Source organism: Trachurus japonicus, chromosome 3, assembly GCF_045865225.1.
Source record: "Trachurus japonicus isolate A0001 chromosome 3, Traja_1.0".
Classification (NCBI taxonomy): domain Eukaryota; kingdom Metazoa; phylum Chordata; class Actinopteri; order Carangiformes; family Carangidae; genus Trachurus; species Trachurus japonicus.
The window spans coordinates 32,216,030-32,440,816 of NC_140909.1; the positions used below are offsets into that span (position 1 = coordinate 32,216,030).

A 224,787-nucleotide genomic window follows, 5' to 3' on the forward strand; every position below is an offset into this window, starting at 1 on the left:
TCTCTGACAGCTGTGGGAAATTTCAAACCATAGATGTCCCAGAAGATCACCTTTATCCCATCATGCATCTCATCCCCAAGGATAACAGTGTTGTCCAGCATAGTAGTGACTAATAGTAAAGCACTAATGGCCATTTAATGCTTCATACAAAGCTGTTCCCCTTCCAACAGTGTCTGTGATTTTGACTGAATCTGTGACGTAAACAACAGCTGAAGTTTGTTTTTTAGGGGCTTTTTTTTCAGATGACCAAAATAATTTGTACTAGAGAGATAAAGTTGCAAACACCCGGCGGGCGAAAGAGAGGCGGCTGGCTGAAAAGGACCAGCAAAATCAACACAAACTGAAAGTTCCATGTGCTTTAAGAGAATATCTCCATCAATTTGACAACACTTGCACTGAATAAACTCACACACAAGTAAGTGATGGACCTGGCTAAAAATGAGGACTAAGCTAAGAGTACATATTTGCAGTAATATCTGAATCATGGGATATTGTCTTTATAATAATCAAAATAAACATATTTTCAAATACCAGCTGTCTTCATAACTTCTGCAGTCATGTTTCTGGATCCCAGCCAGGTATCCTCAGTATCCCAGTCTAGTCTTAAAGGTCTTTAGTCTGTACACCAACCAAAGATTTGCAGAAAACTCAAACTTAGCAACTCATAATTTCAATGTAGATCTTATTTACTTTTCTTATCATGAACTTTTGTGATGACGTGACATTCATAGTCAGAGGATGAATCTTACTGACCTTTGTGTTCCCCTGACTTGTACTCTAACACCACCATCAGGTCAAAATTAGATTTTATCCACTACTTTGTTTTACAACCAAATATTTGCAGAACTATAGACATTCAAGCAAACTAAGCTGTAAAGTAGTTTGTTTGGACTCAGTCAAGTGAAGGCAAAAGTTTCCTGATTGCCTTTAAAACCAATCAGAGCCAAATGAGTCTGATCAATGTTTGGAAACACTGATGAAGCTGTTGATGAATTGAAACGGTTGAGGAGCAGGAATCCAAAGACAATTTGTTTCCCTCTTTTGAATCCATTTAAAAGAGAAAAGCTGTGTACTTAGCCTCTATTCCCCTGACTGTTGCCGTATTTGAAAAAAAAAAAAATCAATAGAGGAAATTGTAAAGCTGTGAAATTAGACGAAAGAAGAAAAAAACAGGGAAAAGGTCAAGGAGGAGGAAAAGATGGAGAAAAGGAACTCTGCCGAAATCGAACCATTCCCCGGAGTTTAGCTGTCCAACTGTGTGTGAGCGTGTGATGTTAACATTGGCTCACTCGCTGCTTGTGCTTCAGGCTCAACAGTTTGTTTATGCAGAATTAACAGCTGACACTTCAACCTCCACGCTGTACTTGCCTGTTTGCGCACACAAAGTTATTCACTATATCTGTGGGGACATGCCATTGACATCATGTATTTTCTGGTCCACTCTCCATAAAACTGTCAAATCCCACAAGAATAGTGTGATCTTTGTTTGTGGACCATACAAACATGTTAAATCCCCACACACAGACAGAGAAAAAGAGAGAAAAAAGAACTGAGAAAATGAAAATGTAAGAGCATCACGTGCTGCCTTCTCTGAAACTCTACTCCTCTGTCTCATGTTGGTGTAGCTGACATAGTTTGCTGTTCTTGAACTGGTCTACATATTACAAACAAGACATACTATGAGACATAAAAATAAAACATAATATTCACATTTTTCATGACAGATATATCTTATCTATTTGAATACAAAAAGGACATCAGAGGAAGGTTATGGTTATAATTATCATTAGAGTAAAATATTATTATACAAATGTGACATTTCCCATGAATTTCACTGAGTTTGTGAAAATACAGGTTTTCTTTTGTCATATGACTTGTGAATTTTCTGATCCTCACAGATCCTCATGATGCATATTAAACAGCACAGCAGTGATGATCTGCGCTTCTCACCCACTTACTCCCTCTTGTGTTCTGTTGCTATTCCTGTTGAGGAGGTCTGAGTCAAAAAGTCCTTCAGGATTCAACCAGGAAAACACTGCCTCTGCGTGCAGCAAAGAACCAGCTGTGATGAAAAACAACTAACAACAGCCTCTAAACATGGCAAAGACCCAAGGTAACGTACACTCAATACTCACATAATGCTTTTATATTCAAGCAGCTTCAGGCCCATTACGCTGCTACAGAGGATGTTCATCCACTCAGCACCCACATGCAGCACTTTGGCCTCCGCTAAGTTCATGAACCAGTTCAGAAAATATCTTTGCACCACCAACAAAACTCTCAGCACGTCAACATCCATTAAACACTGGACACAAAATGTGTCATGATGGTTTGCATCCTATTAGTTTGATCAGTAATAGTGGTTAATTTTTGAATGATCCTCAGGCTTAGACCTACTAAACAAATATTTTTGTCTCTGATGACAAAATTCACCATATAGCTAGCTGTTCAATTTTTTATTTTACTTGTGTTGGTTGAATTGAATTGGTACAGTACTATAACATGACATGTCATCTCATGGGGAGCACCGTCCACCAAGCTAGTTGTATTTAAGGTGGATCAGGTTTATGGTTTCTTGTTTGGACAGCAAAACTTCTCTTCTTTCTACAACCTTTAACAAACAGAATTAAATTTGCCATTTTATTATGGTAATTACGCATATTGTAGCATTCGGGTGGAATAAACCTTTACCTTACATCAAGACTCTGGGTTAAGGTTTTTGCTGTTTTTTTTGTTGTTGTTTGTTTGTTTGTTTTTTTGCATAAAACAACCATCAGTCTTCTCCTATACTTTTCTTTCAAATGTAAAACTTATTAATGATGCAGTATAAATTTACTGCTGTAAGTTCTTTTTCATTGTTACAAATGCCTAAGGAAGCATGATCAATGCAATAGTGATCTGTGTGTAACCCTTTCAGCTAACGAGACATAAACATGCAGAGGTTATATTAGGTATATTATTATTATAATAACATAACATTTATATACAGTATTGTTATTTTATATTTTATACAGTTATTTGCGGTCATCCCATCGCTAGGTGGCACTGTCCTAGAAATGCGATTACAGTAACGAGAACTGACTGGTGACAACATCTCGCGGGACTTCGTGAAACTATATAAACATCGTCGACGCGCTTCTCTGTCTTTTCTTTCCCCCTTAGCGGTGAAGGTGCAACAGTAATCGGTCGTCCCGATCCCGGGTTCATCCGACACCCTCACCAACCAAGCTGAACTGAGCTCAACCACCACAGCAGCAACATGCCTCCCAAATTCGACCCCAACGAGATTAAGATTGGTATGTTTTCTCTGTCGACTGGGTAATAAAAGCTGAAGCTTGTTCACAGCCAAGATGGAGCCGGTCGGTGTGTCGCGGCCTCTGACCGGCGATGAGAAAACGGTAAAGACGGGACACGAAACGCGGTCCACAAAACCAAAATCTGTTGTTTTAAGGTCTGCAGGTTGAAATTGATGTTTTTGGGTGATCATATTGAAACATGTGACTGATGTATTAATTGTTTTGAAGGGCTGGCGTTGAATCTGAGGGAGTGCACGTGGGCTAAACCAGCTAGCCGCTAATGGCTAATCCATGCTAATATCAGCTTGGATCATGATTTACGTGTTAAATTTGGAAATGAGTTGCGACTAAGAATCAGCGTTTCCCACAACTGTTTTATTAATTTTACTGATTGATCGGGCTATTTTAATTTTATTCTTGTATAATATGTTTAAGAGACCTGTCCATTAATTTAGTGCAAAAAACCATTAATGGTCGTTATCAATTAACCATTGCAGGTAATGTCTTAATAAAGTCAGTGAAAGAAGGCTGTTGAAATAATCTTCAGATCTGGTTGATGGCTTTAACTGTCAAATGACCTGGTTCATCTTCATCACTGGCATGCAGAATATATTCACATCTGTAGTAGGCAGGACATCTCACTTCAACAGTTTTTTTCGTTTTACGTTTTAAAGGTTAATGATGGAAAACATGTCAGCCAACAGTTATTATAATATATGAAGATCACAATGAACGATATGATGGTGATATAAAGAAATTACTATACCATACTTCTACTGTCCTACTGTCATGATACAATATTACTTTAGGGTGAAATTTATTTATGTAAAAACTTCATACCAAGTGGAACATCCCTAATTTTGTGTAGTTCATCAACATTGGTTTTGTCCAAAATCTGCAGCAAATGTAGGGCAGTGGCAGGGCTTAATTCAGATTTGGCATCGGCCCATAAATATTGGTTCATAAAATGTGTTAGTTTGGGGATAAAAGAGGAAGATGCATCAGGGACAGAAGTGATTGTGTAAACTTGATGTCGACTGTTACAGTTAAAACTCGAACCCCCTGCATAGTTTTAGCCACTATGCTGTGCTATGCTGTGAAGGCCATTGAGTACACACCACAAAGCAGGGGTTTTAGTTTGAAGGTATAGTCATACACATAAATCCTTTTGTACATGATGATGACCACTTATGTTAAGGATAAAAAATACCAAATTTAAATCAGTTAAACAAGACAATAGCTCGTCTTTGGTTACTAGATGTGTATTTCTAGAGATTACTTGGATGCATTTTTCTAGGGAAAGGGTCTTTAATAGACCTTTATAGGACAGGGTGGACTGCATCTATATGGCAGAATATTGAGCCAATTAATCAGTGACTTGAATGAATGTGAAGTTGCAACGTTTGTTGTTGTTTGTCTTGCAGTGTACATGAGGTGCACAGGAGGAGAAGTCGGCGCCACCTCAGCTCTGGCCCCCAAGATCGGACCTCTGGGTCTGGTGAGTGATGAAATCTACTTCTTGTATTGATGTAAAATGGATGCAGCCTCCCGCCACTATGCCTGTCTGTTCGAGTGACTGAGTATAATCCAGTGGAGGCTCAGATTGACCCTGCTTTAGGAAACAGGGCTGCCCAAACCAATGGGCAACTCTGTGCCGAAAAGACAGGAACACAACCTGAGTCACTGCGCATTAAAATGATTTGCAGTGTTAAAAACGCAAACTGAACTTGTTTCTATCAGCTCTTAGGTTCTGTTTTCTGTACCTGCTGCTCAACGCTGACCGTTCGCTCTGGTGTTTTCTCTCCAGTCTCCCAAGAAAGTTGGTGACGACATTGCCAAGGCCACCGGTGACTGGAAGGGTCTGAGGATCACCGTGAAGCTGACCATCCAGAACAGACAGGCAGTCGTACGTACCACCACGCTGACTGCTTCCAGCCTGCTTTGACTAGAAGCACAGAGATGTGCAGGATGACAAGATACGGGTTTGATTCACATTTCAGTAACATGCTGTTTGTTCGTTCCTGTTCAGGTTGAGGTGGTTCCCTCCGCATCTGCCCTGATCATCAAAGCTCTGAAGGAGCCTCCCCGTGACAGGAAGAAGGTCAAGAACAGTAAGTGACTGGAAACTAGCAACTTTTTTTCTTTATAACAGATGAAGTTGAGCAAGATGGATGGACTACATGTCTTTCTACTTTATTTTCCAGTCAAGCACAGCGGAAGTGTGACCTTCGATGAGATCGTGGGTGTCGCTCGTGTCATGAGGCCTCGCTCCATCGCCAGGGAGCTCTCTGGTAAGAACGCAGCAGCAGTCAGACGTCTCTAAATTTGTCATCAGCTAACATCACATTACACTAAGGGTTCCCAAGCGTGCAGTTTCCTCTCAGTCCATTTGCACTCACTCAGCCTCCCGCCACTATGCCTGTCTGTCAAGTGACTGAGTATAATCCAGTGGAGGCTCAGATTGACCCTGCTTTAGGAAACAGGGCTGCCCAAACCAATGGGTAACTTTGTGCCGAAAAGACAGGAACATTATCAACCAGATCATATTTAGCAGATGTAGGATCTGTACATTCAGTTAAATTAACGTCATTAAAAGAAAAGATGAGCCCTAAACACGCATCTGGACAGGATGGTGAGTAGCAGCAGACAGCTCTTGACAAACTTGTTTCTTTTCCCTCCAGGAACCATCAAGGAGATCCTGGGCACCGCTCAGTCTGTGGGATGCACCATTGATGGCCGTCATCCCCATGATGTCATCGATGACATCAACAGCGGCAAAGTCGAGTGCCCATCTGATTAAATGGAAAAATAAACTTTTCACAGAATGAGCATCTTGTGTTTGTGTTCTCTTTCTTGCCTAACTGAACTAAAGCCATACAATAGATGAGTGGTTGATAACACTGGGTTTAGCCAGTATATCTGATAGGGGAGATGTGGGGGTAATCTGGGAGCTAATAAATTAAATTAGGGCATGTAATGGATGGAGACATGAGGTTTGTGAAAATTCTTACATTAAGTTCAAATTTTTTAGTAATTAAACATTTTGGGTGATTTCACAGTTAACTGGTAAGAGACAAAAGGAACAAGTACATGAGGATATCCTGCAATGATGGAGATTAAATTTCAGTATAAATAAGATACTGTAAAAACAAGGTCATTCTCATACACTTAAAATCTGTCTTGTAGTTCTCCCCATGCATTTAATTTGCCACATAAGGTTGCCCGTTTCTTCTAAACATCTGTATTTCACATGTGTGGAAACAGGATTACAGTAGCTCATGCAACATTATCCATAGTAGTTAATTCGGGTTTGAAAGGTGGAGCCCTGATTGGCCACAGCAACTAGTGCAGTCAGAAATTAGTCAGTACAGGTTTGGGTTTTATACAAAATATTTATTGAAAATCTCAACCAGTCATTTACAATTCTACAAAAGTATAAATGGTTCAGAAACTCAGCAGTTAAGGAACAAAAAGGAGCTACTCACACTGGCGCAGCTATTTGTACTAAGTATGAAGTGATGCAGTCTGACAAACCGTTCAGTACAGGGATCACCATCTTTTATAAACAAACTTTATATCTCATCTTGACAAACGCAACAAGGGAGTTCCTCAAGCGAATCTCCTTCAGTGTATTTTGCCAGACGGCATAATGGTGAAAAATGTTTGTACCAAAACCTTACAATTAATGTTTTTATTAACTTATGCAATGACATTTTAAGCAACAATTTATTCTTTGTGCAGTTACATCTGTTTAGTTTTGAGAACTTTGGTTTTTCTTGTTGAAGTAATAAAGGGAGATTTGTAGTAAAACTGTATTTACAATTCTCAATGTGAAAGTTTCAGGCATGGAACCAGACACCTCAAATGAAATTACAGCCTAATGTTCCCCCGCCCTCTAGTGGTGAACTCCATGAAAAGCGTATTTGCCAAAGTGTGCGGACCAAAAAGACAATGTGAACTGCTGGTTGTTTCTTATTGTCAAGACATCCTGTTACAGAAGAAACTCAACAGCATTAGTATCAAACATGTGTCAGGTTTATAAAAAAAATGATTAAAATACAAATTGGAGTGAGACAAGAGCGTGTGATGCTTGACGTGTGTCGTTGTGCTTTGTTGTGTGTCTGGTTGGAAGACAGAAGCTGCACGGCCTCGGGGAACAGGATGTAACCTCACCTCCTGTGAGCTCGTCAGCACCGCTGCACTGGAACCTGGTTGTGACTGATTCACGGCAGCTCCGACGAGCTCTCGTGTCCAGGAGCTGGCGAAGCGCGTTTACATTGTTCGGGTCACCAGGGCTTCGTGGTGAAACGTGCTCAGTTCTCCACCTCTTCCTCCTCGCCTTCGTTCTCAGCTTCAGGCTCCTCCTCCATGCGCTCCTCCTCCTCCTCTTCCTCATCCCTGGTCTTGTCGTTCTCAGAGTCGTTCTTCTTCTCTTTATCTTTGCGCTTCTGCTCCGACACTTCCTTCTTACCTTTCTGGCCTTTCTTATACACTGTTGACAAATACAAACACCCACCGTCAACTTTAAATCTGCAGAAATGATGGATCTTAATAAACATAAATCACCACTAGCTCATTGTGTTTTACATTTGTAAAATCAGATGCTTGTTAATTGGTCATATAAACTGATGGCACATCATGCTGCTATTGGTCAGGTCATGTCGGTTTAAATTCCCTTAAAACCTGTAACGACTCGACTCTCAGGTACCGACCTTCCAGAGCTTCTCTGAGAGGCTCCAGGAAACGTTCAAACTCCATTTCCTCCATCGCAGCCAAAACATCCCCTGCGTTCAGAGTTTTTCTCTTGGCTTTCATGGCAAAGTTGTTTGCACTGTGACAAAAGAAACAGTCAAAGTCATGCTTTTTTTTTATACAATAAGACTTTAAATTTGAGTTCACTCAGTTGTTTCATGTTTTTGCTGTTTGAAATGTGCCAAATCCTAATACCACTTGAACTAACCAGGGGGCTATTGCACAAGCTAGGCTTGACAAAGCCTCATCTGTGAATCATGGCTCAGTCTGTGACACATTTACTTTTTGATGCATGTTACTTGCAATTTTGATAAAGGTGTGTGCCATATTAGTAGCAACATAAACATTTCTGATGGTGCAGTAAATCGTGCCTTTAAATGTTACGTGCACTCCTCACTGTCACACCTCCTCATCCAGTATGCGTCATTGTGAAGAAGACTCACGTAAATGGGACTTAATATTTTGTGTTTATCACTGATTTTATTCACAAAATAGGTTTTATATAAATTATGACATTACAATCAAGTAAAAAGAAAAAAAAGGCTTCTTCACTGAATGACAGTGGATCTGTTGTAATGTAACTGTAAGCACATTTATCTCTGATCAGACTGACAGATGTCTGAATCAATACAACACCAGGATAAGTTAAGCCTGGCTGTTAGCCTGGTTGGAGCAGGCTAGCTCCACAGGATAAATTTCCATGGTAACATATGAACATATGTCCCTCCGCTTTAATGCAACCCAGTCCTGGCCTAATTCAGCCAGGATAACCAGAAGATCTTTGCTTAATCCGCTATTCTGGTTTTGTGCAACAGCCCCCTGGATTTTGTGAAACAATACACATGTTTGATGATCTAAATATTGTTGTTTTTTATTATTCCCCTTACCAGGAGGTTGCATACAGCACAAACACACTGGCAGCTTGGGATATAGCTCTCCTTGCTTCTTTGGACACATTCACCCCATCTGGGAGCTGTTGAAAACAAACGGTGCAGAGCAGTTATCTTAAAGCAAAAAAGACAGGGATGTCTGAGAGAAGTGTTTATCCTCTCCGGGACAATAACATAACATTAACTATGTACATTAACACTATGTGTAACAATATGTTGCCACACACACGTAGCCCTAATAAAGGTGATAATGTTCCAGATGCTGTGTCAACTTGTGTGTGTTGCTGTTGAATAGTGTTAGGTTAACAAAAACAGTTAAAGACTGAAACACGTAAAGCTTCAGTGATACAGAGGATTTTATAATTATTGTATGCAGCAATGTTCACTTGATCACAATGGAGCACTCCTCTGAGTAGCTTTTGATGAACATAGTGCAGTGTACTGTGTTTACCACTTCATTGTTATGAACCGAGTAGAGAGGTGCATGTAGAGAAAACACTAATAGGATGAAGGCTGCTTCAGCAAATGTAACGTTACCAGCAGCCTATTGAACAGAATCGATAACTTATGCTTTTCAAACACTTTGTTTTGTTATAACTTCATTATTCTTTTCATCTTATTTCTGTCCGCTGATTTACATTATGTTGGATAAAGTGGATAAACACGCAGAATATCCGTCGCACCGTGTCTCAGTGTTGTATGTTTGAGTGTAAAGCTGGAGCCTGGCCGGAGGCTCTGCTCCCCGGACTCACCGCCTCCTTGATGATGCGGGTGATCACCGCGTTGGGCAGGTTCAGGTCTTCTGGCCTCTCCGCCATTTCACCCGCCGTCTACCGAGTCCTCAGCCCCTGTTCACCGCGTGCTCCCCGGTAACCGAGCCGGCCGTTAGCCGTTACCTCTCCTGGTTAGCGCTGAGCTAACTGGTTAGCAGCTCTTGACAGTGCGGTGTTAGCCCGGAGCTACGGCGGCTAGTTGGCTGGTTTAGTTTGACAGTGGGATTAACTCGATAACGGCGGTAGATTCCCGTTGTATCCCCGCATTTAAATACAACGTTAAATTTGGTCCGTTTGAATTCAAACTGTGCCCGAAGTCGCTCGCGTGCCCATCAGAACTAATTTGTTTTGGGACGTTTCCCGCGAACCTTCCAACCACGAGCCCTCTACGTCACCCCTCAACTTTGACCCCTGACGTAGAGTTACGCAGCGCCTGTTACGTAGTAACGTACAAATGAGAAGAAGAAAGCAGCATGATAATAGATTGTAACCGATTGTAACGTTATATAAAAATGACAGCAACCGAATAATGACAGACAGATCCGATCCCTCTGATGAAATTACATTCATATAAAAAGCACTGTAGGATAAACAACATGGACACTTAATACCTCAATATTATAGCTAATTAAAAACATTGTTTTAAATGCATTTTCATTTTCACCCCAAAAAATAAGTAGCTATAGCCTACATGTAAACATGACTACAATCTTTACATTGCTGGACTGAGGAGCAGCAAGAGAACAGGTGTCCTGACAACACAGCACTGAGCAGTCTTGGTGTTGTGTTTATGTTTCTAATTTTTATTATTGACAAGAAATACTCTACACCAGCCCTCTTTCTGTTCTAGGTGGAAAAATTGCACTAGTTCACTTTTCAAATTATACTATTTGTTGTCCTAAAATGTGCCATTATTTTTTAGTGATTTGTCAAATTATCCCAATGAAATTCACAAAAACACAATGATTTATTTGTTTATCACTTACACAAATTGTCAACAATGCGGACTCACATAATACACATAAATGAATGATGCTGAAAAACTCAATGTCAACAGAACAAAACAATAACATTTTAAACCTCTGTCTCAAACATCTTCTTCCTGCCGTCCATCCCGGCCTTGTCCTCAATTTTCTTCCTCCAGTCGCCTGTTTGCTTCTCCTGAGAGAGAGGTGAGCCAAAACAAGCAGACGATGAGTCAGATCAGTAATGATAAAAGGCTGAGATATTCTCTCTTTCTCTGGAGCACCCACCTCCTCTTTCACCTCCTTCTTGACCTGCTTCAGGTTGGCCCTCAGGTCCATGGACACTTTATGTTTGGAGCCCAGCAGAGCGGCCAGCATGGCGTCGGCCGACATCCGCACCTTCTTCAGGGCAGGCTTCTTAAACTTCCCCTTCAGATCCTGAACCATCAGCTTCAGGTCGTTGATCTGACAGAGATGATGGTTTTACCAGCATCATGTGAGTGTGTGTGTGCATATGTGAAAGTCTACAGTCTGTGCAAAATCAGTGCAAAATGGACAGCATAGCTGTTTTAGTAAAAACCCATGGGCAGGATTGCAACAGCAAGGTTCAACCAGAAATTTAAACCAATCTCTTTAAACTGAGTTTGTTGTTTACTTTAAAGGTACAATATGTAAGAAATCTAAAGCAACTGCCCATAAAATCCTCCTAATATGACACAGAGACTCAGGAATAATGTTCATATAACATGATGAACTCACCAACAACAATAGTACAGCCAGAGTATTCGCATTAAAAATCTTTTTTTTGCAGACTGCAAATCATGTTTATGTTTTGAATTTACGTGTGGGCATGTTGCGCCACCTAGCCCTCTCTCCCAGTCACAGCGGCGTCAGTGGCATTTCAGCCTCCGGTCTGCTCCACTGAGCTGCTGCTACAGCTGGGAGAAAAAACGAGATTGCTGTGTTTTGAATTTGACTGCAGTAACCGTTTTTGGCCACATTCTAACATATGGCACCTTTAAACTGAGATTAAATTTAATCCTGTTGAACCAAAACTTTGAACTCCAATTTAAATTATTTAGAGTTAACTTTGAACCTTCAGTTGAGGGGGTTTAACTTTACAATGGCTTTAACTTTTGAGGTGGATTATTGACCATTGAGCTCCTCTGTCGTTCCATACTATTAAGATAGCTAGCTATCTAAATGTGATGTTTTGTTAAGGAAAAGTATAATTAATTCCCCACCACTCTGTTATACTTACTATGCCCTGACAGCAGCAGATTTTTAATTTATTTATTTATGTATTTATTTATGGAATTTGAAGTTTGATATGCACATGTGTTCCAATTGATGAAACACAGTTTAAATACATAAATAAACTTGGCTTTACTAGACCAAATTCAATATGAAATAGTGCCCCAGAGTTTGGCTTAATTTGAAACTTGGATTAACTCATTTCCAACATAGTTTTACTGAACTGACGACCAGAGGTGGAATCATTGATCTAAAATCGTACCTCTTTGTTGGACTTTGTCACTTTGATCTCCATATCGTAGCGCTCGTCATCCACTAAATCAATCTGCTTGTGGAGTTTCCGGCACAGCTCCTAATGTCATGACACACAGGGGGACATAAAAGAGGTGAGACTTTGTATGAGTGACAAACAAAACAAAAAACAGGGAATCAGTCACTTCCTGTTCTCTCCTGTACAAAGCCAGAGTTCCCAGACAGGTGTTCACCAACACTTGTGACCTCTGTTCACAATGTGGTTTTCAAGCAGAAAATTCTCCACATTCAAAATTTGTATTGTTTTTCCATTTCTAAAATAACACATGTAGAGGACCTTGCAGTGATAGTTATCTCACGCTACTTAAGGCTTCCACAGACAAGAAAATACTTTAATTAAAGCCCCTACAAAGAACTTTAACTGGATATGCAAAAGTCCCTAATTTCTTCTGATGTCTCTGTGTCACCTACAAAAGCAAATGAGGCTATCAGTTGGAGGATAAGTTATTGCTAAATGAATAGTTTAACTAGGAGGCAGTGATTGGGTCGGTCCACCAGACAAAACAATGTACGGCACTCAGAATCAGGCTCAAGTCTAACAACGTCCCATTCTCCCGGGGATGTAAAAATATGTATTTAGGATGATAATTAACCCAGGGGCGCAGTCGGAACGAAGAGGATTTTTTTTTGCACTGAACATCACACAAATGGTGCGCAACTTGTTGCAGCACGACACTCTTCTACATTTGCCCAACACTGCTTCTTGCGCCTTGTTTTATCGTCATGGCTAATCAAAATAACAGATTATTTTAAGGGTCTTTTCATTACAACAATAAATACACGCTAGAGCTCATGGGAATTGCAGTCTTCATTCTGGCGAAACACTACCGGTTTTGTCCACAGGGGTCGCCAAAATCAACACAAAATGAAAGTTCTTTGTAGGGGCTTTAAACTGACTTTTTTGACTTGTTTTGTTTGTTTGTATCTTTGACCAGTTGGGGGCAGCAAAATAAGCTGTTCAGACAGCACTTAGGTAAATTACAGTGTTATCAGCTCTGCAGTCCCAACATTTCTATAAATGCTTCTGGACTCCGCCCAGTGTCCAGGTGGTGGACGATTACCTGGAGGTCCTGCATGCAGCCTGGGGCAGAGAGGCCGGGGCAGTTCTCCTCCATGTACTTCATCTTCTCCTTCTCAGCCTCCTGCGCCTCCTCCTCCAGCATTTCCTGACCGATCTGCAGCAGCAAGCTCTGAGAGGAAGAGGAGCCCACACCTTCACACCACCACTAACACAAGCAAGGCTGACGCTGAAGGATGATAATGATGATGTGTGTGTGTGTGTGTGTGTGTGTGTGTGTGTGTGTTTTATTTAGTATTTTATTGAATGTCCTGAATCATCTTTTCTTTTTAATTATTAAGTAAAGCAATAATTTGTTTGTTTTTACAGTCACTGCATGGTTACCGTGGTGGTTACATTAAAAATACTTTTTTTTTCTCGTGTCTCACCAGCAGAGACACTACAAACACAAAAAATCACCACAAAAAGACTCCAAATAGTGACAAACAGATATAAGTTACCAGAAAGACACAAAACAGTGAAGAACAGACTCAAAATCACCAGTAAACAGTCATTGTCAGTGGGTTTTAAGGAAGTTGAAGTTTGAAGGAACATTAAAACTCTTCACATCAGTTCTTATCGACCAACACATACCCTGTAACTGGTTTGTCTGAGAAAAGCTCAGATCGGCCCTAATATTATTATTATTGTTGATGTTATTACAAATCTCTGACTCAGCTAATTCAATTTGGTTTGAGTGCACTGGAAAAATGTGTTTGCTGCTGTTATCAGTGATATGTTGAAATATTGATGATAAATAATTTCACAGTGTAATGGTAAATTTGAATATTCCTTTGTTTTAATCACTTCAGATGTCCCCACCCTGATTTCCCCCCAATATATCAGATCTCCTTTTGTTTGTTACCCATTTGTGTATGTAAATGTCTAGACCTTGTAATTGTAATTTCAACCTCTTTGTAAAATACCCAACCTCCCACTTTCTCACCAAGATACCAGACTTTTAATTGTAGGGCCTAATTGTAAATTCAATTCCTTTGTATTTCAAGTACTTGAGACACCCAACCCCTCACTTTCTCATCAATATTCAAGCCCTTTTGTATTTTAAATTGTGTTGAGACCTCTTAACTTCTCACCTAAACACAATACCCTGCGGGATGCCCCAGGTGCCGACCCCTGCAGCAGACAGGGGTGTGGAACACACCTAAGGGGTGTTCCTAAGGTATAAATGTTTTGGGGTCTTTCTTTACCATCACCGCTCGGGTGAGGATTGACCTTTCTTTGCAAGGAAATAAAAGCTTGTCGGCCGGCAGAAGTCTCTATTTCATTATTCACCAAGAGCAAACAGCTAAAAAACGTCCACAACAACAGCAACTTACTCTACCTTGAGGTGATTCCTCCGGCTCGTTGACATCTTCTTCCTTCACATACAAAAAAAACCAACAACAAACAAGGAGGGAAACGTTTGAGATAATTTGTGTGATTTGTTTTACAAAGTTTCCTCAAGAGACAAGGACTTACTCTGCCATCCTGACTGCAGCTGAGTCCTGCCTGTGGCCCAGAGACAAGAACAGGGATGAATGGAAATACCAGCACTTCTGTTCCCTTTATAGATGTTGGTTCAGTGTGTGTGTGTGTGTGTGTGTGTGTGTGTGTGTGTGTGTGTGTGTGTGTGTGTGTGATGGACCAGCAGCAGTTGTTCGGTTGCAGCAGCTGAGCCTTAAACAAATGCCTCAGGAATTTTCTCCTGTAAGAATCAGTAGACAATGTGTCTGTCTGAATTATAATCAATACAATGTTCTCAACTTTTATTATTGTCAAAAAAAACAAAACATGAAAGGACCTAAAACAAAAGAAAAAAATGAAATAATCCAACCAATAAGTAGCCATAGCGTAACACATCAGTACCAGTTTCTGAAAATCGGTATAATTCATTAACCAATGTTTAACAGATGAATTTCAAGCCCTGTATAGGAACAACATTAGAGGTACCAGCTAGAGGAAAACCCTCCCTGCAACAGACTTTTATCTTCTGGAAAACCCCTGTGGGACATGTACAGTATGTGTAGTCCATACAAAATTACAAATATATATTTTCATATTGCAAACATATGTCTTTGTATATGACTGTATCCTTAAGCCTGTCAGTATGTATTATGTACAGTTGGAGAATATACTGTGTAGATGTGGAAACCTTTTATATAGGGATGATGAATACATCAACTTATCAGTGGATGATGTTTATCATTGGAGTCAGAGGTTTATAAATGATGATGCAAACCATCCAACACTTGAGCTTCTACTGAGCGAATTCAAGCTGAGCTTCCTCGACTGTCCTTATTTTCCTCCGACTCAGCGCAGCTGTAGCTGTAACAGCTGACAGCTCCTTTCATCTGCCTGCTTCAGTCCTGCTGTTTCACCTACTGTACTGAAAACTCAACAGTGATGGAAAAAAAATCATTCAAATTCATAGCTGAGTAAAAATAAAGATACTTCATCAAGCAAAGGTGCAAGTTTTCAAATATAGCTTTGATAAAACTCTTGACGCTGTCATTGATTTTCATTATGCTTCAAATTGTGCTTCATGTAGGCTAAGGTAAAAAAAAAAAACACACACACAAAATAAATCAGAGTTTCAAAAGCAGCTGCCACAGCGAAGAGCTAATACAGTAGGCTACATGCAACCATTGGACAAACAGATAATGAGCAATAAAAGACAATTCTTTGATAATATGAAACCATGTAAAAGTCATTACGATAGTTCTGTCAGCTCACCAGTAAAATCTAAATATTGTTTGGGGTTCAAAGCATAAAGATGTGTCATTATAATTGTGTAATTATAAAGATTTCCATCAATAACTGATGATCAAAATATAAATTTAACATGATAAATGTGCAAATTACGGTAGAAAATACCCAAAAGTATATTAGAAAAATCTTTGGTGATGGAATTTGCAATTTGGGGATGTGGCCTGTGTTAAAGCAGAAAAGGCCTCCCAGCAGCTGTCAGCTCTAAACTGGGAGGATTTATTGCTCTGAGTGGTTCCCATTCAGCTGCTCAAACAGCCTGGGAGGGAAGAGGAGAGACACGCACACGTCAGCACACAAACATGCTCCTCGTTGGTTTTACAATTTGACCTCAAAGCCTTTGGTTTCTCAGCTTTTACAAGATGTGTGCATCATAAAAATAATGATGATACTAATAATCGAGGGAAATTTATTTTAGACAGAGGTGGGTAGAGTAGCCAAAAATTGTACTCAAGTAAGAGTATAGTTACTTTAGAATAATTTAACTCAAGTAAAAGTAAAAAGTAGCCATTCAAATATTTACTTGAGTAAGAGTAGAAAGTACTTGGTGAAAAAGCTACTCAAGTACTGAGTAACTGCTGAGTAACCTCTGATTTGTTCCTTTAATGATCAGCGCGTAAATGTAGGCCTAATCAAATACACAAAAATATAATAGCAATGAAAAAATTCAGATATTGCCAAAGAACAACATTTAACAACTAGGAAAATAGCCTAAATTACATTTTTTACAAAGTAGCCTAACATAAATTAAGACAAATTCAGCCACAATAACTTACATAGGCCTATCTATGATATGAACTGTCTGAGACTAATGCCAGAAACCCAGGTGTTTAAACCATAGACTGTAAAAAGGGGTTTAAACCCAGAGTGGTCCTATGATTGGTTTCTAGTGAAACCAAAGTCACATGACCACACCCCCGCGACTCGAGTCACATGACCACACCCCCGAAACTGGAGGGGTGGTCATGTGACTAGGAGTCACATGTCTCCAGGTGTGTATGGGGTTTAAACTTCCTGGGGAGGAAGAAGAATAAGATGACTTGTATGACTGAGAACCTTCACGGACATTATCCACGACATACCAGGGCAGCAGGCAGCAGATTCACAACATGACAGAGTTGTTCGGTCACTGTCAGACACTTGGACACCTGCAGGTGGAAGAAGAGAAAAACTCCTATGTCCCATGTGTATCTGTTTTGCATTGCTGTTGTGTGTTCTTGCTGTCTCACTGTCTATGCAATATATTGTTAGCTATGTATTGATGGTGTTCAAACGGTGAGCAATCAACTTTTTCCATAATATGATGTGTTTTGGGTTTTTTTTCTGGCATGATAGCAATAGGCTTCTGTAGAATTTTTTATGGGATCTGAAACGCCATTTACTTATGAAGATCTATGATGATCACACTGACTTATGCCTAATCTATTATGAAGGCATTATGTCCAAACTTGTGAGGCATCATAGTTGAGGTGCATATTTTTTGGTGTTTGCGACTAGTCTGAGTCTGACATAACTGAGCCTGCAGATTGTATCCTAAAGTGGTGCACATCGTTCAAATACCCAAGAAAAGTAGCTTTGCAGTGGTGTGTAAGCACACAGACAGTGGCCTGAGTAAAACAGGAATGATACAAACTTGCTGTAGTGGCAACAGGTTTTAATTAAAGCATACAAAATTAAACCAATAACTGCAGCTCTTCAAACATCTTATTGTACATTTATTAAGACGATTAAAGAGTAAACTAAGCATCATCAGGCTTTATTAAAGACCAGCATACTTATTGGTGTTCAGAAGTCAAATGTGTGAAAAGAGATAAATTGTGACCTTTTTGGCTTTCCACATGTTTGTGTTCCCACTGATGGATTCAAATATAAAACATTAAATGAAAAAGTGTCAAATCTAATACAACATCAAATGCTGAACATTTCATTTGTTGCGTAAACTAAGTCTAGGCTACCTCAGAGCCTATAGGCTACCTCCATGGATGTATACCTCCCGCATTCCTTCCCTACCTATAGTTTGAGCCAATCACAGCGCAGTTTACTGGTGCAAGGCACACCGACTAGCTAATAGAAAATGCTGTAAAAAGAAACGATAGCCTGTTTTCTGGCTTGTTCCACAAAAATTTCCCGGGCTCAGAGCATAGGACAGAGGACTGACATGACTTCAACAACGAGCAGTCGTGCGGCAGTACGGCGAAAAATTACGCAGAAACAAAATACACCGCAAGGGAAGCGACGTTTAGGTTTTGAAAGCGTCGACAAAGATGAATCTGTGCTGGAGGACAGCGATGTTTCCCTCGGTGAGTCCGAGTCCGAGGCTGAGGAAGGAGCGGACAGGGCTCTCCACATGTAAGTTTTCCTGTTGTCATTGTAGTTTGACTCATGAACTAATAGCCTAAGTGAAACCTTTTCAATACTTTAAGCCCTGAGTTTTGTTGTTTGTTCTTTCGTTCAGGGATGGAGAAGGGCTGTGTGCAACGTTGTGTGCTTTTCCTTTTTAGTGTTTTAATCCATTAGGCTACAATGGGATTTATGTTATTCTGCTATAGCCTAGCTGAACGTAAAGATAGGCTATGGTGGCCCTGAGGTGCAAATCACAACAGCAAATCAGAAAACACAACGGCAAAAGAGAAAAGAAAACACAACGGCAAAAGAGAAAACAACAAAAAAGAAAAAAAAGTTTAGTAATTTGTCATTGTGTTTTTCCTTTTGCTGTTGTGTTGTGTTTTCTCTTTTGCGGTTGTGTTTTCTCTTTTTGTGTTGTGTTTTCTCTTTTGCTGTTGTGTTTTCTCTTTTGCCGTTGTGTTTTCTCTTTTTGGTGTTGTGTTTTCTCTTTTGTTGTTGTGATTTCTGATTTGCTGTTGTGATTTGGACCTTAGGGCCACCCTATAAATAACCTGCCTAGTTTCAAATTAAATGTGTACCCTTGGTGCATGTGTGCTCCTGGCTGAGCCTTTTACTGATTACTCACTGTTTTTTGTTCCAAGCAGCACCCCAGACCTGAATCTCAATCTTCAGACAAACTAGTTTTGTAAATTACTTATTTTTTTATGTAATAGGTCATCAGGGGAAGACTCTGACTGGGTCCCAGGTTCAGAAACCAAAAAGGGAAGAGTGGAGGAGCAGAGCACCAGCTCAGATGAGGAGGAGCCTCAGCTCCAAACTCATGTGAAAGGCACCCCACGTAGAGCCAGAGGAAAGGGGAGATCCAGCACCAGCAGCCATCAAGCCAATGGTAGTTCCTCTGTAGTCACAGAAGAGCCCTGGCATGGTACAGATGTCCAAGATGTCCAACCACCAAAGCCCACCTTCAGACCCCTACGTCCACCTGGTCCCCAGCTCATCCAATCAGAATCATACACAGCACTGCACCTTTTTCAGCTTTTTTTTACAAACTCCATGCTACAGAACATTGTTAAAAACACAAATGAGTTTGGAGAAACGCATATCTCAACACAATCTACACCGTGGACTGACATCACATTACAGGACATGTATCGTTTTATGTCCGTGGTTCTGTATATGGGAATTGTGAAGTGCTCTGCATTTAGAGATTATTGGAAAACGGGGAAACTGTACAGCCTTCCCTTCCCAAAGCAAGTGATGACTGGAAAAAAGTTCCTCATGTTATGCCGGGCCCTGCATCTTAGCAGCAGTGCAGAGGATGCTGCTAACGATGAGAAGAAGGGAACGGCAGCCTACGATCGTCTCTGCAAGATCAAACCTATTTACACTGAGTTGAGGGACGCATGCAAAACTCACTATCAACCTAGACAAACCATTTCAATTGATGAGCGAATGGTTGCGTCAAAGGCCCGCTGTGCCCTAAAACAATATATGAAAAACAAGCCTGTACGCTGGGGTTACAAGCTTTTCGTTCTTGCTGATTCCACAAATGGGTATACTTGGGACTTCTTCATTTATGAAGGAAAGTCAGGAGAAAAAAGCGGGAAAGGACTCGGTTATGACTCAGTGATGCAGCTGGTCAATACCAACCTCCTGGGCACTGGATATAAATTGTTCGTAGACAACTTTTACACCAGTCCCGGGCTTTTCCGTGACCTCCTCGGTAAAAACATCTGGGCTTGTGGGACCATCAGACCACACCAGATTGACTTTCCCAAATCTAAAGTGAACAGTCTGGATTCAAAATCACCAAGAGGGAGCATTCGGTGGATAAGGGACAACTCTGTCCTTTTTGTCCAATGGAAAGACACAAGGGATGTGCTGATGTGTTCCACAATGCACACAGCCCACGCAGATGAGACTGCCCAGCGTTGGGTCAAATCTGCTGACGGGCTGTGGGATCTGAACACCATCCCTATTCCTCCAGCAGTGAAGGAGTACAACCAGTATGTGCAATATATTCAAGTATAATTATTTCATGCCCTGGAAATGTAGTAATTTGTGTGCTGTACATACTTTGATATGTTTTTTCTAATTTTTTTCCCCCTGTCCTTTCAGGTTCATGGGGGGGGTAGACCTATCAGATGCCCTAATAGGGTACTACAAGGTCCTGCATAAAACCCATAAGTGGTATAAGACCTTCTTTTACCACTTCATGGACATTGCCATCGTGAATGCCTTCATCCTGCACAAGGAGCTCTCAAGAACGAAAGGGGGGTCTCCCTTGACCCAGAAGGCATTCAGGGAGACCTTAGCTTTGGAGCTGGCACAGGCTACAGCAGCAGCAGCAGAAACTGGACCTTCTGCCCCAAAGGCCTCGCATCACAGACTGGTGCACATTTCAGGGCACAGCACCGTCGGCCGTCTGAAATGCAGGCAGTGCCATGCAAAGACCCCTGTGAAGTGTTCTACATGCGACGTGCCTCTGTGCTTCATCCCAGCTCGTGACTGCTACAATGAGTGGCATGTGGAAAGAAAACTGTAGCTGGACCTTGTAAATATTTGTAAATAGTTTGATTTGTTGTTTGTTGTGTGGTTCACAAAAAATTGCATTTTTCACCATACCACTCTTTGTACTTTTTTTTTTTACTGTATGCACAATGTTTTTTATAGGAAAATACGTTTATGCTTCAGTTACATTTTTAATGTTCGTGACATGAGTACGAGGCTGCATCGGGTCCGACCAGACTTCAACACCTGCGGATCTGACCAGATCGGGTCTACTGTAGCGGGACTGAAGCAGCTTAGAAACTGCTCAAACAGGTGATCATGCGCCTTCATAGGTTTGGTACATTCACAAGAACTAGGAAACAGAGACACACCAGGGCATTTAATATAATTTGCTGAGTTTTCCTAATTTTTGTAAATTCTCCTCTGTATGCTTAATATATAAAGTACTACATGGCCTGGCGCCATCTCCACTTAAAGAGTTTATTGCATTTAAACAAACGAGGACCACCAGATCAATTACTAATAGGGACTGTGTGGTTCCATACAGGAAAACCTCTTTCAGTCAAAATGCCCTGTCTACGAAAGGAACTGCAATCTGGAACACACTACCCTTACCCATAAAGGAATGCCCTACCTTGACTACTTTTAAGAGCCACCTGAAGGTATGGCTTAGAGCCAACCAAACATGTAATCACCTTTAATGTTCTAACTGCATGCTTCTAATGTACAGATCTGTCTGTCTCTAATTTACTGACCTGTTTTAACATATATTAGTACTAGTAATGTGTTGTAATATTGTCTATTTTCTACTTAAAATGTATTTTAACCTTTTGTATTGTAACACCAACCTGCCTAGAGGACTCCAGATGGAAATTAGCCCACGGGCTACAATCTGGCACATTTGCACGTACTACGGTAACCTACATGTTTTATTAATGTGCATTGTCCTGACTTTTAAATAAATAAATTACAAATTACAAATTACAAATTTAAGATTCAGCTTTTATTTGAGAATTTAGCCTATATGATGGTCTGGAGTCAACTTAAATAACACTCAGAGTCTTCGGGGGTGGGTGGGTGTAGGCCTACTAACATATTCACTAAAATATGCGTTTTCCTTGTCCATTCTTGAAAAAACAGGATGCTGAAGTCCATGTAAACACGGTCATTGTGTCAATAAAGTTTTTCCTTAAAAAGCATTCTTCCTGGTTGGGATAGAGAGGAGTGTGCAAGCTGTTACGTAAGCGTGTTCAAGTCGGTCGTCATATTATTCGGACCGAATTGGACGGACTTTTCTCAGAACCATATGAGAATGGAATAACATTATTCCATTCTCAAATCCACCAGAGATAAAAACTCATCATTTAAGTGTGTTAAATTATTATTTAACTTAAACAAAGAAAAGTGTAAAAGTTCCAGAAAGGATTGCTTTAATCCGACTACAACTGAAGTGCCAGGACCACTAGGGAAGTTATAGCCTATTTGTGCCATCAGAGCCATGGGAGGAAGGTGATGATAATTCTAGGGGCCCAACAGCGACTAGTAGGGCCCACAAAAAACCCCAGTAGCCTAGCTAATCTTTGTATGACTGAATTATTCTGCATAAGACCCTGACTAATACTCATAGCAATGCTGCATTAGCATCAAAACAAAGTAGGCAAAATAAGAAATGAAGAAAAAAAGTGGAGAAGTCAGGGGGCGGGCCCACTTTAGTATTCTTTCAGGGGGCCCAGAATTCCTAGCAACGGCCCTGTGTGCCATGGTATATTTTGTGCATGTTTGTGGATGCAGCTGTTTTTTAAACCGTACAAATACAAACTGCTTTTCATTTGACAGGAAGTTCAAGATGAAATCTGGTCAAGAAGCTCTTATTGTGAATTGATTGACCGGAAGTGAAGCTGTCTCGTTACAGTCAGTTTGACAGTGGTGTGAAGATGGCGGCGTACGGTCGCCCTCAGCTGCTGCTGCTGCTGCTCCCGTTAACGATTGTGTCTCTCTGCGGTTCCGGCTCCGTCCTCGGCCTGAAGGCTGCCAGCGGCCCGGCCGAGCCTCCCAACCCGCCCGTGCTCAGAGCCGCTGATCCCCCGGTCAAAGATGCACCTGCACCCGCCGCCGCAGCCGCAGCCGCTGGGGCCTCGCAGCCTCGAAGGGCGACCGGCTGGAAGCTGTCGGAGGAGGAGGCCTGCCGGGAGGACCTGGCCCGCCTCTGCCCCAAACACACCTGGACCAACAACCTGGCCGTGCTGGAGTGCATGCAGGACCGCAGAGAGGTAAGCGGCCGCCGGCCCGAGCTTGCAGCTTCGCACCGGTCCCGGGAGGTGATGGGCATCCGCTGGGTGTGTCGTCCCGGTGGGTTAGATCCACACCGGCTGACAGCATGGTGCTGATGCAGATGTGGACAGCAGAGGCAGGGGTGGACATCCACACCTGCATCCGGGTCCAGTGCACACTCGCACACACACAGTGTAACGCAGGGTAACAGATAGGCTATTTGTATTTTCCTCCTGTCTGCACACTTGTCCTTAAAGCCCACTTCAGAAACAATAACACAAATTATAGCCTAATAAATTATGATAATGAGTTAACTTTGCCACACACAGGCCTTCACATAGGCTACAGACAGTGTATAGGTAAAAAAGAGTGACAGATAGCCTAAAGAGTCATAGGCCTACATTTAATTTTTGTCATATTTTGAACATCTTTCTTGGTGGATTTCCTTAAGCTGTGGAGCTCATGGATCCATAATGTGTCAATCTGATCAAAAAACAGTTATTTCACAGTCACTTTAGTCTTAATAAAGAGAACAGACCAATGTTTATTCACATGGTATAAAATGAGTTTCATGCTGTAAAGTAAAGTTGTTTTTAGTGCGGTGGTCACTGATGTAGAAAATGACAAACCTGAAGAAACATTTAAACATCTCAGCTGTAGGTGTTGTCGTCTGCCGCCAGGTCCATATCTCATTATTTATTCAGTTAACTGTTGAACTGGATCTTCTGGAAATTGTGTTTCTCAGTATGAACAGGCTTTTTCTGCTTTTCTGCTTTGGTGGACTGATCAATTAGAGATCAGAGCTGGAACTGACAGAGAATTAATCAACAGTTTTGATAATCAATTAATCATCTCAGTCATTTATCAACAAAAAGGGAGTCCAACACTCTCCACTTGCAGTTTTTCTTCTGTTTTGTTTGTGTCACTGGGACACAAACTGTAGGTTGAAGACAATGTGTGATTGGCATCTGCTCTTTTTGTGATATTAATATACTGAATAATTCATGTTCTTGGTTCACTTTGGGCCCCTTAGAAACAAATAAGCATCAAACATCATAGCTGACCTGAGTCTTTATGACACAGTGAACCATCTTCTGATAGCTACTTCCAGCAGGATAACACAAAGCTCAGATTATCTCAAACTGGTTTCTTGAACACAACGATGAGTTCACTGGACTCAAACGTCCTCCACAGTCCCCAGATCTCAGTCCAGCAGAGCTGTGACCTTTGGGATGTGGTGGAACAGGAGATTCTTATCATGGATGTGGAGCTGATAAATCTTTAGCAGCTGTGTGATGCTGTCATGTCAATATGGATCAAAACCTCTGAGGAACGTTTGGTGCTTGTTGAGTCTATAACACCAAGAATTAAAGCACTCCTGAAGGGAAAAGGTGGACCTAATAAAGTGGCTGTGAGTTTATATTATATGTTGGTTAGACGTTGACATTGCGCAGCAGCTGACATAGTAATGTTCAACCTGAGTTGTGTGTGTGTCTGTGTGCAGTCATTCATCTGTCAGGTGAGCACAGGTCGAAGTTAAACCACACTTGGTTTCACGTTGTGGACAGAAACACTACCGTAATTCATTTAGTTCAGAGATCAGTTGTTGTGATTTTTTTTCTCTGAAGACAAATCCAAACATTTCCACCCTCATCACATCATCTTTTCCAGATTGGCTGCCTACGTGCAGATTAATTGTGGATGATTATTTTGGTGAATCATGTTGTTCAGTGGTGTATTTTACTGCTGTTCATCTGGATAAGGAGCTTCAGCTCGTGCTGGAGCGGTTAAAACCAATCAGTTGATTAGATTGATAGACAATTAACTAGTCAACTTGTTTACTTAATGTGTTGAGCCAGAGAAAGAGAGCAGCAGATCATCGCTGGGTTAATCACACTGACCCCGAGAGGCATAAACACAGCTCATCTATAGTCGTCCCTCTTTATTTACAATTAGAGTTTCCATAGTATTGTTTCACTCTCTCTTTTAGTGAAGTTGAGGTGCAGCTGCAGCTCTGTAAACACTGAGAGCTGTAGTGATCACTGAATATCTTATTAATTGATTTTTTTTTTTGCCAAAATTGCACTAATTTAATTCATCTGTGTTTCTTTGATTCCTTCTCACTTTACAGATCAAATGGTAAAGTGATCAACAGATTAACCCACAGTGAAAACGATTAGAAAATTTGTTGCAGCCATAATTAAGTAAAACAAAGTAAAGATTCTTCATGAAAATGTAGCCTATGCTTAATTAAAAATACAGAAGTTCTATCAGCAGAAAAGCTTTCTAGTATCAAAGGGAAATAATTCATTTCACCCTGTGACTGATGTTTTATTGGATCTGACTTTATTAGATTTCTAATGCTGATGCATCAGTGAGCAATTAGCAGGAGGTGGAGCTTGATTGACTGCTCAATCTGAGGGGTTGTGGGATGGTTAATAGAAGTTAATGATCAATCATTTCAGGAAATATTCAAGGAAACTTCAGTTCAACCCTCAATTCAACGTTGATACGTTGTTTCCTGTCATTCTCTCCAATATGAATTTTTGGACTGAGTTTGGAAAAACATGAGATGAGCTGATTATGAGTCTGCTGACCCAGTTTATTCTGTCCACACACACACAGACAAACACACACACACACACACACACACACACACACACACACACACACACACACACACACACACACACACACACACACACACTTCTTTAATTACTCATCAGTCTTCACCTTAAAGAATACAAAAACAACCTCACACCCACGACTTACTGTTTCCTCTTCACTGACACATACGTGCTCGTGCTCGAGTGAAGTAAACAAACTGTTCACTGTTGTTTCCCTTATAAAATGTCAGAACATCATGTAAAAATATCCATCACAGTCCAAACAGAGGTTTAGAGATATCTTTCATCCCACCAACAACAGAAAAAATCCTTATTATTTACAAAGTTATTGAAAAGCAACAAGCAGAAAATCTTAATGTGTCACATAAAAACTTATTTCTTAGCATCTATTAATGAGATGAGTAGATTAATAGATGAATTAGCTGATCATTGCAGCTGCACACACACATGTATGGAGGCCGATAGTAGTATTTGTATAGTGTTCGGACTGCAGTGACAGGCAGACGGCAGACCTACGCCAAGGGCAAACATTTACCTCCACCATGATCCAGATAAGTAGATACAGTTTATAAATGAATGAAATCAAGTTTTATTTGCACAGCAGCTGCAGGTACAAAGATCTGGTTTCATCAGTCACAGACTCTGCAGTGTGTGTTTTGAATTGACAGTGAACGCATCTTGGAAAAGTCCTGGAAAATGATCTCTAGAAAAGAGTGGGATCCCTGCGTCATCCTCCATTATCCACCATGCTGACGTCAATCCATGCACATTCACACACGCACGGACACACACACACACACTCACACACACACACACACACACACACACACACTCACACACACACTCACACACTCCTCCAGCCCTGCTCGATGCCCTCTTTATTGAGATAATTACATCGCCTCAACTCAATAACAGCTGTGGCCTCCTGAAGAGGTAAATGGCTCTTATAAATCTGCCTCTTCTTCAGAGAAGGACACTCCCCCCAACACACACACACACACACACATGCTCTCTCACACACACAAATCCCAGCAGCAAAGCAGTGTGTGGTTACAGCGCAGCGTTTCAGTTTATTTGTGGTGGTCTAAGCCCCGAAATCCGACACTTGAGAGACGACTGAGAGGAAAAAAGAGTAACAGCACCACACTTAGAAACTAAGTGCTGGACAGGAAGTCACTTTACCACAACACAAACAGCCCTGTGGCCACAAGCCGACACTCAGGTGGGATCAGTGTGTCACCTCACTCACTGGCTCTGGATTGACAGTTGTATGTGAGGAAGCAGTTTGCAGTTGCAGGGCTTTTTTCTGTCAGTGCAGCTGAGGTGCTTTTATTTTGATAGTCTGGCTCTGTGAGCGACACACTGACATGCTTGGCAGGTTTTTTTTAGGGTGTTTGTTTGCTTACTTGCTGCTAATGGAAACTTGAGGCTTAAAGTCATTCAGGATCAGTTTTAGTTATCAGGCTTTACTGAACCTAATATTGACTTGCACTCTAATTGTACAGGCTAAACACTATTTATTGATATAACAGTTAAAAGACTAGTTACAAATTTAGCCACCATGTTCATTCAAGAAGAAAGTTCTTCAAATTACCAGACAGCTGACGTGCCCTCCCGGAGATGTGATGTGTGATGCTTATTTTGCATACTGCATGTAAACAGCTGTAAAATCTTTGATTTCTATGAGGCCAGATTAGTTAACACATGAGTTGATTCGATTGATCCATCAACTCAGTCTTGCTTTGCTGTATTTTCACTGGTGAGGTTCAGCTGTTCAAGCAGAACGACTATCAAGTCATGGGAAATGACCCCGCTGCTACTGCCTCTGAGGGTGATGGATGTTTCTATTAAAACCTTAATAATGCAAGAAATTTGGTTTAAATCTGGTTGAATCTGTAGACTCTGCGGACTTTCTCCTACATTTTCTTGTGAGTTTTTATGTGGCGCAGTTAGAAAGGCTTCTTAAATGTAGAGTAGAGTGAAAGACACTTTACTTTCAGTCATTTATAATAATAATAGTAATAATGATCTTTATTCATACAGCACTTTTCTTAACAAGGTTACAAAGTGCATCACAAAAAGATCGAACAACGGAACAGCAATAAATCAGCAAAAGCGGTCATAACAGTAAAATGAACATTAATATTCAAACAGAAATAAAAGGTTTTGTGATGTGAAGGCATTATTTAAAAGCAGCAACAAATTCAGCGGACCATATCTTCTTGGCAGGTAAATTGTTTCAGAGTTTCAGGCCTTGGACTGTAAATGCCTGATGTAGCTTATTAACTAAACATGCTCTGAGAAAAAGCAGAAGACGCCTGCCTGCTGATCTGAGAGGACGACCAGCCTCATGAAGGATTAAAAGGTCCTTGATGTAGTTTGGGGTTTTGATCATTTAAGACTTTGTTGTATTGTATTCATTATTTCAGTCACGTGTTTTCATGAGCCTTCGAATAATGTAATCCCATTTCAAGTCTCAAAACAATTTATTCACATGAGTAAAAGTTTTATTTTCTCATGAATTTAATCAAACTGAGCTTTGTTTTTTCAGCATTTGGGTCAAATCCCCTCTGCACAGTTCAGGTCAAAAGGGTTTTGTTATAGAAAGCTGAGATTGTTCTGAAAGTTGTACCATAAAGCACTTGGTATGATCTTGAGAAAACACCCTGAGACTACATCGGGTTTAACAAAGCCAGGATACATTTTAGTTATCTGAGTTAACTAAACCTAACCTTAATGATAGCTAGTGCTACAAAGCTGGTCATCAACGTACTGATTTACATGAATACCTACTGCTCATTTTTATTTTTCAATTTTTTGTCCCTGTTGGGGTCCTGTAGGAATGATGACTCTGTGTCCCCAGGGATCTGATTGGTCAGTAGTTTCGCTGCTTAATCTATCTGATCCTCCGAAGTTAACCTGATCTGAAGCAGATTAGGAGTTCAGCATCAGTTACCATGGTGATTTAAGGAGTGAACCACAAACGTAGGACTGACCCAAGTTAAACCTGAAGTTACCTTGATGACTAGAGATCTTGCTTCATAGTTCAATCCTCAGGTTGATGAGAGACTGAAAATGTGTAGAAGCTGCAGCTAAAAGAGGCAGAAAAGCTCCTCAGAGCTGGAGGTTAATGATCTCTCTCTGACGGTTCGTGGCTGTACACACAGCGATATGAATGGCTTTTGTTTGCAGGAGAAAAAAGAAAGCTGGTACGGTCTGGAGCTGCAGACCACCAGCAGCAGAAGTACAATAAAGCCTTTGTGGCTGTGATCTACAGACTTTAGCTTCACACTGCAGACTTGTAGGAGTGTTGAGTGTATCGCATCAACCCCCGAGGCTTCCTGTGATATAAACACACTTCTGTCACATTAGCTCCGCCCCTTTACCCAGACACCATTAGCGCCCGTCACCACTTCAGCGGGATCAGTCGAGTCGATTAATGCTCTTGTTTCAAAAAGCCTTTGATGTGAATGAAGCAGTTCTTCTTTAATTAATAACTCATTGTCTTTCTAATGGGGAGTTTTTAATCTAAGAGGCCACTGAGGGTCTGTTTCCTCGTTACAGTTGTTCCTCTGTCTTGGAAACATTTAGTGGAAATGACAGTTTAAAGTCAGAAGCAGGAGCTTTGTCTCTGTTCCCGTGGGCAGAGCTGAGTTAACACGAGGAGCTTTCATGTCTCTTTACTGCAAAGAGATGTGAGGCTGAAGCAGCTTCTCTTGCTGAGTGTGCTCTGATGGCGGAGGGTGATGTGGGGGAGTTGGAGGAGAGAAACTGCTGCTCTGCATCAAACCGATGCCATTTGTAACGTCTGCAACGCACCCCGGTGTGATGCTTCTGTCTTTTCCAAACCAACCCAGAAGAAACAGGAATAAGAACGAGGAAAAGTCAGCATAAATGCCAGAAATTATGACACTCTCCAAGGATGTGATTGGCCGATGTCTCTAATGCAGTTGTGTCATAATGTTGATGTGTTTAAGAGGTGCTTTAGTTGACATGGTGGAGGAGACAGGTGCCACTGCCATTGTGCTTTTTTGTCTTTTTGTTGTTTTGCATCGGTTTGTAATTTTGGGCATTTTATGTCATTTCATTCATACTCTAACTGACTGAGTGACTGAGTTCTCCCATTGGTCAGTCGACTGCATGTTCCAGTTTTACTCATTGTCTGTTGCTCTTTCAGAAATGAATTAGTGATAACAGCCTGTATTAGAGCAGTGAACAGAGCTGAGAGGTTTGACGTAGTCGGTCAGTGCGTGCGTGCGTGTGCATGTGCTAATAAATCTCTTTCTCTGTTTCTGCAGGAGACTGACATCGCTCCTGACTGCAACCATGTAAGTGTTCCCTCTAACACACACACACACACACACACACACACACACACACACAGACGTCGCACACTCACTAAACTTTACAGGATAAACAGAGAGGAGAGGAAACAGGAAATGAGAGGTCAATGTTGGTGCTTTGCTGCCGTACAGAATATGTTTAATATGTAAATGTTTAATGTTTTACTAGGTTTGTTGGTTTCAGGGTTAAAGGTCAGACCAGGTTTTTGGATTTGATTGATAACATGAAACCAGGCTCATGTAACGGAGGTGCACTCACTCACTCATAAAGGATGTGCAAACCGGCTGCCACTCACACTTTCATCTTCAAACTCTAATAACTTTGTTGTTTCTCTTTTCACGAGGAAGACAAAATCAATTAATTCGTCCAACACTTGGATTTTTTGATTTTTTTCAGAAATAATTCCCATCAGCACCAGCTGCTGTGACTAAAGTAACAATCAAAGTAACAAATTATTATTATTATTATTATTATTAAGGTAAAATGTAAAACTAAAATTCTGAACAAGATAAACATCACACCTTTTAAACATTAGCTCCGGTGTTAACAGACTCATAACATCTGATCTAGAGTCAGGTTCAGAGGTGAATCATTAACAGGAGGGATGAGCTCAAACTGTCACACATGATGACTCCATTAACTTTTGTTGCTCAGAGATGTGATTTAGTGTTACAGTAACTCAGAGTACACCACTGAGCTATGGCTCTTTTATGGAGATTAACTACAGTTTAATTCAGGTGAAAACTGACTGAGCAGCCATGTTTGCTCTGCAGAGTGAGTCCAGTGTTGATGTACCGCCTCAGTGGCTCCCACTGTTTTAATATTTGCTAATCCTCTTAAAAGCACGCTTGAGATCCTAAGCAACTGGGTTTGGCCAATAAGAAGCAGCATGCAGCCGTTTTACTTAATATGACCTGTGGCAGGTGGAGGATGATACACATGACATCATGTTGGTACCATCTGGTTTCACCACATCATTGTTTTCTCACTCTGGGACATGAGGTGACCCCCACACCTCCCACAGCCTCCTCCTCCTCCTCCTCCTTGGCTCCTGGTCCGTCCATCACATCCGTCCTCCTCCAGTTTATCCACTCCTTGTTGGCAGAGCCTCCGAGCGTGCAATGTAAACACCATAAACATCAAATCCTCTAACTGTACAATAATGAGACACAACAGCAGCTCCTGGGGATCTTTATTTATTTAATGAATTGTAATTATAATTTCATTACATTAATCCAGAATTTGTAAATTACACGGTAAAACTTTAGCACTGGCCCAAAATGAAGCCTTTTAAACTAATTTTCTCCTGTTAATGTAAAAAAATATATATATAAAAAATAAAAGAATAAAATCATTATCGTTACATTATACACAGTTGCCTATAAAATTGGAATAATTTTGTTTTCAGGCACCTCTTTTTATTCCTATTATAAAAGTTAATTGTGGTTTAACTTTCACGGTGATATGTGTGGAAGAGATTGATCAGTAGAGTTTCAAGAAGATATAGATCACATCGTCACAATCATTTCATAAGAAGAGGTAAAAAAAATATTATTCAGTCTGATACTCAGTCTTTAAAGGGACATTGTGTAACTTCTCCTGTTATCTATTCACAAAAATCGATTATTTCGTTGTTTTTCATTAATCAGTAATCCCCCCCATCAAACTGAAGTGTTCCTTTCAGCTCTGAATTAGCCGTTCATATCATTCATATCTACATGGAGCGGGTAAGCTCGGTGCTGGCTGCCATGTGGTGTCGCCATGTTTTTACGTTCAGTGGCAGCGTGACGGTAGGAAACCACAGAAACTCAGCGGAGACACCGGAGCTGTCGGCTCAGGTCGAGGTGTCGTCTGTGAAAAGTCACCGCGGTAACGCAGTGAGGAGGAATGGAGCGTTACGCTGATGCTGCATTCACCTGCAGTCGGGCAGATGGCCTTCAGTAACAAACCAGATGTCATTTTAGTCACAGAAGTCGAGAGACAGCCGGTAAAACGTGGGTCAGGTAAACAATACGACATCGCCATGACAACATGTATTGTTTGGACCACTTGTTTACATAGAGGCTTGTTCATGCCGTTACGTGCAGCGGCTGTCGTCCGTCTGCCGTCTGCCCAATTTCACGTGAATGCAGCATGAAAAATACGATTGAGTTGCTTGCGATTTACAACCGCAATGCTAGATGGGAGTAATTCTTACACAATATAGAGTGCCGAAGTGGAAGCAGCCCCATGGGTCCTCAATTCGAAAAAAGTCTCCAAACAAATGAATGGGACTCCAAGATTTATTTCGTGATCCGTTTGAATTGTGCCACGAGAAAAAAATATGTCCTCTACCTGTTTAAAACATCACGTTTCATGCCGAGAAATCAGCAGTTTGTTGTAAACCTATTGTAAAATAAAATTCCGAAGAGTCCGTAACCAGAAAGACTACAGGTCGCGTAGGTGACGTCACACACCAAATGCCGCCCTTTCCCGTGTCAGTTGGTGACGTATTTTTTGTGGGACACCAGATTTGTAGTCCGCAGAGCGTCGTCACACAAAATACATTCTTCTGTTGCCGTTTTACGATAAACTGCTGATTTCTCGGCATGAAACGTGATGTTTTAAACAGGTAGAGGACATATTTTTTTGTCATGGCACAATTCAAACGGATCACGAAATAAATCTTGGAGTCCCGTTCATTTGTATGGAGACTTTTTTCGAATTGAGGAGGACCCATGGGGCTGCTTCCACTTTGGCACTCTATACCTTTAATGTTGTTCATGGCAAAATTGTGTGTGGAGAATGAAATCAATACAGCATAGTGTTGTGATATCGTGATATTTCTTTTAACATATGTGAAATCTTTGGAACCTGATGAGGATTTCCCTTCACCTCATTTACAGGAGTAAGAAACCTTTTAATAAGTATACTCAGCTCACAGGTGTCGCTGACGTCCTTCACAAACAACAACCTCCTGTAACATCAGTCCGAAGTCTGGAGCTTCTCTCCTGGTGCAGGGAGAAGTTGCCGAGGTGTCGTCAGGATGATGAAGCGCCAGTGTTCAGAGTTCACAGCAGTTTACGGCAGACAGCTTTATGAAGCACCGCAAGGTTAATGGACCACTTGGACTGTCTTTATTACAGCGCTGCAAAGCACTGACAGCAATTAGCTACCCACCTCCCACACACAGCTATTTTCTGGGCGGTGTGACTGTCAGTAGCTGTTATCTGTAGCTGCTGCAGCTGGAGCCTCACTGGCAGGAAAACAATAAACAATAAATAAACAATAAAAAATGTCTTTGTTGATAAAGTGACAGAAAGAAAGAAGAAGAAGAAGATCAGAGGACAAAAGAGTCTTTACATAACTGAAGAAGTCAGTGGGAGTTGTAAACGTCCTCTGAGCTGATGGTCTCCACAGCAGATCACTTTGTTTCCCACATTTCCGAAACACTAGATCACAAAGTGTCTGTTTCTGCTGGTTTTAATGTGTGTGTGTTTTTGTTTTAATCTTTATCCACATATTATATTCTTTAATCATATTTAGATTTTAGTCCTTTGTCTGTGTTTCTACTCTCACACAGCTGTTTTTATTGTGTTACCTGCTTCTAACAATATTTTAACAAGATAACTCTGGTTCCCTAGTGCGCAAGGAGCTACAGAGATTAGATAAGACTTACAAGTCAACCTATTGATGTGTTTTAACAGGTCTATTACTGTTAGGACATAAAATAACACTTCTCTATCCTCCGAAACAGGATGTAAAATCAGTTGAGATAATAGAGTCAAATACAATGTAGAGGCATCAGATAAAAGCAGTCAGGAAGACATTTAAAAGAACAAGAAGCCTCAGCTGAGGCTCGGTCTCATCTGGTCTTTGAACTGGCAGCAGGGACACAACAGGATCTCAGGAAACAGGAGGGTTCGTAAAAATGTTTTTAATGCAGCCGAGGGGCTGAGCTTTAAAGATGGAGGAAGCCTCATTCTGAGGACTCAACTTCCTGGATTTGGTTAAAAGCCTGTAGCTGCAGCCCTGAGGAGTCTCAGAGGTAAAAGAGCTCAGCGGTCTTCCAGGTCAGATGAGATAAAAGCCTGAGCCGCAGGTTCAGCATCTCTGACACTGAAACAAAAAAAAAAGTCTGTTAAAACAATCAAATGTTCTAAAGCAGTTTCTGTGACTTTCTAAGATTAGTGTCATTTTTCAAGCCGAAACATCACTTGCCCTTCAGAGTGTCCACAGTTTAGTTGGAGAAATGAAACCATCACTTCACAGTTTGGTTAACCTACAAGTTTTCGTCCCAGGAGGCAGGAGGTTCGACTGACCATGATGGAGCGGAGCTAAAAATAGATCTCTGCTCACTGCACCGTGTCTGTTTTGTGTCATTTATTTGATTGTATTTGTCATCAGTATATGAAGAGGATGTCTCTACTGTGGACGTGTGTAAAGATGTAATGTCTTTGTGTCTCTCAGCTCCTGTGGAACTACAAACTCAACCTGACCACAGATCCTAAGTTTGAGTCGGTGGCCATGGAGGTCTGTAAGAGCACCATCGCTGAGGTCAGTGTCCCGCTGTGACTCTGTGTGAGCTCGTCGTCCAATCAGACGCCTCCATGATCAATCAGAGTCTAAACGTTGATTGTTGCTAAAAACTTTTCCTCTGAGCAGTTGTTTTCTTCAATCTTGTTTTCAGTTTTACCTTTAACTGCTGATCTGTTTGATCCCTGCAGATAAAGGAGTGTAACGAAGAGGAGCGAGGGAGGGGCTACCTGGTGTCCTGCCTGGTGGATCACCGTGGCAACATCAGTGAGTACCAGTGCAACCAGTACATCACCAAGATGACCAGTATCGTCTTCAGCGACTACCGGCTGATCTGTGGCTTCATGGACAAATGTAAAGAGGACATCAACAGTCTGCACTGTGGCAGCATCAACGTGGGACCCAAGGTGAGAGGCAGTGAGGCAACGTCTCTGGTTTTACTCATCGAGTTTCCTAAATGCTATATTTATTTTTTTCATTAGTTTGGGAGACATTTTTTTTTGGGTATTACAGCTGTTAGATGTAGTTTCTGTGAATTCATCAAACTCATCAATCAAACTTTATTTATAGAGCACTTTTCCTACATAGACATGTAACACAAAGTGCTTTACACACAGAAAAAAAGAAAAAGAGAAAGGAGAAAAGAAAGAAAAAAAAAAGAATTTTTCAAAGAACTGAAGAATTGAAAGATATCATACAGCAGAGTTTCCTAACGTTTCCATACCAAGCCCCCCAATGACCTGTCACCCTTTTGTAACCCCCACCTCCCCAAAAATAATGGAAAATACATTTTTAAATGAAAAGATACAATAAAAAAACAACTTCAATACATGTTCTAAGATGATAAGCGCAATGATAATTACTTTTGCAGGTATTTTCTGTATCTATTTCAATAGAAAATGAAATACATTTTGTAGTAATGCACATATAATTATTGATGTTATGTTATATCATATTATATTTTATGCTATCCACCTTTTTCTGAACGTCAAAAACGTAAGCCTGCTTTGCCGGTTTTGCTCTTCCGGTGGAATTTTATGTTTATGTTTCCATGGTTTCGGTAGTCGCGGGAAATGCATGGATTTTTTTTTTTTTTTTTTCAATGAAAATCTGTAAAGTGCATGGATCATCACACCAGCTTTTAACAGTGGATATCACACAAATTGACATCCGTGTTAAAAGCCAGCGTTAATAGATCCATGCGTTTACCGCAACTATGACAACGACTGAAAACCATGGAAACGGAAACGTACAATTCCACCAAACCAGCTTCCGCTTTTGACCATAGATGACATTCGGAAACTTGTGGATATGATTATGTATCAGATGTTATTCTGTAGTATTGGCTCCAATTCAAACTTTAATTTCTTTTGGAATCACAGCAGGAGTTATTGACAAGATAAAGTCAAATGCAGCGTGTTAAAACCATGAAATGAACCTGATGTGATTGAGGGACATGGTCTCATTCCCATCCACACCTCTTCAACACTGACTTCTTCTCTCTTCCTGGTCAGGACGTGCACTCTCAGGGGGAAGTGATCGCCTGTCTGGAGAAGGAGTTGGTCAGGGAGACAGAGCAGCAGGATCACGGTCGTACCATCAAGGAGGAGTGTCAGAAGTCCATCCTGCGGGTGGCCGAGCTGTCTTCGGACGATTTCCACCTGGACAGACACCTGTACTTCTCCTGCCGCGATGACCGAGAGAGATTCTGCCAGAACGTAAGCAAACACTTACAAAAAGTAACTCAAGTAAAGAGTTTTTGGGAATTTGACTCAGCCAGCAGACCTCTTTGTGTAGGCTAACCATATTTGTTAATATTATCAGCAGTAGACTAATTATGAATTCGCCCACCATGTTAATTGGGGAGGAAAGTTGCCCAAAATACAAAATACATGTATTGGGACTGACCAACAAGATCTGCATTGTGTAATAGGTATAGGTGAAGCTTCAAAAACTACTGATTAGAGGAGGAAAAGCAGTCAAAGGACACACAAAACAATTAACCTACAATTTTCAAGCACCAAACTCGTCTAAAGTATCAAAAACTTGACATACAAACTAACTGAAATTTGCTGCAACAGCTACAACAATGCGAGTTAGTACAATTTGCCAGTCTAAATAAACTCCAATTTAACAGAGCCAACTGAGTAAAAATCGCAGTGTTTAATAATGTAAAAAAACGTAAATCAGACATTTTATTGAAGCGTGTGGAATTAAAGGCTGAACATGTAAAACCACAGCTTATGGTGCTTTAACTGTTATGTCATGTGTTTCTCTCTACAGACTCAGGCAGGAGAAGGAAAAGTCTACAAGTGTCTGTTCAATCACAAGTTTGAAGAGGCCATGTCTGAGAAGGTACAACACCTGAACGCATCACCACACTGTCGCAAACTTATTCAGTCGCTACGGCTGCTGAAAGGAGGCATTGTTAAATCTGAACCGATTTTAAAAACACAGAATTTAACACCGATTTTAAAAAAAGCACAGAAACAAGATCGGTACCAGCCGTACATATCCCTCTGAACACACACACTAGACAATTCAGCCAGACTGAGAGACCACACACCTGCTGTTTGTAGTAACAACATTTTCACAGACACCAGATCTCACAGAAACTTACATGAATCAAAGGGGACTTGAGCAGAAAAACAAATATTGCTGGTGAAGCTTCCCCGTCTGCTCGCTCTCATTGACTACTCTAAGTATTTCTGTCGGAGGAACCCTGATCAGGGATTTGTGATTTCTGATCATAAAACAATTGCATTGACACAACACACAAATGATAGTTTGTGACAAGGGGGCAAATGGAACTGAAATTAATCTAGTGTGTGATCCGCCTAATGACACTTGTTTTCGAGGTAAATTCATGCAAAACCGCCGATTTGCGTTCCCGTCGGGGACAGCATTCTCTGTATTTACCGTTATTATCTCATAGCGTGATGAATGTGCAGGTCACAACTTGTCCACGAGAGCGTTTTTGGAGTTGTTGGATTGTGTATTTGATGAGTTTGATGAGGGAAATCAAGAAATCCCATTAGCCTCCTTAGCGTATGTCTGAGCAGCTCACGGCTCTGCTCCGCCGTTCTAAAAATACCTTGCACTGACAATTAAAGGTAAATGGTAAATGGACTTGCACTTATATAGCGCTTTTCTAGTCACTTGGACCACTCAAAGCGCTTTACAATGTAATGGTCGCATTCACCCTTTCACACACATTCATACAGCACTGTTCGCAGACAGGCTTTGGAAACTAATCATTCATACATCCCATGATACATCGGAGGGCAAGTGTGGGTTCAGTGTCTTGCCCAAGGACACTTGAGCCGGGAATTGAACCACCGGCCTTCCGGTTAATGGACGACCCACTCTACCTTCTGAGCCACAGCCGCCGGTAACAAACCTACTCTAAAACTATAGGGATTATGGTAATGGGCCAATTTGCCAAAATGTAGAACTATCCCTTTAAGGCCAGCATTGCAATGGCCCAAATATCAATTGTTTTTGATTGATTCAGGTCAGAGAGGTTATGGCTCCATCAGCAGCAGTAAAATAATCGTACTGACACAACACACTGGAGCTTTGTTTTGACAGTTTTTGATGTTCCTCCAATCAGGTCGTGCAATCAGGCCAAAATCTTGTAGTGTGTGTGTGTCTCCGGCCTAACACCCCGTCCCGTCTCTCCGCAGTGCCGTGATGCTCTCACCACCCGTCAGAAACTGATCTCTCAGGACTACAAGGTCAGCTACTCTCTGGCTAAAGCCTGTAAACTGGACCTGAGGAAGCAGCGCTGCAGCCTGGACACCAACCTGCCCAGAGCGCGCGAGGCCCGGCTGTCCTACCTGCTGCTCTGCCTAGAGGCCGCCGTCCACCGCGGTGAGCCGGCCCGGCCCGGACCGAGCGGACCTGCATTTTTTTTACCGGTATGGGTTATCAGTCACAACACGGTCTTGTTCCTGTGCAGGTCGTCCGGTCAGCGGGGAGTGTCAGGGCGAGATGCTGGACTACCGGCGGATGCTGATGGAGGATTTCTCTCTGAGCCCGGAGATCGTGCTTCACTGCCGGACGGAGATCGAGGCTCACTGCTCCGGCCTGCACCGCAAAGGTCGCACGCTGCACTGCCTGATGAGGATTGGACGTGGCGACCGCAGCACCGCCGTGGACAGCGTCTGCCAGAGCGCTGTAAGAGCTCAGCACTCACTGTGTGGTTAAAACAGATCATAAACTGTAGATTAGTGGGTGTTTGATTGATTTTATCCATGGATAAATAGAATGTCAGTAAAGTGGAGCCGCTGACATTTGATTTCTTTCTGAACCTTTTTGTTCAGCTTCAGACTCTGATCCAGTCTGCAGACCCAGGAGCTGACTACCGCATCGACCGGGCACTCAACGAGGCCTGCGAGTCCGTGATCCAGACCGCCTGCAAACACATCCGCACCGGAGACCCTATGTGAGCTGGTTACTAAACACACTCTACTAAGACTAATATTAGCAGGTCACGTAATTTTCCGAAAGAAATACACACGATGTAGTTGCACACATGTAGTTCCTTCTCCGTATATTCTGGTTCAAATAGGTAAGGTTGTGGATCTTCGTCAGTCCAGAAGAAATCATCCTCGTCCTCTCTTACAAAGTTGGCCATAATCCGTAGTAGCAATCGTTCTTCTACTCGTAAACAGAGGCTTTGTTTTGTTGACCTACTTAAAAGCATGTCGGCGGTGGTTTGCGCATGCGCCCTGCGGGTTAGTTTCGTTTGTATTTCTTTCGGAAAATTACCTGACCTGCTAATATTAGTCTAAAAATAGATAACGTGACATAATGCAAGTCACAACAAGCACACCGGACCGTTGCTGAAGAGTTTCTCTGATGACTTTAGGTGGAGGCAGGCTAACACTACCCATGCACTTCCAGCGTTTGAGCTAAGCTAATTAGCGGTGCGCCAGCTCTGCCCGTATCTCCCTGGTTACTGCACGCACAGTCGAAAGGATGGTGTCTATCTGCTTGTCATGGACTTGGGAGTGAGGCAAGACACAAAAAAAACAATGTTGGCATATCCCTTTAAATGTACAGTATGTACAGTAATTGCAGCAGCCAGGGGTCTCTTAAGAAAAATAATAGCAAAGGAAAGATTTTGACAACATCTAGAAAGAGCGTAGGATCATGGGATTTGTTGTCTTCATATCATCGTCGATGTAAATCCATCTCGCTCGATGGAAAAATGTTCAGTCAAGTTATACAAACAGGACATGAATAATGAATAACGAAAATAATGGATTTTTCCAGATTTGATAATTATTGCAAAAAATTGGGATGAACCTACAGCTGTTCATTTTAGACATTTTAAAGAGGAACTAAGCAGGATTTCTCCCGTGGCTATGCTACATTTGTTAACTACGTGACTTGTGACTTGTTACGAGTGACAGCGGAGGCTCTCTGCCTTCCAGCTGCCGTCTCACGGCTGAAAACCAACCTTGCAACATCAGTGTAGTAACTCGGTCGCCGCCCCGGTGTCCCAGCTCTCGTCTCTGCACCCCGCGACACAAACGTGCTCCGTAACCCGTAATCTTTTGTTCATGACGGTTAAGACACAAACACACGCTGTAACATCGTATATGTTATGTAACGTTATCGCTCCATTTATTGATTTTTCGCCGGCTTCGTTGTAAACAAATGCACATGAGCGAGAGGAGCGTAACCGAAACAGCGGAAAAGCGAGCAGACTTGCATAGTTCCCCTTTAATGGGAAAAGTTGCACATAATAGCTTTTACCCTAAAAAAAAATGTATTTAATTATTTTTTAATTACAAGTACACACACACACACGCACACATTTACACAGAGCGCATTCACTACCTGTGAAACAAGCAAAGGCAAAGAAAGTCATTCACAAAGGTGGTGATTGTCCCTTCTCTCCTGCCGTAGACAGCAGTGACATTAGTCATACTTTGTGGTTGAGGGGAGACGGACTGAAGCTCACTGACTCATGATGGACAAACACCCGCCCGTCCATTATCTTTCTGGCTGCAGTGAGGCTGGACAGCATGGACACCTGCAGGCAGCTTACAGTCTGACAACCTCACTCTGGGTTTTCTGGATCCAGGCGAGGACGGATTATGACACAATGGGCTTTTGACGTCCAGACTGAGAGTGGTTACCGAGTCGTGGGCTCATGTCTCTTTGCTTTCAGCCGTTCTACATCCAGAATAACATGTCATAAAGGTTTTAAATGACAGATTGTGTGTGTGTGTGTGGTTATGTGCAGGATCCTGTCATGCCTGATGGAGCACCTGTACACAGAGAAGATGGTGGAGGATTGTGAACACAGGCTGCTGGAGCTGCAGTACTTCATATCCAGAGACTGGAAGTGAGTCAGCTGTTCACTCTCTACTCTGCCTCCCATCGTTTAGCTTCTTTGAACATTTAGTTCAGTTAGTTAGAACATGTCTAAACATCCATAGGTACAAAAATCAACATTTTATCACGAGTTGTGCACATGAGTCTATTATTGTTTATATATTTTAATTTTGCTCTAACTTAATTTAAAATCTTTTGCTATTCTATCTTAATTGATCTTATTCTGTATTTTTATTCAGTTTTTCCTAATCTGATTTTTGCTTTTCTTGGCTTTTTGAAATGAAATGAATTACGTCTGACTCACAATAATGAACTGACAAGAAGAAGAGAGTGAGACAGTGAATATAGGCTAGTATAATGAGTCATAAGATAGATCTTCAGATGAGGAGAAGAAAGATTTTTTTTTTTAAAAGAAAAAGGATTTACCTTCTGATGTCGCTTTCACAGACGTCAGACTCCAAACTGTGACTTTTTTCCCTCATAAATCTAAATTTAAATCCTGAATCACAACATCAATCCCTGTACCATCACTTTAATCTTCATATAACAGGACAGGAGTCCCAGCTTCGGCTGTGGTTAAGTAGAAACTGTATTAAAAGTACAGTATGTAAGAAATCTAAAGCAACTGGCCGTAAAATCCTCCTAATATGTCACAGAGACTCAGGAATAATGTTCATATAACATGATGAACTCACCAACAACAATAGTACAGCCAGAGTATTCGCATTAAAAATCATTTTTTGCAGACTGCAAATCATGTTTATGTTTTGAATTTACGTGTTTACATGTTGCGCCACCTAGCCCTCTCTCCTAGTCACGGCAGCGTCAGTGGCGTTTCAGCCTCCGGTCTGCTTCCACTGAGCTGCTGCTACAGCTGGGAGAAAAAACCAGATCGCTGTGTTTTGAATTTGACTGCAGTAACCGTTTTTGGCCACATTCTTACATATTGTACCTTTAAATAAACATACATACATACATAAACTGTAAACTGTCTTGTATAAACTGTAAACTGTCTTGTCTGTAACAACATCTATTGCACGTCTGTCCGTCCTGGGTGAGGGATCCCTCCTCTGTTGCTCACCCTGAGGTTTCTCCGATTTTTCCATGGAGTTTTTCCTCAGTGGTTGCGAGGGTCTAAGGACAGAGGATGTTGTTATGATACCATGTAAAGCCCTTTGAGACAAACTGTTTTTAAAAACGGGCTATACAAATAAAATTGCCTTGCCTTGCCTTAAAGTAATAAAGTAAAATAAAGCAACACCCCCTTCCCTCTGTCTCACAGACTGGACCCCATCCTGTATAAGAAGTGTCAGGGCGACGCCGCCCGGCTCTGCCACACCCACGGCTGGAACGAGACCAGCGAGCTGATGCCGCCGGGCGCCGTCTTCTCCTGCCTGTACCGCCACGCCTACCGCACCGAGGAGCAGGGCCGCCGGGTAGGGCGACGCCACAAACTCACACACACTCTCAGACACACACAGATTCCTGATGCCGGAGTGTTTGGCGTAGCTTTCTCTCTCTGATGGTGCGATCTGGTGTCTTTGAATTAACAGGTGAACCCACCTGAGCAGGTGAGTGGAGCTGAGTCGGCCAGCACTGATCCTGGTGAAGGGTTACATTAATTATGAAGTCTGTGATGACTTCATTTGTGTCTGTCAGGCGCTGATGAGCCAATGCCGGTTTAAAAACACAACAACTGAATGATCACTGAAATTAAAATCCTCATTGTAGTTTAGTTGGTCGTAGAATCGGTGTATTTATGATTCTGTCTGCACCGTTACTGTGTGTGGATTTGGTGTCAGACATTTCTGCCCTTCTCTTCAAATTATTTTTATTATTTTGAAATTGTAATTGTCGGCAAAAATCGCTGTGTCACTCTGGTTGCTGGGTAACTGTGATTCTCTCCATTTTCTTCATTTCTACAAATGAAAAAATCAACAGATTAATCAAGGAAATAATGAGAAGCTTTACATGAATACAGTATCAGCTGGTACAAGAGTGAAAACAATTAACTGCCCCTAAAGGAACTACAGTATTAAGATGACGTTTACACATGAAGGCATCGTTATATCTCATGTGTGTGTGTGTGTGTGTGTGTGTGTGTGTGTGTGTGTGCGCGTGTGCAGTTATCTCGGGACTGTAAGGTGGAGGTTCAGAGGATTCTCCACCAGAGGGCGCTGGATGTGAAGTTGGACCCTGAGCTTCAGAAACGCTGCATGACTGACCTGGGGAAGTGGTGCAGCGAGAAGACGGACACTGGACAGGTGAGACCAACCAGAGCCGAGACCACCGCTGACCCCTGCTGAGTCGATTTGAGATCAGTTCATTTGATCAAATCAATCACTCAGTGACACATTTTGATAACACTTTACTTGAATAGATATTCATAAGATTGACATAAAACTTTTGATGCAAAGTTGACATTACTGTATTTGAGATGTCCTTGTTTATATATTATGAGAACTTGACATAGTTTTTTAAAGTTTGGCAATTAGGTCTGCTATGACAGTTTAAATTGTCTTTATGTCAAATTGTCAGAACAAAAACATCTCAAACAATGTCAACTTTGCATTAAAAGTGACATAACTTACCGAATGACACTTAACGACAGCTGTCATAAGTATTCATTGATGTTTATGACAGCTGTTATGTCATGGTTATGACAGTGTTATGTCAATCTTATGAATACCTATTCAAGTAAAGTGTTACCCACATGTTAAATGAACATGAAGTGAGGTTTTTGCAACTTGAATCAATTTACTTAAACAAACATGTCTGTGTGTCCAGGAGCTGGAGTGTCTGCAGGATCATTTGGAGGACCTGGTCTCTGCCTGCAGGGAGGTCGTAGGCAACCTGACAGAGCTGGAGTCAGAGGTCAGAGGTCAAAATAAATGAGTTACTCTGATATGATGTTTATATAGAAGAATCTGACAGTATGAAACCAGGTGTGCAGTGTTTCTCTTCTTATCTGACTTCCTGTCTCTGTTCCTCTCTGACGTTGTTTGGCTGCAGGACATCCAGATCGATGCTCTGCTCATCAGAGCCTGTGAGCCTGTCATTCAGGCCCACTGCCATGTAAGCACACACACACACACACACACACACACACACACACACACACACACACACACACACACTGGTGGTGGTGTAATACAGGGGTTCCCAACCACCGGGCTGGGGACCGGTACTGGGCCGTGGATCATTTGGTACCGGGCCGCAGAGAGAGGATGAAAAAATATAAAATTGTTTGTTTTGTCTAATTTACACTTAAGTCATTTTATTTTGGAAATTTTGCCACTTCCGTCTGTGAATCTTCCCAGATCTGCGCAATTGACAGGCAGGTCCACAAGCGTAAAAGAGTTTAAAAAAACACACGTCACCGGAAATGACTCAATAATGAGACGACAGAAGACCCGACAACTGCCAACAAAAAAGAAAACTGTTTAAAAAAAACAAACCAAGAGTCCTGTTTAAATTACAGGGTTTTTTGCATCAGGTGATTCACATGCTCCAAGCCCACAGTGCGTAATAAATGTGGGGACCGGTTCTCCACCACTTCAAATCTCCCTGCGTTCTTGGTTAAAGCAAAATATCCTGAGATCGCCACAAAACCACTGAAAACCTGCTTCCATTACAAACATGTTATCTTTGTGAAGTGGAGTTTTCTACAGCAAAGAGAGATTACAGAGTAGACTGGACCATCACCCCAAGATGACTGATATAATATATATCATTATTATATTATGGTGAATTGTAACAAAGAATGTAATAATTGAATTAGAAACGTAGCGGAAAACCATGTGACCGCCTACAATCGTTTTTATATTGTGTAATGTAAACAGGAGATAAAAATGTTGGGAACCCCTGGTGTAAGAGATGGAGGTGTCATCATTTTATTTCCTTGAATGATGTGTAAATGATAAATGTGTAGTATTTTTACTCTGTGTATGTGTGTGTCTGTGTGTTACAGGATGTAGCTGATAACCAGATTGATACAGGAGATCTGATGGAGTGTCTGGTTCAGAACAAACACCAGAAGGAGATGAACGACAAGTGTACAGTCGGCGTTACACACTTCCAGCTGGTTAGTCATCATGACTGTGTCTGTGTATCTCACTCTGTGTCTGCCTAGTGTAAATCTTTCATTTAAACATTTCCTTTTTCATTTCTCTCTCTCTCTCTCTTTTTCTGCATCCACTTACAGATTCAAATGAAAGATTTCAGGTTCTCGTACAAGTTCAAGATGTCCTGCAAGGAGGACGTTCTGCGCCTGTGTCCCAACATCAAGAAGAAGTGAGTTGTTCTTCTATCTGCATTCGTAGCCTTTTCCCTTCTACTTCAGCACTCGAGTGTTTACTGTGGTTGGAGTGTTCCTGATGTGAGTGGACTTGATCCACAGGGTGGACGTGGTCATCTGCCTCAGCACCACGGTGAGGAACGACACGCTGCAGGACGCCAGGGAACAACGCGTCTCTCTGAAGTGTCGGAAACAGCTGCGGGTGGAGGAGCTGGAGATGGTACACACACACACACACACAGGGACACGACCTACCCCCTGCTTTATATATTCACTCACATTTGTAATAGTTCTCAGAATCTGAAAATGTATTTTTGCATCCAGCCCTATGAGGCTGGGAGATACTGATAAAAACATGTGATAAAACTTTACTTACTTTATTTGTTTATGTGGTCGGGCCAATGCATATTAATGGACAGTGAGTGCTAGAGTACCCACAGTAAATACACCGGATTTAGCACATGTGCTAAATTACATCCGTAGGCCCCAAAACAATACAACAATTAACATAAAAATTCCAAGAAGACAGAGGACCATTAGATAACAGGAAAAGTACATTTACATGGTTACAGGGTTAGACATGATTCTATATATAATCTATATAGCTGCAATTAACATGATTCATTGAAATATAAAAATATATGTCTATACAGTTGCGATTGACATGATTCATTTTAAAGGGACAACAAGGAGTTTCTATTTGGTTATAAAAAAGTCTCACGTTAATGTAATGTGGATGAATCTATGCTACCCACACTTGATAATGGCTCCATTTTCGATAAATATATCGTTTTGTCTCTATCATTATTTTGTTATTTTAATTAATGGCGGAAACGCTGGTCGAGCCGATCAGCGTTTCCTTACTTTCGGTTTCGCGGATGCTCATGAGAATAACGCCGCCATATTGCCGTTTATGGTCAGGACTACGACGGTAACTGAACCTCTTTGAACCTCTGACTTTAATTCTTGATGAATGAAAACATGAGTCTGTCTTGCGCCGGTCGAAGAATTCTACGGTGCGTGCGGAGGCTCATAAATGTAGTGTGAAAACGCTTTGCTTTTCCAAAACTCCTCGTTGTCCCTTTAAATAAAAATAAAATGTGCTGTATGTAACATGTGACACCATGAAACCTTCTCCTGTTCTCAGTCCGAGGACATTCGTTTGGAGCCGGAGCTGTATGATCCCTGTAAATCTGACATCAGTCGACTTTGTCCCAACGTCAACTTTGGTAACGCTCAGGTAAGAGACGATAGAAAGAGTAGAAACATTAGAAACGGCAGCTCAGGCTCAGCATTGTCAGAAAACATAAGCGCCTTCTTACTTCCCTCCCCCCTCTCCTCTCTTTCTTCTTCCTCTCTCTCTCTCCTCCCTGCGTCTCCTCAGATGATCGAGTGTCTGAAGGAGCAGAAGAAGCAGCTGAGTCCGCGCTGTCACCAGCGGATCTTCAGACTGCAGGAGGTGGAGATGAGCGACCCCGAGCTCGACTACCAGCTGATGAGAGTCTGCAAGCAGATGATCAAGGTGAGGAGGAGGAGGAGGAGGAGGAGGAGGAGGAGGAGGAGAGCTGTAGTTCTGATATAAATAGCCTACTATACTATTCTAAATTTGTGCCCACTTTTCACTGAACTACAAACTCTCTCCTGCAGCGGTTCTGCACTGAGGCCGACGCCAGAAACGTTCTCCAGTGTCTGAAGCAGAACAAAAACAGTGAGCTGATGGATCCCAAGTGTAAACAGATGATCACCAAGAGGCAGATCACCCAGAACACAGGTAAAAAACACACACACTAACACAGGGTAACCGCGGGGTCTTGAAAAGTATTAAAAGGTGATTAATCAATTTTGGGAAAATTAAGACCCTTAAAAAGTATTAAAAACGTCTTTTCACGACTTTATAAAGTCTTAAATTTTGAAGGTTTTCTGAATTAGCTGTCCAAGAGTTCGAGTCCTAAAAAACATTGTAAAAGTGTGTGAATTTATTCATTTTATTAAAAAACAAAGATGAACCGGTACATAAAAAAGAAAAGTAGATTGTTATTTTTGTTTTTTGAGAGTGGAGCAATGTTTTTTGTTTCTGTTTTTGTTTTTATAAACTTTGCCTTTGATTTATTATCCCAGCCTATTTTGAATTCTGTTGTATCATAGTGGTCTATAGTCTTTATCACAAACTAAAACTGTTATGTTAAAAGTGTCACTGATGTAAATGGTGGTGGCGGTGAGGTATTGAAAAATATTGAGAAGGAGAAAGTCTTAAAAAGGTATTAGAATTAACTTCAAGATTCCTGTATAAACCCTGTAACAAGACACAACCGAACCTGAAATTCACATTTACCTCACTGACACTCCTCCTCCTCCTCCTCCTCCTCCTCCTCCTCCTCCTCCTCCTCCTCCTCCTCCAGACTACAGGCTGAACCCGGTGCTGAGGAAGGCCTGTCGAGCCGACATCCCGAAGTTCTGCCAGTCGATCTTGAACAAGGCCAGCGAGGACAGTGAGCTGGAGGGTCAGGTCATCGCCTGCCTCAAACTCAAATACGCCGACCAGGTGAGACCCCGACCAGCATTTAACACTGGTCAGTGGGCAAGCTGACCTGAGGTCTGTCTCTACCAGAAAGACGTGAAGGTAAACCTGTTGATGAAATAGTAAATATTGTCGTCTTAAACGGCGTGTTCTGTGGGTTCGGTTCAGAGGTTGTCTCCGGACTGTGAAGACCAGATCAGGGTGATTCTGCAGGAGTCGGCGCTGGACTACAGACTGGACCCACAGCTGCAGATGCACTGCTCAGACGAGGTGAACACTTTGAACTGAAAGCATCAAACCAGCTCTTTATTTCCCTGCGTTGTATTTTGTAGCGCTCCTTCTGCAAACGACGAACAGGCTTCTTATATATAAATGGTGAAACTTGAGCAAAACTGTTTCCCGTCCTCCTCCTGCAGATCTCCAGGTTGTGTGTGGAGGAGGCAGCAGCTCAGGAGCAGACGGGTCAGGTGGAGGAGTGTCTGAAAGTCAACCTGCTGAAAATCAAACAGGAGGCCTGTAAAAAGGTACAGATTACTTTCAGTTACTACTGTTCTGCCTCCTGCACTGATTTAGGATTATTTTTGGCTGATGGTGGAATATGATCTCTGACTTGATGCTTATTAAAGGGACAACAAGGAGTTTGCTTTTGGTTATAAAAAAGTCTCATATTAATGTGGATGAATCTACGTTACCCACACTTGTTAATGGCTCCATTTTCGATAAATATATCGTTTTGTCTTTATCGTTATTTTGTTATTATTATTTAGTGGTCGACTTGACCAGCATTTCCTACTTAGGTTTCGTGGACGCTGCCCAGCGAGTCATGAGAATAACGCCGCCAAATCGGCGTTTATGGTCGGAACTACGACGGTATCTGATCGTCTTCAAAACCTCCGACTTTCATTCTTGATTTGAAAACATTCTTGGCAAATGTTTTTGCTTTCACCCATCTTGCGCCGGTCCAAGAGTTTCACCGTGCGCGCGGAGGCTCATGGGAAATGTAGTGTGAAAACACTTTGCTTTCTGAAACTCCTCGTTGTCCCTTTAATAATCACTAGAAGTGTTTGTGTGGAGATGATTTGACCTCGAGTAGCAAGAAATCATTTAGAAAATCTTTCTTTTCTCAAAAAAGACTTATGTCTGAACACAAAATACTCCAAGGTAGATTTATGACTTCAGGTCATGTTGGTAAACCAATATTACATGCTACCACATGCGTTACTTAGCAACATTCATGATCAACAAGGCTCCAATTTGCTCATCAATGTTAAGATTGTAGACATGGATACGACACATTTATTCTCAAAGGTGCAACAGTGAACTGTGTCAATTTTCAGTTTCACTCTGCTGCTGCTTGACTCCCTCAAACGGATTAAAGAGACTGATCTGTTTTATTAGTGGTCAAATGAAAATAAGTAAGATTAACAATAATTTTAAAAAAAAGTCCCCAAATCTACTCTGGACAAACTCAACAACCGCTTTAGACTCTAACCATAGTTCTTCCTTCCTCCTGTGTCTGTTTCTCCTCTGTGCAGGAAGTCCTGAACATGCTGAAGGAGAGTAAGGCCGACATCTTCGTGGACCCCGTCCTTCACACAGCCTGCGCCCTGGACCTCAAACACCACTGTGCTGCCATCACGCCTGGCCGAGGAAGACGTAGGTGCTTTCACAAGTTTTGATTTCATCTTGTATTTGCACAGAACTTTTCCAGAATCATCATTGTTAGGACTCCCTCAGTTGTTAGTTCCCTCAGTTTTTTATCATTTATTATTGCTTGTATTGGAACATGTGCATTTGATGTGAGACATTCAATGTCCTTCCATCTTGCACTGTAGGCAGGATTGCATAAATACCACAAGGTTTTTAACTGTGCAGCCTGATAGTAGCTTTTAAGACATGGTAGGGCTAGTCCCCCTTTATCTCTAGGCAGTTGAAGAGTTTTAAATCTTATTCGGGGTCTTGTCCCCCGTCAAATGTATCTTGAGATGAATTTGTTCCATTCTATAAAATCTTTTTCTGTTACTTCTACTGGTAGGGTTTGGAATACATATAGTAACCTTGGAAGTACATTCATTTTAACTGTTTTCAGCCTTTTATGACAATGCACACACACACACGTTTTAACCGAGGCACCAGTCATCTCAATTCAAGTTTTCTGCGTTCCGCCGATACATCAACTTCCTGCGTTTCGTTTCAAAATAAAAGCTGACCAATATGTTTATCATGCTAGGCCCTGTGGCTTCTTCTATTTTTTTCTCACGGAAATTTTTACCGAGGTCCGGACCTCGGTGACCTCATAGCTGGCTGCGGCCATGCCAACGTGTCGCCATCAATCACATCATTGCGGTCTGAACATCCTTGTTTGTCTCTCCCTCTTCCTCAGAGATGTCGTGTCTGATGGAGGCCTTACAGGACAAGAGAGTTCGTCTGCAGCCTGAATGTAAGAAGAGGCTTCAAGACCGAATCGACATGTGGAGCTACGCTGCAAAGGTAAACTGTCTCCTTACTACAGTTCCTACACAGCCTTAAAGAGACATTTCAACATTTTGGCAAATTCGCCAATTGCCATAATCCCTCCAGTTTTAGGAGTAGGTTCATTACCTTTAGTTTGTCGGTGCAAACTATTTTGAGACCGGCCGGGCAGAGATGTGAGCTGCTCAGCTAACACTACGGAGGCTCATGGTATTTCCAGGCTTTCCCTCATCAAATACACAATCCAATAACTCCAAAACACTCTGGTGGACAAGTTGTGACCTGCACATTCACCACGTTATGAGATATGCACTGATGATTAAAGGTAACGAACCTACTGCTATGACTATCGGTGCGTTCACACCAAACGCGATAAACGCGATGAACGCCACAACTTTCCATTAAAAGTCAATGTAAATGACGCGATGGCGCGTCGCGCGATGCGTTTCGGGCAATACGAGCGACGCGATGAAGCGATGACGCGTCCATCGCATCATCGCGCCCATCGCTTGAAGTAGAAAAATTTGAACTTTTCAAGCGACATCGCGTGACGCTGTGCCGCGACATCCAATCAGTGTTGATATTCAACCACGTCACCGTGGAGAAGATTACTGTGGCTGTAGTCTCACTCACCAGACCCTCCTTCAGAGAAGAACTGTGGCTGTGTAAAAAAAAAAAAAAATACAACCCCGGGGCTGTGTGTGTTTTCCTCAGATCAATAATATACACCCATGGCCGTTTCCTGGAGCTTTACAACACAACGTCGTACTTTTACCGCAATCGTAATAAAAAAGATAATGCCTGCAGAGGGTCAGAGGACCTACAGCTTTCTCCTTGCGAATATTTCATATGTATTTATATTTATTAATATTTCTCAGCCATGGTTGACGAGAAGAAAGAAAATAGCAGGAGGTGGTTGCATCATAGCGCGATGAAGCGATGGTGAAAAATGTGACAAATGTGTCAAGCGACGCGATGCTCGCATTACGGGCGATGGCATCGCCTCCATCGCGTTTGGTGTGAACGCACCGTATAGGGATTATGGTGATAGGCGAATTTGCCAAAAAGTTGAACTATCCCTTTAAAAATTGGATATAGTTGGTGGAGACCAAAAGCAGAGCTAAAAGAGAGGGAACAAGCTCCACAGCTTCATGTAAAATAAAATAAAAAACCCAGTGTGTGCACTTTCTGCTTCATGTGAGCTGAGACTCCACGTACTAGACGACGCTCTGCTTAGCACTCAACAGTACATGATGCTGACCTCTACCCCCCCCCCGACCTGTAGGTGGCGCCAGCAGAGGGCTTCTCAGACCTGGCGGTGCAGGTGATGACGTCACCATCCAAGAACTACATCCTGTTCATGATTGCACTGAGCGTGTGCGTCCTCTTCCTGGTGGGGCTGCTGTGTGGTCGGATCACCAAGCGAGTGACCAGAGAACTGAAGGACCGATAGAGGACGACTGATCTGACGCCTCAGAAAAGACTGACTCCTCGCTCCTTCTCCCCTCCCTCTCCCTCCCTCCTCTTCCTGCCCCCTCTCTCAGATGCCCAGTCTGTGACCAGCCAACCTGCACAGTGCCAACACCAGTGCTCACATCTGGACCTCCGCCTCGGTTTAAGACTGTTTGGCTGCTGCTGAATAATTGCATCGAATGCAAAACGTTTCCCGACTCTCTCCCAAAAATCTTGAATCTCCATTTGGGCATCTCCACACGTCTCCAGAGCACTGACCGTCTGAATCGGAGTGATGTTTGTCCTCGGTGATAATATTTCCCTCCCGGCAAATCTGCTCGTCCCAAGGTTCTGGTCTGGGGGGTCGGACATGACGTCGTCCAGCATCTTTTAAGTTTCTAAATAAGCGCTGTTCATGATGTGACTGAGGGCTGCTTCTGATGTTAGGATTGCTTTACACACATTAGGTCCTAATGCTTTCTGTGGTATTTAATGGAGACTGGAGCATGTAGAGCTACAGGAAGTGGTTTGTTTTCCGAGGGACTGGGGCTTGCTGAATCGCACACGGAGCAACATGAAGTCTTGTGGGAAACTTTGGGGGTTGAACTCTGAGACGTTCTCGTTGCTTTTGAAACATCCTCTCATGAATCATGACGTCCCATCATCCTCTTCACTCCTGTACAGGATCACGTCCAGCGCTTCACTCGCTACTGAAAACCCCCACTGACTGAAAATGAAGTCAATCTGGTCTCCGCTATCAGGAATGTTGTGTGCACATTTTTTTTTTTTAAACCTTAATTTAAATGCTAATTAAATCATTGCACTTTTTAAAAAAATCTTTTATGCCTTATTTATTGATGATTAATGAACAATTATGAATTGTGATAAAACTAGTTTTGTGCATGGTTAAACATTTCCCTGTCGTCCAGCTGAGCTTACCTGTTGAATGTGACTCGATGAATCACTGGCTTCAAAGAGGTCACAAGGGTAATACCACCTTAAAGGGATACGCCAACATTTTTTTTGTGTGTGTCTTGCCTCACTACCAAGTCCACAACAAGCAGATGGACACCATCCTTTCGACTGTGCGTGCAGTAACAATACGGGCAGAGCTGGCGCACCGCTAATTAGCTTAGCTCAAACGCTGGAAGTGCATGGGTAATGTTGGCGTATCCCTTTAAGTTTTGGATTGTAATGCTGTCACCATGATCTGTGTCATCCCTCATTTGCTATGGACCCAGTTCTAAATGTTTAATCCGACGCTAATGAAAAGACACCCAAACGACCGTGAAGAGACGCAGCAAAACTTCAGAGACCCAAGATGACAAGGGGACACAAACCCACCACATTGAAACAAAAAGGCTACAGACTAGAGACTCTGTGTAACTATAATGAGACGGTAAACAGCTGCAAAGAAAGCCAATATGACTACAAAAGGACACAAAATAACCACAGTGGTCGTTTTGGGTGTCTTGTAGGTCCAGTGTGTCTCTCGCTCCTCTAGAGGAGGTGGGAGTCATTTAAAACTTCTGCATCCAGAGGCTCAATGTGTCCATGGCTGTGGGATGATTGGAGTTACAGACAGCAGCTATTTGTTGACATTATTTCATATATTTTTGATATCACAGTATGTAGATTGTTTAGATATTTATTAAGCCTCCAGGTATTACACTGAATAAACAACAATAATAATGCTTAATAATAATAATAAAAATATACAGGTAATAATTGCCCAGAATCCAACATTGAAGCGTTTCTAAAACAGCTCCTTGATGCAACTCTGAAACCACACAGTCATTTTTACATTTCCGTTTGTGTACGTATGCAACAAATCAGATAGAACATGTGAATATTGAGCTTCAGAGGTAGCAGCGACACCTGGGCCAGGCCATCTCTAGTCTTCAGTTGTGGCTTAATTACACAATAAACTGATAAGATGTATTTGACACAGAAGAAAACCCAGAACTGGGTCACTCTGATCAGGTAAAATAATCTTAGTGTCTCTCAAATTCAGTTTTGGGTTGTGAGTGAAAAGATTTGTGTAGTTTTGATTTTGCACATAACTGGACAGAAAACCCCTCCCCTTTTCCATTTTTCACACATTCAAGCCATAAACATATCATTATTTTGCAGGCAAATGACGTTAATTGTAAAGAAAGAGATGCAAACGTTATTTTACATGTTTTTCTAACTGATGACTATTTCTGCAGTGCGTTCAAGAGCTTGTTACCTTCGTTTGGCGTCAGCTCACTGGACGAGCCTCATTCAAGCTGTACTATGTTTCTTTTAACAGATGTTTTCTAGCTTTTTGTCATACATTAGAATTTTCGTGATGAAAGACAGAGTGAGATGAAGTGCGCTGCATATACTCACTCATTTACAGAATTTAATGAAGCTCAAGTTGCAAATAACATGGAGACACACTGTCAAAAGGATTTTGTCTGTGTAAAGAAGTTTCCTACCTGAAGGCCGTGCCGATCAGCTGTCAGATATAGAAACCAACCGCTCGCTGCTTGGAGCTTTTCTAAATGATCGCCATGTTTCTGTGTGTGCGTGTGTGTCTGCTGATGCTGAATCAGAGCGACTTAACAGGAAATAAAGACAGCTCTCATTACCAGTTTTGTACGAAGTCTCTATACGTGTACAAACTTTATCAGTGTGCAGTTTTTATTTGGATTATGCCATGTAATATGAAGATGTAACAGAATTATCATTGTGAGATTTGATTTTGCTGTACAGATAAAAATTTGTCAATTTAATAAAAATGTCTGCAGATTTTCAGATTTACGCCTCAACCTGAGTCCATGTTAATGCATTTATTTCCCCTTTGTATTAATATAGAGCACATTTTCATCAAATGGAAGTTAGGAGTTCAGTACAATGTGAGTAATGCATCAGTTTGATTGCCACAGTCGGAGTATTCATTAACAATTTTTAATTTTTTTTAACCTGACTCACCATTTCCTACGAACTGACTAAATAGTTACCTACAATTTGTTGTTGGTGTGATAAACCTGTTCACAAATACATTGAAGATGTTTAAAAACTCCCCTCAAAGGAATAAAATCACTGAGAGACATAATATGCACAAGAACAGATCATGTAGCAGAAAGCAAAAAAAAGGCTTAAAGGTCCAGTTTGTAATATTTGTCAAGGTTTATTAGCAAAATCTGAATATATATTATATAATATACAGTATATTCTGCCAATTTATTTGTATAAGTGTATAATCGCTATAAAATAAAATCTGTTTGGTTTTCATAGCCTTATAATTCTTATTTTTTATAACAAGGGTCTTGCTTAGAGAGTGTCGCCATCTTGTGCCACCATGTTTGTATGGAATGGAAAATCCGGCCAACCAGAGAGCACGTTTCAAGAGTTTCACATTCATAAATAAACAATAGAATGATTTAATAGATAAATAATAGAATCAGTATGCTAGATGTCACTGTTCTCCCCTCATTTTACACACTGGACCTTTAAATCTGTGGCTGTAACATGGGAATCAAACCCTCGATTACAGTTTTTCTCAGTCGCTTTGGTGCTTTTCTCACATCACTCTTAACATTTGCACAACAGTTAGTGCATTTCTCAGAACAATTATCACAAACTGCAAAACCTAGTGGATGACCTGCAAAAGCGCGTCACTTGCTCAAAATGGATTGTCCATCCCTCAAAAGCAAGTACTCATGTCAATGAAACTGTCAATGTCGTCAAAATGAGAAGTCCTGACACCATCGTTTATGAACAAGATAGTCAAATGGCTTTGTCATGTTTTCATTAGGACACTTTATTCTCTAAGTGTTTTCCAATGCAAAAAGTGATGATACTACCTGAAAATGCTCAAGACAGCACTATACACTACTTGTAGCCATGTGAAAACTACAGTAAAGTTACACATTACTGTATTTAGTGGAGATACTGAATATGTATGTTTCACATTTCTACTGCATATGCTCTTTGCAATTCTGATTTGTTCACAGCATTGTTCAAAGGAAAAATACACTACAGTCATCTACAACAAACATATAGTAACTGAACCTATAGAGTACTGTAAATCATTCCTGCACATCCAGACGTTCCAGTCACATTTTCATCTACATCACTCTGTCAATTGTAGCGATTGAAACAGATTCAATATTCCCAAAGATACAGTAATGTCATCTTTACATTGTATCTCTTTCAACCTTATGCCATTGTTTGTAATGGGCTCAGTCTCTTCCACCTCTGTGAGGTTGTCTTGTAATCCTATGTGATGCAGAGTAAAATTACAGTAATGTACAGTACATGTAGGCTACTGCATCAACCATTATTACTGTAGTGTACAATACTGTAAAAGTGCTTCCTACTTGTAAAATGCTGTAGTACAGTACCGTACTGTAAAGATGGGAAATCTTTACTGTGGTTGCTGTAATACATTACAACACAGTAAATCTGTTCTCTAGTGAAGCTGTAAGTCTAACTGTAAATGTAAAAAAGTTCTTGTCCCACTGTATCTTACAGTAATGCCTGACACAATGACAGCAGTGCAGATTGTTTAGTGCTGAATTACTGTCCAATACCATACATACCTATTGTTCCTTACTGTAAATGTTTGAATAATTGAATTCACAGTGCTTCTCCCAAAATTTAAAACTAGTTTGACAGATTTTGAAAACTAGTTCAAGAATTTTGTATGTAATGACTCAAGCAATGAAATGAGGACTATTAGTTTTATAGGGAAAGACCATTCAGCGTTCAAAAGTATAGTTCATTTTGACTGACATGACATAAACAAACGATAATGTTGTAAAACAGCAGAGAATTGTATGAGAGCAACTGATACATGTCCAAAAGCATTTGCAATTTGTTCAGAGGAAGGAGAAACTGCTACTATGATGTGGACAAATGACTACATGTTGTGGAGGTTGAACTAATAGTTATGAGAACTTTCATTCTGATCTGAGAATAGCACCAAAGCGACTGAGAAAAACTGTAAGGTCAAGAGTCACTCACTGTAAAGACAGAGCTGATCAGACAGACACATGATCATCTCCTGTGTTAGTCTGATTGTGTGTGTGTGTGTGTGTGTGTGGCAACATGTTAACGAGCTCCATCCTGCATTTGTCCTGCAACTGAAACGCACAGAGCAGAGGCCGAGCTGAGTGAGATTTGAAAACAAAGTCTGCAAAATGCCCCTCTGTAGAAAGGTCTTTATTATTGCCTCCCACTGTATGAGCTGTACAAGATTTTGGAAAGAAAAAGCAAAGATCAAAAGGAGCAGCAGCATTAATTTCTCTATCACCTCTTCTTATTTGGACATCTACTTGGGTTAGCTGTAGCAACACTCGGACCAGCAGAGCAGAGGACGCTCCCTCACACACAAACCACAAACTTTAACATGTAAACCCAAAACCAGACAGGTCCCACAGGTTAGATGAGCCAAATCTAACAGTCAATTCACTCTGCCTGCTTCAGAGCGTCTAGTTCAAATGAACAATGCGTGCTAAATTAAAAGAAAATAAATTACAAAGTCATTGATTTGACTGTAAAAATGCTATTCTTAAAAAAAAAATCACGTCATCCATATTGAAAATCAGTTGACTCAATATTAACATACAGCTATCACATTGAGAAATAATCAACAAAGGAAAGAGTGAATTCAGTGTAACACCTAAAAAGTCTACGAGATAACCAAAGCAAAGTGTAAATGACTTGGAGAAGCTGTGATCAGCTGCTGTCTGCACAAAGTCCAGACTACCAGGAGGTCTGCCGGTTCAGCATCAGCAGGTTGTGATTCCTCAGTTAGACAGCAGGGCGGCGCTGCATGTGTCTGGCCTCGTCGACTAAGGCACTGACGGGCCGAATCCAGATGTCTGGACGTCACCACATCTGCACATTTACAGCTGTGTACACAAGAAGTCTGAGGGCCACAGTTCAACCAGTCCACCAGGAGCCTCAGAGACTTTCTGAAGACGTTAACTGACTGCATTACCTACAATTCATTGCAATATGGACAAGATTTTTTTTAAGTATATGATACAGAATATTTGTCCTTGATTGATGGAAGCCTGTAGTATGTATGACTACGGTGGCCCTGAGAGCTCAATTCAATGCAACCAAAGAAACACACGCCACAAGTGCGCCACAAATTCAGAAAACAATTTCCTGCACGCAGTACGAAACTTACAACACCTGCAAATACACAAACATGCTTTAAATTCCCCTGTTTGTTAAATTCACCTTATTTTCAAACACTACTAACAGGGAGCTGCCAAACTCAAGAAGCATTGAACAAAAGCACCGCAGACAGGTGTATCACTGAAACACTTCTGTTGTGCAAATTGATGAAGTTGGTTTCTGAACATTTGTGTCTTTGTTTTCTGAGGTTGCAGTGCACTGAGCCATCAGTGTGTGTGCACTGTTGCAGTTTTGATCCTCTCCGGTTACAGGTGACACAGACCTAAGGCTGTCCCATCCTCGCAGACTTCACATGATGACAGTGAACACATCGCACAATGTTTAACTCAAGTCCGTGCGTCCTGCAGGTAGACATTCGGATTCAGCCACAGTCTTTTCATCATGTCGATCCATGCAGCGACCGCTACAGCCGAGCGAGCGGAGAGGATGATGATGCCTCCAGCGGCAGAAACCTCCAACTAGATCCAAGTAAAATAATAAAAAAAAGAAAGACCGAGATCTACAGAAAAAAGTCCAAACCTCTCTGATCTGTTTTCAACATAAGAAATTAAGTTCACTTCTCTTCATGGTGAGTATACTAAGGCTTAAAGAACAGTTTAACATTTAGGGAAATACACTTACTGACTTGCATCAACACTGCTCTCATATCTCATGAGAGATTACAGCCGGACGCTTGCTAGCTCGGCTTAACATGAAGACTGGAAACAGCCTGGCTTTGTCCAAAGGTAACAACATCCATCCACCAGCACCTGCAGATTTCCAAAACTGTCACAAAAAACTGAGATATTGAAGCAATAATTTGTCTTTTGTACAGATGAATTTAACCACATTTGATGTGTAACTGAGATGGGTGTTAGCTTTAGAAAGCCAGGCTGTTTTTAGCCCTATAGCTAACAGAGTGCTGTTGAAAATGAAGAGTTAATGACAGTTAATGCACATATTTGCCAGAATGTCAAACTATTCCTTTAAAAAGAAGCATGTTGGGATTTATTTGATTTGACATTTGAATGCCGGTGAGGTTGCTCCTTGCTTATCCCATCTTGTTGTCTTCGATTAACCGTGGACTTGCTGACTATAGTAACTCAAAAGACGGCAGTGAGCGGGAAAACAAAACCCACGACCCGTAAGAACTGTCACAGAACTTAGATCCGTGATTCTCTACAGTTTTACTGTCTGTTCATGTTTGTGGTCACAGGCTGCAGGAGATTTGTCTTTGCCTGTGAAGCTTCTTTCAATCAATTGTGGCTGAGTGAAAAGCCTTTCACAAAAACAGCATGAAAAAACAAAACAAACTCTGTGACGAGTTTTTCAGTCAGTAATCAGAAAAAAAAAAAAACTGACTGTGAGTGAGTCTACATGTCAGAACTAATAGCTTTGGATTGGTCCTGGCATCTTGAGGGTAGTTGTACCATTGGCTGGATGAGCACAAGGGGCGGGACATCAGGATGTGACGACCTGGACGTAGTTGGCGGGGTAGAGGCCGACCTGGCCGCTGCTCAGCTGTCCTTTACACCAGCCCTGCTCGTCCTCCTCACCCAGCTTCAGCAGCTCCTCGCCTGGAGGGAAACACAAGGAACATGTCATGGCGTTACACAAAGGAGATTATCAAAGCAGCTTGTGATACTGTACCTGCACTAGATTCAGAACCTGGTTTTCTTTGGTTTATATTGAATTTATTTGTTTCACTTGCTTCTGTTTTTCATGTGTCAAGCAATAAATACAGAAAACCAACAGCAAGGCAGTGTCGAGGTCTGTGAGATTGCAACCAGCATTTATCTTCATTACAACAGTAGCAGTAACTTTCAACAATAATCAATGTCACTATACAGTACTAGCGAAAAATACACATCATTGAAATGTTAATTTAATGATTTAATCATTTTTGATTTAACTTTAATCAAAAATGTAATATAATGAAACTTTCTGGGAGTCTGGGGAACTCTGTCATGTAGCATGGGGGTGAGCAGCCATGGGACCTGGTTCAGGCTAAGCAGAGCTGAGCTGGGCTTAGCTTGTCCAAACAAATGTGTCCCCCCTCTGTGGTCCCATCAGGTCCCATTAGCTCGGTGCCCTTCTGACCCCCCATGGAGCCAGACCACCTGCAGAGGACGGACTAAAGCTCCGACACGATGAGCCGGGCTAACTGAGGTGAGGAAGGCTGGAGGGTGATAGTAGCCTACACATCCTCATGGTCTCTGCTCTGTTCATATCTATGAGTTTGTACAGTTTGGTGCAGATTTAGATAGTAAATCTGACAGAAATGTGGGTGTAATTCTAAACTCTGTAAACCATTTATTGTTAAAAATCTGTTTCTTTATTGTACCATTATTGACCAGCCACCTCTCACCAGAACAGGACCTTATTGTCCAACGTTCTCTCTCCCACAATAATTCAATAAACACAGTGAAAAACAACTTATGAACTCATACATGAGAAACTTTCAGGCATGAGAGTAAACTGCAAACACACAGAAACCGTTCACAACAGAGAGAGAGAGAAACACACAACAAATACATCCACAAATCATCAAACCTGTCTTATCTCACTCTCACTTTTATTTAATTTCATCAGTTGATTTCCCCTACCTGAGTGACTGATGAGTTTGGCAACAGATTATTCTCTAATAATCCCTCAAATTGTAATGAGCCACACAGCAGCATCTCAACACTTCCATGATGTGAAATCATCAGAAGAATAAAACCAGTCAGAAAAGATTTCATCTCCAACAAGAAGTGAGACAGTGAAATATTTAATAAAGATGAGGTTTCCAGGAAAGCTGGAAAAGCTAATATTAAATCATAATAAAAGCATGACCCAACTGTTTGTCCTGATTAAACAATCATTGGAGTTGGAAATGCTTTTATTTCCACAGAATTAATCAGCAACAGAAGATGATGTCAAGCTGCTCGAGCTTCACATCTGTCACAGCTGCACAGGTCAAGCAGTGAGGTGTAAAGACAGAGCCTCTCATGTTATATCCAAGTGTATGTGTGCATCTGTTGCAATGATGATTCAGTTCAGGTCACAGAAATTAAATCCTCGGTTTTTAAAAGGTATAAAACAGTCTTATCAGTTCATTTTACAGAAGCTGCTGCGTTTCTGTGACTCAGAATCATTAATGCAAAAAAGTGAATGACATGCAATCTGAGTGTGGCTGTTGTTTCCCGCTGCTGTAAACCACCAAAACTCATGGCTGAAACTTTTTGATCGACATGAGTGTTTGTATAAATGTGTTAGGACGAGGCATCACAGGTGACCCAGAAGAAAATAAGGCTCTGAGATATGAATATGGTGTGATAATATGAGCTCATACAATTTAATCAAAATGTGCAAACTGCACTGCAGTTAAGACTAAGCCACTGCGGCGCCCCACAGATGTTTTTTATGGTTTTTAAATCATCTCATTATGACCACATAAAGTGTTTCTTCATGGTCATGTGTTACATTTTCTCTATGAAACTTTTCAAGGTTTTAGATACAAAAAATACTGGAAAATATTGACCTTATTATTTTGCCATTTGAAATGACATTTATCTCTGTTCAAACAGATGATTCAAGTTACCTTTGAAAGGGGATGTTATGATGCTATTAATCTGACTTCATTATTTTTGAGTCTCCGTTATGGAAACAAACATCAAACATCATTTAAGACGGCTTTTTTTGTCTCATTGCAGCTGAAAACTTAACAAGGATTTTTTTAAACTTTTCATTAAAAAACAATTTATGATCACAAGAGCAAATCGTGTCAACCCACCAACCCCCGCCCTGTGATGCCTCCCATCTCTTGAGCATTAGTAAGGGTTAATACCTGCTTTAAAGCTGAGCTCATCGGACTCCTGGCCCATGTAATCATAGAGCGCTCGGACTCGCACCCCCTCTACCTGCTCCTCCTCGTCCTCCCCCTCCCCCACGCCGTTCACCGCCAGCACCTTCTTAGGACTTTCCTCATCCGACCAGTCTGATGAATAATCTTTCACCCTGAGAGAGGAGAGAGGAGAGAGGAGGGATTAATAGCCATCAGCAAGACCCGGGGAGTAGGGGAATCACTGATTAACTCACAAATTACACTTGAGAAAGAAACGGCAGCAGGAGTAGATGTGTGTGTATGTATGCGGTACAGAAACAACAGCAACACAACACAGGGTTATTTAGCAAAGTCTAGAGGTGTACCACAAGGCTCAGTCCTGGCACCTGCTTTGTTTTCCATCATGAATAATAGTAGAATGAACACATTCAGGAAACATTTCAGATGACACAGTTATACGTATATGTGAGTCACGACTTGTTATTGAATCCACGCTGCATCTCACACACGCTTCAGTTATCACTCTAATAATTAAAATCAATCCAAGGCACCAGTGTTGTTTTCGTTAACGATGACGATGACAAAATATTTTCGTTGACGCCCCTTTTTTTCATGACGATAACGAGATAAACATGGCTCTCTGATGACGAAAACATGACGAGACGTGTGTGAGTTTTCGTTGACGAGACGAGAACGGACGTAAAAATTTAAAGTATTTGCCATTGGGTGGAAACATTACTTGTAAAACCATTCCTTTATTGAATTAATTTGTTTTTTTTACTAAAACTGACTAGTTTTAGTCGACGAAAACTCAACAAGGTTTTAGTCTAGTTTTAGACTAAAACTATCACATATAGAAATGACTAAAATTGACTAAAACTAAGAAGTATTTTCATCAAAAAGACCAAGACTAAGACTAAATCTAAGATGCCTGCCAAAAACAACACTACAAGGCACACAAAAACTAAACGTGTGGTGTGGCCATCTCTACGAACTGTCAGACATTTGTATCCTGGAAACTAAATTAGGATCCCCATCAGTATGATCATTTTAAAAGCACAAAACCAATCAAATTGGAGCCCAGTTCCTTCACGGTCTTACTGTAGATGATCCTTCGCTTTCTTAGTTTGTAGCTTTTTCTCACCTTCACCACGATGTGTTAGTGCTTCCCCTCAAACAGAAATGTCCCTCAGTTCAGAAGAGACCCCTGCTCTCATTCTTCATTAAAAAAACCAAAATGTGGACGTTTTCAAAGTGTTTTCAAGGTTTACAGCGACTGTTCAGAACTGAGGGAGTGAGTTACAACGCCGCTTTTGAAGAAACATCGTGTTAGGGGAGTGTGAACACAGTGTCTGAATCTAATCACAAACACACACAGCTTTCTAGTTACTAATTAGAGTGTGTTATGTGCAGGATGTGAACTCCTAAGGGTGACAACATGGTAACAAACTAGACTACATACTGCCTCTATCTGACACACACACACACACACACACACACACAGAAAGAAGCGTTGTCTTTGATGTGGACTCAACAGCCAACAACATATGAATGATGAGAAGACACACTGTGGAATCCGGTCAGACAATAAAACATCAGTAAGAGAGCTTTTTTGTAGATGCTGATGCAGACATCATGTCCTCTTACCTGCCGGTGTCCATGGTGATGGGACTTGGCGGGACGTCGTCTCCGCCTGAGGAGACGATGTTGGTGAGAGTGACCACGTTCTCCTCGGAGTGTCCGGCGCGCTCCTTCCTGCTGATGGAGCGACTCGCCTCCGGAGACCACTCCTGCACACAACCAACCAAACCACAACGTTTGTTCTTCTGTGTTTACATCGTGAAAACATGTCAGAAATCTCTTTGTTTATAAATCACTAGACGTAGAGGTACAATCCTTACTTTTCTGCTTTTCTTCTTACTTACTGTTTCTGGTGCTGTTAAATTAGCTGTCCGCTGTTTGACATTCAGTTGTAAGAATTTCCAATCTAATGGAAAATAATTTTTAATATTTAAATCAAATGTACAGCTTTCATTGAAAATTTCTAGTAAGTAAAATTCATCAACATCTAAAGTTAAAGCAGAAGTAAGCGATCCGGTCGTTTTGGCTAACTTCCTGTCAGCAGACGGAGTTAGCAGTCCCCGCCCTCGTCCCTACGTCACCACATTCACACACATCCCTTGGCTGCACACAGAGAGGACCACCCCTTTATGCCGTTCTCTCTCCTCATTGGATAAAGGTTGTAGGATGCAAGGAAAGTTTTCTCCTCGGCTTACAGCAGAGCAGAGTGACTGACAGACCCGTGTTTCAGACCAAACACTCTATGTAAGTGATTGCTGTCGGAAGATAGAACTATTTAAGACTTATATTAACACAAATATTCCGCTTACTTCTGCTTTAAGGCAATAGAGAAAATGTTTTTTTTTGTTTAGTGAACCCAGACAGACACACAGACACACACACACACAGAGTAATAACAGCCTGTTGACAGAAGTAGGTGGCTGAGGATACAGTTACTGGTATTTACACTCTCAGTGGAGAACAGAGCAAACTCCAAACTGTCACTGTGTGTGTGTGTGTGTGTGTGTGTGTGTGTGTGTGTGTGTGTGTGTGTGTGTGTGTGTGTGTGTGTGTGTGTGTGTGTGCGTGTACTAGATGTCCTCGCAGATTTAGAACCAACACCACCCACTCAGTGTGCAGTGTGCGCACCTCTCGGAAAGGAACAGGTTTCCTTTCTCCATATTTTTTTCAAAAGCTTCAACTTCTGAGGTTTTGTTAAGTTATGAATGAAGAAAGTCCTCACACGTATAGAGAGACAAACCTGTGTGTGTGTGTGTGTGTGTGTGTGTGTGTGTGTTGGCACAATGGCTCTCTGTTTGCGTGTCAGCAGTGCTGTGGGAACGCTGGGAGATTCCTCAGAGGACAGAGGAGATTTCTTTCTTTCTGCCAACATTTCTCTCTCTCCGTTTCTCTCTCCCTCCCTCTCATTTTTCAATTTTGGAAAACCAGGAGAAGCTGAATCCTCTTCAGTCTTTACAGCAAAGACTCAGCGTCACTACATAGAAACACATGGATTCTTCTTTCATGAAAACGCCCCACATATTTTCATACTAGTAGTTTTTAAAAAAAAGTTTTCCTTCATAAATATACAAGTTTATGCTGCAAGACACCTAAATCTGTTCAGAACATCTTCCAAGTTTCTACTTTTTGTGTACTGTTCACAACAAAATTGTATCCCCTCCTAATTAATTCGATTTGCTTGTTAACCAGCAGATATCTCTCAGACCAACACATCTGCTATCAAGATGGTGTCAGTTTACAGTGTTTAGGTGTTAAAGCGATTCCTGGGAAATCAATGTTTTCTCATTAATTTCTACAGAAACATGCTCCCACATCTAATGAGATAATCTCTCCTCATGTGGTGTAGCGACTGGGTCCTTGTCAGGAAAACACTTTACAGTTCCCAGTAAAAATCATGAAACTTTCATGAGGAAGGATTCCTGGAAATCAGCTGGACAATATAACCGACACAAGTGGTCTTACACAGGTTGAGGAGGACCTGGTTTCTCCGGCTGAACTGTATCGTCTGATACTGAGAGGTGTCCTAGTGTCCTCCTCCTCCCTCCAGTTAATAACAGGTACACAAACAGCTGAATATGTCATTTCTTTTCAGCTTTGCGCTACAAACAAGCAGAGGCGGTAACTTCCTCACAACAAAATCTTTGTCTGGTTAAACCCTCGTCGTGTATTGGATCATTTTCTGCAGCTGATTCAGTGAAAATGAGAAGCACTGTCAGTTCTCACTGAAAAAGCCTCAGCAGCAGCGTGCTGCCACTCGACAGGCTGTGTTCAAACATGGTTGAAGTCATATTGACTTAAGCACTGTTCAGTGTGAAGGCGAGGTGTCAGACGTCGACAGATGGAGCTGAGAAACATCTGAGATCTTCAAACAGACTAGTGGTCCACTTACTGCACATGCCTCAGTCTAATGTGTCAACTCCTTTGTATCATTGGAAACTTGATGATCCACAAACTCACGCACACACACATAATTGTATCTACCCTGACCTGATAACGGAGGCTGCAGATCTCCTCACAGACAGAACACAGAACAATACAGCGTCCACAGTAAAATAAGAAAAATATAGATTTTGATGTTACGTGCTCCAGCGTTTTCTCAGACGCAGCAGTGTATAGTGACACTTTAGTAGCTCCATAATATTGAGCTTAATCTCGTTATGCTGTGGATCTCTTTACCCAGCAGGCACTGGGACAGCCTTCTGCTGAAGCCAGTCGAAGTTTGTTATGAGTTTAGCTTAGCAGGTTAGCCGGTCCAGCTCCATATGGCAGTGTGTCATCAGTCTATTACCATCTCACATTGGTGGCTGATGCGTCCTTTTTTAAACCAGCACAAACTGTACATGAGAATTAAGCTTAAAAGTCATAATTAATAATATAGATAATAGAGTATGAGAAAATATCTATATACTAATTCATTATATGGCAATAGTATGCTCTGAGGACATCTGCATTACCAGGACATAACTTCCTTTAATGTAATGATTAAGTCCGTTTTCATTTAGAAACATTAATTGCTGCAAAAAACAAACTGTTTCTTGTTTAAATCAAAATCCACACAGGTCATTTTGTGGTTAAACAGATACAATAGTAGACAATATTATCTTAGAGAGAGAAAATTAGACAGAGTAAGGCAGGCGTGTTCACATCAGAGTAACACTTGTTACGTCATCATCAGACTGGATTCACTAAACTTCCATGGACATGACTGAACTTATCCTGAGGCAGACGGGTTGATGCTCATCTTATTCTTTTCCTACTTTTACCCTCAGGTTGGACACACAAGCACAATGTGGAAACACATTTCAAAGTGTTTAGTCTTCATGTCTCAGATTGGTTTCCAACCATCACAGCTGAAACCCCTGTGTAGCAGAGATGTTAGCCAAATCTCTGAAACAACCAGCACACCTGTGTGTTGACCACAGAGAGCCTGGAGCTGCACTAATAACTGAATTAGCAATTAATAGTTATTAATAATAATTGGATATACTATACAGTATTTATTTGTACAATTATATAAACATGGGACAAATATATAAGTAATTGAGAATTGTCTTCTGCACATCTGATAAATGATCTAACATGCTATTGCTATCAAATGTTCAAATGCAGATTCATTCAACTGTTATAATGTCACTCGTGACCAGATGGTGGCAGTAATGAACAATGTCTTTGTTTGGCTAAACATCAGAGAGGGAAAACAGTCTAAATAGATTTATGTGTCCATTGTTTCTCTATCAGAGGGTGAACAGCACAATTTTTAGAGGAACAGCTCAACATCATGTGTGTACGGTAAAAACTTAAGAAGCTGCTAAGATATAGTTTGGCACAAAACCCACATAAATCTTGTTTTTTGAGTGGATTTAGAGAGAATATTTCATTTTTGAAAAAAAGATGATAATAATAAACATAGCAATTTCAATAGGGCCTTTGCCAACACTTGTCGTCGCTTGGGCCCTAAAAGGGACATAAATAAAACTCTATAGAGGAAAAAAACAATGGCACACAACAGCTTTCAACTCTGTGAGGACAACCATATCTGCTCCTCTGTCTCCCAGACCCTGTTGTCTGTTTTTTCATATCTGTAAATATTTGTTTGTCCTTGCTGGCCCGTCTGCTGGAGAAATCTGTATCCACTAACAACTAGATAAAGCTGTGTGTGTGTGTGTGTGTGTGTGTGTGTGTGTGTCGGACAGACACAAACTGAATATTCAACAGGCTCCCAGTGAAAGCCTTGTTGTGTGACTGTGCACTCTGAGTGGGGTCAGGAATGTAGGAATCCAAACACACACGCTCGCGCGTGCACACAAGTTGTTTACTGTATGTGCTTCCTTCCTTCATTCATTTTTTCAATGAAAACAAGAGCTCTGTGCAGCAGCTGTTCAAAAAAGTGTGTGTGCGTGCGTGCGTGCGCTCCGTCCACACCTCAAACTGTGGCCAGTTCATGCTCATGCCCGGCCCATGGGTGTTCCTCCACCATCTGAGATCATCGGTGTCATTGGTTGCTCGGATGGTCTGACCCAGGTCCTGGTACAAGTCTTTGAACCTGTTGGACACAGAGACTGTCAATCATCACACCGAAACCCGCCTCCTACCCCTCCGACCCCTATAAATTCTGTTATTAGAGCTTTAGTATGGTATCGACAGCTGTCTTGGATGGTTCATAAAATCAAGTCTGCACTGTATCTGTTCTTTTCTCTGCCTCAGCTAGTGGAAACATGTGCTGATGTCAGATACAGTTCCCCCTCAGTTCAATAAGAAAAGAACATCATCACTCTGGCAAATTCATACCGCTGACTTCTCTACCTAAAACCTGTGAATTCCAGCCTTGTATTCACAAACTCACTGCGTGTGTATCAAGGATGTGTCAGGATGTGTTCCCCCTGGTGTGATGGTGCATTTGGGAATAAAAAGCTGAAATATACTTCACTCTTTTCCTATTAATGGGGAAAAAACATCTGACAGCATGTACTTATCTATTTGATTCTAGATGTATTCATCCATGAAATACAAACTAATCACATTAAAAAGTTTTTTTACCCACAGCATTCACCATGGTTGAACAGTGGTGTGAGCACAGGCCTGTGGTGGGGAACAGACTTGGACACCAGACCGGCAACTGATTCAAACTGTGGATTTGGGCCAAACGCCAATATAACAGACCAAACGTCAAAAAATTGTTAGCGAATCGATAATGTTTTTTTTTTGTTTATATGTAATCATTGTGTTAACTGTGCAAAAAAATTATAATAATTGTGGTGTTTGTCACATCCTGCCTCGGACACACACTGCCTCATTTCCTGTGTGTTTTATTTAGTGCAGCAGGTTCCTGGTCACCCTGTATGTATTCTGTGGGCTGGGCCTTTAAAGTGTTCAATCTCCATTTAAAAAGGTGGAAATCCAGATAACACTATTTTTACTATTGTTTGTAGTTGGTATTATCAGCTCTTGGCTGGTTTGTTTACACTCAGAGATGATATGATAGATAACCTGGGAGCCGTCCATCGATTGCCAGAAGCTTTAGGAGCATTAGCACAACGACACAATGATTCCTTAAAAACTCTGGATTTTATTAACATTTAAGGTCTTTGCACACTGAGTTCGCTTTTTGTATCCGTCATCCGACAAAAAACATTACACACGGGCTCCTTGCACACTGTGTCCATTGAGTTTTATTCGCATGCGTTCTTATTTTGTGTTCCAAATTTCGGAGAGGGAGACAAAAATCGTCACACAGTGATGCACTTTGTGGTTCTCTCTCTTGTCGAGAAATGAAAGAGAAAAATTAAAATATGTCCATCTTGAGAGGACACCAATCGGCTTGCTTGTAAATGAGCAGCAGAACTATCATGATCACTTCAACAGTTTATTTTAGGATGTCAGTGGTCCAGTTTGATAGATATTGATTATTAGCTCACACATTAAACAGAAGACAGACAATTTCCATGATCCTGAACAGTGGCTGGCGCACTCACACACACACACACACACACACACAGACACACACTCCTTCCTCTCTCTCTCTCCCTCTCCAGCCTTGAAACGCTGATGTGATTGGTCAAAATGCTTTTCACGGATGCGAAAAACGCATTTAAACGAACCTGTTCCGAAAACTTTAATGACGGACGAAAGTTTCGGACTCGGTGTGTAAACATGATCGACACAACATGAGGTCGAATTTATTTTTTGACGTGCGGCAATTTCGGACGAAAAAAACGGACTCAGTGTGCAAAGGCCTTATAGTTGTCACAGTTCTGTGATTGTCTTCTGTTTTCTTCACCTTCCTCACTTCCTTTCCTTTCCTGTCCTTACAAATGATTGGCTCCGGTTTTCACCTGGCCACTACGAGATTATTCAAGGGCTTTACCCGACTCATCCTCTCTGTTTTGATCTGCTGTTTCTGACACCAGCAGTCTTTCTTTCCATATTTGAAATTCCATATTTGAAATAATTATTTTAGCAGCCTGAGTTAGTAAAATCATGCTGCTTTTCTTTCAAAGTTAGAAACTATTTAGCATCAGATTCCCTCCTTGTCCTTTCCCATGCAGTGTTTGTGTTTCACTATGAGGCTCCAATGGGAAAAAGAGAGAAATTAGTAATAAAAATGACACAAGTCTGATAGAAGCTCAGTCCCACTGTGATACTCTCCAGCTTCATTTTTTGACTTAACAATCGGTGGATATTGCTCCTTACAGTATCACTTAATCATGTTTAAAAGCGAGCCAAGAACAACTTCAGTGATAAATACTGTGCGAGTGAACATTGTAGATGAGAACTGTATGACGAGACGTGCAATAATGTGAAGCTTCACTTTAAGGAGACTGAAGCCTCCAACGTGGAGGCAGCACTGCTCATTAACGCCCTCGTGCCTGGTGATTCACTGCAGGTAATAAGAGACTCCATGAACTACAGTGTGTAGAGTTTGTTCGGGTTGAGCTCAGCATGAGAGTCCGGTCTGTGGGTTTGAACCGAGGTCCCTGTGGGAGGGCAGATGGTCTGTCATTATCTCACTACCTGGTCTGGACCCAGAACCTGCACATGGCTTTGATTTCTAAAGCGGAAAAGGGTTTAAACTAAAGAAGAGGGAAACAAAAAATACAAAAATGGTAGAAATCCCATCAGGTGAATTTGTTCAATATTTGGACAAAGATCTTCTTGGACTTAACCAACCCACGTTACCATGGAAACAGTGACTTATTTAAACAAAATGAAAGGTCAGTGGTTAATAAAAAACTCTTTGCTGTTGTCCATTAACTCCTGTGTACATACACACACGTTTGTACACTGTTAGACTGCTGCATGCCTTCAGTCTGACTCATAGATCATCAATCATCTAATGAGCCTCAGTCTCCTCAGAATGTGTGTGTGTGTGTGTGTGTGTGTGTGTGTGTGTGTGTGTGTGTGTGTGTGTGTGTGTGTGTGTGTGTGTGTGTGTGTGTGTGTGTGTGTGTGTGTGTGTGTGTGTGTGTGTGTAAGCGTGCCCACGTCTCTTACCCCTGTCTGACTGACAGGTCGAGGTGTGTGTGGATGTCCAGCAGGACGTCTTTGAAGAAGCGTAGCCTCTTGCGCTCAGCCTCCTGGGTGAGGTCGAACACCTGCTCCATGTCCTCCATGTAGCGAGGGTTGCAGCGGTTCAGCTCCTCCAGGGCCTTCGTGTAGCGCTCCTTCGCCTGTCACACACACACACACACACACACACAATGAGCTACTGCACCACCCTTAATCACCCTTGATTCAGATTAATGTCCGAAGATTTGGACTCTGCCCTAAACGCTGACATGGATGCTCATGTTCATTTCTCTTCATGTGTCAAAAATGCTCGAGGGTGGGCGTCAGACAAGACAGCTTCCAAAACGGCAAATATTTTCAGCCGCTTTGGTCGCTCATCACGTGACTGATCAGTTCGATCGCGCTGGTCATTGGGGAGCCGAAATACAAAAAAAAGGGAAAAAAAGGCAGCCGACGGACATCTCTGACAGGCTGCCGCCGGTTGCCGCTTAACCGCGTCATAGCTAATTACCCTAAAGTTAACCAGGGCTCAACTTCTCGTCTGGTGACGCTTTGGACGCTTTGGACGCTTTGGAAGCTTTGGACGCTTTGGAAGCGCGGCGACGCCTGTTGACGCTTTGGACGCTCAGTGTCGCCGGGCTCTCATTGAAAATGAATTGACTTCCTGCGTTTTTGACGCTTTGGAAGCTTTTGGTGTGAACGCACAGTTAGTCGGCAGCATCCTTCAAGTCCGAGTCCAAATCCATAGACTGCTTCACACTAGGTGATACTAACCAATTTTAAAAACTTGGGAGAGCACAGACATAAGAAGTTCTGACCCATGTTTAACATTATAATCCTCTGAGCACAAACACCAGACAAATCGGTCATACCGTGACACCAAAAACGCTTTCACCGTGAAGATTCCCCAGACATGAGATCTGACAGGAAAGGTTAGGATTATTGAGGACAATCAGCGTTGTCAGCTGACTGGGCCCAAAAATCATGTAGTGTCAATCAATCAATCAATCAATCAATCAATCAATCAATCAATCAATCAATCAATCAATCAATCGAACACTTTATTTGTCCCCAAGGGGCAAGGCAAAGGCATAAAGAGCAGCATTAGGACAAACAAGACACTACATGACAGTGTGTCATGTAGTGTGTGGCCCAGGCAGCCAATAGACAATAAACACAAGTGGACCTCATTGCATAAGGCACGAGTCATCATGGAGGTGAGAGCGAGAACAGGACCTGTGACCTTCACAGCTCATTGATGCTTCAGCTCATTTTAAAAAATCAGCAGCCTGTGACATTTCTGCAGCATCATGAACTGGACTTCACATTATTTATATAAACTGTGTTAGTCAGACATTGACAAGTTTGATTGAGTATGACTTCAGTTTGACTGACATGTTTACACGGATTTCAAAAGTCTGGTTTTAGTCGGTCTTGTAAAAGTACTCAGTGTGGCTATTTCACCTTGTTAAGTTGCCCTAAAATATTTATAACTAATACAACAAAAACAAAAATGCTGAAAAATCAAATTGGTTACACATAATTACAGCAGCTAACAGTCCCAGTGACAAATAATAATGAGTTTTTCTTCCAACCTGTCCATGCTTTTTCAGATCTTACTTCATGTGCTTGTGTGACCAAGAGTTTACGGCCACGGAAAACAAACAGACAACAGCCCAACGCCCATCAGAGCCAAATATGATCATTTTTGTGTGAAATCAACCAACAGAAGGAAGATATTCTACCCAGTGTTAAAGGAAACTGAAAAAACAACACATGCGTTTAGGATAGTTGACAGACTGTATGTTGATGGACAATTACATTTCAGGGACATGAAATCTTCAAAATCACTTAGAATATAGTAAATGGACTGAACCAACAAAAAAGTGGGAAGTTAAGTCTGCAGTCCTGCACAGCTCTGTGTGCTGACTGATCCTGAATCAGTCCCAGGATTTCCCTGTTTTTGGCTGATCACATGACTCCTCAGGACCTGAAGCCTTTTCTCTGCAGTTGGGTTTGTGCAGAGCAAAGAACAGAGGGGACAAGCCTGGTCATGTTTCACACTCAAAAACACACAGGTATGTTTTTCTGGACTCCATGACACACCCAGACTGTTACATGAGGAGCTCCGCATGGGACTGTGTGTGTGTGTGTGTGTGTGTGTGTGTGTATATAAGCTTTGTACTTTTTCAGACTCCTGATTGCAGCGCTCCACCCGGGTCGTGTATTTGCGGACTTCCTCCTGAGACTTGGATGGGTCGGCCTTGGCGTGAGTTTCCCTGGTGGCTGCTGTCCACTCCTCCTTCCTGGCCTGATGGTAGCTTTTCTTACTGGACTCCACCTTGACACAAACACACCAACATTTAGTCTGATTTGTAATCAATAAAGGTCCTATTTCATGGGAATCTTCTTAAACAGTCATCATGTTGCCTCATTGATGTGTGGGCGATTCACTCACAACCACGCATTATTTCAAATATGACTCCAAATTATTGTTTTTTTTAAATAAATCAATTTGTTGTTGTTCAATAAAAGGTCAAAGGCTGATTACAGTTTCCCAGACCAAGAGGATGTCACCACATGTCTTTTATTGTCTGATCAACAATCAAAACCCAAAAATATTCCATTTGTAATTGTATAAAATAGAGAAAAGCAGAGAATCCTGGGAACAAGTAAATGTTTTAGCTTTTTTTCAACTTCCTGTTTTAAACATTTGGTCCTGGTGATCTAAAAATAGACGTTTCCCACTGCAGATGTCTTCAGACAAGTGGTAACATTCACAGCGGGTGAGTCCCAGTAAGTCATCCCACCCATTATAACACAACAGAGCCTGGAAAGAACGCACCAAAAAGTTTGTCTGCAGCCATTATTCATGTTTTTACTTCCACCTGGTATGTCCTGCTCCGTCACACCGTATCTGGCAAATTCGGGGGATGTTACAGACACTGATTTCTTTTTAAACACATAGATTTGTCTTTTCCATGAACCCTCCTTACTGTGGTCACCATGCTACGGACCGCCATCACAAACCGCCGCATTGGCTCTCACCTCCTTCAGTTTGCGGACCCAGGGTTTCTGGGCTTTGCGGAAGCCGTCGTCTGCGTCTTTGGTCTCCCTGAAGCCGCCCATCATCTGCTTGTGGAAGGCGTCCTTCTGCCAGCCGCGCACCTTCTCGCTGTCCTCGCCTGCCAGATGCTCCCGCAGCTCCAGATGCAGCTCGCTGAGTCGATCAGCTGCCTGCATGAAGGCGTGCCACGCCTTCTCCAGTGTCCCGTACTGAGGCCCTGAGGGAGACGGGTGGACAGGAAGTTGGATTCTTACTACTGAACATGAAAAGTTTCTCTGTAGCAGTGATTCGCTACCATGGGTGCATGTATAAAAAGTTACCTGAAACACCTGAGCATTTTATTTTAGAGGGTGTGAAGACAAGTTAGCATACAGAGGTTGAAACAGATTAGCTTTGTTTAAATGATGGATAAACTGTTTAAATACTTAGTTCAAACTAATGAATAAAGGATAAAATAGATGGTTAAAAGTAATATACTGTATATACAACTCTACATGTTATCTATACAGTGAAGACCTTTTACTCTGGCTGCTGAATTTTATCTGTCCATCTCTTTTTTATACATTTAAGTTTAAATGGTCGGTCTTTTAATTTGTATGTTTTGTTCTAAATACTCTACTTTTATTTCTGGTTATTTGATTTCTACTTTTATCTCTGGTTTTTACGTCAATACATATTTTATTACTTTATCACTCTTGTGTTGTCTCAAAGCAAATCTATATCTATATCTATATATAAGTTATATTATTTGTATGAAAAGCAGAGAGAGACAGAGACTGATTGAATTGTTATCTTTAAGTATTACAAAATCTTTTTTTTTTGATGATGAAGCATGGACAAACAGTTTGTTTGTTTGTGGTATTTGAGCTCATCAGATATAAAAAGTATAAATGGTTATTTACAATGATGTAATCCACTGACCCTTCTCCACGACCCCCCTCCACCTCTTGGCCCAGTCACTCAGCTGCAGGGCGTAGCTCTTCTCTATCTTGGCCCTCTCCTGGAAGCAGCTGACCAGCTCGTTACACAGCCGATGGCCGTCGTCTATCCGCTTCACCGTCCTCTTGTAGTTCCCTGGCTGCACACACACACACACACACAGTATCAGTCATCTCTGCATCATCACTGATCCACTAAATGTTGACAACATGGAACAAAACGACTGAGTGACAGAAGACAGACAGGACTGAGAGCGGGGAGCTGGAGGTGTGTATTTTTTCCAGATGGAGGGATGTGAAGCCGACAGCCTGTCAGCAGGGACTCATTATGAGTCTGTGTGTCTGGCTCAACAGTGCACACCAACACGGTGCTGTATCTGACAGCAGAGTGAGCTGCTCTACGTCTGGTTCTTCTATTGCCGTTATGTGTCCGGATTTAAGGTTATCAACGTAACTCTGTTTTTTTGTGTTATGATAGCAAGGTACCAAGGTAAATCACCATGGTAACTCAAAACCTGTCAACAGTCAAATTACTGACCAATCTGATCCCACAGATCACATTAAGAGTTTGTTCATCATCATAACAGATTTTTTTTTTACTGTAATCAAGTGATCAGATTGTTTATGTTTCACCCTGTTGTAACTGAAATCACAAATGTCAGCGATTTTTCACACATCAAAGACAACTTTAGTTATGGTTCTGACGATGTTGCTTAGAATTAACAGCTCCGCCTCTTTCCTGTGAAGCTGCCAATAGCTGGAGAGGAAACCCCAGGGTTACCTGAGCCAGGTGATGACCAGCTTTGCAGCTAAAAGCTATCAGGATAGACAATGTTAGGTTCAGTAAATCCAGAACACTAAAGTTATCTTGGCTTTGTTAAACTTCGTCGCACAGGGCCCAGGTGAGACAACCCCAGTATGTGATGTCTTAAAATCTTTAGCTTATTTAGAAACTGACTTTGGGTGTCTAGACTGACCTCTAACCCAAATAAGGTGAGAAGTGTGTATGGGCATGTGTGTGTGTGTGTGTGTGTGTGTGTATTGGTAGACTGTACCTCCCAGAAGCTGTCAGAGCTCCCCAGGTCGCTGAGGTCTCCATTGGAAGACATTTTGGGGTCGGCCTTACAGCACGGAATGATGGCGGCTACAGAAAAGACTGAAGAGAGAGAGAGAGAGAGAGAAGCATATCACAATACAGCAGGTTTCTGGTCACATTACTGGCATTTGTATTGATCCAGAACAACCCTTAACTTTGAGTGTTTTTTTTGTTTTCCAACTAATTTCCTAGGGATTTGCTGATACCATCTATTCTGTACATTAAAATCAGTCAACGAAGCATCTACACAGTTTGGTCTTAATAATAAAAGGAAAAAAGGCAGTGGTAGTTGCCACAGTTAGCAAGTTCCTGCCCATTATAATTTGTGAAACATAGATGACATCGATATCCATCTGAGTTTCCATGAAAGAAGTTTGTCAGTGTGATTCTTCATGACTTTGAGCTGACACACATCACAGATCAATGCTGATGCTGCTGAAGAAGACCATATTGTAAGTCTCCTTTTAAATGATAGTGATACATTTCCTCTATTTATCCAGGTAAATCAATTGAGAACTAGTTCTCATTTACAATGATGACCTAGGCCAAAGGCAACCAACATATCAAATACAAATACAAAACGGGCTCTAGGGGTGAGCAGGTTCATGAGGTTACTGGAGCGTAGATTGTGGTCATTGTTATGGAAATTGAGTAGAGAGCGGAGATAGACAGGGGTTTTGCCAGTTACAGTTTTGTAGATAAACTGGTACCAATGAATCAATCTGTGATAATGGAGCGATGGCCAGTTGACAAGGGGGTAGAGGTTGCAATGGTGAAAGGGGCATCGGTGACAAAGCGGACAGTGGATGGTGTCTAGTTTTTGGAGAAGGTGTTGGGAAGCAGTTCTGTAGATGACATTGCCATAATCCAGGATTAGAAAGATTGTCATTTTAACTAGTAATTATTTGAAGAGTGGGTGAAAGATGATTTATTGAGGTACATGAAGCCAATCCTGGATTTAATTTTGGAGAGCAGGATGTTTATGTGCATGTCAAAGGAGAGGGAGCTGTCGAGCCAGATACCCAAATATTTGTAGGTGATAGTGAATTGTAACTCTGTTCCGTCTAAACAGGAGATTTTTTTCAGAGTGCAATCAGACTGAGGTAGATTATGATTGAAGACTATACATTTTGTTTTACTGGTGTTTAGGTGAAAGTTAAGGTTTGTAATGGTGTGCTGAAAGCTGTTGAAACTGTGTTACATACAATAAATCTACATATAGTTAATACGAAATTTTAACATAATAAAATATCAACACAACCACAGTATGTAGAGGGATTAGGAGTTTCCCTAGAAGACGATATAGGAATATCTGTGTCTCCCTCCTCTACAGTTTCAGCCTCAGGCAAAATCTGCAGCTCCACGTCAGCCGACACTGAGTTTTCACCAACCCTCGGCTGCCCACAGAGCTGTTCGCCACGTCACTGCCCAGCTCTCCCTCTGCACACCACTGGCCTGTGTGTGTGTGAGAACAAACACTGATACCCTGTCAGACACATCCGCTCCATTACTGAGGTAGGAATCTGTGTCAGCGAGTCCTGAACATACACAATGGATCTCATTCATTGGAGAAAAAGATGCACAAACATTTGTACAGAATCATCTCTGAGAATAACTCACAGATACAAATCTTTTTCTAACTGTCTAATGTCTCTCCCTCTTAAAGCTGAGGCAGAAAGAGGCAGAGGATAGGACCAAAAGACAACACCATTTGTGATTATAAACCACCTTAATGCTACATACAGTATAAAAGGTAGATTAGATAAGTTACAGGCTGATTTTATACTGTGAAAGTATGAAAGCCTCAGTCCACAGAGAAACGCACACAGCTTGTATTCAGAAACTGAGCCTTAAAACCCGCCGTCAGGACTTCTGAGACTTTGTGATGTCACAACAAAGCAGTCACTAAGCCCCGCCCCCCCTGGACTCACCATCCAACACCTACAGGATTTGGTTTCTCTGAGCATTTTAAATGAAATCTGCTTTACTTTTATTGAATCGCTCGAAAAACAGTCAGCCAATCAGAAGAGAGGCTCAGAGCCTTCTCTCTACACAGATACAGGAAGACGCTGCAGACATGAAACCAAAAATCAAAACATACAGGACGTAAAAATAGTATGAATTTCTCCCTTTTGGGACCTGATTTTTTTTCTCCAGAACATGTCCTGAAATTGAGTTCAGCTCCAACTTTGGTTGTCATGAGAACCAGATACAACTTAGCAGGACACGGACTGGCATTATACGCGCGTGAGTTTGAGCAGACGCGTGGTCTTGTTGTGGCTACAGTTGAACTTGCGGTCCGTTTGTTACTGTATGTGAACGCAGCCGGACCTCAACCTGCTCTTACTGCACTGGTGTACGCAAAAGTTTGAGCTCATAAAAGCAATTACTACATTACTTTACGTTTATGTTGAGCCATATTTACTGTTATAACACTGTTCTTAACTTTATGTTGCTGCCTCCTCTTTTAATTCTGTGCAGTTTGAGAAGTTGTTGAAGCACAGTGGAGCTTAAATACTTGAAATTTTGATGTGAACCTGTTTTTTTTTTCCTTTTAACTATTTATTTATTATGCATTTTTTTACACAAACAAAATCAACTGCACATTGAACCTGTGTTTTAATAAAGCAGTGTCTTTAGAAGTGCATGGGTTCTGTTTTTTTGCGTATCGAGAACCGTGAAAATTCACCGGCATCGGTATCGACTACTGAAACGCTGGTATCGTGACAAGCCTGGCTCCAACCTGATCAGCTCTGCCGTGAACCTGCCAATGAACTCTGAAAACAGTTCACCGTGACCTGACTTGCGTACATCCACTTCCTCAGTGCCTCCTCCCTCTGGGCAAAAATCCCCCGCTTCAAGGCCGGACAACTTCCTGGGGCAGACACAACAACCTGGGAGGAAAACATGCCACAGCTCCGGTGCAGCTCAGCCTCCATCTGCTGTACAGTCAACCAGAACCCTGCTTGTGGGCTCAAACAAGTGCACACTATTAATTAGTTAAGTATAAACTAAATTCATTATTCCTATGATGCCAAAGCAGGTGCCAAATTAAAGTTAAAAGTGATCACTGGCAAATGGCAATATGGAAGAAGGAGTTGATAACTTGTCTTGGACTGGAGAGATTGACATACATTGTTAAAGGTAAACAGGAGGAGTTTGCTTGTATTTGGGAATCATTTATGTCATTCCTGACCAATGAAACAGATAACACTGTCTGAATAATAGGTTATGAAATGATCCTGCCTTTTATTTAATTTTAATTTTATTGTATTTTATTTATTTATTTTTGTCTCATTTCATTCTTATTTATTTATGTATTTATTTATTTTACTCCATTAGTCTGATGTCACTATCCATTTGCTTTTTTATTTTATTTTTTTGTCTGTTCAAGGGGATATGGATGAAAATGTTTGTACATTCAATGTTGAATTTGAAATGCATTTGAAATTTCAATAAAAAATATTGTTAAAAAAAAGAAGTTAAAAGTGGGAAAGGTGCAGTTTAAAGCTTTGTACATGGTCACTGGGATCGGCTGCTGCTACTGTGAATGAAGAATCTCTGTACAAAATGAACAAATGCACAATCACTGTAAGACTGAATTTGAATTTGAGGAGCTGGGTGAAAACAACAAGAACTCCAGGTGCCTGTTCTCTAAAAGTGAAATCTTTAGAAACTGGACTATGATGTGTGATTAAACCGAGTTTCATCCCTCCGAGCTGCAGTTTGATTTGCCTGCTGCTCAGGTTCCGTTGGACACGACTGTGAGAAGTTCCTGGTTGTTCCTCCTCCTCCTCCTCCTCCTCCTCCTCCTCCTCCCTGTGTTTCCCAACGTCCTCTCTCACTGTAAATAACCAGTTGTCTCCCAAAATAACAGCCGCTGATCTCTGCACTGGGAGCAGCCTGCTGTTAGACTAAATGCAGTGCACAACAGTACAGTAGCCTTGGTGAGCTCTGCAGGGAGCAACGTGGGAGTGAGTCTGAACTCTGCAACACAACGTGCAGCTACTTGTGCTACTTACTTGCTAACAATGTGTGTGTGTGGGTGTGTTTGCAGGTGTCTGAGGAGACGAATAACGCTCATGATTAGCTGAACACCGACAGTTTACAACACAACATCACGCCTCTCAGACATGGCAGCCGTCTAATCCTCCTCAGACTGTCGGCCCAGCTCTAATTTCCTCCCCGCACTGTACAGACTATGAAGTGCAGGTGGAAGCAACAGGAGGATGACCGACCGACCGCACGCGCGTGTGTGTGAGTGTGTGTGTGTCTCAAGGAAGTGCTAAGTATGCTGACAGCAGAAGCATCTGACACCGACGTGCTGGAACATGAGAGAGAATGAGAAAACTGACTTCACTGTGGATTGCTAATTACTGCTCTTATATCCTTCAGGACAGCAGCTGCATGTGCATGTGTGTGTGGATGTGTCTGTCAGTGTGTGTGAGTATCTGGGCGCGGCTCATTGAAAGTATGCCCGTTTGGCTACTCACACTTGTATTATTTCTACAGAATACCTGCAGGAGGTGTGCAGAGTCAGACTCTGAAAATACCGGTCAACAGAGAGAGGGTTTTACTTAGTAACATGTTACACAACTGGGTTGGTCGACCACATTCAGACACAAACAACACTGTGCTAGTCGCTGAGGCCCGATCCTCTTAATCGTCACTTCTGAATAACTGTCAATTCTCAGCCTGATCCTACCTAGCATTTTAATTCTTATCTTAAACATAAAGAACGCAGGACTTATACAAGCAGCTCTCAATGAGCTCACAATGATAACATCAACACAATCTGGAGACACAATACCCATCCCAAAGGGCTGTGACAACATGATCATCTGGGGTGCTATAAGCAAGATTCATTATTATGCATCCAGGTTTCAATTGAGGGACTGACGCCTCTGTCTAAAAATTACTCTGTTAATTAATTGCCCCCTCGACAGTTTTCTCCTACCCAATCATTCACAAATGTGCAAAAATCGGAGAAAGTACATAATTAAATCTGTATAAACTGAGCATAAATGGCATGTAAATACTTGTGTAAATACTATGTATACATTATTTATTATTGTCAGAATTAATTTGTTATACTATAACACCATAATAACATATTTCTAATTCTGAGTTATTTGCACATTCAGACACAGAGCAGTTGGACCTGTGTTTTTTTTCACAGCTCCTTGGTCATTATACATCATAATACTACTGTCTGTGCAATCTGAAGAGATTAATCGGTAAAAAAAAACAAACAAACTCAAAAGTGCCTCCAGGAAGGCAATTAATTTTGCAAAAAGTGTTTTTAATTTAATTTCTCACGCAATCTCAAAGGAATTACCATTACACCCAGACAGTCTGCAGTTCACCTGCAAAGTTTGAGGTTCTCATCAGTTCTTGTTATAAAAGCTCAAATCAGATTATTAAATCCGCCAGAACTTCTTGATACTTAGTCCATATCATTACATGTAGAGATAATCAAATGTGTACGTTCAAATGGGTACTGACCATTATATAATCACAGTTGAGTGTTTTTAGTGAGGGATGACAGACCACCGGCCTGAGGAGGGTCACCATGAGCAGATGGTCTGTGTGTGTGTTTACATTGCCCTGCTGACTGATTGCATGAGGGGATTGAACCCAAGTTCATAGACACTATCTGAGACGTCAGTCTGTTCTGGAGGTCAGGGATCTGCTGGAGCCGTGGAGACATGGATGGATTATGAGACGACAGTCACTGTGAGAAGCTCCTGCAGTCCATCACACTGATACACAGAGTATAAAAACACCTGTGTGTGTGTGTAGTGGTACAGTGGAAACCGCTTATAGTGGTCACGGATATAGTAATCAACCGCTTATATAGATCAAAAGGCTTGGGACGGAATCATTTCTATACAAATGCTGTTTAAATAATTCGTTTATAGTGATCTAGAAATCCGCTTATAGTGCTCATTTTTGGTCATTTTATGGATGAAAACATGCGCAAAACAATTTAAAAACTACGTGTAGCCTATTTATTATTTATTTTCGGCGGTGTCCCTTTAACGTGCACTGCTGCAGCAGCCTGCACATGTCGCTGCGCTGTGTTGTTGTGCTGTGCGTCAGCTGGCTGAGACACATGACTGTGGGTGCAGCGCGGCTGTTTGTGTTGTCTGTTAAAACATGGATGAAGGAAACCTATCAACTTTATATCGACCGCGGACGTCAGGAATAGATTTTGGGCTTTTGGCTCGTTCCTCATCTCCGCATAGCGCTCGTTGTCCGTTATTGGCGGAGGGAGAGCGAGCGAGCGAGAGAGAGAGAGAGAGAGAGAGAGAGAGGAGCGCGCACTGCATGACAGCAGCGCGCGGTAAAGTGAAACTCTGACAGTGACATGCTGCCTGTTCATTCACGAAAACCATCCTGAAACACTCTCAGTCAAACAAGGTGGGGAATGAGAAACTGCGGCGCTACTGTAGCCTAGAGTAGTTCGCTAATTTTAAAAACACACCGGCAGCGCCCGCGGATCTGTACTGAGACGTGTCACGTGAGTTACTGTAAATGATGCTGTGTGGAAAACCAGCTGTGGTCTGTGTTTGAGGTGCAGACCGGTGAGTTTGGAGCTGACGAAATGATCGCGCTGCTGACAGCCGTTTCATTACATTTTTCTCATTGAAAAACTATACAAATGGCATTTAGATGATGTTCTGCATAAAAAATAAGTGAAATAATAAAAATTCGGTTTTAGTAATCAACCGCTTATAGTGATCAAATTGACTCTGGACAAACGTGATCACTATAAGCGGATTCCACTGTATAACATGTTTTTGTAGTTGTTGGCTGATTATTTTGGTGGTGGGTTTGTGTTGTTGTGAGTCACTGTGAAGTGTCTGACAGGTACCAGAGTCGTAAAGAAGGCATCCTCAGAGACAAGAAGAACAAGGAGCAGATGCATTGATAGCTCAGCTGTAGTAGAGCTTTTCTATTCTCAACCAACAGTACATGTTTTTCTATCACCGTTAGAGGTCGAACAATTGTGCATTTTGAATGGCTGATGGGTTAACGATAGTTGGGAGCAGGAAAAAGCCCATAGCAAATTAAATGGCCAATAGCCTACGAAATAAAAAAAACATACTAGTACAAGAACAAGTTGAAGAGCTGGTGAAACACAACTTGTCACACACAGGACAAACGTGATGCTTGAACACAATCCATCCTGTACTCCTGTTTACATCTTTGACAACAGCTGTTGCGTGACAAACGTCTCCTATACCAAGTTTTTTAAAACTTTTAAATATAATTCAGTGTCAGTGTCAAAACCAATCCCATTTGGCCATTATCCTAAAAAAACCATTTGGCCACTATCGGAGTCGAACGTCTGCATTTACAATGGTTTATAAAATGACCCATCAGGCAACCTCTGATCACTGCTCTGTGTATCGTGTCAAAACTACCTCTGGTCTCATTTCCATTCACTATTAGAGGAGGGTGAAAGTGATGGAGGGAGTGAGGCCAGGGCAGACTGAAAGACGAGGAGGGAGAGGCTGAAGTTTGTGACGGGTAAGAGGCGGGGTGCAGCAGATCACAAACTGTATGGGGATGAGCCGAGTGTCGCTCATCTCCTCTGTGTTTGAGGCAGAGACAGACGTTTATAAGCTTAAGAGACACAACAGGAAGAAGAGGACAAGGACGTTTGATAACACAGCATTAAAACAACTTAAAGAGCATGTGAGGCTGGTCTTTCAAGCTCAAATCACAGAAGCAGATGTGAGGACTTCAGTAATAAATAACTCATAAAATGACACTAATAACAGAACTCTACACCTTCATGAGTGCGGAGGTGTGGTTGTGTCACTTCTACAGCTTCATGTTTAAATCACAGTTTGTTTAAGTATAGGGATGTGACCTTCCAGCAAGAGCAGAAGAGGCCGGCACAAAACTTATCATAATCTTACTAAACTTAAAGCAGAAGTAAGCGGAATGTTTGTGTTAATATAAGTCTTAAATAGTTATATCTTCCGACAGCAATCACTTACATTGAGTGTTTGGTCTGAAAAACAGGTCTGTCAGTCACTCTGCTCTGCTGTAAGCCAAGGAGAAAACTTTCCTTGTATCCTACAACCTTTATCCAATGTGGAGAGAGAACGGCATAAAGGGGTGGTCCTCTCTGTGTGTGCAGCCAAGGGATGCGCGTGAATGTGGTGACGTAGGGACGAGGGCGGGGACTGCTAACCCCATCGGCTGACAGGAAGTTAGCCAAAACCACCGGATCGCTTAAGCCTGCCACACACATAAAGATAATCGGGCTGATTTTGCCCCGATTTTCCCCCTTCCGACCACGGACAGACACCGCCCGATTATCTTAAGGTCTTCTCTTGTAGTGTGTGGTGTGTTAAGAGTCAAAATTCCCCCGACAATCGGCTCAGAAAACGTTCGGCGCCGGTAATCGTAAGTATTAAACATGTTCAATATTTACGATTATCGGGGCCGACTTCGGTGGCCGTTTCAATCAAAAGTCATCTTGTGTGTGGAAAGCCGGTGCTGTGCGGAGAAGCGCCTGCTTGCCGAGCTCTGCATGCTGCTCGCGGCAACAAGCCACTTCTCCGCACAGGACCAGCAACCTCACAGAGAGCCACGGTGCAGCCCTGGCATTACATGAGGTTCACACAGACATTCACGCACACGGGAGATTTCCTGATAGCTGATAGCAAAGACGGTAGCGATCATAGCCAGCAACAGCTGGAGCAACCATGTTTAAACGATCATGTGACCGCCGCTCACAGCCCGTCATGTGACAGCGCACGGCTCCCTATTGGACAGCTGCTTGACTGCTCGGTGTCCGGAGCCACAGACACACAGACGGGATCGTTGTAAAGGCTGAAGTGTCCCGCTTTCATTAAAAAAAAAAAATTACGTCGCTCTCATTGTCCAGTCCGGAAATAGACCCGAAAGAGTAGCTACAACGACACCCCTGGTATCGCTGCTGATGCCGGATTGTTTTCTGACCAGAGGGTCAAGATTCTGAAAAATCTTAATGTGTGTGGTGTGCTGTGTTTGGAATATCGCAGCACACCACACACAATACGATCAAAACTGTTCAATCACAGATTTTTTATCTTCATGTGGGGTCTCTCACAGATAATAAATCGGTTGAGATTTATAAAATCTTTATGTGTGTGGCAGGCTTTACCTCTGCTTTAAATGATCTGGCTCTGCTTGGATAAAACTCTGTTTATCAGACAAAACAAGACATTCAATCACTGCACCTTTAAAAAGCATGAAGGACTTTTTTCTCTGTTTTCTGACCTATGAAGTAAAATACGACTGATATGAAAAAAAAATCATATTGTGATTATATGGGAGCAGATATTATGATTGCAGTAGTGTTAGTGTTTCAGTGTGATTTTGTTGGGTCTTGTACGAAACAAACATGTCCCTTTACGTCTCAAGAATCTCATCTGTTGGCCAGCGCGTCGCAATACTTTTGGTGTTGATGATGCACTACAATGCTGTGACACATTTCACCTTCATCAAATATGATTGCAGCTCCTGAGATTTGGATATTGCTCGGTCATATGATTGTGAATATGATTAAATTGCTGCTTTTTTTTTTTATTTAGCCTTTATTTAACCAGGTAAAAAAGACCCGTTGAGATCGAGATCTCATTTTCAGGTTAATAGTACCCCTAAAGAAAATAATCAACAGATTGATATAATAATCATTGCATGTTGCAGCAGGCAACAGCCAACCAAACTGTCTTTACTTGTAACTTTGAAGAGACAAGAGAACTGACAGTTCACACAGTTCACCAGTACAAAGGTAAACAGCTGCAGGAGATCTGAGAGTCAAGAGAAGAAAACTCAGACTGTATTTACAACCTGAGGCCTCTTTATTTATTCTAACAGTATTGGAAGTACGTGAAGTGCTTCAGTCCAACTGAGGCTGTGACTAGTTACAGTTCAGGTTTTGGTGTTTAAGTTATCTGTGTAACTCGATTTTGGTCGCACCATCTAAAAGAAATGCAGCCGCTGTAAAAGTTAAACCCCCTAAACTTGTATTTTAAAGTTAATTAAACATCACAGTTTAAACATTTGGTGCAACAGAATTAAATCCAATCTTGGTTTAAAGTAAAAAACTAAACTGAGTTCAAAGAGAGGTTTAAATTCAATCTATTTTAATTTCAAACTGTTTGATGCAACAGAATCTCCCCTTAAACCATAATTTAATAGGGTTTAAAGTTCAACTTTGTTGGTGTGATGCCGACAAAGAGCATCACAGAGATATCCATCTGTGATACGAGGCTGTTAAAGAGGCACAGGGAGAGACAGAAGGAGAGTCTGGTTGTTGGTTTACACAGAAGTGGGTCAGGCCAGTGAAGAGGAGGAGGAGGAGGAGGAGGAGGGGAGAGCAGCTGAGGGAGGGATGAGGAGGGAGTGGTGGATAGAGAGGCAGGTCCAGACCTCGTAAGCTCGGCTGGAAAACTCACGCTCATTAATCTGATTAATGTACACCAACAGTTTCCCTGCAGCCTGTGTGCTTCTACATACGAGGCGTGTGGAGACCTACACAAGCTTTAGTGTGTATTAAGCTCCCCGACCACGTCTGCATTCCAGCAGAGGTTCACTCTGAGAGGGGATGGAGGTCTACGCCGGGGCCTGGAGGCTCCATGCATCTATTAACCCTCTGAGATACTGTACAGCTGCAGACACTCTGCCAACATCTGGCTGCATACAAGAGCCTCCGCACCAACTGTGTGTCCTTCAAATGAAGACAATGATGATACAGTGGTGGGTGTTGGCAACAATAAACCACATTAAGGAGTACACTGAGAGCCATCATCTCCACCCTCATCCTCAGCAAGTGATATACAATCTATTCAAGTTGAGGAAAAATAAAAACTATATATAGGATTAACCATGACATGTACATCCATAGATCAATTTGAATCTTTTTGTTCTTTGTGTGAATACGTTTGTGTGGTTGCCAAGGTGTGTTTAGTATATTTTATACATCAGGGCCTGAGTTGAACCTTTGTCAGTTCACAGCATCAGCACACAGTATGTGTTGGCTGATAAGAACTTATTACTACTCATTGACACTTTTCCCTTTTTCTATTTCTATTTATTTTCAATTATTTTATTTTCTACATTGAGGCCATCCTGCACAAAAAGTTATTTGTTGTTAAACAGTGAAATGTTGTGCTTCTAACAAACAATTTTTTGATCCATATTTGATGGATCATTCAAAAAATGTATGTTCAAATTTTTATGCCATAAAATCTGTATTGACCCCAAGAATCCCATATCGGTCCAGCCAATATAACATTATACAATGTGTTATCTCCCAGTTGGCTCACGGACATGTGCCTATGCTGTTATTGAACATTTGACTGTAGAATATTATTTGTTAAACTGAAATTTAAAGACTGAATCCCCTCTTGGTTAAGTTCGTCTACAAGCCTCATTTTATGTCACAACAACCTGCTGCAGCAGAGTGCAGCCTCACTAAAACAGCAACTAGACCTAATGCTTCCTCCTCCTCCTCCTCCTCCTCCTCACACACACACATGCTGAGGGAAAATACTACAACAGTGCAAAGAGGACAAAGTCCCCATCAACACACCCAGCCATCAGCCAAGTGACCAGACTGAAATTACATCGGGCTCATTCTCAGGCAATATTTTACATTTCTTTTTAGTTTTTCTAACGTCTTAAAGTTATTCTAATGTGATTTGATGTTTTTTGGCAAGTCTATGTAAACCAAATACTTCATCTGTTGGACATTTTTCTTCACTTCACTGTTGTTTTACAGGCTTAACGACTCATTTATTTATCTAAAAAAAATGTAAAAATACAGTTATTTGATACTGAAAGAATCACAATTTCAAAAGGTATCAGCTCTTCAGACAATAAAAATATCTTTTGTCACACATCTACCACCGACAACTGGTTTGATTAGCTCGACAAAACCTAGTACAAACAGCTACCAGAGCAATGGCTAACTAAGCAGTGATGGCCGACAGCTCACCAAAACCATTTTCAACAACATGCTGCCGGATTTCATTGACGTTCACAGCTTAAGCTAACAACAGGTTCAGTTTGCTCCATCACCTCAAACTTCCCAATGCACAAAGACATCTTTATGGACAAATTTAACAAAAATAATACATAGACATTACTTTATGTTGTGAGGTGTCAGGAGTCACACGATCAGCTTCCATAATGTTATCTGACCGACTTATCTAAGGTTTTTAGGCTCAATCTACAGCAGGCTCATCAACACAGAGTTGATCAATAAACCATCTTTCATTCCACTTTTTTAACAAAAATGCCAAATTTTCTTCAGTGTCAGATTCTAAAATGTGAGGATTTGTAGCACTAGATTTTAATTTTGTGCTACAGACAAAATACAGACCACACAAGCAAATGACCAACATCACTGTTTGTAGCCAGCTAACAGACTAGTTAGGAAAATAATTGGCATTTACCTCTGTGTGGACATCAGTGTGAAATGAAATGACAGGAAGCGACATTGACTTAGATGTTAAATTGCACAGTTGTGTTATTACAGACAGAAGCAGGTTCACAGAGCACATGGAGCAGCAGGACTCACCTGATCACAGGCAGAAACAGAGACGGACTGACGTCCAAACGGGAGACAGCCTTTGTCTCCGCGGACCTGAGAGACGCGGGGGGGACAGATGGAGAGAGGAAGGTCCCTCAGGGGCAGATGCAACAGCAAAAGGGGGGGAAAACACAGAGAGGTTTGTTAGACAGCGGAGCAGCCACCAGCGGTGAGCGGTTAGAGCAGCAGCGTTCACACAGCGCTCCCCCCACCAGCGACCTGTTATAAGGCTCCACGCCGCTCAAGGTGGCACATTCTGGGAGCGGCGGTGAAATGTCACACATGGGCCCGGTGGTGGAGGCTAATGAGCCCGACCAGGAGGTCAGAGCAGTGAACTCACACCTCTAAAATTACCTGCCATGGGCAATAAGCAGGGATGGGAGTGTCCGTGATTCCACATTCACTGATTCACTACAAGTCAAATCAGCAGGACTGATCATGTTCAGAGATGGTGGCGTGTTTGGAAACGGGCTTTCCCACCCTGTGGAGGCTCAGTATGTTTCAGACAGGTTGTCTATTAGCGCTGGGACGATATGCTTTTCTCCCGATTCGATTCTTCTACGATTTTTTGGATGGCGATTCGATTTAAATTGCGATTCTACGATATTGCAGATTCTCTCGATTTTTAGTCTGCATTTTTAACATTTATCTGCACACAAATACTATAGGAGCCTATAAATTAACATACTCCATTATAAAGTGAACTTAAACCCTTTTCAAAACCTGTACTCTCTGTATGTAAAAAAGGCTAACAAATGCACATTGCACAATATTTAAAAACATTTTCATAAAAAAAAAAATCGATTTAAAAATCGTCAAAAAAGATATCACGATATTTATGTGAATCGATTTTTTCTCCCACCCTTATTGTCTATCACAGTAAACTTCATCCTTAGGGCTGATTTGAGTACGCACGGTTCAATAAGGACCGATGTGAAGACTTTTTATGCCAGGCGGACAGTTAAACTGCAAACTGTCAATTACCGGTACATCCATTTTTGTATGATTTGTTTTTATTTTGGCATTTACAACATCCAGAGGGAAGTACCAATGCATTGTCTACTGTGATGACTCGGCTATTTCCAACACCTAAAAGTCTTGTGTCTATGTGTGAATGGACAGAAAAACAATCAGCTGTGGTTTTCAAGTCTGTATCATCTGATATCTCAGTGACACAGTCATGATGATGGCAGCATAAGAACAATACTAAACATCATGACGCATAATTGTTTTCCCATCATTAGAAACTTTAAATAAGCCCCGCCCTCTTCCTTGAGATCATAGACAACACAGGTGGTTGGTAATAAACATCACATAAAGCAAAGCCACATAGAAGCTGCTTCATGACACAGAGGTCAGGTGTTAGAGGGCAGCAGGAGGGCAGAGGAAGCAAGGTACAAAAAACAGGCCACAGCAAAACATCCACTCCATTCAATGTTTGATCAACCTGCTAAAAAAAAAAGGTCCACTTGTTTGTTTAGTCTAAAATGTAAATATCTGAAACACATTTTTAGTATCCTGATTTTAAAAGTGACACATAACTGACCTCTTCATTTAGTTTTTTTTTATGAGTGTTTAACTTAGTTGAAAAGGTTTAGAGAGATGACACAATGGTCTTGGAGTCTGGATTACCAACCAGAAAGTAAAGTACTCAAGTACTCGTTGTTGACGTCATTATTCAAGTAGCACTTCGCAGTGGTTTCTGACCTCGGCCTGTTGCCACATTGCTAACATGTTTGCTTTGGCCACATGAGTTGAGTGAGTAAGTACTCATTCATAAGGTACTGAGAGTATTCAAATATTTAAATTACTGGAAATGCCCGTCCCTAGCTCCTCCACAGCTGTTATACTCCCACTTTTATGCCAAAAACATACACAAAAGGCAAAAAAAACACATACATTTGCACCACTCACGTCTCTTTAACTAACTGAATTCTTGTTTGTGTGATATAAAGACCAGACTCTGGCTGTGATCTAGTGGATGAAGACAAGTGATCCTTTATGGTTTTGGTTACGGTGTGTGTGGCAACAGGTGACGTGGAACATCATTGCCGAGATTTTTAATATTCAAGACAATATGTTGTTATGTTGCCCGTGTCCCTTCGTTGTGCATCAAACGCAATTAACTCAACATGTCACACTCCCATTGGTGAGGTGATCTCCGACAGCCCCCGCCTCGCTCTGTGTCTGACTGACTGACTGACTGACAGGAGAGCGTGTGATGATCATCCGGTTGAGACCAGGCTCAGGGAGCAAACAAAACGAAAGCGGATAGCAGAAAGGCGGAGTCGAGTGAGTCGAAGAAAGGGACAACTCAGCCTTGTTCCCACACACACACACACACACACACACAGCTGTTCCTTCAGCTCATTTCTAAACCAGAACCACATCAGTGAGGCCACGCTGGGCCCAGCCCGCCTCCACGCCCGCTCCCCCAGCGCTGCGCAGAAGCCTACAGCCTCTGCAGGCCTGGACCAGCTCGGCTCGACCTGTCGCACACTGCAGACAATTATGAAGATTAACTAGAACCTGCTTCTCCTGCTGCTCACACCTGACTTCACAGAAATGCAGCTTTTAACCTGGGTTCCTGATGCAGACCTCTAAAAACACTGATGAAACGATTAGATGATCAACTCATTGATTAATTGATTGATGTATGACTGATTAAACAGCAATGATTTCGATAAAATATAAATGTATTCAGATCTTTCTCAAGCAAAACATACCAAACATAATGGTTACAGCTTCTCTAAGATGTAAGGATCTGCTCCTTAATATATTTGAACTATTAAGACAAAAAAGGACATTTGAGGACGTTATCTTTGGCTCTGATATTTTATAAATTAAACTGTTATTCACTGATATGTATTATTAGCATGGTAATCAATCTCTTTTTGTAAATCCCATGTCATTTCTCTTTATGCAAGCAAAGAGATTCAGTATCCTAGATTCTAGTGCATTTTTTTCACCTTAACTCTGTATTCCCTCACCTGTTATCTCACGTACACATGTAAGTTAGTTGTGTAAATGGCATTTAGAGTAGTGCTCTACATCTTTTGAGTTACGCCTACTTACGTAGGTCAATGCAAATATAAAGTGCCACAAACTGCTTCAGCAATATCGCCTTACTAATTGTGAGTAATATTATAGTTTTGGTGAAAATACTGTTGTGGAAGACGCAGTCAGCTGGGTTTATTTGACAATGTGATAAAACTTAAAAACAGAGACTGGTAGCTGCCACCTGCTCTGTACAAACAGGTACTCAGAGGAATAATCCTACCGACGATTTGACCTTCACTCTTCAAATTTTAACTTCTGGTGTAATTCTCTATTTAGGAAAGCACGAGCAGACATGTGGACCAACCGGAGCAGAGCTGACGGGCTCGGAGGGAGTTCACGTTCTGCACTGACATATTTCATGTTTCCACGAAATTCCTCTCGCCTGGCAGGATCTGGAGCTGTAGGCGGGGGGAGGAGGGGGCACCTCCCAGCAGATCCTGCTATAACACTGCCCACACTCCCCCACATGGATTTCTCTCAGCCAACAGATGACTAACTGTTCAGACTTCAACTCAACTAATGAAACATTTAGTGGTTTTAGAAATTACTTTGTGTTGGTTGTGTTAGTTCAACACTCACTGAGAGCATAAAAAAATGTACTAGGTGGTTATTGCAATAACGAACAGATCTTTCTCTAATATTATACAGCTTCAAAGCCAACAAATGGGCTCTAAATTAACCATCATCAAATGTATGTAAAGGTAAAAAGATGACATTGGCGGGATTTTTAAGATCATTCTACAGCAGTTTTCCTTTTTAGTGACTTTAAACTTGTGTTACACAGTATCTAACAACACTTGGTGATAGGACATTTGTAGTGTCTCATATGCTGATAATTGTGACCAAGCTCTGCAGCTCAATGAAACTTTTCAGCCTTGAAATCCTGACGTTCAAGCCACATGATAAGTCTCTTGGATCTCTGCTCAGGCTTTCATTACTTTTTCTATTTTCAGACAGTTAACTTGTCTATTGATTTGCACCAAAGCAATTAACAAGCTAAGATCACCTTATGCTCCTCTCATAGCACCTGGTTGACTGATTAATTCAATCCACCGGTGAACTACTAAAATAGGTAGTTTTCTCACTTTCCCTCAGAAGAACTGGCACCATCAAATATTTAAACTCAAGACAGAATCAGATCTTCCAGGTGGAGAAATAGATGAGACAGAGCAGCAGCAGAGCCAGTAGTAAATAAGACTGTTTTCGTCGTGATGATGATTTCATCCCCTGGTCAGCCAGGGGATGAAGACAGCCAGGTCCTTTTATCTCGTAGAGCACCAACTAAAATATAAATTAACCGCAGTGCACAATATCCATAATCTACATGGCCACTGTCACAAATAGGCTACCAAAATTTAAGAAAATGATATAATCCCAACATGTGCCATGCAATGAAGGATACAAGTTTTTCTGCCCCCTACTGGTCACTAATCACTGGATGCAGCTTTAAAATGTTAGCCAAAACTGTTGGACCTGTAATTTTTAACTATTGCAGCATTAGCCTAATGGTTATAATTAGGCCTATTCATAATATTTAAGAAGTTATTGCGATGAAGACCACATCTGCCAGATTAATATCCAAGTAGCTACTGACACATATTCCAAAATGTGTTTGAGGAAAGTCTGGACAGTAGGCTATAAACACAACTCTGAAGGTAGTTTCCAGTTCGACAGTTCAAGGCAAAGCTTAGTTGTTCAAGATTTAACACTGAGGTGAAACAATGTCTTTGATTTAGAAACCTTAAGTTTAAAGATGAAAACATCTTTTTTTACAGCAGCCTACAGAACAGTAGCTTTTTTTTTTTTTTTTTTTACAGTATTTTTTCCATAGCCTACGCTAATTTCTGCAACAGGCCAACAATCACTAGCCTACACATAGGCTAAACTTGTCATAGCTGTAGCAGTTTAAATCTATTCCTGGTTTAACAGTAAATTCATGTTATTTGTTACATCCTATAGCCTACAAAGAGTTTGACAAATCTAAGAACTGTAGCCTATTAAGCAGTCTTTAACTGGCACCTTAAACCCCCTCCCACAACTGTAGCCTAACAGGAGAAGATGTTGACACAAGGGTTTTCCCTTAATTTTCCATTTAACTTTGTTATTTTTTCCCTATTGCTCGTAATGAAACATGGTTCATGATGAGCCACTGACAACACACACGCACAGGTGTCAACATGTGCTGGTCGCAGACAGGTGAGGTCGCTTACCTGTTTCTCTCCGAGGTGGAGGAACAAACCGAGCCCACAATACAGAGCTGCAGCTGCAGACAGTTCACGCACACAGGTGTGGGTCTTCGTTTCACAAACACACGCACACGGTGGGTTTTTAAGTCCTCGCTTTAAACCTTCACAAACTGCGACATGCTGCGTGTTTACTCCGCCGTCATCCGCTGCTCCCCCTCGGCCATTTATAGGCTACCAGGACAAGCCTGCTGCTCCGTCGGTGGACTCACCGGTAGTTCACCGACGGTTTCGTCGTCTCCCGCTCCACACAGTTAAAAAGTTACACTTTCACTTGGGTGAAACGGAGAAATGAAACAATAAAACGCGTCCTCCTCCTCCGACGGGACAGAAAAGTAGTTTTCAGCCGGCAGATACACGGTGTCTTCCCCCTCCTCCGATGCCTACTGCCGTCCGTCGCTGTGTAATCAGATGCTGCTCACCACAATATCCATTCATCCTATTACACAGTTTAACCCTTCACTGTCTGTGGCGCGGCTTTATGATGCCTTTACGGACCATAGGAAAAGCTAGCACTGCAAACTGGAAAAAAACACACGTATACACACAACAGGAGCATTCATATATAAAGCCTAAATTAATTAGTCTGGGGTGTCAGATAACCTAGGTTTAAAGAGAATATTATTTCATGATTAAAAATGTGATTTCGTCACATAGCCGCCTCCCTCAGTCCCACAGCAGCTGCATTTCCTCACAAATTTCATATTTTTGAGAAGAGATCCTGAATTATACATCAGCCACATGTGTGTTTACCGACATTAAAACGGTCTCATCATTTAAATGTGAGATTAAGTCTGGAAGAATGGATGTGGCAGTGACACACCCAATTATAGTTTGACTATTTTCTGTTACACCACTCTTTCACTCCATCAAACTTTTCAGATACAATGAGGGGTTAAGTTGTTTTTAGGCTGTGTTTAAACTTTTTTCACATCCCAGTTTCTGTTGATCTCGTTTCATCTTGGGTTGATTTCACACTGGCTGACTCAGTGTCCACAAGCTTGCAGCGGCATCCCTCAGGTGTTCGAGTCCCTCCCCTCTCAAAATATTCAGTTTTCTGTACAAACAGCGCCATCCTCAGGAGGACAGCAACATAACACCAAAAAACCACACTAGGTAAACAGGAACTTCAAAAAAGGTTAAGTCTTGTTTGTTTTTAATTTACACTCTTCAGTCTCATAATTATTGAAGTGGTTCATTACTAGTTTAACACAACAAAGCTGTGCCAGAAACAGGCACCAGATTTCAATCTGACTGCAGCAAAACAAAGTATTAAGTTGTACAAAACTTGTTGGCTGCCTTTGAGCAATGACACACATTTATAATGCGACTTCCTAATACTTACAGTGTGGAAGTATAACAATCACATTCAGGAGCAAGTCACATGAAAGAAAGGGCAATCAGATATTCAACTGACCCAATCTGCAACATTACATTCTTCAGTAGTCTGTTATTCTGCAAGAACACATAAAAACAAAGTTTATTTGTCTGAAACGTTTTAAGCTCTTGGAAATGACCAATAATCCTAACATATACATAATGTGCAAATATATAAATAAGAATTAAATTGGCTGGAATTGGAATAAAATGTTTGCTGTTATGCGGTTTTACCTTATATGCTTGTGGTCGCCAAGGAACTTCAGGGAGAAATCACAAGTTCCATAGGGGAACATGTTTTGACAGTAAATAAAGTAAATGTCAGATTTACTCAAGCTCTTTGTTTGCAGTGTGGAAAAATGCACACAAAAAAACATTGAAAAGTCAATAAATAGACCTTGATCAAATGTAAAAGTATGGAATAACTGCAGCTTTGACATTTTAGGTCACAAGAGGTTTGATGCATCATTTGTGAGCTTTTTCTGATTATTTTTAGTTTTATCTTAAAATTTTACTTTGCAGCTAAATGTGGCTGGAAGTATCCTTCATGTTAAACTCTGATATTTGTCTAAGGGACATTTAAGCAGGACTAAGGCAGTTGTGATGGCAGTCAGCGGCTTGTTCGGCGGGTGAAGCTGGACCTGTCTGGACCGGACGCCTCATCGTTCCTCTTCCAGCAGTGATCTGAAGTTCTTCAGCTCTCGGACGCTCGTGGAAATCCTGCAGGACATGCGCAACACACAAAGAATACAGTTACAGACATGTACTTCCAGTCAGGGGCGTAGCACCCAATTCTGGGCCCTGTACACTCGTAATGTCAGTGGGCCACTATCCATGGCAGTGCACGAAGCGCAGAGTTGTTTTTGAGGTAAATTTATAAAAAGCCGCCAAAGCGCGTTTCCTTTGGAGGCAGTTTTTCGGCAAGCAATCTCTTTTCGGCACTATACTGGCTTTGCATTTACCTCAAAAACAACTCGTAACATTCCGTTATTATCTCATATCATATCTCTGCCGATCTAAAAATAGCTTGCACCGACAATTAAAGGTAACAAATATACTCCTAAAACTATAGGGATTATGGCAATGGGCCAGTTTGCCAAAATGTTGAAATATCCCTGTAACAGTTGCTTCCCCTAATTCTGCCTTCTTTTTTTTCTTTCCGCTCTTTCTTTTTCTGATACCCAGATTTATGTTTTTTGGGTGGCATGATGAAAGCTAGCCTCATTCAATCTGGGCTCATTGACGTTACACTTGTCGCTGGCCGCTGTCTATGGGTGGACTAAGCCATTTTACGCCTCCAAGAGGGGGCCCCCCGAATGTCCAATATGTTGGGAGGACTTTGACACAGAGTTATCAATATATTTGAAATAAATTATGACACCAATTCATTCGAAATAAAAACAGCACACAAAAAAATTAATTATTTCAGGATTTTCATGGGCCCTCTCCCTACTCTGGCCCTGGGTAGTCAGGCCCCCTTTTCCCCCCACTACCACGCCCATGCTTCCACTGCCACTCAGAGGACAAAACCAGCTCTTTTCAGATGGTACAAATCAATCTCTCACCTCCCAAAGGCGTTGAACAGAGAGACGATCTCCTGCCGGCTGAGCTGGAAACTGGGTCGTCGGTCACTTGAAGTGGGCAGAGCTTCAATCTGTCGCTCAGAAAACAAAATCTTAAGCGCAGTGCCTAATCCCTGAGTCTGATGACAAGAGAGGGAGAGAGAGAGAGATCAAAACAAAGATCAAATCACAAAGGACACACATTTTACAATACACATACATGACATAATAACAATTAAATCATAATTTAAAATCAGATTACAATGAGTAAGATTACTAAACCTTACTAGACATGACCCTAACCATCAGATAAATAAATAAAAAAAGTCAAAGTCAATCAAGTCGAATAAAAATAGAAGCGTTCTTCTCACTTCTCCTTGGCAGCTATTTAGATTTTTAAGTTGAATTTGTTTTGATTGGTTAAAAATAACATCACCAGACTTACCTGAAGTTTCCCCCACAGTCGACATTTGAAGCAGCCGACACAGTCCATGATCCTGGAGATGTTGAGAAAGGCCAGTCTGACATCCTCCTGATGGAAACACAGAACAGGAAAACACACCCATGTCACTAAGATGCACAAAGACATCGGTTAATAAAACAGTTTAAAAAAAAACAGAAAACAGGACGAGAGCAGGGTGTATTGTGTCACTTCAACTATTTCACAATGAATATTGACTTCTCCATGTTGCAGTTTAACCTCAGATTCAGTTATTAACAAACAGATACAGTTTGCACAGATTTGCGAACTCACTTTAAACACTTTCTGTTTCTCAAATGCATTACAGTACAAAAAGCAAAACAACACTGAGAACATGACACATCTTATCTTTATAGATTATGAGATTATCTGTGAAATTGATTTTAAAAAAAGAAGATCAAATGAGAAGAAGCTTATTATGTTAAATGAGTTTCACCAGACACAACATGTCCTGATATCTGCTGCCTGAGATGTCTTTGTTCCGAGGAAATGATGAAAACACGGTTTTACAAACCTTCAGCTTGGCTGCTTCCTTTTCATCCCCAGCGAACAGAGATGTCTCATCAAAGTGCAGAGGGAAAGATCTGGGAGAGTGGAGATGGAGATGAAGGTCATGAATATAGCAGCTGGACAGAAAACACTGCTAATGAGAAATAAAAAAAAAAAAAGGTTTATGTTTCATGCTTATTCAGAAAGAAATCAACGCAAGATAAAGAGAAATAGAAAAATAAAAATGTATGGATACAGTATGCATCTGTGTTGAGAATAAGGCCTCAGACTGACCGGGCCAGCTGCAGGATCTCCACCAGCAGCTCTTTGTGCTTCCCGTCTTCCTCCGGTCTGCCAGTGTAGAGCCGGAACGATGGCTGCTGGAAGAAGGGAAGGGCTTTGGCCAGCGCTCGCAGCTCTATCAGGTACAGGAAGTAGAGGTTGCGGAGCCTCTTGGGCCCCTCGCCAGCCGTCAGCTCTGAGTCGAAACGCTGCCTGAACTCAGACACATTGTGACCCCACTTCTTCTGAAACCAGCTGTCTGAAGGTAAGACAGGATTACCACACAGAGAGATGAAGGTGTTATTACAGGAACCAGAGGTCATAATAGAGTCACAACTGATTGTATAAAATACAATATTTTTTCTTTTTTTTGGAACAAGATATAAGGTGATTAATATTAGTCTTATGTCTTTGTGTTTAAAGACCCACTCCCATGAAAATCGTGTTTTTCGTGCTTTTCACATGTTCCTGTGGCATTTTTCTTGTGTTAGAGCACATATCAGCAGAAAAGGAAGTGCAAAATTGCATTTCTGAGTTTTTCTGCCTTCAAATGGCAGACGCAAACTGGCAGTTTCAGGGAGACTGGAGCTGACGTGTCACAGCTCCAGGGGAGGGCACTAGTGCTACAAGCTCCCGCCCCGCTCTGCATCTGGCTCAGAGGTGAAAGCCTTGACAGCTCGGTGTAGCTGTCATGGTACAACAGGTATAGCTCACCTGGTAGAGCAGCTTGCACCGTGAGCAAGGATTATGTTCCAGTTTGGGATCAAATCCCAGTGTGGAGTTTTACACTAAACGCGCTGAATCTGTAATTGTACAATGTCCAGCTGTCAGCGAGCGGGGGGTGGGGTGCGAGGAGGTGGCTGGGCGGGTGCAGAGCAGTGCAGTCTCCGCCCACCCTCCAGAGGCACATTGCTAATGAGCTGGTTTTAAAATGACCGAAAAGGGTCGCGGAAGTGGGACTTTAAGGACACGTCAAATCAGACACAAAATAATAGTTAGGTGCTAAAAAGACAGATCATTTCCTCAAGATCTGAAGAAAAACTTAAATTTGTTAACAACATAATTCATTATGTGTCTGTGATTTCTGTCACACAGTGGGTGGCTGTACGCTGATCAGCATCTCTCTGTCATCATCCGGTATCCATGGAGACACGGAGGGCCTGAAGCTGGTCAGCTGTGTTGTTAAGCCTGCCAAACCTCTTCTTGGCTGGCACGCAATAATGTGATGATTGTCTATAACAACGCATGGAGCTGTTTCAGTCTGTGTAAGGCCTTGGTTGAAGAGATATGTGATATATGATAAAATGTGTGTGTGAGCCAGACAATGGCACTCTTAATTTTTGTTTTATTTTTCATTATTTGCACAACCACAGTGATAATTATTGAAAGAAAAAAAGTATATAATCAGAGAGGAATGAGTTCTGTGGTTATAATTTGGGTGGTTCTGGTTTTTCTATTGATATTTATTAGTGTTTGTGATATTAATGACTGGGTCACAGATGTGGTGCTAGGGATGTTAGTTGTTACGGTATATTCTCCTGTTCACCTCTGTTGGAGGTGGAGAACAGCTGATTGGATCGCACAAATTTTTTTGACCATCACTTTCGTTCTCATCACTGCCGTTATTTTCCTCATAATGTTGTACGTGATATATTTTCTGTATTTTGAACTGCCAGTGAATGTTTTTGGTGTCATGTCAGATAAATCAAACGAGAGCAGCAAATTCAAACTCTTAAATCAGGTAAAATAAAATAAGAGGGCCAGACAATAAATGCCTGAATGAGTGGGTGCAGCCAGGTTTGTGCAGGTGTTTGTGTCTCACCTTCCAGGAGGTATCTGGCGCTCAGGTGTATGTTGATGCTGGCGTGGAGGCCTGAGACGAGACGGTAGAAAGCTCTCTTCTCCACACACTGACCTGAGAGAGAAGGTGATGCACGCAGAGTTGAGGATGAATAAAATAAAAACAAAACAGGCAATACTTCACTACAACATTAAATTTCAACCTTCAAGTTAAAATATCAGCTCACCTTGCAGCCAGCTGTAGAAGGTCCTAGCTGTAAATAGAGCAAGGATATAGTCAGACTCAGAGGGATGAAACTGACATAATGAGTCACGGTGCAGGTGGGTAAAGTCAGGTCAACAGCTCTCACCTTCGGCTCCTGAGCTGCTGTGAAAGGAGCCGGGAATCAGCGGCCGCTTCACAGTGTAAGGCCTGTGGAACAAAGAGTCATGAACCATCGTCTGCAGTTTCAAGGTTTTACAAATGTGAAAATATTATTAGTAGGCTATAGCACCTCATGTAAGACACTACTAATCACTGTTCCCTCTAAAGTGTTTTACTGTGCAATTGCACACTACTCCCCACCTCTTTGCCCAGAAGACAAAAAAAGTTGCACACTCAAATATCCCCGACTAGTTTACTGTTTATTTCTCCCTAATGTGCGCTTCGAATTGTGAAATTTATGACCTTAACCGTGGTCTGTAGTGCAACTACGATTTAAGTTTTTGCTTGAAAATTATTATTACTGTTCATTTCAAGAATGCTTCTGTGCCAAGAGTTGATGACACAAACTTGATGTTAGTTATTTTTTTCATATTGTTCATATGGCAATAAATGCAAAATCTATTTTGCCAAAACAATATTGTATTTTGTTATCATTAACTGTAACTGACCTAGATATGGAGTAGCCTAGGTAATGTTGTCAAAATAATCTGTTATTAATCATAATAGTAATAGCCAATTGTATTGATATTTGGAGTTGGAGAGGTGAGGCCATAGCACCAGCATGTGGAAGTACTGTGTTATATTAAATTAGAGGGAACATTGCTACTAATTGCACTAATTGTTTTTTATATTGTGGCTTGTCTGGGTGCTTACTTGAAGCAGTTTTCCTCATAGATGCTGTTCCAGATCCTCCAGACCTCAGGGCCCCTGTAGCCGGTGAAGCGCTCCGGGTTCAGCAGCAGGTCCACGTACTGGGAGTCGGGTGACTCCTCGTCTGGGAAGCAGAAAAACTTCAATCAGCTGTAAGTGGCTCCAATTCTCGTCGCCTAATATGTTTTTTTTTCTCCTAATGAATCAATTTCTTTCAGAGACGACTGGACATTCAGTACCGTCGACCACGCAGAATCGCTCGGCCTCGTCGTCGTGCTTGGTCCAGTCGAGCAGAGCCTCTCTGGTCTCGTCGCTGGAGAGTGAGAACAGAGAAAAAACAGTGGGTTGGTTCAATTTCTCCTCTGTGGGATTCTGTGCAACCAGAACTCATGGGTTTAATATTTGGTTTTCTTAGTTAAAGGAGAAATATTTAATACAAACAAATGTAATCCAGATAATAAACTCCACCAATCTGTTAATGTTTGCATCATGGACTGGCACCATCTCACCTCAGAGAGACGTCCACAGCTCCGAGATGCTGCGTCTTCTCACACTCCACCAGCTGCTCGTTTGCTTCTGCTGAATACTGAACACACACACACAGAAATACAGTCAATTTGTTATAACCCCTGAATGTATTCCACACCAGGTACTAGTTAACAGCATATAAAGAAATATGAACATACACAAAGAAGAATTTTGTATACTGTATATTATATATTTTGTGCAACTCACCTTGTTGTGGGACGATGACCTGATCCCCTCTGGCACCTCGTTCTATGAGCAGACACAGTCTAAAGTCAGTCTGTTTGTTTCCAGCAGGTCGATCACAGACAAACGATACAAAGAACGTGCACAGAGGAGTCACAGCTCACAGACGTCTTGACCACTGACAAGATTTCCTCAGGAAAATCCGTTTATCAGGAATTGTTTATCTTTTCCAGTGTCAATATTAAGATTTGGAAAGAGCAACAAGAGGACTGTTCTACACCACATGGCCCATCGAAGGTCTATTTTTGCTGTGAATGCCTTTTTCATTTGTCTGTAATAAGAAGATCCTGACACCAATGAATTGAGTTGGATACTTATAGTGTCATTATTCAACTGTATGAATTCATTGGACAAAATGTGGCTGATCAAACAAAAGGCAGGTGTGACTCAGGTGTGTGGTTTCTCTTTGTACAGTAACACAACCTCTAACTGAATCAGATGAAGTGATACTATCGCTCGCTCAACATATGACATAAGTATGACGCCATATGATACTCACAGCAGAGCAGGGCTGCACAGCACAGAGCTTCTGACCACAGTGACTGTTGTCCGTCCAGAACGGACACGGCTTATTCAGATTCACCTGCAGAGTCACCGACCCATGTCCTCAGCAACACAGCAGTTCATATGTGTGTATGTATATTTCTGTTTGTGTGTGTTGTCTATCGGCTCACTTTACCTCGTAGAACCTGAAATAGTCAGACTCAAGTAAATTTTGGAGTTTAGGGAAAAGCCGCTCATTGTTGAAGCTGTCGATGGTCTCTACGTCACAAGTGCAGTCGTCCAGGTCGCCTGTGACCTGAATGATGTGGACACAAAAAACATCTGGTTATACTGTTGTGCACCGTTAAAGAGGACATGTACAGTCCTCACTGCAACTGGCCCCGGTTCGAATCCCCCAGCAGCCCCTTGCTGCATATCATTCCCCCTCTCTGTCTTCACATTTCCTGTCTCTCTCTGACTACTACACACACAAAAGCTCAGAAAAATACTCTCTGAATGCAGTAGTAAATCTTGTGCACACCTGGTGAACAGGTGCATAGTAAAATAAATGCAAAATAAAGTAACGATCCCTCCCTCCCCAATACATGGATTACATATTCAGATATGCATGTAAAACTATTGTTCCCTCTGCTTTTGCATCTGTTCTCATTAGTACAGTACTGTACCATTTGCTTTTTAAAGTTTAAGGATAAGATAAGCAGTAGCCTACCTTTATTAAGTACAAAATAAAAACAGAATCTCAAATGTATTCATTTTTATGTTGTTTATCACATTATTGTGTGTCTTTACTTTTGTGCTGTTGTCTAACTTGAAAGTCCTCTAATAAAGGTAAACAGAAATCTAAAATGTATGAGACAAAATTAAATAGCCTATAAGAAACATGACTCCTAAAGAGCTAATAATGTTGGTGTGTATTTGGTGAATCACCACCAACAGTTTGTTGGCTGACACACACTGTAGCTGCAGTGTGATCACAGCTGTTGTTCCTTGAACGCTGCTTCAAACTGTAAAACAGTGTAGCAGTGTAGCTATTTCTCTTTATGGGTTGAGATAATTATTGATGAATGATCATGAGGAGTGAATGCGACTCATAATCTACGTGAGAACCTATCATCACTTTGCGCCAACTGGCTTCCTCTTAGCTACACCTTTACAACGCGATAATCACTTATTTTGACAACTTGTAACCCACTCCAACATAAACTAACAGGCAGGTCATTGAACATGTCATGTGTGGGATAAAAAAACACGGATGTCCTCGTGGCTCACCTCACAGAAACACCTGCTGTCTCCAGATCCGCACACCTGGAGGAGGAAGAGCAGGAAGACCACCAGCTTCATCGCGAGCTGACCTCAGATCAGTCGGACACCTCTCCGACAGAAAACGCTTGATCACAGACCAGAACCACCACCACCACCACCACCACCAGGACTGTGGGCTCGTGTGTCCGAGGAGAGCTTCACTTGTGCGGCGACGGGAGACGCTGAGCAGCGGTGTCAGTGTGGGGCGGTGATGATCGGATGTGAAGTTTTGCTTCCTCGTATTTCCTCATTTCCACTCCACGACGTGCGATAGGCTACGTGACGGATTGATGAGAAGCGTGAGATCAGACTCTGACACACATCGGCCTCCTCACCGTGATTCAAGTGTGTGAATATCTGTCACCCACACATCTGTAATCCAGGCTTTTAAACTGGAAGGGCTTTTTCTTCCTGTTCGCGCACAAAATAATCCGACTGAAACCTCCTGCGTGGACAAAGTAGCCTATGAGAGAATTCCTTATGTTTATTACTGCACTATAATAGATTTAAACAGAATAGGCTAAATCATTAGAAAGAATAACCACGAATATGTTAAAATATTTTTTAATTTTATATCATATTTTTAAAGCAGTGATATGATCAAATATAATCCACCCTGATATAAAAATATTTGTTGTAGCAGTATAAAGTACAAAGTTATTGAATCAAATATTGAGAAAGAAACTCTATAATAGTAGGCTACAGATCAAATGAAACCGATACTGAAGCCTACATTTCGTGTCTGTTTATGATATTTAAATCTTTAGGTGTATAATGGATATTGTGTAATATCAGAAGGTAACCACACGGTGGAGCTAGAGGACTCTGGTTTATAGCTATTTCTTCTGGTCAGGTAAAGGGACAAACCGATCAAATCAACTCAAATATACGTTTTCTTATGGAGTGTAGCTATTTCATCAATTAAGTGTGACTTCTATGTTGTAATAAGAACCGGCCATGTACTGTGTCAATGCCATCCAGTCCATAATAGAAAGATGACAGAAATGTGTTAATCGAATCTAACCAAGTCTTTATTGAAAAAAAAAAAAATGAATGTAGCCTACTCAACTTCATTTCTTTTTCTTTTTTTGTTTGTGACCAATAATTCAGCTTCTGTTTCCCCATCCTATTCTATGGCCTAAGAATACATTCTTTTTGGAAAATCAGTAAAATGACACTACACAACTACCAACCAGTAGCTACAATAGTGGAGTGAGAATTCAGATCATTGTAAAAAATACAGTCTCACCACGATAAGGCCTTTATTTAAGTTGTTTGTTTTTGATATATGTGCTCAGGACTCCAGGAAAAGTAGAGCTGATACTCAGACTGTAGATAAGATAATCACATTTGTCCTGTATTATACTTTATTTTAAAGAAGTGCAGAAGTTGTTGAGTGGAAGAATGAACTTATCACAGTGGGAGAAAATAACTCAGTACATTTGTACTTTCTGCACAGTTTGACATAACTTTTTTCCTTAAGGTTAAAACAGCTCAATCATCTGCTGCTTGATTCTTTTACTGTAATGCAACAACAAAGAAACAACAAATACATTGTAATGTATTAATATGGGTTAAAATAAGACTTTGTTGATCCTGAGGGGGAAAGCTATAGTATAGTCAAGAGAATTAGCTTCATATTGACTATCTGCAACAGAGGTTTAGAGAAGAAACGTCCCATTCTGTGCTGCAGAGATGTGCCATTAGACTAATTAGACAGTGGTTTTAGTGTCTTGGTGTTTGAGTGGTTCCTGGTCCTCTGTGACTGGCTCTAATGTAGCCAGGCAAGAGAGCGGTGTGTGAGGCTGGAGAGGCTGCTGGCTGCTGAGACCTTTCAAACTTTCTCACTTTTGTCTAATACCCTTGAACCATCACCGTGCCCTTGCTCTGGAAATTGATGCTAAATCTTTACCCAGTACTGTCAGATAGATTTGTTGCTCGTCATATTAAGGTCATTATATTGCTCACCGAGAGTAGAATGCCAAGCTTCTGGGTTGCTCCGTAGATAACAGCAGGTCTGTTATTGCTGCTCCGTCACCTTGCCTTTTAAAGTCTGCACTGGGTGTCTCAGGGTAGTTTCTCTCCAAGCAGCTCTCGTCTGTGGTTCCTCCTCAATGCTTCACTGGTCTGGTCTTCTGGGTGGTGGATCGCCAGACTCTCTACACTCCAATCCATCCACCTGGTTGCAGCTGTTATGAGTCCAACTGAGTTTTATTTTCATGTTTTTACTTTCATGTCCTACTTAATATTAAATAAAACTAACATACACTGACCCTGAGAGCACGCTGGAACTTAAGAAAAAAACATGCAAAGAGACAAACATGCTCCAAATAAACTTGATCAATTTGACAACACATGGGCTGCAATAACTCATAACAGAAATGTTTCCATGAACACAAACATTTCTCAGTCGGGACTCAGTTGAAGTCCAATGCTAAGTTAACAGTAGCAATAATTATGGAATTACGTAAATCGTGTAATAAATAAATAAATAAATAAATAAATAAATAAACTCACCTTATTTTTAAAGACTGATAGCCAGCTTCACAACTTCTTAAAGAACAATTCCGGGCAAATTCCACCTGGGGCTAGTTTCTATTTTAGGAAAGGAAAGGGAAGATTTTCTTTTTAATTGCTCCTGTTTTGCAGTAGCCTATTCTGTCTGTCCCCGCATCATCACGGCAGCGTATAATGGGAGCCGAGCGATCTTACACTGTTTAGGCTGTTAACATCCCAAAGCCGCACATTTTTTTCACAGTGTCAGCGGTTTGTTTACTTCAAGAAAGCCGAATGTCGACTGCCAACATGTTTGTAAACAGAGCTGTAATAGAAAGTCTTGTGAAGTCTCGCGCGAGAATCAAGTTTATGTGCTCAGTATGTTTACAGGCAGAATAAACAATATCCAGATTTATTCTTACTGCTACGAAGACGTTGTGGCTCTGAGTTGATATTCCTTTGTTGATAAAAGAAACAAGAGGCTTCAGACACCGGTTAGCCGTCAACTTGACTCTTACGGAGACTTTGGATGTTCTCGCGAGACTTTCTATTATAGCTCTGTTTACAAATATGTCCGCTTGCTTGAACCCCTCAGTGTATGTTTGAATAGCCATCTAATGCTGTCTGTGGAAAAATGTGTGGCTTTGAAGGTAAACAGCCTAAACAGGGACGGACAGAACTACTGCATAACAGGAGCAATTAAAAAGAAAATGTTCAGATTCCTTCTTTTAGGCCTAAACTACTGTAATATTAGTACAGCCCCGAATTTGCCCAGAATTGTCCTTTAAGTCAAGAAGCACTGACTGGACATCCTTTCTTCTTTCTTTCTCTTTTAAAAAAACTAACAAGAAACATGAAAATTACATTAATGGTCTATAAAAATGTTATTATTCTAAGTATTTGTTAGGCTATGTGTTATATTTTTCATGTTTGTCCTTTCTAAGTTTCACTGATTTCATGGTGCTGGTATATAGGTGACAGTTAGTGTGTTGTTCACTGGTTTTAATTGTTGACACTTTGTCAGGCTGACTGGAAATTCGCTCACGTTTTTCACAATTGCAGTTAAAAGAAAAGATGCTTCTAAAATTTTATCTAAAATCTATTGTAGCCTAATCAAAATAGCAGGAGCTGTGATTTGTTACTTCTCCCTCTTTTTTTTCTCTCTACCTCTGCCTCTCCCCATCTCCCCCTCCCCCTATGCCCCCTCCCCTCCTCTGTCCCTCTATTTTGGTGCTTCCTCGCGCTGCCAAGCCCCTGACGTAATGCTCCGCTGTTAATGATTAGCATGTGGAAACGAGCAGCGCGAGCCTCTTTCCGTCAAGACGGCCAAAACACAGGCGGAAGTTGACTGGTCCCGCCTTCAAAATAATACCGCTGGCGTTTGTCAAAGGGTTATAGCCATAATATACATGGTTATAGCCTGTACAACAAAAAACGTCAAAACAACATTTTTATGGTTGGCCCATTTGTACTTTATTTAAGCATTTTTGATATATTTTATTCTCCACTAGAGTTAACAGGAAAATATTTTGTGCTTTTATGCAACTTTATTCAAGAACTTACTTTGCATTATCAAATAGCCTAATGACACAAAATAAACACAACACGTAAAAAAAAAAACATGTATATCAAGAAAAGGTGGGATTTAGGCTTATTGGTCCAATAGATGGAATTTGCAAACTTTCCAAAAATAGAATCATTGAAATGAAGTCTACATAGAAATGGTGCACATATTAAGCATCAATGATCCTTTTTTTTTTTTTTTTACCTTTTGAATAATCTCACAACTGAAGTTTAATCTTGTGGATTTATGCTGGTGACATGGCACTAAACTACCTGTATTGCGTAGTAATAGTATCTCCATCTTGACCAGGTAGCCTATAACACAGAGCACATTGATCTCAGCATCATAGTCAGTCTGCAGCATGGTCTGCAGTTAGACAGAAGTCATTGCCAGCCCTCCTAGTAGGCCTAGCCTACCTACTGAGTGTAGTGTACAAGGTAGAACTAGACATGGGATTATTACTTTATTTTCTGATCTAGTTTTTTTGTACTTTTAATAAAATTCTGTGAAATTAATCCTATAGGAATACAAATAAATCATCCTCTCTTTACATTAGCACCTAAAACGTTTGCATATACATTTATTTACTTAGGCTATATATGGACAAAATATACCTTATTGTAAATCGACACTGTTCGTTCTTTAAAGAGTTGCTTAAAAAGCTGTACACAATTTATTTGGGCTCTTCTCATAATTTCCAACAGTTTGTACATTGTTGCAGTTTATTTTGAAAGCGGCGGGCGGAAGTCGTTTCCAGGGCTCCGTGTGGTTTGACCGCGTCTTTTAGACCTGAGCACCGTCTGCTGGGGAGGGAGACAGAGGAAAAGTTAGTCAAGATGGCAAATCCCTCAGACCGGGAGTGAAGGGGCACCGCTCCCCAAAAAAAAGCTGAGCCTGTTGCCCGTCCTGAGACAAACCCAACGATGCAGACTGCGCCCGGAGGTAAGAGCCGCCCGGCCCGGCTCGGCCCGGCCCGGCACGGCACTTTTAACCGTCTCTTCGACAATTCAGACATTCAAAGTGAAGTTTCTGGAGCTTTCTGGAGCGTTGTTTTGTTCTCTCTACTTGAATATTTATCCAAGAAAAAATTACTAAGGCAACGTTGCTGCCTCTCGGAAGCAGCGTTGATAACAAAATCACACAGTTTTAGCGCTAAGGCAACGTTTTATTTTTCATTTGAGCCGTTATTGGAAGTTTGTAACCGTTAATCTCGGTCAGTTGTAACTTTGCTAACTACGGTAAAGTCGCAGTTGTTATATGAGAAGAGCTACATATAGCCTACACTTAACTTAATGCTAAAAAATATTTTTTTCTTTCTTTCCTTTTTTACAAACTGCTCTCTCTCTGTCTCCCACCTCTCTCTCTCTCACACACACACGCACGCACACACACATTCACACACACGCACGCGCGCGCACACACACACACACACACACACACACACACACACACACACACACACACACACACACACACACACACACACACACACACACACACACACACACACACATATACACTGGCCAGCGGTCCTTCCCTGTGTGCTGATGAAGCACAGTGACAGTTTTAGACAGCGGCTCACGCTCAGCTCTCAGACCTGCAGTCTGCTCCTATAGCTCACTCTTACTCGGCGTTTCTTCGTCTTTATAAACTCAGCCACTCCAGCCTTAACTCGGGTTTTAAAATACAGCTTTATGAGTGTAACCTGTCATTAAAATAACGGAGGGAAGTCGCTGCTAGCGTCTCTACAGCAGCAGCAGCAGCAGCGGCAGCAGCAGCACACAGCCGGTGCCAGCGAGCCGCCGTCGGTGACCCGGCTGCTTCCTCTCTTTGGAAAATTCCGGGATGCAGCGCCAGTAGTACCGACAGCTGTATTTTTAGGAATGGGTGGATACCAAAAACGAAAATTATTTATTTTTGTCTCGGCGGTGAATGCCACAAGCCTATGCGCATAGGCGACGGCGAGGAGGCAACCTATAAATGCATGTATGAGTTATTGGAGGCTGGTTTCTTCAAAGCGGCTCTATGCAGCAGCAGCACAAAGTCTGCAGGGCTGAAGCAACAGGGACACTGTGCCGTCGCATTTCTTGTGAGGCTGCCTTTCTTTTTTTCTTGTGCACTGTAAAAGTCGTTGCATATGTATGAAACAATGGGAGCTGTGCATTAAGAGCCACATAGAGTATTGTCTTTTCAAATATGTGATTTCTCCCCTCCTCCCTAACATCTAACATCCTCCTGCAGGCGTAAGAGGGATTCCCTGAAGAAAAATGCCAGTGAGGCTGAAGCTGATGTGACACAGCGTGTGCTGGAAGAAAGCTGACTCATCAAATATCAATCCCTCTGGGAGCGACTAAGCAGCCGAGAGCAGCTCATATCTCCTAATGCCTAGCTAGAAGAGCAACTCACAACCCCCCCACCCCCTCCACCAACGGAGATTATCAGACGGTGCAGAAACCTCCCCCACCACCACCCCCTCCAGCAGGAATATATCCAACACTGGCGGTAGGCGAAACAATTTCTGCCCTCTGAAGGCCTTTTGGAGACGGTGTCCTGTTGTCCCAGCTAATAATGACAAAGCTGAGAAAGGCAGCCCAGCACTTTAGCTGAACTTCACTGACTGACTGACTGACTGATCCCACAGAAACATCAGCAACTAGTTGATAAGATCTTCAGTTTTTTCACTGTGAAGTTCGGGGGAGTTTCCTGCTGCACCTCTCAGCCCAGCCTGGTACCACCACCACCACCACAGTCAGCCCGACTTTACCCCACCTTGCAGACCATGATGTTTCGTGATCAGGTGGGCGTGCTAGCCAGCTGGTTCAAGGGGTGGAACGAGTGCGAGCAGACGGTGGCTCTGCTGTCCCTGCTGAAGAGAGTGAGCCGGACCCAGGCCCGCTTCCTGCAGCTGTGTCTGGAGCACTCCCTCGCTGAGTGCACCGAACTGCAGGTCCTGGAGGGAGAGGCCAACAACCCAGGTAAGACAAAGTCACCTGACATCATCCATTAAGACATGATGGAAAGGTATTTCAGGTTTTTCAGTCATTACTCTCAGATTTTATTGTTCTTTCTATGAGGACAGTCATTTATAAAGTAAATGATGATGACTAGAGACCCATCATGGTATAGTATGGTATCCCTAAGATTACACTTAACACCTTTCCCACTGCTGGGGAATGGGACTTTTTTCCATTTTGTCCACTGTTTAAAACTTTTTATTCTAGTTTCTTTATATATTTTGAGTTTTCAGGGCCAAGTTTTCTGACCTTGGAGCAAACAAACAGGAAAACACCTAAGTACAGGCTCCATGCAAGAATTACATTAGAGAAGACATTCCCTGTCCAAGACATCCCCATAGCAAACAGCTGAGTCACTGATGGTATGAAACTGTAAGTCAGTAAATGATTGTGGAAGAAGTTTGGGGTTGTGAGTACTGTGAGCTCAGCTGGCACCGTGGCTGGCTGGAGCGTCAGTCAGTCACTCAGTGTGCCAGCCTATAGAGCTGTAGCGCTCCCTGGGTTGGTATCGCGCCAAGGCACCCAAGGGGGGCTCTGGCTGGGGTTTGTTGCATCAGACTGCAGCGTGGCCATGGAAACAAAAACCCTGGCAACTGAATGGGCTCATGAAAAATAGAATGAAGTGTTTTGCTGCTGCTGCTGCTGCTGCGATGGAGAGTGGCGCGTCTGTGTGTACCTAAGGCAACATCTGCATGCAGGAACACATCTGTTGGGCTACCAGTGGCAGCAGACATTACTGGGGTGACATAGTAGCCCTGCCCTACAGAGACACTCTCACATAGTAAGTTTCCACCAGGGTTTACAATGGGCAGTAACTGCAGTTAATAGAGGCTGGTCTTTGTTAGTGTTTAATATGAAGCTGGAGACATCAAAGCTCACTACATGAAGTGTCCTTCGTGGACTCCTCCCAAAGTTAGGCTGGTCCATACTGTCAGATCAAAACAGATTGACGACATGGAGAGGTCTCCCTCTTTTTTGTACTTTTCATGTTACGGTCTATCATGTGAGAGTGAGTGAGTCAAAGAGACACTGTTTTGTCATGACATTTGAGTCACAACCACATTTGACCCATATTAATCTCCTTTTTCTCCCAACAAGATTGTTATTTATGGTCTAGGTGGGAATGAGACATGAAGTAAATTGACTGTGAGTGGATGTTTGATATATTAATTAACATAATAACTTAAAGCTGGCATTGCTATTTAGACAAATGGTAAGACCTGAGATCCACATAATTTTATATTTAATGAGTCTTTGCCTTGATTATAACAATACTTTTGCTTTAATTGAAAAATCATTGAGGAAAATTACAGCTTTCCTCTTTGTGCTGTTTTGACAGTATCTTTCCACGAGCACTGTGCTGAGTACAACACAGCGGCACCACAACATCGGTGTAATGCTGCAATTGCAGTTCTGAATGACAGATGCTTCAGGAGAGGGTATTCTTTATAAATGCACCTATCAGAGTTTCATTGAGGGCCGGAGGCAGCCTCGTAGTTCCCTGTGCAACCCTGATTGTGGCTTTCTCAAAGTGACATCTATTGCAGACAGTTCAATGAGATAGCACCACATTAGCAAACATTAAGGCTTAAAAAATACTAGTGTTTCATTGTTGTTGCTGTGCACTCGGCACATTCTCTGAGATAACTCACAGTCAAATGATTGAATGATGAATGGAATTGAGTTTTTACTGGCAATAATGCTCTTTCCTATGAACTGTGTTTTCTGAGTTCAAACATGCAGTTCTTTTTCTCTGTTTTCCAGGTGAGAAACCAAAAAAAAATTCACAGTCATGTCTTTGTGCCAATGAACAGACTGATGACAGCTTGAACTCAGTGTGTCATCAGGTAGGGAATTTACACAGTGGGGTAGTCTTACGTCGATAATCACAGGTTATACTTGCAATTGCATGACTTTTAGAATGAAAAAGAATAGGTCACAACTACATACTCTGATGTAATAAATAAAACACATTGTAGTGGTGAAAGTGTATCTTGGCCCTGTACCTCAATCTGAGATTTTTATGAGCTGCCTGCTCCCCTATGAACCTCCAGGCTGAAATTTAGGTCATGCCTTCAGTTTTCTCCCACCTGTGCCAGCTTATGGTCTCTTCCCATCCGCTGACTCAGCTAAATAAAGTGAAATCAGTGGGCCTGTTAAAGCACTGTAGAGGTTGGGGCAACGTGCAACTGAAAAGAGAGATATTGAGAAAGTTGTCTGGTAATGTGATCCCTCTGGCATGTTGTAGTGGCTTGTTTGAGTGCTAATGTGCTAGGTTAAATTGATGTATTGTTGTAATGTTTGGTGTTTCACTAGGCCAATGCTGGTCTTGTATCAATTATGTTATATTGGCCAGTTTGTAATTATGTCTTATAGCAATGTATGGAGCATGTTACCCTGTTATATGCGGGAAGCTGACATCCACACTAGGGGTGTAAGACAATATCGATAAACTGAAATATCACAATATTTCGTTTTGCAATACTGCATCAATATTCCAAAGCATTGTATCGATTTTTTTTATCAACAATTTACACTCAGGCATTCATAGTGGTGGTTCATTTTTGTGCTGCATTTAAAATGGATCGCTTTTTGGCAGCAGCCATTCACTCATTGACTCCTCCCCTCCAACGGAACAATAAGATCTTGTGAGAGAAGAGGTCCGTGGCTCATCGCATGCTCAAGTGTAAGCAAAACAATCGCAATATATCATTATATACTGTATCGTACCGTTGCCCCCATACAGTGATACACATCGTATCGCTATATTCTTGCCAATACACACCCCTAATCCACACTTTTGGGGATCTCTAAGAATACAAATGAACAACTGGGTATTTAAAATACCCAAATACACAGCTCTATGGTACTCCAGACGATATTTCCAAAAAACATAGTTTCTAAAATGTATTGCTCTTGCCATACTCACCAAGGAAATGGGAAGGCTGTACCAAACACTGTACCATTTGTTCTTTTTAATATTCAAGGTAAAAAGGTATTTCTCACAATGACAGCATTCAAGAAGTACATTTTACTACAATAGAAGTCTAACTCGCCCCCCACACAACAACAATGGTGGAAAGAGCTGTTACACTGCAAAAAGATTATGCACCGTGTGAAGGGAATGGAGGACTTGTTTTGGGATTTGAGATTCTGCCAAACAAAATATTCCTGCATTTGATGTCCAGTCAGAGGTGAAATTTATTGTGATATAAACCTTGTCAGGTGGAGCCAATTAACAGTGAATTAGTGCTGTAAATGTATTATTGTATTGTTTTATTGAAAACAATAAACCTGTACATTGGGAATTAAAATAAATGATCAATTTAAAAGCATAGAATCCACTTTTCCTAACCCAACTAAAAAGCCGTAGGACAACAGATTAGGAATTAAATCACAAATAGTTCACAAGACCATGAACCCCTCATGGACAATTTATACTGTAGTTTACAAACAGATAGGCTACGCAACGAGCACTGGTGCAGAAATGAGACTTTCTGGCTGTTAAAGGGTTAACATGCAGCTGGAAGTCTTGGGCTGAGTGGAAAAGCGCAACTATTTGGAAAGCGGTGTACAAATGAATGGAATCCTCAGTGACCTACTTCTTTGAGTGGCTGAGAGGCTGCCTTGTTTTGGGACCCCGCGAGTGATGCGGCTTTACTTGCGACTGGAGATGCAGCCGTAGTCAGAGGGGTCTGAAAGACAGGCAGAGTTGCATCACACAGGATTTGTTTTAATTTGTTGTTTTCCCATTGACTCCCATGAGTAATCAGCCCCATCAAAATCACTTTACATTTGGCTATATCTGATGGACCGTAATAAAAGTTTAAAGCCAGGTTTTCTTCTGTTATGTTTGACGGCAGTAATATGGAGCCTGCAGCGTTTTAGTTGTGGTTATTAAGGAATGTAACTTCCTGCCGCCACCCCCCCCTTAAGGAGAACAAAACTTCTTTTGAGACAATCCCAAGAGGGACAATATCGTATCAAGTGGAGAGGACATGAATAGGGAGCAGAGCACCGTCTGAAGAACGACACACACACACAGAGGGGTGTAGGGTTAGTGTAAGGGGTGGGGTTAGGAGTGGACAGTAGGCCTGGTGTTCTGAATGACTAACTTCATTTTTGTGTGGTGTACTGCTGACCTGGCCTGCACGGCTGTTTGAGGAAGGAGGCAGGCAGTGATTTGATACGTACAGGCAGCTGTGTTGTACAACTAAAGGGGACAGAGGTAGAGCTCTGTGTCTGAGATGAGTGGCAGCAGTCAATGTCACTGTGTTTAACTGGAAGGTTCATTCATTTTGGTGTGGCTATCGCAATATCCCTTTGCTATGGTTGTCTTTGTACTACCTAGACTTTAGTTAATGGATTAAAATAGATTGGAGTGCCCCCACTGCCATCCCAAGAAAGATCTACAAGACACCCTCAGGACAACTAATGTAGATGTTGTCATGGAGTTCAATGTGTGTTGCTTGAAGAGTTGCGAGTGCAGCCAGCGTCCAACACAAGGTTCAAACTATTTTTAAAAACACATTGGCAACAGCAACCACTGCTCTGTAGGCCTACTGCGGCTGCTGTTACTCTAACTCTAAACTCCTTACTCAAGTCTGATTGGACAAGTTGCGACATCAATCATACAGAGATAGACGTAAAAAATCAGCCCAGTGTGATGTAGAGCTGCCGTCTCAAGGATTTTTATTTCTATGTTGTCTGTACATTCTTGAGAAATCATCCCGCAACACCCTCAATCAAACAAGGTGGGGAATGAAAACATTCGCAGCAATACCTGTAGCTAGGATTGGTTGATCAGATCACCGTGTCTGTAGGATGGGCATGAAGCAGACTATAGCAAATAGTGTTATCTGGCTGAGGGGAAAAAAACTGATTCTTCTGTGTAAAAGCAAAGAGCAGTAATGGCTCTATAGATGATACTATGATCTCTCTGCTTTGGCAGATAGTCAACACGTTCTAATACTTCATGATCTAATATCGTCATACAGCCCACCCCAAGTTCGAATAATGCCATGATGTAAATTCTGAAAGGCTTAACCAATCACAAGTTTAGTGGGTAATAATTCATCAAATGATTATGAAATGTGATTTCCGCCCTGTCCGTTTGGCAGTGTGGTCTGAAATTTCTATTTGGTGGAGGCTGTTTTTTCCTCATTGGAAATGAATCGCTAATGCATGCAAATATAAAAACATCCTTATTTACACACATAAAATCCAGGTCTTAAGAAATGCCAGGATTATGTAAAGGGGTGTGGGGGGTGGAGACTTGAACTAGAAAAACTGCAGACAGTAGGTTTTTGTCTGATACTGTAGAGAGAGAGTGAGAGAGGGAGAGAAAGCATACTTGCGCATTTGTCTGTGTGTGAGTGACTGACATGAAGGGAAAGTCTGCGTTGTATAATGGCTAGTATTACTCAGTGAATTCCTGTTGCACTCTCTGCCTAAACTAGGCCTGATGAAAACCTGGGCTGGAAATCAGCATTCCTGGCTGAGGCGGTAAACGGTTCCGGTGTTGGGGATACTGTCTAGGAATGTGGGCACGTCGGAGCACACTTGAGTCAGGCGCTCAGAGAGAGTTGAATGGGGGCTTTTCCAGTGAGGGGGGGTGGGGGGGAAGACACAGTGGAAAAGGAAAACTGATTCCACCTTCAGTGGAGCTAAGGTCTCCTGAGTACACCGCGGTATGGAAGAGGGGAGGGTGAGAGGAGGAGGAGGAGGGAGGAGTGGGGTGAGGAAGGGAAAAGATGAAGACTCAGAGAATACTGGTACCATTTACAGCTGTATTTCATTCAACCCTTTCTTTAGCTTGTCTTAATATTTACTTTTCAACTTGATTTGAAATTATCTGCTGTCCTTGTCAACACCAAATGAAAAGAAAGTAATGTTTGTACAATTTCTCTTGCAGGAGACTTCCATTTCTTCCTGTGAGGGGTCAGAGTGTAACATAATCAGCTCTGACTTAACAACACCATGAAATCATACAAACAAAAATCTTTCACCAAACCAATGAAGGCCTCATGATTTATCTGTTTTCTCTGAAAGCAGGTCCTGGTTCTGTATTAGTATCCATACTGACTCAGTTTGGAAGAGTAGAGCAAGGTGGAGTTACAACGTTCACCTACAAAAACACAGCAACCACCCCCCTAACTTGAACCTGATGTTATTGGCCTGTTCTGCCAAGGGATTGTCTATAAATATTGGCCCTCATAGAGATAAAAGTTAAAAGTGGAAGTCATGTGATCTGATTTTTCACACACTCATACACAAGCTCCATCCTTTCTGCCTTTCTAAACGTCTCATTGGCTATTCTGTCAAACAGTGAGAGAGACAGAGAGAAAACTCTTCTCTCTGGATTAGGCGCCAAACTATTTCATCGCACCCACGCATGAGCAAACAGTTTATTTCTGGAAGTTGACGGCGTGTTCTGTGAACTCGTACTGAACCTCAGGAATGGGGACAGACAACCTGCCAAAACGACCAGAGGGGAAAACGAAATAAAGCTTGTCTTTTCCCCTCGGCTTCTACTGCAAATACTTTTTTTTTTTGCCAGCTCTTGCTTCCAAGTGTGTGTGTGCACGCATTTGTATGTGTTTTTGTTTGTTTTACACGTGTGTGAAAATAAGAGGATGGACCAAAATTGGGGCTTAGGAGGACGAGCTGCCAAAAGGCCTCCATGCTGATGGAAGCTACTCGAAGCCTCAGACATGTCAGGCTCTTGATATTATCTCTGAGAGACGACGTGTCACTGATAGCTGGATTATGCAATCAAGCGCTTCACAAATCCTGGAGGTTTAGTTTCTCAGTGAACCCTTCTGTGCTTCTTCATAACTTTGATCCCAGCTTTGCCTTCCCGAGCAAGTTGGATTACTGTGTCATGTGTGTATCTGTGTATGTTTACATCGAGTCTCAAAGTAAATGGCACACATTCACCAATTATGATTGAGCACACGGTGTGTTTCCGTCACTGGATTACTGAAAAGTCTTAACTATTACAATGATTCAAAAAATGAATATTTTTATTGCATGCTGTGACCTTTGAGTATTAAGGAGTGTTGTATGTTTTTGCATACAGACATAATTCTTGCCATTATACTCAAACATTTGCAAAAAGGTGCTAAAAAGAAAGCAATTTGTCAGTATTGCTCTTAGAGCTACACATGATAAAACATTATAGTTATTACAGGTTTGACCACTCAGAGCGCAGTATGGAGACATACAGTATCTGCAGCAATAAACAGTCTGGGCAGTTCTGACTCTTCAATGAGGTGGATTGCCCCCCCCCCCAATCCATCCATCAGTCAATTTTCTCAATACTAAGATAATATTAGCAAGGCTAATAGTGCCATAAATACCGTACAATGTAATGAAACTATTGGCTTTTGAATTTGTTTTGAAACACAAGACTAATGGATGAGACAACGGTGTAGACCTTTGCTAAAATGGGCCTACGTTACTTATGATGAAGTGCTAGTTACCGTAGCCAAATTATGTTGCTTGAGAAGGGGGCCATGCCTAGTCATTACCAAGCCAATGACAGTAACTGTTAGAATAAGAAGCAGGAGGAAATGCCTTGTGGCTATTTTTCTTTTAGTTGTAGTGGTTGTCATCATCATCGCAGCAATTAATGGTACTATGTTGGTAGCTGTTTATCCCAACTGGGATCTTGTTTTGTAAGTTGTTGTGCTGTCTGATTAGCCAAAGAGTAGCTGCTATAAGCAAGAAACAATTTATTTGTATTTGCTCCATGTTTTAGGTTGTCTGAATGCATATCAAGGAAAGTATAAATACAATGTACTGTTGGAAACATTGCTAAGTCACAACTAGTTGATTTGTGTGTGTGTGTGTGTGTGTGTGTGTGTCACAGAGAGAGAGAGCATGTAATAGAGAATGAGAGAGGGTGAGAACAGGTGAGGGATACCAGCCTGTCTCACAGATGACCAGTCAGTCTCGCCCCGACCAGACCAGACATACAGGCGTATAATGTTTCCTCATATAGCCCCCACAGACCCAGCCCAGCCCTTTCCTCAACCCCACCCCGCTCTCAGGCAGCTGGCTGTGCTATACAGTACACCTCTGTGTAAGAAGGCTGTTTAAGCTTGGGAGCCATCCAGTCCCAACTGCAGACAAGCAGATCTTAGCAGACAAGGCAGCCCACAAAATAACCAAAGTTTGACTTGGAACTAGGAAGATGCTGGCCTGCAGACTGTACACTGTCAGCCCATAATTTATCTAATAATAAGAAGCTGTACTTGGCGATCAACAGAGCAAAAGTGTACACCTGCAGTTAACAACTTGGGTAAATGAAGAAAATATCGAGCCAACGGTGTGTCTGATGCAAGGAGTTAACAGCAGCCCTGCTGTAGATGTAGTGTAGTTAAGATTACTTGATAATTGAGTGATGGATCAACTGATAGTAACACTTGACATGATTAGGCCATCTCCTGCTGTTATTATTCCCCACAGTAATGATGTTTACATTACTTAAATCATTTTCAGATATAGAGCAGCAACAGTGGGCCGGTGTGTAATTATCAGATTATTTCATTCATTCTGATGGGGAGGGGGATAGCTGTTCTGTGTGTCATTGAAGATGAGCCTTCTTGCATTGTCTTGACTATCGGTTATCTCTACTGGTGTCAAAAACTGTAGATGAAAACAAAAGCCAGTCACAGTTTTCATCTTGTGGAGGCATAGTTTAAATATCTGTATAAACTTATGATGAACTTTCAGTTCTGTATTTTACTGTTAGAGACCATGATATTTCTGGATGAATGAAAACCTAATTGCATAAATTTGACAGTGATGGGGAAAATACACTATAAGACAATGGTTTCCAACCTTGTTTGGCTCGTGACCCCATTTTGACATTACATTTCTGGCGACCTCATGATCATGTGACTGTGGCCATCAATCAAGATGAGCCAGCTCAGATATTGTTGCATTTTATTTGAACTTGATTTATATTTGAGAAAGTGAAAATATAGTTAAGATTGTGTGTGATGTTTTTAACCATAACAATAATTGGTTAAAAGAAATGTTATCAGTAATTTTTTTTCATCAATTACTAGACATTTCAGGCGACCCCATTTGAAATCCAGGTGACCCCACATGGGGTCCCGACCCCAAGGTTGAAAAACACTGCTATAAGACATTGGAGTTTAGTGACAGACAACCAGAATTAGGGTAGAAGTTTCTTAAGCTGCCAATGATTCTCACTTTCACTATTTTAAATAGCAAATGACTTCAGTGGTGAATAGTGAAGTTTAGTTCTGTTACTGTGATACAGGTCAAAATGTGAACAAATGTATGTCAGGTTTAAGTCCTGTCAGCAAGTTGGTGTATGTGCCAGATGTTTTCATGTGAGGGAAGAGCATCCACTGTAACGCTGCTGTCCATCTGAGTTGACTGAGTCTCTCTGGAGTTGATGGCCTCATTTTTTTTGCAAAGTACTGTATTTACAGAGTAAGCATAAGAGCTCAGTGTTTTTTAAGTCTTTGAATACCATAACACGTCTTCTTCCTACCATAATGTTGGAAAAGGCTGAAGTCGTCTTAACATGAGAGGGTTTGCTGTGAGGAAGAAAAGTATTCTTGGCAGGTTTTTAGTTCGCTGGTCCACAGCAGCTGAGCCAAAACCTTAATGTTGGGCTGTGCTCCAGTCTCAGCTGTGTCTCTGACTGTCCCTTCTGTCCTCACATGAATGGATGGTGACAGTTGAGACACAGCAAGGCGCCGCCGACCACTCTCGTTTACTTCTGATTGGTTGACACGGCGCTGGCCATGACCGACCGAGTGACATCAGCACGACCAGTCCAGCAAGAGAGCCCTATGGCAACGGTTGCTGGGACTGCCACACAACAGGAGACTTGGCGTCCCTGGTGGGTGGAAATGACCTCATCCAAACCAGACTCCTCTAGGAAGCTGTGTTCGCTGTCTGCAGCTGGACTCACCTAGGTGCTTCACAGCCTGACCTGGGGTCAGTGTAAATCACACTGTAAAGCCAACTAGACCATCACCAGTAATGATTTCAGTTGGATATCTCAGTATTTTCCATCATTACTATGCATTTTTTGGAGGAAGGAAGTTTAAAATGATGTTGGCTAGATTGCTGTGGAAAGTTAACAAACCGGTGTGTAGTAAGTAAGTAAGTAAATAGATTTGTTGATTATTATTTTTTTTAGGTATATTTTGGGGCTTTTTTGCCTTTTATTGGATAGTACAGTTGAGGGCGACAGGAAATGGGGAGGCAGAGAGAGGGGGAATGACATGTAGCGGCAAAGGGCTGCCCGATGCGGGATTCAAACAAAGCGACGAGTACTGAAACTGTGGTCTTTCCCAAATGAATAGGAGACATTCAGATTCTTGTTTGACTTGACGATTGGGAAGAGTTACATGATTTCTTTCTTCTTCCTTTTTTAAAATTTTATTTTATTTTTTCACATCTTTTTTGCATCTTCAGGAAAGCAGTGAGAGAGAGCGAATGTCATGCAGTAAGGATCGTTTTGGTCGGCAGTTGAACTGGTGATTACCGCTTCCCATGCCAATATGGGATCGGATGTGCTCTAACCACTCAACCACCAAGCACTGCAAGAGTTAACACGATTTCTGTTGTGAACCACATCATTTAGTTCACCAACTTTGAAATCCTGCTTGAAGTGATAAATTAAATTACTGTAGAGTAATGTACAACCAGCTATGGCCACCTCTCTCCAATGATTGACTGTAGTTGAAGTCGTGTGGATTTGGGCTCTTGTGCTGTCATGTTTTTCTTTTTTTTTCTTTTTTTTTAAGTATATTTTTTGGCCTTTTTGCCTTTATTGGATAGCCCATAGTAGAGATAGACAGGAAAGTGGGAGGTAGAGAGAGGGGGAATGACATGCAGGAAATGTCTGCCCGACGCGGGATTCGAACCGGGGACGCCTGCTTTGAGGACTGTAGCCTCTACATGGGGCGGCCGCTTTAACCACTGCGCCACGCACCGCCCCGCTGTCATGTTTTTCTGAATGGGTCTCTGTGTGTGTTTGTGTTGTATGATGAACTCATGTTGTGTTGTAGCTGGATGCTAGAGATAGGTAAGCTAAGGTCACTTGATGAACCCATCTGACACTCGCAGACCCTCTCTCCACATTTCACATGAATTTGCATCACAGGGTTGCGACTGGATCGCCTGACAGGGGTGGGGGGGTGGCGAGGGCGGAGATCGGTCCATATAAGTTTCACTTTTACCACGCACTGCTGTACGCTTCTCTGTGTGTATGTTAACGTCAATAACGGAGAAAGAGCCCTATGCGGAGATGAATGAAATGAATGTATGGGAAACACTGCACTGAGACCATCATTGATCAGAAAACCTAGATCTTGCCTCATGAAATTATCTTATTTTCAGCTAAATAGACGCCTCCACTCCACAACATTTAGTTATTCAGCAGTAGGAATCATTTTTTTTATTGTCATGACAGACAGCAACATGAGACGGATGATGTTGATATCAGGCAGCAGATTAAGATGAGGAAAATGCTGCGTGTTGTTTGTTTGCTTGTGTTAAACGTTGAACTTGAGCTTCAGTAGTAGATGCCTGCATGCTGTGTGCCCTCTACTTTTACCTTCTTTCAAACATCTGTTTGCCTGGGTTGTTGTTGTTTTTGTTTTGTTTTTTGCAGACCACAACACTGTAGCAGTTTAAGGAGACATATCCCTATTAGGAATATGTACTTGAAACAATAACCCAAACTGCACCACCAGCACTTTGTGTGTGTATATGTGTGTGTGTGTGTGTTCTCCTTCTTCCTAGCAGGTATGGAAATAAACCTTTCTTCCATAAAGGAAAATAGTTATCACTATTGTACAAGGAAGGAAGGGGGGTTTGAGCAGAGTGAGAGAGACAGAGAAACAGAGAGACGCAGAGAGCGGCCGATGGGCCCCTGACTGCCATTTCCTTAAATAGAGTTGTGGGCTTCTATGGTCCAGCCCTGGCAGAGCGGAGGCTCACATTCCCAGCATAGCTGCGACTGCCACATTGAGAGCCTCCTTCACACCGGGGCAATGCGTACGTACACTTCCACAGGTAGACTGCAAGTCGTTTCCCTGCTTTCAGCCCCCCACCCTGCTTCCTCCAGACCTTCAACCACCGGTTACTACTGCAGCAGGGGAGAAAAGAGGATGTTGATGAAAGACTCGAGAGGAAGTGGGAAGGGAGGGGGGTTGGAGTAAAGGATAGCGAAGAATTGTTCTCCATTCATACAGCAGCCATTCCCCTCTGCTAGGAAACCTCCCCCACTGCTGGGAAAGAGATGAGACAATAAAAAAAAATCACACACAAATTAGGGGCATGCTGAATAGGACGTAACAAGTAGTCCTGCAGGACATGTGCAGATGTGGTTTTACTTGACAAAATTAAAGCCAAATGGAAGTTAAGAATGTTTGACTTTAAACACAATACAAGTAAATACAAGTTCATCTTTTATAGCAGATAGGAATTTAAACTCCTTTCTCTCTGTTAGACATAAGGAAAGGAGTATAGGAAGGAAATATAGCTTGATACCCGTCCTTGTGATGACAGCCATCCATTTCAGTGATGTCAAGCTGAAATTATGAGGTGTGCATGGTTTTTATATGGACCTTGAAAACCTTTGGAAAGTTGTGGATTTGACAAAATGGCATAGAAGTTCAGCTGATGATTTGGGTTGAGTTGTATGATTTTCTAAAAGAATAGAAGTAAATGTTGTTAGGAGCACTGTCCTCCTGTGAAGCAGGATGCTTGCACAGTAGCTGGGATGATTCTTTTCCGTTTCCTCTGGAGAAACACACACACACACCGACAAACATGTCCAACTCATCGTCCAACAGGTGCTTCCCACTTTGTAAGCGTATGCACACACGTGCACACACACAGACTGTTTAAAACATTACACTGTCTAAATAAATAAGCACTTAGGAGGAAAAGACCTACTTTGCGCCTACTATACACCAACACCCCTGCACACACACCGACACAAACACACACACAATGAGAAAACCAGATGAGAGCCGGGCTTTATATAAATGTTGTATAATTTGACCAGGTGTCTTGGCATTGATGATCAAGACGGCTATGAAAAGGTGTTCCTCTTCCTCTTCTAGTGTGGCTCATAGGAACCTCTCTCTCTCTCTCTCTCTGTCAATTCAATTCAATTCAAATTTGCTCTATTGGCATGGCAGTTGTTCTCTAGAGAAATTGATTCAATGGTTTTCATTCAGAAAAAGTTACTCAACCACATTAAACACATTGCAATTAAGTATAATTTACTTAAGTTTCTAAAATAAGTGTTTTATAGCCTGTGTATTATTTTCTAATGTCTCCTGCTTTCCATTATCAAAAAACAGTGATGTACCAGTAAAAGTTTGGACCCAGGATGAGAGTAGTCACAACAGGGAGGCAGCCCCTCACATGTGGATGAGAACCACGAGTTAAGAAGCCCCCTCAGATTCCAGCGTCATAGTTGAGTCATCGGATGCTGCTGTAAACGTTTACTGTACTGACTCATAGTCACCATCTGTAACCTTCACTGTGATGGAAGTTGATGACGAGCACAGTGGTGCAGCAGGATGAACACGGGAAATTCCTTTAACTGTGAGCTGTTGTGATGTTGTCACATCCCATACAGTATGATGAGCTGAGGCACTGAAATGTGAGTTTTGAATGTTGAATGTAATGCATGTGAGTGTATGTAGCTGCCCAGTAGGTCTTATTCTAAAAGTGACATATTCACCCAACTGATAACCTGTCTAAGTAGTTGTGTCTCTCCTTGCATTGGTTTGCTCTGTTAAGTGTGTGTCATGCACAAAAAATATAAAAAAAACAAAAAATCCAATCCAATCCAACTTTATTTGTTGAGCACTTTAAAACATCCAGGACCAAAGTGCTGTACATGATAATAAATAAAAGTACCAGAAATAAAGACAGAACATCTTACATAAAACATGAAATTACACATATAAAAACAGATCTAAAAAAAAACGTCCACATCTCTTGAAAGCTTGACTGCCGGTTTCCTGTCAATCAGCTCAGCTGTCTGACAAGATGGCTGGCACTGATTTTTTTTTAAACGTCCCTGTTAGGGCTGCACTTACAGATACCTTCATGATCAAAATATTTTGTATAATAACGACACTTTCCTAATTTCTGTCTCATGTTATTGTAGGGAAAGGCATGCTAGGAGATAGATAAACCTCAAACTATACCAGACAGAAGTAAACAGTGCTCCTCCGTCCCTCCCTCCCTCCAGTCAGTTATGTGTCAGTAGGTCAGGCTAAGGCCAAGATCCGGCTGATCGCGCAGCACTGACGCCCCCTCCCCGTTCCCTCTGTTTTCACCCCTGGTTCTTTGGTTCATTTTCTCGTCTCCTGTTGACTACATGTACGATTGTCTCATCTTGTCAGTCGAAACCTGTTGACACCACTGAACTTTCCAGTCCATCTCGCTGTTCCTTGTATCCACCCTCTTCCTGTTCTCCTCTCCTATCCCCCATGTGCAGGGCCCCTAAGCTTGTGTTGGGGCCTGTGGGAGCCTGCCTGCACTTCTTGTTGGGACATGGTGTTTCTCTCTCTCTCTCTCTCTCTCTCTCTCCCTCCCTCTCTCTCTGGGTGCGGTGTTGCAGCATATAGCAATAGCATTATATCAATTACATCATACATTTTGTGTACCACACCTCTTCCACTACACACACTGTGTCCCTCCAGCCCCTCGCTTTCTCTTTCTTCGCTTTTACTCTTTGCTCTCTTGCTCTCACTCTTTTTTCACCCCCTTTTTTTGTTTCTTTTTAGTGTTCATTTTCCACATTCATCTTGCACAACTAACTCCTTCTTTCTTGGTACCTGTAACTGTTTTGCTTTCTTTGGTTTTGTCTTTGTTGACCTTTTGGGCTCCATTGTTTTCTTTTTCTTCCTTATTCACATCTCCTCTTTTATTTTTGGTCTGTTTTTCACCCTCCTATTTTCACCTTCTTATTACCTCAGCCAAGTGTTGATACTGACAAATCTATTTATGGTGTAACTCAATTGCACAACAAAAATAGAGAGGTTCCAGCTAACAATAGTTTTTGTGATCATTGGTTAACTATTGCAATTATTTTCTTGTTATCTGTCTAATTATTGTCTTGATCATCATTTGTCAAAAAATTGTTCTTATGATTTCCTAGAAGACAGACAGATTAGTCTTCAGATGTCTTGTTTTCTTTGTCTACTATCATCTCGTAGACAATGAAAAGCTGAAAATCCTCACTTTGCAAAGTTGGAACCAGTACCGGTATATATTTTTTGCTAGAAAATGAATAAATTATCTGAATAAAATATTAGCTTGTTTACTGTATAAGATATTTAGCTTTACAGCCAGTTCACACTCCACAGATATCTACTCATCAACAGTTTAGAAAAAATCACAATTGATAACATTTCAGTGATATAACCGTGATTTAATAGGTTTGAAAATCTGCCCTGTTCTTTTTGGAAAACGCACATGAGATTAGATTAATTATATAAAATAAAATATGATAAGATACAAAATGACTTTATTAGCTCATCCACCATTTGCAGAAGAATGAAAAAGCCTGATGGCTGTAGGTACAAAGGATCTTCATGTCTCTCTGTCCTGTAGCGAAGAAATAGGAGCCGTCCACCAGCGTCGTATCAAGGTGTTATGAAGTGGATGCTCCGAGTTGTTCAGAATGACCTCTAACATCTTCAGTGTGCATCTGTCCTCCACCTCCACAGTGAGTCCAACAGGGATAGATGATTAAAAATGCTTCAGGATGTTTAGTCATATGGCATCGCTGCCATATGGGTAGTCACAGTCACTTTGCTGACTACCTCTTTTGGGGGTTTGAGATCTGACAGTGAACCGCACGAACAGCTTTGTTTTATTTGTTGCTGTTTCAGTCTCTTCCGATTCAAAGTTTGTTAAAAGACAAGTTTTGCTCATGGGAAAAATACTTTCCTAAGTGTACTGTAGACACACCACCACTCTTTGATGTGACATATTGCCTGATCAGCACCTCAGCTTAGTGTTTTATTGCTTGTGATATTGTGGCTTGTTATATGTGGTGTGAAAAAGATCTGTTTTAGTTGGTGTTCGATAGAGCCGTCGTACAGACAGGGCTAGGGTTTGGTGTGTGTGTGTGTGTGTGTGTGTGTGTGAGCCTGGCTGTGGATCCGTTAGGAATCACTGCATTTTTCAGCAGCAGGCTCTGTGGTATGCCAGCACATTCCCCACTGCTGAGCTGGAGAATCCAGCTCGGAAAGCAGGAGCGGGAACTTTTCCTTTCTACCCCCTCCCATCTCTCACTCCACCCATCTACTATTCTGGCTTTCATGACTTTGTTCTCCTCAAGTAACCTCCACCACACTATCTCCCCTTTCTCCTTCCAGAGCTTCTTCCAAGTTGTCTAAACTGTTTTCCAAATTCCTCCCTCATACAGTGTGGGCCTTTGTCTGAACCATGAAGTCTTGTTATGTAGTATATACGAGTCTAAACTGTGTGACTGCGTTATCACGTGTCTGATTCAAAAGTCTATTCCAGGATCTCTTCATACAGACATTTTAATTCACCTTTTCATCTCTTTTCTTCCCTCCATGTCTCTCTCCCTCCTTGGCCGGTCCCAAATGAAGCCCCCCCCCCCCTCTGCTCTATTTATCGTTGGTCAGCTCTCTTTTGCTTCCGCTCGGTTTGCTGTCCTTTGCTTGGTAAAGGGAACACACTGTGTCGGACGTGGTGTTGAATCAACAACAGCTACAGCCAGTTGCCGGTAGTGGCACAAAATGAGCCACTCTCATGTTTGTTTTGCTAACAGGAGAAGCACAAGACAGAGGTTTACAGGCCACACAGTCGCACACACACACACACACACACACACACACACACTCGTCAGGATTTTCCATGGTCTAGTTTCAACCCCTAGCTCTAACTCTACTTGGATCAGCCTCAGCTATAGCTTTGTTTACCCTTACAAAAAAAACAGAGTTTTATTTAATGAATATTCTAATATATTCCCACTCACACAGGTCTGTTTATACAACTTCACAGTGGCTGACAGAGAGTTTTTTTTTAAGGTGTGAGCTGGGTTCATACACACCTTTTCTCATCTCCTTGTCTGTCACATACATAAAAAGTTGGTGTGTCATTGTCAGGGCAATTGGGAGTTAATGTGTCCCTTTGGTAACCTCTAATATGGTCTTATCTGTTGTGCTCGCTGCCTTGTTGTGGCTTTGTGTGCTGTTGACCTATCTATATTTAGAACGAGAGGAATCATGTGTCCAACCAACAGTCTCCACAAATGTGTGTGTGTGTGGGTGACTGTGCGTCTCTCTCCACTGGGGTGTGTTTGTGATTGCACATAACCAATGTGTAACAAATGAGCTAAAACAATCACATTGTTTCCACCACTGTCACTTGTGTCTTGTGATCAGAGTCGGATGTGAAGGGGACACGGTGTTTCAGTTAAACCCCAATGAACATCTGTTGGCTCCGCAGTTACAGAGAACTCATATTACTCAGAAATGCAATGTGCTTTATATCAATCACCAATATTTTTTAAGGAGATTGTATTGCTGATCTCTGAGGTTTAATGCCAACACTCAGAAAGCAGAGTCACCGAGCCACTGATACACCTCTGACTTGAATCCTGTCCTAATCTACCACAGTGACAAAGGACACTGTGTTGGTGGTACAGGAGTCATGTGACACAAGACAGCACAGACATCTTCATTTCAAAGCTTGTCTTTATCGTCAGTGATAATCATATTATTATTTAATATTTTAATTTTTGTAGATTTATGTTGTAAAAACTAGCTCTAACTAACTCTGGAAATTTCTAAAATATTCAAGACACATCAATAATTAAAGATAAACCACCATACTTTACAGATCCAAAGAAACAAATCAGTACTATAGGTCCCAACAATAAAATCTAGTCAGTTAACTAGTGTCAAATGGTGCTAAGGATGACCATAATAGTTGAACAAAAAATGTAAACGCAGGCTATTATTTCAGTTTATTCATTTATTTCATGCTTACATGGTTTTGTGTTCTTTGACCCCACACAACTGTATTTGAGTGAAAAGTTCACAGTCCCTCCAAAAGTCAAGAGTTTTGTGTTTTTTTTAAATGTCAGCAGGGCAAAGCTCTGCTTTTCCACCCAGATGACTGATTTTGTTGACCCAGTCACATTACTCTGCAGGGTTTTCCAGGGATGGGACCATGTACAGTAACTTGTTAGTAACTAAGTGTTACAAGAAATTATCCTATTTTGTGCAGAAAGGCATTCATTTTCTTCTCTTAAGTACCCACATTCCCTTGAACTGACTTGCCCACTTGTACCTCAGTTTTACGTCAGTGCTTCCCAGAACGGGGCTGAACGACCGTCAGAGAACAAGAGTGAACTTGTTGCATTCAGTTGTGTCTTGTGCTTGTTGGTGGGTAGTATCCTATTGATAAATATCCCTGAGTAAGATACTTTACATTTTAGGAAAAACTGACTCACATCCCCCACTCAGGACTATAACAACGCCCTGTCATACAGTCAGTCATGATCACACACTTTTCAACAGGGGATTTTCTTTCTCTGAGCAGATCAGTTGTTGTACAGTAACTCAAAACATGAGTGCATCTTTGCACTTTTTCATTTCCAATAATCAGCAATAACCATTTAAATCTGTCCAGTGCATGACTTCCTGAATAGACCAACTTGAATAAACCAGTTAAATAACTTCATCACTGCATAGATTTGATTAGAGCATCTTACCCGGTCTGCTGTCAGGTATAATATAGAAACATCTTTTTTTTTTTAGGGTGAATGTGCAGTGACCTACTGACTTCCCTGTCTGTCTGTCTGTCCGTCTGCTTTCTGTTTCTATTTTGCATTCCTCAATGACGATAAAGTGGCCAGGTTGTGGAAGAAAGGCATACAGTTTGAAGAGCTGCACTGGGAGAGGCAGGGGTGTGCTGAAAGCAGCAGCATTGTGTTGGTGCCAGAGAGGGTGTCAGAGGGCAGTGCCAGGGCAGGATAGCACACAGAGTTCACCAGCAGACATTGTCCACAGTAGGGAAACGCTGTGTCAGCCCCCGAACAAATGACTCTCTCTGTCTGAGGTTTCACTGTTTGTGTATGTCTGACTTTCTTTTTCACTCATTCTACTCAGTGATGCTGATGTGATTCATCAGTTCCCAGCATGCCGCTGTCTCTCTATCTTACATGAATGAACAGATTTAACCTTTGTCTCATTCAATACCTCGCATTCTGCGTTCTGTGTGTTTTTTATTCATTTCTTTGACTGCTTTTCAACAAGTGCAACATTCAATTTCACCTGACATATTTTTTTTTCTCTTTATTGAAAATCTGATATCTGCAGGGTTCACATTTCTATAAGCAGCCCTGCCTCTGCTTCCTCTCTGTTACGCTGGGATGCAGAGGTTGATGAGTTCAATAGAGTAAAGTCCAAGGTGAAGCTCTCAAGTCAGAAACTACAAGAGAAGAAGGTGGAAAATTAGCTGTTAGTGTTGCTGTGTAAGGAGGAATGACAACTCAGTGTTTCCAGTGTTTCTCTCCTCTCTGTCAGTGTCGTACCCCCTCCCCTCATTCCTCCTCCCCTCCTTTTTACTCCAGTTGGATGACATTAGCACTTTCCCCTCAAGGCTCAGGGTGGAAGCGACCACGCTAGGAGTCTGGCTTGTATGGGAAAACCTTCTCTTCCTGTTTGTTTTGAATTTAATTTGGCTTCTTAATATTGTATGAATTAATGAACTTCTGAGCAGCCTTGGTTCGAGTTACTCTCTCTGTCTTGTCGGACAAAATCAGTTCCATATCTGTGATAGGTAGACAGTTTGTTTCTCCTAACAGCTGACCTTTGACCTGTGTTGGCTGCGACTACTCTGACCTCTCTTTAAGCTTTGAGTGATGCAGCCTGTTTGTTCACTCTGAGGGGAACTGCTCCGAGCCAGACTCCTTGACCTTTTGACCTTAGAATCACCAAGGCTGAAGTGGCTACCTCACTTTGAGGTGTTAAGTTTTCAAATCTTTTCCTAGACTTTCTCTCCTCTGGCTTAGTTTAAAAAAAAAAAAAAGAATTTATTCAGGGAGCGAAAGTTTTACTTTCTGGCAAATCGTAACCTACCTGAATGATTGTGATACAAGTCATTTTTCTTCTAGCATGAAGCCTTTACTTTTGCTACACTTCCTTCCTCCTCTCCAAAGGGAATTAGTGCCATATTTCACAAGTACTAGTTTTTCTTTCTCTGCAGACAGCCCGTTAAACTTTAGGTACTTTTCATAATACATGTATTTGAACTGTTGAGTATAGGGATGCAAATTATCGAGTAATTCATTAATCGATAGTTGATAGACCTTATCGATCGATGATCGATTAATTGATAAGCGGCGATTTTCCTGAGAACCTAAATTTAAGGGGAAAATTCCTTATGGACTTTACACTAGTATTTGTTAATTTATTTTAAGAGCACAGCACAATGAAAATGTTTAAGTAGCACGTTATTTGGGACAGAGAGCTCTGAGGTTGAAGTCCTATCATAATGAGATGAGATGAGGTGAGAGAGCTGCGTTTCCATTACAGATTTTCGCAAAATAAAAGCGATATTTCTGAAACTTCGAAAAAGTGCAATTGCCATTTGCGGGTGTTTCCATTGAAAGGTATTTTGCGAATGAGCCGTAATGCGTCTTGCGTTTCTATGGTGACGGCACAGCAATCTCAGCTGCCGACAGCTGTTGCTGTTATTGTTATTAACAAAGACGAAAACAGCGCTTGATTACTGAAAGGCAAAGCCCGTGTGGCGCTGCAGCGGCCACAAATAAGGACGCACTCACACGGGCCAGTTGTTCCGTACCGTGCTGAAGCCCGAATCCCCCCCCCCCCCCCCCCCCCTGTCCCCCGCTGGCCCGCACTCACACCACCTCCAACCCAAGCTGCTCAAGCACGGTTGCCTCCGTTGATATAGAGGGATTATTTGTTTACCAACACAGCGGATGTGCGCTTTAACCTGACTGCAGAAAGAACGGAGCCTTTTAACACCAGCGGTGATGAGGCGCTGACAACAATATTGTGTCCACACACCCGTACTGGTTTATGTGACTTAAGGTGACATGTCGGCGCAGGAGGGAGTGGGAGCGTGGATGCGAGCCAGTCTCCTTCAACCATGCAGGGAAAAGGGGAATGATAGGAAAGGGTTTTCTAATTTATTGAGAAACAATGCCCAGGTCAGCAATGCATGACAATAAACATGTGGTTCATTTGTCCCCTCAAGTTACATAAACCAACACAGCTTGGACACACGCGCTGTTCTCCGCGGCACCGCAACGAGCGCTTTTTTTTTCTTTTCTTTTTTTTTTTTTAAATTAAGCTCCGGTAGCGACCGGCTAAACTACGGTAGGATACTGTAAACCAGCGCGGATCCGGTGTGTTTATCAAAGCTTGTCCGCCGTGCTGAGGCACCGGGTCGGTTTGAGCTGCGTTCAGGCTGCATTAACTCCTCAGGCAGCTCCGTGTCGGCGGCTTTTTGACTCGTTACTCACCGGTCGTCTGTGTGTTAGCGATGGTACAGCCTGAGTCCCGTATAGCTACAACAGGTAACAGTGTTGTCTCTTTTCACCTCCTCTCCCTCTCTCCCTTGTGTGCTGCAGTGCGCAGCGCTGCACACGTTTACACAGAGATCTGCTACATTATGTCGGCTTTGCTTGTTTACATTTCACAGTAAAACTCCCATTGAAAAGGAACGATTAATTGCAAGTAATTTAATTTAATCGATTAAATTCTTATCGACAATTAATCGATAGTCGATTAATTGTTTGCATCCCTAGTTGAGTATTTTCTGGATTAATTAGACCTGGTTAATGAACTGTTGCTGTCCCACCATTGTGGCATTCTACAGAGTGACCATCTGTTCAAAGTGAAGGTTTAGGCAAATGAGATCCTGACTGAATAATTATGTTCAGTAATCATTATTACTGGTTAAGATGACAAAGTATTTCAAAGTTGATCTCTGTGGATGCACATGAATGATTTCCCAAAGTCATAATTGTCGGTTAACATAGTTCATCTAAACATCTTTAATTCATCTTTAATTTAAGACAATGTTATGTTAATACAGATCTCTGTTGATATCTCAGTCTGCAGCCTTGAACAGGAGTTCATTGAGCACACTCGGCTTTTACATATCTTCTTCTGGCTTTGAATATGTGGAACTACTTGTTGGGAGGAAGTGACAAGTGAAGTGATAAAAGGACTTTCTACCTGCCATGTACTTTCAAATCCAGCTGAACAATAAGACCATACAGAGAGCATCTACTGTGCTAATAACCACTTTGTAAAATGAACAATATACGGATTGTCCCTGATATGATGTGACACTTGGGCAGCCTCATCTGTCAAGTCACAGTCGACCTCAGCAGCAAATATTTTTGGAAAATAGCAGACTGCTGTCCAGTCTGACCTGTTTTCAGACATTAGAAAAGATGCACTGGTTTGCTATTTAATACATTTATTGTTTTGTCTATAAGATATCAGAAAATATTCAGGTAGCCTGTTATATTCAACCACCAATCCAAAACCGAAAAATGTAAGACATAGAACTTCAGCTGATGGTTTCATATCAGTATAAAGTTTTTTAAATAACTATTTTTACAAGTGTGTTTATTCTTAAAATGTGTATAAGGAATGAATACTTTTACTGATCAATTAATACAGACTGTAATGCCAACTTTTTTTTGCTTAAGACATTTTAGTTGCCGTCAGTAATTGAGTCTGAGACCAAAAGGACAAAAATTCAGTGTAATGGTGACGTATGGAAGTTGGCAGTACACCACTGCTTCTGTAAACTTTCTCTGAGTATTTATGACGGTCTCCGTGTTACATCTTAATGTTTTCCAGTCATTTGGAAATAAATGAGTTTTAATCATGGAACAATTCCTGTTCTCGGATGGACCGAGACTTGCCTCATTCAGAGGAATGAAGGATTACATCATCCCTGGAGCAGAGTAGAGTAACTCCCTGGCTCCTCTCTCTCACACACACACACAGCGCTCCCTCCCTACATTTATTTTTTTTTCTCCTCCCTTTCAAACCCCTTTATACCTCAGTCTTTCCCCACCTCCGCTCCCAAAGTGTAGGCAGTGTGCTGAGCTCTGGGACAGCCTGGCCTAGTTCACTCTGCCATGTCCTTTCATGTCACCCATTCACTGACATGGATCTGAAGAACCTTTCTTCCAAAAAAAAAAAAAGTTCCTATGAAAATTTTTAGTCAGGAGTATTTAGACTGCTTTTCATTCTATTTATAAAATACTGGGTAGGTTCACTGTGTATTGTCTTCAGTGCTCTGCAGGAAAAGAGTTGATTTTTAGCCCGAAAACAACGAAGACTGAAGCTTTTTGTTTATTATATAAAAATGTTCTTGTTGGTAAAATACAATTTACAACGATTTATAAATTGATCGATCAAATATAATAAATCAATGGATTCATCTTTGACTTAATATCAACAGTAAAGATAGGACACATAGGACATTTCAAAATAAAGTTACTGAGAACATACATTGGTGACATATACAGTATCATATAATAAAATTGCTATCACAATCACACAGTCAGGTTTGAAACCTTGATGAACTAACAACTATTTTACCACTGCACTCACTACTGATCTCCATGTGAGTAGACACAGGCATAGGATTATGTGTAAACAGGTGTGTTGAGGTGTGCTCCATGCTGTGAGAACACTTGACCAGGACTGAGGGATTAAAAATTTTTTGTCTCATTTCTCGTGGGATGAAATAAATGTGAACCTTATTTGGAAAGCTTTGGAGTCTGTGGTCCTCCGTCTGCCCAATCAGAGTTGCTGCTGTCAGTGTCCACTTAACAGGGCTGATCTGTAGGCCTACATCACTAAAGTCGACTATCTTTGGACAGAAGGGTTAACAGATGTTTTTGTTTTTGTTTTTTTTGGTTCAAGTTTCAGATGTAAAGACAAGATCCATACATTAAGACTGGCTGCAGTGGTCAAATTCCCACAGACACATCTCCACAGCCGGAAGTGAAGACAGCCTGCGTCCTGTTGCATCCTGTCTTTATTTGTATGGTTGTCCAAAGCTGTTGCCCTGACCTGTTGGTATCTATAGCCCTGGTCCAAGATGATAGGAATGGGCTCCTAATGGCCTACTGACTTGTACAACAATAGAGCTCCATGACCTCCAGGTTATGTATAGAGCTGTACAGCCACCACCAGCAGCAGCCTACAGAGCTGGGTGTTTAGAGAAATGGCAAAATAGAAGGATGACAGTGCAGTGGGCCTGACATCATCTTGGTGTCTTCTATTTATAACCGTACATGTGTTCACTAATCCATCTTTCCATCTGTTAATTACAGTTGCCTTTGCTACCACCTTGTGCAGCAGAATGCTGTTTTAGCTGTAATTTTTAGACTACAACTAGTGATATTCTGTTCATCACTGTGGTCCAGTCAGGTCAGTCAAGGTCATGATTGGCTGGCAGCTTAATGAGATGCAAAAGTTATGACACCTAATGCATGATTGTGATGAAAGTATAGCGATAGTGGGTTATAATACTTCCTGTGTTGTGTTTCCTCTCACAGGAGTCATCAGCCAGTGGCAAGGAGAGCCTAAGGAACGCGTCATCTCGCTCGTCCTCACCCACCTCCCGCTGCTCAAACCTGGCAATGTGGAAGCCAAGGGTGAGTATATGCGCCTGCTGCCACGCATCCTGGCCCACACCATCGAGCACGGCCACCACCTGGAGGAGTCTCGCCAGCTCCTGTCCTACGCCCTCATCCACCCCGCCACCTCCCTGGAAGACCGCGCCGCCCTGGCGCTCTGGCTCAACCACCTAGAGGAGAGGGCCGCGGCCCGGGGAGACTCGCTGGAGAGGCCCCCTCCCTCGGGGCCTCACCACCACCATCATCACCAGTCCACGCCTCCATCCACCCTCACTTCATCGGGATCCTCCTCCTCCTCCACCAACACCTCTTCATCAGGCAACCTGTACTCCTTACATCACCACCAGCGCTACGGCTCAGACGACCGCCTCAACGGGTGGCAGAGCTCCAGGGACTCGGGCCTGGGCGGAGGCTGGCATCAGCAGCAGCAGGGCTGTGAGAATGGGCACCTGCTTCTCTACCCATCATCCTCTGTGCCAGCAACCATAAACACAGTTGGAACCGGTGGAAGCGGTAGCACTAGTAAGTGAAACCCCATCTGTCCTCTGTCCCTTGTACTGTGTGTTCTTTTCTAATCATATTTGTGCTTCAGTAGTGCACATCCAGCAGCATGGGTCACACAGTGTAACACCTGATGATGTTATGAGTACAATTATATAATGTAATTATATACATTAAATTACTGCAGCAAATTTTCAAAATATGATAAAAATCATGACAGTCATGACATTTTATTGCTTCCTTCTGTCTATTACAGCACTTGTTACAGAAAGCAATACATTTGTGTCCCTCATCCATATTACAGGTTTTGTATGCATGGAGAAGGGTTAACAGACATCATAGTTGACAGTAGGCGGTGATTTACATACTCCAGACCACCAACATCACTGCAGAATGATAGATGGCCTTAATTGATTCATTGAGGTTTCCCATGAAGGGTTTTCACCAGTTTGCTATTTTATCATCTGGCTGACATGTATAATTATCCTCTAAATCAATGTGACACTTTCCAAACTGTACCTTCTCTTAGTTACTGTATGATCTTCTTAAGGTTGAGGTAGACTGCCCAAAAATGATGTGAAATTGTGTATAGGAATTTAAAATACTAGATTTGACTAAAACAAACAAAAAAAAAAAGACCAAATGCTTCACCCACAAGTGTGCGTTCTGATGAGGTTACTTCTGCTTTTATTCCATCATCTTCAGTCAATTTCAAAGGAACATAAAAGAAACGAGTACAATTTCAACACAGGATTATTGTGTCTGGTACAGTTTTACTGCTCATATTTAGATAGATCCAACACAGAATGTCTCATATTACAGAAGATGGATGACTGTACTCTCAGCACACTTTAGATTGTATTATTAAAGAAATAAACTAATATCTTATTAATATTCTCTTTTCATCAGTTGGCAAAGGAAGGCAGGTTTATTTCCTTTGATAACCCCATTCCACTGAAAAATGCCAAAACCGAACAATAGTTCAGATTGTGCCACCATTTGCATATGAAAAAAATTACCTTATTTATTGTGTCTCTACTTTTTTTTTTTTTTTTTTGTTAGAGCGTGAATAATACAGAAACTTGCAATTCTTTTTAAAAGTCTAGATTCAAGGGCACAAATCCTTCAACACTTAAAGCAGAAGTAAGTGGTCCGGTCGTTTTCGCTAATGCTGCGTTCCAGGCAGGCTTTTGAAATCGTAAATTACAGCTTCAAGTCACAACTTACGACTTTGTAGTGTTCCAGGCAACCCACTCGTGTTTTTCCGACCTGTTTTACCGGTGAAAGTCACTATAACGGCCACTCGTAACTTCCGACCGGTGAACTCGTACCAGATCGAACTGGTACGACTTCACGGTCAGAAAAATACGAGTTTCCTTGAACGCACCATAACAGTCCTCGTCCCTACGTCGCCACATTCACAGCGTTCCTTGGCTGCACACACAGCCCTGCATGCCGTTCTCTCTCCTCATTGGATAAAAACTGTAGGATACGATAAATGTTTTCTCCTCGGCTCAGAGCAGAGCAGAGGGACTGACAGACCCGTGATTCAGACCAAACACTCTATGTAAGTGATTGCTGTCGGAAGATATAACTATTTAAGACTTATATTAACACAAATATATCACTTACTTCTGCTTTAACTTCTTTTGATGATTGTATGTTTTTTTTTAGACATAATGGGCTACATTTCAAATCAGACTGCTCTTGTGTACTCCTAAAATCAAGGTGGTCAAGGCTGCTGCACCACCTGAGAACACCTCTTTGATTAGATTCACCTACTCTGGGCCGGCCTGATGCTGACAGCCTCTCTGTCTGGAGTGGACTGTTCACCTGATCTCCTGCCCCTCCTTCAGGCGGTCTGCATGTCGTGACCAATCTGGCAAACAGCCCAAATAAAGCCGCTTTATCTGTCAAATATCAGGTGCTGGCTCCATAGTAGCCACTTAAAACACAATACAGTGAGCAGCTGTATGACAAAGGTTACTCTCTGCTGCAGTTAGAATAGTACGGATTTGTTTTGGCATCAGCTGTGCTTGATTAGAAAATAATGACTGTCACAGTCACAGAAGCATCTGTATAACATTTGGCAGCTCAACAAACAATACACATTTAAATTCAGGTCAAATGCTGCATTCATTATAATCCCATTAAGACATAAAAGTACATCCCAAATTTACCAAAATGCACCCTGAATACACTAAATAGACTCAACACAGCAAATTTACTCTGGTCTGAACAACCCACACACCAACTACAGAGGCTGCGTGAGGTGGAAGACAACACACGGAGAGGGCGGGGCTGTTGAAATTGAACATAACTATGGTCAGAGCAGGATATTTCCAGACAAGAATGCAAGGGCTCTGTGTTTTTTTTTTTTTTTCTCTGGGAGATGAAAGAAACAGCTGAGGGTTTATAAATAAAGACACATTTAAAGCTCTGCTCACTGCTCCAAGAAAGATCCTCTTGTATTTTTGACTGCTAACAACTCCGGTACCCACACAAAAGACCTCAGGATTTCACTACTGATCAACTAGAGTTACCCCGGCCACCACAGTGATGGACATGGTGAGCAGATGCTGTCCCGTAACTGATGCAAGTGAGAGGAAGTGTTGAATATCCAACAGGCAAATTGGAGCTGGTGTGCAGAAATTGACTGATGAGGAGGAGGATGATTAATTAGCCGTAATGTTTCTTTCTTCAAAGGGCCGGTGTAAATATCCACTACTTAATTCCCATCAGTCAGAGAGTCAATCACCAAGTCTTCATGTCCCCCCATGTCCATCAGTGCCATGATGGTGATTGGGATTACAGGAATATAATTGTCCAACCACATCAACCTGCCACTGATAGAACATCCTGATGACCCCTCGCCACCATAGTCCAAGCCACAGCAGGACATACCACCCATCCTTTCCCTTGTAAGGCAGCCTTTGTGGGAGACTGTATTTAGGGAAAATGGCTAATATTTAGGGACTGGAACTTGTAATGTTAGCTGGGCACCTATTTTAAACTGGGCCCATGAAGTCCTATACATAGCGCCAACAGTAAGAGGACCACATATAGGAGGAGGAGGAGAGAGACTGGAGTATTGGTGGCTGCTTACCCCGTCAGAGCGGCGACACAAAAAGCTCTTTGGCTCTCCACCTTTGCATTCTGTTTACTTCCTTGGAGAGGAAAAACATCTGATGCGAGAGCTGCTCGTCTTTGGTTCAAACTAAGGGGATTTCAGTAACTGTAACACTGATTTGACCCCAGTGGGTTCCCATCAGGCATTCATAATAAATTCATCACCGATTCATTATTAATTGAGTAATGAGGTAAGAGTGAAGAAAGATTTTTCACCCAGATCTTTAGGCAATGGATTTAGAGTATTTCATCAGTAAGTTTTGTTTTTGTTCTTGGCTTTAAGGCAGAATATTTCAACCAATAAGCAAGTAAAAGAGAGCTCTGTGTATTCCTTCCAAATGTGCCCTTCAAACACAGAGTTAAATGGCAAGTGAACTTAGATGATGAGTGTAAGCATACAGTATATCATTAATCTTCATTAAATTTATGAAGCCAACAGATGCGTCAGGAGATTTTTATATATTTTTTTGCATTGCTTGAAATATCAACGTCAGATGAGTCAGTGGCATCGAGAACCTTCCAACAACTGGCAATGAAAACCTGGATCTTAACTGTATGATGATGAGGTCATCTTCCATCCATGGTCAAACTCTGGGGTAGGGATGTCACGATTATGAATTTTCTTGGTACGATTATTGTCAGAGAAATAATCACGGTACTCACGATTATTATGCATTAATTAATTTCACAACACTATGAATGTGTAAAATCAAATTTAGCCTAGTCAAAATATAATTACTCATGTTTACACAAAATATTTCAAGTATCTATTAATATATGACCAATTCTTAATCCCCAGGGGAAGTGTTTGAATATATATACAGGTCATAAATTGTCGTCTATACCAAATGTTTGCGTTTATTTTAATCGTTTTTTGTTTTGTTTTGCTTTTTTTTTTAATTAAAAATGACACACTAACAGTTAAATTCCTAATCATTCAGTGTTACGTTAGATAAATGGACCAGTATCTGTGCATTTACCCATATTTTTGCGCACATCTGCCAATAATGTTCCAACATCACATTTTTGTGAAAGTAACGGTATTTAGGAATCTTTACAATTGTGGCGTTTAATACCACGATTAATTGTGAAAACAAGTAATCGTGACATCCCTACTCTGGGGTTAACATATTTAATATGTAATTGGAAAGTTTGATGAAATATAATGTACACAAAATGCACATTATTCTCATTACTGTGTGACAACGACATGTCTGTATTAAAAATGATGCTTAAACGAAAGACAGGCAGGTGTAATAGTTACATCATGTTCATCATATTCATAATATCGTAATAGACATTTGAGTTAACAGTCAAACACTGTGATATCTCTGCATTATTTCAAATTGGTGTGCGATTGGTCATCCTGACTGTTCCTGCTGTCCTCCTGCAGTCCTGACCAGTGGAGGAAGCAGCCAGCAGCACAGTCCCCTGAAGCGCTCGGTGTCCCTAACCCCTCCCATGAGCGGCCCAAGCAACCAGCCTCTGGGTCACGTCTGGCTGTCCCAGGAGGACCTACGGACCGCTCGAGGCCCGGCCCCGGACCACGCGCCTCTCTCACCCCAGAGCAGCATCGCTTCCTCCGGCAGCGGAGGCAGTGAGCATCTGGAGGAGGCTGGTTTAGGAGGAGGCTCGGGTCTGCATCGCAGTTCTTTCCATGAGGAGGGCAGCGGCATGAGAGGTGAGTAAAGGCAGACCACCCACAAGTGCAATTATCAGCATTATCAAGTTGTTTTACAAACACTAATGTTGTGGTAGTGTGATTAACTTTTTAAAATTTGACCCAGTTCTGTCAGAGAGCAACTGACTGTCAGACAGAAAGCAAAATGAAATGTAGATACAAGTAGGAAGTGCAAGGTGTTTGTATGAGGGACTTTCAGAACCACCCATTGCCAACCTAGGTTACAGTGTCACTACTGTTTTGTGATATAACTTTGGGCGACTTGATTTCTAGGAGCTTCTGGGAGCGCCAGCACCAGGGACTGTTTTAGCAGATTGTCTTTCCCTCCTGCTCGTTTTTTTGGTGAACACAAAAATGCTGTCTCTGTGGTCTCTTTTAATGGTAATTGCACATTCTGTTAACATATGACATATTGTTAGAACAAAAGACAACACACTGAACAATGTAATGTCTGAAATGTATTGTTAATGGATTTAAATTTTTACTGTCACATGGAACTCGTATTGTTAAGTGTTTAAAGACATCCTAGTAGAATTCATGAGGAATAGTGAAATGAGCTAATCTGCCCAGAATATACAGCAGGTTTAGGAGTGATAACAAAGAAAAGGGACATGGCCAGTTCACTGGAGAAGGGCCGTCTGCTATGTGTGCCTCACAGACATTTAACTGGAGGCTGTGGCAAGTTGTTGATCCAGTCAGAGAGGTTTTTCAGGGAAAGCAGAGGCCAGAACAGCTGACCCCAGTGACCTTACTCTGAGGCTGTCACTGTCTACACCAGTGTTAAACCTTTAATGTAGTTCCAGTCCTCCCTTTTACAAGGACTTGTCATCTTGACATCTAGCTAAACCTGTAGGAAACTAAATGCACAGTGAACGAGCTGTCATTTGTCTGCCTCATTTCAGAGAAGAATTTAAAGACCATTTTTCAGTTTTGTGTTACTGCCAAAAATGACTCTGCCCTGAGTGTCAAATGCCACATGTAGAAATAAGATCCTTGATTTCCTTAGTGTTACAGAGCATTGACTTCCCAAGATTACATTTAAGATACAGTGAATGCCTACTTTTTTTCCTACTCTTGGGGATGCTGTTATAAATTTTTAAGCAGCGAGTTAAAACACTGGGCTTCACTCCAAAGCTGTCTTAATAAGTAGTTAACACACTCAGCAGTTTGAATGTTGAGTACAGACAAGTTGAGCGTTAGTAAGCAATTTAGCATTTCCAGTAAGCGATGTCTGACTAAACATGTGATCAGTAAACATTTGATTTATTGGTCATTTTGCCAACTGCATGACTTACACATTTGCCTGAAAGCTAATGACTTTCTTCATATGCTATCAGAGTATTACCACAGATAGTAGATCTGTGGTAATACTCTATATCTGCTACTATCTGCAGGCTTTGAAAATGCTTCATATTGTTTCAAACAAAGGTCATTACCATATTTTATTATGAAATGTCTTAAATATAGCTTGGCATAATGGTACTTAGGAAATATTTCTATATGGATTCAGGAAAAAACTGACTGTAAAATTCCATTGTTACAAATATCTGATGTGTTATATACAATTACCATGTGGACTTTAATTGTATCTATCTATTTTCTGCTACTTACCCAGTTCATGGTTAACAATATTATTACAAACCATGTCACATTTATTTCTTCTTCTTTTGTATGTGTTTTGTGCTATATATTTGTATTGACAACAAAGTAAAACTTGTGCGTGTGCGTTTGCATGTGTGCACGCACATGTTTTCTTCCACCACAGATGTTCCTGCGTGGCTAAAGAGTCTCCGTCTCCATAAATACGCCGCTCTCTTTTCCACTATGACCTACGATGAGATGATGTCACTGACAGAAGAGCAACTAGAGGCACAGGTTTATATACACTCACACACATGGACAGAGCTAGTGTTGGTTTTCAGTCTGTTTTTGAAGAAGAATAAGAACTTCACACAGACTAAGTTGTTCACTGATTCAAACTGATTCATTCAACACCATCAAATACTTTAGGAATTTTTATACCACTGCACCAATTTAGATTTGTTGACTTTGCGAGGCAAGACAAGGGACAAGGGCAGCATGTACTTTTGATACATAAGGAGCAATGCAGATAATTAAGAGCTGAAACAATACTCTATTAGTATTGAATAAAAACAACTATCTTCTATTTGGAAGTTACCATACTGTATAACTAATGGTGGAATAAATGCTACTGTTATGTATTAGATAAAGATGCTGAAGGGTCTATTCTGACACAGAGGATGCAGCTAATATTAACACAGCTTCCCGGGAAATCCTAAACTTCCTCCAGGTGCTGCTAACGTTTTCTCTGTCTGGCCCCAACATAATGCGTAACTGCACTGAGACGTGCTGAATTCCAGCTAAAAGACAAAGAGGTTCCTTGTGTGACAGAGAATTCAGTATACCGCTGTTTGTCTGATCTGTAAACATCTGGATTGTTGGTATCAATCCTTCATGGGACATATGAGAAGGCAAATTAGCCTCAACTGAAATTAATTAGCCAGAATCAGTTTCAGGCCTTATCATCCTTACCCAAATTATAGGTAGTGGTCTGCAGACAGAGAGACCAATCACCACGTGAAAGTCTGACACAAAATTCTTTCTTTCAACAGAAAGTCACCAAAGGAGCGAGACACAAGATCGTCATCAGTATTCAGAAGCTCAAAGAGAGGCAGAACCTACTGCGCAGCCTGGAAAAGGTCAGAGTGACTCTTCTCCACATCCGTCCTGCCTTGTCTCCACACAGAAATGTTCTTATTCATTTTCTAGTCATACCCGAAATCACACACATTTAAAAAATGTTATTTCTTACGGAGTTCTTTTTGAAATGGTGATTGAGCTTCTAACCTTCCTGGACACCACAGCACACCACCTCTTCTCTAGTGCATGACAGAGAGTCAGAGGAGTGGCCATTCTCAGTTGGTGTTACGTATCTGAGAAGGCAGCTAGGGGAACATCTAATCCAGGAAGGAGAGTTTTGGGCTCCGAATTTAAACCCATCCGCTTTCCCCTGCCACTCCTCACCCCCCCTCCCCCAATTCAGCCTTCGAAGCAAGACAATGGCGCTCAAGGGCACACCACAGGAGGGACTTCTTGGGCCAGCTAAATTCAGGCTTAACCTTTTCACCAACGCTTCACTTTAAAATTTGTTACCGCTGCATTTGTAGGGCCTGGGGAAACAAGACACCTGTTGCTTGGTATTTTGGGTTTACACAGACTCTCATGTACTGTATGACGCTGCTCTGTGATGGGCGGGAGGAAGGCTGATGGGATAAACGGGGACTCAAGTAGTAAAGGAAAATTAGACGTATGTATTTTTGGTATTACTTTATTCTGTGCAGTATCACGTGGCTCTTCGGTCAGAGACCTTGCCATCTGCTTGTGGTAGTCTCTCTCTCTTGATATTTGTAGGTCAGAAGTAAGTCCGTCCAAATTATTGTGAATAAAAGAAATTTAAAAAACCCATTCATTCTTTCTAATGTTTCTTCTCTTTCTTTCCCCTTCAATGATTTGCCACCACCAGGATGTGTTGGAGGGGAGTAATCTGCGAGCCCCGCTGCAGGAGCTCCACCAGATGATCATGACGCCTATCAAGGCGTTCAGTGGTGGCGAAGAGGCCTCCCTGCAGCGCTCCCTCCTGAGCCCTGAGGGTAAGAACGCTGCGCCCGGCTCCCACCTGAGTGGGGGTGGGGAGGCCGAGTCGGGTGCGAGTGTCATCGCAGAGGGGGACCTACCTGGCCAGTTCACTCGAGTTATGGGCAAAGGTGAGCTGCGTTTTATTACATTTTTTTTCTCTTCCTTATTGCTTTATTTTCATCTTATTTTTGATAGTTTTAACGTTTTACTTATTTAGCAAGAGGAAGAGGGGACGGGAGGGAGAATAGGGAGAAAAAGTTTGCTCTGTTTCTTGCATGTAAGATTGTCTTGTTTGAATTGCTGTAATTGCAAACAAAAACTAAAAAACACATGCTTAAAAAAAAGGTGAGCTGCGTGCACTGATACTCGGATGAGAATGTCATTGTGGATTGAGAGGGGTTTTGTCTTAATGTTGTGTTGTCCACCTCCCCTGTCCTCAGTTTGTACTCAGCTACTGGTGTCGAGGTCGGACGAGGACAACATCAGCTCCTACCTACAACTGATCGATAAGTGCCTTATCCATGAGGTATGCACTCATGTGTCATGTCAAATGAAGGGAAGAAACAGCACATTACCGCACTGCATAGAAGAAAAAATCATACAAGATCATTGTTCATTGGGAAATTTAGGTCTGAATGATAGCATGTTCACAGAGTTCTTTACTTTTGTGAGTTTGAGTAATAGTTCATTCTTCATGTTTTTGAATTTTGCTTGGATTGTATTTAATGGAATTTACTGGCATTGGGTCTTTATTCATGCAGTTGATACAAATCAAAAGATCTGGTCCATAAAACAAACAAGCAAAAAAAAAAAAAAACAGATTGTGTGATACATCCCATGGATCATAGATGAGTTCTACTCTCATCTCAGTGAAACTCTACAGCTGGAAATACTGAAAGTCTCAATGTCATTACAGTCTAGTGTAGATTTTCTCTTGCTGCCGTGCTGTCCACTAATCATACCGTAGTTCATCCCTGATTGCTGCTTCCTCTTCTCTCTCCCCTGTCAGTCCTTCACTGAGACGCAGAAGAAGAGGCTGTTGTCATGGAAACAACAGGTCCAGAGGCTGTTCCGGTCCATTCCGAGGAAAACCCTCCTTGACATAGCAGGGTACAGACCGCAGAGGAGGTACACATACAGACATGAAATAACCTTCATCGTCCTGTCTCATTGGCTTTATCTTAAACAAAACAGTCAAATCCAGATTGTAAGAAGAGACAGACCATGATAAGCTGAAACAGTGTGAAGAGGGATCAGTTAGTGTCGGTAGTGGATGACTCTTGTCTGTTCTGTATGTACAGTACCGGTATATGTTTTTAAGATTGAGGGATGATCATTTAAAATTAATGAATTAAAATGTCAATGCCCTGTTGCATCTGGTTTATTCTGTCTATCCCCCCAATACAAATGAAGATAAATGAAAGGGTACACTACAGCCACTGTATATTTCCCATACACACAGAGAAAAGATTATTTTGCTAGAAGTAAAAAAGAAAATACAACAGACAATTGTATTCCAGTGTAGAAATAAACAGTAGTGAGGAAGAAAAAAAGATGGCTTCTAATTACCATGGTGATAATGATAGAAACATTTTCTTTTCCCCTTTTATCTCCCCCTGCTGCAGCCGCTTTGGCCAGTCCAACTCTCTCCCCACCGCTGGCTGTGTTGGGGGCAGTGTGTCGACCAGGAGGAGCCTTCGCCAGTTCCAGATGCCCTCCAGGAGCTTGCCGGGTGCCAGGCTGGGCCTGTTGGGAAGCACGGGGCTGCTGGGACCCACACCACGCAGCTCCAGCAGCACGCCCACCGGCCCCAAGCAGGGGAGACAGGTGAGTCAACCCAGCAGGCTGCGCACATACTGTAATACTTCAAGTGATACCAAAACTGCATCAGAATACCTTATATTGAGTTATTGAGTATGGTAGTGCGTTTGTCTTAATTATTGATTATTATGTAATTTACACTATAAACTCATTGTTTATATTATGAAAAGAAAATATTTATAATAGGGGAAAAAAACAGTTTTTAGCTGAGCTTACATCATAAAATGGATAAATGAATTGATTAATTGGTCTCATCCAAAGCTATTAAGTTGTATGGTTCAGTTCAGTTCTGCACAGAGTAACCACCTCTTCAACAGAGTTTCTTGACATGCTTCAACAGTTTTATTTTCACTTTGTTGTCAGTTTTGATGTAGCACCCGTTGAGGTGTTCAGAGAAGTCAGATGAGGAAGCATAGTTTAGATTGATTTATGTTCTTTAATACAGGAAAAGCCACATTCCTGGTGATTTGTGGTATCGTCATTTGTTTATGTAGTAACTGGACTCATGGTATTGTCTTTATGAATACACTGAACGGACTGCTGACGGGCAGTGGTGTTCGTGACTGTACAAAGGAACATTTTGAAATGTGAAATAATACATTCCAGGATGTCTACAATAACCTGGGCAGCAGAATTCCTTCTTGAGCACGTATTCCTCCCGAAATAGTCTTTTTTATTCCATTCTGAAAAAATGCGGGGTGAGGAAGAGGAGTAGCAGTGGTGTTTGGCGAATGAAGTGAGGTGGATGGAACTTGTAGGCAGGTCACCCCACATACCAGAGGCCCTGCGTCAGCGCCCAACACTGAAACAGGAGGAGCTGTGGAGCTGTTTCAGGCCCATCCTGGCACACTTGGTCTGGGCTGACCCAGTTCATAGTGAACCTCTCTCTCTCTTTCTTTCTCTCTCTCTATCACCTTCTGTTTCTCTCTCTCTCTCTCTCTCAATCTCTGATCCTTTACAATGGGAGGAAATACCTCAGTTCCTCCTCGTCACGCTGGATCTCCTTGTGTGGGACTGTGGCGTGGATGTGTAGAGAGAGAGAAAAAGAGAAGGAGGGTGGGAGGGAAATATGTGAGTCATAGTTTGGGAGAGGTAGTTGTGGTGTTGGAGGAGGAGCGAACAGAGAGAGAGAGAGAGAGTTGATATGAGTATGTATGAGAGAGGGAGTGAGAGAGCCAGTCAGAGGCAGTGAGAACAGTGCACAGGCATTTCCTGTTTTTCCCTGGCCCACGGCACTGGAGAGCCATGAGGGGGGGGGTGGGGGGGCACAGAGGGGGAGAAGGGAGGGGAGGGGCGTGTGGTAGTGGTGTTGGGGGTATAATAGGCAGGTTACAGTGAGGAATTTGTGTGGTGAGTGTCTGAGACTGTCATTAGGTGTGGGCCAGACATCTAGACAGGAGCACTGGGGGATGAACATGTTGAAGAAGCTGTGAAGCTTAAACCCAACTCCTGTCAAGTTTGCCCATTTCATTTCATAACCCTTTTTGATCAGTGAGTAAATGACCATGAAGAGGGGGAGGCCATTTGAGCATATACCGTAGGTGGGGGCATCCTGGTGGAATAGTTTAATAGTTTTTATTAATGAGTTATTGCCAAACAATATAGAAAGCCTTTAATGTCATTATATTCAGGGTAACCGCGGGGTCTTGAAAAGTATTAAAAGGTGATAAATCAATTTTGGGACAATTAAGACCCTTAAAAAGTATTAAAAAGTCTTTTCACAACTTTATAAAGTCTTCAATTTTGAAGGTATTTTTTCTGAATTAGCTGTCCAAGCTGTTTGAGTCCAAAAAAACATTGTGAAAGTGTGTGAATTTATTCATTTTATTAATAAAAAGCAAAGATGAACCGGTACATAAAAAGAAAGGAAGATTGTTGTTTTTGTTTTTTGAGAGTGGAGCAATGTTTTTTTGTTGTTGTTTTTTTTTTATAAACTTTGCCTTTACCCTAGCCTATTTTGAATTCTGTTGTATCATAGTGGTCTATAGTCTTTATCACAAACTAAAACTGAAAAAAGTGTCACTGATGTAAATGGTTACAGCTTGAAGTGGCGGTGAGATATTGAAAAATATTGAGAAGGTCTTGAAAAAGTCTTAAAAAGGTATTAGAATTAACTTCAAGATTCCTGTATATACCCTGATATTACAAAAATACAACAAAATAGTACTTTCGTAATGCAATGTTGTTCACCACTTACTGTATGTCCCAAAGAGTCATTATGTTTTAATTTTGCTTGCTCTTTTTTAATATTCAAAACAGTGATTTCTGTTTCAGTACAATCCAAATGTCTTTTACTCATAACTACAGTAGGAAGGGAGTTTGTATTCTCAAGACGCACAATTTAATGTTTTGGTTCAAATATTCTCCTCAGGGTCTGTGGTTTGCCAACCCCGGAGGAAGCAACAGCATGCCCAGCCGGACCCACAGCTCGGTGCAGAGGACCCGCTCTCTGCCGGTTCACACCACGCCACAAACCATGGTCATGTTTCAACAAGCTGGTGAGAAAATACAAATACTCACACTCACACAAGTAGATGGACACTGACAGCAAAGCATTTGAAGTTACTATGAGTGCTTCTACAATTGGAAGAGGATTTCTGGTTTAAGATACCTTTGTCTCAGCCCTGAGCCCCCCCCCCTCCCTCCCTTTGTGTGGTGTTGCCTCTGACAACGCCTCTCAGTGTCCACACAGGCCCAGGTCACAGTAGCCAGCAGCACATGGTGGAGTGACCTGTAGTAGCCTCCGCTGACTGGACTTTGTCCCACAGGAACAGTGGACGGTTATAGGACAAGCTAGGACTTCCTCTACTCTGTCACACACACACACACACACACACACATCACAAGTGTCTCTTTTTAGAATGAGAGGAAAAACAAATTTAGAAAAGCAGGAGAGAGGAGGGAGAGTGGAGACTGTATGTGAGAGAGGAAGAGACGGAGGCAGGCAGAGAGGGAGGAAAGAGTCAGAGGAGTCTCACAATGAGGCTCTTTGTGCAGCGAGGACGGGGCTCCCTGGCCCACTTTCCTTCCCGTCCTCCTCTCTCTCTCCCTGACTCACTCTCTTTCTTAACTTTCCCATCTCTCCCTCCATCGCTCCCCCTTTCTCTCCCATCTGTCCATCTCCCTCTCTGACAACTGCAGAGTCATGCACACATAACAGTCACCCTCAAATGTGGTTAGACCTGGGTCTCGGCCAGAGTTACTGATCTGAAAGGTTAGATATCTTCCACCCGCCCGTCCCACCACCCCACCCCTCTCTCTCTCTGTGCACATACAGTATGTTTGCTCTCGCTCTCTCTCTTTCCTTTCTTTCTCTCCTTCTCTCTTATTAAGTAAGACACAGTATAGAAAATGGGGATGAAGGAAAAAGTGTGTGTCAAGTTCTTTTCAGTGTGTGTTTGTATCGTTCTAAGCCTGTGTGTACAGGCGGTGAAGGGGGGGTGGTGGGTGAGGGTGGGGGGGATTTGGAGCCTATAAATAGCCCAGTGTGGACTACTGGGCCTAACTCAGCTTTTCTCTCTGGCCACAAGGGATTTTCACTGCCCAGCCTGTGCTGGAGACTCAGATCACGACTAAATGGCTGCAAGGGGTTGCTAGGCTGTACTGTGGCCCAAATATAGCCCCCCCCCACCCCAACCCTTCCAATATACACAGACACACACACAAACACTCCTCCGCTCTAGCCTCAACCCAGCCGTTTACAAAACGATCTCCACCCTGCTCTCAGTTGAAACCTAGACAACAAACAGCAAATCATTCAGTGGTGATTGAAACAACAAGTCGGTTATTGAAGCTGTTGCCCTGGAGTTTTCTCTTGACTTTTGCTCTTATCATTTCCAGTGTGCTTCCTCTTCTTTTACATTTGCTTTTGTAGCAAAATAAGTTTTGCTTGATATTGAACAAAGTCATTTCCACGTATTATGAGCAATATAAGAAAGCTACTATAATGTTTGTTTGGGTTGGAAAAGAGTTGTTGAATGAACTGGCTCATTATTTATCATCATGAATGAATCAGTCAGTCAAATCAGGCAATCAGTCAATCAAAGCAGGCTTCTTGTTCTTGATTAGTTATATTTCATGTTCTTTTCAATTAACGCATTTTGAAATATTTCCCCAACCCAGTCTCAATTCATTACACACAAAAGACGTTGCAGCAGTGCACTCATTGTTTTGGTGGTGTAGCAGTAGCATGTGTCTCGGTGCTGGAGTTCACAGTGTGGTATAATCTGATTATCCAGGCGACACTCTGGTTGAGTGGACAACATTGTCTCAGTGGATTTGCAGCTGCTGTGAATTCATTTTTTTTGTCCTCCAGCTAATCAGATTTAATAGAAAGAAAATGACCAACTATGATTCTGTTCAACTGAGGTCAAATATTGGAGAATGTGTCAGGTCAGGAGAAATCAGCACTGAATAAGGAACTAGACTAGTCGTCAGTGATATTATACATACGTTCTACCATGGAGAGGATCAGATTTGTTTGTATTGAATATTTTTAATCACTGATGCTAATTTTGCTTCAAATGTGTTTTTGTTGCAGATCATCAGTTACCAGTGACAGAGCCAGACATCAACAATCGCCTTGAGTCTCTGTGTCTGAGTATGACAGAGCACGCCTTGGGAGGTAAGACACTGTTTTTAATTGATCCTAAATATTAAACCGTAGTAGGTAATATCCATTGGTTTTGGAGTTGAAGGCAAAAACATGTGAGGCTTCCATCTATTCTTTATTCTTCTTTTTGCATTTCGATGTTTTGAAAATGAATATGAGGATTAATGTAATTGAAACAGTCTCATTTTTTGTGGGGCTGGCTAACAGCCACCAGAAACTTGTGTAGTGTGTATATCCAGTTTTATCATGTTCAACATCATGTTCAACATAAACACAGGAGCAGGACTTGATTCCAGTCTCTCAGGCTTCAGTCATCAGAGCTTCAGTAAAGGCCGGCAGTCAGGACTGACTCACCACGACTTCTGTGTCACGTTTAAAGCCAAAAGTAAACTCTGAAGTGTCCAAACGTCCTATCAGTCCATCAGTTAGCGAGTCATGTTCAGGTTATGTCTCTTTAGTTGATCTTAACACCGATCTTAAGGGCTGACTGGCCCATTCAAACCCCAAGTTAATTATACTGCTGTGTGAACAGAATCAAGTCTGGAGATCCAGGCCCATCGATAACTCCAGACTTGTTGGAGCCCGGCAACGGTTTTTCAGATGTGTTTGATTTGGTTGGCCCAGTCTGGCCAAGCGGCTCCAAAACTCGCCAAGTTTGAGATTCGACAGCAATTCTGGCAACGGCCGAGGTCGGTTCAGCTCAGGAGGGAAATAAAATGAGAAGAGTCAGAGGAGAAAAGTTGGGTTAAACAATGACTTTCATTCACAACTGTAATTTGTATCATCAGATATGACCCACGGTGCAACTCTATTTGGAGGATTACATCATATTTAAAACACAGACAATTGTAAATTAAGTTGAATAAAATAAAGTTTTTCTTCCGTGCTATTTTCTAATGATGTAACATAAAAGTAAACTATGTAACGGCTGTTTATTGTTTTCACATTGAACTGTAGAGGAAGACATGGAAGAAAAAACACAGAAAAGGTGGAGTGTGATATCACAACAACATGTCTGTGATGCCCCGTCACAGTGAAGTCAGTTAGTTGTTGAGGGATTTCATGATCTGATTGTTATAATTACTTCATATACAGTAGACTTATCTATAAAACAGGCAAATCCACACAGTTTTGATATTTAATGTGGGCAGCAAAGATGACAATAGAAGTGCCAATGTGAACATAAAAACTTTGAACATGGAAGTTAACGAGCGTGATAATGGAATGAGTCCAGTCAGTCATTTGGCGACCTGGTTATACAGAACATTCAGAGTTTTAGTCTGAGTTAAAGTCATTGCCAGCTTCACCCCCACCAAAACTCCACTGAGGTGAAGACAGTGGGCCTCAGTGCTCGGCACAGAACGGTGGACAAGTGCTGCTTTGTGCGTGTGTGTGTTAGGTGGAGAGCAGAGCTGGGCAGCAGAACGACAGTGTGTTGAACTTATGAAACTCCTTCGTTGTCAGGGCTTCGGCTTCTTCTAGTCCTTTGCACCTGAACATCAGGCCAGCTGTGGCGAGCTTCAGATTAACACAGCTTCGTAACTGAATCCAAACCAGCGACAGGACATCACCCAGAACACAATGTTTCATGAGTGTGTGAGCAAAAGGATGTTGACATTTCGTCGGCATAGGTAGATTTTGAAAAGCCTAGTGTAATAAAGAGAACTGAAGCTAGTGTATCACTAAACTAACAGCGAGTGTGACAAGTGTAAGAGCAGAGACCATTAGTTAGTTAGGATTGATTTGATTTTTCTAGATGTGCAGTAGTGCTGAGATAAAACCGCAAGAACTTGTGATGGATCCACACTGAATATAGTTTCTGAAATTCTGAGGTGAGGATCTTGGTACCGGTAGATGGTTAGCGGAGGGAAAACTTTGGATTAGTAGTTTTCCTCCAGTGAATGCACCATCCGTTTATTTTTGTTTATTAGACAGGAATTAACTTTGGGTAAATCAAAGTGTGAATTGATCAGGAACGGATGCTGGTCTCATCACCAGATCAAGTTCAGCCACATACGGTTGAACCAGGGCATTTGATTGGTCGAGACTCGTCAAATCTTAGTACTCCCAGCTGTAATTTGTGTCACACTCTTGTGTTAGTGTACTCTGCATTGCTATTCAACAGCAGCACACAATGAGACAAACCTGCCCTTTCAGTATCATAATGGAGGCTTTATTACTTTGGAATAAAAATGTCCACCAGTGCGCAGCCTGATAACATTTTCCTCTCCAGCCACACCAGAGGCAACAGCTGTCAGACTGTTGTTTTTCTCTGAAAGCCTCTATCAGTATTTTGACAGATGTGTTGTTCTCTCACCATGACAGTGTGGGCCATGGCCCCTCACTGTTCACCAAGTCAGAAATGCTTCAGGCCTTCGTTACAAACAGCTCATACCACAGTGAGATCACGACCACACTACAAATCAGACGAGGCTTTGTGCAAACAGCTTATGGTTAATACTGCTGTCCACTGGATCTTGTAAAGATGGTTTGGAAGAATGTACTGTTAAAAATCTCCCTGTTGTTGTTGCGTAACAGTTACAGCATTGGTTAATCTGAATAATAATAATAATACACTGTATTTATATAGCACCTTTCAAAATAAATGTTACAAAGTGCTTTACAACAATAAAACCAATAAAATGACAACCAATACAAATAAATAAAATTAGGAAAACTTTCAGATTAAAATGAGTTTTAAGGAGAGATTTAAAACAAGACACTGATGTAGCTGACCTAGAAGAAGAGAAATGGAAATGGGAGTTACGAGATCATCCTCCACTGTATCAGCTTATTCTTGTTCAGGGTGACAGGAAATCTACAGCCTGTCCCGGTATCTTCACCAGGATCTTGATGGTTTCAGACCTTAACGTCTCCTCTTCTCTCTCCTCTCCTCCTCAGACGGTGCCGACCGCACATCAACAATATGAACTGAGGACTGGAGTGAGAGCAGCAGGACAGCGCAGGTTCACGAGGCTCTCTCCCGATAAGTCACCTCGAGGTCACCAGCCCTCCCGTTCCCTCTCCCTGCAGCCAATGGTAGAGCTCAACCAAAGGACCGGGCGGGATCCAAGAAACACAAGCGCGCCGATCATCAAACGGCTAACACAAGCTATCACATTGGCACCGTCCATCGGGTCGGAAAAAAAACACACTTTTCTGCTCCGCCAGCATGCTCACAGTCACCTGCATCTGGGGCGAGGGGAGAGGAAAAAGCAACAAACACGACCTGGACAGTGTGTGAACAGCGCCGCTCCAGAAGCAGCGCTGCAGTCCAGTCCTCCCCACAGCAGGAGGGAGACGCTGGCCCTCCGGATCAGGGCCCGGCGAGACCGAGACCCCCCTTTCCCTCTCTCCAAGACCTTCTGGTCCCTGCACATCGACCACAGCTCGTGGCATCTTTTCAAACGCATAACAGTACCTCAAACCCAGAAACAAGACGAGACAAGCAGAGCTACAAGGACGCAAGAAGGAAGTTTGGGATTTCCTGGACTGTTTTCAGCGAGGACAGTGTGTCCAGGATGCTTTTAGAGCTTGGGAAGGCCTCTTGCTCAGTATTGGGTGGCCAAAAAAAAAAAAAAAAATCATTTATTTGTGTTTGTATGTATTTATTGTTTACATAATGATGCTACTTTGAAAGGGTACAGAAACATGTATGACCTTCAGGTATGAATTGTGGAATATTCTGTAAAGCCTTGGCCGCGTACCACCTTTACGTCCCATGAGTAGCTGTCACGCTAGTTTACAACCGACCTGCTTGTTCTTTAGTTCATCAGCCAACCACAAAGTGTTGGCTGGAGTATTTACAATAAGAGAGAGCAAGAGAAGAGGATGAGAGAGAGAGAGAGAGAGAGAGTGAGATGTGTGAAGAGGGATAAGAGGAAGAAGAGGAAGATGCAGAAAGAGACACAGAAAGTAGGGGAAGAAAGAATAAAGCTGAAGTGATGCAGGAAGGGGAAGCGGATGTTTCAAGGAGAAAGACATCAGAGGCAGGACCTCTGGTCGGCGGAGAATGACTGAGGAAGATGATGTCATGTCTAATCATGTTGTAATCTGTTAATGTGAGCGAGTGAACGTAGGAGGAGGTGAATTAGGCGCCGGTCAGTCACATTATTGTTTATCCACAGCATGTACTGTATGAACTCTTTGAATTCAGAGCCTCTGTAGGCGCAACACGTGAAAGCCTAGGTTCTCGTACACGCAAATGGGAGACGAACGCAGCTGTCGGTGTCAAGTGGGATCCGTCTGCACGTTCAGATACAGGGCTTGGTTTTTTTTTTTTTTCTAAAAGCAGGGTGAGATGCTTAAGCTGCATGTTACAACTAAAGTACAACTCATTCTCAGTGGAAGAGGGAGACTGTGAAACGTGTGAAGCAGAACAAAACAGGAGGTCCATTTTTTTGGGTTTCCGCGCAGACCGTGTTGCCGAGGCGATTGCAACACCGGAGAAATCACACAACTGTCAATCCATGAAGGGGTAGCGTTTCCCAGAGATTGTCTCACTAGTGCTTACCTCCACCTGCTGGTCAAACACAGTCACGGCGGCACAGACGACGAAGAAGAGACGGCCTGTGGACACACGGTTCTCTGTCTGTTCTGTCTGTGCAGGCCCACATGGAATACATTTTATCTTTTTTTTTTATTCTGAATTTCATGGTTATTCTGTGTCTTAATGTTTATCCTCAGTTTATTGTGTATGGAAAACAGACTTTATAAGAATAGATTTATATTGAAATAAGCTGGTAAGGAAACTCCCCCTCTGTGCCACTTAAAACTGAGCACGTGCGCTGAGAGTCCTGACCCTGAATGATCGTCACTAAGGGTCGTTGATGATTATTGTTTTAGTTTCTTCATTAGTATGTTGCAATTCTATAGTACTTCTTTTGTATCCTGCACTTGATATGATAATGTGATACACTAAACTCCAAACGTTCAAGGCTCAAATGACAGTTTTGTGCTTTGGAGTCGGACGAATCAGAGCAGATTGAAGAGATTGACACTAATTCTCGTTAGAGCTGAAGTCTCAGAGGTCAGAAAAGTCAAGTGGTAGAACCACATCACACGGCGATGTTAAACCCCACAGCAGAGGCTCAAAGCTCCTGACACCTATCGTTAACCTTAAATGATTTCTGCTCATCTGACTGGTGGTGGATGTTACTCCTGGACTGAATCTACCCACACAGTTAAAGGGCCATATCAGTTAAAGGGCCATATCAGTGTTGTTGCATGTTTTAGCCCATTTACATTATGTGACAATAATGACAAGTATTCTATTTTTAATAAATCAAAGTTTCCATTATTTTAACCATGGTATTAAAATGAACTTGCACAGTCTTGATGGAGTTACTACATCACAATAGGTTCTGTTTCATTTTGCAGTTGCTTTTTTTTTAATTTTTTTTATACAAGATCTGGTTTGAAGTGCAGGGCTGCAGCTAGTGGTTATTATTGTCATTGATTAATTTGCAGACAATTCCCTCAGTTAATGGTTTTGTATATAAAATAGTGTAAAATGTTATTTCACAGTTTATCTGAGCTCATACCCACTGTTGGTTTAGTCCAACATTTTTCATAATATTGAACCATGCGCTTTACTGTTTATACATAACAAGAATCTGAAAGGATCACTTAAATCAGTAATCATTACAGCTCTATTAGAACCACACTTATCCTCTTGAGTCAGCACCACATCATAAAAGAAACAACTGACTACCTACATGTAAAACACCACACTACACTTTATTACTCTTGTGTGTTTAATGGGTTAAAACATGCAGAAATCCTGTTATGGTCCTTTCTTGAGCCTTGACTGGTTGAATGTGGCGTCAGATCCAGTGATAGTGGCTTTAAAGCACAGTCCAGATGTGGGCATACTCACAGTCCACACACAAATACAAACACACACACATACCACATGGGAAACTGTGTGTTGTCAGTTTCACAGCCGTGACATCGCATGCACACTCTTCACATTTGTATGTCAGTATTTGAGGTGTTTCCTGCTCTTACGCTCTGTAGGAGCAGGACAGACGGCGGTCGTCTGTACGTTTGTGAGCGAGGACGAAGATTCCACCAAAGCACAAATGTGACATGAACCCGTTTGAATCCTGAGCGGGGGGAGGGAAACGTCTTCTCCTGATGCTCCGCAGTGAGAGGCAGCATCAGGACCGTATTCAGACTCTTTGAGTGTCACTGCCATATGAATCAGTACTTAAAGTAGATACAATTATTTATTCTTTTTTTTTTTTTCATAATTTTTGCAGAGGTGATACTTTTACTCATTTAGGTGTATTATTATTTAAAGTACCATATGTATTAACATGTTATGGCTGGTGACCATACGTACATCTCAAATATTAACATAGTTATTGTTGACTTAGACTGTTTTCTCTTTTTGTTGTTGTTGTTGCTGTTGAACTATAACCTTGTTTGTATCTATCAGTGTAATGTTGAGATTTTTCATGTGAAGTTGGGGTGTTGGAGCACAGCTGAAAGCCGGAGTCGGCCCGTCACAGACACATCGATTCATGTCAGAAAACAAAACAGTGGTGCATTGTTGTTGCAGTCGTTGTCTTTGGCAGGCCAGGAAGTAGACTAGTCCCCCCCTGACAAGAGGCATTAGACAGTAAGGGCCTTTCTAGGTTGAGATTTGAGGTCTGGAGTCTGAACTTGGTGCTGTGTGTGTATTACCGCCTGGTCTTTATGGGAGAAGCTCATAGGTCTCTATGCATGTTACATTAAAGAGTAAGACCGGTAATATTCTATAGTTTTCTCATTGTGAACAAATTCTCATCTATGCCACATTTTGTAGAGATTCTGTACCGACAGTAAATTAGCATGTTTTGAGTGTAGAGAGCTAATCAGCACCAGCAGCCTCCGGTCTCTGCTTGGCCGTGGTTAGTGCAGAATATGGAGCCTGTGACGGGACAATGGAGGGTTTCAGCTCTGAGGTCTGGATCATTACACATCTCTTCAAAACCAAATGCTTTTATTTTTACTGTTTTCTAAACGCATATCAGCTCTGTGGGTGTCCAGGAATGCTTCTAACGCTGTGCACACTGCGGTATTAACAGTTAGATAACGCCTTGATATTCCAAAAAAAAAAAAAAAATACATTTAATGTACTTTAAGTCGAGACATATATGCTGTTTTTTATCTTGTATTTTTAGAGTCTGCAGTTTATTCAGTTTATGTCAATATGGGATGCCAAGATTTTTTTTTTTTTTTTTTTTTTTTAATTCAGCAGCATCCATTGTGTAACAAAGTGTTACCGCTTGACTGTGCTCCTGTACTTCATTTAGTTTTATTTTATCAAAGAGCCGGTGTCCTGTATTGACTGCAGGCTTACGTATATATTTGACAAAGGAATATTGTATGTTTAATAATAAAAAAACACAAAAAAGACAAAAAACTGAAGAAAATGCAGAAAAAAGAAAAGGAGGAAATTTGGAAAAAAAAAAAAAAAAGAAAGTGTAATTTATATTTTAAAACTGCATGCACAAGGCTGGGAAAGTCATATTTAGAATAACAAATGGCAGTGCCTTTTTTGTACTCGAGACATTTACCCCAAATGTAAATGGTTTTATATGGACTTTAAGAACTGTAATGTAATAGGATGAAATTAGCGACTGGTCACGTTCACACTGCTCCTGATTGTTCCAAATTCAGATTGTTCCTCGAACTCCTGTGTGAGCACTGGGTTTTGATTCAGTCACACAGCTTAGAGGCGCTTCCTTGAATCTTCCTGTCTGGAATGATCTAGCTCTTTTTTTTTTAATTTCTCATTGATATCCTGATTCTTTTCTTTATTATTCTGATGATCATTTTTTTGGACCACAGGTTAAACTTAAATGTTAAACAAGGAAAGCATTATTGTCACATTTGTGGAGTTTGAAAGTCAACCAACAAAAGACTTATAATGTGTAATGTAGGAGTGAGTTTAATCCCAGAGCAGTGAGATGCATCAGTTCTCTGAATCCTTAGGAGATGATGGAGCAATGAATACGAACTTTACATCCACAGCAAATTCTCATCTACTCGACTCTTAGAAACCAAATCTCTGTCGGTTTGATCCACGGAGACACAGATTTTAAAGTGTGACAAAAGGAGAACTGATGTGAGATCAAAACTTAAATCATCTCCCCATGTGTCAAATTTGTACTTTTAAAAGGAGACTTGAATGTATTTTGATGCATCTCTAAAGCAGCTGCATGTCTGACACTGTCTGTGCTGCTAAATGTGGAAATTAAAAGACAAAGTAAAATCTGACTTGAACGTTGAAGTGTTGCAGTGTGAACGTGGTCGGAGGTGACGGACTCGGTCTGTGTTGTTCCTGTACTCTGTAGGTACTTCTTAATGCTGATATGAAGTTATGAATAATTCTGGTCTGTACAAAAAATGCGTGAATGACTGTGACGGTGAGGATGTGTGTTTGTGTGCGTGTGCGTGCGCATGTGGGAATACTTTCAAGTGTTTTTCAATGTGTCTTGCTGTAATTTTGTCGCTACAAACCAGAATGCTGTGACTTGGCATGCCCCCGTTATACATAAAAACAAAACAAAAACAAATCTCTAACACGTTCAGTCTGTTGTTAGTGTTTGTGTGTGAACACAACAGAGAACACTATTGGTTTACATTAATTACATTTTACACTAAGGAAGCAATGTCTCTATTATCTTTAAAAAAAGACTAAGCACAGGGTTCAGTCAGCCTAGACTCTTTACATTTTTACTTTGGTTTAGACGAGTCGGCCTGTGAAAACTGAAACAGCTGTAAAATGACTTTTCAGAGTTCAAGATCTCAGTTTAAGATTATAACGCTCAGAGCTCAGTGCACTGCAGCAGCAAAGAGACAAAACACAAGCTCATTTTAAGAAAATATTTTCTCTAAATTGTACAGGAAAAAAAGAGAAAATAAAACCAAAACTAGAAATGTGCTTCATCGATGTTTAACTACCAAATTCTTCACCACTGACATCAGCGTGGTTTTATTTTCTCACCTTATGCTCCTGTAGTCAAACTGAGAGGATGTCTCGTTGATTTGCTGATGGTTTGCTGAGGTCACAGTTACACTGCAGCGCCGCACTCTGGAGGCGTCATGAGAATAAAAGACGTACGCAAGGTGCATCATGGGAAGTGTAGGATCCTTGTTTTGGAGCATGAGCCACATTAGCTGGGAAATCTCGTCTGCTTCTAGACTGATGTGTCTGTCAAAGTCATCGGCCTACAGACGTGCAGTGATCAGTGACAGCAGTGCAGGATGTTCTGTGGAGTGTGAATCATTTAGTTGCAGTTGCAGGTGACCTGGTGCACAAAGCCTGTGTTATAGGTATATACTGTATAGTTAGATGGTTTCCTGCTTTGAATCTGCTCACAAAACCAAATTGTCTTAGTTTTTATCTCATGCACACATTCAGCAACAGGTTCTTCTGTGAGTCTTTGCTGGCTTCACCACTAGAGGGCGGCAAAGTGTGAACACTCTTGATTCTTTGTCAATGTGAAAACTGTTGATCAAGGTTTTAAATGTGGCCAGTTTCCACATCTGAATTACATATTTTTCATTCCAAAACCTGTGACTGTTCACTGGTCCAGACTGCAGTGAGGACGACACAGACGGCAGTGTGGTGTTTGAGTGACAACACCTGACCAGGTAACGCAAGTAGGGATGTTGGACTCAAGTTAAAGTCTGTATCACCACATGGACTGTTACAAAGTCATGAAACTGACTCTTACAAACTTATAAGAGTGACCCCATCTCTACTTGAATTGATTCATTCTTTTAAGAGACATTTAAGTGTTTGCCTGATATGATTGGACTGAAACTGGCCGTCGGGGAAACACTGCAGACAAAAGCACATGTAGAGTTTTTGTGTGAGCTGCCTCTTGACTGTGAAGAGCTGAACTCCCTCTGCGCAGCTTTAAACCCTGGTGGAAAGGAAATGCATGCATATGATGTTACAAAACTGAGGCGTAGAGCTGCTGAGTCATGCCTCTGTCAGACGTCCAGCTCACGATCAGCTCCACCTCACTCTGGGCTCAGGGTCAGACCAAACCCTCGAAGGGGCCCAGGGCCCGGCGTTGTCTGCTTCCACTTTAAGTGCTGGTTTTCCACATTTTCTCCATTCAAGCTTATCACAGTCAGCTCTGTAGAACACACTGTCTTTAGAGTTATCACATCTAAAAGTCAAAGTGTGGTGGTAAAGAATGACGCGGTCGTCGCTGTAACATACAGCAGAGATTTATTGTCTTTGATTAAAAAGTCTTCGAAGTGAACACAGTACATAAAGTGACAATGATGGTGAAGGGGCCAAAGAACAGGCCACACTTCTCAACAAGGCCACAGAAACAACATCAGAGCCGTTTGTTAGCGCTCGATTTCCCTCCAACACAAACACACACACACACTCACACACACACACACACACACACACACACACACACACACATACACATACACAACTCCACCCACTGCATTACACCAGTTAAAACCTCCCAAAATCTGTCTGGGGACATTATGACGCACTGAAATGCAGAAAAAAAAGCCACAATAGTTAACACAAACACACACACCTGTCTCCACAGTGTTCATATGCTGGGATGATAACTGTGAAGAACACACACGCACACACACACACACTTAATTTGCCTCTCAGGAGAGTCAGTTCAGTTCATTTTGTTTTGAGTCACAGTGTCTCCTCACTGCGGTTGATGATTTTGGTTTTAATGGAGAGGCAGGTTGGCACATACAGGCAGAGCCTTGCACAGGACTAGAATAACCATGGTAATCATAATAATGATAAGAAACATTTCATGTAAAAACACGACTGCCATTTTGAAATGCAGCACTTTTAACTGCACATTTTAGCTTTTGTTTGTCGTGGAAACACAAACTTAATTTTCAGGTCAGGTTTCATGTAAATCAGCTGATGTCTCAGAACACCAAAGGGCTCTGAGAGAAAGGAAAGGAAGTGACAGTAAAGTTTCTAAACTGAGGTTACTGAGCTGTGACAGAGCGTTTCTGTGTCATCCATCACAAAAAGAGGTTGCAAACAAAGGGATCTGATGCAAAGAAAGTCATAAAGTTTTTGGATCTGGGGCTGCAATGTTTCTTTCTCCAATTAAACAAGTAAGTTAGTTAGTTTATTTGAGAAAATGTTATAATTTCTAGTTCCCTAGAGCCCACAGTGTAATTTAAGATAATACTAAACAGAAAATTATAATAATTTACAAGCTGGGTTCTGAAATTGTTCCAACAGCAACACACTGACGGTCAGTCCGACCTGATCTCCTGCTGGCAAAGCACCAGAAGTCGTCAGGCTCCGACTCTATTGAATCTGTAATCTCTGCTGGCTGTGTTGCGTTTTTATAACTACTACATTTACAATTATCCTGGCCATTCATTCAGACATGTAAAGGAGAAGGAAAAAAGTTTATTGAGAAGCCATTTTTTCTTTTTTGAAGTAATGTGAATTTGTCACTTTATGTATCGCCTGGCAAGTGGTTTGAAAGTAACTTCTTTACCCCCCTGTTGTCAGGAAACATTTACTCTGCCACTAGGCCACAGAGTGCACACAGTCTCATGAGTATACTTTGATAAATCAAAGCTATTTGAATGCTCGCTGAAAGAATTTTGAACTTTTTACAAGTTGAATGGCGTGTGCAGCTTCAAGTATGTTCAAATAGTAAAATTTGACATGTAACAAATATGTCCAAGGCAGGAATCAAATCCACAACTTCCTGAAGTAAAGAAAGACTGTGGAATGATAGCTGAATGGTAGAAAGTTTTGTGTGTTTTTTTTTTTAAGTTGAATCAAATCAGAAGTTCTAACAAATTTGTTGAGGTGAGTTTCAAACCTGCAACCTTGGAGTTAGTAGTTCTGTTACCGAACCACTCAACTATTAACAGACTTGATACACATGTCGGAGATCGGTGAGTCAGCTGCGTCCTGTCTCACTCTGAAGTTAACAAGCTCAAAGTTGCACCTGCTCGTCACTCACACACAGAGCAGAGTGAGATTTGGGCTAGGAGCACATCCTGAACCACAGCCGATTCTCATTCAAATGACTGCAGGTCATACAATTACATATTTCACTGAGAGGTCGCACCATTGGCCAGCTGGCCGAGTGGCGAGTGGAGCTTCCTAATGTCCTGCCAGTAGAAAAACTTTTACTTTCACTTTGGTGTGGGACGGTCACTGATGTTTCCCTACTAGTGGCTTGAAAGTGACTTTTAATTGGTTGTGTTTCAGTCAGAGATTCAACAATTCAACAATTTCCAGTGGGTTTCAGCCACTTTTGATTGAAAGAAATTGTTTCAGTGAAAAATAGTGGATACATGTTTGCGTCATGCGTCCTCTGACAGACTTCCTGCGTGAATGAGCCGGGATTTTTCTCTGAAAACTCTTCCTGTGTCTTTCGAGGCTAGTGACTGATATATGATTACGTAACAAGCACAGAAAACATGTGCGGATGAAAGGGCTAAAGTCTGTCAAGTCTGAAAGTAAACAACAACATGTCAGTCAGTGGCCGTGGATGAACTCGGCCCCTACAGGACGCAACACTTCACCTTAGCTCACCTTTAAAAATGGTGGAGACACAGAAAACACTCTGTCATCGCCTCTGCTGAGATGGACACACAGTCACATACACACATACACACTCACTCACACACATTTAGCACAACGGTTGGTCCGTGCAGGTGGAGGTCACCCCAGGCAACAGGAGGAGGAAGAGGAGGTGAAGTAATATGAGGCAGAGCTTCGTCCTCAACTCCTTATCAGCGTCAGAAACTCGTCGCGGGTTTTTGGATCTTCCCTGAAAACTCCCAGCATGGTGCTGGTGACGGTTTTACTGTTCATCTTCTGAACGCCGCGCATCACCATACACATGTGACTGTGGAGGGAAAAAAAGAGGGAGGAGAGTGAACGACAAGGAGGTGAAATGAAGGAAAAGAAGTGGATAGAGGAAGGAAATTTAAGGAGAAGAAACAAACATGTAATAACAGTAATAATAAGAGTTAATAATAACAGGTAATTGGAAGCCAATAAAATGAAAGTAATGGACCAGAGGCAAAAGAAGGAGGAAAAGGAGGAGCTCTAACAGAAAAGAAGGAATGAGATAAAGTAGAGTTGAATGTGATAAAAACAGATAAAATAAATAAATAAAAAGGATAAACAGGAGAAGGGAATGTAAAAAAAAAACTAATGAAAGACGAGATGAAGGAAAAGAGTGAAGTGTTGGATAATGAAATTAATGGGAAAACAAATCAGAATTGAAAAAGGAAGTTGTGAAGGAAAAGCAGGGAAGCAATAGTATGTAAATGAAAGAAAATAGTAATAGAACAATGGTGATGTAAATAAGATGAAATGAAAAGAGTGAAGAAGGGGCAGCCTAGATAAAATGTGGGCCATAAAATGGGAGGATGGGGTGAGAGAAAATTGGAAGACAATGAATGAGTTAAGTGAATCTAATGGAAATGAGGTCAAACTAAATGAAAGAAAATGAAATGAAGTAAAATAAGTGGAAGAAACTGAAGAGCGATAAAAGGAATGAGAATAAGAGCAAAGTGGAATAAAGAAAAAGTAAGAGCATAAATAAAACAGCGAGAAAAGACTGGACATGAGGTGATGGTAATGAAAGTAATGCCAAGGGGTAAGTGAAATAAAATGGAAGAATGAAGGAGTGTGGAAGAAAAAGAGAAGAAAAGAGAACGAAAAGTAACAGAAAGGAAATGTAGGGATCAGTGGTAAAAAATAAAATAAAATGAAGAATGTGAAGGAAAGCAGAAAGAAAATGATGGATTAAGTGAAAGTAAAGGAGATGAGGAGATTACGCACGTTGCCTCAATGACAACGCCGACTCCCGTGGGCTGCAGGGCCTCAGTGATCGCCACGGCGATCTGTTTGGTCAACCGCTCCTGGACTGTGGACGAACAGACACATGATCATGAAGCAGCTTCAGACACAACAAACAACAGGAAGATGAAAACACTGAAGAAGAAGAGGACGAGTCCTCGGTACCTTGTAGTCGACGGCTGTAGATTTCAACAATCCTGAGGAGGAAGGAGAGAAGAAAGGAGACGCCTCAGACAACACAAATATCACACTGTAAAAAAACACTACACTACACAACTTGACAGTGTTGATAAAGGAACTGCAAAAACTCCAAAAAAATAAACTAAACAAAAAAATGTTAACCAACTATCTAACCGGAACAAGTATTAAGAGTAAGGGGTAGTATTCTCTGTATTTCAGCACCATGCTGAGGAACAAGGAGGTGACTGACCTCTATGACCTCTTTGACCTCTACGGTTTCTTAAATGTCAGCTTGTGTGCCTGAGGTCGTTTGACTGAGGCAACAGAGGGAAAACCCAACAGATCTTCAGGAGGCATCTGGCCTTCAGCCTTTCACCTGTTGCTCTTCTCTGTGAGTAAAACCACTTTGGACAAATTTGACCTTGTTCACCTGGAAGAAAATGTCACTGATACTGTTTCTATGGTGATAGCTGGGACCAGAGTCTTGTGCGTCCATCCAACGGTCCCACTCTCATGATCATGAATCTCAGTAGTAACACCATGAGTTGGCACATACATTCATTTGTACTCAAAGGTGAGCTGAATGCAACTTGGTGGTCTAAGGTCAAAGGTCAAGGTCACAAAATTTCACGCCTGTCTACGCAGGAAGTCTGTCAGAGGTCACATTTAGGCATTAACTCTAACGCTAATTAAATGTCTAAAAGTACTAGCGGAAGGATACAACAGCAGCAAGGCCGGTATTCTAGTCCCTTGATGCTGTAAAGAGAACAGACAATGGACCTATTGCTTGAGATCCTCTTCACACCCCGATTGCAACCAATGAATTAAATGCTTTTTCACAAAAATTTTAAAAAGGCAGTCGCCTTTGGAATGGACAATCCTGTAAAAACACCATCCAGTACCTTTAGAACACCACAAACAAATTCATTGGCTCATGATGCATCTATCAAACTGCCACCCTCATCATGCACCATTTGTGCGAATGCTAAGCGTCTTCAACGATTTATACGAAAAAGACGAGACCAGAGGCTGAGCTTATGCTAGCGTGCTAAATTAAATGGGACAGTTGCAGCAATGTTATGGCAGAAAAGAACAAGCATTGCGTGTTCCTGTGCTCTCTGGAAGTCTGAAGGAAGGGGCTGAGACTTTTGAATTGTGTCTTTTCAAAATGTAGCCTGCTCGAACCGTTTTTTTTCCAGGCTCTCCTGCTCTACCTTTAATGATGTGAATGGTACATCCGGTCTCATCTCTCGGTGTCACAGTGTGTGTCCAGTTAGCAAGGGGTGTTAGTGCGTTAAGCCTGAGGGTATTGGGGTCAGTGGGATCAGATTCTACACTAGTACACACACAAACACACGTTTTAATAATCAGCTTAAACACACACACATACACACACGCACGCGCATCATATTAGAGTAAATTTACTCACCTGGCCAGCTTACTAAGACCCAGAACTCTCTTGTTGGGGAGGTAGCCAATGTGAACCTGCACAGAGAAAAACTCAGGGTAAAATATTTGGTAATTGATAAAAAAAATAAATAAAGGTATTTATTTATATTTTGCTGTAGTTAAAGCAGAAGTAAGCAGAATGTTTGTTCCGTCCAGCGGCATTTGCCGTTTACCGTCTGCCGTTTACCGGACTCCATGTGAACGCAGCATTACTTCTGCTTTAACCCCTGTAGTGATGTGAGCCAGTTAAATGAGTGGAACGTGTGTATTTTGCCCTCTTTTGATTTGAAAATTTGGGATGTGCTGCCCTTTCAAGTGTTTTTAAATAAATAAAATTTTATTGAAAATGTAGTCATTTCGTATTTAGAATCCATATTTTACACTTTATGTAATAAGTGTTGATCCATAAGCAGATATAAAAACCATCTCAGTGTAGTTTTGCATCTCTTCTCTCGGCTTCCCTCTGGAGCTCTAGTAGCAACAGGTCAGTATCAGCCAATCAGAGGAGAGGAGGCTCCGAGGCTCTTCTCTAATTGGCTCACTGTTTCCCCAGTGATACAGGAAAAACAGAGCCGATCTCAGGTAAAACACTTAGGGCCGGATTTACTAAAGGTTTGCGTGTATTAAAACGTGTGCAAACGTGATTGCACGCGCAAACACATGTGGAACCTGATCTACTAACCGGACGCACCGAGGATTGCGTCCCTCACACGGGCAGAATAGCACGTGCGATCCATTTAGCGTGTTTGCCTTGATGAATATGTAAATATGGGCGTTTCAGCCAGAACGTGCTAAACACTGGGAGGAGTAGATGCAAATCGATTTATTTAGCGCGTGCAATGTGATTTACCAAACCAGGAAGAGATTGCGGTGGCTGTTTTTGCGTCTTTATTCACCACGTCTGAAAACCATGTACTAACTGATACAACTTTGTCAAAACGTATGCGTTTATTGATTTGATACCTGTCAGAGCCCCATGATCTTACATCTCTGCATTTCCTCACGTCTGGGTAATTCTGTAACAGTTTTTCAGCCGTGTTAAAAGTCATTTACGCGCCGTTACGCACGGGGCACGTCTGTCCTGCAGTGCGCTCCTCTCCTCTCCTCTCCTCTCCTCTCCTCTCCTCTCCTTTCATCTCCTCTCACCTGGCTGCTCAGCTCCGACTCTCGGTCCCGGTCCCGGTCCCGGACTGAGACACGTCACCACTGCCTTCACCCGTCTTTAATCCCTCTGGTCAGTGGTCAGAGCGTTTAGATCCGTGTGTCCCACCTGAGCTCTCTATTAATCCACTCGATCATGGGCGGCACACACACATATTACAGGTGTGTGATTGTCGCTGCAGCTGCTGCCTGTTCGTCACTATATGACGAGTTGGGCCCTGTAGCGATTTGTGTTTATTTATCTAAACAGAGCGCGAGAGAGATGAACACACATGCTGTCATTGTATGCATCGGATCAAATGTCATTCTGTCCCTTCGTCCGTCCAGCTCTCTGTCCACTCTCTCCATGACGGAAACGATTACACGCGCAAAACCCTCATTTACATATTGCGGTTTGCACGTGTTTTCATTTAGCGGGTTACTACTTTGTAGATCACCTGTTTTGCGTGCACTAACCAAACTCGCAATATTATAGCGGGCGCAAACAATATAGCGTCCGCTATCTGAGATCTTAGTAAATCCGGCCCTTAGAGCAACAAAATCCTTCAAGTGTTGGATGGTGGGTCCAGGTGGGTGGGGCGATGACCGCTTTGTTGTGACATCACAATGTTACAGAAGTCCATGGTGACTGGTTTCAAGGCTGTGAGACTTTGATACTTTCATAGGATGAATATAGAGCCTAGACCTGATCTTTAAACACACTGCACATGGACATCTACACATCTCCCTTTAAACTGTATGTAGCTTAAACCATAAGGAAACCCCAACTTTGAGATGTCAAATGAAAGTAGCGGAGTCATGTGGTCATTTTAAGGCTGGTGGAGGTGGTGTACAAACCTACACAGTCACAGCTATACAAGGTACTAGATCCTCATGAGGACGAGTAAAAGGCCACACAAGTTTTAGTACAACACAAACGATAGGAATCAAAAAAGACGAGCAGAGCAGGTGGATGATTCCGATTGGACGAGAGGAGGACGAGACAGAGTCAGTTGGAGAATCACTGCGGCTCTAATTCTCTCTCTCTCTCTCTCTCTCTCTCTCTCTCTCTCACACACACACACATTTATGTACGCTCCACTCAAATGTCAAATGCAATTTGTTGACAAGACGAGAGAAAGGGCAGCAGCAACAAGCGTGCAAATATCTCTTTTTCCTCCAATTCTTTTTTTCCCTCCATCTCTGCTGCAGCAGCCTGATATATCGACATCAAACAGAGTGAGTGTGACAGTTGCTTCTTCACTTATCTGCTCGTGTAATTCACATTTACTGGCACATGCTGCCAGGGACGATGGAGCCAGACCAAAAAAATGAGGGAGAAGAAAAAGATGGAGGAGACGGATGAGTGGACTCATCAAGGTGAGAACTTAAAGTTCATAATTACAACACAGTCAGTCACTGTTTGGTTCACAAGTTATAAAGTCATTGATGAAGAAACAGTCTCAGATTGTTATCAGGAGCCGGTGGAGACCAAACCAGAGCTAAAAGCAGAGTGGAAACAAACACCATGCACTTCACCAGGAAGAAGAGTTGCACAGTTAATCAAACATGAATCACAGCATCACTGAGCAACTTGAGCAGCTTGCACCTAATAAAAATACTATGCCCATTATCTGGACACATTTTTAGCTTGAATGAAGACAAACAAATTACAAACAATATTCCAGCTTTAATATGTGAGCATATTTCACAGAAACGCTATGGCAGCATCAGGTGCGGGAGCACAAAGCCACTGAACAGCTGTGAGACTTTTAAACAAAAACGGAACTTTTACTGATCTCTGAGATTGATTTGATTTTTATTTGATATCTTTAGTACAAACATGTCAGCTAACTACGAGGCCAATAATACAAAACAAAATAAATGGTCATAGATTGTAATTGAGGTAAAAGGTTTAATTAATCACGAAAGGGATTTGAGGTCATATGGCCCAGCCATAGTTGTTCTTTGCTCTTGTTCTTTTCGGCTTTGTAAGGTGTCAATCTTCTGCCATCTTGTGGTAAAAAAATATAAAAGAGTACATAAAGTGTTGGTTTATTAGCTATAGATTCTGTATTTTCCAGCATCAATATGAACACTGAAGAACTGATAGCTGCAGTTCCCCTACAGACCACCAGACTGTGTCTCCAACAGTGCGTAAATCCCCAGAGACTCCCATGTTAAAATGTCCAACTTAACAGCAGACATAAACATGTTGACAGCCTGGTACAAAACTGTTTTGGTCTTTACAGCTAATTCCTTCTTCATGTGCTCTGATTACAGAACTCACCCTTTTACACTTTAATAAGGACTAAAGTTTTGCATAAGTGACAGGTGGGTAAACAAACCAACATTTGACTTCATCTAACGGCTTTTTATTTATTGATCATCAGTTTGAAACACAAAAGTAAGGGATGTCTAGTGTAGCTGAAAACTTCAGGCCATGATTATCATTCATATCTAAAATTTAAGCAAACATGAAACGAAGGTCTCAATCATCAAAACAAACCGACCTTCTCTCTGTAACTTGTACCGCTGTGGTTTCACTGAGCTGCTTCAACAGGTAACGTGTCACTGACGGGCTGAGGAGAGATTTTATGACTGAATGTGAAACCAGGTGACAGATATGACACAATGCAATAAACTGCTCCTGTCAGCTGATATTGAAGGAGTTTATCTTTAACGGGTCGAGGAGGAAGAGGAAGAGGAAGAGGAGGAGGAGGAGGAGGAGGGGTGTGTGAGTGTGGTGAGTCACTGAGAGACACAACAGACAGATGAGAGAGGCTGGATAAGAGGCAACATGAGGGGAGGGAGGAAGAGGTTCATGAGCATGAATAGCCACCTGATGGACACCACACACACACACACACACACACACACACACACACAGGGGAGGTGCGGTGAGTGTTTGTGTGAGTTGCTGCTGTCATCAGAGCCCATTTACACTGGTGGAAAAGAATCAGCTGCCAGCTCTGATTGTCTTAAACGACGTGCACCTGCAGGCGAAGATGGAGGGATAAAGGGAGGCAGACAGAGAGAAAGAGAGAGAGGGAGGACAGAAAGAGGGAAGAGGCCAATCTGGCTTTAGTGGAGAGTAATGATGTCAAAGCAGCAGCAGCAGCAGCAGCAGCAGCACTAGGAGGAGGAGGAGGAGGCCAAAGCAAACGTGGGATAAACAGATCTCAGCTAATCTGATTGTTTCTCATGTTCTCTGTCTCTGCTGTTCAGACCCGTGGCCTCCAGATAAACGACAGAGACAGATACACATCTCTTACCATGTTTTTACCATTTCTCCTATTCAATTATGAACCTCTGCAGCTCGGGACTAAACCCAAAGTCCGCTCAAAGACAGCACAAAGAACGCTTCCACAGACTGTCACAGAGTTTCTGGTCTCTGACAGTCGACAGGAAGCTGATGATCTCTGTTTCAACGTTGCAGGAGAACATAAAACATGTCAAATAAGTAACATTTAGATCAGATGAGACACGAGATGTCACTGAAACTCTAAGTCTGGAGAAAGGTAAATCAGAGAAGTCCAGGTAAAACACTGAAATGAGCCTGAAGCACCGAGCTCTGCTGCTCTCTTCACTTCTGGTTATGTGCAGCAACATTTGTGCTGTAGAGAAGTTCAGACTCTGGATGGAGAGGACCCAGGCAGCAAAGATGTAGGAAGATCCGCTTCCCCCATATGAGCCAGTATATTTTGTATTTAGTTTAAGGGGCAGCATTAAATGGAAGTTATTGAGTTAAAGCAGAAGTAAGCGATCCGGTCGTTTTGGCTAACTTCCTGTCAGCCGATGGAGTTAGCAGTTACCCCGCCCTCGTCCCTACATCACCACATTCACGCGCATCCCTTGGCTGCACACGCAGAGAGGACCGCCCCTTTATGCTGTTCTCTCTCCTCATTGGATAAAGGTTGTAGGATACAAGGAAAGTTTTCTCCTCGGCTTACAGCAAAGCAGAGTGACTGACAGACCTGTGTTTCGGACTCTATCACTCTATATAAGTGATTGCTGTCGGAAGATATAACTATTTAAGACTCATATTAACATAAATATTCCGCTTACTTCTGCTTTAACTTAAGTTCGGTAGCAGGGCCACGCCTCAACCACACCTCTAACCACTGGTCAAGCCTACAAATACCCAGTCAACCCCTTCCTTCCTCTGCTTGCCTCGATATCTCGACCCACCCTCCCTTCTTCCCCTCGTCTATGCACCTCCTCCTCCCGGATCATCCTCACTCTCATCCCTCCATCCTTCCCTCCCTTCCTCCATCCCCCTCTTCTTAACCAGCACATTCCCTTTCAGATCTCCTCCAAGGCATCGTCTGGGGAGCATGAATCCAGCTCGGACGGAACAACACTGAGACAGAACCCCCACTCTGAGTCTCCCTCCGCCGGTCTCCGGTTCATCCTCCCAGACCAGATGCGCCGACATCAACCTTCCCTTCACCTTTACCGCTCTGTACAATATCATTCATTCATCCTCAACATTCCATCCCATTAAATCATCTAATGGCACATTGTTGTGGCGTGGTCCTTGCTAGTGAATATACCGAGTTGTGGTGTGTTGCACCGTGCATTTGTGCAAATCCATTATTCATTTTTACATTAATCACGCAAATTAACCCAGAGTCCAGAGGAGTTCAGTGACAGTTCATGACAGAAAAGACAGAAGAAAAAAAAGATTTCCTTAAATGTTCCATTTATTTTTATTGTGTGTGTGTGTGTGTGTGTGTGTGTGTCCTCTCACCCTGCCGAAGATGGGCACCAGGTGATGCTCACACATGGAGAACATGTCGATGTCTTTGACGATCACCATCTCGTCATGGTCTTCGTCAAAGATGGCATCGTTCAGCACATCTGCAGGAAGAAATGGAGGAGATGAAATGAAAAAACAACAACAAAAGGAACAAGATTTTAGAATTATACATATACTTTTAATCTACCACTTTTACTTTCTTATTGAATATGTTCCTGCTAAATTCTACATCATTTTTTTTCATCTACTCAGAATTTGCTTTTGTATGAATTTTGTCGGCCGATTTATTATATAAATTCACTCACCAATTACACTGTTTATTCTTGAATCCAGTTTGTCTTGTCAATCTGTGCTAGATAAAGTAGGAAGCTGTTTATTTACTATATAGATATCAAAAATAGATACAGATACAATTTTTGTTTATGTACTGCAGATTGTTCTTTTATGCCCATTTCCAGTGTTTATCTCTGGATTTTTGTCATGTGTATTAAAACCATGACTTCCTCTGCCCACCCACTGCAGTGTCACAGGTTCACTGCTCCGGTCTCTTTGTCGTGGACTCCAGTGTTGCTCTCCAGCAAACACCAACGTCTAATTATAGCTCTGCCTCTATACGCTGCTTCCTGTTGTTGCCTTATTGCATTTTTCGGTTGCCGGGGGTTCAATAAACTGCTTTATCTGTTTGTGACGATGCAGACGCCTCTAGCTCTCACCGCCGCACTTTTTAATTTCCTGACTCGCTATCTGCTAGGATGGAAAGGTGGGGGAGGGAGGGGGCTGGGCGAGGTCAGAGAGACAACAGAGAACAGCCCGACTTGTTGCTTCAGTCTCTGCTGTTTATTGTGTGTGTGTGTGTGTGTGTGTGTGTGTGTGTGTGTGTATGTGTGCAGCAGCAGTTTGAAAACATTCAGATGTTCTTTAAGTCTCTTTTTGTTTGTTGATTATGGCGAAGATTGAGCTACAAAGTCATGGCGTCCGTCGTCATGACGATTTTAAGTCATATTGTAATCCAGCAACCATTATGTCTGATTTGGTTTCAATATAACCAACAGTCAGAGTTCACAAAGACAGAGGCTGAATTCATGCACAAAGGCGGACTGTGGTACAATGAATTCTGGGTAAATCAAGACTTTTTGTTAGGGTTGGGGTTGGTCTTGGTTCTAAGGTAGTCTGGGGGTAGGGGTGGGCGATATGGCAAAAATATCATATCACGATTTTTTTAAAATGAAGTCACGATTTCGATTTCATCACGATCTTAAATCGAAAAAAGAAAAACAGACAATTTAGGCCAAAGAACCTTTCTGAATAGATTGTAATCTAAATAGTTGCAGTTTTGCCAACATGTGCAAATGACGTAAACATAGTAAAAGGTAAACAACAACACTCTGATAAAGTGCACTCTTGCAACATAAAAGGTAGCTTTCAATAAACATGAAAGTAAAATTTCAATGAAGACATTACACAGTCATTTTAACAGGATTTTAAGTATATCAAAACACTAAATAGCTGATTGAAAAGGGTCAAATAAAAATACAAACTAAAGTAACTGTTATCTCTTTTAGCAAACTTTCTAAATGTCCTTTGTTTGCGCTTTGCAGCATAGAACTGCAATTTATAGAATGTGCCCCAGACGATCCTACGATCTCTGCACTTTGGCAGATCGTCTACACACTCTAATCCTTCACGATCTAATATCGCCATATCGCCCACCCCTATCTGGGGGTTTGGTGTCTAACGTCGTTGGCTTAAAGTAAGTCACTGTTTATGTTTGTGAAAGAGTCTTTCTAACACCACAGACCAGAGACCAGTCAGGTGTCTGTGTGGATGCAGCACAACCAGTAAACAACGCGGATGTTGGCCTTCATCCATCAGCAGACAGCACATCAAGAACACCGGGACAAACCTGTTTCTGCCCTTGAACAGTTGAAATGAACTGAAAATATAGCAAAGAAGGAATAAGATGAGTTGATGGATCAATCAAATTCACTGATCTGTTAACCAGCAATCAAGAGATACTGCAGCTCTGCAGCTGTGTGTTTACATACAAGTCAAAACACATGGGGAGTCGGACAAAAAGCCCAGTTGCAGCTGAATACATGTTCTCCCAGAGGACCGGTCGGTCAGGAACGCCGTAGCTACACTCTGGACTCTCAGTCCTGACACATAACCACAGAGGGAGAGTGTGTAGACTGACAGCAACAGACCACACACCACAGTCACATCAGATCAGATCAATAGCATCCGTTCTCTTGTTGTTTCTGCCATATACAAGTGATGTCAATGACACTAAATAGAGTTGAGATTATACAGTAAATACGTCCTGAATGATTTATGTATTTTGCGATTTGGATATGATTCCACCTCTGTGAATATAGGGATCAAATCTATACTAAGTCTTTTAACTGTTTTATCAACAAACAGGGTTTTATCCTACAGAATTAAAGGGCTGGTCCCAGTCAAACCCTGCTCTCATCGAATATGTAACAAACTTTAGAGTCATTTAATGGTCAGGCCAATTCCTCATATTATAGGTTATTGAAGTGATAAACATCTAGAGCAGCAAAAGGATGAAACTTGTCCAGAACCCGTTCTGGTTGCCACCAACTGATCCTCAGAGGACAAACACAGTGAGCATTATACGAGGCGGAGAAGAAAGATTTACGCAGATACGCTCTGACATGTCGGAGCAACAACGTATGACACAACGCCAGGATTTTTATTCCCTCAGGACACAGAAGCACAAACTTGTTTCTGCCGTAGTTTTAGTGTCGTTGAGAACGTGGAGATCAAGAGTCCACAGTCAGAGCAGCTGTGACATTTACATCGACAGTGCTAAAACCACATCTGATATGAACATCACATGTAATCAAGTCAAATCACCAAGTTGGACTCTTGACTGTCACCAACTGTTGTGCCAAAGATGTTTCAGGGCAGGGCATCACCGAAGGCAGCAGGATTCATCTTCTGGGGACCATGAAAGACTGAACAAAGTTTCATAACAACTGCTGATGATCAATATTAGAGGTGAAAGATCTTTTGCTGTGTTATCAGGGGCACTACGGTCAGGGCATTTCCACCTCTGCACATCTGTCTATTTGTTGGATCTCCACCACAGCTCCTGGACAAACTTTTGTTCCTAGACCTTATTAACAAGAAGAATAGATCCGATCCTGGATGCAGTTTACCTTCAGGTCGACACTGTAATAAAGCAGTAATCCTGTTCTGAAAGTTTTTTAATAAGAAGCAAAGTTTAAATGTTCGTACTAATTCATGATGTGAAAAGGCAACATATGAGACCGTATGAAACGTGAGCCCTGCCTTTAAGTTTGTTCTAATGTAAGTCATTGAATGTATAGTCCCTGTATGCTGTGTATCCATGTGGGTCAGTGACAAACTAAAAAAATGTTTTAATAAATAAAAATGAGTAAATGTTTTAAAAGCATGCATCAGTTTTGGTAAAATGTAAATTGTGTTTTAATGCTGGTTTTATGTCATTTGAAATGACATTTGAACCATTTTTTTTTAACAAAAGTCGTACTGTATGCCCCAGAAAATGTCAAATGGTGTACCCACAAAAGAATGATATGAAATATTTTATCTACCCACAGTGGATTTTAGTATAAGTATAAAAAAGTATACTTTATTCTGAAAAATAAAAATAAATTGAAATAGATTGTTTTCTGTATTTCTATATTTGAATTTTAATACATTTTAGCAACACTGGGCAGGACATATCCTTAAACCACTGCTTTCTTTTCTCAATAACGTGACAAATTATATAAAATTTGTCAAGAAACATGTTGCAGTGCGAAAGTGAATGACATTCATTCCACATTCGAGTCCAGATTTATTTTCCTGTATAGTCAGATTTTTATGAAAAAATACCAGTGACACCACTTAACATTGGGTTGCATGAATCACATCATTGACCCATGTATAGACGGCTGCCACTGGATTATTTTAATATTGATAAAAACTGAACAATGGTGATGATTCTCAAGCAAATTCTGCACTGCAGTTATAAGGAGTGTCTTTTATCTGTGATTTCACTGCAGATTTATGGATCTTTATTCATGAAGGACTTCAGAGATAATGACATGTATGTATGTATGTATATCATGATTGTGTATTGAGATGTGAGTGAATTAAGGCTCTGACCTGCCGGATCGCCTGAGTTCACCATGTTTGTCTTCCTGTGTTGTGGCAATGTTTCCTACACACATAGGCTACACACACACACACACACACACACACACACACACACACCCTGCAGGAAAATAACGTTAAATCAACCTTAACTAAATAAAGGGCAGCTGGCGAGAAGGGCCGGCTTGAAACCTTGAGTGTTGGGTAATGACGGTGTCGCTCATCATCAGCTCCACATTCAATTGTGCTTCCTTTTCTGTGTGGGTGGGTGGGTGTGAGTGAATGAAGAATAAAACACACACACACACACACCCATAACGAAGAGGCCACATGTTGAAATGTTCTGAACAAAACAGGAAACAATGCAGTGAATGACCAAGTAAACAAGGTTTTCATTTATTGTTCAGATGTGTGAGATGACAGTGTTTCCCATTAATTAACGACACTGTGGCGGCTCGCCACAGTCTCTCACAGAAAAATATAATAACAGCGTTTCACCATCTCTCATCTCTGCCAGTCAGCCCCTGCCATCTCTCTCGTGTGGTCGGTCGTTGGTCGCACCGCACGTACACACACAGACACGGGTGCATGGACAGGTCGCGCTTGACCGCTAAGTAAAATAAACGGTTGAAATTGCCCCCCTCCCCCCTCGTAAAATCCTGTGGGAAACACTGTGATGGTACACACAGATACACACACAACTTAAAACCTAACTATAGTTAAGGTCTTGACCCTCAAACAGCCCTTGGGAGAAAGTAGCAGCCAAAATGTCCTCACTTTCCCAAAATGTCCTCACTCTGATTAAAACTCAAACGGGTCCTCACATGTATAGCTATACAAGTACACACACACACACACACACACACACACACACACACACACACACACACACACACACACACACACACACATCCTATAGCCTACATAGTCTTAACCCTGGGCATGTAATCATGAGTCACCCCTGCCTTTAAATACACACATGCACGTTTGTTTTCCCACTTCACATCCCATAATATTCAGTCTTCATGATGTTTTCAGACCTGCTGAGTCTCAGAAAATTGTGTCTGAGTTGATGTTAAATGACGTTGAGTGACTTGAATCCGGTGCTGTCTTTTGGTTGGAGGCGACAATAGGTTTTTTTTGTTGTTGTTGCAGTTGCCAGGCAACCACACAATCATTTGGTGATCAGCTGTCAGTCCTTCAAACAGGTGTTGGCCATTGTTCTGGGAAATGTCACGTTAATGTTGTTGCTAAAACCACTGGAAATCAATGTGATTGGATGTTTTTGTGTGAATGCATAAATAAGCAAAACAATTTTATTTTAATGATTTCCTACCTAATAAAGTATTACAGTATGTGATTCTGATAAGTAGGCTATAGGCCTAGGCTAAATATAATTTATTGTAACTATGCTGTAGCTATATCAATGTGGTTCATTACAACTTGTGTCTTACTCTGACAATTTTGAGGCATTTCTCTCAGATGACACTGATACAGACATCAGACTTTACTTTCCAGTATCAGTTTATAAGAATTAATTTATCAGCTAATTATCCACCCATCCAATACTGCAGGCCTTGGCTGGAGCCAGTCCGAGCTGACAAAGGGCGAGGGTGGGGTACACCCTGGACACTACTAGGGGCAATTTAGAGTCACTGAACGTAGCATTATGTCTTTGGATTGTGGGAGGAACCTGGAGAGAACCAGTCACACAGGCACAGGGAGAACATGAACGCTCCAACCAGAAAGGCCCTGGGCCAGGGAATCGAACACAGATCAAACCGTTCCTAGCACCAACTTTTTTCCATCCAACGGCCTAATGTGGTTTAGTTCTCAAAGACATGAACTTGAAAACAAAAGTCAAATGATATGGCTGTGAAGCTCGGAGTGAGCTGGACTCACTGTTGGACACACACACACACACACTACTGGTCAACAAAGGAACTGCAGTTTTTGGTTCTTCTGTGTTGGCTTGGTTTTTCAGGCCCGAAGGTTAATTCCTCCAATGTTTCTAGTTGTGTTCAACATGTGTTAAACTCTAACTTCTAACAACTTAAATAAAAATGAGTCCTGGTGATTGACTAAAACCTTCTGGTTTAAACTGTGACCTGATGAAATTCCCTGGTATTTCATAGATGATTGACAGAGCTGCTGATAGTAGAAATTGTCTCTAGTTCTATACAGCAGCTCTAATTTAAATAATTCTCATTAATTAAAGACGGAAAATGAACTGAATGACATTCTCATTTCTTTAATTGGCCCCATGTAAAAGCTCAAGATTCCTGTTTAATCTCTGAATAACTTTCCTCGTTACTGTTTTGTTGGTCATGTGCTGGACAACAAGAGGATTTTAGGCTCATGTTGTGATGAAAGCTGAACCCATGACCTGACACACACACACACACACACACACACACGTGAGCACACTGATCAAACACTTTATTACTCTCCAGAATTCCAGCCTCAGTCCGAACCTACATGTTTTTCTGCTTTCCAACAAGCTGAAGGGGAGGCTCCTGTGGCAGCCAATCAGCAGACAGACTGAGCTCCGCCACTGTCTAAAGAACAACACACATAAACCATCATTATCTGTATCATCCACAGCTCAACCAGCCTCTACTCTCCACGGGAGCCTCAGGTAGAAACCTGGCTGCACCTCAAACCAGAAGACTCTTCTCAGGACCCCAAAAACACACATGAACCCCCATCTTTGTGCCCCCACATTCTTCCTTCACTACACTGCATTCCTTCCTTTAGCATTAGAGCTTCATAACACACAACACCCCCCAACAACAGCCAAACTACCTCCAGATGGACTTCTGGAGGAGGCAGATCCTCCAACTACGGATCAGCCACTCCCAGCGCTGTAAGCCCTGCACCGTATGGACATGACTCTGCAAATAAAACCAGCATCTTTTTATTGCACATGATTCAGCAAAATCTGCTCTGGAGCAGCAGGTCGGCCGGTTTGTCTGGATCAAACATGAGACTGTGAGACCAGACCAGCGCAGGTAAATTGGCAGCTTTGAAGAGCTGGAGATCTGGATTTATCAGCTCATATGAGGTCTCATAACAACAGGCTCAATTTTAATTTATTTGACTTCCACCTGTAGAGCCTGGCTCTTCAGGTCGGAGTTGCACGGTCCAATCACACACAACCAAACTGTGAAACGCACAAGAACAGGAGCAGAGCTGGAGATGAAGAGCTGAAGATGCTCAGTGACACCAATGAGACAAAATTGTCACTCTAAAGAAGAGATTAGTTATTTTTAAGTATTTTTTGGGGCTTTCATGCCTTTAATTGACACAACAGTCAGAGGGAGACAGAGAGGAGGATGACATGCAGCAAAGGGCCGCCAGGGAAATCAAACCGGGGCCACTGCAGTGAGGATTATAGACTCTGCATATGGGGCGCCTGCTATACCCAGTGAGCTATACGACGCCCAATCAGAACAGCATGTTAACCCCCTCATCCCTGTTGCAACACTTCACCCCTGACACCAGTCAGGACCCGAAAGTTTCTAAACAAGAGGAAAATGTCTGTCTGAATTTTGTTGCAACTATTGACTTATCTGGCGATCACTTCTTTGATTAATCACTTAGTATAAAACAGCAACAGGATAAATGCACTCAGATGCTCTTACGCTCCTGTGTCTAATTTGACAGAAAATACTCCAAAATAAAATGTGTCTGCTTTGCATTTGATTTGTTTTACTGGTGTCAACTTTAAACAGGAGCGTAAGAACCACAGCCTCGGAATAGACCTACATTTACTTTTCACTTCTACCCCAGCACATGTTGTACTAACGGAGCCTTTCTTTACTCCACAGCGGTGCAAATTTGGAACCAGTGACCAGTTTAAAACCTGCTCCAGTCAGTTATAATATATCAGACTGTGAGGGGCGTTTGTGTCTCGGATATATTTGTCTCAGCACTTCTTAAATGTAGAGGCATAAAACTAAAAAAAAAGAAAGAAAGAATAGCTACTCAGCAACAAATATCTGAAATCCTTGGGTTCTGAACGAACCTCAGTTTTGGCACAAAAGACAAACGACAAATACATTGGGGACAGTGTGGATGGAGGAAGGCTCCGTTTAATCTCTGGGTGACAGCAGATGTGACTCAGCACGGCCAATTTTCACTTGTTTGATTGCACTGAGAAGTGTCCTGATCATTTAATCAATACTACAGTTTAAACCAACCCTCCAGCACTGACAAAAATAAACTTTAAATAAAAGTGAAAGTCTTGCATTCAACACTCTCCCTTCCTCAAAACACAAAACATGCTCCAGAGTAGCCCCTCTCAACTTTGAATTGTTTATTTATTGGCTGATTACTACTGATCAATTACTGTGCAAAAAGCATTCACATGTTGCAGGTGGTGACGATGGAACTAATTTAAGGAGGTGATTGATTAGTTTGATTAATAACAATGCCAACTTTATAAAGTTGTGACTTATTTTACTGTAGACTAAATACAGAAAGCACAGTGGAGTCATAATAAGTGAAACTCCGTGACATAAAGTTAAGTATGAGTGTCTATGTTGTGTTTGAGTAACTGTAGTAGTAATGTGTTACTTTGGTCCTTCCCTCCACTGACTTGTGATCAGTAAAGTCTGACTTTCAGACCCAGGATCATCTGTTTCCTGAGGTCCAGGTGAGTTTCGGAGGAGTCCACTGTCCCCTCTCTGTCACACCTGTTGACACCTGTTGACCACTGGACAAATCCCCGCCGCCTCTGAGCGGCTTTGAGGATTTAAAACTCACCTATAATTTTCTCCTGGTAGCCCTTGGTGAAGAACTGCATGGCGGTCGCGGCTCTCCAGGGGGTTTTGAGGAGCCCCTGTCTCTGCGGGTCCTCCCCGAGCCCCCGCAGGATGGTGGTGTAGGCTGCGGCCAGGGAGGGCAGGCTCATCTCGTTGTCCTCCACGCTCCTGGTGCGCTCCTCCTTCCAGCTCTCCATCACCGAGCTGCTGGCTCGGTGCGAGCCGGACTCTGCGCCCGGAGCCTGGGGAGCGCCGCTGCGCCCGGTGCCGCCGGCCGGCCGCCTCACCATCCCGTCAAAGTGTCCGTTGAGCACGGAGCCGCCGTCCCCGGTGTCTTTCTTGTCGTTTGAGGCGAAGGGTTTCTGTTTGGAGTGATCCATCGTTTGGTCCTGTCTCTTTCCTGTCGGCCGAACACTTGTTGGTCACCGGTGCTTCCAGTTGAAGTGGGCGCTCCTCCCGCAGCCTCAGCATCCAGGCTTTATAATAGCGGGATAATCCAGGGAGGGCTCCCATTGGCTGCCCGGTCCCGGAGGGAGGGCTCACCCCCCCCCCCCCCCTCGACTCACACATGGACCGTGAAGATGAGGATGAAGATCTCCAGGGAATCCCGACCACGAGCCTTGCGGTGTCTTAAGTGTGTGACATTGGTGTAAACTATCGACACCACCATGTTGTGCCACAATGTGGTCAATAAAAGTTTTTTGTTTTTTTTTACCCTTTTCTTTTTTTTTGAGTAACAAGTAAATAAAAAAGTCTTACAACAAATGCAGTAATAAAGATAGAATACTGAAGTAACAGTTATGATTACAATACAAAACAATTAGGCCTACAGTAGCTACATGTAGGCTACTGTAATTGTTTTGTACAATGTTCTGTATTATTCCATTATTCCAGTGTTTCCCCTATAGGTTTACAGCTTTTGGAGGGGGGTGGCAGCAGAGGAGGAAAAGGAGGAACACACACTCAAAGGAATCATGGTGTTCATGTGTTTCCTTTCAGTCAATTTTTTTTTACAGTATAATCAGTAGATCAATACAATATAACATAATTTGAACACATTTGGATAAACTGTTTAAAACCTAAACACATTTTCCTGAATAAACATGTAAAAGTGCTGAAAAAGTGTTACAACGAATAAACACGTTTGAAAAGTGTTACGGATAAGTGTTTAATAATGTGTTCAGATCCTAAACATTTGGTTTTACAGTGCATTTGTTTTACTGTAAACACAACAAATAGAGAATAAAAAATGATTCCTTGGAAATGTAAAAAGGAGGTTATGGTTATGGATCCTTCTATGTGGATCTGGCCACAAGACCTCATTCACATCACAGATAATTTTAGACAGTTCCTGGCTAAAATAGGTAAAATATCACCAAATCCAACCTTGAACTGACCACACCTGAACATCCCTGCATTCCTCTTGCATTGCAAAAGAGGCGTGTGGGCAAGTGTTTGGCGATCATATACCTTCCAGCGCCATGCTGAGAATAATTCTTCAATTGGGTTCAGAAATGGGGGCTTGTTTGTCTTCTTGTATTCTAAAGTGGTTTGGTTGTCACATCATGAGAAACAAGTGTGATCAATTTTGAGTCGTGTTTGACGGATGATGACACGTGTGTTTTATTTGTGTTCATATTTTGCCACTTGTTATCATTATGCATCACAAGTGCATCACAGTGACAACTGTGTTTTATTGCACGAGAATTGTGTTTTTTTTTTCATTGCAAAAGGTATGACTGAGATCATGGTGTTTTACTAGGTGAAGATAGTTTATGGCTTTGTCAAAAGGGTTTTCAATTCAGTGAATGAGTTTAGACAACTGAGGAACTGATTTACACAACAGAAAATTGTGTTTTAGCAATTCAGAACAACTGCTCATCCTCCATTTGTGCTTTTTAGTGGTTGTTCTGTTAAAACTGCTGAGGTCTTCAGTAAAAACAAACTTTAACACAAATCAGGTTTAATGTTTTATAAGTTGGACAAATTTTAGAGATTAATCATGTTTAAATTGGTTTAACACGTCCTTTAACCTGAACTGAAAAACTAGAAAGCCTACCTATTTCATCATGTAAAAAGCATGCCATTTAAAAACAGAATTCGGAATTAATAAATGATTCAGCATTTGTAAATTTTCTATCAACAATGTAATTTAGAAAATGTCCGTGGTTCATTAGATAATTCATAAAGCGTCAGTAAATGATGTTAAATTTATACATAGCCTACAACAATTTAGACATGTACCAATGGTTAGTGTAGATAATTTATAAAGTACTTAGTTGTAATTAACAAGTAGTAACTATCAGGAAATGCAGTATTGATTAGGTTTTATAAATTGTGGTGGAAAATTGCTGTGATTAGTAAAAATCATCTGTTAAACAGGCTACAGATGTTCTTGTCAAATGTTTTCCATTTTACTATTCAAATATCAGAGGAGCAGCATCAAACTTTACAATATTCACATATTACTAAACTCAGCTGCTTCCACTCATCTTTATGACACAACAGTGTCAGTTTCTTTGTTGTGTATTGTTCAGAACTGAATCCTTTTTTCTTTGTTTCTCACCATCTGTGGTGTTTTGTGAAATGTTGTGTTTTGTCAAATGTTTTTGTTTTCCTAAATGTCGTTGTGCTTTGGCCTTCAGGGCCACTGTAATAAAGTGTGTATCTTCTTAGAACTGGTAACTAGGACTCAGTATGTAATCACTGCACCTGGTCAGAGGTGATTACTGATGTGTATAAAGGAATAAAAAGACGAATGTGCCTGAAAACAAAATTATTCCAACTATATGGGCAACAGTGTATATCACCCCCGTTAGCTCAGAGACAGGACAGGAGATCTGGACCAAGGTAGAATGACTGAATAATTAACTGATCAGGTGTCATTTCATGGAGAGCCATGATTAATCATTTTAACAATCACTAATCTGACTTTCAGATCACTGGGTGAATTTGTCATGTCAGAAATTCTGGTCTCGCACTTGCTGTTTCCAGGCTGAGATTTCCATCAGTGCTGCTGATAACCACAAGGTGTTTTTGTCACAAAGGTGTATTACTGTCTTCCTTACTTCCATGTTATTGTAACATACAATTGTATGATGTTACAGTAGATCAATGTAATGATTATTATGTTGAACTGTCCCATGTTATAATGTGATTATTATTATTCAATTTAACATTATATTGTAATGTGTCAAATCTGGATTTTGTAAAAGCACATGAAAAACATTGTTACATTTCTCAATGTTTTAACATCACTGAGTTTTATATTTTAAATGTTGTGGATAAAACAGAACATGGAGCCTGTTTCTGTCACTGACATGCTTCTTAGTTTTTTGCTCAGAATTGAATTGGAGAAGGTAGCTCTGCTTTTCTCTTTTCATCAGCATTGTTATTAATAATTAAAGTTGTCCACTTTGAATAAACTTTACATACATACACTGATGAACACTTATACAAAGTGTTACCAGTCAGTAAATCCAAGAAGAAGAAAATCAAAGTCTGAAACATGAGCTGACAAAAACATTTACATTTATTCAAACATTAAAATACAGTAAAGATTTTTTTTTTTTTTTTAGAAACATTATATGTGTAAATAAACCACGAAAAAAAACCAAGTGCCTTAAACTCAGAGGATTTTCATCCACACAGGAAGTAGATCGAACATCTCAGGGATCCACTTGCACCATGAGGATGAACTGATTTTTAATAAACCTAAATGAAAAAACAACTATTAAAATGTTTAGTTTTTGTTAAATGCAAAAGCCGACAGCTTAGAGGACGGATCCACAGATTTCTTCTTCTTGGTGTTGTTTTCATCTGCTTCATTTTGTCCATTTTCCTCCTCCCCTTCTCCTCCTCTTTTCCTCTTCTTCAACTCTGCTGCGTCTCCACTCTGGCCTTTGGCTCTATCTGTCCACGACTGAACCACAGAGACAAGACATGAAGTACACATGTTAATTATCGAACAGGACGAAAACAAAATCACATTGTTCTGCAGCCAGGCTCCAAACACCTACATGACGATGACTAAACGCACACGCGGACACTCAGGCGTGCGTCTGAAATTGCATCCTGTCATCTATAATCACTATTGACAGGCTGCATCTCTCTGGCTGCTGCTCTTCTCCTCCTCGAGCTTTCATTCCCCCTCTCTCTCTCTCTCTCTCTCTCTCTCTCCAGTCGAGACAAAAGGAATCGCTTTCCTGAGCGTAATGGAGCTGGGATGAATCATCGGGCCTGGTGAGTGGACTGGCAGCGGTACAGGACACACACACACAGACACACACACACACTCTTCACCTCCAGCACCTGATGAAGCATGGCCATTAACCCCATGCAAATCCAAACACGCAAACACACGCACAGTGATTACAGAGCTGGTCGACAGTTCAAACTACTCTACTGTTATTATTGTATTCGGACTGAATAATGTCATTAATAGCAACACACACAGTGACACACATGGTACCCGACTAAACGCGCTCCTACAGGTTTTTGATCAGTTGAAGCAGCGGTCAGAGCTGGTCACTTCCACATGATAACTTACTGCAGGTAAAAACACAAACCCACTGTGGGAGTTGTCACAGGCATTGATTGGCGTCTACAGTGGCCAATAGCACTGAATGTACCACAGAGGGGTTGTTGGTAGCTGCTCCCTGCTGTGGAGGGCTCCACCACCTTCACCTGCACCTGCCGACCTCACTGATAAGTCGGGTGGAGGCGAAACAGAGGGAGGTTGAAAATATTTCTGCAGTGAGATCATATCCGATTGAGCCCGAGGTAGCAGTGATGCTGATGAGGGAGAGACGCAGGCTCATCAACACAACCACAGACAAACACGCAAACATGTGATGGTGACTGGCAGGATCTTGGATTTAGTGCTATATACGATGAAAGGGTTGGACAAAACAGCAACTGAGTGCAAACACCGACTAAGCCCTGTTGTGTTGTGTGTTTGAACGGACACACTTGTCTGCATGACAGTTCGGGTTCGTACTAGGGCTGACCCAAAAAAATCGAAGCTTCGAATCTTTGTTCGTTGCCATGGTAATCAATCATGAAGTCTGTGATCGATTGTTTTTTTTTTTCTTCCTTTTTTCCTTTTTGACACTGGTTCTCATCGGCAATTGTTACATTAAAATGAGTAGGCTACTTGGCATCCTGGAAACCTGCCTGATTTTGGAGACATGCAGTGTTTGTTTGCCATTACTTTCATATTTCATTATCCCCCACCCCCCGTCAGACGTTACAATCGCGCACCCCCCCCTGGCCGGCGAAGCTTCGATTAAAATCGATTTTATGTCCGCGAAGCTTCGATTATCAAAATATGATAATCGGGTCAGCCCTAGTTCGTACAATCGGTTTCACACCGACTGTACGAACTAGGGCTGACCCTATCAGCGAGCGAGCGCTGGACGTGACTCCAGGGTCGTCACACGGGATCTGAGTTTCAGAATGACGGAGATCTGTGTCTTTATTAAAGGCTCTGCTGCGTCTCTCACACAGGATTATCATAAGATCAATGCTTTGTGCCCTCATGGCTAAAACATACTCCACAGTGTTCCCAGGCAACAGCCCCTCCCCCCTCCTCCCCTCTCACATCCACTTCCTCTTTTCTTTCCGTCTGTCGAGTGTCATCCAGCTTCTGCTGAGAGTCTTGATGAATGCGGGGTCAGGACCTGCCGATCGCACGCACACACACACACACATCTGGCAGCGCTCGGGCGGATGAAAGGATGAGGTGTGTCATAGTGACACGACCGCCCTCGTTTAGTCACCCAGCGACCACGGCTGATATCTGATTTATCTTTTTTAGATCTAACCATGTGGCTGCAGCAGCTCTCCCCATCAGACAATAAAGATCAACAATTTACTTCTGTGATTATCTTTCTGGTCTTTTCGGTTCCATCCGAGTGCAGAGGAGTGAATTTAGTGGCTGTTGAGTGATTTCTGTCTGAGCCTGAAACAGCTGAGGCCGACTGACGAGACGGCGATGTGAGCGGCGCGGTGAGGATGGGGTTAACGGATCAGCAGCTGATGATCACTGCTGACTCACAAGAGTCAATTGTCGGGTTTCACTGGTCAATTTGCTCTTCAGGACAAATGAGATCAAGGCAGGAAGTGAAAACAGCTCGTTTTCAGGGACACGTTGTGTGACATGAACTCTTAGAACGACAGTGTGACGTCAGATGACTGGATGAGTCTCTGGAGATAAAAATATCACTCAAACGCGTGGTCAGTTTATGACACTGTCGGATAAATTTGGAATTTTGAAAAAGAAAAAATAGTTTGTACCGCCAGATTTGCTAAAGAATCAGTCAAAAAAAAAAAACAGGTTTTGACAAAATGAATGACGCATGTAAACAGAGCTACTATCAGAAGTTAAACATGATGACTTTTATGAAGACATAACAACAATCTACCTGTTATTTTACCAAGACTCGTACAAATGATCACACTGATGTTGAACAGCCGTTACTGGTCTGACTCTGAAAATGTGATTCCCTATGTTCACTGACCAGGCTTCATCTGTAGCAATGAACCTGCAGTAGGGGTGTGTAGCCAGTGCACTATTTGTATTCGGATTCGGGCTTTTTAAAAAAACTACGGATTCGGATTCGGGAAGAAAACGAAAGTGGGCGCACTGACTTCAGTCGAGCTAGTGCTACGCCGAGCTAGCCGGCTAACTTCCGCTTTAGCTCTCGGCTAACTAGAACGGGAATAAAATAATTTAATCGTGCGGCTCTTCTCGACTTTCCAAACGTAATCGGACTGAATGGATCAAATTCTGGTAGTGAAACGAGTTGTTTCGCGGGGGTTGTGACACTCAAAAAAAAATTCACCGTTTTAAAGCCACTTCTTTTCCCATTATTGTCTATGAGAAAAATGCTAAGTTGTTGAACGGTGACCCTAGAAGGTGAGCACTTCCTGTCTACTGTAATGCAATGCATGCAGGGATTTGTTGTTTCTTAGCAACCCTAACGTGAACTAGACACAAATGAAACAGGGTGACTCCCGTGGCGGCAGCCGGCAGTGTTGTCTTCACGTGTTGTGCTTCTTCTTCTTCTTCTTTGGCATTTATGGCGTGCGCACCAACGTTAAAGGTGCATTACCGCCACTACTGTGTTGACCAGAATCACCTGGTTTTGTGCTGTTGCTGATCCAAACGTTTCTTTTTCTTTAGAAAAAAGCTCCCGAATAATGAGGAGAAACTTCGGACAGCAAAACTATTTGGGATCAAAGCATTATTTGTGTACTTCCGAATACGTATTCGGGTACATCCCTAACCTCCAGGGAATTGATTTTCAGGCTGTAATCGAACACACACTCTCTCTCTCTCTCCTTCTCTTGGTATCACCCTAACCCAGCTGTCTGAACCTCACACCCCTCTGTGTTTCGTACCAGTCGCTCCTCGGCTGACAGCGTCCTGAACCGTCCCATCGCCTCTTTGATGACGTCTGTCTCCTCCAGGTCAGGCTGATCGGCCAGGATGCTCTTCCTGTTCTCATCCAGCCACAGCTGGAAGCCCGTCTTTGGCCTGAACAGACGACAACAATATAAAAATAAAAAACAGATTCATAAAATCATTCTTTTTTCTAACTAAAACCTTCACCACAGGAGGTGGAAGAGTCTCAGCAGTCTCCAGGGTTCAGGTAACTTCCACCTTTTACCTCTTGTTCTCGGTGTTGTCAGCCGGTGAGGCCGGACGTGGGACGTCAGCCTGTTTTTGTTGATCTGCTGCCAGCTCCACGATCTCAGGAGTTTTCTTACTGGCTGCTTTTGTGGCGTTCATCTGCAGCAGAGTGGACTGAGTCTGAGGAGGACAAAGGGGGACCATCAGCATAGACCCCTGATCAGGAGGCATCTCCAGCTCTGTGACCTGCTTGCTGCCGTAAACAGTGTTCAACAGGTTGTAGCTATCATATCGTTTACAGTTGCATTCAGTGTAAATATGTGGTGACCTCATGATGATGATGATATTCAATTTGTGTCTTTGTCGTTGAGTAGTTTTGATCTAGGGAGGTTTGTCGATGTGGATACCTTTGCCTTGGGTCTGGGGGCCAGAGGTTTGAGGACGGGGTTTTTATTCGATTTCCCTGCAGATCCACCGAGTGGGGTCGACTTCCTGCTGGACGTCATGTTGTCCAGGATGTTTGTGACTCGAGGTTGACTGGACGAGGCCGCCGGTTTCCCAGACACCTGAAAATGTCCCATTAAAACTTTTAACACTGTTCTAGTCAATAGTTGTATCATACAACCAGAAAGACAGCTGTTGAAACATCAGGAGTCATTACCTTGAAGGGATTAGCACGTCCCACTTTACCAACTGAAAAATAAATCAGAGGAATCGGGTTAAAAATATAAAACTAAGACAAACTCAGAACTACACTCCCTCATCAACTAAGGCGGTCAATCCATCAAATTAATCACAGCTTTTTATTTGTACTAAATCAAAGTCCTTCTAGGCATATTAGAACGTCTCTGACTAAATCCTTTTTCAAGTGCTGCTTTACGTATATGTAACTTTATTCTACATGAACGAAAGACAATGCTCAGTTTTAACATGTCTGCCTGAATTGAGCATTTTATGATGTTTACATACACGCTCTTCTTCTGGTCTGAACTTTCTAAACTAAAGCTGAACATGCACAAAATCTGACACCAACACCTGACTTGAACTACAGATCGAGTCAAAGGACTTTTTAAGGCCGAAAAGAAATTGTGGCAATCCCTATAGTCATAGCAGTAGGTTTGTTACCTTTAATTGTCGGTGCGAGCTATTTTAGAACGGCAGAGCAGAGCCGTGAGCTGCTCAAAGCTACACTACGGAGGCTCATTGGATTTCTTGGTTTCCCTCATCAAATGTGGTCAATGTGCAGGTCACAATTTGTCCATAAGTGCCTTTTTGAGTTGTTGGATTGTGTATTTGATGAGTTTGATGAGGGAAACCAAGAAAAATTCCATTAGCCTCCGTAGCGTAGCTCTGAGCAGCTTGCGGCTCTGCTCTGCCGTTCTAAAAACAGCTTACACCGACAATTAAAGGTAACACACCTACTGTTAAGACTATAGGGATTATGGCAATGGGCCAGTTTGCCAAAATGTTGAACTATCCCTTTAACTTTGCCAGGTTAAACATAAGAATTCTTAACTTTAAATAGAAATTTTGTTCCTACGTATTTCTGGCAGATGTTGTTTACTCACTTGGAGTCAGAGACGGTTTGGCAGGTGACGTAGCTTCTTTAGCGAATGGGTTCATACCTGCAGGACATGAAGGACACAAGACATGTGAGCTGATATCAGTTTACATAGAACATGCAACACTGTGCAGGAGTTACAGACATATTAGATTCATCCTGAGTAACAATCAGAGACGTCTGAGTATGCAGCAAACTGTCTTCAGAGACAAGCAGAGCAAGGAGTCTAATAAATGAAATGTTGGAGACTCTACGTAACGACAGGAAAAACTTTTTGCTGCACTTTGCATGAAGTTAACTAATGAATTACAAACTATTCACTGCTTCTTCTCTCAGTTAGTTTCCATGTAAATATGCAGGCAGAACTGACATTTTCTGGTTTCTGTCGTCTCCTCTGTCTCCATCTCCTCTCTGTCCTCCTCCTCTGTGATCTCGTCTCCTTGCTCCTCTTCCTCCTCCTGATGTTGTCTGCTGCTGTAACGTCCTCTTGTGGCCTCATTCTGACCGTACCTGTCCCGATGAGACACAACACTTTGAACAAAGGACGGTGAAAAGATTACAGATTCAGTTGTGTTCAGTTGTGTTGAATTCCTCTGATCAAGATGTTTTGATGTCTCTGACGACAACAGTGAAAGCGACAGATGTGGTTTTACGTTACCCAGAGGTGCGCCTGACGCTGGAGTACCCCGCCTCCTCCTCCTGCTCCTCCGGCTCTCCTTCCTGCACCTGGTTGGCCTTCTCCAGGGCGATCTCGCTGAGCCGCTGGGCGACGGCCATGCGTCTGGATCGGGACGCGTATCGAATGGCCAGAGTGACCACATCCTGAGTCATCAGGTCCGCCAGCTCCACGGAGCGGAACTCCCTCTCCATCTTACAGGACAACTGGAGGAAGACAACACGGTTGAATCAGTCGGGAGAGAAGAAGGTGAGCTTCTACAATTAGGGGTTATAACATCACAGTGTGATCCCCACTCACTGCAAACATCTTCACGAGCAGCTCCTGTTGCTCCTTCTGGGATTTGCTCTGCCCGTCCTCATCTATCTCGTAGCCGCTGGACGACAGGAAGCTGTAGTGGTTGTGGAAGAGAACCGAACGCCAAAACTGCTCCTAGAGGACGACACAGGACGACAGGTTGAATGAGAAGTCACTCTCTTAACAGACAACATGGACTGAAAATAAATAATACACAATAATTTACAAATTTAATTACCGTAAATTCCAGACTATTAAGCGCACCTGAATATAAGCCGCACCAGCTAAATTTATAAAGAAAATGGATTTTGTACATACTGTATATAGGCCGCACTTGAATATAAGCTGCAGGTTTTTCATGTTGTAACATGAGATATTTACACAGAAAGACAGTGCACGGAAGATGTGTGGAACTATGCAAGTCGCTCGCTTTTCAGCTGTTTCGGTTACGCTCCTCTCAGTCATGTGCATTTGTTGACAACGAAGCCGGCGAAAAATCAATAAATGGAGCGGTGGATAACGTTACATAAATACGATGTTACAGCGTGTGTGTTTGTGTAGTCTTAACCGTCATAAACAAGAGATTAGGGGTTACGGAGCACGTTTGTGTCGCGGTGCAGCAGAGACGAGAGCTTTTAGAATTTATTGAATAAATGAGTCGTGCTGCTGCTTTTAGTCTCCACACACTTTTACAGTTTGATTCAGATCAGACACTAAAAACCTCATGAACCACCTCCTCATGCCGCCATGTTGAAGTCTGAATTCAAATTAATTGATAAGTCCTTCCTTCTGTGTGAAACAGGTTAATGCCTGAAATCATTAATAGCCGTTTTATCAACAACATCTGTGTCAGGTGAGTTACCTCCATCTGTCCCTTCTCCGTGCTGGTCTGACACAGCGGCATCTTGAAGGGCAGGATGGCCACGGCAGGTCTGGGCAGGGTGGGGGGGTACCTGGAGCCTTTACACGGGATACACCTGAGAGGACGACAACAGGCAACAGGGATGTGAGTAACTTTCACTGTTATTCATCTCTGGTCCCAGTGTGCTGTTTAAAATGGAAATCACCACGTTAAATCCCACTAAGTACAAAGCAGATACACAGTGGGGAAAATAAGCATTTGATCCCCTGATTTTCACTTGATCAAGTGTAAATAAATTATAACATTTATATGATGATAATATTTCGGAAAGTTTTGTTAATTTTCCGTCTCTTTCTGTGAAAATAAACTTACCATAAAAAATACAGACTGTCCATTTCTTTGTGGGGGAGTAAACTAACAAAATCAACAGAGGATCAAATACTGGTTTTCCCCACTGTATGTCACCGTCTTGATGAGCACCTCAGCAAACAAACTGAGGGTTTTTAAACTAAATCTAAACTTTCCAGTTCATTTCAGTCAACAGAAGCAGGCAGCATGAAAGGTTCATTTGTGCTGTTACCATTTTCTTAAGCAACTGTGTTTTTACAACAAATTAAACTTCTTTCTCCTTGACTTCTTAAATTGCATTGAGGGGAAACACACTGTCTTTGGCATTTTCTGTCAGGGTTAGGGTGTCTTTATTTTTTTTTAAATAAAAAATGTCAATAGTATATCAATAATTGATTGTTAATTTTCCCCTGTGATCAAACAAACAAACTTCTTCAGATGCCCTTCCCTGGTCCAGACACACAGCTGCATCACTGACCAGGAAAACACTAGGAAATGTCAGGTCAGTATTTAAACATCCCCTTAATCACTCCCACACTGAGCTTTACAAACACAGCAGGACACTGACCTGAGCTGCTGAGGGTTCTCGTGAACTCCCACCACCCAGTAGTGATCCGATTTGCTTTTGCAGGTGTCTCTGGTGTTGCACACCGGTGTCCACGTGTTTCCCAGGGAGCGGTTCAGCATCCGAACCATCCCATCTGAATCCACGTAGCATGGTGTTCCTGAAAAAAACAAAAACACAGCTGAACGGTCACCGTACAAGTCTCGGGTGGAACTGGCCAGCAACTGACACTTGTGTTAAAACAGCTGATGTAATGTCAGGGATGCAAACGGGTCAGGACCAAAAAAGAGAGGAATTTCCCGGGGGGGGGTTGAGCGCGGGGGTGCTCACCGCTCACCATTAACAAATAAGTACTACATTACAATATCACGGAAAAGTCAATTTCCAGTAGTTCAACCCCAACCAAGTATTGAGTGCAGATGGACATAGTTTTCAGAAGGCCAACATTTCTATATTAAAAATGCTTAAAAAAAAATATTTCTTTGCAATATTTCCATTTGAGATACTGATTTTTAGGTCTTCACTGAATGTTAGTCATAATTATTACTATTAAAATAAACTGAATAAATAAAGGCATGGGATGTTTCATTCAGTGTGTAATGGACATATAGGCCTATATAATGTGTTAGTTTCACTTTAATTGAACACATTCTACATCGCGGAGGCGACATCTCTCCTTCACCTCTGAAACGGGGCAGAGCTCCGTGGAAACACCTGCCTGACACAGCAACGTAGGGAACCGTGCATGTCCGCGGCGCACAGCTCCACGGACATGCACGGGGGGAAAAACGGTGTTGCCGTCGCACCGACTGCACGCGGATACGCGGCGCTTTAATGAGCGTGCATGTCGCGCGTCTACTTTGGAGGTCGGCTGTTATCAGTATAATCAGAGACAACCATGAATGAGTTCGCCTCAGTTTCACGTGATTGTCACTGAAAAACATTTTACTGACCCCAGCTGAGACGCTGAGACCCCCCCCCCCCCCCAAAAAAAACAAAAACTCTTCGGATCTGAACGATTCACACAAGTCACCTAATTGGTCATGAAAAAAGCGAGTTTCGCTTTTCGGCGCGCTGTTTGCACCCCTGAATGTACAGTGGCATGCAGAGGTTTGGGCACCCCTGGTCAAAATGTATGTAAATGTGAACAGTTAAAGCTGGGGTAGGCAGGATTTGTTTTAAAAACAAAATATTAACTTTTTTTTAAAAAGAAAATTGTGTTTTTCCATTCGGCTATCAGTAATGAAAGGTCTGTGTGTTTTTCTATGCATCTGTATGCAGCAGCCTATCTTTGAACAATCAAATCTATTCTGGTCTGGGGGTTCCTGATTGGTTGAGGGGCCAGCCCTACTCTGTCAGGAAGGCCTACTCTGTCCTCCCAATTTGTTAGGACAGATCGGGAGGACAGGAGGCTTCAACCAATCAGGAACCCCCAGACCAGAATAGATTTGACTGGTCAAAGATACCGGGAGCTGTAGGCTTGTTTTCAAAACAAACCCTGCCTACCCCAGCTTTAAGAAAGCAGAAGATTAGATGATCTCCAAAAAGCATAAAGTTAAACATGAAACACTCTTTTGCTATATTTTAAAGGGACAACGAGGAGTTTTGGAAAAGCAAAGCGTTTTCACACTACATTTATGAGCCTCCGCGCGCACCGTAGAATTCTTCGACCGGCGCAAGACGGACTCATGTTTTCATTCATCAAGAATTAAAGTCAGAGGTTCAAAGAGGTTCAGTTACCGTCGTAGTCCCGACCATAAACGGCAATACGGCGGCGTTATTCTCATGTCCACGAAACCGAAAGTAAGGAAACGCTGGTCGGCTCGCCCAGCATTTCCACCATTAATTAAAATAACAAAATAACGATAGAGACAAAACGATATATTTATCAAAAATGGAGCCATTAACAAGTGTGGATAGCGTGGATTCATCCACATTAACGTGAGACTTTTTTATAACCAAATAGAAACTCCTCGTTGTCCCTTTAAGCAATATGAGTGTGTTATTTTTGTTTTCTACAATTTTAGAGTGAAAAAGGGAAACAAAGCAGCGCAATAGAATGTGAAACCCAGGAGACTGAGCTCATAGATAACTTTGACCAAGGTATCAGACAAGATATTTACTATTTACACGCTGTTTCCAAATGGGTTGCCACTAGATACTACCCATGCAGGGGGGCCCAAACCTTTTCCTTTTCTGTCATTTTTAATAAAAATATTATATTGTTTAAAATGTAAGGGGAATGTCTCATCTGTAACTTTATGCCTTTTGGAGATCATTTCATCTTCACTTGTTTAACTGTTCACATTGACAGAAATGTTGACCAGGGGTGCCCAAACTTCGGCACTCCACTGTATATAAACATAAAGTCAGGGAAGTGAGGTGAATGAGGACTCACCTTCGGCGGTGAACCCGAGCCACGACAGGTGGGACTTGCGAGAGAGTGGGAGCGGTTCTCCGTTGATAATTTGCCTCTTTCTCCGGCCGAGCTGCAGCAGCTGGACGCCCAGAGCCTGATCCCCGTCAAAACCTGTGGCTGAAGGCGGGAAATCAAACACACGCTTCAACATGAGAGTGATGCTTCACTACAGTCTGTAACAACACAGTAGAGATGGCTTTTCCAGAACCAGCTGTTTTTTTTTGTTCATTGGTTTCAGCTCATCTTGCTGCTCTTAGAAGAAGAGTCCTGACTTTTACTGCAGATGAACCGATTACAACATGTGGCTTTAATGTTCACTGTGATGGATTACTCCACTCAGGCCTTAAACCACCGGAAACAGATTGTTTCCAGAAACAACAGTTCAAAACCTACAAACATTGTATAAAGTTAAAAAAAAAAAGTGTAGTAAACTCATTTTTTTAAGAGCTGAAACAGAAAAAAAAATACTCTAAAATGACTCAAATAATTCATCAATGATCAAAATCAGACTGTTTAAATGCTGAAAAACTAATTATTTGCAACAGGAAGATCTTGACGTTCACTCAGAGCTCAGGGAGCTTTAGATGAAACAGGTTTGTGACCACTGCTGTAGACGAACTATTAGTTTATTTATCTTTAATAAGTGATGTCAGGAAGCTGGAGATCAATCAGCTCCACCTCAACACTGCTGCTTGCGTGTGTGTGTCTAACCCCGATGGTAGACGATGAGCAGCTGCTCTCCGTGCGCCGACATGCAGACCACAGGTCCCGGCAGGCTGAACATTTCTCTCTGAAGGCCTCCGATGGAGAAGAGGCGGAGCATCAGCGCGCTGGTGGCGACGGCCGCCCAGCCCTGACCCAGACACAGCGCCCTGGCGTCCTCGTCCTTGGGCAGGTCCACCATCCACTCCTTGTTGGTGTCCCAGGAGGAGAAGTGCAGGCACTGCAGCTTGCTGGGAGGAGGGAACAGCAGGTTCAAAGATCTGCAGCGGATAATTCACGTACAACACGAACAGAGGGGGGGGGGGGGGTGTGTGTTCACCTGGCGAGCTCGTCTGTGCTGGGGCAGGCCAGCAGCACGGCCTCCTGGGAGATATCAGCCATGGTGTGGCCCAGCGAGTTGGTGAGGTGCATGGCGTGGTGCACGGCTGTGTCGTGGAACTCCACGTCGATGGCGTTGTCCTGCTCGTCGTTGTAACCTCGCACTATTCCCACTGAGTTCCACATCTATAGATAGATAGATAGATAGAACGATAGATAGATAGATAGATAGAACGATAGAACGTTAGAATGATAGATAGATAGAACGATAGATAAATAGAACGATAGAAAAAATGATAGAGCGATAGATAGATAGATAGAACGATAGAACGATAGATAGATAGATAGAACGATAGAACGTTAGAACGATAGATAAATAGAACGATAGAAAAAATGATAGAACGATAGATAGATAGATAGAACGATAGATAGAATGATAGAACGATAGATAAAATGATAGAACGATAGATAGAACGATAGATGGAACGATAGATGGAACGATAGATGGAACGATAGATCGAATGAGAACGATAGAACAATAGATAGATAGATAGAACGATAGATCGATAGAACAATAGATCGATAGATAGAAAGAAACGAGGCTTTAACAGTTGCATTAAACAAAATAAAAGCACAACAAATCCAATTAAATGAACATTTTATCTACAGTTTTATATGCATATATGGTTTTCCACACACACCTCTCGTGCATGTCAGTCTAACATTAGCTCCCTCTGTCAGTGTGTCCTACCATGAAGCGGTGTGTGAGGTGTGCAGGGGTGGAGCCCGACTGAAAGGACTTCTGGGGCGGCGTGGGCATGGGCCCCTCATAGACGGGTCGTAAGGGCACCAAGGGGACGGATGCAGGTGCAACAGCGCTGCCCGCGTCATCGTCGTCGTCCCCGAATTTGTCCAGAGCGAGCTTCATGGATCCTGAGGCTGAACAGACACAAAGATGGAAGGCATCCCCCATGTGTTTCCAAGCGCTACCCCTTCTCCCCTCCCCCCTTTAACCCACTTCCTTCACTCACCCATTGAGTTCTCATCATCCAGGATCGCCCCTCTCCTCACCCGGCCGGTCGCCGGCATGAGGAAATCGTCGTCGTCATCGTCGTCCGCGGCCACAGGTTTCTTCACCGGCGAGTTGGTGTCGCTCAGTCCTTCATCCATGGGTCTGTCGTCGTCATCGTCGTCGAACAGGTCGTCGTAGTCTTTTGTTGCTTTAGTCGCTGGTGCCTGCTGAAAGATGTGATGTGAAATCACCAACCTGCAGCTGCTGCAGTTCACACATGATCCTTTAACACTTCACATGCAAAATCGTTTGGGAGTTTATGGCTCTCAGTTCAGGGCCCAAGCAATTGCCAGATTTGTCCTTTCCTGAGGGCGCGTCTCTACCTTGGTGGCACTGGAGTCTGGTGCGGAGGTGCTGAGACCTTCCAGCAGGCCGAGGCAGCCCTCGGTGTCTGTGTAGGCGATCTGATCTCCCGACGGGTGCCAGGCCAGGCCGCACACGGTGAAGCCTTTCTCGTGCTTCTGCCTGCAGCACAGAGGAGGAAACTTCAGCGTCAGTTTACTACAAAATCAGACCGGTGAGGAGGGGGCTGCCAGTGAAACCTCATCTTTTTTTTAAACCTCATTAAGCCTCATTTCTCATGACGCGTCTCAGATATCACGAACAGAAGCTAGAAGTCGTCGCCATCATTTAAAGGGATAGTTCAACATTCTGGCAAATTCAACTATGCCATAATCCCTGTAGTCATAGGGACTACTCTGTAATTATCCGTGCATGTTGTTTTGAGATCCGCTGAACAGAGACGTGAGCTGCTCAGCGAACACAGTGGAGGTGAATGGTACAGGTCCCCTGTCCCTCAGAACTCATCAAATACACAGTCCAACAACTCCAAAACGCTCTCATGGACAAGTTGTGACCTGCACATTCACAGCACTATGAAATAATAATGTAACATTACAAGACTGAGTTGTTTTCAAGGCAAATGCAGCCGGAGCTACATTTCAAACACAGCTGCTCGGCAGAGTGATTTCAAAAGCGCAAGTAGTTCTGGGTATTGGCTTCATGTGTCGTAATGTTACATAATTATACATGATTGTTTAATAGCTTGGTGAATGTGCGTTTGGGAGTTGTTGGATTGTGTATTTGATGAGTTTGATGAGGGAGAGGGGACCTGTACCATTAACTGAGCAGCTCACGTCTCCGCCCCGCTGATCTCAAAACAACATGCACTGATAATTAAAGGTAACAAACCTACTCTTATGACTATAGGGATTATGGCAATATGGTGAATTTGCCAAAATGTTGAACTATCCCTTTAAGTGTGTTGAACGCACACCCCCTCTCGACTCCTGCACACACCCTCGTTACACACCTTTCCACACACAGCTTGCCGTTTGCGTCCCACACTGTCAGTGAACCCCCCACGCTGCCAGCTGCCAGGAACCGTCCACACGGCGACCAGGTCACCACGTTGATGGGCTGCAGGAAGAAAAAATGGGGCGGGAACAAGAGAGAATTGAAGCATAGCAGCTCATCAGTGTGTTCTGCATCAGTTCATGTTGTATTCTGAGTGGTTGGTTTGTTGCATCGGTCGCATCAGGAGATCAAACGTCTAAACTGCACTGGAGCGGAAAGTCAGTGGACGTGATGTAAGAAAGATGTTTTTCACAGACCGACGATGACTCAGACACAAACAGAGTGTGCGTGTGTGTGTGTGTGTGTGTGACTGGACCTCACCTGTGTGAGCAGGTCGTCAGACAGAGTGCTCACATGTTCCCAGGAGCCTCGTTCGTAGAGCTGCACCTTAGTGTCGACAGGAACCGCTAAAAACTGAGCGTGCACACAGACGTCTTTCTGTTATTTCAGCGTTCTGCTCCGTCTCTCAGATCATTATCAGTTTTTTTTTTTTTTTTTACATTGATTAATCACTGATGTGGTGCTGGACTCATGAGGGCGTCATGGTAGAAACTACACAGACACTGACCTTTCCTGTCCCGGGCTGCCAGGCCAGACGACACAGGGACTTTGCGTTACTGACGTCGTTGGTTTTCTGCAGCAGAGGCCAACTGATCACCTGAGTCTGAGCGGATACAGAGCAGATCAGCAAGTGTCAGAAATAAAGAAATTACGGTTGTTGCCTCAAAATGTTTGAGTGCGAGTTGATAAAACACTGATTTACCTGCTCCTCGATGCTCCACACCACCACAGAGCCATCGCAGCTGGAAGACGCCTGACAAGAAGACACAGTTTGACATTCAAGTTAAAGTCAAATCGGTTCAGGTCCAAGGTTTCCACGCAAACACGATGCATCTGTAGCTCTACCTTTAAAACGGAGCTCGACTAATTCATCGTCTCTAAGTCTTTGAGTGGAATTACGCCGTGGTGATGCAGCGCTGTGATGTCAGGAGCCTGATAACGGTGCCTGAAGGTTAACACGCTGAAAATGCGCCTCACGTTTCATCAGCCAAACTCAATCAGTCATATTTCTACACGGCTTAAACCACATTCTGGGCTTTTCTGATCAAAAATTTGCACCAGACAGAAAAACAGAAACACAGTTTGTTCTTCTGGCAGCAACAAGGTCAAATGTCACAACATAGTGCTGCCAATAAACTTTTTTTTTTTCATTTTAGATTCTTCTCAAATAATTAATAACTCTTTTGGTCCATAAAATGTCAGAAAATGACAAAAATCTAACAAATAAAACCATCAATTAGCCCAAAATGCAGCATATCTTTGGCTACTAACTCAACTGGTGTTAGGTGCACCGCAGCAACCATTTATATTTTACAAAATAAATTTGTTTTAAATCATAATTTTCGACCAATGGTGTGGATTGAGAGTCACGTGTTGAATGTCTGTACGGTCTCCGACAGTCAGGAGGATCAGTCGGTCCGTGTCCTACTGGAAACACAAGCGGAACTGATGCCAAGCTTGTGTTTCCAGGATCTCCCCTCTCTAAGACACGTGTTAACAACCCCTCTTCACCGTCATCAACACGTTTCCTCATGTTTCCCAACACATGTTGTGTTGCATTCTGTCAAACACTCAGCTGTCTAAAATGAATGCAGTCTGATACAACAGCCCTGCAGGTCGTGATGGTTTTAGTGTTCACTTTTTATCAAACCTGTTTCAGAAAATGTGATTCAACTTTATTTTAGTTTGTTTAATTCATCACACAGAGAGACAGGTGTAAAAATAGAAAACACCTGTCACTGTAAAGCAACAGAGTTCAAATATAGAGAAGGAGCTTTGAATAATGAGTGTTAAATTGAGATTAAAACAACCTCAGTGATGCGCGTCTGTCATCAGAGGAGCTTTACCCACCAGGAAGTCATCTTTAGGGTCAAAGGTGACACTGAGGACGGGTGCTTCGTGGCCACGGAGTGTTTTCTGTTGGCTGCTGTCGGACACCTCCACCACCTTCACCATGAAGTCACTGAGGAGCAGAGAGAAGCTGGGAGTTAATATGCAGCCGGTCTGCGTTCACACGTGAGCAGAGTGGCGGCTCCAGGGTCGAGGGGGGAAGGACACGTCAGCGACGACGACCCGCACGAGTGCAAATTATCAAATCGATCAACAAGAGGAGAAAAATATTTGTAATTTCCCGCAGCGTCCGCCAGAATGCAAATGCCAAATCTGCCCTAACAGCCTCAGATGCTTGAATTTTCACAATCAATACCACAGCAAAAAAATTACCAGTGTGAAAATAGCAGCATCAATACGGCGCCATGTCCGCGCTTCTATTGCTGTCATAAACCTGTTAGGGGTCAATCAATCCTGGCAGCAAACAGACGATCATCTCCAATCAGGACTAATCATAAACCAATGGAGAGTGCTGCTCTGTCTGTGAGGGGGAGACATCACCGCGGTGCACGGCTGTCTGTGTTCACCTCAGTCTTTGCTGCTGCAACAACAACAACAACAGACCTGATAAGATCATAGTCTGGGTTCGTCATAGCGCACACGACACTGAACACAACAACAGACACTTTACGCACGACGGCTTCGCCGGACGCCACGGGAGACGCCGGGATGGAGTGAACGTGCATGTTTTGACAAAGTAGACATGACACCCGCCCGACTCTCGGCACCGAGATCACGCCTCAGGAGGAACTGATGGATCTGTCCAGTCAGCCGGACGTCTCCGTAGCTGCATGTGAATTCAAACCAAAGTCATGAAAAAAAGACGTGTTGGTGGTTTACACAGAAAAAGCAGAAACAACTTTTCACCTGCACAGAAAGAGCTCCGAGTTAAATAGTTTTTTGACAGAAGTGAGTGTTTCTTTTATTTTTTTGTGAAGATGAACAGTGGATATATCAATTTAGATGTTTACATCCTGATCCATCACACAGCACCACCAGGGAGGAAACAAACGCTGTCTGTTTAATGAGAACAGCGACACCATTCATGTCTAAATTTTGAATCATGAAGCTGCGTTGAGCCAGCAGCTTGTTAGCTCATCTTCACTTAGCACAAAACAGGCTGAAAACAACCGACTCTGTCCACAGGTGACAGGACGTGACGGCTACCAGAGCTGTGCAAAGGCAGAAATGTAAAAAACATCTTGTGTTTTGTGCAGTGTCAAATGCTTTACCTCTTTTCTCTAAGTGTTATAGAACAGGGATGCACATAAAAACACACTTTTCTCTAAACTCTCTTTCTCAGGTACATTAATTTTAGTCTAATTTCTATCATTGTTTTATGTAAAGGGAGGTTGCTAAGTTAGTGCTTCACTGTAAGGTTTAAACTGCTGTGCATATGACTATTAACATCTATGGTGTGTTTTCCAGTACTTCCTTCCACGTATTGTTTCATTTTTGTTTGTCAGGTGACTGTCTACCATCATCAGTACCTGGATCCTGCTGCGACTCTGGAGCCGCTGCTGTTGAAGGCGACGTGTGTGGCGTTGGTGGTGAACCGGGTCAGGATGCCATCGGGATCGCCATCGGGAAACGTGTGGATCTGCACCGTGTTGTTGGAGCTCGCCGTCACCAGCTTGTTGTTCTGTGGGAAAGAACAGGGAGGTTCAATCCGTCACCGACGCCACTATAGAAACCAATCGTACATCATGAGTCCTGTACGACATGAATTTGGTGACCAACCTTGAGTGCCAGGGAGTACGCCTTTTCACCAACTGTGATGAACTTTGGGTCGTCGTCATCGAGACCCTCCCATATCCGAACGTCTCCATCATTTCCACAAGTTACGATGAATCTAAGGGAATTTTGATCAGGGCCAAATTTCAGCATAGAAATAAAAGTAGTAATACAAAGAATAAGGGTAAATGTAAAGTAGTGTAGTTAAGTGCACTATGTGGCACATTCCCTCAGTGACACTGCACGCTGAGAGGTGGGACATACACCAGCATACTGTTCACCCTGACACCACAAAGCTCTCTCACTGTTTGCTGAAACTCTATTAGTTTTCCCTAATTGAGCGTTTATGACAGCACTTAATATTTACAGGTAAAGCTTCATTTGAGCGAGTGCTTTTATGTGTTAAAATGTTCATATAAATCTAATAAACTAGAAGCTGAGCACATATAATGACTTAGTAGTCCAAGGGAACAGCTGATTTTCTAGCTGATACTTAAATGACATATTGTTAAACCACAAAAAAACTTAAATCTGAACATGAATGCCTTTGTTGTCATTACACAAGTGCAACAGGGTTGGATTGTAAGTCTTGACAGTGCAAATAACAAAGACCAATGACACAGAAATTAAAGAATAAGGAAAGAGACGCGTTACGTAGTTCTGTGCTCATCCTACTGCAGGACTGGACTGGCTCTGTGTGTTGTTGTATCTGTGAGGTTTTTACTTAAGTGAAGGCCCTGAACGCATCTTCATGCACAAACTGTGTGACTTACTTCCCCCGGTCGTCGAAGCAGACCTCGGTGTGACCCTCCGAGTGACCGTAGCGCATCGGCTTCCTCTCACAAGGCATTTTCACAGAGCAGCAGCAGCCTGACGGACACAAACACACACTTCAGTCACACAGAAGTTCAGCAGTCTGTAGCTCAGACAAGCTGCTCGCTGCACAGTCCGGCTGAAGCTGACAACAACAAAGCTTCAATGGTCCGGACTCGACGGTCTGATTCCCACACGGTGTTTGGAGCCTGACACGTTTAACTCGGCTCACACAGAGAAGTTATCTGACAGGTAACGATTTAAAAGAGAAAATAATAGGACTACGTACAACTTTCCACTCCACACACTCGGTCCTCTTCTCCTGAATCTCCCGCGCTGCGTTGAAAACAAGGAAACGCTGCGTCACAACTCCCGCCACCTACGTCATGACGCAAACGTCTAAACCCCGCCTTCGTTTGAAGCACGCAGCAAGAGCCAGGTCCAGGGTCTGTGGTAAGGGAGACAAAATAGCTACTAAAGAAAATGAAGAGATTTGATATCTTAAATTTATTAATTTAATTTATTATTATTTAATTTATTGTTTAAATACTATCTTGACTGTTCATTGAAGTAGAGTATCAACTGCCACAGTGCCACCGCTCCTCTACCATCCATGCAGCTCAGGTGTTAAAGAGGGACTTTCATTCATTTTGTTCTGCACAAATTAATAGTAAACGATGAAAAAGTGCCACCAAAGGGCACCAGATGTGAGGATGAGAGGTCAAATGAAACACAAAAATAGCCACTAATGCTTTTTCTTTAGTTATTTCAGTAATTGGAGCAGCTAGGCCTACAGTAGGCTAAAGCATTTAGGCCTACTTCTTGGCTCTTTTCCTGGCTGCCAAACAAAACGTGCTAGTTGCCGGCCCCTTCACTCACCTGTTTCAGAGACATCTCAGGGGAGGATTTGGACATGAAGTAGCTTTGGGTATAAAGTGCTATATAAATTTAACTATTGTGGTAGGCTATAGCCTATGTGTTGCAGGCAGCCAGTAGTTCTGTATAATATAACAACAAATATTTAATTTTTCTTATTTTGAAATCATGCTATGGAACATTTCTAACCCTAATACAACCAAGACATATTGTGAAATACCACAGAGAAGGTTAAATGTTTTTCCAGCTGTCCAGCAGAGAGCAGGATAGGTCCACTGCTACCAATCAACTCATTACATTTGATATCAAATGTAACATGAATCTAATCTAATATATCATCTGCAGAAAAATGATGCTTGACAACCAGATAATACAGGGTTACATTAATATTTCATGTATGTGGTTCAGGACGATCAATAGATGTGGCTCCTGACTCTGCCCATGCACCGACTGAGTGTTGACATGTAGACAAAGACAGTGGCAAGTGGGCGAAAAAATTAAGGTGTCAGTTTATTAGCAGTGCAAAGTTTGTCACCTGCAAAAGTTGTTACACTCCATTAAAGTGGAGCGCTCATAAGAAACAACATTTTAATGACCAATAAGCTGAAATATCCTGACTTTTAGTGTGTGAAGCTCAAATAACATAGGACCACACATTCCCCATGCAGCAGTTTCTACGACATTATAAAGCTGTTTTCACTATTGAAATTTTAAAAAAGGGAAATGTTTTGCTTTATAAATGTTTTTTGTTGATTAAAAAACAAATAAGATATGTGATCTAAGTCATGAATTGTGACACAGCTGTTATTTGATATTAAAGGGTTTTAGAAATTATACACAAAGTGCCTAATATACGTAGTAAAATTAGTTATAATTCAAAGTTACTGTATTTTTGGTCAATTGCATCATTTAAGCTGGTATTCTGCCCTCTGCAGCAGAATCTATAGGCTGTGTCATATGATATTTATTATTATTAATAGTTAATGTACTACCTGCGTGACCAACACAGATTATTTTTACAGTCTCTTTTTTTCCAAGCCCTCTCCTCTTCGCATCCAGCATTAAAACAAACAAACAACAACACACACACACACACACACACACACACACACACACACACACACACACACACACACACACACACACACACACACACACACACACACACACACACACACACACACACACACAAATTGAGTCTGTCCATCTGATCTGCCACAACAGCAAAGTGGTTTCTAACATTAACAACAGCTTTGTAGTGACCACAGAATCTACAACACCAGGACCGTGAACCTGAGGCAGCTATCCAGCCGATATTATTGGTGTCGTGAACATGTGTTCTATTGAACCATTAACTGGACAGCTCTTAGTTGTTGTGAGGATTGGGTGGCTAAATATTAAGGCCTAGTCTGAACTTGTTCACCCCTCTAACTTTACATTAAGCTAAGAATAAGACACTAACATTGTATTTCTCTCTGTAAAACCAAACTAATTGAAAGAAAAATAATGAAATAAAATGGAGTAAAGAGCACAACAGATCAGTTGATTTACTCCAGCATGTTATACTAGTGAAACACTGATATTTTAATGGCCTTATGATGAATATTTCATGCAGTGTTTTGGATTTGGAAAAAGCACCTTAGGGCAGTTTTTTTTTGCACAGCTAGTTGGAGAGAGAGAGAGAGGGAGGGAGAGAGAGAGAGAGAGAGAGAAACTGACTGACACATGAATCAATTGAAAAATCTGAATCTTCCACCCCACTTACGAGGGAAAATGGTCCTTTTCATGTCCTTATCTCTCAGTTTGCTTGGCTGAAGCGCTGGCATTTAGAGGTGTCCTTTGCACAGCAGTGAGTTGAATTGTTTTCTGTTTGATTCTTCAAAAGCAGGATTTTCCATACCATTAGCCTGTCTGGCTGCGACACAGCCCTCGGCTGCAGCACGAACAGGCGCGGACAAGCATGACATGTGCTGCACCATTAAATCGACCCAGAGATGACAAAACACCTGAGAAACAGTCGCACTACACAGGCAGTGTAAATGGTATTTATTGTTTGAGTTGAATACAATATGCTTCAGAGGGGCGTCACAGTGATTCTGACACTTAGAGGATAGTGCTTTAGTCCTTTAAAGTACTCTTCTCCACCCCACCATGTTAACAGTATTTCAACAACTATACCTGTGAAAGCATAGAGGCACAGCTGCTGATATAATAACAGTTTACAGAGAAAGTTCCAACCAAGATTAAGCTGTAAAAAACAAACAAACAGCTATGCTGTGTAAAGACAGATGAGGGAAATAAACCTATTACCGGTGCAGTTGTGCTGCCATCTTGTGGCTGCAGAGAAGAAAGCAGCTCGAGTCCTTCTCATGAGACACATTGGTTTGATTCGCCTGTGCACAGGAAGGTGCAAAGAGGGGACATTTGGAACAATGTCTCTTTTTCTGTCAACATTTATCTTTATTTCTCTCATCTGTATTATCTGTCAACAGTGTTTGACCCCATTTTACCAACCTGATAAAAACTCACACAAAGTCTCTTTTGGATGGATGGATGGATGGATGGATTAGTTAGACAACAACAGACTTTCACTTATATAGCCATGTTAGAAACGTCAATTTTGTGCCACTTCACCCCGAAGATTTTGTTTACAGTATTTGGAATGATAATGAAGAAGATAATGTCTGGATATTACTAGATACAGCTTGAGTTTCTGCAGCTCTGTCATTTCTGACAGCACTGGTTGTGTAGTGGACATGGCCATAGCAATATACATCACATTGTCTGATACTAAGGTATGTGAGAGAAGGTTTGGTCTCAGCCAGGTGTCGTACAAGGTGCGGTTTCGTCCACTAAGGATACTCGTCAAAGGGAAAGTGCTCAAGCTTCAAGAGTCAATAGTCCACAATAAGTTTAATGTCTAGGTGGTATTTGAGTATTCCTACTCCATGTAGGGCATTAAGGCAAATGTTCTGTGGTGTGTTTGCATAAAAAACAACAACCTATATCCCAGGTTCAGACCATCCCTTAGTGCTGAGGGCGGCTGTAGAAGATGAGATGTATCTTCATGTGTTGTTACACTATATGGATTTGGACCATTGGAGAAGGCTGATGATGACCCTTCACAGGTTTTTCCTGTAACTAAATCTTTAACTCTCTAACTCTTGATGCAGTAAGATCCTTTAAAAAGTTCTGCACCTGTAGTCCTCAAAGATTTGCAACCACGAGTCTTCAACATCAATAGCCTTGTCTCTTAGCCTTGGCCTGTCCTGACTCCTTTCTCTGTCACACAGCACAGGCCCCCTCACACTTAATGTGGTACTGTCGGAGGTAGTCCCTGAGCTGAGGCGGCAGTGGAAGGCTGCTGATGCCCTGGTATGTAGTGCTGCTGCAAATCACAGCCCTGCACAAGTGCTGGAGGGAGAAAGGGAATGTCCTTAGCAGCGGCCGGGAAAGGAGGGGCTCAAAGAAGAGGCAGGTGGCTGGATCACTGTAGTGCCTCAGTAGTCCCGTCACACTGGGATCCCGGTACATGCACGGGTCACGCACATCGAAGCTAAAACGTTTGCCATTCTGCTCGATGCGTGCGTGCAGGGAGCGGCTGTAGCGACGAAAGCTGACCGAGAAGAGGAACTCGTCCTGGGCAGAGTCTCGCAGCAGGAAGGTTCCCTCCGGTTGGCCCTCCAGAAGCTCCTCGGCCTCAAAGCGGTTCAACACCCCCCAGTAGCTGGGGCTGTTGTTGATCTGGAGGAGATCTGGGACCAGGATGTAGTCAGTGTTGCCACAGCTTCCCTCTGCTCCTCCGTGCGGACAAGATGGGTCCCAGTCCTCCAGACTGGTGCTTCCAGGCCCAGGGGAGCAGCAGATGTCCTCCCAGGAGAGGGGAGTCTGTGGTGGGGAGGTGGAGGAGGATGAGCCATTGGGTTTAAGCGGAGCCTCCATGTCACTGAGAGCACCTGGGTGTGTGGCGTGATTCTTTATCAGGTGCCAACATCGGGCCAGTTCAGATTTGGGCGAGAAGGGACACTTGTCCTGCATGAGCTCTGAGACATGGATCTTGCGTTTGGACCAGAAGAGCACCGAGAAGGGCCGGGAGGAGCCCGGCGGATGGTGGTGATGATGATGATGGTGGTGGTGGTGATGATGAGAGCGCAGAGGGAAACACTGGCCCACGGCATCCTGAAACTTCTGCCTCAGAGAGCGCCGGGACAAGGCCTTCCGACACACCACGTCTATGTCTGCAGACGTCAATGCGTCCCCGAGAGCGCTGCAGCTGCACTTTCTCTCTCTGCGTCGCCTCGGACAGGATGTGGACCGCACACCGAGCTCCTCTGCCCCCTCCGCCTCCAAACCTCCAGGACTCAAGCCACTGCGAGAGCTTCGGGAGCGCTTCTTCCCCCTCCAGATGTAACTGTCTGCACTCCAACTGCGGAAGCCACATTTGGGACGTGTGTCTGAGGCTCGTGGCTTCTTCTCCGACATGGCTGCTTCCTCTTCTTGCTCTGTGAAAACAGATGCCAGAGTAAATTATAGCACCAAGCCCCATATCAGTGACACATTCATGGCACAGTATGAATATGAGGAATTGAATGAACTTTTTTTACTTTTCTGCTTGGACTTTAATTATGCCATAAAAGATCCTGTCTGAGGTGTTTCTTTTATAGCCACAATGGATTCTTTATCGTGGTTTTCATGGCTTTTATAGTTCATGACCTTGCCAGAACTTTCTTTAAGGCTGCTATCTGATCAGTTGGTATAATAATAGGCGGATGTGGCGTCCTACAGACTTTTTTCTGATTGTCTCCAGAGGCAATAAATCCGATTAAGACTGGAGAGTTCAGAAACAGCCTGCAGGCAAAAATGGATCCATTTCCATGAAACCAAAGAAACTGAATCAAAACCTACGCAGGCGACAGATGTTTAGTGCTTCACTGTTCAAAGACGGTTAAAGGGAAAAGTTTTATTCAGCTTCTCCCAAATCTCTCTGCTCAGTTACTGCGATATTTGCACTTGGAGGCAGTTTGCCAATCTCAGAAACAGAAAATCTCCTCAACAATAACAATCTAATCTAAGTGGACAGATTGTGAGCAGCAGGAGGTTTAACATCACAGGCTGCTATAATCACTCTGTTGCTATCAACTCTCTGAAGATTAACACAAGAGATTATCTTACCTTACAAACAGTATCAGAAAGACTCCACATCCACGTTGTGAGCAGCCGTTCACTGCACAATAGCCGACACGTGTGAGCCGCCCTGCAGCCTCTCCAGCTCTAACAGACAGCAGGCTATTCTGCTTCCTATATAATTATGGTGCCAAATCCCCGAGGGGGCAGCAGCTTCCTCTCCACCAGGGCCGGGTCTGAATGAATGAGAGGGAAGAGGTGGAGAGTGGGGTCGAACCGGGAGAACACTGCGTGTGGGGTGTAAACTAGGGGAGGGTGGTCTCAGGTTAATGACAGCGAGACGTCCTCCTCTTCTCTCCCGCACATCTCCTTTACACATTCATTGACGAATCAAATCTCCTAGAAAAAGAAGAAGATAACAGATAAGCAGGGCAGCCGGAGAGTGCTTTTTCATTCACAAAGTGAATTATTTCTGCATGTAATTTTATTTCTGCATTCGTTTAATTTCATTACAGCCCCATAGCTTAACTTAAAGCATCGGAACACATTTTACACAGAGCTTTAAATCAGTTTAAGTCTGTCTGTGGAGGATGCTAAACTGCAAACAGATTATTCCTCATGTATACAAGCAGCCTGTGAAGACTTGAATGTTACCTTGCCAACTCTGTTAATTATAAATTCAGCCCAGTAGAGGAAACAACTGCACAAAGCTTAAAAAGCTTCACTTATTGATTGAGGAACCTTCGAGTTTCCCAGTTAAAACTTCCAGCAAGTGCTGTTAAAAGGACTCATCTGTCAAGGTGATGTCATACACACAGTGTGTGGGTCGGGACGAGCTACTCGCTCCAGATGACATTTTGGAAAATCTATAATTCATGAAACAAATAGACTGCATCTATCAGACAAATAATATTACTCCCAGTGGTTTTACTGTGTGTTTGTGTGTGTGTGTGTGTGTGTGTGTGTGTGTGTTGTTGGTGAAGTAGATAACGGATAGTCATCAATATGTGTCTGACATCTCAGATAATGTAGTGACACTCAACTTCCTCTTAACTGAATATTTAATGCCTCCACATTATCACGCAGGCCGGCAGGATGGTAAGGCCACATGTTCTGGCAAACAACCAGATCAATGTATCTGACTGCAAACTGCAACCTCGACCAAAGTAGAAGAAACTGAAACTACACTGACTGAAGTTTGGCTGAAAGGATATAATTAACTACTTAAACTTCATCAGAAAAGCAGTGATTTGAGTTATAAAACCGCTTCTTTGTTTTCTGAGCAAGTTTTATGCAGTTTTGTAACTTACTTGCATAAGGAAAGTTGTAACAGTTGAGTTGGTTTGAAAAATTTGTCTCACTGGACTTGCAAAGTAAAGGAGTGAATCTTACCATTTCACATTACACAGCAGAATCTATATCTACTCTTCTGCTTGTGATCAGTATCACACTGTGATACTTTAGCACTGGGATTTGCTATATGGATTCAAAACTCGATCAAACTCCAATCCCAGTTATTTTTGGTTTAAATTCAAGAGGCTGTAGAAGGAGAAAGTACAATAATTTAAATAAATATATAGGCTAAGTAAAAAAAAAAATATTATATTTAAAACATTTCACTGGTGGACAAAAGATGTCTCCAACATCACTGTGAAGTGAAATCTGTCTCAACATCCTGCTCCTGTCTCCACACACCATAAGCTTAGATTTAACATGAGCATGGAAAGACTTGCCTGCTTTGGCTATGAAAGTGAAAACTACGATGGCCAAGAAAGCTCCATTCACAGCAACTGAAGAGGACACATGAAAATAGACCAAACTTTAACAAATTCTAAGAACTGCGTTTATCAATTTCACAACATAAGGAAATATAGGAACACTGAAAATAGCACAGACAACAGAGGAAGGGTTTCCAGGAGATGCTAAAAAGTGATGAGTCTGGCTGGGAGACTGGTTTGAACCAGGGAGGTATCTCTGTCAGGAAAATGTGTCAGACATTATTACACTCACCAAACGTTAAGGGGTTTGTCTTGATGGCTAATAAACTAAAATATAAATATTTCACATTTGGGAGTTTCACTTTAAATGGCTGTGCACGTTTGACAGTATATTGTTTCAGTCTTTGAGCTGTTCTGGCTGCTGGTTGCATGTCCCACCTCTGCCCCAAAGCCTTCACTAAAAGTTTCCACTGTCTGGCTCAAGTGATGGACTGAGATGATGAGGAGCAGTGAAGCTAAACCACAGAGTTCCTCCTCCTGGATCCCGTGGACTGTAAAGGTGTTATGTCCACATTTCTCTGCAGTCTAAACACGTTTGAGGTTTTGCCCATATCTGCAGTACCTACCGGGCTCTTCCAGAGTGTGTCGACGGGGTGTGGTGCAGAGTTTTTGCGCAGGAAGTGCCTCACGCAGTGGGTGAAATCCAGTCGGCCCATTAACCTGCTGCAGCCGTGCAGGACCCGACCAGGGGCTCGTATCAGTCCACATTACAGAGGCATCGATCCCCGGAGCAGAGCAGCCGACAGGAGCGTTCATAAATAATTGATGCTGCTCTGAATGAACGAAGACTCTCCTCTGCTTGTATTTTTATATGAAGGCTATTACAGTTTTCATTGACTTTTATGCAGGCCGGAGGAGTCAAACTACAAAATGTGTGTATTACAGCCTCGGGGGAAGTTTCTTTGCACTCAACTTCAGATGCACAAATGCACTGAAATCATATAATCTACAAGACGACATGGTACAAAGTTTTGGCACATGCATTTTCCCAGTGTTTATATAATTTTGAGGCCCTGTAAATATCCTCAAATGGTACAATGGCACATGGAACCTGAAAGCTATGGAAAACTTATACTTTCCAATTTCCCTGAAGGGATGTAAGTGAGTGAAGGCTTGAAATTTAATGCACTGACTGGCAAACACTCTGTCTAGGGGAGAAATACAACAAAACAAACAAAAACAAAGTAAGACAGAGTGGTTGGTTATAGGCTCTTATTACAGCAAGATGATCACTTGGTTTATGGTTTGAACTGGACAGAAGGTGAAAACAAAGAAACCTGTAGCATATTAAATGTGAACTTAAGTTGGGATGAACTGTGGATGACATCTGATTTCTATTCTAGATAAAACCTCAAGTGAGTCGGATCAAACCACAAGTTAAAGCTCACTGTGATCCTTTGTTCTATAGATCTACAGTTGTTTATTTGTTCTGTGGTCTAATGTTGGAATGAGACGCTGGATAACAGCAGGTGTTGTAAAAGTTTTGAACTGTAGTGTAATATTACTGTAATTTACATCCTGATGAGTGGTTGAAAAGTGTTGTATATTTGATTATGACAACTTCACTTCTGGACTAAATTGACTTTGTTTTCCCCCAAATATCAAAGTTTAGGATGTACACAGAACTTCTGTTCTGTACAGTTTGCTCCACCAATGTATACAGTCCCCTCAAATGTCATTTGGTTTTGAGGCAATACACAAAAACAACACCAAAATGGGCCAATGAAATCAAAACTGCCCGTTTGCTTAGACCATGCTGTCGTAAACCTATTTGTGCGCCTGGACATGTTTTATATGCCTAACAATTTTCATCTGCCTACTACAAAAAAACATCCTGGGGAGGTTTTTTTTTTTTTTTTTTAATTCCAAGGGGGTGCTACTGAAAGGTGCCATTGTAATAATGTCCCAAGTCTGCTTTGTGTGTTCATAACAAACTGTTTTCCAGCACCATGTCACCTTGATAAGGTGAGACATGTCAGGGTTTTTTCTTATAGCCTGCTGCACTTGTCACAAGAAACAATCAATAACACAGGTTTATGTCCATCAGCCAATCAGAGACGGTTACAAAGCATCACAGGAAATGAAGGAGGAGACATTTGAACAGATTACACCTCTCATCCTCAGACAGGATGTTGACCACCCACTGGGTGTGATGGACACACAGGCACACATAACTTTACCATTTATTAATGTGTCAATCTGGCTTGTATTTCTTTTCTGTTTAGATCTTAATCTGATAAGAAACAGAAACATCACCTCTGTTAACCATTTCATGCATTTGTCCTTGACACATCCCACCACAGCTGTGACGTGCGTGCATGTGTGTGTTGGCTGAGAGGCGGTACGATCATGTGAATTACAGAGATGGTAAATTGAATCATCAGGGAGTCTCTGGCTCCACTGGTCTCAGTAGTTTTCATTGATTTATATCAGAAGACTCCTCTGACCAACAGCAACGCTGCCCCTCTCTCCTCAGACACCGGCCGGCTCTCATTACATCTCACTTGAAATGTGATGTCCACGCAGCAGCCCGAGTCATTTGTCTCAAAGCAAAGTTAACGTTAACTTGAAAATTTCATTCTTTTAATTTTAATAAATACTTATTATACTTATAATCATCGGTTTAAGGTAGCCTTTTCTGTGAGTTTTTATTTTATTTTCAAATGATTCATTCATATTTATATTTTTTGATGAATGAAATGCCACATTCAAGACTCCAGTCTTCTTCACTACAAATACTTTGACATTTCACTTTTAAGTGAAAGTTTATTTGTAAATCTTTTGAAATAAACACATGTCATTACTCTTTGTTCTTCATCTCTGGTCCTGCTTTTACTTCTTGAAGAGTTTCTCCCACATATGGAAGGGACACTTGTTTGTGTGTATCGTATACATACTGTTTTGTAGCCATTAAGATTCTGGATATTCATCTGGTGCAGACATGTGAGCTTCTGTATCAACTTTCCCCAGGGGAGATTTATTTATGCCTGCAGCCGCTCTGCTTCCCGCAACCAAGGTGCATCCAGAGCAGCTTCTCCTCTTTGTCATGTTAGAGAGAGCGTAACCCAAGCCAGGCTGGTCACTGGATTCAACACACACACACACACACACACACACACACACACTGGCATATGGATATTTTTAAGTGCATCCTCTGTGTTTCGTTTTCCTAAAGAGGCAGAGAGGGGAGATGTACTTGTGTTGGCTCTGTTTTGAGCTTTGCTTTACTTATTCAGACAGGTGTATCAAAGGTATCTGTGCAAAAATAGAACCGGATTGCTCATGCTGAGCCTTTCTCAGACACAGTCTGGTGGAAAGGTTTTTTAGATTTGTATTGAAAACAAAGAGGTTTTTTGAAACATCAAAGCCACAAACATATCTAAGACATTAATGATCACTTAGTTTGTAAATTGTAAATATTGTATAAATTGAAGTTGATTATAAAGCAGGTCTAGGTTCTACTGTATATCACGTAATACTGTGTAAGTATCAAACCCTCAGTCCACAGCTAAGCTTGAAAATTCACAAAGCAACACAGTAATGCACAAGCCAAGGCAAGAGAGAAAACTGCTGTTGAACATGGATGTAAACAGAACAACTTTGAAAAGTAAATAATTCAGTTTGTCAGTTCTTTTTTTGTGAAAACACATCAGGACACGTAAACTGGGACGTGACGGTCTAACTGGTTCAAATTTATTCACAAGGTTAAAATAAGTGTCACCATGGGGCGGAGTTTAGCTCAGTTGGTAGAGCACCCGCCCCATGTGTTGAGGCTGTAGTCCTCGCTGCAGGCGGCCCCGGTTCGAGTCCCGCGTCGGACGGCCCTATCCTGTGTGTCATTCACCTTCTGCTTGTTTGTGCATATCTGACAGTATTCATTCACAGTGACATATTGCTTTCAGTCTCTGTTTAGTGTTTACATTTCAAAAAGCACCAATGTAGTAGGCTATCATATGCAACGAAAAGGGAATTTTAACATGACAGGGCTAAGGATTCTTATTTTGAACCAAAACATATTTCAATCCTTTTCTGTCAATAATGTAAAAGAATATGTTGTCCCCGTCCACAAATACATGGGTGAAAATATTATTTTCACACGTGTATCTTCCTTGTGAAAACAGTTTCTGCATCCACAGATGGAAGCACACAGAACCATCCAACACCCTGCATCATCCTGGCCTTGTAGTCCAGTAATTTTAGGCCAAAAAAAGGGGTCAACGTTAAACAAATTGCAACAGAAGCAAACTCAACTGATTTTGTATCCTCAACATGTCCTGAGTGAGGGAAAAAAAGCCCAGAAGAATCCCATTAGGGGAAAGTTTAGAAAAACACCCAAACATATCCCATTTATACGCATATAAAACATTTTTTTCACGTGTATATGGTAAAATTTTTAACCTTTAGATATCTCCATGAAAATGACTGAGTTGATTACTTACATTAAGACAAACAAAAAATGTATTACAAGTTTTTTGAAATTCTTTGTTAACATGAGCAAATTTGCATAAATTTGCATAAATCTGCATAAATTCCACCGTTTTGACAGCACATGTATATATGAAGGTGCTATGTTGGTACCGGTTTGAAAATTGGAATGAGTTGACTCCATCGGTCAACCGACAAGTTGACCACTTTAAATTTCAAGATGACTGTAATTTTTCAAGACAGCCACATCCTTAGTAGAGCAGGTATGACATGCTCCGTCTCTATTAATGCTCATGGGCCTAAATTGGTTCCATTCCTTAAGTTTTTTTAACTGTAATATCATATTACAGTTAAAAATGTCTTGTTCAATCTTGTTAACATATTATATGTTAACAAGACATTTTCACCTGCTCTACCCAATGTTTAGATCAGGTGTTGTATGTATGCAAATTAGCTATACGTAATTGGATTATGCACTGTTGGCTCATGTCATACCTGCTCTACTAAGGATGTGGCTGTCTTGAAAAATTGCAGTCATCTTGAAATTTAAAGTGGTCAACTTGTCGGTTGACCGATGGAGTCAACTCATTCCAGTTTTCATGCTGGTACCACCACAGCAACTTCATATATACATGTGCCGTCAAAACGGTGGAATTTATGCAGATTTATGCAAAATTATGCAAATTTGCTCATGTTAACAAAGAATTTCAAAAAACTTGTAATACATTTTTTGTTTGTCTTAATGTAAGTAATCAACTCAGTAATTTTCATGGAGATATCTAAAGGTTAAAAATTTTACCCTATTCACGAAAAAAAAATGTTTTATATGCGTATGAATGGGATATGTTTGGGTGTTTTTCGAAACTTTCCCCTAATGGGATTCTTCGGGGCAATTTTTCTCTCACTCAGGACATGTTGAGGATACAAAATCAGTTGAGTTTGCTTCTGTTGCAATTTGTTTAACCTTTTCTCATAAAATGACTGGACTATTGTTGTGCTGTTTCTCACAGTGAAATGATAAACTGAGAATGGAAGCAGCAGCATCTTATTTTTCTGTCATTTGTTTCTTCTTTTCTTTTTTTTTTGGGTGAGACAGCAGGAAGTGAGTCAACACTGCCTCACGCTCCATCTGCTCATCATGTAGATGCCCTGACAGGACATCACAGCAGTGCCTCTGAATCAATATAAAGAGGATGAACAGGATGAGACATCAACAAGATAACATAATTACTTCTTATTACTGCTGGATGTCACTGAATCACAAGCATAAGAAAGCAGGAATCTGCTTATTACTCATTAGCATCACACTCACTTCATATTTCTTATACTTATACTGTATGTGCATGTATATTATTTCATTTCCTGAATGTTGAGAGAAACGGTCCTTAATGTCGATCTGTCTTCATTACAAACAATTTTAGACTCTTTATTCCCAAAGCTTGGGAAAATCGATTTGTCACTATTGCAAACTCTGTGAAGTTGTTCCAGCTCTTTCCTCAATGATTGTCATGTGTATAAAGGTCTTTTCCTTTAATTCACATTTTCTTTAGAAACTTTGGAAATGTTATTTACCAGAAGTTTAAACAAAAAGGGGAAAACAAAAACCGTATTTTGAGAGAACGTTGATGCAGGTGACTGCATCAATTACATTACAGCTTGTGCCAGGAAAAGCCTTGTTGTGTAAAGTTGTTTTAAATTAGTTATTGGCTCATTCCCATTTTTATTGTTGTTAAACTGTGGGGCAAGCACCATGTTAATGGTGTTAATCCAATCTGCACCAAATGCTGTCCACTTCTCTTCCACTTCTCTTCACTCTTTGAGGGGGGAGTCCTGTTAATGTGTATTACATTTGCGGTGCACAATTTAAGCTGTAAAAAATTCATAGTAGATGGGATCCACTTAAATTGTCCAGCCCTAACCATAGCTGGATGACAGGTTTGGGTACAGGCATAACATCTGATATGCATCCAGAAACCTCAGAAGATGTTTCAGTTGTGACAGAACGGATATACCACCTTCTTCAGTGTGAGTCCTTTAATTTGGACAGATGCAGTAAGTACACTTAAGGGTAATAATTTGACTCTATTGATCCTAGAAAGGAAGTACGTTTTCCTGTCGTCCCCCCCAGGAGGGTTAAAGGTCAGAGGTCAAGGGTAGTTAGGAAACATAATGCAGCTGTTCAGGCTACTGTGGTGTTGGTTGTGATTTCCAATATTAAAACCAATTTTTCCCATTTCCCATGAATAAATCTGAATTAGATGCAACAAATGATGGCTGTATATCCGTACTTCCAAGCAGCTGAGTGCACTTACAGATCAGAACGAGTTTATGTTTTTACTTCCTTCCTCTGCTGCAACAAAAATTGCAATATAGACAGCTTCATCCCAGTGTTTCCTGCTACAGCACATTATCGTCTAACACTCAGAAGTACAGCTCTTGATGGCCTCATGTAAGGCACTCAAGATAAAAGTGCCCTGTGTCCTTGCTTTGAAACATCCATGCAAATATGAATTAAATGCAGTTCATTTTGATTCAAAAAACTTGATTTGCTCCTGCAGGACAATTCTGATGCACAAAGAGTATATTATGTCAAGACGGACAGTAGCAACTAAATGCAAACAAGGACATCACATACAGTCAGAAGGCAGTGCATTATACTAAAAATATAATTCAGGTACAGTCAAGACAGATAATTCCGAATACATTCAAGATCAGGTATCAGTCAATAATCGATATATACACAGCAGATGAGTAATAGATGAATAAATACAGCAGCGATGAATAATGAATGCAGTCATATAGCTGCATAACAGGCTAAAAGCGTGATAAGCTTAATGAAACAAGTGCTGTTTCACTGCAATTTGATTAAAGTAGTGTTTCTCATATCTTTCAACAAATCCTCCAACCTAGACGGATTTGGGGTCTAGACCTTTATTGCTATGGTTGCAATGATAAATGTGAGGTTAATGAGGTGGAGCTATAGGGTGGAGAACAGTTTGGTTAGGTTCAGTCACTATGAAGAAAAGTGTTTTGGTACCCTTCATTGTTATAATTGAAATATACATACAGTCATGAACACAACAAACGATGCCGGTCCCAACATCTTCCTCCCACAGACTTTGTCACCTGCACCTGTTGTAATTGCTATGGCCATTAGAGATGGGGTCAGTCGTGCTATGTCATTATCAATCAACAACAATTTTATACCTATAGGTAAAAAGTGATCCTTAGGGTATAGTTCAGTGACAGTGACTCACTCTCTTGGGTTGTCTGGACATTGGACAGACTGTGTTGAAACAACCCATTTGTATCCTTGCTCTTCATTGCTTACCACTATCGTAATTCCTTGTGTGAACTATCAATAACACACGGCCCAACAAACACACATCCTCGCACACGTCAGTGTCAGCAGCCACCACACTGACCATCAGTTCTGTAAGACTTGAATGCTGGTCGGATCAGGTCTTCCATGGTCATACCTCACCTCAGCCAGCTACCATTAGAAGATACAAAAACAAAAGAGCTGCTGTGTGTGTGCTTTGCTGCCATGTTGTAAACCACAGGCTAGAGTATTGATTAACTGTGGATTGAGTTGTTTGCTTTTGGGAGCTCCTATACTTAAAGCATGACATCACATCCTACTACACCCATTAATGATAGAAAGTGATTAGGGTTGTGAACTTGACATTATTGCTCAAACAGTGTCCGACAGCAGCTCCAGCAGTTTTTCCTCAGCGCAGGTTATTAGACAGTGACAGACCGACCACCACAGAATCACAGACAACCTCTCCGTCTCCCTGCAGCTTATCGGCCGGCTCACATCCTGTCTGTCTGCTGACCTCTAATGCACGGAGGGAGGAGAAGAGGAGGGGATCATTTGAAAAAAAAAAAAAAAAGCTTGTATGCCTCTCACTAGTCATGTAAACATTTGCAAACTCCACTGAAAATCAATAGCAGAGAGGAGAAATTCCAGTAACCCTGTATTTGCGCTGGCAGCTTGTCTTACAGCGGAAGCCTGGGCCCCAGTGACACAAACGCATTAGCATAAAGATCCACGAAACACAGTATGGATGTTCACTGGGTTTGACCAGTTGGCGTTGACAACTTTGAAACACACTAACACACTCCCATGTGTTAGTAGATAGAAAGTCTACATAATTTACATGCAACCTAAGTTGTGCATCTAGTTTGTTGATCATTTATTGAAACTTTATAAATGATCTTATGAACCCCTGACCTCTCTTGTGCTTTGTAATTGCCTATATGCCAAATCCATAATTTATTACGTGTGAAAATACAATCATTATACACATGATAGATTAATGTAGGCTATATGTTGTGTTTACAAATTACGTTCTAATTAGTATCAATGTAGAAACAATGCTTTATAAATGACGATGCTAACTAATGCTGAATGGTTACTGTTATTTGTACCTTTAAGTTAATGGTTGCGTTTTTGCAATACACCTCTGTTTGGTTTGGCCCTGTTTTCTGAGGTTAATGAGAACAACTTGTGGGCTGCCATGGTTGTGAAAAAAAGTTATGCCATTATAGATAATGCATTAGATTGCAATCTCCTCTGCAGCCAATGTTCATAAGAGATTAATAATAATCATAAAAAACCTCTGCACAATAATTTCAGGTTCTTTCTTGGTTCAATGATTTTCCTCCACAAAAAAGAGGACGATAAAGACAAGAGAGAGTGATTTATCTCACCCAGACAATACAGAAGTTGTGTTTATGGCTAATTTGTGGCCAACAAAGCGCTGTAAATTATTTATTAATCACTGACTAATCCTATAGTTACAACTAAAAGGGGGACTTAAACCTGCATCAAACCTATAAACACATCCTAATGATCAGACAAAGTGTACACCAGCAAAGTGACCTGAGTTTTCTCCAGCATCAATTATTCATGACATTACATGATTTCTTCTGAATGATGGATGTGTTGACATGTTACAGACCTGTTTTGAAAGTTGTAGTATATTGTGGTATTTGCGTGTATGCCTGCTAATCTCTGACTGTGATACTTTTCATGCTTCCTTCACTGTTTCCGTGTCCGTGAGGATGGACACCTGACATACTGCTGCGCTACAACCATCAGCATGTCCATGAGCAGGGGCCACATGCTGGTAATCACCACTAAAACCATTATCTAAGTTGTATTGCAGCAGTAGGCAGTTATCAACCATCTGTTATCTGCACGGCAGCTATCATCAGCAGGTTTAAATTATAAAGCTACAGGAGCAGACATGATGATTACCGTCCCCTGCATGTGGATTGTTTTAGACTTACAATCACAATTTTTTGAAATCTAAAACTAGGGAGGAATTGTTAAGTTTTTATTGATAATGTGAGTTGTCTTATGCCTGCTCAGAAAACAGCTGCTGGTGCATTCTGGGAAGCAGGAACATTTTCTGAGACGTATACATACTGAAAATATTTTTTATAAGTTTGACAAAAGCAACTTTTGTCTCTGCAAAGTTACCAAAAACAAACTATACTCATTTCACAATCAGCCGGTCGGTGCTGAGCATATATGCAGTAGTTCAATGGAGGGACTGTGTTTGGCACCAGCAGACAGCAGGTGACAGCAGTGAGACATGACCAAGGTGGTGAAGGTGAATCTGGCTGAGAAACAGAGTCAAATGTTATATATGCGGACAGAGTTAGGACATGTGCCATTTATATTATTTATACTTTAAACTACTACTGCAGCAGCAGCAGCACAGAAAAAAAATACTTAAAACATTCACTCATGTGATGTGTGATATTAATAACAGGATAAAAGGACATTTTCTGAGGGAACAGAAGGTTTTGACATTAAATCTGACACATGCAATTTTCATATTAGTGGTAATGTATATCATGCATATAGTAAAATAGTAAAAACATACTTACTTAAAATGGGTGAAATCCACCAACTTAGACTCAAACTAAAAGGAGTTAGTGATAGTAAAACATATATTTCTTAATATGTAGTAGTGTAGTAATGAATCCTTCATAAAAATAAAAAAATAAAAAAAAAGCTCTGATATCACTGCTTAAACATTTTTAGAATTTCACTTTTCCCTACTGGAATCTGGAAGGATCAAGACAACATGCACAGATTTTACACATCAAAAAATGTTTCTAATTTCAACATGATTCAATAAGTCAGACATGTTTGTGAGCCAGTTTGGAGACATTATCATTATTCTGTTTTAACTGCCTGAAACTGCAGCCAGCTGCTTTGAAGTCACTAAGTTTTTTTTTGTTTGTTTCTGTCCGTGCAAAACAAAGCAAAACAACTTCAAATGTGTATTTCAGCCAGTGAGAGTCTGGATGGAGGCATCAGATGTTGTGTAGGCAATCCACCTCCAAAAACAGCCTCCAGCTAAACTCCAGACACTTTTTGTCCAGTTAAACTGCTGCGTTTTTTTTTTTTATGCATGTGCATCATCAGCAGAAAAAATATACATTTACAATATTCAAAGGAGCCTTGTAAGCCAAATTTTTTTGGTGCATCTACATTCTGAGAACAAAAGGGGAAATGTTCGTTCAAAGGATTTATGAGTCTGCATGACTGTGTGGGAATACTTTACCAGCTCTCCACCCGCGCCGACACTGAACAAACCTCACACCTACTCACAGCCAAACAGTTTCAACCTGTTTCATCATATATTCTTCTCTCCAACACAAAGCGAAATGGAAAGTGGACTTATTCAGCCTGAAAATGACTGAAGTGTCACTTATAATCAACTAAATGACTTGAAATGTTCAGGAGCATGTGTCAGCTTGCATTTGCCATTCACATTTATTCATTTGAAGATCAATCCATGTACCAGAGCTGAACCAAGAGACCTCTATGACCAGTTCATGCCAGGGTGCATAAAACCATCAAAGCGCACACTGCATTTTTTTTTTCCACTTTTATTTTTATTGAGCACATGTTGCACTTTTTTTTTTAACATTCTAGTATAAAAAGGTACCAATAATGATTTGTCAGAATAAACCATTATTTTTCTTCAACAGTCCATTTGTACAACACACACACTGCATTCTGACCACATCTTGTGTCCGTCGGCCCTGATTATTCAATACACAGTGTTAAAAGTGTTGACTCTATACTGCAGGAGCTGTAGCGCAGTGTTTCAGGACAGGCTCCTCTGCTACTTTGAATAATATTCATTATGAAGGCAGTTCAGGTGTTTTTCCAGATTGCTTGGGTATTTCCCTTTCAGTTTAAGTGCAGCCAGGGGGCACAGAGACCTTCATGTTTTTACTTTCTAGCCTGTATTGAAATGACATCAATAAAACTAAGGCATCACTAACAAAGAGGCCTTAGTTTCTGGATTGCTTCTTTGTCTGATCTTTTAAAGCACATGTACATGGCATATGAACAATTACTCAATTACTCAAATGATGAAATTAATAATTTTGGCCTAACCCTTAGTTGCAAGCTAAACCATCTCTGCTAGCATTTTCCACTCAGATGGTGCCATAATGTTGTTAGTTGAAGATTTTTTTTAATGCCTTAGAGGACTTCTGGACAATTTATCCTTGTTTCCATTATTAAACACACAATATCCCTTTAAGGTTAATTTTGGACAAATAACAAACATGGGATTCATTTGCAATTAATCATGATTAACTATATGCCAATAATTGCAATTTAACATTTCAATGGACTGACAGCTCTGCTATTAATAAATGAACTGAGGGAGAATGAACACCACCTCAATCACAGTTAGACTAGGTGAATGTATTCAGAAGCTAAGGATGTAATCTTTTGCTCAGGCGTTGATGAGGAACCAAAAGAGTGAAAATGGTATAAGGACAAAATACTAGGGGCACGGCAGAATGATAAATATGCACTAAACTAATTTTTACACTTCTGACCTTGGGGTTGAACATTTTACTGCATGTCGTATCAGGGCTGTAGATGTGTAGGTGAGTGTATTTCTCCCCATTACACAAAGGAGCTCAGCTACAAGATCTTAATGTCCTTGTATCATCCATGTCAGAACAGCTTCAAATCTGTGGGAGAAAACTTAAGAGACAACTTCTGTAATAACACATCTCTGCCCACAGTATGATATTACCACCATTTATTATTGCTTCTTGGGATTTAGAGCCTACTTTTAATTTTGTGTTTTGCTCCTCATCCCTGTTGGGTCCAATATTTCTTTGCAATTTTGTCATTTGCATGTTTTTCTGTCTTCAAGTGGATTGCTTTGGGTTTTCAAATGGGATTTCATGTTCTCGCTTTTCATATTTCCAATGTTTTTTTGTTTGTTTTTTTCATTTCTTTGCAAAATTAGCATGGTATCTTGGGAAAAATAATGGACATTTGTCCCCGTGCATGCCTGGGTGTTCTCTCCTGGTACTCTGGCTTCCTCCCACAGACCAAAGACATGGTTGATTGGCGACTCTAAGTTGCCCATATGTTAACCCTGCGATAGAGGGACGACCTGTCCAGGCTGTACCCCGCCTCTCGCCCAAAGTTCACTGACGCTCCAGCTTACTTGTGACCAGTGCAGCATAAGCGGTATAGAAAATGAATGAATAAATTAATGTTTCAGGTTTGGTGCATCATTTGTTATAATTAAACCACCTCACTGATTAAAAAGTAATTATTCAAATAAGAACAAAACCTATTGTCAAGTCACATAACAAACTAAAACTAATTGCATAATCACTCAAATTTTCTGCATAATGCATGTGTCTCATCTGCTCTACTGATGGAAACAACATAACTTATTTAGAAATCGTGACACTGGACTCAAATATAAAACATCAATCTTGCAGAAATACAGGAACCAACAGTGCATTAATGCATCTCCATTGTGACACGGCTTCAAAAGTCACAAAGCTCATTTTTTGAGTGGAGGTTTTTGGATGCAGCCCAAAACCACACTTCTGCTTCCTGGGGATGAAAATGCAATTCACTCCTCAGTAAAAATCTCTTTGACATTCATTCATGACCCTCCAGGTCAGGTAGAAAAATATTTCATACATATTTTCCCTTTTTTCAGTCCTCATCCAACCTCTCACAGAGGACAACCCAGGCCACAGAGTGTTTAATATTTGCTCTGGGTCCTCTGTACACTTCACATCAATTAACATCAGTTTCTTCCTCCATCTATAATAGATGGATCATAAGAAAATGTGTCCCTGAGGGCAGGTAAAAAGCCCCCGCACCCATTCAGTATGACTTCATGCCAAATTGCCCTGTTTTGGGGTTATATAGAATTGTTGTGATTTTGTGTGTCTTTTAGTTGTTTTGCATCTCTCTGAA

The 224,787-nt window shown here is 41.9% G+C and overlaps 10 protein-coding genes and 2 non-coding genes across 19 annotated transcripts; 5 read left to right on the forward strand and 7 right to left on the reverse strand.

Moving 5' to 3' along the window:
- The first annotated feature begins 3,198 nt into the window (after positions 1 to 3,198).
- On the forward strand, positions 3,199 to 6,121 carry rpl12 (ribosomal protein L12). Of its 2 annotated transcripts, none has more exons than XM_085770758.1 (6): positions 3,199 to 3,398; positions 4,721 to 4,794; positions 5,104 to 5,202; positions 5,326 to 5,407; positions 5,501 to 5,587; positions 5,978 to 6,121. In XM_085770758.1, exons 2-6 carry the CDS (start codon positions 4,726 to 4,728, stop codon positions 6,094 to 6,096), a joined length of 456 nt encoding a protein of 151 aa, XP_085626884.1. In that variant the 5' UTR covers positions 3,199 to 3,398; positions 4,721 to 4,725; the 3' UTR covers positions 6,097 to 6,121. The 2 variants fall into 2 exon arrangements, with proteins under 2 accessions (XP_085626884.1, XP_085626877.1); XM_085770751.1 differs by having other exon boundaries at positions 3,199 to 3,296.
- On the forward strand, positions 4,844 to 4,970 carry LOC146990218 (small nucleolar RNA SNORA65). The gene has a single exon (XR_015035667.1). It is a non-coding gene; the product is annotated as a small nucleolar RNA SNORA65 (small nucleolar RNA).
- Positions 5,703 to 5,828, forward strand: LOC146990219 (small nucleolar RNA SNORA65). Its single transcript, XR_015035668.1, has one exon. It is a non-coding gene; the product is annotated as a small nucleolar RNA SNORA65 (small nucleolar RNA).
- A 547-nt stretch (positions 6,122 to 6,668) lies between the features above and the next one.
- Positions 6,669 to 10,111, reverse strand: pole3 (polymerase (DNA directed), epsilon 3 (p17 subunit)). Its single transcript, XM_085770769.1, has 4 exons — positions 9,691 to 10,111; positions 8,936 to 9,021; positions 8,009 to 8,127; positions 6,669 to 7,788 (listed from the first exon to the last, which is right to left on the reverse strand). The coding sequence occupies exons 1-4, from the start codon at positions 9,754 to 9,756 to the stop codon at positions 7,610 to 7,612; spliced, it is 450 nt and encodes a 149-aa protein (XP_085626895.1). The 5' UTR covers positions 9,757 to 10,111; the 3' UTR covers positions 6,669 to 7,609.
- Positions 10,112 to 10,659: 548 nt separating this feature from the next.
- LOC146990221 (troponin I, fast skeletal muscle-like) lies at positions 10,660 to 14,896 on the reverse strand. Its single transcript, XM_085770740.1, has 6 exons — positions 14,775 to 14,896; positions 14,642 to 14,674; positions 13,304 to 13,432; positions 12,193 to 12,282; positions 10,965 to 11,141; positions 10,660 to 10,872 (listed from the first exon to the last, which is right to left on the reverse strand). The coding sequence occupies exons 2-6, from the start codon at positions 14,669 to 14,671 to the stop codon at positions 10,786 to 10,788; spliced, it is 513 nt and encodes a 170-aa protein (XP_085626866.1). The 5' UTR covers positions 14,672 to 14,674; positions 14,775 to 14,896; the 3' UTR covers positions 10,660 to 10,785.
- A 7,923-nt stretch (positions 14,897 to 22,819) lies between these two features.
- Positions 22,820 to 52,549, forward strand: LOC146990222 (Golgi apparatus protein 1-like). 2 transcript variants are annotated; one of them, XM_085770609.1, is made up of 27 exons: positions 22,820 to 23,192; positions 30,119 to 30,148; positions 34,614 to 34,700; positions 34,871 to 35,086; positions 36,194 to 36,397; positions 36,963 to 37,034; positions 38,366 to 38,552; positions 38,641 to 38,858; positions 39,005 to 39,126; positions 40,939 to 41,040; positions 42,313 to 42,466; positions 42,584 to 42,601; positions 43,157 to 43,294; positions 43,818 to 43,904; positions 44,043 to 44,105; positions 45,001 to 45,114; positions 45,235 to 45,323; positions 45,430 to 45,547; positions 46,475 to 46,567; positions 46,712 to 46,849; positions 46,975 to 47,098; positions 47,727 to 47,869; positions 48,014 to 48,115; positions 48,262 to 48,369; positions 49,381 to 49,501; positions 50,229 to 50,335; positions 51,603 to 52,549. In XM_085770609.1, exons 1-27 carry the CDS (start codon positions 22,857 to 22,859, stop codon positions 51,768 to 51,770), a joined length of 3,459 nt encoding a protein of 1,152 aa, XP_085626735.1. In that variant the 5' UTR covers positions 22,820 to 22,856; the 3' UTR covers positions 51,771 to 52,549. The 2 variants fall into 2 exon arrangements, with proteins under 2 accessions (XP_085626735.1, XP_085626744.1); XM_085770618.1 differs by lacking the exon at positions 42,584 to 42,601.
- Positions 52,550 to 59,228: 6,679 nt separating this feature from the next.
- Positions 59,229 to 94,251, reverse strand: pacsin3 (protein kinase C and casein kinase substrate in neurons 3). 4 transcript variants are annotated; one of them, XM_085770709.1, is made up of 11 exons: positions 93,814 to 94,244; positions 88,532 to 88,597; positions 75,902 to 76,002; positions 74,830 to 74,986; positions 73,890 to 74,125; positions 73,027 to 73,182; positions 70,827 to 71,002; positions 67,758 to 67,878; positions 63,402 to 63,544; positions 61,758 to 61,927; positions 59,229 to 59,505 (listed from the first exon to the last, which is right to left on the reverse strand). In XM_085770709.1, exons 3-11 carry the CDS (start codon positions 75,953 to 75,955, stop codon positions 59,390 to 59,392), a joined length of 1,329 nt encoding a protein of 442 aa, XP_085626835.1. In that variant the 5' UTR covers positions 75,956 to 76,002; positions 88,532 to 88,597; positions 93,814 to 94,244; the 3' UTR covers positions 59,229 to 59,389. The 4 variants fall into 4 exon arrangements, with proteins under 4 accessions (XP_085626835.1, XP_085626841.1, XP_085626825.1 ...); XM_085770715.1 differs by lacking the exon at positions 88,532 to 88,597 and having other exon boundaries at positions 93,814 to 94,251; XM_085770699.1 differs by lacking the exon at positions 93,814 to 94,244 and having other exon boundaries at positions 88,532 to 88,675.
- A 736-nt stretch (positions 94,252 to 94,987) lies between these two features.
- On the reverse strand, positions 94,988 to 103,682 carry ero1a (endoplasmic reticulum oxidoreductase 1 alpha). Its single transcript, XM_085770630.1, has 15 exons — positions 103,457 to 103,682; positions 102,363 to 102,482; positions 102,183 to 102,266; positions 101,648 to 101,689; positions 101,422 to 101,498; positions 101,152 to 101,225; positions 100,916 to 101,036; positions 100,188 to 100,249; positions 100,065 to 100,091; positions 99,860 to 99,952; positions 98,050 to 98,296; positions 97,781 to 97,850; positions 97,231 to 97,317; positions 96,789 to 96,925; positions 94,988 to 95,943 (listed from the first exon to the last, which is right to left on the reverse strand). Exons 1-15 carry the CDS (start codon positions 103,526 to 103,528, stop codon positions 95,883 to 95,885), a joined length of 1,374 nt encoding a protein of 457 aa, XP_085626756.1. The 5' UTR covers positions 103,529 to 103,682; the 3' UTR covers positions 94,988 to 95,882.
- A 4,606-nt stretch (positions 103,683 to 108,288) lies between these two features.
- Positions 108,289 to 155,427, forward strand: samd4a (sterile alpha motif domain containing 4A). 2 transcript variants are annotated; one of them, XM_085770641.1, is made up of 14 exons: positions 108,315 to 108,491; positions 109,791 to 110,524; positions 135,195 to 135,797; positions 140,299 to 140,586; positions 140,860 to 140,967; positions 142,352 to 142,461; positions 143,220 to 143,306; positions 144,131 to 144,371; positions 144,684 to 144,769; positions 145,253 to 145,371; positions 145,869 to 146,070; positions 148,436 to 148,562; positions 150,605 to 150,688; positions 153,578 to 155,427. In XM_085770641.1, exons 2-14 carry the CDS (start codon positions 110,329 to 110,331, stop codon positions 153,604 to 153,606), a joined length of 2,280 nt encoding a protein of 759 aa, XP_085626767.1. In that variant the 5' UTR covers positions 108,315 to 108,491; positions 109,791 to 110,328; the 3' UTR covers positions 153,607 to 155,427. The 2 variants fall into 2 exon arrangements, with proteins under 2 accessions (XP_085626774.1, XP_085626767.1); XM_085770648.1 differs by lacking the exon at positions 140,860 to 140,967 and having other exon boundaries at positions 108,289 to 108,491.
- Positions 155,428 to 163,258: 7,831 nt separating this feature from the next.
- On the reverse strand, positions 163,259 to 181,441 carry gch1 (GTP cyclohydrolase 1). Its single transcript, XM_085770728.1, has 6 exons — positions 180,973 to 181,441; positions 172,051 to 172,160; positions 166,138 to 166,193; positions 164,694 to 164,725; positions 164,511 to 164,595; positions 163,259 to 163,566 (listed from the first exon to the last, which is right to left on the reverse strand). The coding sequence occupies exons 1-6, from the start codon at positions 181,349 to 181,351 to the stop codon at positions 163,440 to 163,442; spliced, it is 789 nt and encodes a 262-aa protein (XP_085626854.1). The 5' UTR covers positions 181,352 to 181,441; the 3' UTR covers positions 163,259 to 163,439.
- A 3,044-nt stretch (positions 181,442 to 184,485) lies between these two features.
- On the reverse strand, positions 184,486 to 203,706 carry wdhd1 (WD repeat and HMG-box DNA binding protein 1). Of its 2 annotated transcripts, none has more exons than XM_085770792.1 (26): positions 203,594 to 203,706; positions 203,262 to 203,358; positions 202,495 to 202,606; positions 202,245 to 202,396; positions 200,716 to 200,827; positions 199,568 to 199,618; positions 199,373 to 199,468; positions 199,126 to 199,218; positions 198,761 to 198,867; positions 197,772 to 197,913; positions 197,408 to 197,615; positions 197,128 to 197,315; positions 196,378 to 196,562; positions 196,047 to 196,288; positions 195,315 to 195,452; positions 192,920 to 193,076; positions 192,004 to 192,118; positions 191,145 to 191,276; positions 190,827 to 191,050; positions 190,539 to 190,678; positions 190,176 to 190,232; positions 189,269 to 189,300; positions 189,015 to 189,173; positions 188,645 to 188,787; positions 188,376 to 188,511; positions 184,486 to 184,893 (listed from the first exon to the last, which is right to left on the reverse strand). In XM_085770792.1, the coding sequence occupies exons 2-26, from the start codon at positions 203,336 to 203,338 to the stop codon at positions 184,714 to 184,716; spliced, it is 3,378 nt and encodes a 1,125-aa protein (XP_085626918.1). In that variant the 5' UTR covers positions 203,339 to 203,358; positions 203,594 to 203,706; the 3' UTR covers positions 184,486 to 184,713. The 2 variants fall into 2 exon arrangements, with proteins under 2 accessions (XP_085626918.1, XP_085626908.1); XM_085770782.1 differs by having other exon boundaries at positions 203,591 to 203,684.
- A 2,502-nt stretch (positions 203,707 to 206,208) lies between these two features.
- Positions 206,209 to 209,539, reverse strand: socs4 (suppressor of cytokine signaling 4). Its single transcript, XM_085773148.1, has 2 exons — positions 209,350 to 209,539; positions 206,209 to 208,679 (listed from the first exon to the last, which is right to left on the reverse strand). The coding sequence occupies exon 2, from the start codon at positions 208,657 to 208,659 to the stop codon at positions 207,463 to 207,465; it is 1,197 nt and encodes a 398-aa protein (XP_085629274.1). The 5' UTR covers positions 208,660 to 208,679; positions 209,350 to 209,539; the 3' UTR covers positions 206,209 to 207,462.
- Positions 209,540 to 224,787: the final 15,248 nt, after the last annotated feature.

Excerpts from the sequence above, each read along its gene's own strand:
- rpl12 (XM_085770751.1), top strand. The coding sequence starts at position 3,260 with ATGCCTCCCAAATTCGACCCCAACGAGATTAAGATTG. Across the intron at positions 3,297-4,720 it reads CCCCAACGAGATTAAGATTG|TGTACATGAGGTGCACAGGA; the intron begins GTATGTTTTCTC and ends TTTGTCTTGCAG. Across the intron at positions 5,408-5,500 it reads CAGGAAGAAGGTCAAGAACA|TCAAGCACAGCGGAAGTGTG; the intron begins GTAAGTGACTGG and ends TTTATTTTCCAG.
- pole3 (XM_085770769.1), bottom strand. The coding sequence starts at position 9,756 with ATGGCGGAGAGGCCAGAAGACCTGAACCTGCCCAACGCGGTGATCACC. Across the intron at positions 8,128-8,935 it reads GTGCTGTATGCAACCTCCTG|TGCAAACAACTTTGCCATGA; the intron begins GTAAGGGGAATA and ends CTTTTGTCACAG. Across the intron at positions 7,789-8,008 it reads TCTCAGAGAAGCTCTGGAAG|TGTATAAGAAAGGCCAGAAA; the intron begins GTCGGTACCTGA and ends ATTTGTCAACAG.
- LOC146990221 (XM_085770740.1), bottom strand. The coding sequence starts at position 14,671 with ATGTCAACGAGCCGGAGGAATCACCTCAAG. Across the intron at positions 11,142-12,192 it reads TGACAAAGTCCAACAAAGAG|ATCAACGACCTGAAGCTGAT; the intron begins GTACGATTTTAG and ends CATCTCTGTCAG. Across the intron at positions 10,873-10,964 it reads AGAAGGAGGTGAAAGAGGAG|GAGAAGCAAACAGGCGACTG; the intron begins GTGGGTGCTCCA and ends CCTCTCTCTCAG.
- LOC146990222 (XM_085770609.1), top strand. The coding sequence starts at position 22,857 with ATGGCGGCGTACGGTCGCCCTCAGCTGCTGCTGCTGCTGCTCCCGTTA. Across the intron at positions 30,149-34,613 it reads TCGCTCCTGACTGCAACCAT|CTCCTGTGGAACTACAAACT; the intron begins GTAAGTGTTCCC and ends TGTGTCTCTCAG. Across the intron at positions 36,398-36,962 it reads GAGAGAGATTCTGCCAGAAC|ACTCAGGCAGGAGAAGGAAA; the intron begins GTAAGCAAACAC and ends TTCTCTCTACAG.
- pacsin3 (XM_085770715.1), bottom strand. The coding sequence starts at position 75,955 with ATGTCTTCCAATGGAGACCTCAGCGACCTGGGGAGCTCTGACAGCTTC. Across the intron at positions 61,928-63,401 it reads ATCACCATGGACACCGGCAG|GGTGAAAGATTATTCATCAG; the intron begins GTAAGAGGACAT and ends CTCCTCTCTCAG. Across the intron at positions 59,506-61,757 it reads TGAGCTCAGCTTTAAAGCAG|GCGAGGAGCTGCTGAAGCTG; the intron begins GTATTAACCCTT and ends GTTTCCCTCCAG.
- ero1a (XM_085770630.1), bottom strand. The coding sequence starts at position 103,528 with ATGAAGCTGGTGGTCTTCCTGCTCTTCCTCCTCCAGGTGTGCGGATCT. Across the intron at positions 102,267-102,362 it reads ACTATTTCAGGTTCTACGAG|GTGAATCTGAATAAGCCGTG; the intron begins GTAAAGTGAGCC and ends GTGACTCTGCAG. Across the intron at positions 101,037-101,151 it reads GCGATTCTGCGTGGTCGACG|ACGAGGAGTCACCCGACTCC; the intron begins GTACTGAATGTC and ends TCTGCTTCCCAG.
- samd4a (XM_085770641.1), top strand. The coding sequence starts at position 110,329 with ATGATGTTTCGTGATCAGGTGGGCGTGCTAGCCAGCTGGTTCAAGGGG. Across the intron at positions 146,071-148,435 it reads GCCCCAAGCAGGGGAGACAG|GGTCTGTGGTTTGCCAACCC; the intron begins GTGAGTCAACCC and ends TATTCTCCTCAG. Across the intron at positions 148,563-150,604 it reads GGTCATGTTTCAACAAGCTG|ATCATCAGTTACCAGTGACA; the intron begins GTGAGAAAATAC and ends TTTTTGTTGCAG.
- gch1 (XM_085770728.1), bottom strand. The coding sequence starts at position 181,351 with ATGGATCACTCCAAACAGAAACCCTTCGCCTCAAACGACAAGAAAGAC. Across the intron at positions 166,194-172,050 it reads TGGTGCCCATCTTCGGCAGG|GTTCACATTGGCTACCTCCC; the intron begins GTGAGAGGACAC and ends TTCTCTGTGCAG. Across the intron at positions 164,596-164,693 it reads CTACAGCCGTCGACTACAAG|TCCAGGAGCGGTTGACCAAA; the intron begins GTACCGAGGACT and ends GTTCGTCCACAG.
- wdhd1 (XM_085770792.1), bottom strand. The coding sequence starts at position 203,338 with ATGCCTTGTGAGAGGAAGCCGATGCGCTACGGTCACTCGGAGGGTCAC. Across the intron at positions 199,469-199,567 it reads TGTGGAGCATCGAGGAGCAG|ACTCAGGTGATCAGTTGGCC; the intron begins GTAAATCAGTGT and ends GTATCCGCTCAG. Across the intron at positions 197,316-197,407 it reads GGATGATGAGAACTCAATGG|CCTCAGGATCCATGAAGCTC; the intron begins GTGAGTGAAGGA and ends GTGTCTGTTCAG.
- socs4 (XM_085773148.1), bottom strand. The coding sequence starts at position 208,659 with ATGTCGGAGAAGAAGCCACGAGCCTCAGACACACGTCCCAAATGTGGC.